This window comes from Homo sapiens, chromosome 20 (genome assembly GCF_000001405.40).
Source record: "Homo sapiens chromosome 20, GRCh38.p14 Primary Assembly".
In the NCBI taxonomy this organism is placed as follows: Eukaryota; Metazoa; Chordata; class Mammalia; order Primates; family Hominidae; genus Homo; species Homo sapiens.
In genome coordinates, this window is record NC_000020.11 from 37,675,952 (window position 1) to 37,960,081 (window position 284,130).

A 284,130-nucleotide genomic window follows, 5' to 3' on the forward strand; every position below is an offset into this window, starting at 1 on the left:
TTTTCCATTTGCAAAGTTGGGTAGTTGCTTGAATTATTTCTAAAGTATAAACTAGAAAGTCCAGAGATCTTAGCAATTCATTCATTTAACAGTCACAGAAACTGCATAGAATTCCTTTCTTCTCACCACCACCTTCTCTGCGGGGGAAACTCCTCTCCTACTCTCAAAACCCAGTTCAAATATCCTGTTCCTGGGCTTCTCTCTGCAATCAGTCAGCCATCCTCCCTGCAGAGAGTCTTGGCCTATATTGAGGACACAGCCCCTATCCATTGTGATAGGTGATTGTCTCTGGGTGGGGGAAATTGGTCCTGTGTCTCCCTTCCAGAAAATCTTTTCATTTCTCAGAACTCCTCAGTATAAATGTGGGTAACGCAGAAATGCAGGAAATAGAGATTTGTGAGCAGAAGAGAAGGGGAAGGGAAGTAGCATTTATTGAGTATCTGCAATGCACCTGTCAGGTGCTTCACGTGTGTATTATTTCATTGGAAGCTCTTACGTACTTTAATACAGTCCCTCCCACCATAACTACTGCTCCTTATCCCATTCCTACACACACACTGCTCTTTCCATCTGTGACACCTGTGCTCCTGCCATTTCTTCTGCCCAGGAAACCTCGCCTCCTAAGTCCTCCTGGATTCTTCCTGTGTGCTCTTGACTCCACGCCTGGGACCTGGCAGCCTGGGGGTTTGTCCGCCCTGTTTAGACGAAAATGGTCATTGCATCCAGGCCACATAGTTAGGGTCAGAGTTCAGGGAGACAGAAGCTCAAATGAAGAGGCTGCCTGGCCCTTTCTAGCCTGAAAACACTGAGATCCTTTAAACAAGAGACTCCCTCGATCCAAGACTCTAGAGTTGTTCGCAGTTTTGTGTTCATGGCTGGTCCTGGAATGCTGATTCTCACTTCCAAGATTCTAGAACTCTGAGATTCTACAAACAGTGGAGAGAGCCTCTGCTTCAGGACTTGAGCTGTCTCTGCTGCCTCTCCAGGGGCCACCTGGCCTCAGGACCCCAGGCAAGCACCGTGGGTTGGGAACCAACCTGGTGGAAAACTAAAATCAGCCCATCTTCAGGTCTACCGCGGCGGATGAAGCCTCACGCAGAACAGATACAGTTGCTTGGCAAGCAGGGGGCTGCAGGTGTGTGGAGGTGGAGAGGATGCCCCCTGAGAGACCTTCCTCTCCCCTCTGAGACTGGAGCTGCTGTGCCAGCCTGCAGGCCCTTTTCATGACAACAGTTGCTTAGCGCCTGCCAGTCCTCACACCAACTTCCCTCACCTGCCCCTCTTTCCTTTTTTCCTTTCCTCACTCAAGGAGCCAATTTTCACTCAGTAAACTTTCACCACTTCATCCTGCATGCCAAGTGCTGGGTTAAGCATTTGGCATCTATCACAGATTGGGCTCTCATAAGCCAAGATTGCGCCACTGCACTCCAGCCTGGGCGACAGAGTGAGACCCTGTGAGAGAGAGAGAGAGAGAGAGAGAGAGAGAGAGAGAGAGAGAGAATGGTCAGAGTCCTAATCCCAGGTACTTGTGAATGTGATCTTATTTGGAAATGGGGTCTTTAATGATGTGATTAAGTCGAGAATCTCAAGTTGAAATCATCCTGGATTTAGGATGAGCTCGCAATCCAATGACGGGTGTTCTTATCAGAGAAAGGAGAGAGAGTTGAGACACAGACACAGAGAAAGGCCATGTGAATATAGGGAGCAGAGGCTGAGACAGGAGAGATGTATCTGCAAGCCAGGGAACACCTAGGCTTGCCCACAGCCGCTGGAAGCTGGGAAAGAGGCATGAAACTGATTCTCCCTCAGGGCCTCCAGAAAACCAACCCTGCTGATCTCTTGATTTTAGACTTCTGGCCTGTAGAACTGTGAGAGAATACACGACTGTTGTCTTAGGCCCCCAAGTTTGTGGTAATTTGTGACTGCAGCCCTGGGAAACAAGTCCAGAGGCTTAGTGTATGCTGTTCCATTGCCTGGAACATGATGCTCTTCTCTTTCCCAAACAGTTTCTCAACTTTGCCCTTTGGTGCTTGTAAGTGGACATATCTGCAGAGAAGAAAGGAGACATTTTCAAAGAATTGCTCTTACTGCCTCCTCCTTGTCCTGTGGCTCTCAGCTCAAATGGCACCTCCTCCAAGAAGCCTTCCCTGATTTTCTACCCTTCTCTGTGCTCCCAGTTTCCTGGACTGCCCGTGCCACAGACGTGCTGGCACTGTCTGTTGACATGGCTTGCTCTCTACTTCCCCACTGGACTGGGCACTCTGCAAGGGCAAAGACTGTGTTTGGCCCCTCTTTGTGGCTGCAGCTGTGCCTTGCACAGGTTCAGGCACAGTACGGGTGTTCACTAATGTTTGCTGAATGAATCAATGAACAAATATTCCCTTCCAGTTCTGCTCCACCTCTGGACTCCTGCCCCACAGGGGAGAAACCCTTTTTGAAAGCACCTGTGACATAGTTCAAGATCACCAATGTCGGGCGAGGGTAGGACATGCACCCTGGAGTCCAGCCATACCTCAGCACAGCCCTCCTGCCCACATCGCCAAGGCCCTGTCAGAGGCATGACAAACAGCTTGGCTGATGGCTTATAATGTCAAAGATGATGGAAACAGGGAGGCGACGGCTGAAAGAATGGGTTGGGGACGCTTGTCATAACTTTATTTGTGGGAGGTGAGTTTCTGTCGGCTGGGTGATGGATGGTGGCAGGGCAGGCACAATACAGACCCTGCCACTGCCTCTCTCCCCTGTCTCTAAGCCAAATGACTTTGGGGATGAAAAATGACTTTCTTGGGAGAACCCGGGGGAGGGGAACTTCATTCAGGGTGAGGGGGCTGTCTGGTCAGCACCTTGGAGTGACTTTTGCTTTTTTTTTTTTTTTTTTTGCTGAGAGTTGACTTTTTTCTGGGACAGTCTGATCATTTCTTTCCTTCCTTCTTGCTTCCCTCTCTCCCTTGACAATAATCACAGACACACTGTCTACCTTGATTCTCCAAACTGCCCTAAAAAGAACATACATTTTTACAGAGGAGGAAACCGAAGCTTGAAGAGGAGAAATGACATATCCAAGTGCCCCATGAAGTAAGTGAAAGACCTGGGAGTTGAACCTGGGTCCAGTTGCTCTAAAGCCTGACCTCTCTCCACAATCAAGTGATAAAAAGGCCACAGGGCTGGGCATGGTGGCTCACGCCTGCAATCTGAGCACTTTGGGAGGCCAAGGCGGGCAGATCACCTGAGGTCAGAAGTTCGAGACCAGCCTGGCCAACATGGTGAAACCCCATCTCTACTAAAAATACAAAATTAGCCGGGCATGGTGGTGCACACCTGTAATCCTAGCTACTCGGGAGGCTGAGACAGGAGAATCACTTGAACCCGGGAGGCGGAGGTTGCAGTGAGCCGAGATCACACCATTGCACTCCAGCCTGGGCAAAAAGAGCGAAACTCTATCTCAAAAAAAAAAAAAAAAAAAAAAAAAAAAAAAAAAAAAAAAAAGAAAAGCCACAGAAGTAGCAGCATGTGCCATGTTCCCTGGAAGCACAGTGAAGACAGCAATTAATCCGACAGGAGGAAGTCAGGGAAGGCTGCCTGTCAGAGGTGACATTTCAGTTGGTCCTGAAAGGGGGAGTAAAATGTTAAATGATAGAAAAATAAGGCAACAATTTAGGAAGAGAGGGTTTTGGGAGTGAGAAGAGAAATAGAGAGGATTTGCATACATTTTTGTTTGCTTACCCAAAACCAGACACTGTCCCCTTTCTCCTTTCTATTTTTTTTTTCCTGTGTGTGACAGTGTGACAGTTTTGCTCTTGTCACCCACGCTGGAGTGCAATGGTGCAATCTCAGCTCACTGCAACCTCTGCCTCCTAGGCTCAAGTAATTCTCCTGCCTCAGCCTCCCAAGTAGCCGGGATTACAGGCGCCTGCCACCATACCTGGCTAATCTTTGCATTTTTAGTAGAGATGGGGTTTCACCATGTGGCCAGGCTGGTCTGGAACTCTTGTCCTCAGGCGATCTGCCCTCCTCAGCCTCTCAGAATGCTGGGATTACAGGCATGAGCCACTGCACTTGGCCTCTCCTTTCTAATAGAGCCACCATTTTGGGGGAGGTGGTAATCTATCCTTCTACAAAGAGCCATGGGCTTTACCAAGCCATTCATGAGGTTCTAATTCCCTTGTGAGTGGCTGGTTTGGAAACAGGAATGAGAACAATTCTGCTGAATGAAATAAGAGGAATGTTTGCTCAGGGGCTTCTGGAAAAGACTTTTTGTTTGTTTGTTTTCTTTTTTTTTAAACAGGATCTCACTCTGTCACCCAGTGCTGCAGAGGCACAATCACTGTTCACTGCAGCCTCAACTCCCGGATGCAGGTGATGCTCCCCCCTCAGCCTCCTGAGTAGCTGGGACTAAAGGTGTGCACCTCCACACCCAGCAAATTTATTGTATTTTTTTTTGTGGGGGGTGGGGTTTGTCATATTGCCCAGGCTGGTCTCAAAATCCTAGTCTGAAGCAATCTGCCTACCTCAGCCTCCCGAAGTGCTGGGATTACAGGCATGAGCAATTGTGCCCAGCTTTTTTGGTTTGTTTTCTGAAAGAGAAAGCCCCTCCTCTTTTGCAGGACATGGTCACATGCATGCACGATGCCTGGAAGTGTGGCAGCCGTCTTGTGACTACATGATGGAACTAATACATGGGTGATGACTCAGTGGGAAGATAGGAAGGACATCATTAAACCTCTGAATGAATGACTGCTACAGCCACCATACCACAGAACTTAATCTTTGAGTTGATACATTTTTCTCACTGTTAACCAGCTGGATTGGTGGTTTCATTTTTGCAGCCTAAAGTATTCTGGCTGATAGAAGAAATAAAGAGGGTGTCAAGCCTCCTAAAGGCCCCCACCTCTTAATACCATCACACTGGGGATAAGGTTTCAACATATGAATTTCAGGGGACACAAACATTTGGACCACAGCGGAGGGCATGTGTATCGGTCACATTGCCTTGGTCCGAAATCTGACTACACCTGGCTGTGTGACCCAGACAAGTTACTTAACTCCTCTGAGCCTTGGCTCCATCATCTGTAAAATGGAAATAGAGAGGATGTTAGGATTAAATAAGTGCTGAGAGTAGCACTAGCATGTGGAACAACCACAAAAAATTGAGATTTGAGGCCAGGCGTGGTGGCTCACACCTGTAATCCCAGCACTTTGGGAGGCCAAGGCAAGTGGATCACAAGTTCAGGAGTTCAAGGCCAGCATGGCCAAGATGGTGAAACCCCACCTCTACTATAAATACAAAAAATTAGGCGGGTATGGTGGCAGGCACCTGTAATCCCAGCTACTTGGGAGGCTGAGGCAGATAATTGCTTGAACCTGGGAGGCAGAGTTTGCAGTGAGCTGAGATCAGGCCACTGCACTCCAGCCTGGGTGACAGAGTGAGACTCCATCTCAAAAAAATAAAATAATAAAATAATTAATTAATTAATTAATTAAGATTCGAGTGTCTAAGGAGTTAGTCAAGGTCACAGAGTCAACCAGTGTGGTGGAAGCAGGCTGCATCTCAGGCCTGAGCTCAGAGCTGTGTGTGTAACCGTTGCATCCTCCTGCCTCTGGAAGGCAGATTCACGGAGCCAGCACCAAGGCCAGGGCCCAGAGCTCAGGGTTGGATTTCTGGTTGCTGAATTCATGCTGTACTCCCTGGCATTGGCTCAGCCAACTGTGGCTAAGAGTTGACTTTGCTTCCCTGCTCTGTGTACCTGTCTTCCACCCCCTCTCCTGAACAGTATTTCCCTGGGGCTCCCATTACCAATTTGCAGAGCAAAGGCATGCACAGGCAGTTCAGGGGTGGCGCAAGCTCAGCGACTCTGGTATTGTTTTTAATTCAATATTTTGTCCCTGTGCGCCAGCCTCCTTTATTGGATGAGAACACTGTTATTGGATCCTGCCCTGCAGGAGAAAATGCAGGCTTCCCCAGATGATGGCAGCTACGTTGTTCTAGAGTCTGATGAGTCAAGGCAGGGCGAGAAGACAGAAGAGAGTTCCAGAAAATCTGGTGGTTACAAGCTGTTCTGTGACACGCACAAAAAAATTAACATATGTATTATTGACCCTTCTTCTTCCCCTCTCTTCTAGGGAGGACAAAAGCCCAGGAGGCAGCTGTCGCATCATCCTCTTCCTTTCCCTGCACATCCGCTACATCCCTTGGTCCTACTGATTTCACCTGCCGTTTCCTCTATGTCCAACGTTACTCAGTCCAAGTCCCCAAGCATTTCCTGCCTCGACAGTTATTCTACCCCATCCTCCCCTGCTGCTCTCAAACTCCTCCTTCTTTTTTTTTTTTGAGACAGACTCTTGATGCCCAGGCTGGAGTGCAATGGCGTGATCTCAGCTCACTGCAACCTCCGCCTCCCAGGTTCAAGTGGTTCTCTTGCCTCAGCCTCCCAAGTAGCTGGGATTACAGCGTGCGCCACCACACCCAGCTAATTTTTGTATATTTAGTAGAGATAAAGGGTTTCACCATATTGGCCAGGCTGGTCTTCAACTCTTGACCTCAGGTGATGTGCCCGCCTTGGCCTCCCAAAGTGCTGGGATTACAGGCTTGAGCCACTGCGCCAGCAAACTCATTCTTCTTCTTACAGACTCTCTTATTTGAGTTCACCTAAAAGCCTGAGATAAGGAATTGGATGTACAGAATTTATTTGCATGGCCATCCCAGGAAACACTTGGAAGTAGGGGAGTGGGAAAGGAAGACAGGGAGGGGTAGGCAGCCAGGAAAAGGGTTATCGAGCAGGTTACACTGTGGATAACGGGGGCTTGATTCCACCAGACCTCTGGGAGCCCATGAATAACACCTCGGAGTTCTCCTGCCTGCGGAGTTGGGGAGCAGGGTATTTATCTACTAGGTCCTATGGGGGCAGGGGTGTTCATTCTCAGGCACCTCTGACCTGCTTCACAGGCGGGAAGAGTGTGCTCCAGAGTTGTTAAAGAAAGTCTTTAGGTAAAGAGACACAGTGGGCTGGGCACAGTGGCTCACGCCTGTAATCCCAACACTTTGGGAGGCCAAAGCAGGTGGATCACCTGAGGTCAGGAGTTCAAGACCAGCCTGACCAACATGGTGAAACCCCGTCTCTATTAAAAATACAAAAATCAGCTGGGAGTGGTGGTGGGTGCCTGTAATCCCAGCTCCTTGGGAGGCTAAGGCAGGAGAATCACCTGAACCAGGGAGGCAGAGGTTGCAGTGAGCCGAGATTGCGCCACTACACTCCAGCCTGGGTGACAGAGTAAGACTCTGTCTTAAAATAAAAAAAAAAAAAAAAAAAAAAAAAAAAGACGCAGTGCTGGCAATTGGAAGTCTGCCCAGTGCACACTTAATTGTGAGGGTCGGGGGTGTGGGCGACGAGGCGCTGGCAGCATCTCTTCTATTAGACACAGTCTTTGACTTAAAGCCCGCTGATGGCTTCCCTCTGCTCTTTGGAGTAAAGACTCAAGTTATTTGGGTGTTTGTTTTGTTTTGTTTTAGAGGAAGTTTCGCTCTTTCACCCAGGCTGGAGTGCAGTGGTGTGATCTTGGCTCACTGCAACTTCTGCCTCCCAGGTTCAAGCAATTCTCTCACCTCAGCGTCCTGAGTACAGGCGCATGCCACCACGCCCGGCTAATTTTTGTATGTTTAGTAGAGATGGGGTTTCGCCATGTTGGCCAGGCTGGTCTCGAACTCCTGACCTCAGGTGTTCCACCCGTCTCGGCCTCCCAAAGTGCTGGGATTACAAGCTTGAGCCACCGTGCCCAGCCTTTTTTTCTTTTTTGATATAGTGTCTCACTCTGTCATCCAGACTGGAGTGCAGTGGCTCAATGTCAGCTCGCTGCAACCTCTGCCTCCCGGGTTCAAGCGATTCTCCTGCCTCAGCCTCCTGAGTAGCTGGGACTATAGGCACCCGCCACCACACCCAGCTAATTTTTGTATTTTTAGTAGAGATGGGGTTTCACCATGTTGGCCAGGCTGGTCTTGAACTCCTGGCCTCAGGTGATCCACTGCCTCGGCCTCCCAGGTGCTTACAGGTGTGAGGCACTGAGCCTGACCAGCTTTTCTTTTTCTTATATATTGTTTTCATTTATGCCACCTTTTTGTGCTTTATGTATCTTTGTCAGCAATCTTAAATTCTTTCTGGAATAATGTGGTGGTATAAATAAAAACATACAACATAAATATAAATAAATATAAAATGTAACAAGCTCTATAAAAACCTGTTCCTAAAATATCAACAGTGCTTGTTTTTTTGCAGAAAGAAATAAGATGATTAGAGATGTGTTGGGGGGAAATGTGCATCCTGTGGGGGCTGATGTGTGTGATTTTACGAAACCCAAAGTGTAAGCATTACAGATCACTTTAAGAAATACCATGGAGATAAAAAAATTATTTTTTTCCTACTTCATTATTTATTTATTTATTTATCTTGAGGCAGGGTCTCACACCCATCAGTCAGGCTGGAGTGTAGTGGTGCGATCGCGGCTCACTGCAGCCTCAACTTCCTGGGCTCAGGTGATCCTCCCACCTTAGCCTCCCCAGTAGCTGGGACTACTGGTGCGTGCCATGATGCCTGGTTAATTTTTTCCATTTTTAGTAGAGACGGGGTTTTGCCATGTTGCCCAGCCTGGTGTGGAACTGCTGGGCTCAAGCAATCCACCCGCCTCGGCCTCCCAAAGTATTGGGATTACAGGCGTAAACTACCACATCTGGCCAAAAATTATTTTCATTATTTACTCTTTTATAGGTATAGATTTAATGTATTTCTTTTATTATTTATTTCTCTAATACTTGTTCATGGTAGAAATTGAGGAAATACAAATAAGCAAAAAGGAACAAAATAAAAGCCATCTATATTTCACTAGTCAGAGATCATCACCACTAACTTCTTTAGGTGAAATTTGGATAGGGGGTAAAATTTTTGTATTTTTTTGTAGAGACGGGGTTTTGCCATATTGCCCAGGATGGTAGCGATCCTCCTGCCTCAGCCTCCAAAAATGCTGGGATTACAGGCATGAGCCTTCACACCCGGCCTTTTGATTTTCTTTACTCAAGATTTGGAGAGGGGTTCCCAGCAGGGCTTGGAGCAGGGCTTGGGGTCTGATGGATTAATGCTCCCCCACTAGGTAATGGGGGATGATGAAGAAGAGGAAGAGAAGGAAAAGGAGTACAGGAGGAAGAAGAGGAGGAGGAGGAAGGGAAGGAAGAGGGAGAAGGTAATGATGGGAACAGAAAGAATCTTTGAGGCTTGTGTGTGTGCCTTTGAGGCATATGAGGGTAAATTGGGAATTGAGAGGACCAGACAGTATCTGCTGCCTGGTCTGATTCAGGGATGAAATCTAACAGTCCTAGGGTGAAATGTTGTGGACAGAAGAGGTGAGAAACAGGATAGAAGCAGAACTGCCTTGGTGCCCAGACAACTGTAACTCAGCACTGAGGATGGCTGCCTGTACCCCATGTTTCTACAGGGCACAGTATGACTCTGCTGCTAGGGGCACCCAAGCAGAAGGCCATGCCCCTTCAGGGTCCTGCAGCTACTGAAGTGCCTGGGAGCAGTGCCCTAGGTAAGGCAGCAGTGGCAAGGGTGAGGCTCCCCTTTCAAGTGACATGGGGGCTGCAGATGCCAACGCAGCGCCTGAGCAGAGGGCCCTGGAGAGGAGTATACATAAGACAGGAGTATACATGAGCTTAAGCACATGCAGAAAGAACACGGTTGTTCATGACAGCTGGGCTGAGATTATTTTACTGGTGCATGTGGAAGCTCTTGGGTCAGAGAAAGTTAATGAACATCAAGGTAGCATCATGTAAGTGCTCAGAATGTCAGGCTTGGAAAAATTTAGATCTTTTAAATATATACATAGGCATTTAATTAATTACTTTAGAGACAAGGTCTCACTCTGTTGCCCAGGCTGGAGTGCAGTGGCACTGCTAGCTGTAACCTTGACTTTCAGGCTCAAGCCATCCTCCTACCTCAGCCTCCCGAGTAGCTGGGACTACATGTGTGCACCACCACACCTGGCTAATTTTTTTCTAAACAAAAACTTGTGATTTCTATGTTTTCAATGTCAGGTTTATTTTTAATAAAATGAAAGAACAGGAAAAGATGCACAATTTTCTGAAACTTCTGAGGTTGAGGTAGATGGGTTTTTCTTAAGATGTGTCTTTCATAACACTAGTTCCACAGGATGCTAACAGGTGTTAGATGAAAAATGGCTTCTGTTATCAAATGGACTTGGAAAACATTGGGTGAAACAGTTAAACAGTTTTCTTCCTACAAGACTGCACAGAGCTTCTCATATATTCATGTGCATAATGAGTCTCCATGAGAAGATGTGAGTTTAACAGCTGCCCCTCTTCCCAATCTGAGGCGCAGGAACATTCTTTGCTTTCATTGTTGCTGGTGTTAATTTCACTGATAGCTGCTGGGAATGATTCAGGGCATCTAATTGGTGTTTATCAATTGCTCTGTTTATCAATAGGTCACAGCGGCTACCAAGACAGAAATGTCACTTTTTGGTACCTAACCTGCTTGGACTTTGTATATCTCTTCCTGCACAATGAATTGCCTAAAAACATAGGAGGTTAAAAACAACAAAAAGCATTTATTATCTCACCGTTTCTGTGGATTAGGGATTTAGGGACGGCTTAGATGGGTGATTCTGGTTTCGTATGTCTCATGAGGTTGCAGTCACCTGAAGGCTTGACTGGAGTTGAAGCCTCCACTTCCAGGATGGTCCCAGTGAATCTCACCTCCTGGTATTCATGCCCTGTGTGGTTCCCTCCCATAATGAACAGGCCTGAGTTCATTGAGTGTAATGAACACTCCATAGGATATCATAGAAATGATGGACTGTGAATTCTGAGGCTAGATCACAAAAGACACTGACTTCTGTCCTGTTCTCTCTTGGATCACCTGCTCTGGAGGAAGTCAGCCACCACATGAGAACACTCAGCCAGCCTGGTAAGGAGACCTATGCATCAAGGAATTGAGGTCTCCAGCCAACAACCAGTACAACTTACTTGCCATGTGAATGAGCCATCCTGGAAGTGAATGACATCGTGACTACAACTTTATGAGAGACCCTAAGCCAGAACTATCCTGCTAAGCTGCTTCTAAATTCCTGATTCACCAAAATTTTGTAACATAATACATGTTCTTAGTTATTTTAAGCCACTAAATTTTGGGATAACTTGTTACACAGCAATAGATAACTAATACACATACTTAGTGCCAAGGCTGTGTAATAAACAGCCGATTCAGCTCACTAGCTAAGGAATCTGCTTACTTCCCAAGCCAAAAGTGGTCTTGACCAATGTCCTTTGACTGACCCCAAATGGTAATAGCACAAATAGTTCTCCCTATCCTTTCATACTAAAGCATCTCTGAAAGGTCTGACTCATGAGGGTCATTGGTATGGGGCATTGATGACTGGCACTTCTCAGAATTAGGGTTTATGAAATTTGTTTGATTCTTATGAGTCATTGTGAGTCTGGTTTCATGGTTTTTCCAGCTCAACATCTTTTTTTTAAATTTCTTTTTCAAAATTGGCTTTCTCGGGGTTGACAGCCTAACATTTTTTTTTTTTTTTTTTGAGATAGGGTCTCCATCGCCCAGGCTGTAGTGCAGTGGTACAATCACAGCTCACTGCAGCCTCCACCTCTCCTACTCAGCCTCTCAAGTAGCTGAGACTACAGGTAGGCACCACCACGTCTGGCTAATTTTGGTATTTTTTGTAGAGATGGGGTTTTGTCATGCTTCCCAGGCTGCTCTACAGCTCAACATTCTTGGCCATGGAATACTTTCTTTGTGCAATGGACATAGTTGGTCCTTACCAGCATTCCTTTTCCCTTCTTTCTAAGAGAGAGCCCCAGGAAAAGATGATCTCTCTTATTCTTCTTGCTGTTGTTGTTCTTGGAATTGCTGCTGCCATCCTATTTCCAGAAGAATAGTAAAATGAGCTCCAATGTATCTGTCACCCACCTTCAGCAATTACAACTCACCAATAATTCTTTCATCTATACTTCCACTCAAATCCATACCTCTCCCACCTCTGACAGTTTTGAAACAAATTCTAGTCATCACATTATTTCATACATAAATTTTAGTATGTATCTTAAAAAGATGAGGACTCTTAACACAATCACAATTCCTTTATCATACCTCAGACTCTTTTTCCCTCCCACACCAAATAATTCCTTTTCGTTGCATATCCATGACTATCGAGTTTTTACTTGGCTCACAGTCTGTCTAGGAACATAAATTCTCCTTGTGTCTAATTGAGACCTGTGCCTGCTGGGAGAGATAATTACTCGTTAGCAGTCAATAATCTCCTGTGCCTGGATCATAAGTGTCAGTACTATTTGAAAGGTTAACTGAGCCCAAATCCCTACTGTGAAACACGTAGTCAGACAGACTTGGTTTGGAGTCTTGCCAGTTACTAACTATGACTGTGGGCAAGGAGCTAAACTCCAGATCTCAGTTTTCACAATTATTTAAAAATATGACAGTACAGGGGACCCATGGACCTGGATGTTGGGAATAAGAAGCAGAGGGAACAGACTCTTCCTGAGCCCCAGAAATTGCATTCTGCTCCCCAGAAAACAGGTTCCCCTTTCCATTGCCCACTCTGTAACTCTTCCCCACCCATTCAGGTACTGATTGGAAGAGTCAGGATTTCTTCAGCAGTCTCGTATGTTTCAAATCAACCCAAGATTGTAGGGTAGGAGCTCAATATTGATGATAAATATATTTTATAAGTGTGTTTTTGAGAATATTTTCTTAAAGGCTCTTCCAATAAATAATTTACTGGGCAATGAAAAATGGAGAAGGTGACTCTGATTACACTTTGGAGCATCTAAAGTGTGAAGTTTAAGGAACCTAGGCAGCCCATGGCTATTTAAAAGCTTTCTGGAAGGGGTAATTCTTCCACATTTTTTTTAAAGGTTACAGCCCAGCAGTTGGTCTCTTGAATGGTGCTCTTCTCCTAACTCCCTCCTGGATGCCACTCTGAAATCATTATCGTCACAATTTCATTCTGCTTGGTGCATAGCACATAGCTCTTCTGAGCATTCCTTTTTTTGTCTTTAAAATTGAAATAGTCACATTGTTAGGATTTTGGGTGAGAAGTAAAAAAAAAATTTTTTTCTGAGACAGGATCTTGCTCTGTTGCCCAGGCTGGAGTGCAGTGGTGTGATCTTGGCTTACTGCAGCCCCAACATCATTGGCTCAAGTGATCCTCCCACCTCAGCCTCCTGAGTAGCTGGGATTCCAGGCACATGCCACCATACCCAGCTAATATTTTTATTTTTATTTTGTAGAGGCAGGGTCTTACTTTGTTTCTCAGGCTGGTTTCAAACTCCTGGCCTCAAGGGATCCTCCTGTCTTGGTCTCCCACAGTGCTGGGATTATATAGGTAGGAGGCATCACACCTGGCCTTTGGGTGAGAATTTGAAGGTATTTGAGATTGTTATGACCAGGAATTAATGAATCAATCAATCAGTAGATTAGTTGGTTCATTTATTAAATCAACAACTATTTAGTGAGTAACAATTAAGTGCCAGGTACTGTGTTAGGTTCTGAGTTTACTGTGGTAAATGATACAGCAATCTTTGCTCTTCTGGAGCTTAGAATCTGGAAGGGAAAGCAGTCCACAAATGGGTAAAAAGCAAACAAATATAAAAACAAAAACAATAAGTGTTCTGAAGATAATAATGGTCAGGAATGCTGATAGAGAATCTTGAAGGGGAGGAACTGTCTTAAATCTTGTGGTCAGGAAAGATTCCTCTGATGTGTGCAATTAAGCTGAGACCTGAAGGGTGAGCGCCCCAAGTCTCATTCCTGGGGGTTCCCAAAGAATTATTAATGGACCCTCTCATCAAGATAAAATGAAAATATCTTAATCTGGCATTCAAGTTTCTCCAAGATTAGGGTTGCCAGATAAAATAAATAATGCCCATTTAATTCTGAATTTCAGACAGAAAACATTTTTAGTATGTTATTAAATATTGCATGAGACAAATTTATAAAAAATTCATTATTTGTCTGAAATTCAGATTTAACTGGGTGTCCTGTATTTTTATTTGCTAAATCTGTTAACCCTCTTCGTGATCTTCTCCAGCCAGCCTCTCCACCTTTTCTTCCACACATTTGAAGCTCTGTCCACAAGGAAGGGTCCAATTGCCTTGTCTTTGCTCATGCTGTTCCCTCTGCCTGGGTCACCATTCTCCCACTGTATCTTCTTGGTAAACTCTTCTTTCCCTTTAAACCCCTGTCCAGATGTTACGTTCTCAGGGAAACCTCTAGCAGAGCACATTAGCCCCAGTTCAGGGTGCTCACCAAACCTGGTTCTTATAGGATTTTGCCTTATAATTCTGTGTTTTAGAACTGGTCTCTACAAAAACAGACAAGACTGATTGCCTAAAAAGGAAAGGTTATAAGGAATTCTCTCATTCTTCCTGCCCTCTCCCTTGCCCCTATCCCACTCAACTCCTTTTTCTTTCTTTTTTTTTTTTTTTTTTTTGAGAGACAAGGTCTTGCTCTGTCACCCAGGATGCAGTGGCACAATCCTGGCTCACTGCAACCTCTGCCTCCTGGGCTCAAGTGATTCTCCAGCCTCAGCCTCCTGAGTAGCCGAGACTACAGGCACGTGCCACCACATCTGGCTAAATTTTTTTTCTATTTTTTTGTAGAGACAGGGTCTCACTATGTTGCCCAGGCTGGTCTCGAACTCCTGGGCTCAAGGGATCCGCCTTGGTCTCCCAAAGCTCTGGGATTACAGACATGAGCCACCGTGCCCAGCTGCCAACTCCTTACAATATTAATATAAGACACACAGCACTTTTCTGTGCCAGGCACTGTGCCAAGTGCTTTGCATACAGCATTTCATGTAAACCCTCCATAACCTTATGAGGTAGATTTGGTTGAATCTCCACTTTGCAGGTGAGAAAATCAGGCATGTAGAGGTGAAGTTCATTGCCACTGTTTCCACATCTGTAAAATAAGACTCATATCAACATTTTCTCCATGAGGTTTTCACCCAAACTAGAATGTAGGTTTCCAGAAGGCAGGAGCTTTGTTTTATAAACTTCCATATCCTCAGAGCCCAGAATTGTGCCTAGCATTGAGTAGGCTCTCAGTAAATACTTGTTGAATGAATGAATGAATGAATGAGTCATGTTACAGATAAGGAAAGTGTAATTTAGGGACAGAGAAAGTAACTTACCCAAGGACCCATGGCTAGATATGGTGGAACTTCCACTAGAACCAGAATCAGGGTGTGTTGGGTAGATGTTTAACAACTGGCTCGGCTGGGTGCAGTGGCTCATGCCTGTAATCCCAGCACTTTGTGAGGCCAAGGCGGGGGGATTGCTTGAGCTCATGAGTTTGAGACCAGCCTGGGCAGCATGGTGAAACTCTATTTCTACAACAACAGCAACAACAACAACAACAACAAAATAAGCCAGGCATGGTGGCGCACGCCTGTAGTCCTAGCTATTTGGGAGGCTGAGGTGGGCTTCAGCCCGGGAGGGGGAGGTTGCAGTGAGCTGAGATCCCGCCACTGCACTCCAGCCTGGGTGATAGAGCCCGAGCTTGTCTCAAAAGCAAACAAAGAAACAAAAAAACCCTACAAGTAGCTCTCTGGAAAAACAACAACATTAACAACCCTGATTTGTAGCATTTGCTGATTTACATTGTACAAATACTCCTAGCATGGCTGATTTCAAGCTATCAACCTGGTGTCAATCAGCTTGCAAGTTTCCTACAAATTTAACCATGGGCTTTTGTAGACCTGTCTGTGCAAGCTGGCATCAACATACCATGAACTAGAACACAGGGGTCTGGGTCCAAAGGGTACACCCTCACCATTACTCTCTCCTGTCTTCCCAAACAAGGCACAGTCTATATTCTATTTTTTTTTTTTTTTTTTGAGACGTAGTCTTGCTCTGTCGCCAGGCTGGAGTGCAGTGGTGCCATCTTGGCTCACTACAATCTCCACCTCCCTGGTTCAAGCGATTCCCCTGCCTCAGCCTCCCAAGTAGCTGGGACTACAGGCACGTGCCACCACACCTGGCTAATTTTTTGTATTTTAGTAGAGATGGGTTTTCACCATGTGGGCCAGGAAGATCTCAATCTCCTGACCTCGTGATCTGCCCTCCTCGGCCTCCCAAAGTGCTGGGATTACAGGCGTGAGCTACCACACCCGGCCGGGCACAGTCCATATTCTTATATAAGTAGGAGGGGGAAAGACACCCAAATAGACTGAATTCAATGCAGATTGCATAGGTGATCCTTTAAAAACATAAGCCCAGTCACAAAACTACCTTGCTTAAAACTTTCCTTATGCCGTTAGCATAAAATCCAATCTCTCTCTCTTTTTTTTTTTTTTTTTTTTGAGACAGAGTCTTGCTCTGTCACCCAGGCTGGAGTGCAGTGGTGGAATCTCAGCTCACTACAGCCTCTGCCTCCTGGGTTCAAGCGATTCTCCTGCTTCAGCCTCCCAAGTAGAGGCATGTGCCACCATGCCCAGCTAATTTTTGTAATTTTTAGTAGAGACGAGGTTTCACCATGGTGGTCAGGCTGGTCTCAAACTCCTGACTTCAAGTGATCTGCCCGCCTTGGCCTCCTAAAGTGCTGAGCTTACAGGCGTGAGCCACCACGCCCGGCCACGCCTAGCCAAAATCTAATCTCTTTACCATGGCACACAAGGCCCATTATGAAACCTCTCCCTCTACCAGGCACTGTACTAGGCTTGGGGGATACAGTGGTGAACATGACACACACATGTCCTGCTTGCATAGAGCTTGCAATCCAGTAAATGAGGCTGTCAAGAAACAAATAGTCAACCATTAAGCACAAAATTACAGAATGAGATATATACGTAGTGGAGCAGGTACTTGGAAAAAGAATAATGAGGAGAGAGGTTGATTACCTGGACCAGGGTGAGTTGAAGAAGCCCTTGTAAGAAAGTGACATTTGAGACCCGAAAGATGAGAGAATTGGATGAGGTATGGTGCTGATGGCCAGGCAGAAGGGGAGAGGATTTGTCATTCTGAGGAATAAGAATAATTTCTGTATAATTGGAGCCAGTGCAGATGGGATGGGGACCAAAATTATAAATATGAAGGGCATATAAATATAATATAATACATAAATATAATTATAAATATAAAGGACAGGGGCTTATGGAAGGAGGTTTAATTTCCTTTGAAGATGGAGCCTTAAGTCCCAGGTGCATTCTGATCTTGTTTAAGATCAGATGCACTCTGAATGATTCTCTTCCAATTATGGGCAACTTTCTCCTCCAGAAACCTTTTTATATCACCTGGGTAGCAAGGGGATCATCTAGTGACCGTTAGACTTCGCATAGATGAGCAGACACAAGCCTAGAGAGGGACATGTGATCACCAATAGTTTCTCAGCCAGTAATAGTTGTACAGCCTTGGAACAAGTCACTTTTTGAGCCAGCACTATCTGATAGAAATTAATGGGAACCACAAATGAGAGCCACATGTGTAATTTAAAACTTTCTACTAACCACATTTAAGAAGTAAAGAGAAACAGGTAAAATTCATTTTATAATATATGAATTTGACCCAGTATATCCAAAATATCATTTCAACCTGTAATCAATGTAAGTCTTAGAAATCTGGTGTGTATTTTATTTACACTTATGGCACATCTCACTTCGGAGTAGCCATATCTCAAGCGCTCGGTAGCCATATGTGGCTAGTGAGTAAAGTATTGGATGGTGCAGTTGGGAGCGTCAGTTTCCTTTTCTGTGAAATGAGGATAAATCACTGGAAGCTCGTGAGAGCGCACACGAAACACCCGGCACTCCGCCCTGGACACTAGGGACGCGCAATCAAGTTTGGTTTCTTCTGGTCCCTGCTCTCCCCTCCCGCCCCTCCTCTAAGTCTCCGCCCCCTTTCCCCGCCCCCTCAGGCTCCAGGCGGAAGCAACCCTGTTCCAAATGCAGCGCGCTTTACGGCGGCGCGTCCTTTTACCGCGGTGTGGCCGGCTCGCTTGTCGCTCGCACTTTTGCCCTATTGGCTCTGCGGCTCCGCTCGCCGCACTTTACGGCAGTGTGGCTGGAGCCGCGGCTGACGGGCCCGCGGTCTGGGCGTGAGTGCAGGGAAGTGGAGTATTTGCTGGGCCGGGTACCATGGACGTGGGCGAACTTCTGAGCTACCAGGTATGAGGGGCAGGGAGGGCCGAGCGACCGCGTTCTCACCTGGGCAGGGGTCGCAGGAGCCAGAGCCCTTTCATCTCACCTCCTCTCGCCTCACTCCCGGGCCCTCTAACTTCTCATGCCACCCGGGGTCTCAGCCCCTCGTTTTACTTTGCTCTCCGAAGCCCTCCTGGGCCCTTTCGATTCATCCCTTCTCAAGACCTGAGCCCTTCACCTCCTCTTCCTCACCCTGGGGCCTGGTTCCCTGAAACTCCTCTGAAACCCCAGACTATCCTTTTTTTCACAACCATGTCCTCTCAGCTCTCATGTCCCCCCAGTCATTGAGGTGATGGTGGTGGCGGCGGTGGGAGTGCACTGGTCTCACTTGGATTTGATCTCCAGCTTCTCCACTGACTGGCTATGTGGCTTTTGGACAAGTCATTCCCCCCCTCTTTGAACCAAGTTTTTGTATCTATATAGTGGAGACACTAATAACTGCCTTAGTAGGGTTGTTTGAGGACTGTACCAACTGATATGTATGAAAGCTGGTTTTAAAGTGTGGAAAGCTGTGCTTGTGTTTACTGCGATTTGCAGGAGATGTTGGGAATTCTAGCATGGAATGAGTTTCTAGGAATCTTGCTCAGGGTCCCCCTTGCCTAGGAAACTTGTGGGGAAACTGTATGGGACCTAGAGAGCAGAAAGGGCTTGTCCAAAGTCACTCAGAAACAAGGAGCTGGAATTTGAGCTCAGGCGTACTGACTTCCACCCCAAAGTTTTTCCCCCACTTTGATTCCATAGGAGGGTCATTGCGAGGAGCAGTAGAGCTGCACTGCCGAATGTCGTAGCCACTAGCCACATAGGCTGTTGATTGCTTGAAATGTGACTAGTCTGAATTGAGAAATACTGTAAGTATAAAGACACATTTGGGTTGGAGACTAGTATGGAAAAAGTGAAATTTTTATATTGATTACATGATCGTACTGATTATATCAATTACATTGGTTATTGGTCATATTGATTAAATGATCATATTTTGGATAATGGGTGAAATAAAATATACTTAATTAATTTTTAAAATTTTATTTTATTGTTATTTAGAGACAGGATCTTGCTCTGTCGCCCATGCTGGAGTGCAGTGGCACAATCATTGCTCACAGTAGCCTTAAACTCCTAGGTCTAAGGTATCCTCCCAAGTAGCTAGGACTGCAGGCAGGCATCACTATGCTTGGCTGATTTTTAAATTTTTTGTAGAGACAGGGTCTTGCTATGTTGCCCAAGATGGTCTCAAACTCCTAGCCTCAAGCAGTCTTCCCACTTGGCCTCCCAAAGTGCTGGGATTACAGGTATGAGCCACCACACACCACACTCAGCCAATAAAATATGTTTAAAACCAATTTTAACTGCCCCTCTTGACATTTTAATGTGTTTACTAGAAAATTTAAAACAACATATATAGTTCAGCTTATATTTTTGTTAGACAGCCCTGCAGTCAAGAATAGGTGATTAAGAGCCATGAGTCTGGACCCCTAGGTTGCTGGCAGTCTCTGTTTTGCTACTAACTGGCTGCTGTAACCTTGAACAAAATACTTAATTTCTCTCTGCCTTGGTTTCTTCATCTGTAAATGGGGGACAGTGACGGTAGCTGCCTCACAGGGCTGTTGTGAAGCTGTTGAGAAATGGAAAGTCCTTAGACAATGCTTGCCAAAGAGTAAACATTCAGTAAATATTAGCAGTTATTTTCATACCACTCCCTCAGCCAAAGTACAAGAAATTGACCCTGGACGCTTAAGACATCATGGGAAAGAACAGTTCAGCAATGGGGAGCTATATAGCCAAGAGATTTTTCTTTTAAAGACAGTTTAATTGATAGTGAAAGATGAAGGGAAATAGGCAAGTTATTAAATCAGTGATTGTATGCCGGCTTGGAATTTCTAGAATGGCTAGCCCATTAAAGCTAGAAGAGTTTCATTCATTTGCTCAACAAATATATATTGAACACCTACTGTGTGCAAGGCAGTCTATCCACTGGGTATACAACACTGAATAAAAGACAAGATTCTTGCTTTTGTGGAGCATCTGGTGGGAAGTTACAAGATAATAAGTAAACAATGCATTCAGTTTGTGGTAAGTGCTGGGAAGGGAATATAGCAGAGTATGCTATAAAATTGCACTGCTTTGTATAGTAGCCACTAGGCACATGTGATTATTGAATACTTAAAATGTGACTAGTTTCGAATTTAGATCTGCTACATGTGCAAAATACACACTGGATTTCAAAGATTTAGTATGAAAATAATGTACAATATCTTTTTTTTTTTTTTTTTTTTTTTTTGAGATGGAGTTTCACTCTTGTTGCCCAGGCTGGAGTGCAATGGTGAGATCTCAGCTGACTGCAACCTCTGCCTCTTGGGTTCAAGCGATTCTCCTGCCTCAGCCTCCTGAGTAGCTGGGATTACGGGCATGCGCCACCACGCCTGGCTAATTTTTGTATTTTTAGTAGAGATGGGGTTTCTCCATGTTGGTCAGGCTGGTCTTGACTCCCAACCTCAGGTGATCTGCCAGCCTTGGCCTCCCAAAGTGCTGTGATTACAGGCGTGAGCCACTGCCCCTGGCCACGTGAAAATAATGTACAGTACCTTAACTTTTATGCTGATTACATGTTGAATAAATGATAACACTTACGATATATTGGATTAAAGAAAATATATTATTAAAATTAATGTTGCTTTTTAAAAAACTTTTAAAATGTGGCTACTAGAAAATGTAAAGTGGGCCGGGTGTGGTAGCTCATGCCTGTAATCCCAGCACTTTGGAAGGCTGAGGCGGGTGGGTCACCTGAGGTTGGGAGTTTGAGACCAGCCTGACCAACATGAAGAAACCATGTCTCTACTAAAAATATAAAAAATTAGCCGGGCGTGGTGGTGCATGCCTGTAATCCCAGCTACTTGGGAGGCTGAGGCAGGAGAATTGCTTGAACCTGGGAGGTAGAGGTTGCAGTGAGCTGAGATCATCCCATTGCACTCCAGCCTGGGCAACAAGAGCGAAACTCTCTCTCAAAGAAAAAAAAAAAGAAAGAAAATGTAAAGTTAGGTGTTTTGTTTGTGGCTTTTGTTGTATTTTTATTGGACAACACTCCTGTCGAAAATAACCCCTGGGAGTTGGGGACAGGACCTTTTACTTTATGTAATGTGGTCGAGGAAGGACACAGAGGAATGGGCATTAAAGGACTGAAGGTTGAGAGGGACCCAGTCATGTGAAGGGAGCAGAATGATGGAGGCAGCAAGAACAGCAAGTATGGACATAGGCTATTGGTAGAAGCTGGTGCAGCCTCATAGGGGACCAGAAAGAGGATCTATGTAGCTGAAACGGGAAGTGAGCAGGGGAATGGTAAGTGACAAAGCTGAAGATGTAGGCATGTGACAAGACTATGTAGGCCTTCCTTGTGGGCCACGATAAAGACCTTGACTTTGAGAGATACGGTAGATACCTTCATTCAACCCACTTGTTCATGGATGAAAGTGAACCTTAGTCTGATAAAGGGACTCACCTGAGGTTGTGGGCCAAGATGGTGGCCAGAGTTGAAACTAGAATCCTGGTCTCCTTATTATTATTTTTTAATGTTTACACATCTTACCACATTTAATCTTAATGGCAGTACTTAATATGTTAATATAGGAACCTTCATTTTAAAGATGAGGGAATAGGTATAGAGAATAAAAAACGTGTCCAGATTCACACAAGTGAAATGTACCTCAAGGATTCCAATCTAGGTAGCTTTGCTTCGTGATCATAAACATTTGTTTATTGTGTTATTCCAAAAGTATTTCATTTTGTCAATCTGACCCCTTTCCCCCTCACCAAGAGCAAATATGCCTAGCGCCTACAGGTAGATTGGGGTTGCCACAGGCTAATTTTCCTGAACTGCAAAATATTACTTGCCTTCCTTATCCTGGATCTTGGCCTTTACATTTTCTATTGTATCTGAGGGTTCAATCTAAGAGTTTTAAAATGCAAATATGTTGGTTGCACAATAAGGAACTACAATACTAGAACTCATTTAATTCAGGTTGACAACACTGAACTGAACCAGTAACAGGGCTGAAACCTCCTAAGTCTGCTACTGGAGAGCACTTTGATCTCGCCAGCCTAGGGCGGGCATGCTCATGTCCAGCTGGCCAGCCAGGAGCATCTCCTTCCCCATCGCAGGTTCCCCACTTTGGTTAATTGGCCGGCTAGAACCATTCGAGAGGTGAGAGGCCCACCCGTTAGGCACCAAAAACCAGCTCTAGGCCTTTGCTCAGCGAAATATCCTCAATTCAAGGCTAAGTTTCAGAACCCAAATTCAGAATCATGGTCTAAGGCTTGGAAAGCAGCACCAGTCCCAAAATCCACCTCAGGACCTTATTCAGGCCCTGGCTTCCTTACACCACCTGGCCCTTATCTCAGAATCCTGGTCTCCTTATTTCCAACTCTGTACATTCCCCATGTGTTCTGTTCATTCAGTTTTCTTTTTGTAAGATCCATGTCCACTCTTCCTGTTCCTAAAAGATGGTAAAGGCTGGAATGTAGTTCATAATCAGTTGCACCCATCCTCTTGCAGAAAGTCATGAGTTTATGGATGCAAAAGTTCTTTGAGGCCAAGCGTGGTTGTTCACCCCTGTAATCCCAGCACTTTGGGAGGCCAAGGCAGGCGGATCTCTTGAGTCCAGGAGTTCCAGACCAGCCTGGGCAACATGGTGAAAACCTGTCTCTACAAAAAGTTTAAAAATCAGCTGGGCATGGTGGTGTGTGTCTGTGGTCCCAGCTACTTAGGAGGCTGAGGAGGGAGGATTACTTGAGCCTGGGAAGCAGAAGTTACACTGAGCCAAGATCATGCCACTGTGCTCTAGCCTGGGTGACAGAGCAAGACCCTGTCTCAAAAACAAAAAACAAACAAACAAAAAAACTCCTTGAAAACAGTAACATTTTATAGACATGAAAGATGCTTTACTAACCAGCATGATCTATCTAAATCCTCATAACAACCCTATGAGGAAGGTACTGTTGTTAATCCCTGTTGTACAGATAAGGAAACTGAGGTACAGAAAAGAGCACCTACCTTAAGGCATCTAGCTAGGTAGAGGCAAGTCCAGGGTACCCGGGTAGTCTTACTTCATAGTTGGAGCTCCTAACCACTGTGCCATACTGCCTGCCTGCTATATGCCAGATGCAGAACCAAAGTGTTTTCAGACAAGTTATCACATTTAATTCTCAACATGCCTTCTGAGGTTGGCAGCATGCCTGTATTATAGGAAAGGAAACTCAACCTAGGGAGGTCAAGCTGCCTGCCGAAAGCCAGACAACCAGTAAGGAGCAGGGCCAGAACTGAAACCAGCTGAACACTCAGAGGTAGTTTTCCATTTTGTTTTCAGATTTGAAAACTTTTTAAAGTTGAAGTATAGTCCACATGTTGAATAATACATACATCTTATGAGCCTTTGGTTATAGTTATCATTTACAAAGTAGACTCAGTACGACCACTGAAGTTTGCTTCTCAGGGACATAAGGGAACAAAATTGTCTGATTTGAACATCCCCATCCCTAGAGTTTGATTCAGTCTCCTGTGGGACTTTAGATTCTGCATTTCTAACCAGATCCCAGGTGATGCTGATGCTGTACTTTGTGATCCCCTGGTCTAAAATGATCTCCCTTCCTTGAAAAATTTTCCCCAGCTGAGACATTCTCTTCCTCTCTTGTGGGCATTGGTTTGCAGATTTTTGAGCTTAAGTTGTACTTTTTCCCTGCCATTCAAGATATTGAGAGCAAATCACTTAATCTTCCTGGGCCTCAGTTTCCTCATATGCCTAATGAGGGGATTAAGTACGCGACTCTCTCTGAGGCCCCTTCTAGCTTTAAAATTCTGTGGTACTAATTATTTAGACCGGGGCTCCAGAGATTTCAAGGGATAAAAACGCTTCATGTGGTAGACTGAGTGGGGCTGAGAATCTGGGAGATTTGGGTTTTAATCCCACTTTTATCATTACTTATCTGGGTGACTCAGGACAAGTCACTTTCCCTTTCTATACATCATTTTTTTTCAATCGCTTGTAAAATGAGGAGACTGAGCGATATGACTTCTGGTTCTTTTCATTTCCAAAATTCAGAGACTAAGATGGATGCCGTTTCTAAAATTCAGAGACTAAGCCAGGAAAAATATCATGCAGTGTCAAGAAATGTTTATTAAAAGTATTTAACATTTTTTGGGTGCTTACTACATTTCATTTTTGGGGCGACTTGGTGGGAAGATTCCAATTTTCTGCTGAGATTGGTTCTTCTACAAGTAATAGAGATAGGCACTAAGCGCCTCAGTATATGCCGTATATCCTTGACATATGTTAACTATTCATTTGAGAAGACAGGAGAATTACAATATGGGCAGGAGGTGGTGGAAAAAGTCTTCAAGAGGGAACCAGTTATGTTCCCAATATGGAAATGTACTTTTTTGATGCCTTCAGGCTTAGACATCTCATCAAGAAGTGTGCCCAGCAGTGCCTTGGCTGAGAAGTTTCTGCTGGCATAGGCGCATATATGAACTCCAGGGCACTCTCATTAAATCTGATTCCACAGATGTCTGGAAAAAGTTCTTACCTCTGAAGTTTTCCAATAAAGAATTCACATTTAGTATGGCTTGTGACATGAGATGTATTCTTTTTGAGGCAAATTTGAGGCTAAGGGACCCTTGGTTTTGGTGATATTGCAGACACCCACTCCTCTTGTCCTCTATCAGTAATATCTTAGCATATCTCTTGGATTGCAGGAGCTTACAGAAATATCTAAACTTGCTCCTTTCCCCCTCCTAGTTTTTTCTTTTGAAATAAAATTTTAAATGATAATAAAGTGATAGAAATAGTATTAAAGAAAATGCTTGAGAAGAGGAAAACTATTATCCTAATTCAATCAATATTTTTCTGTTCCCACAGTCCTTACGTATTTTGTGAGGCTAGAACCATTGCATATATACTACTTTATGTTCTATGTTTTTAATTTAACATTGCCAGGAATATTTTCTGTGTTTCTACATCTCCTTCATGTTATTTTTAATATTTGCATACTTTTTGCTTGAGTGATAGACCATTTTCCCTAAATTGTTCTTCTACAATTGGATGTTTAGGTGGTTTTCCGGTTTTTGTTCTTGGAGATAACATTGTAGTGAAGTGCTTTGTTCATGTAGCATTTTTTTCCTTCCCATCTGTCATTAGTATTTACCATGTGCCATCTCCTGTGCCAAGTATTGCATGCACTAAAATTATTATGACATGGACCATGGACATTAAAGAAGAATTCATAATGTAAGGAGCAAGACAGACATTTAGAAAACTAACTCTATGAATAAAAGTATTATGGGAGCACAATGGAAGGAACGGTTGGATATGGAAAGGGGATATATCGATGGGGATGGATTTGGTTTGGTCATTGAAGAAAAGGGAGATGACACTGGAATCCTAGCCTTGATGAATGGGTAGGGATTCTGTGGGTGGTAAAGGACACTGGGGACAGTGATTCTTGACTGGCATTATTAAGAGCAAAAGCAGGGTAGTGAAATGTTCAAAGCATAGGGTAAATGCAGCAATGGGTAAAAAGCAGGGAGTGGTCGGAGACGATGGGGGTCATCTCAGCTGCAGATGTGTGGCGTAATACATCGTACGCTCATCTCAGCTGCAGATGTGTGGCGTAATACATCGTACGCTCATCTCAGCTGCAGATGTGTGGCGTAATACATCGTACGCTCATCTCAGCTGCAGATGTGTGGCGTAATACATTGTACGCTCATCTCAGCTGCAGATGTGTGGCGTAATACATCGTACGCACGTGGAATGAATCATTGGTTGTTTTACAGTGCTAACAGTATACTGTTTGTGTGTGTTCCAATTTTATTACAACCTTTTTTTAAAAAATAGAATCAGGGCCTCCCTGTGTTGTCCAGGCTGGTCTTGAACTCTTGGACTTGAGCTATCCTCCTGCCTCAGTCTCCTAAAGTGCTGGGATTACAAGCGTGAGCCACTGTGGCTGGCCCCAGTTTTATTACAATCTTGATAGTACTAGTTCATAATTTATTTTTTCCACTAATCTACTAGGTATATTAAATACTAGTTCAAGGTTGCTTTATTAAGCATTATTTTCTTCTTGTGTGAGTTTATCATTTGTATTATTATGTGCCTCATAAGGTAGTCATTGTAATTTCGTAATTGAGTTTTTCTGTTATATGGGTTTTTTGGTTGTTGTTGTTGTGTGTATAAGAAACATTACTGAAAATCTGAAAACTGGTGCTCAGATACATCCTTCATTCTGTGAAGGCCTCATCCCAGTAGCCCTAAGAATATGATTCTAATCATGAAGTCATTTTATATAGGCTCTTTTTGCATGTCAGTTTAGTACATTTTGAAGTTACTTTTTGTTGGAAGTGTGACTCTAACAGATAAGGAGGACCAGAACAGATACAGAGCTATTCTCATTGATAACATTTCAGACTGTTTTTCTCTTTCATCTCATGAGTGATTTTTTTCCTTAAGTTCACTTCCTCCCTCTGCGTTCTTCTCATCATCTCTTTCTTCTGGCCCATTCTTCTCACACTTACAAAACACATTCTATTTATATGCCTCCTTACACACACTTTTTACTAAACTGTAGACTTAGAGGCAAGGACCAGCACCTAGCAGAGCATCTCAACTGTAGTTAATGTCTAATACATGGTTGTTTAATGATTGAATGAACTGGGACATGCCTTTGTATATGCCCTGGTTGTTTCCCCTTCTGGAAAGCTCTTGTTCTACTATCTTGTTAGCTTGTTGGCCTACATCTCTGTGCTTTCATGTCAGACTTCAAGAAAATTGGGTTCACAACTGATACTTCAGTTGCTTAATCATTTTCCTCTTCTTTATTATCATATCTTGCCACTCTTGCTACAAAACCTATATTCTTTGCTTTTTAACTTTTTATTTTGAATTTTAAACTTAGAAAAAATTATAAAAATAGTAGAGTTTCCGTATATTCCTCATCCAGCTTCCCCTAAAGCTAACATCTCATATAACCATTATGTAAAGATCAAAACTAGGGAATTAACATTCGTGTAATACTAGTAACTAAACTGCACACTTAATTCACATGCCATCAGAGATGTCTGGTCATTTTTCTGTTCCAGGTTTCTATCCAGGATCCCACATAATGTTTGTCATATTTCCTTAGTCTTCCGTTATCTTTCATGTTGAAGAGTACTGGTCAGCTATTTTGTAGAATGTCCAAAACCTACATTCTTGAACTTGTCAGTGCTGTCTTTTGCCAAAGATTTTCTTGGGCCTCATTATTCTGGAATCTTCACTAGAATTTGACTCTGTAACTCTCTTCTTCATCATTTTAGAAGAACTCATTCATTCTTTTCCTTTCAGCATCTTTTTGCAGACAGCTCTTAGTTCACCGTCCCTGATTAATGTTTCGTGTGTGTACTGAACATTCTGGCCAGATGTTCAGATATCACATAATTCTCTGCTTCCTCCCCTGCCTATCCCCATGGCCAGCTTTGCATTTCAGTCAGGGGTGTTGATGTTCAGCAGACTTGAAAGGAGCCTTGGAACTATTTCTCAAAGATGAAACGGCTCAAAGATGAAAGACAAGGTTCTTTACTTTTTTTTTTTTTTTTGAGACAGAGTTTTGCTCTTGTTGCCCAGTGCAATGGCATGATCTCGGCTCACTGCAACCTCTGCCTCCTGGGTTCAAGCGACTCTCCTGCCTCAGCCTCCTGAGTCGCCGGGATTACAGGCATGTGCCACCACGCCTGGCTAATTTTGTATTTTTAGTAGAAACGGGGTTTCTCCGTGTTGGTCAGGTTGGTCTCGAACTCCTGACCTCAGGTGATCCACCTGTCTCGACCTCCCAAAGTGCTGGGATTACAGGCATGAGCCACCGTGCCCGGCCATGGTTCTTTTCTTCATGGTTGGTACAGGCTCATGAGCACAGAGCCTGCCTCTCTCTCAGAGTAAAGAAGGTGTTAGGATATGAAAATGATTAACTCACAGTTTTTGCTCTCCTGGAGCTTGCAGTCTAATGGGGTATACCCCAGATTTGAAATCCAAGTATAGAGTGTCAGTGCTGTCAGGGCTGTTATGGTGCCATGAACAAGATGTGGTGGCACAAAGACACAAGCAGCTCTACTGCTGGGAAGTTGGAAAAGGCTTTATGGAGGGAGCGCTGCACCTTCAGGAGTCTTCTCTCCATCCCTTCCTTTCTGTTCCAACCGCCACCACCTTAGTTTAGACTCTTAAAACTTTGTTGACAGGGTGTAGTGCTTCACACCTGTAATCCCAGCACTTTGGGAGGCTGAGGTGGGAGGATCTCTTGAGCTCAGGAGTTTGAGACCAGCCTGGGCAACACAGTGAGACATCGTCTCAAAAAAAAAAAAATTTGCTGGGTTTGGAGGTGCGCGCTTATAATCCCAGCTACTGGGGATGCTGAAGTGGGAGGATTGCTTGAGACCAGGAGATTGATGTTGCAATGAGCGGTGATCACACCACTGCACTCCAGCCTGGATGACAGAGCTAGATCCTGTCTCAAAAAAAAAAAAGGGAAGACTGTCAAATAAGTAGCCTCCTGGGTGGTCTTACTTTTATCATTGTGGATCTCATATTGGCATGGTGAGATCCAACAGAGGCCAACAGAGAACACTGTTCTTCAGTCATAGACTTCAGTCCTACCTAGTTCAGCTTCCTTGGAGACAGGTCTTCTTACTAAGTTGCCTTGCTAATTTTGAAGGTGAATTTGGTGAAGACAGCCATGTCTTTCTGCAGTCTCTCAGTAGTTGTCATTGTTTAAATTGAGGGATTGAATTTATAAGGTTTAACCAATTAGAGAAGTTTTCGTATATAAAAATGACTTCATTGGAGAATGTGGATGGTTCACAATAGCTTGTCAGCACTGTGGGAGAAAATACTTCAAAGCCTGTTAGGCATCCCTTAATGTTTAGCTTAGTGCATGAACATGAACTCTGGGTCAGATGGCCTGCATTGGAATCTCAGCTCTGCTACTTGCTAGCTATGTGACCTTGGGTCCATTAATTAACCTCTTTAAGCCTCAGGTCTTCATCTTTAAAATAGAGATTGTATAATAGTGTCTATCTCTGCCCAACCATCTTTAAAAAAATTTCTGCTTTACCATCTTTCTTAAAAATAAAGGATTAAATGAGACAATTTGGATATTGCTAAGTAGTACAGTGCCTGACACATAGTGAGTGCCCAGTAAGTGTTACCCATTAATTTTCGTTATTTATCTCATTACTAACAACACGCATGCTACAGCAACATGGCAAAAAAAAATTTTTTTTTAATTCTACAAAATTGCCTCAGTATTCCCAAGGTCATTGGTCCCTTGGAGATTAAGGTTCAGAATCCTGTATAAAGAAATGAGAACAGTTTGTTACCCACACATGCTACAGTATAGAAATGTTCACAGTAGGTTAAAATACAACTTTATTATATCAAGAATTATGTCATCACCATAGTAATTATTTTCCCGTGGTCTCTTTAATATTACTAAGATATCTCAGTTTTCCTATTTTCTAGCGCCAAGAATCTCGTTTACAAATTACTCCTTCCTTTGTCTTTTTTTCCCCTTAGTGTCCCTAAAGGAAGTGGTTGGGTTTGGTCTGAGTCTTGTGTAGCTGTAGAGAAATTGGAATCAGGAGAAGATGTAGTAGGAATTCTGATACTGCTTTTACCTTCTCCAAGGTCAGCCATTTACCTCTTTAGTATTTCAGCTGAATATTGGCATCCCTTGGAGATATTAAGGGTTTGGTTCCAAACCACTCCAGTAAAGCAAGTCATACAAATCTTTTGGTTTCCCAGTGCATATTAAAGTTCTGTTTATACTATACTGCAGCCTAATAAGTGTGCAATAGTATTGTATCTGAACAATGCACATACTTTAATTAAAAATGCTTTGTTGTTAAAAGCTGCTAACCATCATCTGAGCCTTCAGCAAGTTATCTTTTTGCTGGTGGATGGAGGGTCTTGCCTCCTTTTGCTGGCTGCTGACTGATTAGGGTGGTGTTTGCTGAAGGTTGGGGTGGCTGTGGCAATTTCTTAAGACAACGATGAAGTCTGCTCCATCTGTTGGCTCTTCCTTTCATGAAAGATTTCTCTGTAGCAAGCTGTGCTGTTTCATAGCGTTTTACCCACAGTAGAACTTTTTTCAGAATTAGAGTCAGTTCTCTTAAACTGTGCTGCCAATTTATCATCTAAGTTCATGTAATATTCTAAATCCTTTGTTGTCATTTCAACAATGTCCACAGCATCTTCACTAGGAGTAGAGTTTATCTCTAGAAGCCACTTTCTTTGCTTATCCTTAGGAAACATTCCATTCAAGTCTGATCATGAGATTGCAGCAATTCAGTCACATCTTCAGGCTCTGCTTCGAATTCTAGTTATCTTACTGTTTCCACCACATCTGCAGTTAGTTCTTCCACTGAAATCTTGAACCCCTCAAAGACATCCACGAGGATTGGAATCAACTTCTTCTAAACTCCTGTTAATGTTAATATATTGTCCTCCTCCCATGAATTATGAATGTTCTTGATGGCATCTAGAATGATAAATCTTTTCCAGAAAGTTTTCAATTTATTTTGCCCAGATCCATCAGAAGAATCACTATCCATGGCAGCTATAGACTTATGAATGCATTTCTTAAATATTAAAGAATAATACTTGAAAGTTGAAATTACTCTTTGATCCATGGGCTGCAGAATGGATGCTGTGTGTGCAGGCATATAATTAACATTCATCTCCTTGTACATCTCCATCAGACCTCTTGGGTGACCAGATGCATTGGCAATGAACAGTAATATTTTGGAAGAAATTTTTTTTTTTCTGAGCAGTAGGTCTTAACAGTGGGCTTAAAATATTCAGTAAACAATGCTGTAAACAGATATGCTGTCATCCAGGCTTTGTTATTCCATTTCTAGAACACAGGCAGGGTAGATTTAGCATAATTCCCAAGGGCCCTAGGATTTCAAAATGCTAAATGAGCATTGGCTTCAATTTAAAAGTCATTAGTCCCTAAGAAGAGCATCAGCCTGTCCTTTGAAGCTTTGAGGCCAGGCATTGACTTCTCTCTAGCTGTGAAAATCCTAGATGGCCTCTTCTTCCAACAGAAGGCTGTTTTGTCAACATTGAAAATCTGTTGTTTAGTGTAGCCACCTTCATCAATGATCTTAGCTAATTCTTCTGACTAACTTGCTGCAGCTTCTACATCAGCACTTCTGGGTTCACCTTGCGCTTTCATGTTATGGAAGTGGCTTCTTTCCTTAAGCCTTATGAATAAGCCTCTGCTAGCTTCAAACTTTGTGTGCAGCTTCCTCACCTCTCTTAGCCTTCATAGAACTGAAGAGAGTTAGGGCCTTGCTCTGGATTAGGCTTGGCTCAAGAGAATGTTGTGACTGGTTTGATCTTCTGTCCAGAGCACTAAGACTTTCTCCATATAAGCAGTAAGGCTCTTTAGCTCTTTTACTATTCATATGTTTACTGGAGTAGCACTTTTAATATCCTTCAAGAGCTTTTCCTGTGCATTCACGCTTTTCTGTCTGGTATAACAGGCCTCGCTTTCGGCCCATTGCCGCTTTCAACATCCTTTCCTCACTAAAGCTTAATCATGTATAGCTTTTGATTTAAAGTGAGAGATGTGAGACTCTTTCTTTCACTTGAACACTTAGGGCCATTGTAGGGTTATTAATTACTTAATTGCAGTATTGTTGTGTCTCAGAGAATAGGGAGACCTGAGGAGAGAGAGAGAGAGAGAGAAAGAGGAAAGGCTGGTTGAGGCACTCAGAACACACACATTTATTCATTAAGTTCGCTGTCTCACGTGGGCGTGTTTGTAGTGCCTGAAAACAAAGTAGTAATATTAAAGATCACTCATCACGGATTACCATAGCAGATATGATAATAATGAAAAAGTTTGAAACATTGCAGTAATTGTCAAAATGTGACACAGACATGAAGTGAACACATGATTTTGGAAAAATGGCAGCGATAGACTTTCTTTTTTTTTTTTTTGGAGGTAGAGTCTGGCTCTATTGCCCAGGCTGGAGTACAGCAGCAGGATCATGGTTCCCTGCAGCCTTGACCTCATGGGCTCGAGCAATCCCAGATTAGCTGGGACTACAGGTGTGTGCCACCATGCCCAGCTAATTTTTGTATTTTTTGTAGAGATGGGGTTTTGGCATGTTGCCCAGTCTGGTCTGAAACTCTTGGGCTCAAGTGATCTGCCCACCTCAGCCTCCCAAAGTGTTGGGATTACAGGTGTGAGCCACCGCGCCCAGCTGATAGACTTTCTTGATGCGGGGTTTCTATAAATCTTCAATTTGTAAAAAGCACAGTATCTGCAAAGGGGGAAAAAAATGAGGTATGCTTGTAGTTCAGAACTAGTTTCTTTTCCATAGAATTCCAGCAGTGACTGATCTGAAAATGTTTTAGCCTAAACTTTAGAATTCCAGCTCCATTGTGGGTTGGTAAATGGAAATTAGCTTTTCTTCATCCTGGAGTTCAGTGAAGGATCTAGTGAGACTACTGCAGTGCCTTTCTATCTTTTAACTCACTTTGGATTATCAGCTGCTTGTAAGCAGATTATGTGCACTGGCTCTTTGTACTTCCTTTCAACAGCTACCCAGCAATATCTAGAGTCACTGAACTAAGAAGGAGTTGAAACTGGCCAGGCGCGGTGGCTCACACCTGTAATCCCAGCACTTTGGGACGCCGAGGTGGGCGAATTATGAGGTCAAGAGATCGAGACCATCCTGGCCAACATGGTGAAACCCTGTCTCTACTGAAAATACAAAAATTAGTTGGGCATGGTAGCATGCACCTGTAGTGCCAGCTACTCAGGAGGCTGAGACAGGAGAATTGCTTGAACCTGGGAGGTGGAGGGTGCAGTGAGCCGAGATCGCGCCACTGCACTCCAGCCTGGCAACAGAGCAAGACTCCGTCCAAAAAAACAAACAAAAAAAAAGAGGGAGTTGAAACCAAGCAGAGTATCATGATGCTTCTCTCTGAATATATCTGACTTTATTCCAAAAGCAGGCATGATTGATTCTTGAACAGTTTTGCTGGCATTATTTTTAGTGCAGATTCTAGCTTCATGTTTGGCATTATTCATGTGCTCATTCTGTTAATACATAAAATTGAGGGTTGATGACATTTCTTTATTTGAATCCCCTATTTCCAGTTAAGAGCATCTCAGTTTAAATTTTCTTTTGGGATCCTTGATAGAGTTAAACATTAGCAGCACACCAGTCCTCTGCTGGTATATAATGTTGGAATGCGATTTTCTTTGCAGCTTTGTATAAAAAGAAACAAATTGTAGCTACAGTTTGTCATGTTATCTTTTAGCAGACGCTCTCAACATCAATGCTTCCATAATAGGATTAATGATGGGGGAAACTTTTGAGCATCTCAAGCTTGCATAGTTATTCACAGAGAAGCTGAAACACGTAATGGGGGCTCTGGCCAGGAGTACCTCTATTGGGCAAGGGAAGGTAGAGATGCCGAAGGACTAACAGAATAGTGAAACTCGGCAATAAAGGAGGACACGAAAAAGACATTGCGATTGATTGAGGGTTGTAGCTGAAAGAAACCCATAATGAGATTCCTTTTTTAAAAAAGGTGGCACAGATTGTATTGAATTGTACTAACTTCTTGTTTCTCTGGTGTCTTTGGAAAATGTGATGCCCTTCAGAAACAGACTTTCCAGGTAACTGAAGCTTTTAAGTGGCAAGACGATCTATTCCAGCTTCTTCTTTGTACACATGGGTAAACCAGAGAGCCCAGAGAGGGAAATAACTTTAGCACCCCAACAACTTGGTGACAAAATCGGGGTCAGGCAGTGCTGTGTCCTTGATTATGCGTCCTCTTTTCCATGTGCAAAACATGTATTTTTCATCATTTTGTATGGAGAGCTTTCTAAAACATGAACATTCTTGCCTTTCTCAGTAGGACACACTGTGATCTCAGGAGCATCATTATGAATACATGTTAGTTGTGCCTGAATTCTCTCATGACCTTTTGAAATCTGGAAAGCTTTTACTTCTGCACTGTGGAATAGTAGGGATTTTGAGTTCTTGTGCCTACTTTGTGTAGTTTACATTCTTTTCCTTGGTGTCAGCTGTCACTCCTTAGTGTTATTGTTTGTTTGATATGATATCTAACCTCTAAGGCCTTTTTTGCCCATTCTTTTAATGGTGTTTTGAAAAGTTGAGGTTGTTGGAAGAATGAAGCATTCGTATTCTTGGTCATTTTTGGATGAACTGCAAAACTTTTTAGAGCTCTGTTGCTAGATTCCGAAGTCTGTGAGATACTAGAAATCATTTTAGCCTGAGTAGTCTATATTTTCCATGTTGCTTTTCCTCTAGCATCTCTTTGCCCCCCCCACTGCCATCCTGGGAACTAGAGAACATCTGAGCAATTACTGTTGTCCACTAATCATGAGTCTTTCAAGTGAAACTACCACTCACAAATAGGGGCTTAACCTGGCCTTCTGTGGGGTGCTCCTTTCTTTCATGATGCTTATCTTTCTGGAAGGTAGCCATTTACCTGTCTGATTGCCTTAACCCTGTATCTTTTAGTCAGCCTTATATCCATATACACACACCCACAGGCCCGTGAAATCTAATTATATCGATCACCTGAGACCCTGTATGTTTGTTCTTCACCAGTTTATGCCTCTGCTCACTTCTTGTCTTGTGCCTGACTCTTGGCTCTCTGTCATACCCTACCTCTGCTTTCGTCTCCTCTCCAACACACACACCAGTTTCTTTAGGCTTGATATGTACATGTGCTCTGTGGCTCCCAACCCAGAGTCTATTATTAAGGGCTCTGCATGGTTGGGATGGGAGCTGCCATATACAGTGTGCCTCATATGGTGTGCCCTACCCTAGCTGGACCTTTAAGACCCAACCTTTGGCCCTAGCCCATTATCTGGCCCATCTGATCCTCCTGTGAAAGGACAGTTTGAGCAAAACCTTGCTTGAGAAGCTTACAGACTTTCCAGTTCTGCAACTCTGACAGTCTGTGAGTTCTCGTCTTATCTCCTTTTGCCATAGTTTCCTAGTCATTCACCAGGGGTTGGTAAGGAAATAGGATGTTGTTTACCATTGTTTCTAGGGCATTGTAACATATGCTGCTAGTCAGGCTGTGAGACAATCCAGATTTTGGGGCGGTTAGCAAATTTCATTTGGATTAGTGCTCCATATTGAACCTGTCATTCTTTAATCATTCCATACATATTTATTAAATGCCTACTAAATGTAAGGTATTACACTAGACGTTGGGAATAAAGTGCTAAACAGGATAGTTGTAGTCCCTGTCTTTATGGAACTTACATCCAGGGAGGCAAGACAGACAATGAATAACAATACCTAAACAAGCAAACACATACTAGATAAATAAAAACAAGATAATTTCAAATAGGAATATGAAGGAAAAAAATAGGCTGATGTAATATAGTGTTGGGGGAGCAGTGGCTGTTTATTTTGGAAGGTTCTAGAAGGCCTCTTTGAGAGGTGACATTTGAGCTGTGAACTAAATGATGAGAAAGATCCAGACATATGAAGAGCTGTGGGACTGGCAGTAAAGATCAAGGGAAAAGCCAAAACAAAAACTCTGAGGTGGGAACAGACTTGTCATGTATGGCCAGAGCTTGGTGAGTGAAGAGGGGACAGTTGATAAGGACAGAGGGGTCAGCTTCGGGGAGGAGGGAGAATCCTAACATTTTTTAACTTTATTCCTAGCACCATGGGAAGCCATTAGGGGTTTTAAGCTGTCGAGTGACACAATTTGGTTTACGTTTTAAAAGATGGCTTCATCTACAGAGTGGAGAATTGTAGAGGAGCATTCTGGCCAGCTTAGCTGTGGGAGGGTGTGGAATTCACCTTTGTGCTGCAGAGGGCCTCAGCTGAAGCCATGCTGTCCCTGGGATAATTGCTTTCCCGCCTAGGTTGTTTTCACAATCTCCACTTCTAAACATTTAATCTGTGTTCTGGCTTAATCAAGAAGCAGCGCTCTCCTTGTGCCAGGCTTGGCTCAGAAAATGTGGGCATCGTGCCTTTTGTTGAGCGCCCTGGCCTGGAGAGAATGAAGAAAGCATCCCCTCATGGCCTGAGGACAATGCAGCTGACCCTCAGCACCTGGTAACTTGTAGGAAGCTTTAGAATCTATAAACTTGATGTGCTTCTGCAAAACAGTTGCAGATGGTCTGAAGTGATGATTAAATATCACTGCCACTTTGCCCAGATCTGCTATGGCCATTCTCTCCATGTCTGGTTTTACATTACAGTGGGTAATTAAGGGGGCACAACCATTTCTAGTTACTTCCAGGCCATCTTTTTCAATTGGCTTATGGGGAAATTACAGTTGCTGTCAGTTGTGTAAGTGACTGCATTGAGCAGCGATTGTGAATGGCTACTTTTTGTGTTCAAAATAATACTAATACAAAACACCCAAACTTAAAAAGAACTGTTCCTAATGAAAGGGAATAATTGCCTGCCTCTGCTGTCTCTGCTGGATCTCCACTGGGAGTTCTGCCATCAGACTTGTCAGAGTTGGTTGGCAGGGACTTTTTCTCCTGAGTTAGCACATAGAGATATGAACGGGCAGAGATAACACAAATTAGCAAAGATACAAGCATATCTGCAGAGGAACAGATTTCCTTCCGACCAGAAGTGCCGTTGGTGGGCACCACCCTAATTTTCAGTGCATCTCTTAGTGCTGATGACAGGACTTTTCAGCAAATTTTTTAAAAAATGGCTTAAGCACCACCGGACCTGGGCAGTTTTTATAAGATTTTAGAGTTTCAAAGGGCTGCTAAGCTTGCCAATGTAAAGTCACTGAATATTGTCTCCCTGGCTGCTCACTGGGGATCCTTACACCTCACTCAGCATGATGAACTTGGAGACAGAAATTCGTAAGCTTCAGCCCCATTTTTTTTGACTGAAGATTTCTTTTTCCATTCCCACAAAACTTGCAAGGACACAGAAGGCTCAGTGGGGGAAAAAGATGGCATGTGCCTCTGGCTGACATGACTTGTGCCAGTGGTTGCGTGGGGATTCCATAATGAAGACTGCAAATCACTTCCCATCCTCTTGGAGCCTGTCCCATAATTAGAAGATTAAACATTTTGTTTAAATTGGTAATTTTTTCCCCCTCCCCTCTCTGAGTGCTTAAAACCACCATTAGAGCAGAATGGAGACTGGTTAACTGATTCTGGGCTCCATGTTCTAGTTGTGATTGTCAGCAGGCGGTTGAGGAAGTCTTATTTTAATTAAAAAAGCAATTTTTAGCTATGCTTCACCTTGTGTGAGGCAGAGGCACCTCTGACCGTGTGAACTTTCTGATTGCTGAATGTACTGAGCATAGCTTTTCTCAGGGGCATGACACCAAGCCTAGGCAGATAATATCATGGGGTGGGTGTGCAGCTGGCCTTGAGGTATTGCCTCTGCACTAATGGCAGATTTGCTCTTCATTTGACAGATTGACTTTGTGTTTATGGGCAGGGTGTCACAGGGATGGCGTGTTCCTGAATTTAAGTGAATGCAAAGCAGCTCATAGAGGAGCATGGAAATTTTCCTACTTTTAATGAAATAAAAGAATATACGTTTTCTCCTTCCCATGAAACCAAGCCAAAAGAACAAAACAAAGGGCTGAGGACTACTCGGTATCAAAGCCCACTGAGAGCCAGGCTTTGTGCTGTTCGACTTATGTGTGTTATCCCATCTCATCCTAAAGGCAACCCTGGGAAGTCAATATTCTTAGTTCCATTTTGCAGATGAGGAAAGGAAGCTCACAGAGGTTTGGTAACTTGCCCAAAGATACCCAGTAAGTAGATGGTGGAATCTTCTTCCTAGAAGAGGGCTCCAATGGATGAAGTACTCTAAAAAAAAAACAAGAAGGAAGACCTTCGAGAATAAACTGCCGCAGAATCCTGCCATTCCTCTACCTTGTACTTTCCTCCAAGTCTACTCTGCCTGCCACTCTCTATTGGAATTTCTTGATTACATACTTTTCTTATTGGACTGTGAGTTGCTCAAGGACAGTGACCAGATCAGCGCCTGCCATTGAGTAAATGCTCAATAAATATCTCTTGACTAAAGAAAGGAAAGGATGAGGGTGAATGAATGAAGCAGTGAATCAATGATTAGGTGATTGAATTTGAGTCTTCTCTAGGTATCTTTTTATATTGAGGCTTAGCACCTCCCCAGTTGCCTTTTTTCTTGCCTTTTCCTTGATGGGAACAGATTAAGGTGTTTTTGTGAATGATAGTAGCCCTAGTCATAGATAACTTGGAGTTGAGTGAATCTTGCTTTAAGTAATAGTAGATGATCTTCATAAAAGCCTGATTCTATTATTTTGTAATCTGACAGTTGACTGGCATTTCTTTTAAAGGCTATTGCTGTCTCTGACTCTAAAGCAGGAGATTGATTGATTCATTTATTTGCCAAAGATTTGTTGCAAGTCTACTGTGGGCCATGATTGCTGTTTTCTCTTTACCCAGCCTTATAGGCAAAAAATAAGAGGTTGTACAGAACAACCAAATTAGGTTTTATTTTGTGTTGGTTGGATCTGGCCTATCCATTTCCATTTGATATTTTTCTTTCTTTCTTTAAACATTTATTGAGTGCTTTTTTTGGGTTAGGTGCTTCCACAACACTGCTACCCCACATCAGTAGGATGGCTTTTTCCAAGGGTGAAACTAAGGCTGAAATGGTGGTTATTTGTCCAGGGTCACACACTAGTGACAACAAACCCAGAGATTTTGACTACCAAAGTCCATACTCTTTTCACCGCACCTCACCCCCCCGTTCACGTGACTAGTTTAGCATCAATTTCTTATGTGTTTTATGTTTCTTACAGACCTAGGACAAACATGGGTTTCTAAAACAGAAAGTACTAGAGCCGCTAACAGTTCACTTGAGTTAAAGGAACCTCAGGAAACAGATCTGTAGTAATCACAGAAACCAGTTATAGCAAGATGATTTCTCAATCTCATGGTGGTAGTATGATGTCATAGAAAGAGCCTTAGGCATAGACTGACGGGCAGCGTTTGAGTCCCATCTCCACTATTTTCTAGCTCTTTGGTCTTTGGCAGTTCACTAAGCAAGCCACCACACTTTGGCTTCCTTACTTGTAGAAATGAAGAATGGTATCACCTACCTAGAAGAGTTGTGTGAAGGTTAAAAAGATAATGAAAATGTTAAGTTCCTGGTACAGAGTAGGCACATAGTTAATGGTAACTGTTGAATAGTTTGGATAATCGTTTGGTGAGGAAGCTGTAGGAGGAATTCTTTATGGTTTCTGTAAACCCCACAATGCTGTGACCTCGGTGCCTCCTAAGAAGTTATTTGTGAGATTTATATCTGACTTTGCCTTTTGAGGCCCATTCTGGCTCACTTATGCAGCTTTATTTAAAAGAAGTGGCCGAATTCCCTTGTGTACAGGGTTTTTCAGGCCGTGCATCTTTGTGTTTTTTTGGTATGTTTACTGGAATTCTCAGATTTCTAAGTAATTTCAGTCTGCGACAAGTGAGTAGAATTGATGTCAGGCTGCTTTAACACAGGTGTTATAAACAAGATTAAGAGGTTGTTGAAAAGATATCAGTGGAGCTCTGAGGCTAGCTCTCTGAAGTCATTGTAAATTGACAGCTAATGGGTAGTTTGCCTTGATGGCTCTCTTTGAGTTGGTTGTAACTGACTGGAGATTCACCCACAGAGGAAACTTGCTTATGAAAATTCACTTTACATTCCTTTATCAGAAAGTAAAGCTATAGTAATATGTAGTATTGTCTGTGCACTGTTTTTGGGTATTTTTTTTTTAAAGGCAACCAGTTCTTAAGTATTTTTGATACCCTAAGCCTGCCAAGCTTCAAAAAAAACTTTAAATAGGGGAAGATGGGTCAAAATAATTATTTTATTCTACTGTTTATGTATAAGACACTTATTTTTCTTATTTGTATTACCTTTGGTAGAGCTTCTTCCTGCCCAGCAAGGTATGCATTTTGCCTATTTGGTCTACTAAATGTGCTTGCTAGGAAATTGAGTATCTTAAAATGTTCTTGACGTGAGCAAGTATTAATTAAAAATCACTTTGAAATCAACTTTATAGGTTCCTTGAGAGAATGTTGTGATGGTGTGGATAGAGCTTGCAGGGAGAATTTGTAGGTGGCCAAGACGCATTTGCCCAGGCTGCCAGAGGATTTCTTTTGATCATCCACATGGCCAGGAGGTCAGAGTTCTCTGTTTTTTTTCCAGGTGGGGAAGTATTTCTGACACTGAATTGTCTTATCTAAGAATAACTCATTCACCATCCTTGTCTTTATTGGAAATGGAGGTATTTTGCTAGCTTTAGTGGTTTGTAAAGCTTCCAGAAATATTTTACTATTTCCTTTGAGTTGAGGAAATAAAGTGCATCTTACACAAAAGCAGACATGAAACCATATCTTTTCATTGTCTTTGATGGACCCATCAACAGGCATGTTTTGAGGCCATAACACCAGACACTTCATTCAAGCTGAGAGGGATAGGTAAATCAGCAGTCAAGTGCTGGAAAGTATGTTATATAATCTTGCTACATTTTCAGACTCTAAAGTATTGCCCATAATGTTGAAAAATATTCTTCTTTAACAAGATACTCAAGGGAAAGTTCCACGTGCATTCTATCTTCCTTGAAATAAATGTGGCAGCTATTGAATAACAGACTTATATGGATACATTTTAAGCTTTTGAAGAAACAATGGCAATGTCTAAGGTCCTAAGCCTTCTGAGACCAAAATCATATAAGAAGTCTTAAGGAATGAATGAGCAGGTGTTTGTAAGTGAATAAAATGGTTAGTTTCTCACACATGATCCGGTTCTCACTCATTCAGTCCTGGATCATTCATTCCCCCCTTCCCATTTTTCCAAAACATCTTTTCTCTTTTTTTCCTGTCTCTATTCCTGGTAGTATACACTCTTTTCCCCCAGCCACTCCTATTGGAAAAGGGAATGCAGTTTTACGTTTTTAGTCTTGGCAGTGACCTGAGAGATAACTTGTAGAAAAAATAATTAAATATTTCTTTGCCCACTTTGGTCTTAATAAAATCATGCATTGCTAGAGGCAGTATTCCACTGGCTGGAGACTTCTCTGTTAACAGGTATGTCTTGTAACGTGCAGAACCATTGTGTGAGTTCGCTGGTTGCAGAATGCATACTCCACTCTCCTCTCTTAGAAACTTATAAAGTATCAGCATTTGTGTCATCCTAAATAGCAAAGTAAATTTATTGTATCTGAGCCTTGGTTTAAACCTATAAATAATTTTAAATAGCTTTCCCATATTAATTTGTTATTTAAAGGTTCAGAGTGGACTGGTGTCAATGGCAGGTGACCCAGTGCTCAGTGTGGGTTTCTCCAAGTGATATGAGGCAGGAATTTCTTTTTTCTTTTCTTTTTTTTTTTATTGATCATTCTTGGGTGTTTCTCGCAGAGGGGGATTTGGCAGGGTCATAGGACAATAGTGGAGGGAAGGTCAGCAGATAAACAAGTGGACAAAGGTCTCTGGTTTTCCTAGGCAGAGGACCCTGCGGCCTTCCGTAGTGTTTGTGTCCCTGGGTACTTGAGATTAGGGAGTGGTGATGACTCTTAAGGAGCATGCTGCCTTCAAGCATCTGTTTAACAAAGCACATCTTGCACCGCCCTTAATCCATTTAACCCTGGGTGGACACAGCACATGTTTCAGGGAGCACAGGGTTGGGGGTAAGGTCACAGATCAACAGGATCCCAAGGCAGAAGAATTTTTCTTAGTACAGAACAAAATGAAAAGTCTCCCATGTCTACTTCTTTCTACACAGACACAGCAACCATCCGATTTCTCAATCTTTTCCCCACCTTTCCCCCCTTTCTATTCCACAAAACCGCCATTGTCATCATGGCCCGCTCTCAATGAGCTGTTGGGTACACCTCCCAGATGGGGTGGTGGCTGGGCAGAGGGGCTCCTGACTTCCCAGTAGGGGCGGCCGGGCAGAGGCGCCCCTCACCTCCGGGACGGGGCGGCTGGCCGGGCGGGGGGCTGACCCCCCCACCTCCCTCCCGGACGGGGTGGCTGGCCGGGCGGGGGGCTGACCCCCCCACCTCCCTCCCGGACGGGGCGGCTGGCCGGGCAGGGGGGCTCCTCACTTCCCAGTAGGGGCGGCCGGGCAGAGGCACCCCTCACCTCCGGGACGGGGCGGCTGGCCGGGCGGGGGGCTGACCCCCCCACCTCCCTCCCGGACGGGGTGGCTGGCCGGGCGGGGGGCTGACCCCCCCACCTCCCTCCCAGACGGGGCGGCTGGCCGGGCAGAGGGGCTCCTCACTTCCCAGTAGGGGCGGCCGGGCAGAGGCGCCCCTCACCTCCCCGACAGGGCGGATGGCCGGGCGGGGGGCTGACCCCCCCCACCTCCCTCCCGGACGGGGCGGCTGGCCAGGCGGGGGGCTGACCACCCCACCTCATGAGGGAGGAATTTCTTACTGAAATCTCCATTTAGACAGATGACACTAGACTCTTCTGGATAGCAAAATTGCAGATAGGCAAGGAACAACTGCAGAAGGAACTCACCTGACTAAAAGCATGGGCAGAAAAGCAGCACAGGGATTTTAGTGTTGGCTGAAAGATGATGGCAGCAGGGAGAGCTGATGCAAAGTATGCCTTGAAGATGATAATTTCTGAGGTCTTGACTGAGGAAAGGAGTCTTGAGGTTGTGTAATACTGCTTCTACTAAGATGAGAGTTAGATTCCAGGCCCAGTTCTATGGCTTCGGGCTCAAGTATTGTCACTAATTTGAGTCTCAGTTTACTCATCTGTAAATTACAGGGTTAGACTAGTATTCTTTGTCTGAATCTGAGTTTTACTATACTTAGCCTCTGAATATCCTTGATGCCACCATTGGAAAATTTACCAGATTATATATAGATATGGCCCAGTGTGGTATAAAGTAAGTAGACAGGTAGATTCAGAAGAGATGAATTCTGCTTGGAGAATTTACCCTAATGGCCCAAGGAACTTGGATGAATTCTGCTTGGCTGCAGTCACCCTAATGGCCCAAGGAACTTGGAGAATTTGCATACATTTGCTAATAGTAAATTATGATTCCTGGTGATTTCATTGGTTTAACTTGTCCTCTTCCCTTGAATTATGCCACCTTCCTTGATCTCCAGTCTGATACAGATGCCCCATCCATGGTCCCTTTGTTCTCTATGCCCACTCAGCCACAGCGCTAACCGGAAGGCTCAATAATCCTCCATTGACTTGTCAGTGTTGTGGTTCTCACAAGATTGAAAGTGCCTTGAAGGAAAGAACATGCCTTTTTTGTTTCTTTGTTTCTTAAACCTTGTACTCTTGGCATGGAGCTAGGTAGCTGCTTAGTAAGGGTGCCCTGTAAAGCTCAATGAGGACAGTTCCTTTCTCATCTCCCCTTCATGTTCACAAGGGCCCATATACGTGACACTCATTGGCTATCAAGTGGGATTTATCTTACTTTTTAAATGTAATAACCTTAGAAAAATGTTAGAAGATATTTTATTTTATTTGAAATGAGATATAATCTGTAGGCAGAAAGATTTTGTTTTGTTTTCATCCTGCATTTGTTCATGGCTGACATTTATACAACTTGTTTTTCTTTTTTTATTTTTCTTTTCTTTTCTTTTTTTTTTTTTGAGACAGGGTCTTGCTCTGTTGCCCAGGCTGGAGTGCAGTGATGTGATCTCGGCTCACTGCTGCCTTGATCTCCTGGGCTCTAGCAGTCCTCCCATCTCAGCCTTCTGAGTAGCTGGGACTACAGGCATGTGCGTGTATCACTGCGCCTGGCTAATTTTTTTAAAATTTATTTATTTATTTATTTTTGAGACAGAGTCTTGCTCTGTTGCCCAGGCTGGAGTGCAGTGGCGCAATCTCGGCTCACTACAAGCTCCATCTCCCAGGTTCACGCCATTCTTCTGCCTCAGCCTCCCTAGTAGCTGGGACCACAGGCGCCTGCCACCATGCCCGGCTAATTTTTTTGTATTTTTAGTAGAGAGGGGGTTTCACCATGTTAGCCAGGATAGTCTCGATCTCCTGACCTCGTGATCCGCCCATCTCACCCTCCCAAAGTGCTGGGATTACAGGCGTGAGCCACTGTGCGTGGCCTGAATTTATTTTTTGTAGACACAGGGTCTCACCGTTTCCCAGGCTGGTCTTGAACTCCTAGGCTATTGCAATCCTCTTGCTTTGGCCTCCCAGATTGCTAAGATTACTGGTGTGAGCCACATTGCATGGCCTATACAACTTAAAAACCTTTTCGACAGGATGAATTAAATAAATTATTTTTTAAACTAAAAAAAAGGTGGTGGTAAATTATTGTTTTGAAAAACAGAAAAATAGTTTTCATTTAAGCTGGATTAAGGCCCAGACATTGACTACGAGAATCTTAGAGGTCTAAATAGTCCAGCCAGGAGGGTCTGTTGACAGCAGCATGACATATAATTTGGACTCTGTTGGGACACTTTCAGTGAATGTGTCTTTTTCTTTTTCACTTTAGTGAGTATATATATGCTAATATATATAGAGCCAAAAATCTGTCTTTCATTGATTTAAGTGCCAGCTATGAACAAGGCACTCTTAGGTGCTGAGATATTTGTTAGAAGCAAGGGTCAAATCCTAGGATCCCTACTCTTGAAGACCTAGCTCATGATTTAGTAGAGGAAATAGAGACTTATTCACACATACATTGTGTGCTGGGAGAGATCTGATACAGTGCCGAGGAAGCTCACAAGTTTTACTGGAGTATGTGGAGGACTCTCAAGGGAGGTGACATTTGAGTGGGGGCTTAAGACTGAGTAGCACTTCTCTAGCTGCAGTGAAGGGGGATGGAAGGTGATCTGCCATTTTTTGTAGCACTGTTTGCACGTACTCTATTCTAAGGCATCCGTTAATAACTGATGGTGATTCACTCCTGGGTCCCTGCCTGAATCTTCTTGGATTCCATTATTGATTTTTCCTATAGCAAGGCTTCCAGACCCTCTGCTATCCCGCTCATATATTCCCCTGTTGGTAGTGTCTCTTTTAATGCACAGTAGCTAACTCACGACTGTGGAGCTAGGGTGAATTGGGTTTTATACTTCTAAAAAGTGCACCCTTAATATGCATTAGCTTTAAAAATAATTAAAGCTGGTTATCCTGTTGACTCATTGAATAACTCTGTGAGAGATCTTGTTGACTTTAAGGTACCCTGTGAGTGTTATAAACCCTTAATCAACAGTAACAATATCAAAGCAGCACAACCAGTTGGGCATGACTTGGTCTGCCTGATCCCTGCTAGCTTCTGGTGGTACCCCCCTACCTTTTTTCTCTTCAGTGTGTGCATAATCACACCATTTTGCCAAATTTACTTCAGATCTTACTTTAAGAAATAAAACATTGTAAATACAGATAAAGTCTCCTTTGCACTCTTCCCTAATCTCATTTCATCACATACTCCTCTCTAATCCAGTTTCTCTCTTAACCTCCTTTAGAAGCAATCAGTATCCTGAATTTGGTGATTATTATTCTCATGTACTTTTTTCTTACTGTTACTATTTATGCATGCATCCATGGATCATTTAACTTTGTTTCTTATTGTCCAGTGATCATTCTTTAAATAACTACTTGTGTATATGTGTGAGCATTTCTCTAGTGTCTATGTCCCTAGGAGTAGAACTACTGGGATAGTCGTAGAATATATGCATCAGTGGTATCAGGCCTCACCAGTTTGCTCTGTATTCATTTATTCTCCTCTGTCAGCAAGTATCAACAGTTCTTGTTTCCCCATATCCTCACCAACACTTGGTATTACCAGATTTTTTATTTTTTCATTTTTGTCAATCCAATGATAACTAATGGTTTTTATGTACATTTCCCTGATTTCTAATGAGGTTGGGCTACTTTTTATATGCTTATGGGCTACTCATTATTTTTTCTTCTACAATCATCTTATGTTCTTTGTCAAAAGCTGGCTTTAAGTTATTTAAAGTCTGGTCAGGCATGGTTGTTCATGCCTGTAATCCCAGCACTTTTGGAGGCCAAGGCAGGCGGATCATTTGAGGTCAGGAGTTTGAGACCAGCCTGGCCAACATGGCAAAACCCCATCTCTACTGAAAATACAAAAATTAGCCAGGTGTGGTAGTGCACGCCTGTAGTCCCAGCCACTTGGGAGGCTGAGGCAGGGGAATTGCTTGAACCTGGGAGGTGGAGGTTTCAGTGAGCCAAGATCACACCACTGCACTCCATCCAGGAAGACAGAGTGAGGCTCCGTCTAAAATAAATAAATAAATAAATAAATAAATAAATAAATAAATAAATAAATAAAGTCTGTTGTATATACAGGGCTTTGCAGTTTGCAGTCATTAAGAGAAATTGAATTCCGTGCTTTCTTTTCAAAGTCCTGTATTTTTATCTCATTTTAATCTTCCTATCCCTTAGCTTACTAAAGTAAAGTTAGTCCTGTGAGATAGCGAAGCAAGGGCTGAGCATTTTTTTAATAAATGCAGCATTGATAAGTCTAATGACTTATGCAAGGTCATGTGGCTCTTAAGTGATTTACCACTAGAACCCAGATTTTTCTGATTTTTGGTTTGCTGCTGTTTGCATTGTACCACCTTAACTTCTTTTAGATCAGTGCTGTTTTGTTGTTAAATTGATGTCTAATTGTCCCTCCAGCACCTAATAGAGTGATGTTCAGGTTCTTTTAGCTCAGTAAATACTTCCTTAATGAATGAATGGATGCGGATGGTTCTGGTGTAGCTGACAAAACAGATTCATAAGTGTGCTAAATTGGAGATAGTTTGCCTTCCAGTGACTTTACAAGTAATCTGCCTATGTTAGTTTTGATAAAGAAACCGAATCAACATTCAGCTTTCTGATGTAGCTGTAGAATCAATCAGAGCAGATGTCAAAGTAAACCATGGACATTAAAGTATAGTTTGTACTTCTAAAAAAGAAATCTATACACCCTTTGGTGGTGAGATGAATATATATTCAGGCTTTAACAAGGAATAATAATTTTTTGGTAGGAAAAATGGATTAAGTCTTTATGACTAGTGATTTAAATCGTACATCACATCCATCTTAGCTGTCAGCCAATCAGATTACAGATCATAAGTGAGACTGTTTGTAATTTTGATTTTTGATACATTGATATTTTCCCCTTCATTGTGAACATTGATAAAGACCATATTCTCCAGTAATTACTGTGGTCTTGTTGCCTGTAATTTGTTTTTAATTGGGAATAAATGGTGCTTCTCTTTTACATTTTGCAAAGACTCTGCTTTGGGATTTTGAGGAGCGCTTGATATCTTTTTTTTCCTCCAGAAAAAAAGGTAGTAGGTTGACATAATTAATTGATCTTTTTTTGAAGCCAGTCTTGCAAATTTGCAGAGGTGTAATATGTATTTATATTTGAATATCTGGCATTTTCACTCAGACATTTCCTAAAAATATGATGATGATAACACCTTTCATTGGTATAGCAATTTATAGTTTACCTAGGGCACCTTTGTAAGGTGTATTGTTTAATCATCACAACAACCCTTTGAGGTGGGTGGAATTTTCTGTCTCTGATTACTTTGATCTCTAATTATGAACTTTGGCTGATGATAGTTGCAGCATTAGAGTGTGAGCTGTTTCATTTGTGGTGCCTTAAGCAAATTTGCAAGGGAGCCCTGATGTTAACTTTGGCAGGTTTCATGCCTGCAAATATTGATTGAGCCAGAAGTCCTAGTTGTAAAATGTCACCAGTGAATGTGCAGCCAGTAAAGTCAAGGGAAAACTCATTACTGCAACTCATCTGTAACTTCTGGGTCAGGCCACTCACTACCATCTGGTAAAAATGAATGTTGAAAACTCCCTTTTATTCTGACAAAAGGTAATAAGAAGAGGTTAACAGCAGATGATTTCTGAGCATTTCAATTTGGTTAGACCAATGCATCCACAAGCGGGTTTGCGACGTTCCACATGTCTAATTATTCCAAGAGGTATTAGAATGCTTTAAAATTATGAAATTCCAAAATAATGGTAGGAAGGAATGTAATTATGTGTATACCCCCCTCTTCTCCTCTGTTGCCCCCTGTCTGACCTTCTTATTGAAAGTGTTTATTCTCGAAAAGGCATTGGGAAGGAAGAAATAAGAAGGATTGCTGTCTTGAAAAATGTAATTTTTTTTTTAAATGTGAGCGAGACTAGAAATGTTTTACATTTCCTTAAGGGGGGAAGTATTAGAAGTATTAGGAACCATGGAAGGAGAGTGTAAGTGGAAAGGTTTCTCCTCAATTGAATGAGCTTCCTAACTGAGTGATTCAAAGGTGGAGGGGGCACAGTTTAGGGAGGAGGTGAGTGTCTGGTCACTGGAGGTGTTAGGAAAGCCCTGGCATATGCCTGGGGAGAGATATGTTAAAAAGGATTCAAACTTAAGATAGATGACTGGGTGAGATCAAGGATGCCTGATGCCTGAACTGTCTCTAGAGCCTCAGAATTATTGCAAGAAGTTGTGGATCCAGATGTACACAAGCATTTTCCGAGAAATGAGTACATAATCTCTGTCTCCCCTCTCTTTATTTGTCAATGTGGACATTAAAACACAAATTCAATGAAAAGTATTACCAAATAATAGATAGTAATTTATTTGTTTGTTGTCATTGTGTCTTAATCATTGGGTACCAAAAAATGGAAGTCCGAGGGCGGGTGGTCCTGTCAATCTTTTTTTTTTTTTTTTTTTTTGAGACAGGGTCTCTCTGTGTCACCCAGACTGGAATACAGTGGCATGACCTTGGCTTACTGCAGCCTCCTGGGCTCAAGTGATCCTCTCACCTCAGCCTCCTGAGTAGTTGGGACTACAGGTGCGTGCCATTATGCTCGGCTAATTTTTTAAATTTTTTATAGAGACAGGTCCTCACTATGTTGCTCAGGCTGGTCTCGAACTCCTGGGCTCAAGTGAGCCTCCTGCCTCTGCCTCCCAAATTGTTGAGATTACAGGCGTGTGCCACTGCACCCGGTTGGTCTTGTCAAATATTTTGACATTAAAAAGGGACCCACATTTAAAAACCTAACTATTAATGGTCAGAGTTCTTTCCAACCTTGAGCCTCTTTGATTTTTTTTTTTTGAGGCGGAGTTTCACTCTTGTTTTCCCAGGCAGGAGTGCAATGGCGCAATCTCAGCTCACGGCAACCTCTGCCTCCCCAGTTCTAGCAACTCTCCTGCCTCAGGCTCCCCAGTAGCTGGGATTACAGGCACCCACCACCACACCTGGCTAATTTTTTATTTTTACTAGAGATGGGGTTTCATCGGGTTAGTCAAGATGGTCTCGAACTCCTAAACTCAGGTGATCTGCCTGCCTGCCTTGCCTCCCAAAGTGCTGGCATTACAGGCATGAGCCACTGCGCCCAGCCGCCTCTTTGATTTCTTAATCAAGTATGTCAGGAGAAATAGGGAGCTCAGTGTGTTGTTTTCTATGGGCCAAACTGCTCTGTACTTTAGGAACACAAGCCTTTAGGCTGGGCGCAGTGGCTCATGCCTGTAATTTCAGCACTTTGGGAGACCGAGGCAGGCTGATCATTTGAGGTCAGATGTTCGAGACCAGCCTTGTCAACATGGTGTAACCCCATCCCTACCAGAAATAAAAAAATGAGCTGGGTGTGCTGGCACGTGCCTGTAGTCCCAGCTACTTAGGAGGTTGAGACAGGAGAATCGCTTGAACCCTGGAGGAGGAGATTGCAGTGAGCCGAGATCGCACCACTGCATTCCAGCCTGGGTGACAGAGTGAGGCTCCGTCTCAAAAAAAGAAAAGAAAAGAAACATAGGCCTTTATGTACATGCATACATATATGCATAAATGTCTGTGTGAAAGAGGTTATTGTTCCCAGCTTATAGACTGAGAAAACTGAAGCGTAGAGGGAGTAACTTACTTTCCAGGACTGCTGAGTAGAGGTGCTAGGATTTGAATTTAGGAAAAATTGACTTCAAAACTCATTCTCCATACAGGATATCACCATTGCAAACAGGTTAGGAATCATTAACTCTAGCAATAATGAATTGAAAGCCTTTTCCTGTTGATGGTCGTTTCTAGTTATAGCCTGTCTAAAATAGCCACTAGTCTGTGTTCTTATATTTTAATAGTAGCTTTGTTTACTTATTTACTAGTGACTTCTTCAGGGTCCTCTTATTTTCTTTCCAGCCAGTTTTAAGTTAACATGGAGAAAAAGGAAAAGCACTATATTGGGATTTAGAAGCCTTGTGGTCTTGCTCACCATAGGCAAGTTGCTTAAACTCACTGGCCTCAGATTTCCCTATTCTATTAATATAAAGAGAGAGAGAGACTAGATTATCTCTTTCTCCTAGCTCAAATTACTAAGTCTTTCCTGTTGTTTGATATCTAGGAAACAGTACTTCATGCCCCATTTGGAAGATCATTTTCTGAAGTTAGCCAAGCTCCTAAGTTCTAGATGAAGAATTCTTGGTTTATTACAATGTTTAGAAGGTTTCCTTTGACTTTTTCCATTTTCTCATTAGAATTGGACATCTTTTTTCATAAAAGTACCTTTTACGAATTATCCCCTTTCTTAGCCAGGGAACTTGGAATGTTGAGCTATATTTAGACACACACACATGCACACATTTACACTTTTATATTCTGATACAAATGCGCTCTTCACATTAATACTTGCATTATGTGTTTTCATAATTTATCATAATGATACCATTATTGCTCATTATAGAAGTTCTCTTTTTTCCCCACTGCCCCCAAGCCTAATTGAGGTCGAGATAGCCCATAAATGTGATAATATAGATTGCGTGCTCAGAGGAAATGGGGTTGCTTTCATAGTGGAGTTTTAATTTAGGATTCGTTCTGGTGATGTAGCCTCTTCCTATGGTACATTACTTTGAGCTCAATATAACTGCATGTTCCCACAGCCCCTCATTATAGCTACAGCTTCTCACTGCTTTTTAATTAAAAAAAAAGAGGGAAAAATGAAACCCAAAGCTTAGGTTGGATATTGTCTGGGTACGCAGGGAGTATCCTAGGCAGATTGCTTATTTAATTTTTTTAACTCCTTCAAAGCTTTCATGAAGATGTCTTGATTTCTGTTTTCAGGGGCATGGATGGAGACACGCACACACACAGGCAATAGGCCTCAAGATTATTGGCGAGTAAAGGCATCTATCTATTATCGTGAAGCCTACTCTGAGCTTTGAGTGAGTGGGAATCCTTTATCCTAGAAAGGCTACCAGCTGTGTGGTTGGATGGTGGGAAATGCTTAGCTTTTATACCACTCACCACCTATTGGGAGTAAGGCAGGGAATTGTAGAAGATTGTAAAAACCCTTAAAGGCTGATGTTCAGAAGTTAAGAGTTAATCATTTTTTCTCTAGTCCTGTGGGCAGCAGAGGCAGAGAAATGACTTTATTAAGAACAGTTGCTTTTGTCATTCCTTCATCTTGAGGGATTCCAAATACCTTTCGGATACCAAAACAAATTAATCTCCAAAGGTGACTGGTAAGAATGGCTTAAGCCTCTGGGGATTGGTTGTGTAAGACACAGGGAGAGCTCAGCCTGAGCTGTTGACCTCTGTGACAGGCTGTGAGTGTTACATTCTTTTTGTGGATCAAGAGCCCTTTGGCTTCCCTTTGGTGAAATCAGTTTGACAGCTCTGAGCTTCTTCCCTGCTTACAATTCTTGTTTTGTTTTGTATAAGCAGTCACTCTCTCAGTGGTGACTATTGGGTAAATATAAATTAGGAAGTTTATTTCTTGGTCAGGGTGTTGAGTTAGCTTCATAATTTTTAGTGTGACTCTTTCACGAACAGACAGGACTTCAACTTTTTGCGTCCATATTTCACTCAATGTTGCTGGAAAGGCAAATCCATTTTAGCTTGTATCAGGGAGCTGGAACCCTTCAGATGGAAATCCCCTAGGCCTGTGCTGTTCAGTACTATAGCCACTGGCCTCATATGGCTGTTGAGCACATGAAATTGGGCCAGTCTGTATTGAGAAACACCATAAGTGTAAAATACATACCAGATTCCAAGGACCTAGTGTGAAAAAAAGAATGTAAAATAACAAATGAATAATTTTTTAATATAGATTACATGTTGAAATGATACTATTTTGGGTATGTTAGATTAAATAAACATATTATTACCTGTTTCTTTTTAAATGTGGCTACTAAAAAATTTAAATTACATCTGTGGCCTGTACTATATTTCAATTGAACACTGTTCTAGATTGTTAAGCTCTGATAACAAGGCAGTGTTTGTCTTGTTCACACTTATGTGCCCAGTACTCATCACAGTACCTCATATGGTTGGCACTTTGTTGAAGAAATGAATCCCAACTCTTATTATTCAGAGTGGTCAAATCTCAGGAATGATTCAAAACTTCCCTATTTGCAGTGTTAGTGTTTGAAAAAGAGATGTTTGAGGGTTAAGAAGAGAAATGAAGAGAAGTTCTTACGATTTTTGCCTTTAGAAGAGAATGTGGAAATAAAACATATCAGGGCTTTTGCATGGCTTACTCTCTGTTGGAGAGGGAGGTGGGAGCTGCTGTGTTGCTGAAGGAGCTGTAGCAGAGCATTGTAATGGGTTCGGCTCTGCCATAGAGTCATCATGAGGAGCTAAAGATAAAGCTGAATACTGTGTGTGAGGGAGGAGGTTGGAGAAACAGTTGGTGAACTTAAAGGTAACCCTCTTAGGGATGGTATACTTACACTATTGATAAAAGTTAACAGAGTTATTCTTGTCTCAATCCACACTGGCCCTATTTATCCCTGTGTCCCTATTTATACACGACCCTGTTGGAAGCCTGGGACTGGCAGCTGATTACTTGAAGACCCTTCAAACCTTATAACTCTTTAGTAAGTTATTTGTTGAATTAATGATTTAAAAAGTATTGTTTTAACTTAACCAGGGTCTTATATGACATATTTATAGGTGGATGTTTTTGCCTGAAATTTCCTCAGATGCCCTGTCTCAGTTAGGGTCCTGGAATCTTGGTAGATTAGCAGTTTTCCAGAGATCAGATTCAACTTTGAGAAGGGACCAGGTTGTCTTTGCATGAGTTTATTAAAAGATCTTAGGTATCCTGTCTCCCTGTTTATGAAATAGAGCTGTTGACTACTTCTCATTGCCAGAGATGTGGTGAAGATTGAAGTTCTGCAGAAGGAAAGTGCTATTTTAATGGGAATTTAATAAATGAAACTCCTCCCCTGACTTCTGAAATGTTTGTTTTAAAGAAGAGGATTGGAAGATGTGTTCAAAAGAGACATAGCTAGTGTTTTTTTTTTTCTATTTTGCATTTCTTAACTGTGGCAATATTTAGCTTTCTCCTTTTAATTGTGGCCCACTGCCTTTTCTTTCTCCCCTCGGAGATAAACAATCTAGAAATCTCCTTTCCGTGGAGAACTATGGAGCTCATGCCTTAACTTGGCTGCTGCAGCAGGCTCACGCTAATCAGAATCGCAGCAGGGCTTATTTTATGAGCTTGAAAGAATTAGTGTTCCCAGAGGGCTGAAGTTCCTTACCTGCTGAGGAGCTACAGATTTCCAGTTGGAAGCCTGCCCTCCTTTAGGATGAATCTACCTTCCCTTCCTCTTCTTACATGAAAACCACCACCTCCTTTTTTATTGTAGCCTGTCTGTGGTTACTGGCATGTTGCTTTCCTTTTTATTTTTCTTTTTTAGGGTAGAGCAGTAATGATGATAGTACATTTTTGTAATTTTTGTCCTTATGGAAAATAAAGTGTGTTCATACGAAATTATCATCTAGCTCAGGGAGACTAGGAAGAGAGTGAAAAATAGCAGGTGGTACCCTACAAACTAAATTGTCGAGTGTGAGTTTTCTAAACAATGTCATATGCTCAGACTTACTAAAGCACCTGGTATGTGGAGCAAGCAGGAAACATGAATAAAGAGGGGAATGACTTTCTACCACTGGCAGAGTACTGTTCAATACAAGTCAAAAGGGGAGATGTGTAACATGTATAATAGAAAATTTTCTCTTATTACCAAACAACTTAGCAGGCTGGCAGTGAAAGTGGCATTTTCTTTTGTTTGGTAGTAACATACCACATTGCACCAAGCATATCGCTGGTGGGTGTGATTACTATATCAGATAAAGAAATCTCATTGAAGAATCTAACACAAATGTTTTGTTGGAGAAGACAGAATCATGTGGATTACCTCACAGTGATGATTTTATGTATTTGTTTAGTACCATTATGGTTTAGAGTTCTTTCACTTGAAGTTCACAGAGAAAAGAATTATAATGTCCATTTACAGATGAGGAAACTAAGGTTTAGAGAGGTAGGTGATGGGCCCAAAGTTGAACCAGGAGTAAGTTGAGCTGAATGGAGACACTGGGCTGTTTGGTGTCTGGGCAGTGCTGTGTCTCTTCAGCTCTGAAGCCCCTTTCACTACTGCTCTGTTTTATTCTAATTTAATGGAAAACAACAGTAAGACCTTCTTCATGGATTGCATTGTAAAAGGCAAAATGAGCTGGCTGCAGTGGCACACACCTGTAGTCTCAGCTATTCAGAGGGCTGAGGCAGGAGGATTGCTGGAGCCCAGAAGTTCAGGTCCAGCCTAGGCAACATAGTGAAACCTCATCTCTAAAAAGTAAACAACAACAAAAGGCAACATGAGGTCCTAACAGAGTATGGTAGAAAGGTCCTTGGACTAGGAGTCTGGAAGTGCCAGTTCTATTTTCAGTGGTGCACGAGTGGTTTTGTGATCTTATGTAATACTTGGCTTCTGGGCCTTTATTATTATTATTATATTTGATTTAAAAAACTTTTATTTTTAATTAGCAAATAATTGTATATATTTATAGGGTACAAGGTGATATTTTGATATATGTTTACAGTCTGGAATGATTACATCAGGCTAATTAACAAATCTATCACCTTTAATACTTTTTCTGTAGTGAAAATATTTAAAATCGTTTTATCAATTTTTAAATGTACAGTTCATTATTATTTATTATATTCAGCATTCAGTGCAATAGATCACTAAAGCTTATCTTCCTGTTTAACTGAAACTTTTTTTTTTTTTTGAGACGGAGTTTCACTCTTGTTGCCCAGGCTGGAGTGCAATGGCACGATCTCGGCTCACCGCAACCTCTGCCTCCCGGGTTCAAGCGATTCTCCTGCCTCAGCCTCCCAAGTAGCTGGGATTACAGGCATGCACCACCACGCCTGGCTAATTTTGTATTTTTAGCAGAGATGGGGTTTCTCCATGTTGATCAGGCTGGTCTTGAACTCCTGACCTCAGGTGATCTGCCCGCCTCAGCCTCCCAAAGTGCTGGGATTACAGGTGTGAGCCACCGCACCCGGCCTTACTGAAACTTATACTCTTTAGTCAACATTTCCCTCCGTCTCCCTTCCTCCCCAGCCTCTGGTGACGATCATTCTACTCTCTACTTCTATGAGTTCAGCTTTTTTAGATTCCACATACAAGTGAGATTACGAGGTATTTGTCTTTCTGTGCCTGGCTTATTTCACTTTGCTTAATGTCTTCCAGGTTTATCCAGGTTGTCTCAAATGACAGAATTTCCCCACTTTTTAGGGCTGAGTAGAATTCTATTGTGTATGTATACATTTTTTTTATCCATTCATCTAGTGACGGACACATAGGTTGCTTCCATATCTTAGCTATTGTGAATAATGCTACAATGAACAGGGCAGATATCTTCTCAGCATACTGAATTCAATTCTGTTGGTTACATACCCAAAAGTGGGATTGCTGGATCATATGATAATTCTATTTTTAATTTTTTGAGGAACCTCCATCTGTTTTCCATCATGGCTGTATTAATTTGTGTTTCCATCAACAGTGCACAGGGTTCTCTTTTCTCTACACCCTCAACAACACTTTATCTTCTGTCTTTTTCATGATAGCCATTCTGATAGGTGTGACATGATAACTCATTGTGATTTTTCTTTGCATTTCCCTGATGATTAGTGATGGTAAGCATTTTTTTCATATATCTTCTGGCCATTTGTACATCTTCTTTTGAGAAGTGTCTATTTAGGTCCTTTGCCCAGGCTCTGGGCCTTACTCAACTCTTCTGTAAAATAGAATTGGGAGTACAGTAGACATTCAGAAGTTACATATGTAATATTTTATGTTTGTACTATTTGTGAGTAACTGTAAAAAAGGCTTTGTAATCTTACGTAGATGTGAATTAAAACCAGGTGCTAAGACGCTGGCATTGGGAGTTATATCTTGACTAGTATGTGAGCCTAACCCAGTGTCCCCATCTTAAGATAGCTTTGTTGCTATTTCCGTATACATAGGAACTTTTGTGAAATGGCAAAACTGCGTATAAAAAAATTCCCACTGACTTTCATGGTATATTTATAGAATCATTAAGGATCTGAAAAATGACCACATAGAGCTTTACCCCATGTGGTGGGAGAAGTTGTATGCTGGATGCTTTTGAGTCAGAGAATTCTTGAAAGCTTTTAGGATATTTGCTGTCTATGCCTTGCAAAGTCTTTTTTTGTATTTTTTGTAGAGTCAGGGTTTTACCATGTTGCCTCAGGCTGGTCTCAAACTCCTGGGCTCAAGAGATCTGCCTGCCTTGGCCTCCCAAAGTGCTGGGATTATAGGCATGAGCCACCACGCCTGGCTTCTATGTTGTATCCAGCTCTAAAATCTTATGTTTCTTTTCTCTCAGCCCAATAGGGGCACAAAACGTCCCCGGGATGATGAAGAGGAGGAGCAGAAGATGCGTCGGAAACAAACTGGTACTCGAGAACGCGGCCGCTATCGGGAAGAAGAAATGACTGTGGTGGAGGAAGCGGATGATGACAAAAAAAGGCTGCTGCAGATTATTGACAGAGATGGGGAAGAGGAAGAGGAAGAGGTAACGTGGCAGCGCTGGGTGGGAGCTGAGATGGCTGGCCCTGTAAAACGTAATTTTGGGCCAAATACTAAGCTTGTCTGAGCTTCCCATCTTCATCTGTAAAATGGGGTTAAGAATTCATATTTCATCGCGTTAATGTGAAGGTTAAGTGGGCTAGTGCAGTTGGGAAAGCATCTTATGAGATGTAAAGAATGTGACAGAGTTTTAAAATTGTTCCATATTATGTACTGTAGGGGAGGGTCAGGGCAGGCTTCCTGGATCTTACTGAGGACACATAGAAGGCACTTGCATTATTATCTTTGAAAGAGGGGTCAAATTTCACCAAGTGGAAGGAAGGGCTTTTTGGGCAGAGAAAATGGTATTAGCAAAGCAACAAAAGTGGAGAAGTTTAATGGGTTCCACAGTATTAGGTATTTAGGTGTGACTGCAAAAGTACAGCTTAGGGAAGGAGATTCCTCGGGCCTTTCCCTTTGCTGTTCCTCAAGATGCGTTGGGGCCTTTCCACTCATTCCTGCCTCTGGACCTTTGGACTTCTGTGTCCTCTGTTGGAATGCTCGTCTCCCTTAATGCTTTGTATGACTGGTTTCTTCACATTCAGGTCTCAGTTCAGATGTTTCCTCCTCCAAGAAGTCTTTCCTATGTAGCCCTGCAAGCCATTCTCTCATTTCCTCATTACTGTATTTTGTATATTGTCTGCATAGCACGTATCATGATTTGAAATTCTAGTTGTTTATTTTGCTCATTGCTGTCCTCCTCTCAGCCTCCCATGAAAACAGAGACTGGCTCTGTTCTGTTCACAGCTCTATCTTTGGCACCCAGAGCAATACCTAGCTCTTGGTAGGCCCTTAATAAATATTTATTGAATGAATAAATGAATGAAGCTGGGAAGAGTAGAGGTAAAATATCAGTGATTAAAAACAAAATGACCTTACCTCTGTGTCTTTTTAAATCTTTAAGTGTTAACTTGTGTGTTATTTCACTCTGGCATTTTGTTCAATATGAATTATGGAAATAAGAGTCTTAAGAGCCAGCTGTTTTTTGGTTCTCTCAAAGACACGATGCTAAGTTTGGATTACAAAATGAGGTTGGCTGTGAATCTGAGAAGAAGAAAAAATGGATTCATATTCCAAAAAGGTCTTTACTGTGTTGTGACAATAGCTCTGTCTTTATTAGGATTTGTACTAGTGCTAATTTGGGGGTCTCCCGCTAAAAGATGATGGCACTTTAGAAATACGTGGTGGGAGACAGTCCTGAATTTTTTAATTTCCTCTCTGAGGGCAGCAGCCTTGCCAGGGCTTAGACAAACAGTGTGTGTAGCACATCCTCCCTCCCTTCCCTCCTCACCAGCTTCTGCTCAATCTGTTAGCCCTGCAGCAGCAGTTAATTGGCAGGTATAATTCCCATGTAGGGCAAGGCTGGTACTGGAGGATTAGGATAGTAGCTGTCATGGGTAAGTGGTTTCTAGCCTGGGAGACAGAAATGTAATGTGGGACCAACCCGTCTGTTAAGGGACAGGGAAAAAGAGATCGCTTTGTAAAAATGACACATGGAAGGCTACAAGTCCAGGAGTTATTTTCTCACTGCCACTGAAGTCCCATTTGATGAAAAACAAGTGATGTTTGCCCCTGTAAAGTCACGTGAACTTGTAAAATATTATTGTCCTTTTTGTGCTACATCATCAGCATTCATCTTTCTGAAATCTCCCTCTGGTTTCTGACGTTGAGCTATTGGAGATACTGCTGTGGCTGATGACTAAGACTGATAATTCAGTTTTCCCCCAGTGTTGGAGAGAAATTAAAGGAGGGAAGGCCAAACCCCGGAGAGGCTAGGACTTCGGAAATCCCATGAGAGCTGTGTTAACACTAATGTGGTTTTTCTCCAGAGTGGGGCAAGATGTTAGCTAAGAAAAGAAAAAGTAGCAGATATTGAGCTTACTTGAAAGTGATTTAACCCTTTCCTAGAAATGTTTTGATTATTTTAGTTAAATTCTAGTGGTATGTTGGGTACATTGTGCCTGTTGCTGATAATAACCATAACAGCTTGCATTCATGTAGTTTACAAAGTAGTTTTATGTACATCCTTTCTTTAGGTCATCTCTATGACCTTGAGAGATAACAGGTAACAATTTCATTCATCCCCTTCCTTCCCCTCCCCTCCCCTCCTCCCTTCCTCCATTCCTCAGATCTTCACTGAGTACCTGCTGTGTGCCAGACACTGGAGAGTCTACTTATGCCAGAGAACAAGTAGACATGGGCTAGCAATGGGAGTCTTTGCACTGGTTTGGGGTTGGAGAGATTATCTGGGCAGATCCTGCCAGATCCTTACGTAGATCATGTGAGGGATTTGGGATTTTATTCTAAGTGTGTAGTGGATGAGTTCAGGAAAGACTTAGGAGATAGAATTAGCTGGACTTGATGAAGCTTTGAGAAATATATTCAGCAAAGTAACATTGTCCCATGGCTAGTAAGTAGTGAAGCTAGGCTCTGAGTCTTGACTGAGCCAGGACTCTGACTTGTTTTTACTGTGTCAGGGAACCTGTCTTTAAGCTGTAGACCCTGGGGAGGAGGTAGGGGTTCAATAGAGAACCTTGGGATCTAGGAGTCATTGGTATAATCTAATAAATGTGTCATGCTGAAAATGAATTTATGGGTAGCTCCCACTTAAAACCCCATATGTGGAAATAGAAATTTAATAATAGAATAATAGCTAACATTTTTGAGTACTTATAAAATTATGGGATGATTCAGTGCTTTCCAAAAGGATCTATTTCAGGTTCTCTTAATAGCAGTTTCTTTATTGCTTTTAGGTGTGAGTTATGGTCAATGACTACAAAGCTGTGAAGCTTTGAGTTGGGATAGTATGAAGAGAAGCAGGGTGCATTGCAGCACATTAATTTAAACTGGAAGGAAACTGAAGATAAAACGTGTGAAATTTCAGTGTAGATTTTTTGGAGAAAAAATGATTTAGTTTTCAAATATTCATTTTATTTGCTTTCATAGGTATTATTCCAATGTATGAAGCCAGAAAATTCTGTACAGTCTACTAGCTTTTTTTTGCATTCTCTAGGCAAGGTTACTAAATTCTTGATGCTACTTCAGGGTTCAAAGTACCTGTCTGAATTCCTTCTCAGCATCTAGTAAGTACCAGGCAAAGTAATATATAAGAAATGCTAAGCAGTGACTATAGCTAATTAACAACCGTTCTTAGTTTACGCACTGTGGAAAAACAGGCAGTAGGTTGGATTTGGCTCATGGGCTGCAGTTTGCCAACTTCTGCTGTAGGAAAAGATTAAGGGTCACTGTCACTGACTCAGAGTTTGACCTTAAACAATTCTTTTAAACCTGTCAGTCTTATCTTACATGTATAGCAAAGGATGACAAGGTAAATGTATAATAATATTATCTAATATTGTTGCTTACTCTCTGCCATACAGTGTGCTCAAGAAATATTTGTTGAATGAGTGAGTCTTTAACAACTTTTCTTTTTTTTTTGAGACAGAGTCTCCCTCTCTCACCCAGGCCGGAGTGCAGCGGCACAGTCTCGGCTCACTGCAACCTCTGCTTCCCAGGTTCAAGTGATTCTCATGCCTCAACCTCCCGAGTAGCTGGGACTACAGGCATGTGCCTGTATTTTTAGTAGAGATGGGGTTTTGCCATGTTGGCCAGGCTGGTCTTGAACTCCTGACCTCAAGTGATCTGCCCACCTTGGACTCCTGAAGTGCTGAAGTGCCCAGTCTTTAACACCTCAAACCGAATTTTCTGTGTTACAGATAGTGGGCATTGTGTGAGACACCCAATGTGATATACCCGAAAAGAAGCATGTGATTACAGGCCCTTACTCCTCATTGTAATTAGAGAGATAAAGTGTGTACTGTGGCCGGGCACAGTGGCTCACACCTGTAATCCCAGCACTTTGGGAGGCCAAGGTGGGCAGATCACGAGGTCAGGAGATCGAGACCATCCTGGCTAACACGAAGAAACCCTGTCTCTACTAAAAATACAAAAAAATTAGCCGGGCATGGGGGCATGTGCCTGTAGTCCCAGCTACTCGGTAAGCTGAGGCAGGAGAATCGCTTGAACCTGAGAGGCAGAGATTGCAGTGAGCTGAGATCATACCACTGTACTCCAGCCTGGGCGACAGAGCAAGACTCCATCTCAAAAAACAAAACAAAACAAAAAAAGTGTACTGTACATTGAACCCAGAAAGGTCAATGGCAGAGTGAGGTGGGGTATAAGAGCCACAGGAAAGTAGTGACAATGAATGTGAAACCCCTGTGGACTGAAGTTTTTGCATTTGTCTCTTTGTACCAGGAGGAGCCATTGGATGAAAGCTCAGTGAAGAAAATGATCCTCACATTTGAAAAGAGATCATATAAAAACCAAGAATTGCGGATTAAGTTTCCAGACAATCCAGAGAAGTAAGGTTCTGTTCCACTGATACCATGTCTCCTCTGTGGCGTTTCGTTGGCTAATTTTGTTTTGATTTTGGTTTGTTTTGGCTTTTGTGATTTGGGCCAGGAATCCCAGGATGACCCCCATGTTTGGGAATTCACTAGAAGGACTCCCAGGACTCAAAGTCAGTGATACTCAGGGCTGTGGTTTATTACACAGGGCACACAACAGGATCAGCAAGAGAAAAAGACACATCAGGTGGCATCTGGAGAAATTCAGATACAGGCTTCCTATGTTTTCTCCTTCCCAGTGGGTGGGATTATACAAACATGCTTCTTTCTTCAGCAATGAAATGCATCAACATGTGTGCAGTGATGCTGTCCAGGGAAGCCCATTTCAGACTCTGAGTTCAGGGTTTTTATGGAGGACTGGTCATGTAGGCATTCTCTGCCTGTAATAACAATAACAACCAAAATTGTAGGCTCCTGGAAGGAAAGCAGCTGTTCAGTGCCCCGGGCTGACAAAGCAGCAACCTTATCACTTAGGGAACATTTCAAAAGCCAAATTCCTGGCTGCCAGCCTAGGGCCAGCCTTGTAAGCTAGCCCTTTTCAAGATCAGCCCCGCAGTTAACATATTAACTCTCCTGCATTATTCTTTTCAGTGCCCAAAGAAGACTGATCGTGCCTGCCGTTAGTGATAGCTTTACTGTGGAGATCATTTCAGAGGCTCTGAAGTTAGACAGATATTGGTGTGATACACACATCCCTTTGAATAAGTTACTTCCCCTTTCTTAGCCTTGGGTGTCTCATCTGTATAAGGAAATAATGCCTTCCTCACAGGGTTGTATGAAGATTAAAGGAGAATAATGTAAGTGTTTAGCTTAGTACCTGGCACATAGTAGGTGCCCATGAGATGATAGTTAACGTGAGTTTTACTACACTGGCACCTTGGTGCACTATGAAGTGCTATGTGAGGAATCTGGCATCTTTCAGTCAGTCTTGAATCCTAACCAAGGGGACTTTCACATTTATACGATTTTAATGTTCTAAACCTCTCTTTCTTTCCCTATCTTTGTCCCTCCCAGGACATACAATTTTAATGAATCTTAATATGCCCAAGGCCCCCAGGCAATTAACAATTGAGTAGTACAGGCTTTGCACTCAAGTTTTTAGGTTACTAGGGAGACTGACTATAAAGGCAAGGTAGAAGGAAACAGACACTTTAAAAGAGATATAATAGGAGAAGAAACAGTAAATACCAAGTTGGGGGCTATTGAGGGTGTCACAGAAAAGATAGTAGTTGAGCTGGGCCTTGAAGATTCATTTTTATTAGGCGGAAAAGAACACAGGAAGGCATGCCAGGCAATATGAGGAGCATGAACAAAGGCACAGAGGTGTCAGCGGGCACAGAGTCTTCATGGCAACCTAGAGAGGCCAGCGTGGTCAACTATGTTGTCCCTGTGCTGTGGATGAGAAGGCAGAGTGGGGAGAATGTGGTTACTGGGCCTAGGGCCACAGCCCTCTTTGATAGTAGGAGTAGCTATTAATAGATCAGGGCCCAGCTTATCCAGCATTAGAGTCCTATCAGGTTTTGTACTGATCTCCACCATACAGGAGCACTGTGTGTGTGTGTGTGTGTGTGTGTGTGTGTGTGTGTGTAATTACACAAGTAATGCATGAATAGATTGTCATTCTGAAAATACCAGTGGTACATGAGTAGAGTGAAAAATGAAAGTTTTCCTTCACTACTCTGATCCCTTTCCATTCCTCTGCCTAGAGGAACCTTGTGAACAGTTAATTATGCAAATGTATTTGTTTCTACTTAAATCATACTGTGCATATTCTGCACCTTGATTTTTTGGGTCATCTAACAGATCTGTCCAGGTGGTACATGCATATCTACCTTGTGTTTTTTTAATTGGTGCATAGTATTTCATGGTTTGGAAATACCATGACTTATTTAATTATTTTCTATTAATGGACATTTGATTATTTTAAAATCGGCTTTTATGAAAAATGCTATAGTGAACCTACTTGTACATGTGTCTTTGTGTGCATATATTTCCATAGGATAGATACCTAAATTTTGAATTCCCAGATTGAAGGGTATGTACATTTTAATGATAGCTACTGCCAATTTTCTCACTGTATTTTTAAATTCTCCCCCCAGCAGCAGCATCTCTTTTCTTGTGTTCTTGCCCACAATGCATGTGATCAGTCTTTAACATCTTTGCCATTTGTTTTGTTGTTATTTCTGTACTCAGTGGTTCCTGCATTAGACTCTGTTCCTTTTAGGAGATGGACGGTGTCTTGTTTGTCTCTAGTGCCTACCACAGTACTTGCCTTGCTGTAGGTGTTCAGTAAACATGAGAGAGCTCATGTAGTCCCTGTCGTCTTTATTACATCCCCATTGCTTGAACCTAAGGATACATTATGAGGAAGCTATGCTGCGGGTAATGATACTGGAAATTTAAGAAATTCAGTTTACTTCTTTGAACACCAGTATTTCCTTCGCCCGCTTGGTAGATACACGTCTCTCAATTTGGAGCAGAGTTTCTGCAGGTTATGTTCACCATCTACATCTTAGGTACCTTAGTGTTACAGTTCATTAACTGGGTTTAAGACAATGTGATTTTATTTAAAAAAATCGGTAGTGTTTTCCATTCAGACAAAATGTATATACTATTTTAGTTTTAAAATCTGAGCATATGAAAATTGAAATTGTGCATAAAGAACTTTTTTTTTTCATGTCGAAAAGCAGTTAGGAAACTACATTGTGTTTTAACCTTGAGTTCTTGAATTCTCACTGGTGCAGTGTCTTTCGTAATTCTCTAGATCAGCGAGGTGAAATTAAGATGAAAATTGCTAGAGTGTATTCGGATGAAACTTTCCGGTTGAGATCAGAAACATTCAAATTTATTTTCCCATATATCCAATTGTCATTTTGATCGCATACCCAAAAATGCCTCTCTTCATTTGACTGCATTTGAGATTCAGTTGACAGTTCTCCTTATGCACCCTCCAATTTGCACTGCCTGATCTTTCTCCTAAACACCACATTGACTAGAGTGTGCTGTTTCCCTAGAAAGTCCTTTAATAGTTCTTCTCTTCATTTTTGCAGGGACAGAATTACTTAGTTTACTGATTTTCAACCTTTTTGGTCTCAGGATCTCCTTGTACTCTTAAATTATTGAATATCCCAAAGTGCTTAGAAAATTCTGGCAAATACAAGAATAGACAAGCACACATTTCATTAGCCATCAGGGCAGTGATGTCATCATGTCATGGAGCCCTTCAGAAAACTCCATTGTACACTCCTGAAAGAATGAGAGTGAAAAAGGCAAATGGTGTCTTAGATTTATTATAAAATAGTTTTGATCTTATAATTCCCTGAAAGGATCTCCAGCCACCCCGCTACCCCATCCTGGGGTCCTAGGACTACACTTTGAGAACTGCTGATTTACTTGGATGGAGGGAGCATCATGTTCCCCCAGCAGTGATTGCATTTAGGACTTACCAATTTCTGTGGCTTTCCCAGTGTTTTTGAACTTTGCTGGTCATTTGCTGATATTCACCCTTGTGGTTGAAGGAGAATATCCTGCTGGTCTGAAGCAAATGCACATGGGCAGCCTAGGAAAATATTCTCTGTCATATTAGATGGAATCGATGACCCCATCTCAGCCTGGGTTACTGTTTTAATATGTTGCTCTATTGCTTTCCCGTCACCTCTAACTTTATCCTTTCCCCCAGCTGTGAGTCATCTATTGCTGAAGGTATGCCTAATTCCTAAAGACAGTTCTCTGCAAATAGTAGTGTGTGCTTTAAATGAGTAGGCTCATGAGTAGGCTGTGCTTGGTCAGGCAAAACAGAAGACGACTGTTATAACAAACTTGAGGGTACATAGATTCATTGAGTACTTGTATGTGCCAGCTATTATTAGGCACTGTATATATATTATCTCTTTTAATCCTCACTATAGGAAGATAAGGAAATCAGGGTCTAGCAATAAGTTAGTTAATATTCTGTGTCTTCCTTGATCAGGTTGGGACACCACGCTCTGTGTTCCAGTGACACTTCTCTTGGTAGTACCAGGCATGCTTATAATTAATGGTTTGTAATAGATTATTTATATTTAATGGAGGCCAGAAACTGGGATTATTTTATCTGTTATATCCTCAGTGCCTAACACAGTGACTGGCACCTAGTATGTGCCTAGTAAATATTTGTCAATTCACTGTTCATGGCCACACCTCTAGTAAATAGCATGGCTGGGAGTATGACCCAGGTCAGTCTCATTCCCAAGTCCAGCATTTCTCACGGTATCTTGTTACTCACATAACACTGGACCCAGTATATTTTTGTAATATTTCCCTGCTTGCAGTTTTATTCTCTGCTTGTTTGTTTTATTTTGATAATTTTCTGACTTCCTAAACTTAAAAGCACTGGGTTAAGACCATATTTGGAAGAAGAATTTCAAAGTTGGAAGGAACTGAGAAGCACAGTCTATTCTACCATCTAACTCTTGGTATTTTTTTTTTTAATGTCATCCTTTATTAACTATCCCAGTGAGAAGGATCTAACTTTCCAAAGAAAGCTATTCCATCATTTGGCAGCTTTGACTCTTAAAATTTCAACTCAGAATGAGAAAGCATTTCAACAAATTCTTATATGAGATGTATCTAGACTCCTTAGAATCTTGGTTGTTTCCCTGAATTGGTTTCCACATCCCTCCTAAAAGATGGTTCCTTGAACAGATGTCACAAAGTTTTAGGGTCATTGAATCAGCATAACTCTGTATTGTCCTCTTTTAAGTACCCTAAAACCACCGTAGCACTTGTGGCAGCTGTTTTCATCTGTGCCCCCATTTACAGGCATCTCCCAAGTTTCTGTGTTGGACCAAGGCCTGCGTCAGGTGCTGGATGTCCAGAGATGAATAAGAAATTGTCTCTGGCAGAACTGGCTCATGTTCTGATTTGTATTACAGTTATGGTTCAATAAAGCCATCAAGTTCAGAAAGAAACACATGTGCCCTTATGAAACTGTATCTCTCCCAGCCTTTACATTTGTACTTGACTTTTTGGTTCATTGCAGTTTTCTGTGTGGATCCCAGGTATTTTTCCTTTGGTTAGATTTGGCACATCATTATTGCCTGTCAGGAACTTTTGAATTGATTCTGTCAGCTGCTGTGCTTACTGTCTCTTTAAGCTTTGTGTCATATAACATTTTTTCATTTTGCCCTTTATCTATCTTTGCTCATGTTATTGATTAAAAAAAAATAATAAAATACTTGATCTAAACAGGCCTAAGGACAGACCCCTCCAGGTGACTAACAATCGTTCAATTACTTTATTTATTTATTTTTTGAGACAGAGTCTCACTGCATTGCCGAGGCTGGAGTGCAGTGGCACGATCTTAGCTCACTGCAACCTCCACCTCCCAGGTTCAAGCAATTCTCCTGCCTCAGCTTCTCGAGTAGCTGGGATTACAAGTGTGCGCCACCACACCTAGTTAATTTTTGTGTTTTTAGTAGAGACGGGGTTTCACTCTGTTGGCCAGGCAGGTCTCAAACTCCCGACCTCAAGTGACCCGCCCACCTTGGCCTCCCAAAGTGCTGGGATTACAGGCATGAGCCACCACGTTCGCTGTCGATCACCCAAATCACCAGATCTTATACTGCACTCAGCACAATTTTTTTTTTTTTTTTTACTGTTTAGTGCCCAGTCTCCCTTGCCAGTTCTTCCAAGTGAACTGGAAAAACCTTTTGTCAGGTTGTTCTCCAGAAATCTTGTATACACTCACTCACATAAGGCAAATAAGCCTTAGAGGTTTGTTGAGGCCTTTGGGTTCAAGGATTATGTAGATCTCCTGGCCCATGGAATATTTGAATCCTTCTGCACCAGCCTTACTGAGTCATGATTCTGATTTAGCTTCCACACTTCAAGTGATCTAAAAAAATAATCTATTTGCAAGCAGAGAAGGAAGCCTTTTAAAAAAAAGGTATTGGGGGAAAATCTTGCTAAAATAGTTATGAAATTTACTTGGAATAATAAGTGAGAACAGGCAAGGAAACACTGAAAAATAAAAACAACAAGGGAGTTGTTTGCAGTAACACACATAAAACATACTATAAAGCTATAACAATGTGGAAGTGTGGTCCTGACTCAGGAATTTACAGACGAATCAATGAAATGGAGTGAAAAACCCAGAAACAGAATAAAGTACACATTAAAATTTAGTGTATGATAGATGACATTTCTTTAAATCTCTGGGGAAAGATAGATTATAGTATTGGAGCACTTGGCCAAACATTTGCAGAAAATAAAGTTAGATTTGTGCCCTATATCAATACATTAAAATAAATTTCAGATAGATTAAATATTTAAATATATAAACATAAAAATACATCATAAAATATATCTTCTTTTAGCACAGAAAATATCTTGCTCAGGATACATGTAAAATAGAGTTCATAAAGGCAAAGATTTTGCTACTTGAACTTTTTAAAACCTTTATGTCAAAAGGAAAAAAAAACCTTTATGTCAAAAAGCACAATGTACAAATTAAAGGGCAAACACTTTTCTCTGATTATTTTTTTTGCAGTGTAGGATAGAGATTAATTTCCTTAATATACGGTGTTTATAAATCTATAAACAAAGTGAGCATCCTAATAAGAATGGGCAAAGAAGAAATACAAACAGTAAACATTAGAAGAATGTTAACCATCTTACTATCAGAAATGCAAAATACAAAATGAGTTGTCTTTTCTATCTCAAATTGGAGGAGATACTGTTTGTGAAGAGGGTAAGGGGAAATAGGCACTTCATGCACTATTGGTACTTTTCTGGCAAAATATATCAAAATCTATTTAAGTCATGTGTACTCTTTGACTTGTCCCTTTCCTTCCTGGGAATTTATCCTAACACAGTAATTAGGAATGCATACATCTTAGTGTCATTTGTTAAAGGGAAAAGAAATGGAAATTATCTGAATGCCTGACAAAGGGGGATTGGTTAATTAAATCACAGTACGTCTACTCAAGGGAATATTGTGTGGCCATTAATCTATGACTTAGAACAGGGATTGTAGATAAGCTTAATCGGCCACACCCAGCCTGTGATTGATTCATAGTCTCTTCTTGGAACACTGTGTTGAGAAGGATTCTGAGGCCAGCCATCTTGGCTCAGCAGGGAAGAGTGCTGTGGTGAGTGAGGGATTTTGCCATGGAGAAGGAGAAGGACCCATAGCAGTTTGTCAGGTATTGGCTTCTCCTATTGTAGTAGAATAATGATAAGGGGAATTATTTAGCCTATATTAACAACAACAGCAAAATGAATATAGAACTATATACTATATAGGCTTACTTTTTGGGGGGAAAGTCTGTGAGTTGAGAAGAATGACTTAAACATACAGGCAAACATACATGGTATTGAAGCGGTTGGTCAAACATTCACAGAAAATAAAGTTAGATCTTTGCCTTATATCATACACTGAAACAGAATTTAAGAGTCTGTGAGTTGAGAAAAAGGCTTAAACATAAAGAGTATTATCAATGGTTATTTTTGGTTAGTAGGCTTATGGATAATTTGTTTACATTTTTGAGGGCTTGCTTTTCTTTCTCCGGTTTTCTACAAAAAGTATACTGTAATTGGGAAAAAATATATAAGCATATACTTAAAAATATTAATGGAGAAAAACAGTAATAGAAATTGTCTAAAATATGGGCATGTTTTAAAGAATTCTAAGTCTCTAGATTTTGTTGCTTACCGACTCCAGATTTTTGGAGAAGCTGTATCTACCCAGCCCCACAGCATCTGGAAGTTGATGAGTCCTGTGTGACTTCAAGAGTCCCTGCTTGTGTTCCTTTTCTTTGTGCCCTCAATTTAATTCAGTAGGCATCTGTGGATATAAGAGACAAAGATACATTTCCTGTCTTTAAGAAGTTTACTTTCTAGAAGAGAAGACAGACATATTACAGTAATAGTAGCAGCAATAGTAATGAGAACAAATACTTACATAGTGCTTTTTATATGGTAGACATTGTTCTCAGTGCTTTATATGTCCTTACTCATTTACTCTTTACAGTGGCCCTGTGAGACAGATAACCTTATTGTCCCTATTTACAGAAGAAACTGAGGCATAGAGAGGCTAAGTAGGTGGCTAAGCCAGGTTCAAACCCAGGTAGTCTGACTCCAGAGTCAGTTTAACCACTGCTTCCTCTCAGTCACTCTCAGTCAGGTATTGTTCAGTTGCCTTACACCAGATTAGCTCATTTCCATCTCAGAACAAACCTTCCTGTCTTGTTCATCCAAGGCTTAATCGGCATTTCTTGTATGTCAAACACCGGGGGAGGGCATGCAGCGTGAATGCAAAGTAGTTCTGTTCTTAGTGCCTGGGCATAGGTTTGTTGAAAGGTTCAGGTATAGAAATGTGAGTAAAGTATCATGCTGTGTAAAGTTGGTGGTGATTGTAGGATGCCAGAGACTAGGTCTGCTTTTCTTTGGTATCTGCCTCTGAATCAGCTCCAAAGAGGAGGAAGAGGGAGGGCATTTTTGGATACAGAAAATCTTATCTTCTTTGGTAAGGGGAATAACTGGCCCTTGATCTGAAGTGGGAAGTAAGAGAAACCCTTTTTGGATGGGTAGTAGGATAACTATGTTCAGGGCAACAGAGTGAATTGCCACACCAAGGGGTAATGGTGGCTAATCTATAGGACTGGTGGAAAGATCGTTTAGTGCTACAAAATGCTTCGGGAGCCTCTGAAAGGCAGCTTGTGACTGCAAGAGTAAGGGAACCCTGTAATGAGATCTGAATCCAAGATTGATTTTTGTAATGAGGAAATCGATTTCCCAAGGAAATTGTGTGACAGTATGATGTTTGGATGAGTGTACTTCTTGGTTGGTCTGTTGTAGACACTTTGACAGATTGCCTTGTTGTCTAGATTGTTGCTGTTTGCTCCTCATTGCTGATAGTGCCCCTTTCCTTCTAATGATGTCTTGTTTTCCCTCCTAGGTTCATGGAATCCGAGCTGGACCTAAATGACATCATTCAGGAGATGCACGTGGTGGCCACCATGCCAGACCTGTACCACCTTCTGGTGGAGCTGAATGCTGTACAGTCGCTTCTCGGCTTGCTCGGACACGATAATACAGATATCCTTTCAGATCTGACCTCAGTAGGAGAGCTGACATGGTGGGGAAGTGCTGTTACTCTTTCTCCTGTCTCTCTTTGTAGATGTGTGCTATAAAATCTGATGTTCTGTTTCCATTCTAATTATCTTCTGTCTTGAAACACACAATGCTTTTTACTCATTTGAAAACCTGGTTTTTCTCTATTAACAAATCTTGCAAATCTTGGGCAATCCTTAAAATTGTCCTATTTGCTCTTATTAGTACTAGAATTCATCGTGATATATCTGTTCATACATTAACAGCTTTACTTTTCAGGATCTGGATTGGAAGGCCCCTTATGGGGGCAAAGCCAGACAGATTTGAATGTGTAAATCTAGGCATCTTTCTGCTGACTGATGGTCCAGTGGAGTTGAGACTAGAGATAGTGAACCATGGTAAAAAGCACATTTGGATGTCCAGGAGGACAGGGAAGCTGTTCTGTTTTGTTCATTCCTAGTTCCTAAAAACAAGGCTGAGTGTGGTGGCTTGTGCCTGTAATCCCAAGACTTTGGGAGGCCAAGGTGGTTGGATTACTTAAGGTCAGCAGTTTGAGACCACCCTGGCCAACATAGCGAAACCCTATCTCTAAAAATATAAAAATTAACTGGACGTGGTGGTGCACGCCTGTAGTTCCAGCTACTCGGGAGGCTGAGGCAGGAAAAGCTCTTGAACCTGGGAGGCAGAGGTTGCAGTGAGCCGAGATCATGCCACTGTATGCTACTCTGGGCAACAGAGTGAGTGGGACTCCATCTCAAAAAAAAAAAAAAAAAAAAAAAAAAGACTGAGTACACAGTAAATAGCATTTAATATTTGTTGAGTGCATGTTGGACCTAAACAGACAATCTAGGTTTGACTCTCAACCGCATTTTTGTGTGAAAGACGGTGCCCTTCCACAACTTGTATTCTTTTTTGCACAGATAGAGTTAATAACTTTTGTCTTTCAGTGTTATTTTTATTTTTATTTGTTTTTAGAGACAGGGTCTTGCTTTGTCACCCTGACTGAAGTGCAGTGGCATAATCATAGCTCACTACAGCCTCAAACTCCTAGGCCTAAGTGATCCTACTCCTTAGCCTCCTGAGGAGGGACTACAGGTGCATACCACCATGCCTAGCTAATTTTTTTTTTATTTAATTTTTTGGAGATGGATCTTGCAATGTTGCCCAGGCTGGACTCAATCTCCTGGCCTCAAGTGATTTTGCCTCAGCCTCTGGAGTAGCTTTCCATGTTACTGAGAGGATCAAAGGAGTGTATAAGTGCTGAGCACAGTTCTTGATACATAGTAGGTACTTGGTAAATGTTACTTGTCACTGAATCTGATTCGTGACTTCCAAAACCATTTTATACTTTATCTTGGCTATCAGGTGTGCAGTAGCTTTATTGCAAAGGCTTTTGATGTGCCTGTGGACAGGGTTATGTTCATTAAACCAAATTCTCTTCTAGTAGTTGTTCTGTTTGAATCCAGATTTCCAAAGGTAAGAGACAAATGTAGTTAGTCTGCTTGAGTGATATTCACAGGGAATCTGCTGTTGCTTCATGTTATTTTCATCTTTCTGGTAATCTCTCTCCTGAGAGCGTGTCTGACTAAGTTCTTGCCTGGCTGATAATTCTCATAGAAATAAATCAGTGAGTAATTTTAATGCAGGCTTCTTGAAGGGCAGTCTTAAGACATTTCTGATGCTTCATGTAATGTTAGATAGCATCAAGAATTGATCTGTTAGCTCCCAGATTTATGACTTTGTTCACCAGGGTTTGCTGTGGGGTTCTGGGTTGTATAAGAACCCTAGTTAGCTTGCTGCTGAGTGAGCTCAGTGTATGGTCTCATGAAATTCATTCAGTAGAGCTGCTGTGAGTGCTCATGATGTACCAGGCACTGTGCTAGGCCCTTAGGAACCATAAGCTGTGCTGGTTGCTCAAGCAGCATCAGTCAGTAAGTATATATTGGGTATTGTCTTGGTCTATTTGGGCTGCTATAACAAAATACCGTAAACTGGGTGGCTTATAAACAACAAAAATTTATTTCTCACAGTTCTGGAGACTGGGAAGTTCAAGACCAAGGCACCAGCAGTTTTGGTGTCTGGTGAGGGTCTGCTTCCAGGTTTGTAGATAGCTGTTTTCTCACTGCGTCCTCACATGGTGGAAGGAGTGAGGGAGCTCGCTGTGTCTCTTTTTAGGACACTAATCCCAAGGGCCCCACCTCCAAGTACCATCACATTGGGGATAGGCTTCAACATATGAATCTGTGGGGGGATATAAACATTCCATCTTTGGCAGGTAACTGCCATATGCCTAGCTCTATTCTGGGCACTAATGGTGTTCACAGACTCAGTGACTACGAGTTCTGGTTGTTACTTCACATTTCAGTTCACCTACAGAAGGGTAGATTTCAGAATCTGATCAGACCTTAGAGAGGACTTAGCTCAGTACCTTGTTTGTTTCTACTTAGTGACAAGTGTGAAGTCCAGATGTTGGACAGCTAACTTGAAGTTAAGACAGGCACTCCAGGTCTGTGATTTTCAGTCCGGTGTTCCTCCAGTGCACCTCAGGTCTTCCTGTGGGATTTACGACATTGCTGACAGAGTCGCATGGTCACCTGTTACCCTGTATATTATTAGTACAGAAATGACTTATTTTCTTTCTGGAAACACCACTCTCATTCTTTTTTCTATTCCTGCTAACTCAAAATAATAGTAGCTGCTTTTGGAAGATACTGACATTTTGCTGATTCACCAGCCTGGCTCCTGCCGGGGAGAAGACTGACACAAAAAACGCTGCTCGACATCGGCATATTTGGGAAAGGCAAGGGCACAGATGTTCCAAGTTGTTAAGTTCTGGTCTTTAAAAAGGGAAAAAACACATCCCCCTATAATAACTTTGACAGATTGCCATTTCCCTCCTGTTTTCTGAGAGCTAAACTGTTTTTTTTTTCCTCTTGTATGCCAACCTGCACCCAACTGCCCTAATGATATTTTTTAAAATCTGATGTTTAATTATGTCTTACATCAAATTTAAAGTGCATTTGAAATTTTTTAAATTACCTTAATTTTAATTAGAGGCAGCAAATAGGGGTAAATGTCATCCTCCTCAAAGTACGATTTTTCTTGAAAGTGATTTCAGGAAAGGGCAGGTCCTCTTGACTTGCATCTACCATATCCTCTGTTGGTCGTAATGTTGCTCTCCCTGCAACATTGCACTCTGCTGCTTGTCTTATCTGTGATCTATAATAGAAATTTTTCTTCAGGAAACGGTTGTTAACAATTTACTGTTGTACAGCTGTAACTGCCCAAAACACCTTAGCATGAATAAACAATTTCATGGCAGTCATGACTTAAATTTTTAATCTTTTTTAACTCTTCATTTATCAACCAAGACCATATATGGCTGGTTATGTTCCCAGCAAGCACAGGTCATCTTTGCTTCATCCTCCTCTGTGAAAACATAAACTGTAGGGATTTTAATTCAATCAGAGCCTGGTTTGTTGTAACCTTAAGAGGCAGAGGATGTGAGAAAACAGCTTGTGCCTCATCCTTTCAACCGTGAGAAGCAGCTTCAGAGTTTATTCTGGCGCTCTGCATCACTGCTGCTGGTGAGGGCTTGTCAGCGCTTCTGTGCCTCATCTGCCCCCTTGAGAGGCTGGAGCCCAGCTATCGGTTGGCTGCAGAATGGATTCTGATCTGTGAAGAGCATATCTTGGGGGTGGGGAGCACACACCTCACATGGTTTTGGAGGGTTACTCTAAATGCAGTCGGAGGCAGCAGAAGGTGGAATCCAGCAGCTGCTGCCTTTTCAAAATAATGCTTTTTAAACACTTTTTCCTTTAAAGTAATTCATTAAACGTGTTTAGAGCTCCTTTCTTGTGAACCTTTTAGAGTGTTTCTATGGAAAAATAAAACCAAAGGTACATTTAAAGATATTTTCTTAAGGTATTGCTAAAAAATCCATTTTTGTGGACTGCTTTAAGCCAGATTTACTCAGTTGGCCCAAAGGAACAAGGAGGAATAAAAGGGAAAAAAACAAACCACAACAACGATCACATGGCACCAAATTGATAAATATTCTGTTTTTGTATGTCTTTTGCCATGTTCTTAATTTGAGTGGTCAGTTGAGTCCCTTCTAAAGTTTTTTTGGTAGATCACTGTTATTTACTGGGTTCTTCCTTTGTATGCTAAGTGTGTTGGATGCTAATAAAAAATAATAACTCCAGTTTAAAGCAAAAACTCTCAAATTACCACCCTCCCCCACCATGGTGTGTGTGGAAAGTGCCTTGGGAACAGTATGCTCAGGAAACACCACTGATTGGAGCCCTGAGAAGGTGTGGGTCATCTCTGGCTTGGGGGTGTGGGGAGTGGAGATGGGTAAGCTTTTGACAGACATGGAGATTAGCATGCATTTCAGGTTTATTTTTGTAGTCTCTCCCTTTGCAGTGGAAATTGCCATTCCTCCTACTCCGGATGGAAGCTGATGTGGTCTTGCTGGCTGCCCATGTAGTCACTACAAATTTATCAAGGTATCGGGTCCATGGCTTAATTAAAAAAAAAAATCATGACTACTGCTTCCCAGCTAAATGCCTTTATTCTTTAATAATAATAATAATAATAATCCAGTAATCTAAACCCAATTTATTCAAAGTCAGCTTTCTCTCCACCCCTTTGTGAGACAGAAAAATGAGGTCTCATTGTGATGTTAACTTAAGGCACCAGTACATTGGGTTGCATGCTAATATTTAAGCAGGGAAAAATTTTTAAGTGGCAGAGTAGATCATTGTGCTGATGGGGCAGCTCTTTTTGGTGTGGAATAATTTAGGGAGTGGTCATTAACACTGTTCTTTTCCAAATGACTGTTTAGTTTTCTTCTGATTCTAGAAAACCAGGAGAACTTACAGAGTTGTCAAGTGAGTTTTGTGAAGAATTACTGTGGGAATTCGGAAAATACGGAGGAGACAGGTTTTTTAGACCAACAGGGATCAACTGAACTTGAGTAGTCTGGGTCTGAGAATACTAAAGTGGAACAAACTGACTGAGACTTACCGTGTTATCCCAGAAGGTGCGTACAGTAGTCAAGGGTGCCTTGTGTTACAGACCCAGTGCTAATGAGCAAGAATAGGGCTGGGAAGGATTTGAGCCCCCTAAGGGGCTTTCTTCTAATTGGACTGGGAGGGAGTTGGTATTTGCTCCATTGCTGTCCCGTAAGCACTGTCTAACAAGACTTACATATTTTGAGCTGTTATTTTGCTAGGAGCTATATTTGTCTTGATATTTCCAGAATTAAAATTACATTTAGAAGAATTTACTTCTTTTTCTCATCTGTCATCTGACTTCCTTGATATGTATTGATAAGCCACTTATTTTTTGGAACCAATTAAATGTGCTCTGAAGATAAACATCTTAGGTTAAAAGTGCCAAAATGGCAATGTAGAAGAAGGATCTTTTAATGTAACTTGAAACAAACAGACAAACACACAAAACCTGGTACCACATTAATGTAACTTTTGGTCTTGTTTATGGGTTTTAGGTAAAATCTATGTCCCTGGAAGATTAGGGTGGTTGTAGCCTGCCTTGGACATTTCCCCTGTGGCATGTTACTCCCCACTGGCATTTAAGAAGGACTTAATAAATGTTGAATGAGTACATTTTCTCCTTCATATTAGTTTGATCTAGGATGGGGATAAGAGTCCAGGTTCATTCTAGGTGGCTTTGTGCCAGCTGCTTTAAAAGGAGAAAAAGACCATTTTGTCTGTTTTGAAATTCATCTGCATTAATTGAGCTATATCTAATTACTGTCCTAGTCTAGAAATTAAAGAAAAGATATTTTTTAACTCACATTTATTGCATTAATCAGTTATATTCTCTGAATCTATACTGGTTTATTTGTCTTAAGAAAGCCTTTTTGAAATGACTTTTAAAAAGCCATCTGCTTAATACATCTTATTTCTCTTTTTTTTTTTTAATAACTTTGTTCCTTGTGGAGTCATCTCATTGGAGATTAATGAGATTAATGCTTAATTTCTGTACCAAGACTCTAAGTGGGATATGGCTCCAAAACAAATATCCACAGCCAAAAAATAGAAGTAAACACCACTCTTTTTTTCCAAGAGCCATTGTGTTATGGACCATTTCGTGCCCAGCTGGTCTTTTCTGGTTTACCTATTATTACACTAACTTATTGCCCCAGTAGTGGACAGGTACAGAGGGAGTGCGTGGGTGGCCTTTCTACTCGACATGACAAAATAGGCTATCAAAAACTGTGTTTTAGTAATTCGCAGGGAGACAGGCTCTCTCTTTTCCTATTATACTTGGACAGAAGAGCCTTTTACCTTGTGAAATGAAATTGTAACTACAGAGGAAAAACCTATCACCCATGCCCAGAGTCTGCTTGTGAAGAAATGCTGGAGGGATAGCCAACCATGCTGAATTTTCTCATCAAGATTGAGAGTTTGTCTGTCTTTAGTTTTGATTCTCATTCCTCTTTCTGGTCTTCAAATGACCTCTGTCTCCTGGGTCATATTGTATTACTCAGGAGTTGATGATGACAATTACAGACTTATTACTGCCTTGCTGAAATGCTATTTTGTGAAAGTTGGGAATTTATATAAAATCAGTTAGTGGTAGGATTGATGAGATGTTTACCAGGCCTGGTAGGTAGCTGATTTCTTGTTTGACTTCTCAACTGAGGCAGGAAAGTAGGCAAGGAGATACCACTGAAATATGATAAGAAACAAGTTTTCCTGGAAAAGCCATTTATGCTCTTCTATAAAATCACTTTTGTCTAAAATGTTTCTTATTTTTTAAGTTTCTAGGTTTCATGTGACACATTTGTGAACATGGTATAAGACTAATCAAAGAAAAATGTGATATCTGGCCCACAAGACCTTAGAGGCTGAAAAAGGACTTGATCAATCTGAATCTCTGTGGCATAGCTGAAATATGAAATTAGGTCTTCCAACCCATTGTGACCCGGAAAGGGGGGACCATGCTCTTGTTAGCTTAAACTTCAGATTTTAGAGGCTTTTGGAAAAATGAAGGCAATAGTGAGCGCTTTGGGCATTCTGTGGGAAGACAATCTGTATTATAGTGCTTTCATAGTTCTTGAGTATTTTAACTTCCTTGGCCTTTGACATACCTGATCTCATTTATTCCTTATAGCTACTCAGTGGAAGAGGCTGGGCAGAGACTATTACCCTAGTTTTACAGATGAGGAAATTAAGCTGTAGGGAAATAAAGGAGCTTGCACAAGATTACATGGCTGGTGATAATTTTGGGACCATTCAGGTCACTAAAGATGTGAGGCAAAGATGAATATGACACGACCCCAGTTTTACAGATGAGGAAATTAAGCTGTAAGGAAATAAAGGGGCTTGCACAAGATTACATGGCTGGTGATAATTTTGGGACCATGTGAGGCAAAGATGAATATGACATGACCCTTGTCCTCAAGCTTGCATTGACTCTTCATCTGTTGGTCTTTCAGATATACTCCACTTGTCTTTTTGAGGCTACTGTTTAATAATCATCACATACTAGTTAATAAGTTTATTAACTAGAATTTAATCATGCATGGTGTTATTCAAGAGATGTAATGATAACACTACTTATTGCATTATTGCATGCTGATTTAGATCCTTGTTCTATAGACATCTTATTTATGTATTTATTTATTTGCTTTTTTTTTTTTTTTTTTTTGAGAGACTGGGTCTCACTATGTTGCCCAGGCTGGTTTCAAACTCCTGGACTCAGGCAATCCTCCTGCCTTGGCCTCCCAAAGTGCTGGGATTATAGGTGTAAGCCACCGTGCCCAGCCCAGTTGTCCTGTAGACATCTGACTCCACAGTGGGTGGATGGGTGGATGGATGGATTTAGGTGAATGTTGCTATGCATATTAAATAAGCATTTGAATGGATTATGAACTTTTCAAGAGAATAAATATGGGAGTTTCTTGGAAGAGTGGGGAGGTGTTAACATTTTATTCTTTTCCTTGAGTCTTTTACTAATTTATGGTGGAATTAAATGATAGTTCTTTTCTCTGTGGTTACAACAGGGTCAATAGCTAGAATTAACCTGAATGTAGCCGTGTTTAAACTGAGTGTATATCCCCTTATGCATTAATATGAAGTATAGTTGGCAATAGCATTGTTATTGAAATCAGATGGACCTAACATTCTCCCTTACTATTGCAGTGACCTTTAGATAACTTTTTTTTTTTTTTGAGACAGGGTCTCGCTTTATCACCCAGGCTGGAGTGCAGTGGCACAATCTCAGCTCATTGCAGCCTCCAACTCCTGGGTTCAAACAATTCTCCTGCCTCAGCCTCCTGAGTAGCTGGGATTACAGGCATGTGCCACCACACCTGTCTGATTTTTGTATTTTTAGTAGAGACAGGTTTCACCATATTGGCCAGGCTGGTCTTGAACTCCTGACCTCAAGTAATCCGCCCACCTCGGCCTCCCAAAGTGCTAGAATTATAGGCATGAGCCACCACAGGCCAGAGATCTTAACCACTACTAGCTTTACCTTTCTTATCTGTTAAATAGTGCTTACACCGAATCTTATAATGCTGCTGAAAGAATTCCAGTAGCATAGCACCAGACATGATGCTGTGACTTTTAAAAATGGCGGCTATTATTATGACAACTTTTAATTTTAGAGAGGGAGAACTACTAATTCCTGCTAGTCAAGGGTAGCTCTAGGGTTTCTAGGGGTTAGTTTGCTAACCTGGTTATTTTTGCTGTTTTTTATTATAATTGATTCAAATAATTTGTGTGTTTCGGTTTACTCTGTATCAGGCATATATGTTGACTCTGTCAACAGCTTTCTGATTATTTTTTAGATGAAGATGCTAAGCATGAAGGACTTTTGTCCAAAGACCTTTAAGCTCTTTACTCATATTAAGTTTTGGGTAAATATCACCTTTAAGAGTGAAGGAGTAAGACACAGAAAGCATAGTTAATTATTCGTGATGGTCAGCTGGTCAGTTAGAGATGAGTAAAGCAAACCTTCAAGTAATTTTTCTTTCAGCAAAAGACCTGCATGTAATACCCAGAACATCAGTCATCAGCTAGCAAGTCCTGTCATTCTTGTTCTTATATTCTGCATCTTTTATTTTTTCTTTTAAGTGAAACTGCCCTGATTCTGACCTTTGTTGAATCTTCTGGATTCTGTTGTATGTAGTAGCTTTGGAATAGGTCTTTCTCCTTCAGGCCTGGCTCCCACAACTACCCACACATGCTGTCCACATGGTGGCTCCTGTGTGCCACCCCCGTCCCTCATGCTCACCGTGCTTTAGTGCGTCCTGCACACAGCTTTTAGCTTATTCTTTCCAAATACTATTTTCTTCAGCTAGTTACAATTTTCTCTCCCTTTTCCACTTCCTTCCCCTCTCCTCCAATCCTTTCTTCTCTTCAAATGCCTTTGTACATTCCAGTCTCTCTGCTTTTATTCCTTTGGTTTTGCTTTCTAGTCTCCCTGTCCTCATATTTTTAGTTGCCTGTTTTCTGAGCAGTCTTCTTCTAGCAAGTCATAACTAATTCCCCAGCTCCATCTGATTGCTCCTTTTCAGGACGCCTGCAGTTCATATTGTCTGTGTGTATTCTTCATTTGTTACATGTTGGTTATGTCCTGTGGTGTATGGTTTTTAAAATTGTTTTAGATTATCTATCTTTCTCATTTTACAGATGAGGAAACTGAGGCCCAGAATGAAGAATGGATTGGCCTTTATCATGTTCAGTACTTTAGTCATCATGGGCATTCAATAAATGCAGTTTGCTGGAGCAAGGTGTCTGTTTCTCTCTCTCTCTCTCTCTCTCCCCCGTTGTGTGTGTGTGCACCCGTGTGTGTATGTGTGTGTGTGTGTCTGTGTGTGTGTGTGAGAGAGAGAGAGAGGGAGTTTTAAGGTGAGGGAAAGGAAACTTATAAGTTTAGTTCTGCCACCCAGTTTCCAAATATAACTCTTTCTCTCCTTCATGTTTTCTTTTCTTTATACTTCCCTTTCTTTTCTTTTCTCTCTCTCTCCCTTTCTTTTTTTTTTTTTTTTTTCTTTGAGACAGGGTCTCACTCTGTTTCCCAGGCTGGAGTGCAGTGACACGATCATAGCTCACTGCAGCCTCGATCTCCTGAACTCAAGCAAGCCTCCCACCTTAGCCTCCCAAGTTTCTGGGACTACAGGCATGTGCCACCATGCCTGGCTGATTTTTTTTTTTTCTAAATGTTTAGTAGAGTCAAGGTCTCACTATGTTGCCCAGGCTGGTTTCAAACTCCTGAGCTCAAGCAGTCCTCCTGCCTTGGCCTTCCAAAGTGCTGGGTGTTATTACAGGCATGAGCCACTGTGCCTGGCCCTGTACTTCCCTTTCCTTTTCCTATTTTTGCACAATTTTAAATTCTGTATTCTTCCTTTTATATTCACAGCAGTGTGACATTTGAAGGGACAGAGGTTGGTGGGGACTAGCCCAATTCCATATAAATTTTTCCCTTTGTTTTCAACCAATTATATCATGTCCTGATCTCTGAAGACTCCTTGGTGAACATCAGCCACCTCTTCTCAGAAATTATTACTGCCTTCAAAGGTGAACTGTACAAGGTAGTTAAGATTATACTGAGTTTCAAGAATTTAAATTATGAGATGAGGTTGAGGGTGTTGGCCTATTTCTCACTGGAAGTGACTTCCCAGGCGATCTATTTAAAATTTTGAAATCTGTGAAAATTCAGTGAACCTGTGGACTAAGCAGCCAGGAAGGCAGCATAAGGCAAGAGACTGAGTGAGTCAGTTAACATTTAATGAACACCTGCTGTGGGTAGAACCTTGTTGAAGAGATGTTAATAAAACTGGAGTCTATTAAAGGTAGATGGTGATAAAGCAATTGATGAGGAAACGGAAGGGAATCAAGGATTAAGAAAAATACTGGTACCGTTTCAGTATGTGTGTTATACCCTTAACATTTTTCACATGTGTCCATAGCTGTGGTCGATTTGCTTCAGGAATTAACAGATATAGACACCCTCCATGAGAGTGAAGAGGGAGCAGAAGTGCTCATCGATGCTCTGGTAAGTTGCACATCCTCTGGGGTTTTGCAGGTTTGTATAAGTTGTTGGCATTGCCACCACCATCGTCTCGGAGAGTGGCCACCAGGTGGAACTCCACGGCAAGGCTGGAGTGTGGTGAGGCTGGAGTGAATAAGGAGAGTAAAAAAGTAGAGATGTGGCTGGGGCAGTGCTTTATGCTTTGGGACTGTGTCAGGTAGAGGCCTCGCCCTTATTAAGTCTCTGCTGTGGGCAGGGCCATTTCTCATTCTTCTCACCACATCCTCTCACATGGGCATTATTGCTATTATTTCCATTTACAGCCATGAAGCTGTGACTTAGGCCAAACAAATGGCCCATGGTCACACAGCCAGGATTTGAACCTGTGGTCTCCTAGACTCTATGTTTTCTGCCCCTTTCTTCCCTCCTCTCTTTTGTTGCTACTGACCTTTTTACAAAGAGCTTTCACAAATGTTTTTCTCATCTGGACTTTCTAATCCCAAGTGCCAGTGAGAACAGGTATTATTATTATTACTTATTTTACAGATAGGTCATCAGAGAGGAATTGGAGAATGTCGAAAATAAGAACAAACTTTATAGCTCATTGAGGCCAGAATGGCATTCCCTGCCTGTAGACGACAAGGCAGTTGATTTCTGCCATCTTTTGAGGAGCCTAGGCAAGGCCTCAGAATGTTCCTTAGCTATTGATCCACACAGCAGCTAACCCAGAGGAGTTGGTCTGTGAGGCGCAGCTGTGACCAGGTGCCAGCTAGGCAAACTGCCTTACATGTGAGGAAACCCAGCTGCAGAAGTGAAGCCTCCCGCTGGGTCGCTCAGCCCGTCCTGTGACAGCTGATAAAAGAGACTGCATGTTCTGATCCCCAACACAATTCTGTTTCCACTGCCCCAGATTCCCCAGTTCACTGGTGATCAGAAAGGGCCACAAAGCTGCAAAGGCACCCCAGCTGGCCAGCGGCAGAAGTGCATCTAGTCCAGCCCCTACCCTGATACCACCTGTGGAGCTCTGTCCACCTGCAGAGCTGTATCCCTCCTCAAGGCTCTGTGGATTGTTCTTCTTCTGTTGTTTCTCTTGTCTTTTCTCTCTGGTAAGAATGTTAGTATTGGTTTTGACTCAGTTAGCAGTTGATCAAAGATTACTCCAGCCACTAGTATTAGAAGCACCTGGGCTGCTTGTTTGGCTACTTTCTAGTCCTACCCAAGACCCACTGAATCAGAATGGCTGGGCCTGGGGTCCCAGATGATCCCGAAACCCCACTGCTACACTGCCCACCCCCTCCTCACCCTTTCTCATAATGTTCTCGACACTAGAAATTTCCCATGTGCCGTGCTTGCTGTTGGCATTTGGTGTGAATGAAGGGGTTGTGAACCCACTGGTTATGAAGAACTGGCTCTTACAGAGAGTGAGGCTAGTGTCCAGCAGGGCCATTTATGACCGAATATAATGAAAATTTCTATGGCCATTTTTCTTTCAGGCTCCTTTAGAGAGCAAACTGCTACTTTTGTAGAATTCAGGGCATTTATTTTTCGTTTGAACCACTGTGCAGAAAGAAGAGGATGATGTTGGGATGTCGTTTTGTTTTGAGGGGCGTCTGAGGAAAGACTGTGGCACTTGCTCCTACTCTGTGTCCCTGCAGTGTCGTTTGTGCAGTCTTACCTTCCAGAGGTTAATTACATGGCCCTGAATGAGCCTTCCTGCTTGGTCCCTGGGCTGATTTTAATTACCATCCTTTGCCTGTCTGAATAGGGAAGACGAGAGAGGAACAGCTAGCCTGGCTGTTGCATGTAAAACATACCCAGAAACAGCAATTCACTCAAAAGCCCCCTTTGTTTTTTCTGTGTTGTCAAGCCCACTGACAAAAGCTGCATCTTGGCAGATTTTATTGTTTGTTTGGAAAGAAACAGTTCACCCTCAGTCTGGGGAGCCACTAGGTAACTGCTATACAGGATGTTCTGTTTGTTTAGTTTAGTTTTTATTTTTATTATTATTATATTAGTTTAAGATTTTGACTCTTACAGGTTTATCCTGGTGGGGCTGGTAGGAATCACAAGCATTGAACATTCCTGGACTCCAGTAGATTATTTGCTTGTCTGCAACCAGTCGGAAGTCATCAGTAAATATCAGAGAACAGAACCAGCGGTGGTCTTCCATTTACTTTTTTTACTCTTGGCTGCATTCAGGAAGAAATTTGATAAGTACTCTCATATTACAAGGGTTGAGTTGTCTTTGTAGTTTTAATTTGAGGCCAATATCTGAGGCCTAGAATTGCACGAGCAGAGGCTAGAGGGCATGTGGCAGAATTTATTGTGGTGTGCAGTTTGCAGTTATTGCTTTGGTCTTTTTCCCAGTTGGAAGTCCTAAGCAATAGGATGGCACATTTGTGGGGAAAGAACACTGTCCTGGCATTCTCAGGGATCTTCGGGGTTTTAAAATTTGGTTCATATCCACTGCTGTTACTTACGCAAAAGGCAAATATTTGTGCTTTGTAACAAGTTGATCTGGTAGCCTGGAAAATGGACTCTTTTCTGAAGAGTGGTAAGCGAGAGGGTATATTGCTTTGATGGCAATTCTCTGGCTTACCTCTCCAAAGATGACTTTGGACTTCTTGAGAATGATGATTAAATTACAGTCATTTTTCTACTTGCCAGTCCCCAAACTTGCCATGTGCTAGGTAGTCCCATGCCTTCGCTCATGCTTTGCCTTCCACTTGCCTAGCCTTGCTTCTCTGGGGCTACCTGGAATACTACCTCTCATCCCTTTATCTCTTCCCTTTTGAGTTTTTTCCAGACTCATCACCTCAGCAGGATGTGTTGTTCTAGCACTTTGTACATTCTGGCACTTGTCACATTGGATTATAGATGTCTGTTTATAAGTTTGTCCTTCCTGAGGTGTGATCCCCGTCAGGGGAGTGGTCAGAGCAGTGACTTTGTCATTTACCAATTCTGTGTCCTTGGGAAAGTTACTAACCTCTCCATACTGTTTCTTTCTCTGTAAAATGGAGATAACAGTAGTGCCTATCATACAGTACCAAAGTGATGAACAAGTGAGATATTTAATAAGTCTTTAGAACAGTCTGGCACAGAGTAAACACCTGATAAATGTTGGCCATTATCATTATAAAGGTACTATGCCTGGCAGATATTAAGCATTTAGCAAATGTCAGGTTAAAATTGTATGTATCATCTACCACACAGTGAGATGTCTGTGAATATTGAGTTCACAAACATTTTTTTCAGTTTAAAAAATATTTCAAAAACATTTTGAACAAACACTCAATAAAACCACATTTGGATGGGGTGGGCCTAAATAAGAAATGAGAGGATAGAGCTTTAGTTTAAAAAAAAAAAAAAAGGAAGAAGTAAGTAATGATAATACAAGGCAGAACATTGAAAACAGCTATGAGAGGGGCAGTGTTCTGTGGACATGAAGAGAGAGTGCTCGCTTCTGATGGAATAATCAGGAAGGGCTGCAGAGATGCAGGCATCGGTGATGGCCTCTGAAAGGGGGCTTTAATATGAGAGCATATGGAGGTGTCCCAGCCAACAGAGATGGAAGTGTGGCTGGGTGGTGTAGCTGGCCAGTGTCTAGGAGCCAGCATTTGCTTTATAGAAACGCTTTATAGAGTTCCACAAAAAGTGGCTTTGATGTGGACTGCCAGGGGACTACCCTCCATACTCATTCCTGCACTAAATTAACTCTACTGAAATGTTAAACTTTGAAGCCCTATCTTGGTTTGCCTTGGACTTGGTTGGCAATGGATTTGTGCTGCCCAGGTGAGGCTGAGGTTGGCCAGGTTTATGTTGCTGTAAGGGTACTTACTATGAAAATTCCTGGATTCTATTCCTTCCCATTTCCATTCATGTTCTCACCTTCATCTGTATTTGTTCCAAAGCAAAATTCATTTGTTCATTTGTTCACTAAATGTTTATTGAATGCTTGATGTGTTCCTGATTGTAGGAACCAGCTATATAGCTGTGAGCAAGCCTGACAAAGCCTCTGCTTTTGTGGAGCTCACAAGGTATGAGTGTAGGGAGAGACAGTAGATACATAAACAAGAAAACTATCAGAGAGTGGTTCTCTGTTTAAGAGAATTAAAATAGAGTGATGTGATGTAGAGTAGCTGGGAAGTCAGGTTGGATTAAATAGTCAGGCAAGGCCTGAGTTCTGGAAGAAACCAGCCATTCAAAATGATCAAGAGCAGGATGGGAAAAGGGCAGAAGACCTAAGGCAAGACTGAGGTTGACATATTCAAGGAACAGAGAAGGGGCCAGTCTTGTTAATGTGCAGCTGGGGCGAGGGGAGAAAGCAGAGTCAGGGCCAGACCACGCTGGGCTCTGTGGGCCTTGGTGAAGAGGTTGGGTGGCATTGCCAGGGTGAAGGGAAGTAATTAGAAGATATAAGCAGGGGAGTGGTGTCATAGCCTGACAGCATTTTAAACAGAGCATCTAGCTGCTGTGTGGATAATGGACTGGAGGGGCAAGAATGGAAGCTAAAAGGTTACAGCTAGGATACAACAGGCCTGAGTTTTGCATTATGACCATGTTACCATATTATTCTCAAAACTTGTTTGATCAAGATTCAGTGGGTGTGGGGTTTTATTGTTATTACTGTGTTTTAAATATGAAATTCCTGAAACTCCTAGTAGGCAGAAAAATCCCAATCTCATTCTTGAGAAAGCTTATTGGCAGATCGTACCAGATAGAAAAAGAAGCCTCCTTCAAACCCTCTCATCTGTCTCTTTTTTATTTCCTCCTCTTCTCTTATATCCATCCTCTTTGGTCAAGTGGAAGATGATGTGTGATCATGCCCTTGAACTTTAACTCCCGGAATATTGTTTGGGATGCCTGCTAACAATCAGAAATAACAAATGACTTAGCAGAAAACATCACACCCCAGACAGTCCTGATTTCCAAGGCAAGGGTTGCCCTGGCTGATGCTTTAATCCCTAAGCAGGATTTGTTTTTAGTTTCAGACTTTGTCACAGGTCCAGAAAATTGAAGGTAGACCCAAGGGGTTAGAGGGAATAGAATAGAATGCTAATATGTACTTTTACTGAGCGATATCCAGAGCTATGCATAATATAAATATTTTTTGAAGGGTTTTCTGAGCTAAATGTATTTTGACTGCTTTTGGCCTTCCTGCAATCAGATAAAATTGCATTTAACCCAACTAAACATAAAGTTTCACAGTTTGCAAGCTTAAAAAGGCTGCCTGTTAGAAGTTGGATTTCCGTAGCAAGAAGAAAGATTTTCCTCCAGCCAGAGGCCCATTATCCATAACCATTCAGCTCTAGGACTTAAATGCATTGCTCACTGACAGTGTCCCCACTAGCTTCTAGGCAGCAGAGATGGGAAACATAACTAAGAATCAAAGAAAGGAGGGAAAATAATGCAGGTAAAGCGGCAATAAGCAATTGAAATTGGTGTAGCAGTTTGCAGAACTGGCAAGCAGTGTGATACCCAGTGGAGTGGCGGTGTCTGCTGCTTTAGGATTCAGGGAGATTATAAGTCAATCAGGGTGATTTAGGGAAAAACATACTGTGACATGGTTCATATTTTCCCCCCAGATGTTTTTCTGTTTTCTCTCACGTACTCAAAATGTCCAGTTAATTAAGGAAAACACTGTAGTGGATTTCTTTAGTGAAGCTTTTGCTGGCTGTGAGATTTGAGAGCAAGATTGTGTAGCTCTTGGCACAAGATGGGAAAACAGCACTTTCCTGTATTTACAGGCTCCCAAATCTGGCATCAGTGTTTCTTCAAATAGCATCCCCTCCTTTTTCCTCATACCAGGGCATAAAGGAGAGCCTAGAAAAATCTAATTCATTTGTGATTCAGGTATCACAAATTAGTCAATAATTTCACCTTTCCCTTGTCCGTGTATTTCCCTTAAGCCTCACCCAGACAGAGTAAAGAGTCCATGTTTCAAGATCTATGCCACCTACCATTGCCTGCCTCCTCAAGCTTGGTTTGAATTGTGTCTATAGAATACCTTACACGCAAGGACTCTGGAAGTATTGGTTGGATGAGATCGTTTCCTTCTTTTTTCTCCCTCCATTCTCTCCCGTCATTGAATTAATGGGGGATTATGGGAAAAAGTAGAGTTGGAGTTGGGCACTTCTGCCACCAGCTTTGTGACTTCAGTCAGGCTAATTAACCTCTCAGAGCCTTTACTTTCTCACCTGTGAAAGATGTGAGAATTACATGAGGATAAATGGAGCAATTACAGTGCACAAACTATGTGTTCCATCAATTTATTTAAATCTAGCAAGATTTACTGAGTATCTGCCGTATATGGCATTGTAGTAGACTTGGGGTATACAAAGATGAATGAAGCAAGGTGCCTGCCTTTCAGGAACTTGGCTTTTTCTTAGCCAGTGGAAGAGAGGAACTGTGAATAATCAGGCATCAACAGGGTAAAGGGCTAGATTCAAACCTTCTGCTTGATTCTTTGAGGAGCTGCCATGAACTAGACCTAGGGTAAGGCCTGTTACATATTTTCATTTACTCTTTAGCACTTATCCCCATTTCATAAGTGAGGAAACCGAAACACTGAGAGGGAGGATAACGCAAATATGCAGCAGACCGTGTCTTCAGATGTGGCTTTACTTATTGGCTGTGCTTAAGAATCCATTACCAGATGGATCATCCCTTCCTGATGATAGAAAACTAGATGTTTCCTTAGTTATCTTCCTTGGTGTGCCTCAGGGCTACCTAAGGGCAGTCTCCTTAGAACACAGATTGTGCACAGGAGGTAGCATGAAGTAGTAAAAGCATTATTTCACCTAAGGAGAAGGAAGCCTGGGTTTTGCCTTTGCCTCCACTGCTCCATAGCTGTGTAGTCTTGGCTGAGTCACTAATGTCTTGAACATCAGCTGTATGATGTGGCTACTGAAAGTTTCCTATCTGTTTCAACATGTGTGACTCCATTAAGAGAAATACAGTAGCTTTCTGTGCATTCAATGTCATACAAATAGAAGACATTTTATTGTGTTGATTATTCCTTTTAAGAGGGAACTATAAATTCTTCATAAGTAGTAGTTTCATAAAAGCTTAGCAAGGAAACAGGAATGTTTTGAGGTCAACATAGAATGTGGCTGGTGCACATTCTAGTGAAACATCTTTTGGTGCATTGGCCTAAAGACGTGTTTTGGCTTGAATGAACCGTTGACCTGACTTAAGATGGCATTCTCGTAAGGTAGTACCACAGAGAAGGAGAACGAGCACAGGGCTTGGTTTCAGATGGTCTGTGTTCAAGTGCTAACACTGTCACTCACCAACCTTTTAACCTTGAATTTTACTTTGTCTGCTTGAGCTCCAGTTGACTCATCTGAAGTTAGAGATAATGATGCCTGCCTTTTACTTACCTCAGGGTCACTTTAAGACTTAAAAGAGATAATGGGATGGGAGAGCACCTTGTAAACCATAGATTGCTGCTTATTTACTTACTTTGTTCATTCAAATAGTGGAGAAGTAAGTATGGGAACGGGAACATTTTGGGGACCATTTTATGACATCCCTCTCTCCTTTTGCTTCGCTATTCTTGCAGGTGGATGGGCAGGTGGTAGCACTGCTGGTACAGAATCTGGAGCGCCTGGATGAGTCTGTGAAAGAGGAGGCAGATGGCGTCCACAACACTCTGGGTGAGAGGAAGGGTGCTTGCCATTGCCTGAGTTGCTTTGTGTTTGTTTTGGGACTCTGTGCTCATTTCCCTTCCTTCTTCATAATAGAGTCAATAGCAGGCTGTTTTCCTTCCTTCTGCTCCCAAACTGCCTTCTCAGAAATGAAGACCTTTGTGTAAATTTCATATAACTTCAGCTTTGGTTTGGCTTGTAGGTAATGAAAGCAGAAATCCACTAAGTAGGTAACCTTCCTAAACAAAAAACCAGTGGCTCTGGTTAGCGGGCCTTCGCCTCCAAAAGTTAGGATGAAACCTATGCTGGTTAATTTTGTTTCCTTTGGAATGTGTATATTTAAACATTTTAAATCCTTTTAAGTCGTTTTTTCTTATCACTTTTCTTTCATGGAACTGCAAACTTTTGGACCATTCTGTACCTTTGTAGGACATTTTATTTGAAAAAGAGTTTTTCTCTCTCTTCTTAGGTGTAGACTACCACGTAAACTGTGATTTGAAATATTGCTACTACTTGGCTGTCCCTACATCAGATTTTCATTTAAGTGGATTCCTCTGTAGTATTTCTCCTCTTCCTTCTCCTCCTTGAATCTCCCCAGTCTTTCCTTTTGTAAAGTTGTTGAACCGATATCCTATTTAAAATTGTGTTTTGGGGGTAGCTCTCTTTATTACTGGTCACTGTCTTATAAAACCAGAGATGACATATCTGTAAACAGAGCTTGAGAAATGAACAAGGCCCAGTGGAAGCAGAAAATTTGATGAGATTAGATTTTTTTTTTTTAGCTTCTTTGTGTACCACAGATTTCTATTGTAGTTCTGGACTCTGTTCCCTGAGGATTATCATAAAGAAGGGGAAACATGGGCACCTGGGGGGAAGAGGAGGAACACAACACTCTGTAATTTGGGTTGGCTGTAGTCTAGAGCCAGAATTTGGCATTGCCATTTGTTAGCAGAGTGCTGGATTTTGCGGTATCAAAAGTCTGTTAACTGACTGCTAACTGTCTGTTAATAAAAAGTACCAGCCTGCCAGTCTACAGAGATCTATTTGCAGCTCGGTCAGCTACTAACAGCTCAGGAGAGTCTTCCCTCTCTCTCACTTATTGAGTGCCTGATGTTTGTCAGGCACTGTGCTAGGTACTAGGGTAGATTATGGTGAAGTAGGCATGGTTCTGCTCCTGACAGGGCAGACAGATAGGTGAGTCTTGAAAAGAAAGGAAAGACAATGCTGGGTGACAGACGGTATCGTAGGAGTCAGTGAAAAGCACTGTGGGAATGAAGAGGAAGAGCCTCCAAATTGCTGGATAGGAGCAGCTAGCTCCTGTGCATGACTGTGGCTGAATATGAAGACAGGTGCATTTTGACAGGTGGAGGAGTGGGAGAAGGGCCTTCATGAGGGGAGTATCATTTGCAAAGTCATGAATGGGGCTGGGATTTGAGGAAAGACTAGAAATGGCCTGTGACAGTCAGAGGTGGGAGATGGAACTGGAGGAATAAGTTTGTCCAGATAATGGAAGACCTTGTAAACCATGGCAGGAAGCTTGGATTTTGTTCGAGTGAACAATAGGAAGCCATCTAAAATATAAGCAGAAGAATAGGATAAAGTCATGGAAGATTAAAACGAATGAGTTGATTTTTGTAGGAAATGGCAGAAAGTAATTCAGGGTGTCGTAGTGCTCTTCATCTCTCAGGGTTTCCTTGCTCCTCTGCTCCCACAGCTTCGTGCTTCCCCTGCCTGGTCATCCTTTAACTTGCCACTGGGGAGGCTGATGTGGGCAAAGGAGTGAGAAAGAAGACAGGAGGTGTGGTGATTTCTTCAGCCCTTTCTCCTTCAAAATTCACACCCAATGTGTTCTGGGTATTGTGTTTAGGGAACACAGAAGTGTATCTGTTTCATGCTAGTAACATATTCCAGGATACGGATTGGAAGGGGGGCTGAAAGAAATGAAACCATTTGATATTAAGGACTCTAGGTGATTAAAAAAAAAGAGATCTCCTTTTTCGTATCATAGTCATGCAATAACTTTTTTTTCCTCCTAATTTTTAATTTTTCTATTAAGCAACACTTTGGCTGTTGTAGGAGATAGCAGGACCAATTATATTTGCTTCCTAGTACCTGGGAGTTACCTCTGCCAGCATGGCCTTTCCCCTCTGTGCATGTTATTTTGTTCAATTAAAAAGACCATGCTTGCCTGCTTTGCAATATTCTTGCTTCCACCTGATGCAGGGAAATAGAACTGCAAATGGATGAATCAGGAAAGGAAGCGACTCTTGAGTTCACCAGACCCTGAGTTTTCCCTAAGGCTTTTGCCTAGCTCCCAATCTCTTTGGTTATGGGTTTCTGGGACTCATTAGGGACTGGGTGGGACTTCTTAGGTAGATACCCACCCTTTTGTGTGTTCCGCTCTAGTGTTGTTCCCTATTAGCATGGAAAATCTATCACTTAGCTCTTTTGTGAGTTCCATCATTTTCAGTTATGAGTTTTACCTGTAGCATAACTGGAAGAAGAAAACCACAGCAACTCCCTGGTTAATCTGAAAATGACAACCCAGCATCTGGCTGGGAGTAATGCAGGGAAGTGGGGAGAGGAATAACATGCCTGTCATGGGAAGCAAGCTTGTTGCAGATGGAAACAAAGTTGTCCTCCCAAATGACTGGTGTCTGTCTCCCTTCAGCTATTGTGGAAAACATGGCTGAGTTCCGGCCTGAGATGTGTACAGAGGGTGCCCAGCAGGGTCTTCTACAGTGGCTGTTGAAGAGGCTGAAGGTGAGTTTGGCTGTGGGGAACTGCAGCTCACACCTGTCTTTGCTCTGGGCTTGATTGATGCTGGGTTATTGGCATAGACTGTTATGCTGGGCCATATGATCTAGTTTGGGAAGCTTCTGGTACCTCTTGCTTCTTTCTTCTCCGTTTTTGTTCGTTTTAAAACAAGAGGCTTTAAAAATAGTCTTTAGTACCTCTGAAAATACAAACGTTATAAATACAAATTCATGTGATACAAAAGGTATAAAACTGAAAAGATCCCCTCTGCTGATCCCTTGTAGTTCCACTTCTCAGAGGCAGTCACTGTTAACAATATTATATCCATTCTCTCAGAAATTTTCTGTGTATATGAGAGAGTGTGTGTTTCACAAACAGAATTATGTAATATTTTCTTATGCAAGTTGATTTTCTCACTGAACTAATTATTGCCTAGTTAGTATTCCACTATGCTGATGTACCAAAATTAATCTCATCATTCCCACTGGTAAGTTTGTAGTGTTATAAACAGTGCGGCTGTGAATACAGTAGTCCCCTCTTATCTGTGGTTTTGCTTTCTGCGTTTTAGTTACTCACAGTTAACCATGGTCTGAAAACAGGTAAATATAGTACTAAAAGGTATTTTGAGAGAGAGACCACATTCACAAAACTTTTCTTACAGTATGTTGTTATAATAGTTCTATTTTATTATTGTTGTTAATTTCTTACTGTGCCTAATTTAGAAACTTTTTTTTGTTTTTTTGTTTTTTCTTTTGAAACTGAGTCTCACTCACTCTGTTGCCCAGGATGGAGTACAGTGGCATGATCTTGGCTCACTGCAACCTCTGCCTCCCGGGTTAAGGTGATTCTCCTGCCTCAGCTTCCCGAGTAGCTGGGATTACAGGTGTGCGCCACCACGCCTGGCTAATTTTTGTATTTTTAGTAGAGACGGGGTTTCACCATGTTGGCCAGGCTAGTCTCGAACTCCTGATCTCAAGTGATCCACCCGCCTTGGTCTCCCAGAGTGCTGGGATTACAGGCGTGAAACACCGTGCCTGGCCTATAAATTAAACTTTATTATAGGTACATATATAGGAAAAAAACATAGTAAATACAGAATTTATCTGTAGTTTCAGGCATCCACTGGGGGCCTTGGATCCTATCCCCCACAGATAAGGGAGGGACTGCTGTATACAGACTTTTTAAAATATACATTTGTCTCAGTTTATCTGTACGATAAATTCATAGAAGTAGAATTGATAGGCCAAAGGCTATGCACCTTAACATTTTTTGTAGTATTGCAAAATTATTCCCACTGATTTATCATATCCCACTGATAAATCAGCTGCCCCACTGATTTAGAGTTATCTGTTTCCCTCTGCTTCTAGTTAATCTGATAGTGAAAACTGGTATTATTTTAATTTGTAATTTTAACATCAAGTGAAGTGTGTTGGCTTCTTGTTGATTAGCCATTTGTATTCATGTCTTTTAGCTTCATATTTATATTCTTTGTCCATATTTCTATTGAATTGTTCATTCTCTTAGCATAGTCCTTGTGATTGTCTTTTTAACAGTTAGTATTGTCTAATAGAGTAAATGAGAAAAAGAAGAGGCAAGAGCTCCTCTCAGAACAGTTTGGACCAAAGGTGTGATGGGAGGCAGTTTGGAACTGCTTATATGCTATTGAAATGGCCCTCAGGCAGGCAAGGATCCTAACTTTTTGTGAGAAGGAGGCACTTGTTTGTAACTAAAGTAATGCTCTAAGTAATGGCCTTGCTCTGCTTCAGAATGTCACAAGCATCCAGAAAGTCTGGGGTGTATCAGGTCAGATTTGTCCTCCACTGTCTTGGCAGGGCTAAAGGAGAAGGTTCTGCCTAAGATATCATATGCTGCATGGTTTTCTCCGTTTCTGACACTCTAGTCTTCTCCAATCCTACTTATTCAGCCGTTTGTTCCCATTAAATCTGTAACCTTGATTTACATAACATATTGGCCCAAGGATGCTCAGCTAGCCCAGCTGCTACCATCAGTATGAGCACATTTGCCTAGCAGAGGTCAGTAAACTCTAACTCCCTCCAAACCCCATCCCTCTTGCCTTTCAGTCTTGCATCCAGCAAGTAGTTAATTCAGGCATTGTCATTTGCAACTTCCTTTTGACCTCCTCTCTTGAGTCTAAATATCCTTTGGTTTTAGAACTAGACTTGTTTCTCATTTAATTTCCTTTACATCTCTCTAAACTCCGTTTCTTCTTTCCTCAGTATTCAACACATTTTTTATTCTCCAAAGCCTTGAGACATTTTGGGAACAACCAGTGGAGGAGAGGAAAGTAGAGCACCGAGTTTTAAGGGGATGGCGTAGATGTCAGGGACCTGAGTTGTTGGGGGAGTAGCCACACGTTAGGGACGCAACCTTGAAATACACAAAATAATTCAATAGTTTTTTTGTCTCTGTTATGTCGGGACAGATTTTTCCAAGTTACTTGAGACTTAATACTGATTCAGGGATCTTCATTAAACTAGAATGTCTTCTGCCAGAGTCTTTTTTTTTTTTTAATTGGTAACATAGGAAGGGAAATTGACTTTTGAGTGTTTGGCTTGGATGCCGTTACCCTTATGATCATAATGAAGGGGCCCATTTGATAGTTTAGCAAGCTATTGACTCTTGCCACATAGGCACTGCATTGATGTAATCCTCGGGGCACAAATAGCCATGTTGCTGTCTCTGAAACAGTTTTCAGGCTTTTAGGGATATTTAAACATCAAAATGCTATTTGGGTTTTTTACTGGTAAGCAAGTGCTTTTAGAAGAAAACTGTGCTGCCCAGGCTTAATTAATTCTTTCATTAATTAGTTAATGAAATAAAGTCCTGCTTAAGGGTGAGGCCAGCAAGAGGGCATGTCCTTCGCAGCAATGCCTTGCTCTTATTTCTCATAATCTGGGGAATGTTATAATCTTCATTCTCTTCAACATCGTGGTGACTCTTAGTGAGTACTGGACCCAGATCCTGACTTTCCCTTATTAGCTGTGTAATTGTGGGTAACGGCCTCTTAACTTTTCTGGCCTGTTTTCTCCTTTGAAAAATGGGGATCATACTCCCTGCCCTTCCAATCTCACAGGGTTATTGCGAAATCAAATATGATAATGCTTTTAAATTGTAAAGAGGTTATAGCAGTGGGTTTCAGCTGGGGGTTTGTATTAAGATCACCAATGGAACTGAACAAATACAGATTCCCACACTGTACCCTAGACCTACCGTCTCAGTCTCTGTCTTTGGTATATTTTAGAAAGGTTTCAAACACATGTGATTCTAATGTACAACTCTCACTAAGATCCACTTGTCTCAGGAAATGTGGACCTTCTTGTTAACCATTTTACTCTGGAGACTAATTTAAAACTCCATTTTCACTATGCTATTACCCATTCAGAAACTTACCTGGAGTGATGCTGTGCCTTCTACATCAGATCCCACCTTCTCTGCCTCTTACCCAGGCCCAGTTTGACCTTTTCATTTTCCAGTTTTGAAACATTGGCCTTTGTTACCTTTTAGATACCTTTTTTTTTTTTTAAACCTATCTCCTGCTCTGCAAAGGTCAAAATTATCTTGACCTCTGTGTCTGGCTTTGTTCATACTCCCAACTCTACCAGGAATGACTGGCTCCTCTCTTCCATTCGTATTTCTAAATTTTACACACCCTTCGTGAAACAGCTTAAATCCCTAATCTTCTGTGTAGCCTCTATCACTTTTAGAACTGAAAGGAAATCTGTAAGTTCTGTTGTAGATAAAAAATTTAAAATTGAGACCTATCGATATTAAGTGCCTTGCCCAAACCCCTGTAGCTAGTTAGAGATAGAGCTAGGATTAAGACCCAAGCCTCCAGAATTTTCTTCATGCCCCCTTTCCATAGTACTTTGCCCCCAGCCTATACTGCCCACTTTCTTTTATAAAAAATCAACACCTTCATCTTTTTCCAATGGGTTCTCTTGCAAGAGTTGGCCTATCTGGGTTCTAGCATCTACCCGTAACTGTGTGATGCTCGCCCTCATGGAGCATCTTCTCTCCATCTGTAAAGTGGAGATGACTCCATCACCTGGCCAACTTGAATATTCTTATGTGTGCTGATTTTCTTTCTCCAAATATCTCTAAATTTTATAATTACAAGGACCATGTCTCTGTCATATCTGTACCTCCTCCCAGCTGTTCTCAAACTGTGGTTCCCAGCCAGGAGCATCAGCATCACCTAGTGCCTTGTTAGGCAAATTCTTGGGTCCACCCAGACCCACTGAGTCTGCAAAGTTGGAGTGGAGCCTGGTAGTCTGTGTTTGTTGCTGTTGTTGTTGTTTTTGTTGTTTTTGAGACGGAGTCTCACTCTGTCACCCAGGCTGGAGTGCAGTGGCGATCTTGGCTCACTGCAAGCTCCGTCTCCTGGGTTCACGCCATTCTCCTGCCTCAACCTCCTGAGTAGCTAGGACTACAGGCGCCCGCCACCACATCCGGCTAATTTTTTGTATTTTTAGTAGAGATGGGGTTTCACCGTATTAGCCAGGATGGTATCGATCTCCTGACCTTGTGATCCGCCCGCCTTGGCCTCCCAAAGTGCTGGGATTACAGGTGTAAGCCACTGCGCCCGGCCCAGTCTGAGTTTTAATAAGCCCTCAAGATGATTCTGATGTAAGCTGAAGTCTGAGAACCAAGGTTCTAGAGTAATTATGTCTAGATTGCTTGATAAAACCTTACGATTTGACTGATCATCTCATATTTATTCAGTAATCCTTGAGTGATTCTTAAGTGAGTGGCACACTGGTGACAGCATTCTAGTGTTGGATTTCTCCTTTTTGTACTGGTAGCCTAGCAGTATATAGAGATATTCATGGATCTCTTCATCCAACAAATCAACCCCCACTAATTTATTCTTATGAGGATAAAAACCACTGCAGATGATTGCATTAAATGGATTAACAGGTAAGTAGATAACAGTAGTGTGAGAGATGCTGCATCACAATTAATGTTTTTAATGGGGAATACAAGCTTATTAAGATATTACGTACTATTGAAAATAACAGCAAAACCAAGTATAAGATTCCCTCTTGTTACCCAGTTAAATCAATGCTTCAGAAACAGTTGCAGCGTTCAGTTAAGTTATATTACATGTACAACTGGTTGATGCTAAAGTTCTTAGCCTCTATGACCAGAGGTTGGGATTTTGTAGGGCACAATCTGCTTTGACAATTGTACAGAGCTGTAGATATGTCTGAACCTGCCCCATGTGTTCCAGGTAGCAGAGGTGAGCTACAGATATAACCTGCAGCTTCTGGCTGTGAGTGGTAGCATAATTGTTTTGTACTTTCCAGAAAAGCAGCAGCTCCCAAAAAGGTGAAGTGTAATTTTATTCAAGGCTAGTACATGCTGAGTACAAACCTATGCATGACTCTATAATTACTCTGACAGCTGAAAGATTTAAGAGAGCCAGGCTCCTGGATAGAAGAGAGCCCTACAAGTTCCAAGTCCCGCTGATTAACTTTGCAAAATCCAAGAGACTATACCTGCTAAGTAAAATCTCCTTTCTCCTGATTTTGAATAAATGTCTTTGAAATTTGGCAGTTTGGTATTGTGCAATCTCTGGCTGGGATTTAAACAGAAATAAAATATGCTTTGTAAGTGTTGTCTTTGGCTAGACATGAAAGATTACTTTCCTTTCTTCCCACCTGGCCTAATTTCTTCTATTTCTTTTCTACCAGATTAAAACATTTGGTTGTCATCATCATCATCATCACCACTAAGTTTTCATCATCTGATATGAGTTTCATGTATTGACTGCTCACTACATGCTAAAGTGTTTTTCTAGAACCTTCTTCTTTCTTTCCTGTCTTTTTCTTCTTTTTCTTTCTTTCTCTCTTTTTTTTTTTTTTTTTTTTTTTGAGGCAGGGTCTCATGCTGTTGGCCAGGCCAGAGTGTTGGTGCCATCACTACTCACTGCAGCCTTAACCTCCCAGGCTCAAGTGATTTTCCAACCTCAGCCTCCCAAGTAGCTGGGACTTCAGGTGCACACCACCACACCCAGCTAATGTTTGTAGTTTTTTGTAGAGATGAGGTCTCACTATGTTGCCCAGGCTGGTCTTGAACTCCTGGGGTCAAGTGATCCTCCCGCCTCAGCTTCCCAAAGTGCTGGGAGTACAGGTGTGAGCCACTGCGCCTGGCCACATACATTATTTCTAATCCTCACAAACAGCCCTGCCAAGAGGGTGCAGCTATCCCCAATTTACAGATAAAGAAATCCCAGAGAGAGAGGAAATGGTGTTGCCCAAACCACATGGGAACCACGTGAGAGAGCCTGTGAGCATTGGGCCTTGGCATCTTTGAAGCCACCTCCTCTTGCCAAGCTGCTTCTCAGCTGGCACTGCTTTTAGGTTCTGAAGCATTGCAGAGCTCAGCGTTGGGGAGTTATCGGGCCTCATCATTTTGGTTTCCTGATTAGATTCTTCCTTCATGCCAATTTCTCAGTCAGAACTTATATTTTAATTTAAAAATGATGAAGTTATCAGTCTGGTTTTTAAAAACTTACTTTGGTTAAATTGGAAACTCTTAGTAGTGTCTTACAGCAAAAGGTGGAGATTTCCTGTGGAACCAAGAATTCTCAGTAGCAAGAAACTCAGCTGGTCGGTGCCTGTTATGTATACACCAGTTCCCTTAGTACAGCCACTTCATGAGGAAGATATTAATTTGGCCAGTCTCATAGCTGGTAACTGTTAGAGCTCAGATTCTAATGCAGATATTTCTGGTTATGGTTGTCAGAAAAACTTGTGGTACCTACTGTGTGTTAGGTACTTTCATATTATGTTTTTAAATTCTCATAGTAACTCTCCAAATAAGTGGGATTTTTTTTCTATTTCTTTTTTCTTTTTTTCATGTCAGTGCCCTTAATCAAAAAAGTGCTATTTTTTATTTTCATTTTACAGATGAGGAAACTGAGACTGAGAATGTTTCTTGGGTCATAGATTCCCATTGTCAGCTTACAGCATTCTTAGTGTCTCAGTAATTCTGTTTTTACAGCACCGCTATGCCAAAAAGTACCTAATAGTCTCATTTATTAAGTAGTTATGTCCAAACCATTTAATATATATTTATGTCCTTACAATTTATTAGCCATTTGAGAAGATAATACACACAAATTGAAAGAAAAAATATTTTTATTTCATTCTTAAATATCATAGTTACTTCCTAATGGTATGTGTGCCTTTTGGTACTGCTCAAATCCTTAAACCTTAGGATCAGATTGAACGCTACGACCATCATTCTGATTTCACATCGATTTTCACAGTTATTTTTGTCAGAGCAGCTATCCAAACGCAGCTCCACAAAGATATGATGTCACCAGAAGAAATGTAACTTGAGCTCCTGGTTAATGCAGTGTTCAACAGATGTCACATTTCACTGTGTTCTCCTTGAAAATTTAACATATCCTGTGGTGAATTAAATATGACACCCCAGTTGCCACAGCGCAAAGTTGGAGAACTGCAGATTTGAGTCAACCTTAGGTGTGTCTAATGCCAGATCTGTGTTTTATTTTCCTTTTTTAAAATTTGATATTTCTACAAAATTAATTTTAATTCAGTGTAAGGTTTTTAAATGCCACAACAGTGGACAGAGTTCAGATCTAAGTTACCCCTGTTTGTTCTCTTGCTTAATTCTGTGTCTTCCCTATAGCAGGTGCCTAATAAGTATTTATTGAAAGGAAGAAAAACTCCCCCCAACTTGAAAACAGGAGCTTACAAAATTGAATAAAGGACAAGAGGCATTAGATCCACAGAAAGGCCATGGCTCTAGTGACCTACTGTCTTTTGGCTTCTTTCAGTTAAGTGTCTTGTTTTAAACAAGAACCATGGCCCTTGCAATGCTAATGTATAAGTTGGTGTGGCTTAAATCTTTTAAAATATAATAGCAGTACTTGGAACTTACATAATTTGAGTGGGAAATTTTATTCGCAAATCCTTGATTTTGATAGAGATGCTTACTCCTTGGCTTTTCACCTTCATGTTTTGATTTTCGTTAATATGAAACCATTTTTCTTAAAGTGAAACATACCACAGGTTGCATTTAAGCCCTGACTATTATGCTGAATTTCTTGAAACAAGGCTTCAAGCTCGCCCAGGGAGCATACCTTACATTTAGCACATGTAAGACCTTGCATTTATAGATCTTTTAACCTAAGATGGTCATACTTGGTTGACCTCCTGAAACCCTGTAGGCTGCACTTAGCTTGATGAGGAAGACGTGCACAGAAAACTGAAATGATACTGAATATTGCTTGATTAGGTACAACTCTTCCTCTTTAAGTATAAAACCAATATCTAAACAGATCTGTGAATGGCGGTAAGGTGACGGAAGTGTTAGTTCCAAGATAAACACTTCCCTTGTCTTTTCCAAGTACAGAAATTCTTTGTCATTTCAAAAACACAGATAGGTAGCAAAGGTTGCTGCTGATTAATAATCATTGTTTACATGCCTGCATTTTAAGGATCATGGGCACCATAAATAAAAACACACCACTGAGACTCGCTCCTCTCTATGCACCTTTATCCAGGGGGCAGTGATAATGGTGAGATATTTAAGTCTCACTACCGAAGCAACACTGAGGACAGCCATGAAAGATAGTCTGTGCAGTAGATGTGTCCCCTCTGAAACTCCCAAATAGCAGAGCATGCAGCGGGGAAAGAATTGTGGGTAGTAATTTGGGTGTTAAAATATTAACACATTTTTGCATATTTAATGTGGTTTCTGTTTTAAGTAGTAGGCAGATTATGGCATGCAAGCAGATAAGTTTATGATTTCAAATTAAATTTTAAGCATTAAAAAAATCCAGAAGGAACTACTTTGTGATAAATACATTCAGTTAATCAAGAATTGCTTTCTTCTCTGCTCATATATTAACTAATTTATAGCCTAATTTCATGATTGTAACTTGTGAATTAAGCTTCATGGTGAGTTTTAATCTTAAAAGTTCAAAACTCTCATTCATCTAGTTCACATTTGGGTACTATGGGCTAGACATATATAATCTCTGGACTCAAAATGGGAAATCTTGGAAGTCTTCACCGAGGAGGTAACCTTAATACCTGGGCATTAAGAGTGTGAGAGCCATTGTTTCAATCTGTCACTTTACTTGGTTCTGGTCTCTTGAGAGCAGAGGCAGACGTTTTTACCCTTAACTGCCTTTTCCTTTTCTAACTTCTGCTTCTCTCTAACTCAGATCATAGTACTCGTGAAAAATTTGTCCTGGGGAAGGAAGCAAGACCCCTTAACATTTTTCTCATTTCTCCTATTTCCCCATAGGCAAAGATGCCTTTTGATGCCAACAAACTGTATTGCAGTGAAGTGCTGGCCATATTGCTCCAGGACAATGATGGTGAGGCGCCCTCTCAGTATTGATATTCTGTTAGGATAGGAGCCAGGCTTGTTTCAGATCATGACAGCAAGCTCTCTTGCCTTTGGCATCCCCTTGCTCTCCCTCTCACTCCCTGTGCTGCTTTTGTACTCTGTCAAGCTGTATTGATTTTGTTTGCTGATGTATCAGTGTTAGACGGCTGTAAAATCTGACAGTTAGGTTCATTTTTTTTCTTCCTCTATTTTTTTCCCCTTTAGAAAACAGGGAATTGCTTGGGGAGCTGGATGGAATCGATGTGCTTCTTCAGCAGTTATCCGTGAGTAATTCTTATGCTTCCTGTCTGCTGTAAGATACATGGTCTGCTTTGAATGGGAGGTGGAGCTGGAAACTGTGGGAAGGAATAAGCCATGTGCTGCAAGCCATATGGAGCATGTTGGCAGGTTTGAGGGTTATACGGAGGGACATGGTTTGCCTCCTTTTCTTAGTCATTTGCTCTTTATGACCAGACATCACTGTGTATCAGTTCTGAACTTTCTTCATCTTCTGATATGATATTGTCAACTCAAAAAAGATGTGCCTCATGCTTAAGTGTGTATGTTCTGGGCCAAGCATACCAAATTATTTTCATTTGACCCACTGCCAAGATTATTCACCAACCTTCCTTTCAATCTGCTGTGAAAATGGAGTATGTTCATTTAGGATCTGAATAAGCTCAAGGAGTACAAGTTCCACTGCAGTGGGGTGGGGGTCAAGGGGAGGATAGGGGAGGATGTGGTGCTGAAGGCTGGAGTGAGAACTTGGAAACTGCCATTTTCTCACTGTAAGAAATGTAAATCCAGTTGAAATGTTATTCTGCTGGCATTCTGAAAATACTGTTAAGATTTCCTCTTACAAGTTTTAGCTGTGTTATTCTAAAAACAGGACTGAAAATAGATCATTTGGATAAAATCTTAAGAGTGTTGGGAGAGTCTGAGATGTCAGTTTGCATACAGCTTCCATCTTGGTGCCAGCAGCCTGAGTGTCTTGGCCTCCACCCCAAAAATAGAGCTTTGAAATGTGAATCTGTTTCCAGTTCTGGGAAGGTGCTTAGTCCTTTTCCTGTGAGATTATTGATCTTCTTGTAGTAGACTGTATGGGTATGCATATACAGTTTAAAGGCTTCTCTTAACATGCCTTACATCTCTGGCAAAAAGAAAACTAATGCTGTAAGCCCTTCCCATGAATTAAAGCCCCAGCTCCCCTGTGAGGGAATTCAGTAGCCTTGGTTGTCAGGAAATGCTTCCTTATATTGAGCCACGATTCAGCCCTCTGGATTGTGGTTGCTTTTAGAAGGGAAAGAAATGAGATATGGTTGGGTTGGGCAAGTGGAGGGCTTTGAGGGGAGTTGGCAAAGTTGTTTCTCATCCTGGATAATGATTTCAGGGGTGTTCACTTCATTTAGTTTTATATGTCCTTTATGGAGTTTTTCTGTATCTGTGTTATATTTCACGATAAAAAGATTTTGTTTTTTATTGGGTTTTGGTTTTTAAAAAAATCTGCTTGCCTGGAACTGTCAATTACTGATGGACCCAGTGGTCAGTAGAGTGTTTTGGCTTTTTTTTTTGCATGTATTTAATATATGTGAATCATTTAGTTTCTCTAAAATGGAAACTGATGAGAATTTTGTTTGGTGAGCTTCTGTTTCCTCAGTCGTAGAGTTATGACCCACAGGTTTTAGGAATTGTTGGATGGAGGCTCATGAAAAGACATTCTCTTATAGCTCTGTGCTTTGTGCTGTTTTTGCTTGACAGGTGTTTAAAAGACACAATCCCAGCACGGCTGAGGAGCAGGAGATGATGGAGAATCTGTTTGATTCCCTCTGCTCCTGTCTAATGCTTAGTTCCAATCGTGAGCGCTTCCTGAAGGGCGAGGGTCTTCAGCTGATGAATCTCATGCTCAGGTATGTTTCGAATGCCCTAGTTCTCCCACCTTTTTTGCCTGACTTTTCACTGTTAGCCTGAATTCAAGAGCATGTAGCTATGATCATTTATTCTGTTGGGTTTCCTAGACTTTACCCTGAAGAGTAAAGTCTTCAGGCATGGGGGGATGTGTTTGTATAGGTATGTGGTCTTTCCTAAAGTTAGAGTAGATGAATAAAAAGTATATTGTGTTCTGTTTGTGCCCTACTGTGGTGGTTGCTAATACGTCCACTCCATTGAAGGACATTGGTGTTTTTCCTCTCCTTCCCATAGTGTGTTAGTTTTGGGGAAATCTAGCCATTACTTCTAAACTTGGACTAATTTTCTGTATATATCACATAGACCTATCTATGCCATATGTTTGTATTTTTATTGAAAGCAGCGTATCATTCATATTTTTCACTCCTCATTCAGTAATGAGTTGTACATGTGCTGTATGCCTAGCTTAGGAAATATGAAAACGTGCAAGACAGTTCTAGAAACTTTTATTTATAGTACTTTCCTTGTGTGTCTTATTATTTATACGCTAATTCCTGAAAGTGGATCTTATATTAGTTTCACAGTTATTTTATAGAATCCTAAAGTTAGAAGCAAAAAGGGGAGAGGAAGCTTATGTTGATAACTCTTGAGACCCTGTCTAGGAAGGGGAGTAGAGAAGTGTGTGGGGGAAGGCTGAGGGGATAACCAGACTGTGGTATAGGGTCAAGGGACTTAAAAAAAAAAATCGAGCATGTTTATGTGGTTGGAAGATTCTAGTCATTATGAATTGTGCCCTACAGAGGAGCAAGTTGAGATTTAAAAAAAAAAAAAACAAGAAAAAAAGAAATGGAGCCAGAGTCTGCTGTCTTAAAACTTCAAGTATACTGAAAGTTCTGTTGAACTAAGATATTTCTTTGGAAAGGTTTTTCATAAATGTGATATATATTTGTTAAATAGAATTTAGAATACTAACATATAAAACTGCTATTAAAACATTGACAAGGTACTATGTTAAGTACTGGGCATACACAGAAATACCTAAGACAGAATTTCTGTCTCCACAAAGTTAGGAAAACAGTTCTGTGAGCTAAACACAGCCTGTCTTTGGGTGTATATTTTCTTCTAGTCTTTTTTTCTATAATTTTTAACAACTTTTTAAGCCTGCCACACATAGGATTTTCTGTATTGCTACATTTCAGACATAAGATGCTGTTTCCCATGCTGTGAATAATCTTCATGAGAGTTTTCAGTAACTGCATCATGGCCTCTAAGGGACTGTAGCTTACTTAGTATTCTTCTGTTGTTGGCATTGAGGATATTTCCAATGTTTTGCCGTTATAACAAATTCTACAGTGACCATTTTTGTGTTTAAAATGATGTTAGGATTATCCAGGTACAGTAAGTCCTCACTTAACATCATCAGTAACATTCTTGGAAACCATAACTTTAAGCGAAATGATGTATAATGAAACCAGTTTTTCTGATCATTGTTATAACGGTGTTATTTGAGGATCTGACCTCCTATATCCCGTTTTACTTAAAGTTGCCATTTCCAAGTCTATCTATGATGTTAAGTGATGACTTACTGTGTATATTTCTAAAATATATTATCTTTAAAAGGCTTCTGGGGGGCTGGAGGCACAGTAGACCTCTTCATTTGTCCAGTGTGTACCAGACCTTGCATTGACCAAAAGTCTTCCTTTGAGGAATTGCTTTTAAAAACAATTTTTAAAAAAATGCAGAGAGGAGCATGAGAAATTACTCAGAGGCCTTTTGTGTTTAGCTGATTTTTGCTAGCTTTACTCTCTTGAGTCTTTTGTTTATCTCCCTTACCCTTCTAATTGCTTGTCCTTTTGTTGAAATGACCCACCTTCTCTCAAGTAAATAGCATAAATAGAAGATACATTTGGCTTCTTGGATCTTCTAACCTTAACACAATGTTCTGAAGGGACTTTTCCTTAAGCTTCTTAAAGGTCTGAATTGCCAGTGTCTTTGGTTGGTTGAGTGCAAATATGAAGTGATATATTTCTGCAGCATATGGCTAGGTATTGCATAGCAGAGGGGAGCTGAATAAATAACCAGAAATATGGATTATTCAAACAGGAATGCTGAGATTCAGGGAGGCTAATTAAAGGAGAGCTCCAAAAAACTTAGAAACTGTACCTCTCTAGATCTCCTAACTTCATTTTTGAATGCTGAAGTTGCTGTTACATTCATTCTTTGGCATTAATTAGCTATATTAGCAGATTCAGCATTTCCTTTTTTCTCATTCCCATACTCTTTGTTCTGTGTTATTTTTCTTCAGACTCCCAAATGGAAAGTTTAATTGGGATGGAATTTTTTTTCCATACTATAGTCACCCTTTCTGATCTTCTAGTAAGAGCTGCCAGGTGGCTCTTTGTCTAGAGAGAGCCTATTCAAGACTATGAAGCTGTAACACTAGAAGTTCAGGAAAGTTTCTGTGGTTCCATTGCCCCTAAATATAGATCTTTACTTTGACTCAGTCATTCATCAGACAGTTGTGAAATGCCCACATGGAGAGGTGGCAGTATGGAGCAGGGTGGAAGAATGGGCCTGGGACTTGTAAGTGTGGGTTTGGAACATGCTCTTTTACTTACTAGCTCTGGATATTTGGTGAGTTACTTTAACCTTTGTGACCTTCTCACCCTCAGTTTTTCATCTGAAAACCGGCACTAATAATACCAAATTTACAGGTATTTTGGCAGAATTAAACTATATAAAGTATCTAGGAGAATTCTACAGTTGCAAAACACTGCTAAGGTACTATGTTAACTTTCTACGTTAAGTGCTAGGTTTATACAGAGATGAACAAAACAGGGTTCCTGCCTCCAAGAAGCTCAAAGGCTAGTGAGGGATGCACACATTAAATAACTATAATATAATTTAATATGATGACGCTTCAGGAGAACAGTTACTTTTGCATGTATATATACTCAGTGAATTTTTTTCCTTTCTGATTATTGATGAAGAAAGATCACAAACAAGATACTCATTGATACATACTCCCTCCTTCCCACACATATGTGCACACACACACAAGCATATATTCACTACCAATTTAATATTTTTGTCTACTTTATTGAGGCATAATTTTTATACAGTAAAATGTACGCATTTTAAGTGTACAGTTTTGACAGATGTTTCCACCACCACAGTGAAGATGTAGAACAGCACTATCCAGTCGAAATGTAATGTGAGATAGGTAATTTTACATTTTGTAGTAGCTACCACATTTAAAGGGTTAAAAGAAACAAAAATAATTTTAATAATGTATTTTATTTAACATAGTAAGTCAAAAATTATTTCAACATGTAATCAATATGACAAAATTATTAGTAAGCCATTTCACATTCATTTTTTGAGACTAAGTTTTCAAAATCCAGTGAACATTTTACATTTACATCCCAATTCAGATGCTAAATTTTCATCAGAATGCTTGATTTGTATTTAGATTTCATAAAATTTAGAGTTGAAAACATAGATTCTCATACTTAAGTTTGTCCAAAGATACTTAAATGTTTTCCAATAAGTCCAGTATCAATTTTTAAATTTTAAACTTAAATTTATTTAAATTATATTTAAAATTTAGTTTCTCAGTTACAATAGCCACATTTCAGATGCTCAGTAGCTACACAGTGTCTACCATATAGGATGATGTATATACAGATTCTTTTTATCACTCCCAAAGGTTCCCTTGCATGCCGCCAGGCCTGGCTAATTTTTTAAAAATATTTTTGGCAGAGACAGGATTTCACCATGTTGCCCAGGCTGATCTTGAACTCCTGAGCTCAAGCTATCCACCTTTCTTGGCCTCCCAAAGTGCTGGAATTACATGTGTGAGCCATTGCACCTGGCCAAATGCCTCCTTTTTCATTTCCGGTTTTTATTTATTTGATCCTCTCTCTTTTTTTCTTAATCTGGCTAAAGGTTTATTGATTTTGTTTATCTTTTGAAACCTAACTTTTAATTTTGTTGATCTTTTTTATCTTTTTTTGTTTGTTTCATTTATTTCTGCTCTGATCTTTATTATTTCTCTTCGTCTACTAATTATGGGTTTGGTTGGCTCTTACTTTTCTAATTCTTTAAGATGTATTGTTAGGTTGTGTATTTGAAGTTTTTCTACTTTTTTGTTGTAGGTGCTTATTGCTATGAACTTTCCTCTTAATACTGCTTTTGTTGTATCCCATAAATTTTGGTATGTTGTGTTTCCATTTTCATTTGCTTCAGACTGTTTTAATTTCTTTCTTAATTTCTTCATTGGCCCACTGGTTATTCAAGAGCATATTGTTTAATTTCTGTTTGAATAGTTTCTGGAATTCCTCTTGTTATTGATTTCTAGTTTTTTTCCATTGTGATCAGAGAAGATACTTGACAGAATTTCAGTTTTCTTGTATTTTTAAAGAATTGTTTTGTGGCCTAACACATGAACTATTCTTGAGAATGACCCATGTGCTAAGGAGAAGAATGTGTATTCTGCAGCTTTTGGATGATATGGTTTGTCACTATCTATTAAGTCCATTTAGTCTATACTGCAGATGAAGTTTGATGTTTGTTGATTTTCTGTCTGGATGTTTGATCCAGTGCTGAAAGTGGGGTGTTGAAGTCTCCAGCTTTTATTGGGATCTGTCTCTCCCTTTAGCTCTAATAATATTTGCTTTATCTATCTGGGTGCTCCAGTGTTGGGTGCATATATATTTATAATTGTTATATTCTTTTGCTGAATGGGTCCCTTTACCGTTATGTAATGACCTTCTTTGTCTCTTGGTCTAATTTTTGTCTTGCTATCTATTTTGTCTGATTTAAGTCCAGTTCCTCTTGCTCTCTTTTGGTTTTCATTTGCATAGAATATCTTTTTCCATCCTTTTATTTTCAGCCTATATGTGTCTTCATAGGTGAAGTGTGTTTCTTGTAGGCAATGGATTGTTGAGTCCCATTTTTTTAATCCATTCAGCCACTCTATATCTTGTGACTGGAGAGTTTCGTCCATTTATATTCCATATTATTATTGATAAGTAAGGACTTAATCCTGCCATTTTGTTATTTGTTTTCTGGTTGTTTTGTGGTGTTTCCTTCTCTTTGTGAAGGTGATTTTCTCATATGGTATGTTTTAGTTTCTTGCATTTTATTGTTTGTGTATCTGTTGCATGTCTCTTGACATTACCATGAGGCTTGCAAATACTATTTAATAACCCATTATTTTAAACTGATGACAGGCTTAACACTGATTGCAGAAACAAACTGACAAGCAAAGAGAAAACTAATAAAAACTCTACACTTTAACTTCACCCTTCCACTTTTTAACTTTTTGTTGTTTCTGTTTATATCTTATTATACGGTCTATGTCTTGAAAAGTTGTTGTAATTATTTTAATAGGTTCATCTTTTAGTCTTTCTGCTCAAGGTATGTGTAGTTTATACGCCACAATTACAGTGTTATAATATTCTGTGTTTTTCTGTGTACTTATGGTTACCAGTGGGTTTTGTACCTTCAGGTGATTTCTTATTGCTCATTGGCATCCTTTTCTTTCAGATTGAAGAACTACCTTTAGCATTTCTTGTAGGATGGGTCTGGTGTTGATGAAATCCCTCAGCTTTTGTTTGTCTGGGAAAGTCTTTATTTCTCCCTCATGTTTGGAGGATATTTTCACTAGATATACTATTCTAGGGTAAAATATAGTTCCTTCAGCACTTTAAATATGTCATGCCACTCTTCCCCTTTAAATATGTCATGCCACTCTTCCCTGGCCTGTAAGGTTTCCACTGAGAAGTCTGCTGCCAGACATATTGGAACTCCATTGTATATATTATTTCTTTTCTCTTGCTGCTTTTAGGATCCTTTGTTTATCCTTGACATTTGGGAGTTTGGTTATTAAATGCCTTGAGGTAGTCTTCTTTGGGTTAAATCTGCTTGATGGGGTTTTGTAACCTTTTGTTCTTGCATATTGATATCTTTCTCTAAGTTTGGGAAGTTCTCTCTGATTATCCCTTGGAAAAGACTTTCTACCCCAATATCTCTATCTCCTCTTTAAGGCCAGTAACTATTTGATTTGCCCTTTTGAGGCTATTGTCTAGATCTTGTAGGTGTGCTTCGTTCTTTCTTATTCTTTTTTTCTTTTGTCTTTGACTGTATTTTCAAATAGCCTGTCTTCAAGCTTACTAATTCTTTCTTCTCCTTTATCAGTTCTGCTGTTAAGAGACTCTGATGCATTCTTCAGTATGTTGCATTTTTCTGCTTGATTCATTTTAACTATTTCAATATCCGTAAAATGTAATAGGATTTTGCGTTCCTTCTGTGTTATCTCAAATTTCATAAAGCTTCCTCAAAACGCTATTTTGAATTTTTTATCTGAAAGCTCACATATCTCTGTCTTGCTGGCATTGTCACTGGTCTCTTACTTAGTTCATTTGTTGAGGTCATGTTTTCTTGGACGGTCTTGATGCTTATGGATCTTTGTCGGTGTCTGGGCATTGAAGAGTTAGGTATTTATTGTAGTCTTTGCAGTCTGGGCTTGTTTGTATTCATCCTTCTTGGGAAGGCTTTCCAGGTATTTAGAGAGTCTTGGGTGTTGTGATTTAAGTCTTTGGTCACAGCAGCTGTGTCTGCATTAGGGGGCATCCCAAGCTCAGTAACACTCTGGCTCTTGTAGACTTGTAGAGGTACCACCTTGGTGGTGTTGGGTAAAATCGAAGAGAATTCCCTGGATTACTAGGCAGAAACTCTTGTTCTCTTCCCTGACTTTTCCCCAAACACGTGGAGTCTCTCTCTCTCTCTGTGCTGAGCTGCCTGGTGCTGGGGGAGGGGTGAGACAAGCAAGCACCACTGTGGCCACCACTGGGACTGTGCTGGGTCATTCCTGAAGCCAGCACAGCACTTGGTTTCACCCAAGGCTCACATTGACCACTGCCTGGCTGCTGCCTGTGTTCATTCATGGCCCAAAGGCTCTACAGTCAACAGGTGGCAAGTCCAGCCAGGCTTGTGTCCTTCCCTTCAGGACAGCAAGTTCCCCCCAGCCCCAGGCAGCTCTACAGATGCCATCTGAGAGCCAGAGCCTGGACTTGGGAACCTTAGAAATCTACCTGATGCTTTACTCTATTGCGACTGAGCTGGCACCAATTGGATTTGTTTTTTTTGGAGGGCATCTTTTTTTAGAGAACCAACTCTTGGTTTTGATATAAATATGCATATGTATGTGTGTACATATATATATATATGCATATATGTGTGATATAAATATGCATATGTGTATTTGTATATATATGGTCTACAATGCTTGTAGCATTTTGTATATTTGTATACCTTTCCCCCGCCTTTAATTCTTTTTTTCTACTTTTTTGTTTATTCTGTTGCCCTTTTTCCAAGTTTGTGAGTTAAACGCTTAATGCTTTAAAAAATAATTCTCTTATTTAAAAATAAAAACATTTCAGGTTAAAAAATCTCCTTTTAATATTGCTTAGTTTTATTCTCTATTCCCAAGTGATTAAGTCTTATTTTCCTATTACATTAACAGAAAATAGAGGCTATAAAATACATTTCTGAATTTGAGATTTTGTTTGTGGCCTTATACTTGGGTAGTTTTTATAAATATTCCGTGAACATTTGAATAGAATTTGTGTTTCTAGGGTATAAAGTACTATAATTATAACATAAATCAACTTTGTAAACATATTCCGTTCTTTTCTGTCCTTTTTATCCCCTAATTTGTTTAGTCTCTAACTATGGTTGTGGATTTTTTTTTTTCTGTTTCTTCTGATCCTTCCTATATCCTTAGCATTTTTTTTTTTTTTAAGAGACAGGATTCCACTATGTTGCCCAGGCTGAAGTGCAGTGGCTGTTCACAGGAGGCAATCACAGTGCACTGCAGCGTTGAAGTCTTGGGATATGATGATCCTTCCAAGTAGCTGAGATTATAGGCACCTGCTACCACACACCTTTACTTTTTATGTCATTTTGTGTTACGTGTAACTCTTGTTAAAGACACATAACTGTGTGTTTTTTTTTTTTTTTTTTTGAGACGGAGTCTCGCTCTGTCGCCCAGGCTGGAGTGCAGTGGCGGGATCTCGGCTCACTGCAAGCTCCGCCTCCCGGGTTCACGCCATTCTCCTGCCTCAGCCTCCCAAGTAGCTGGGACTACAGGCGCCCGCCACTACGCCCGGCTAATTTTTTGTATTTTTAGTAGAGACGGGGTTTCACCGTTTTAGCCGGGATGGTCTCGATCTCCTGACCTCGTGATCCGCACGCCTTGGCCTCCCAAAGTGCTGGGATTACAGGCGTGAGCCACCGCGCCCGGCCCATAACTGTGTTTTTTAATCCAGCGTGAAAGTTTGTCTTTCAGTAGATGAATTTAACTATTTGATTTTATAGTAATTACGTTTAGCCCTTTTCCTGTTTGTTTTATGGTTTCCTTGGTTGTTTTATTGTTTTGTCTTATCTTTTTTTCACTTCCATTATTTTCCTTCTTCTTTGGAGATTTGGAAAATACTATTCTTTCTATTAGTGATTACCTTTAGTTTTTTAGAAATGTGGCTTTATTTCTTTGTCTATGAACGTTTGAAATTGTTTCTAGTCCCCTCAAGATCTGGCCTCTGCCTCATCCTCCTACTGCCATCTCTTTCATTCTTTCCTTTCTGCACATTTACATTCCACTCTCTAAACCAAACTATTTTAGATCCCTTGACACATTTTGTTATTATTATTATTTTGATGACTCACTTTTGATGTTTAGGCTTAAACTTCTCTAAGCAGCCATTTTCTTCCATGTCTCTTCCCCCACGTCTGTCCTCACATCCCCACCCCTAAGTTTTGAAGGTTGGGTGCTAGCATCCTTTGCTGCCTCTGTCAGAGCACTTTCTGCACCATGCATGGTAAGTTGTACGGCTGTGTCTTCAATTGTACTGTAATACTTTTCAGAGTAGAGACAGAGTCTTCTTCCTCTGTATCTCCAGTATCTAGCAAAAGATACACCTTTGGTTTTCTGTGTTTGGTTTCTTAATTTTCTAAATTAATGAGAAACATTTTGCTGTTTAGGATCATTGGCCCACGGAATTTTTGGCAAACCGTGTTCATAGACCCAAAGGAAGAGGAGTTAAAAAGCCTGTTGCCGAGAACTCAGTCTCTTGCCTGAACATATTTAGTTCTGTTTTCCCTGTCAAATTTTTCAGTGCATGGAAAGCACAAAACGGGGCCATAGTGTGTTGTAATCCTGATCTTGAGGCTCAGGGGAGGCTAGGAGTCCACTCGAGTCCTGGGCTCCTGCCCTGTTTGGCCTGTGCCCATGCTGGGCTTCAGAACAGAAGCTGCATAAGCTCCCCAAATGAGCTTATTCTCCTTTGCCTTTCAACTCTCTTCTTCCGTTATCCTCCCAGGTATTTAGGATTATATTAGGTTTTCAGTTCTTATCACCTTTCTTCTCAAGGTTCTAAGAAGTCCTTCATGCAGATTTGTAGTCTCTGAGCTTTCATTTCCAGGAGCTGTTTGTGAAGCACTATTACCTACTCGCCCTTACCTCACAGCCCTCTCTCCTCTAGTTTTCCCTGTCACACAGGTGACTTTTCTCCATTCCTGTGTTCAAACTGTCTGGATTTCACAGTGCTTGACAGAATCAATAAGAAGAAAAGCTTTCTTGTTTTTCTCTCTTTGCCAAAGGACAGATGAAGACATCTTGGAAAAGAAGAAAAGATTGTTGAGGTGATGTTTAAAAGTGGAACTCGTGCTGTGAAGAAAGCAGCGGGTAGCCATCCTAGAGTACAGGAACCAAAAAAAAAGAAAAGGAATTTCTCATTTGCTCACATTAGTGTCTTGATAAATGAAAAGAAAAGATGAGGTAAGGGTGGAAGACGCAGAACCTCTCAAGCAGTGGACAACTGTGTACTGAAAGGCGGAGAGGACCAGAGTCTCTGATGTAGAAGGAAATGCTCCTTTGTGCATCGGGCAGCTCAGCCTGCTTCTTTCAGTTGGATAGTCAACAGTTAGGTTACAGTAAGGATGTTTGGATGGTCTTTGGTGAGCAGCAGAAGAATTAACATATGAACATGAATGAAGTGGTAGTTTTGTAGTCTGTGATGTTTGAGAGTAAAATAAAATTCAGAAAAGTCACAATTTATTGTGCTGTTTAACAAAGTGATCAGATTCAGAGGTTCCAATCCACAAAAATAAGACAAAATTATACTTACCTGGGGTGGCCATTTTAGAATTAGTCAGGAAATGAGGATGGAACTGTAACAGTGCCCTCATTGTCCCTGGAGGGAGACTGGTTTGCCACTTCCGTTTCTTTGTTACAGATACCTCTCTTTGGTAAGATGGTTGCTACAAATAGAAGATTCCAATATATCAGGTTTAATTATAGCCTGCACTCTAAATCATTTGCTTCTTGCCACCACAAAGCACTTTTTAACAGTATGTCCTTGTATCAGAATACTTCAATGTTCTGTAAGGAGCAACAGAGCCAGTGGGAGACAAAAGAATTATATTGTCAGTTTCCTTGAAAATGTTGACATGAAGCTTATTACTTCTGCTGTAAAACCCTGTTCCAGTTAGAAAGAGAAGAGACCACTGTGATCCCAGGGGATGTGTACAAATGCAGCTTTGGGTTATGTAGCATAAATACAGTGAACCCATCTTGGTTATTAACTGTAAAGGCAAAAAGAGAAATAGGAGGATACACAGCCACATCTGTTCCAGGAACCACCAGTTTTTGTTGTTGTTGTTGTTCTAAGGTTTTCAATAAGATTTTCCTTACCCTAAAGAAAAATGTCTCTGATAAAGAAAACAAATAAAATGGCAATGGTATAATATGTGCAGAGTAAGTTTTCGCAGGCCCAATTCTGGACTGTGAGCTTGTGGCAAAGCATATAGATAGGCCAGCCTGGGGAACTTTGGATTTTTATTCCCTTGTTCTTTTCCTTACTCTACTTTGCTTTTGTTCCTAATGAACATCGGAAGGTCCAAACAATATGGCATTTTATTCTTGTCATCCTTTACATTTTTTAAGAACTAGAGTCTTTTCTTCTAACCTCCAGTCTCCCAGGATTCAAGTGCAAAAGCAAAATTATAATGGAAATCTTTTAGAAGTCAGCTGTGCTTCTTGATGGGGCCGTATACAGGTTGTGTTCCAAGCTGCACATGCAGATCTTGCTTGTTTGTCTAACAAGGAGCATTCTCTTTCCTCTTCAAGTTTAATATTACCATTCTCCCTTAGATGGATAGTGGTAGTTTGCACCTGTTCTCTAGGAACCAGAAAAATACTCCAAAACACAAAGTAATCCTTCCAACAGTCCTCCAGGCTGGCGTTACCTTTTAATAAATGGGAAAGTGCTGTGGCAAAGAAGGTAGATAAACTGAATCAAGATTACCGGGCAGGAAGTGGTGTAAGGCCTGTCTGAGCCCTGCCATCAGACCTCATAGCTATTCATCATTCCAGTGTAGTTTAAATCGCACATATTTAAAGTATACAATTTGGCGAATTTTGCAATATGTATAGACCCATCATACCCCCACTGCAAGCATGACAGTGAACATATTTGTCACACCCAAATGTTTCTTTGTGCCCCTTTGTAATTCTCTCCCCCTACCTCAGTGTCTTCAGGCAACCATTGATTTGCCTTCTGTCCATTATGTATTAGTTTGCATTTTCTAGAATTTTATGTAAATGGAGTCATACAGTGTGTTCCTTTTTTTGGTCTGACCTATTTCACTCACTGTAATTATTTTGAGATTCGTCCATGTTGTGTATCAATAATTAGTTCCTTTTTCACTGCTGAGTAGCACTCCATTATATGGATATATTGCAGTTTGTTTATTCACTTGTTGAAGGATATTTGGGTTTTCAGTTTTTTGCTCTTATGAATAATTCTGCAGTGAGCTTTCATGTGCAAATCTTTGGGCAGACATTGTAAATTGCTCTTAGGTAAATACTTAGTTAAATTGCTGGGTCATATGTTAGGTATACAGTTAACTTTTTAAGGCACTGCCATACTGTTTACAAAATGGTTATAGCATTTTAAAATTCCACAGCAGTGTGTGAGAGTTCCAGTTGCTGCACATGGAGCAGTATAGTCAGTCTTTTTTGTCTTAGCCATAGTTTTAATTTGCTTTTCCCTCATGACTAATGATGTCAGGTGTCCTTCATGTCCAAATTTGCCATCCATATATCTTTTTTGGTGATATCTCTTCAAATCTTTTGTCCATTTTGGGGGTAAGGGGTTATTTGTCTTATTGAATTTTAATAGTTCTTTATATATTATATGGTTTATATCAGAGGTTACCCCCTCAGCCCCAGAATGCACAGCAGAAGGTGAGCGGCAGGTGAGTGAGCATTACTGCCTGAGCTCTGCCTCCTATAAGGTCAGCAGTGGCATTAGATTCTCATAGGAGTGCAGATCCCATTGTGAACTGCGCGTGCGAGCGATCTAAGTTGTGCACCCCTTATGAGAATCTAATGCCTTATGATCTGAGATGGAACAGTTTCATCCTGAAATCATCCCCTGCCCCGTGGAAAAACTATCTTCCACTAAACTGGTCCCTGGTGCCAAAACGGTTGGGGAACACTGATTTATATCATGTAAGACCTACACATCTTACAGATATTTTCTCCCAGTTCATGTCTTGCTTTTCATAACACTCTTTTGAAAATTTTTCAGTTTTGATGGAGTATAATTTTTTATTTGTTCCAGTAGTCTTTTTCTGTTGGTGTCATTGAAGATATTTATTCATTTTGTCTGTTGTCAAACTTACTGGCAAAAAGATGTTCATAAATATTCTCTTATTATCCTTTTAAAATCAGTAGAATCTGTATTTGATGTGCTCTTATTTTTGATGTTAGTAATCTGTGCCTATTTTTCTCTGATCAGTGTGGCTAGAGGCTTATCAGTTTTATTGATCTCAAAATATCAGTTTTTGTTTTCATTGTTTTTCTGTTTCCGATTTCAGTGATTTCTGCTCTGGTCAGTATTTTTTTTCCCTCTCTTTCTCTCTGTGTGTTTGTGCGTGTATTTGTGTGTGTGTGTTTGAGATCAGTTCTCGCTACATTGCCCAGGCTGACCTCTAACTCCCGGACTCAAAAGATCCTCCTGCCTCAGCCTCCTAAGTAGCTGGGACTGTAGGAATGCACCATGATGCTGGGCTTTTAATCTTCATTATTTATTTTCTTTACATTACTCAGTGTTTAATTTGCTATTCTTTTTCCTACAAACTGCTCCAAAATCTGAAACTTTTTGAACATCAACATGATCTTCAAAGGAAATGCTCGTTGGAGCATTTTGAATTTTAGATTTTCTGATTAGGGATGCTCAACCAGTATAATGCAAATATTGCAAAACTGGAAAAAAAATCAAAATTTGGAACACTACTTGTTCCAAGCATTTCGAAGGGATACTCAAAGGATACCCCTAAGGGATACCCCTAAGGGATACTCAACCTGTAGGTGTTTACTGCTATAAATTTCCCTCTAATTGCTACTTTAGCTGTGTCATATAGATTTTGATATGCTGTATTTTTATCTTTATTCAATTCAAAATATTAATTTCTTTTCTGATTCATCTTTGACCAATGAGTTATTTAGAAGTATGTTGTTTAGTTTCCAAGTATTTGGGAATTTTCTGAGTATCTTTCTGTTACTGATTTCTACTTTCATACCATTCATTGTGGTCAGAGAACATACTTTGATTTCAGCCTTTCAAAATTTATTAAGACTTGTTTTTGGCCCAGAATACATTCTTATGTTGCTAAATATTGTATACTTGAATATGTATTTGCTGTTGTTGGGTGGAATGCTTTATAAATGTCAAATAGGTTAAGTTGCTGATCATGTTGTTCAAATCGTCTATATTTGTACAGATTTCCTGTCTTATTCTATCGATTATTGAGAGAAGAATATTGAAACCTCTGACTGTAATTCGGGATATGTCTATTTTTCCTTTCAGTTCTATCAGCTTTTGCTTCATATATTTTGAGTTCTTTTAGCTGCTTAAACTTATAGAATTATATGTTCTTTTGTTTAATCGACCCTTTTATTATTATGAAAATAACTTTCTTTATCCCTGGTAATGTTCTTTGATCTGAAATCTACTTTGTTTTATATTAATATAGCCACTACAACTTTCTCTTAATTAGTGCTAACGCATGGTATCTTTTACCTTCTGTTATGAACTAAACTGTGACCCTCTCCCCACCAAAATTCATTTGTTGAATTTGGAGATAGGGCCTTTAAGAAGGTAATTAAGGTTAAATGAGGCCGTAAGAGTGGGACCCTAATCCAAAAAGAGGCACCAGAAGTGCATGCACACACCTGTGGGGTAAAACCTTATAGGAGTGAACTTCTATTTCTCTCTCCAGGTTTTTATGCTTCTATTGTCATACATTTTTATTTCAAAATGTTATTAGCCCTGTTATACATTGTTGTTTTTGTTTAAGTGGTCAAGTGGTCAGTTATCTTTTTTTTCTTTTTCTTTGAGACAGAGTCTCACTCTGTTGCCCAGGCTGGAGTGCAGTGGCGTGATCTCAGCGCACTGCAACCTCTGCCTTCAGGGTTCAAGCAATTCTCCTGCCTCAGCCTCCCGAGTAGCTGGGACTACAGGCATGTGCCACCACGCCCAGCTAATTTTTGTATTTTTAGTAGAGACGGGGTTTCACCATGTTGGCCAGGCTGGTCTTGAACTCCTGACCTTGTGATCCACCTGCCTTGGCCTCCCAAACTGCTGGGATTATAGGCATGAGCCACCGCACCCGGCCAAGTGGTCAGTTATCTTTTTAAAAGAGATTTTTGAAAATAAAGAGAAAAAGTCTTTTATATTCACCCACTTATTTGCCATTTTCCTTGCTCTTCATTCCTTTGTGTAGATCCAGATTTCCATCCGGGGTCAGTTTCCTTCTGCCTAAATGACTTCCTTTAACATCTCTGGTAATGCTGGTCTACTGGTGATGACTTCTGTGAGCTGTATATGACTAAAAAAATATTTGCCTTCATCTTTTTCTTTTCTTTTCTTTTGAGACACAGTCTTGCTCTGTCACCCAGGCTGGAGTGCAGTGGCACAATCTCAGCTCACTGCAACCTCCACCTCCTGGGTTCAAGCGATTCCTGGGCCTCAGCCTCCTGAGTAGCTGGGATTACAGGCATGCACCACCACCCCTGGCTATTTGTTTTTGCTTTTTGTTTGTGTTTTTTTGAGATAGTCTCGCTCTGTCACTCAAGCTGGAGTGCAGTGGTGCGATCTTGGCTCACTACAACCTCTTCCTCCCAGGTTCAAGCGATTCTTCTACCTCAACTTCTTGAGTAGCTGGGATTACAGGTACCCACCACGACACCTGGCTAATTTTTTTTTTTTTTCTACTTTAAGTAGAGACGGGGTCTCACCATGTTGGCCAGGGCGGTCTTGAACTCCTGGCCTCAAGTGATCTTCCTGCCTCAGTCTCCCAAAGTGCTGGGATTACAGGCGTGAGCCACCGTGCCTGACTGCCTTCATCTTTGAAATATATTTTCACCAGGTATAGCTTTCTAAGTTGATAGGGTTTTTCTGGGAGTTTTTTTGTTTTTTTCCTTTCGGTACTCTTAGTTGCTCCACTGGCATCTGGCTTTCTTGGTTTTTGATGAGAAGTCTCCCATCATTCATATATGTGTTACTCTATTTGTAATTTGTCCCTTTTTTCTGGCTGTCTTTAGGATATTCTCTTTTTCATTGGTTTTGAGTTTATGTAGTTTTTTTCACGTCTCTGGTGTTTGAGGTTCGTTGAGCTACTTGGGTCTCTGGGTTTATAGTTTTCATCACAGGTGGAAATTTTTCAGTTATAATTTTTTTTTTTTTTTTTGAGACAAGGTCCCTCTCTGTTGCCCAGGCTGGCATGCAGTGATGCAGTCTCAGCTCACTGAAGCCTCTGCCTCCTCCTCTACCTCTTGGGTGCAAATGATCCTCCCACCTCAGCCTTCCAAGTAGCTGGGACTACACAGGCATGCACCACTGTGCCCAGCTAATTTAAAAAAAATATTTTTAGTAGAAATACAGTTTTGCCATGTTGCCCAGTTGGACAGTTATAGTTTTCAAACATTTTTCCTGCCCCCATCCACCTTTAAGGGAGTATAATGGTATGTATATGATATAATTATAAATTGTGTATTATAAAATATGATTCCATGTATATTAGGCTATTTGAAATTTTCCAACCACAGTTCACTGATGATGTGTTCATTTTTTCCTGTATTCTTTTTCCTTTGTGTTTTATTTTGGACAGTTTCTGTCATTATGTCCTCAAGCTCAGTCTTTCGTTTCTTCTGCAGTGTTAATCTCATCTACTGTATTTTTCCTCTGTAGCTGCTCAGTTTGGTCTTTTCTTCTATGTTTTTAGTTAACATGCTGATGCTTTTCTCGACTTTCTTCATTTTACGTATCAATTGTAGTTATAATTATGCTTTTACTGTCTTTGTCTTCTAATTCTGTCACCTGTGTTATTTTTACTGATGATTTTTTTTCTCCTCTCTGTGGGTCACATGTTCCTTCTTTGAATCCCTAGTAATTTTTTATGGAAATTCAAATATTGTGAATTTTACCTTGTTAGATGTTGAATTTTTTTTTTTTTTTTTGGAAGGGTATTTCTGTAAATGTTCTGGAGCTTTGTTCTAAGATACAAAGTTACTTGGAAATAGTTTGGTCCTTTTGAGACTTACTTTTAAGCTCTGTTAGGCAGGACCAGATTAGTCTATGGCTAATAATGCCTCGCTACTGAAGCACTACTCATCTTACTACTCCGCCAGGTGCACTGTGAATTAATAAGACTTTTCTACTGTAACTGGTGGGAATACAAACTATTCCTGGCCCTCCGTGAGCTCTGGGATTGTCTTTTCTTACTTCTCTTAGGCAGCTTCTCTCTGCAGTAGTGATTAGTTTCCTCACATGCTTGCGCTTGTCAGTTCTGGAGACTGGAAGGGGCCCTCTGCAGATCTCCGTGCAGCTCTCTGCTGTGAACTCTAGCTGCATTGCTCTGCCGGACTCCTAGCTCTGTCTCCTCCCTTCTCTGAGGCCTGGAAACTTTCCAGGCAGTCAGTTGGGCTCATTGCATGTGTTACCCTCCTGATGTCAAGTGTCTAAAAACCATTGTTTTGTTCATCTTTTTTTTTTTTTTTTTAACTTTCAGGGTTAGGGAGGGTGTAAATCCAGTCCTTGTTACCCCATTTTGGCCCAGAGTGGAAGTCCAGCAGTATATGACACTTTTTAAGCTACATTTTCTTATTCTTTATTCCTGGTGGGTAGTAATGCAATTAACTTGTATATTGATCTTATATTTAGCAACTTTGCTCTATCACATATCAGGCCTCAGTCATAACATGGTTATTTGTTGGAATAAGAAGCCCAAAATTTCAAGGACTTTCAATGACAGGTGTTTATTTTTCACTCATGGTTCATTCATCACTGGCCGTCAGAAGCTCAGCTCTACACCTTCTTTATTTCAGGACTCAGGCTGAAGGAGCAGTGCTTCATGGTACATGCCTGTCTCATGGTAGAGGGAAGAGACCGCATAATGCAATAAATCTTAAAACTTCTCCTCTGAAGTGCACATGTTACTTACATTCACGGTTTATTGGCTGTGCACAGTCACATGGCCAAGTGTGAAGTCTGTGGCGGGCGGTGGGGGTGATATGGGTAGTGATGTGTTGGAGCCGGCTCATGTAGGTTCATGAGAGCTGATGGTGCACATCTCTTCCTATCACTGCATTTAGTGATACCATATTAGTAACTTGAAATTGCCTGTGGTCGTATTTATTATTTATTTATTTTTTGTTTCTGTTTTTCTTTTTCCACCCACCCCACCCTCTGGCTGTGGTCCTATTGATCTTACTGTCTAATTCATAGAAATCCTGAATCCTGTAAAGTGATCTTGTATTTCAGACTCTAATGTAAGTGAACTTCATCATGCACGTTGTAAAGCAAAGAAAATATGATCTCATGTGGCATTATCTGTATTTCTTGCCACGATTAGTTTATGGTTCACAGAATATTTTAAAGAACACCTTGTTGCTTTTTTTTTTTTTTTTTTAATCAGTCTCCCTTGTCCAGGAAAGGAGAGGGTTTTACCTCTTTCATTTGTCCTTCAAATAAGTTTCCTTCAAGGTCCTAGTCTTCTGTTCTGAATACTTTCTGTACCCTCCCAGGGTAATCTTACTCACACCATGGATTAATTACTGCACATAGATTTGATGACTCTTTCAAAATTTTCCCTATTGGTGACTTCATTATTGGGCTTCAGACATAAAAGTTCAAGCTGGACATCACGCCGTGTTCCACAGGCATCTCAGGTTCAATCAGAACTCAACCCTTCGCACCCCCGCCTTTCTTACCAGTCTTTCTGCCTCTGATATTGTTTCTCTCTTCCTTCTGCTCCCCCATCCCTGTTACTGTCCAACACACTGTGGCAAGCATAATCTTTCTTATACACAAAAGTCAGCCTGTCTTCTGTTTTGCTGCTGCCCCTCTTCTTACTCTTTATATTCTAGCAGTACCATGCTCCACTTCCCTAAATGTCCCATGCTTAACGCCTGTCTTTGCATGTGCTCTTGTTTCCTTCTGCATGAAATACCCTCTCCCTCTTTGCGTATCCAAGAAAAACATCCCCTGCAGCTTGGTTCAGGCATCATCTCCTTTTTAAGTCCTCCCTGACTCAGACATGGTCAGCCCTCCTTCCTGCGTTCACTCTGCTTTGTATATACCTCCACCGTAGGACTTAGCTTTTCTCAGTCTGCCCATTCTCTGCATGTCTGTCTCCCCTGTGGACCAGACTCCTTGGAAGCAATGAGCTGTGCCTTGTCTCTGCATCCTGGACTTAATATCTGGCACCTGCTAGGTACCTCATAAATATTTGATGAGGGAACAAATGAACAAAGAAAATCATACTCAGAATCTGTGTTTATAGCAAAAGTGTTTTTGCATAATAAAGAAGAATAAGCTAATTAAAACTACAACAGAAAACGTTTTCTCCCACATCAGAAGGCTCACTGTTAGCAGAATAGGGAGCAGTGGATGACTCTCCACCATTTCCCACAACCCCCCAGTTTTATAGAGGCTAGCATTCACATTGGTTCTGGCGTGATCGACAGCCTGATGAACCCAGACAAGACTAAGATAAACTACTTGTCCTCCAGTAGAATAAATATTTCAAATAAAGTCAACCCAAGAAAGGCAGGCCAAACAGCTATTGATTTCTAAAAGCCTGAACTCAAGCCCAGTGAATATTCCAAAGTTCACCTCCATGCTGCTTGCCTAAGTGGTGATCAATATGCAATTACTGCCCCCTCTAAACATGTCTTACACTGCCTACCTCAAGAAGGATTTTACTTTTAAAATCTTTTGTTTGTTGAATTTGCTTAGGCAGGAAAAAAAAAGAGAGGCTTGGCTACACCAGAGTCTTTTGAATTGTATTTCAAACAGTTCTGTGTTATTTGTGAAATGGTTTGAGCGTATGCTGAATGGTAACTGAAGGTGCCCTATTTTATGACCGCCATTCATTTCAAGAGGCCTTTTCCTGAGTGACTAAACAATACAGATATTATATCTCAATGTCCTAAATTTTGCTCACATGGTTATCTGTCCTAGTCATGACTTTTATAAATTCAAGCTTGTAAGATGCTGAAGTCCAGCTGCAGTGAAAACAAGTCTCTGTTAGAATTTTCATCTTAATACAAAAAATCCCTTCGTACTGAATTTGGAGCCTTGTTTACCTGGCTCCTCATATTTAAGATTTCATGCTTCTCTCAAATAGGCCTTTTTCATACCATTGCTGTAGTCAGAACCTTTGGTCATTTCTCATTTTTGTTGTTGCCAGAGTCTCCTAACTGTCCTCCCTTACCCCCAAGCGGTGTCATTCCCGTCCCTTCTTCACATTGCTGCCAGATTAAGCCTTCTAAAATGTATCTGTCCAGGGCCCTCCCTTGTTTGAAATTCTCATGCCTTCTCGACATCTACAGGATGGAGCCTGGGTTCCCTGACAGCACGTGTGGAGCCTGTCATGACCGTGTTCCTCGCCGCCTCTCCTCAGTCATCTTCCACCACTGGCCATTCGGAACTACCTCTAGTTCCCTGGCTGGCACGCTCCTACAGGCTGCACACACCTTTGCACATGCTGTACAGCCACCACTCCCAACAGTGTCCTTGCTCTTCGTTCTCTGCCTGGCAAATACTCATTCCTTAGACTCGGTGCAGAAGTCACCTGCCATTTGACACCTTCACTGACTTCTCCCAAGGCAAATTATCTCCTCTTCTCATCATCTTGGACTTAATTTCCATTGCTTCAGACTTTTGAAAGCATTTTTATTTACCTCTTCTTACATTGCTTAAAGACAAGGACCTTATAACTCCTAGCAGCTAGCATAATGTCTGCTGCATAAAGACATATGCTCAATAGTATATGCCTTTTTTTCTTTGAAACTCAGTAGTTGGATTGATGGGCATTTGTGAATCTTTGTATTGTTTGATTGATCCACAAGGGAAATAAAGATAGGAATAGGTTAGCATGAAGTAGGATGGCCAACGCTCTCTCTTTGCCCAGGATTGAGAAGTCTGGGATGTGTTACTTTCAGTGGAACAGTCCTAAGTAAACCAGGATGGCCTGTAGCTCCAAGGGGCACTATCAGCAAGCTTTGTACCTACTCACCTTTCCTCCACTATTGGGACCCAGTCCTGGCTGGCTAGTCTGACCCAGGATAGCACTCTTTGTGACCAGTAGCACTTTAATAGTGCAGGGTTTTAATAGTGTTGTGTCTGCAAAAGACTGTCCAAAGGGGATATTATTTCTGATTCCTTTTCTTTGGCTTTCACATGAGAAATTGGATGAAAGGCTCTGGGTTGTTACCCTGTTTTTGATGAATACTGCCTTCTCTTGCAAGACCAGTCACCTCTCTCCAGCTGTTTATTTCTCCCTTGTTTATCTTTGGTCTCCACATCACCATTAGCTTTTCTTAAAAGTAGTAGTTTAAATCTTGACCCGGCTTCCCTCTCTTGGGGTTCCTCCTCCAGGCTTTACTAAGGCGTAACCTACACTCACCCTTCTTACTTTCTCACCTCCTTTTACTTTTCACTCCACTTCTGCCCTACCACTGCTCTCTGGAAGGTTGCTAGTGGCTTCCTGATGGTGAAATCTGGTGGCCGTTTATTTTGCTTTTTTGACAGACTGGAATCTCTTCAGAAACTGTCTCCTTCCTCTAACTAAAGTATTCCCTGCTTGTGTGCCCACTGTACTTATTATTTTGTTACCTAGTTTTTTGTTCATTTATTTTAAATATTTACATGTATATTATTCTTTCCCCACACTCTCCCAAATACATGTAATTTGTCTCTCTCACTTTAATGTAACACATGGCAATCTCAGAACCAACATGTTGAATTGCATCCACTTTACTCCTGGAATCACTTCTTCACTTGGATGCCTTGTGGCCTTTGATACAGCCCATGTTTCCCTCCCTGATCGAAGCTAGGAACACTCTGCTCCTTGGCGTACCTCAAACACACCAGTCGCCTGTCTACAGTTCATTTCTATTTCAGGACCTCTGTGCTTGCTGTTCCTCCTGTCTTGAATGTTGTTTTGCCCCTAAAATTTACATGACTGATTCATCTTATCACTCAGTTCTCAACACAATGTTACTCCTTAGGAGGCTTTCCTTAATAACTGAATCTAAGAGATCCACGCCAGTCATTCCTTCACATGTCCTCGTTTTACTTCCTTGACACTAACCATTATCAGGTATCTCAATTTCTCTTTGTCTCCTGCCTTGAGAATGTAAATTGCTTGAGAACTGGGACGCAATCTTTCCCAATCATGTGAGAGTTATCCAGTAAATATTTGTAGATTGAATAATACATGGGGAAAATTATATGCTGATTTATACTTTTCTCTGATCCTTTCATATTACTTTGGTCTCCCCAGATTTAGCTTTTTTTTTTGGAAGCAGAACCCATTTCTTACTGTTTTCTCTTGTGTCTACCACAGTGCTAAGTAGTTGCCCAGTAAATATTGCATATTGGTTTGGTTGGTTTATTTACCAGCTGTAGCAAGATAGGAAATGACTGACTTGCTTCTCTCTACTTCAGAGTATTTAAAAGAATAATTTAAGATTGTAGAAAAATTATGCTCCCTAGGGAAGTATCTGCAAGAATAGCAGCCAGTGGCACTATTATTCTATGACCTTTTGCTTCAAGAGGGAAAAACACCTTTATTTTTTTTCTTGAAAATAGTTTATGTTTTTTAATTCTATGTTCATTATGGAAAAATGAGAAACTGAGATATAGAAAAAGGAAAAATAAGATGCAGAAAAAGCATCTGACACAGCCCAACATTCTTTCATACCAATAGTTCAACTAGGAATAGAAGAGAACTTCTTCAACCATTGATAAAGAGCTTCTACAAAAAACCCATAACTAATGTCATACTTCATGGTGAAAGAGTGGATGTTTCCCCCCTAAGACAAGGACTAGGATTTTCACTCTCATCACTGCTATTGGGCATTGTCCTAGAGGTTCTAGCCAGGGCGATTAGGCAATAAAATGAAATAAGAAGCATCTATATTAGAAAGGAAGAAGTAAAACTATCTGTTTGCAGATAACATAGTTTATATAGAAAATCCTAAGGAATCTACTAAAAGATTATTAGAACTAGCAAACGAGTTTAGCAAGGTTGCAGGAAATAAAACCAATTGTATTTCTATACGCTTGGAGTGAGCAATCCAAAAATGAAACTAAGGAAACAATGTTGATAGCAGCATTATTCATAATAGCCAAAGGGTGGAAACAAACCAAATGTCCTTCAACTGATAAATGGACCAATTGTGGCATGTGTTATTCAGCAATAAAAAGGAATGAAGTACTGATATGTGCTACAACATGGATGAACCTTGAAAACATTGCCAAGTGAAAGAAGCCAGTCATAAGAGAACACATAATATATGGTATCTACTTACATGAAATGTCTAGAATAGGCAAATCTATAAGAAAGAACATAGATCAGTGGTTGCTTAGGGCCAGGATGGGATGAAGAGGGTAGGGGGTGTTAAGAGTATGTAGTTTCTTCTCAGGGCAATGAAAATGTTTTATAATTGACTGTGGTGGTAGCTGACATATCTGTGAATATTCTAAAACCCATTGAGTTGTACATTTTAACTGGTAGAAATTGTATAGTATGCGAATTGTCTCAATAAAGCTGTTAAAAAGAAAGAAAAATGAATAATGAAATGTCTATAATCTCAACACCCCGAAATAATCTCTTATAATTTTAGTCTCTTTCTTTCCAGTCACTTTTAATGTACATTTTTCATGTGTAATTGTGGTAATGCTTCATAAAGAATTTTGAGTATTGCCTTTTGTGTTTATCATTCTGACTGTAAGAATTTGTCCACCCTATTGTAGACGTCTTCTCCTAATTGTTAACAAGTATGTAATATTTCCATTTAGATGTATAATGTGTACGGCAGCAAATACCCTTTTTTTTTTTTAAGCTCTATAATTTCCCCATGAAATACCTTATCTGAAACCTCTTTTGTTCACAGGGAAAAGAAGATCTCCCGGAGCAGTGCCCTGAAAGTGCTGGACCATGCCATGATTGGCCCCGAAGGCACAGACAACTGCCATAAGTTTGTTGACATTCTTGGCTTACGAACCATCTTTCCCCTCTTTATGAAATCTCCCAGGAAGATCAAGAAAGTGGGAACCACTGAGAAGGAACATGAAGGTAGGGTTCACTGGAGGAGTCAGCCTAATTTAGGTGCATTAGGAGAAATAGGGAAATGTGAACTACTTTGAAAAATTCTGACGTGTTTGGGGGATAGAGGGGAAGAGTGCTACCTTTTTCTTACTATTTTCTTATTTTTCATGAATGAAAAAGAGACCCCAGGTCACTGATAGCCTTTGTTGCACCAGTTCTCTGCTTGTTTGAATCCTGGTCATTCCATTTCCTTCTGGACTGTTAATAAGTCTGTGTGTGAGGGTTTTGTTTTCTTCACTATAATTTGTAGCGAGGTGTCTCTCTGATGGAAGACCCTTTTGAAAAGAGTAATGAGGTGGCAACACATGTCACCTCCAGAGTGGTGCTTTCATGTATTTCTGTACTAAAGTATGATTCAGCCAACATCAGGAATTGCCGAAATAAACTATTTATAGCCCAGATTCCCCTTTTATGTTTCTCCTCCCTGATGGTGCACGCTCCCAGCAAAATGCTGCCATGAATTGTGACGCTGTAACCAGAGTAGTTACTGCTAGGCCAGTCTCTTCCTGCTGTTGTCTAGTGGCCTGCTGCAGCCCTCTCCCCAGTAAATAGCCACAGTGCAATCTGGAAGGCCAGGGATTTATGAGCATTGACAGTTCTGCTGGAGGCTGGCAGACACTTGCACCAGGGAATTTACATGGTTGGATGGTTATTTTAAAGTGTGGGGAGCGGGTGGAGAGGAGTGGGGAGGTAGTGTGTTGAGAGAGGAGCAGAAGCTGAGCTGACTGGCTCATTTGGCTGTTTTCTCAGAAGCAATGTTCGTCCCATGGTTTAGGAGGCTTTTTTTTTTGTCAGTGCTTGGTGGAATTGGCATGGGTATCTGCAGGATCTTTTGCATTCCTCATCCTCATAGACGAAAGTTTGAGAACTCCCGCCTCTCTCTTTTCCAGTTGACTTGGCTTAGTCTCTCCCAACTTGGAGTGGCTAAAGGGAAGGTGGTGTGACCTACCTTCAGTGGTTATCTTCAGTGATATCTTCTCTATCAAATCAACTCTCCAGAGACAACAGGAAATCTGGCTGGAGCAAAAGAGGAACTGGCCTTGCAAATACTGTGGCCTAGAGACCTGAGAACAAGTAGAGACTTCAGTTTAACTCATTTTGACCAAACACTAGCTATAAATATGTTAACCCCGTGCTAGATTTTCCCCACTGAAAATTCAGCAAAATGAGTCCCTGGGAGAGGGAATGGAGGGGGTCCTGGAGGTCTAGGAGATAAACTTTTCAGACAGTCAACATTTAGTGAAAGCCTGCCACTTTCCTGGCCCGGCTGCACTATTCGCTATCATATTTAAAACTCACAACCTATGAAGTATTGGTGGCATCCTTATTTTTTTTTTTAGAGGAGATGAACTGGGAAGGCAGCCGAGCTGTGGGTTCTACAGCTAACTAGGTGTGCGACTTTGGAACCTTGGCTTAACTTCCCTTCACTGCATTTTCCTTTCTGGTCTGTAAGATGAGGGAAGTGGACTAGTGAACTAGAAGCTCTGATAGCCACACCTTCAGATTCTCAGGAACAAGCCCTGGTTGTCAGGGTTGCCTGTGAGCCAGGAAGCTCCTCAGGGTGGATGCTGTGGCTGACCTGCTGGGTTCCACTGAGAGACCTGAGGCTGCATCTTGAGTGTGCTGGAACAGAGTGTGAAGGAAAACAGCCCTTAGCAGGCTCCTGCTCTGCGGTCATGGCACTGAGAAGAGGAGGAAGTGACAGATTCAGTGAGCAGCTGCTTTTCTTCTGAAAAATGTGCCCGGTGGCGTGCTGGTAACAGTCCATTTGCTTTAGAGTAACCGCATTAGGCATGTGATAACATTATGTTAGTGAGGGCAATGGCTTGGTAAGACGTCTCCTAGAAGGCATGTTCAGGCTGTAATGGCTGGGGAGGATGAGCTCTGCATCCTGAGCGGACCAGTACCCAGAGAGCAGAAGTGAACTCCAAGGAGAAAGCACAGCCCTCCACTCCTGCCACCCCTGCCAGCTGCTGCCACTCCTACAAACCGGCCTTCGGCCATGAATGGCAGAGTGAGAATGGAGGCAGAGCAGAGCAGTGCGCACTGTGCAGGGTTTCTTTGTCCTGTCCTCTGGGTAAGACTGTGCTCTTTGTTGGCCTCCGAGTGCCAGCCCTTCTCACGTAAGTGGGCCAGATTTGTGTGCTAAGCTAGAGCACAGTGGCCTCAGACCATCAGGAATACTGGTGGGCATGCCCAGCTCATTCCTGCCCCCGGGCTTCCAGCATGCTCTTCCCTCCATGTGCAGTGATTTTTCTCCACCCTGTCTGCCTGGCTATCTTTTAGTTGTCCTTAGTCCTTAGTTTTGTTTTTTGTTTTTTTTTTTCCTTTTTTTTTTTTTTCCCTGGCCTGTTGCCCAGGCTAGAGTGCAGTGATGCGATCTCGGCTCACTGCAGCCTCTGCCTCCCAGGTTCAACCGATTCTCCTGCCTCAGCCTCATGAGTAGCTGGGACTACAGGCGCCCACCACCACACCCAGCTACTTTTTGTATTTTTAGTAGAGATGGGGTTTCACCATGTTGGCCAGGCTGGTCTCGAACTCCTGACCTCAAGTGATCCGCCCACCTTGGCCTCCCAAAATGCTGAGATTATAGACAGGAACCACTGTGTCCGGCCTGGTCCTTAGTTTTGATGTCTCTTTCTCAGGGAAGCATGTCATGAACCCGTAGACTAGGATAGAATCTTCTGTTCAGTGGACTCTTGGTCTCAGGACTCTGCCTTCATAGCCCTTGAAATTATGGAACCAATGGCCTTGTCCCCTCTAGATCCCATTGCCTGGTCCCGTGGTGCTTGGCATGTGATAGATGCACAGTAAATGTTTCTTGACTGTGTGAATGAACAACCATTTCCCTGAAAGGCTCATTGAGGACAAACATGGGTTTGGGGCTTTCCTCAGAAACCTACAAGGTTGAAGTCAATACAGTTGATTTCAGTTCAGATTGATGGTTGTCAGTCAGTCATACACCTAGAGTGAAGGGTCTTTCATCCAGCTTGTTTGGATGCTAAAATGAGTGGGTTGCTAGCCCTAAGTTTTAACTCTGTCACATTGGCTTGGAGATTATGGCAGAACCCCCACTTTAGAGCCACACCCTTAAGAGCTTTGCTGTACACTGACCTTCCCTATAGGCAAGGCCACCCTGTGACAAGCACCTAGGGGTAGCCCAGCTCCTAGGTGGAACACTGAGGCCTGGGAATCAGCTCGCCAGTCCAGAAGCTCTAGAGAGCTACCCCACACTCTTCCCTTTCTTTCTTGTGAAGCTTCAGCGCTTGTCACTGTTGTCCACAAGAGCACCAGGATGGCTAACTAGTAGAAAGGAGAGGTTTGTTGATGATACAAGTTTGTAAACTAGAAAGAGACAGTCTGTGGCGTGTACTAAAGGTGATCTGTCTTCAAAAAACGAAAGGGCAGGTTGGGTTTTAGGCCTCACAAGGTCTGTATTAGACAAAAGAGTCATACACATTCAGCAGGTTTTGGGGGAAAGCTACACATATTTATGAGGGGAGTCAAGTGCATGCGCAATGGGTAAACATATGTAACACATTCCATGTTCACTCTGGGGCAGGGTTTTAGCATTAAAATGAGGTAGGATTTGGCTCTTTATATCAAAAGGTGAACTGTAAGACACAAAGTTTGTGTATAGTCTCTCTGAGCTTGTTGAAACTGTCTGGAAGTCTGCAGTTGCTTATCAGAAAATAATGTTTGCAAGGCCAATCATCTGTCCAATCAGAGTTAGGAGGGGTCTGATAATTTGCCTGATATTGTTAGGGAGTTTCACAAGAGTGTGTTTTTTTCTTGTAGCCATGGGAATTCAGGGAGTTGCTATGCCAGCTGAGCCCTGAACCCTCCACCTGTAGGTGACATTTATTTCCTTAACCTTAGGGTCCATCTTATTTGATAAAGGGGCATCTATTTTGGTCCCTCAGATGATATCACACATCCTGGTTTGCCTCTTTAAGTCCATCCTGGTCCCGTCATAGCCCCTGTCACCTCTTAGGGCCTTCCCCTGACTCCCAAAGTCGCAGTGCAGCCTGAGGTGGTACAGATGGATCTGCTGCTTATCAGTTGTGCCATTTTGGGCAAGTTCCTAAGCTCCCTGGGCCGCACTTGTCCTATCTGTAAAATAATGAGGCTAGAATCTACCATGAAGGGTGTTTGCAAGAGTCAGATGAGATGACATGTAGATGCTTAGCATAGACCCCAGAATAAAGCAGGCACCATAAGAGACCTTAAACTGTCTCCACCTCTGCCCACCCTGGCTTTAGTCACACATACCCATGGGGATGGCCAGGCAGAGAAAATGCCCACACCTCTACTGTGGGAGGGCCAGGAGAGGGTAGGTTGGTTTTACTGGCCTGTGGTCTAATTGCTCCATGATAACTGTGGGCAAATGGGCAAATCCATTCTTGATGGGAATGTCAGGAGTCAAGCTATGCTAAGTAGTGAGTGACATAAAAACAGCTGTGTTCCCAAGTCAACAGAAGGGCTTGAGAGATGGGAGTTTCTAGATTAAGGTGACTCTAAAGAGGGGAGTAAAAGCAAAACTGCCCTTACAACCTAGAATGCTGGTAATTTAGTTCCTCTTTTGTGACTTGGGGTGGGGAAGGAAAAGAATTATTATAATTGAAATCCATTTAGGTTTGCATAATAAAACCTTCAGAAATAGATCAGGGGAGGCACTAAGCTTGTGGGATGGGTTGGAAAGAAATGATTTGCCCTTGGGTGCACTAGCATGATTGGCTGCCTCCTTGGTTTTAAAAGAATAGCACAGTATATATTGTCTCCTTGGTATTAACTGCTTCAGAATAGGAGGGAAGAAGAAAAGAGGTGGGATCCAGAAATGGCATCCGACCTTTACTTCTTGTCTCTTTTAAAAATTCTCATTAATATAGGTCCAGTTTTCCTCGTATTGCTTCATTAGGTATGTGAGTTATTGAGTTTGTAGCAGTTCTAGTTAATTGCGCTGTTTTAACACAGTTCCCCTGGAGGCTGTTAAGAGCTTTAAGAGGGTGAGCCACCGAGCAGCATGTAGGTGTGTGGTGTGCACACTAGGTATATACACGCATTTTTACCTTTTCAGCAGTGACAGCAGTTGGTAATAGGTCAGTGCTTTAAAGAATACTTTTCTGTCATCAGCAAAGAATTGTAAGTGATTCCAGTGGACTCCACATATCAGGAAGCATACGGCTGCCTTGTGTATCTTCCTAACAGTGAGGAAATCGGGTCAGAGCTCCCACGCCGCCTCCTAGGATTAGAAGAAGGAAATGGCAGAACCTTTCCTGCAGTCAGAAAAGAAGGGAGCTTAGCCAACACAGACAAAAAGAAACATTTTTAAAAGTCTTCGTGCTGGGCTGTAATGACATGGCATTGTTTGAGGCCAGCTTTTACTGGGGCTCCTGCTATGTTCAAAATATAACAAAGACCTAGTATGTGACAGATCCAGTGGAGACAAGGAACAGAATACAATGCTTGTCCTGGGGGAGACTGCTCTTCCTAGTATTCCATCTCCAGATACTTTTCCTCTGCCTGGCCCTCAGGCATTCGTTTTTGAATAGATTGGCAGTGTCTTCCCCTAGTTCCCCTTTTTTCCTTCCATGCATTCTCCTTGGGTGATCTCATCTACTCCTGCAGCTTTAACCTTCATCTATCTGTGGTTGACTCCCAGATCTTCAGTCTAGTTCTCACTCCCTACCTCTGGTTGACACAGCTAATAATCAGCAGACAGCACCAGATATTCAAACTCAGCTTGTTCAAAACCATATCCATTCCTTCACTGCTGTCATCTTTTCTGCTTGGTAAATGGCACCAGCCTCCTCCCCACCACCCACTGTGGAAATCAACATGCCATGCTTAACTCTAATATTCCCCACGTGTAATTGATCATCAGCCCTATGAATTCACCTTAGAAAATCTCTTGAACCAGTCCTTTTCATTGCCACTGTCTCTGCCCTCATCATCTCTCCTGAACTTCACTGCAACCTTAATAAGTCTCTGCTTTAGTCTCCCAATTCTCATGTCCTCTCAAAGTTACCACCAAGGTAGGAGAGACTCCCAGCCCTCAGCAAATTTACAGTTTGAAGAAGTAGGAAAATAGACATGGGGGAAAAAGCAATTTTATAGATATTTACCACAAAACTATATTACAATTACAAAGACATACTAGACAAGAATATTTCATTGTTAAAGGGAACACAAGAACAGAAATGCTTACAGAGGAAGACACTTCTGGTGGGAGGGAGATTATGGTACAGACTGAAACAAAAGGCATTAGAATTTCAGCCAATATGTTCATTTGTTACTCCCTATATTCAGCATCTGTAGGAGAGTCTTTACACATCCAATCATGTTTGAGCCTTACAACAGCCCCTCAAGCTTGGTGTTATTTCTCATTCTGAAGATGGGGTCATTGTGAGGCTCATTGAAATCATGGCTTTAGGTCATACAGTGGGTAATTGGCTAAACTGAGAGTCAGACCCTTCCTCAGCTCCTGATCACACGTGTCACACTCATTTCACAAAGTCATTGCCATTGTTATTTGTTGTCCTGGGTCCAGACTAGCCTGCTCTTCTCTGAATTGCTGATAGTCAAGAGTTCTTGATCAGAAGACCTTGGTGCTTTGACAGGTCATCATAGTGGTAGGGACTCTTACCATTTCAAATTATAGAAGTTATTAGGGACAGATGGCAAAACAACTTGATGAAATTGTTGTTTGGCATTTGTACTGCCTATCATAGTGCTTGGTGCATGGTAGGTGCTCAGTAAATATTGAGTGAATGAATAAATGAATTTATTTAACATCTTTATATCATGTACTGGCTATAATCAACATGAGACACATGCTGGTCATTAAGAGCATTATGAAAGAGTGTTGTTAATGAGTTAACCAATTTATGGTTGTACCATAAGGCTGCTCAGCATCTGTCCTGTAGTAGTTTTCAATACATGGTTTTTTTTTTATCTTTAAGATCAAAATTAATACTTACCTTCTTGGGTAAGAATTAATTGAAGTAACTCATGCAAATCTAACACAGTGTCGGGGGTATCTTAGTCCATTTTGTGTTGCTATAACAGAATACCTGAGACTACATAATGTATAAAGAAAAGTAGTTCATTTGGCTCACAATTCTGGAGGCTGAGAAGTCCAAGATCAGGCAGCCCATCTGGTGAGGGACTCATGCTGTGTCAACTCACGGTGGAAGGCAAAAAGGGAAGAGATCGTGTGCAGAGAGAAAACACAAGAGACAGCCTTGCTTTATAACAACCTTCTCGCAGTAACTAATCTAGTCCAGCAAGAGCAAGACTTGCTTCATTCCCACCAGACTACATTAATCCCTTTGTGAGGGTGGATCTCGCATAGCCCAGGTGCCTTGTAAAGGTCTCACCACCTCTCAACACCATAACATTGTCAGTTAAATTTCAACATGAGTTTTGGTGGGGATAAACCACATCTAGACCATAATAGGTGGGTTGATAAATGTTGGTTTAGATCATTTTAATACTGACTCCAGACTTCACACTATAATAAATGTTCATTAGTGGTTGAAGAAGCCCAGAGAAAGGAGTATCCTTAGGGATTCTGGGAAGGCTTAAGAGATGAGATAACATTTGAGTACTCTTCGAAGGATACATAGTATTTAATTATTATGCCAGTGAAGGAAATGGCAGAGGGGACAGTGGGCACTAGGCATGTATAGCTAGTTATTGTGATATGGATGATGAAGAACATGAGTTTTGGATTAAGACAGGACTTAGGTTGGTCTCCTGGTTCTGTCATTTACCAGCTTTGTGACTTTGGAAAAGTTGCTTAGCCTTTTTGAGCCTGTAATTTCTTCTGTTGTAAAATTGAGATACTCTTAGAATCTATCTCATAAGGGTAACAAGTGAAGATTAAATGAAATAATACAGAAATCAAGTGCTTAGCACAGACCCTGTTTCATTAGTATTAGTGGCTGGAATGAGGATGAGTTTCCAGTTTGTATTCCTCCTCCTTCTATGTTGGTAATTTTAGAGGTACTTGCCAGAAGAACTTCTTTTCCTTCCTGAATCTACCAGTCCTAGAGGCGGGCTGTAAATATGCCAGTTCTATGTGGAATACAAGATAAAAACCTTCCCCGAGAGGATATACCAAGGAACCTCAGGTCCCTATTTCTCCTCTGTCTAAGCTATAAACAGAGGATTCAGAGGCTGTTGCCACCACCCCTGTGCCCATATTTGTATTCTCCAAGCTTGACAATCACAGAGTTGGTTATAGTGGTCAGAACAATAAGCCAGTAAAGAGTGAACAGTATTTAAGAATGGCATTAAGCCATGTACTAGCAGCAGTTTATGTTAAATAAGGATGAAAATGTCTTGCTGTTGTTTTTTGTTGCTATTTGAAAATCTTATAATTGAATAGTTTCTGGATCAATTCCTTTTCTTTCCCTCCAGCTGCTTGTCTCATTCCTGACCTCGGATGACAAAATGTAGGGATGCTGAAATAAACAATGTGCTTGGATATGGGGTTCCTTTCATCAGGCTTGAGGGGATGATTTTGAGTGGTGCACATCTGGTTTGTTAACTGGTTCAAGTCATATTAAGGATTTACCCAGCTCCCAAGTAGATCACAGCATAGCTGTTTGCCATTGAAGAAGACAGTGAGACAGGATGAATTTGCCATTCTGGAAGCAACTGTTCTCTTTCGAGGGAGTGGGGAAAACTGATGAATGGTCACCTCACATTTATCGGGCATCTGTCTACTAAGCCTCAGGGCTTTACAGGTGCACATAAAGTACCTTTATGAATTAGGCATTTCTGTCGTCTTTTCACAGGTGAGTTTCAGAGAGTTTGTCAGTTACCAAAATACCGTTTAGCACATTAGTGACAAAGCAAAATTTGAGCCTAAGTCTACTTCTAAAGCTTCTTCCAACACCAGGGTGGCTCCAGTGGTCTTCTGGTTGGTAATCCAGAGGCAGCACAGAGTCATAGAAGGCAGATTGCTTTTGTAGGCAGATAGGCCTGATTTCAAACCCAGCAGTATCTGCAAGCTAGCTAGTGGCCTTGGGCAAGTTATTTCTTCTCTCTGGACCTTGAATTCCTCCTCAGTCAAATAAGCCTGATAAAACCTTTCTTAGAATGTTTTGTGACAAATAATGATCATGAGTGTCTGACGTAGTCTCTAGCAGGTAGCATTCAATATGGTAATATAGTTATTGCACATTTGCCTTCTTTCAAAAAAGAATGGGTCCCTACCTCTTCCAGTTTTCATGTTTACATATAGGATATAAACCTCTTGCCTTTTGTGGTTGTGAAGCCCAGCTGTGACCCAGGACTTTATATGTGGATAGGCTGGGTCATAACAGGAGCTTCCTGGGAAATGGGACAGCCACTGTTTTTCATGATGGCATATTACCCTGGACCCTCAGTTACGATCCTGGTTATACTAGCACTTTTCAAATTCATTACGTCTTCAAATAGGTACCAGACTCTTCTGTTTCAGTTTGAAGCTCCCATTCTAGACTGCCCTTGCAGAGGGTCTATTTCTATGGGTAGATGTCCCAAAGGTAGGTCAGTGAGGCTTCATTCATTCTTATATTAAACAAACCACCAGTCCCTGCTTTGTGTCAGGCTTGGTGCTGTAGCTGGAAGCTGAACAGGTTCACACAGCCCAGCCAGGGAGACATAGAAACCTGCATTTCTATTATGAGGTAAAAATGTAAGGTGAATGAACTGACAGCTCAGCTAGGGAGACAGACACAGAAACCTGCATTTATGTTACAAGGTAAAGATGTAGAAGGAAGTATGAGGCGCTGTGGGAGCACAGGAGGGGCTCCCTGTCCAACCTGGGTAGTGAGAGAACTGGTGATTAGAAACAGCCCCCCCCAGGAATGTGGCCCCCAAGCCAAACCTTTGGTAAAAGTTAGCCAGGTAAAGGAAAGTCAATGGAAAAAGCAGCATGTATTAAAAAAAAAAAGTTGGGAGGGACAAACTGCAGTGAGCCTTAAACCTAGCTGACCATCAGAATCATCTGGAATCTCATTGAAAATGTTGGGGACGTGTTCTCAGAGTTTCTGATTCCAGCAGTCTGCATAAAGTCAATGGATCTGTATTTTTACCAAGTTCCACAGGAGTGTCCTCTGAGACCAGTCTGGTACCAGTCCTTGCTGAGGAGAGTATGGAGATTAGATAGTTAAGCAGAAGCCAGACCTGGAAGGACCTGTAGAGCTGTTGCAAGGATTGACTTAGTTAATCTCTGGACAGTGTTGAGGACGGTACTGGTGCCCTGGTACCTAGTAAGTATTCATTAGGTGTTAGTAGCCATTGCTGTTAGGCTAGTTGTTTTAACTATGCTCTGCTGCCAGAGGACTCTTCCAAAGTTTTACAGGTCATAGGTATAGTACTAATTTCAGTTATTTTGATAGTTTCCGCTAATTAGCCCAAATTCAGTTTTGATATTGAGGGCTTGGTTGGGGAGGATGAAGGAGAAACACTTATCACTCCTGTTTTTCTTTTGTGTTTTTCATTTTGCCAGGTAGAAACTTGGCTCTTTAGGGGCAGCATTACCAGAATTCTTATTTTAGAAATAGAATTTTCCATTGATGCTCTGTTATTGTGTCAGTAGGACTCTGTTAGTTTTCATTTATAATCTTGATTAAGTTGTATAGAAATAGTTTAGGGTGTAGTATATCTCTTTTATAGATAAAACAAATGCCAGCAATGTAGAAACAAAAGTAGAGAAATAGCCAGACTCCTTTAGTTATTTCTCCAGCATTTGTAGGTGGTGCCAAAATGGGGAAATAACTTAGGAACTAGGCAATAATTAACTGTGGGATCTGGTTTATTAAAATTGAACACTTAATCTTTACTGAGATATGCTTCCTAATGTTGCCATTTGGGGGCCTTTTTTGTTCTTTGTCCGCTAATAGGCTTTTAAATATATTAGCTCATTTCACCTAATCCTCACAATAACCCTGTGAGCTGTGTATTATTACCCATAGTTTATAGATGAGAACACTGAGGCCCAGATAACTTGTCATTTTCTGAAGGTCACACAGCTAGTACCTGGCCTTCCTAGGAACTGAACCTAGGATTTTCCTGCAGCTTCCAAAAACTGAATCACAAGCAGTGCACTTCTGCTTTTGGTTTGTTTTGGTTTTTTTAGATCATAAATTAAGGTTGCTAACCTGTAGTGGGACTAATTTAAACTGTTTGGTGTCTTTTCTCTTCAGTCCCTTAAGGTGTCAGTAGTCCTGGCCCCAGTACTGCATAAATAACTTTCATCTCTCAATCCCAAACATTTCTCCCTGGCTCACTTTGTGTGCCTCTTGTTGGCCTTCAGACCTATCTATCTACCCACTGTATCCACTCTTCTCATGGTTTTCCATACCTGATGCCCAGCACTGCTCAACCTTCAGTTTCTATTCCTAACCATTCCCTACATGGTTACCTTGCAAAGTTACGTGCCTTTAGGTAAACACTTCCCTTAGCATTCTGGCCTTTCTCTCTGTTGTCCCCCTCTTGAGAATGAGACATAAATATGTAGTTTCTACCTTGACTGATCAATATCAGCTAAACAGCTTTGACAAAATACATGTCCCTCCTCCAGCAATTCTGAGGACTGGGGCTCCAAGCATCTATATTTTTAAAAAGCTCCAGATCCTTCTATAAAAAGACAATAATGAAAGAAAAAAAACGGAGTAGGGGCTCTGGATTCTGTTGCCCAGCTAGTGTTGAGAGCTACTGGCCAGAATTCTCACAGTACAAGCCTTGGTAAGCAGCCCTTTTACTTTCTCTCTGTGCCACTAGAAGATTTTTGAATGGTGGGTCTTTGGGGGAAGACTTGTTCAACACAGCTTTATTGCTTTATCTGAGTATGAATAAAATAAACTCATGCAGAAAATTTTTAAATTGTGAAAAAAGATGAAAGGAAAGTAAAAATCACCCCCAATCCTACTAGCCAGAGTTAATTACTGAAAACATCATGGACACCATCCATTCAAACACTATGTTAGGGACTCTGTGAGTGTGTGTGTGTGTGTGTGTGTGTGTGTGTAATTTTGTATAAAGGGAATCATGATGGATATACTGTTTTTACTCACTGCATCTTGGGCATTTTTTAGCAAGGGTGGGCATTTTAATACAGTTAGGAGCTAGACTATATTTTTAGAAGGCAGGGTAAATTTCAGGTGAAATGATTAGGATGTGGAGGTAATAGCAGTTTGGAGAGGTGAGCTGGGCTTAGATGGTGACATTGGCTCCTCCTTTTTTTTTTTTTTTTTCTGAGATGGAGTTGCACAGTTGTTGCCCAGGCTGGAGTACGATGGCGCCATCTCAGCTCACTGCAACCTCCGCCTCCTGGGTTCAAGCGATTCTCCTGCCTCAGCCTCCCAAGTAGCTGGGATTACAGGCATGCGCCACCATGCCCTGCTAATTTTTGTATTTTTGGTAGAGACGGGGTTTCACCATGTTGGTCAGGCTGCTCTCGAACTCCTGACTTCAGGTGATCTGCCCCCCTCGGCCTCCCAAAGTGCTGGGATTACAGGCATGAGCCACCATGCCTGGCCCACATTGGCTCTTCTAAGTGTTGTGAATGTGTTGGGACTTCAGGGTAGTAAGACAGTGAGTTGTAGACTGAAGACTAATGCATCTAGGTTCATTTGGGTTATAGCATAAGAAGGGGAAGTGAAGATGCCTTTCAAATGGTATTTTTTTAAAATGTGTGAATACTTGAATGTGTTAGACATGTTGGCATCTAACAGAAGATATAATGTGAAAGGGAGTAAACTGAAAATAAACTTGTATACATTTCACTGCTCATAAAGAATACAATTACGTGTGTGAGGTGTTTGTTAGTGTCTACCTTCCTGGACTCTTGTAATATTGGATGTGATTTTTATACGCAGCAGCCTGCAGGTTGCTGGGGAAATGCTCTGTGTATTTAATCATCTTGCAGTCTTACTTGTTTGTTTTTTTTATGGTAAGAAAATGTTGTTGGCTTGCTTTTGTAGCCAGATTGATTTTGCTTGTGGGTGTCCAGATGCTGATGAGCTGTAATTAGCATAAGAAGGAGGTTGAAAAGATGTTGAACATTGTTTCCAGGTAGCCAAACAAAGGATCCCCAAACAGAAATTATTCTCAAGTATCAGGTTCAAGAGAAGCAGCCCTTTTCTCTTTTAGGAGCAGTCTATTAAAGGATGTGTGTGTTAGGCTGGGTAGGTCACCACTACGGATGGGGCTGTAGAAACTTGCTGGGAGCTGGTCCTGGGGGTGATTTTCTGACGCTGAACATCTCCCTTTGTGAGAGTAGTAAATTTAAATCACTTGGGTAGTCTAGTAGAAAGTAGCCCTGGGCTGGGTTCAGAAGACTTGGGTTTGTGTTTCTGCCATAATTGTTGTGCTTAGGTTCTGTGACTTGAGTGTCGTTTGTTCTCTGAACCTCAGTTTCCTCACCTTTAAAATGGAGACAATGTTTCACAGCATGTGAGAACTGGATAAGATAATATACGAGAAAGTGATTTATATACTATAAAATTATGCACATATATGACATGGTAGTGTTGTGGTGTGTATTACATTCATTGTTTTTCCCGTCTCTTCTACATTTCTTATACTTTTTCTAAGTAACACTTTCCTTCCTTGTCCCTGGCTCCAAAGCAGAAAGAAAAGTATGGTAATTTGGTCCCTGTTTGCTGCAGGGTTATCATAAAATACATTAAGCATGTCATTTTGATAATCACAAAAAAAAAAAAGCCTACAACTTTCTTAAATGTATTGATTACTAATAAATCATGTCTATGTTAAGTATGCCTGCTGGCTCACAAACTTCTGGAATAACAATGTTTGCTAGCCTAGTTAACTGGGTGATTTTCCTGATGATGTGTCATCTGGTCTGAGGCTACTGTAGATATTGATGATGGCGATAGTGTGATAGTGTCTCACATTACTGAGTATTTGCTGTGTTCCAGGGTATACATGATGTCATTATCCCTAACATCAACTCCATGTGGGTTATCGTTAGCCTGCTTTATTACTGAGAGAACAGCCCCAAATAAGTTAAGTACTTTTTCAAATTGTGCAGACAGTTTTATGTCTGCTAGGGCCCCCCAAAGCCTGTATTCTTGATCCCGGACTTCAGTCTCTTAAGGAGACGTCGGAGAACTAAGAAGTTACATGAATTTTAATCACCAAGGCAACAATCCAGTACCTTTAGCTGTTTTAGAAATAAACTAGAAAGATTTTTAATTCTGACATGCCAAAGCAGGAAACCTCTATGACCAGGATTTTTTGTATTTGGTAATGTGGGATGTGAACTTTTTAAAATAACTTTATTCTTCAATTTTGAAATAATGAACCATGCTATAATAAAGTTTTTAAAATATATTTCATACAAAGTTAGATGTGTTTTTCTAAGCTACAAGCTTGGCATGAGTTTCAGTAGCAGGGTGGTGGGAAATACACAGCCTTTTAGAAAATGCAGACTTGAGTTCAAATCCCAGCTCACACCAGCTGTATAACTTTTGGCATGTTAATTACCTTCACTGATCCCAGATTCCTCATCTATAACAGTGCTTCTTAACGTTTATATCACAGACGAATCACCTGGAGATCTTGTTAAAATGCAGATTGTGCTTCAGTAGGTCTGGGGTGAGGCCTAACATTGTGTATTTCTAACCAGCCCCCAGGTAACGCTGAGGCTGCTGCTTCTCTGACCACACTTTAAGTAGCAAGAATCTATAAAATGGGATATTGATATCTGCCTCACAAGTTTATTGTGGCATGTAGTAGATGCTTAACAAATGTAAGTCCTCTTCCCTTCTCACATACCTGGGAGTCTCTTGGGGATGGCCTTTATTTAAGAAGTGGGTCTGGAAATATCTATTCCTAGCATGTCTTATCTCTGTCAAAAGTCCCAGATGACAGAAAGCATTTGGAAAGTAATGAGCTCAGGATTAAGCTTTAAGATGAAAGAAGCCCACATCTGATTCAGAGGCTCATCTTAAGGAGTTAGCCCAGAACTGGAGTCATTTAGGAAGTCTCTGTGCAAACCTTTGTAAGGTGGCTCAAAGGAAACCTCAACTGACTTCTTCCATGAGTTCATCATTCTTCAGTTCTTCAGACAATACCTGTTGAACACTTAATGATTCCAGGCAAGGTTTAGATCCTGGGAGACAGTGACCCACCTCAGACCCACCCTAGAGGCACTTACCTTTCTGTGGGGAGACAGCATGCAAATAATGATTTATGAAGTTGTCATTGGAAGCACTGAAGGAGGAAATAGACTTCCAGTCAACTTTGGGAGATCCTCCAGTCTCCCTGAGATTAGAAAGATTGAAAGTAGGTAGAAATTTCCCAAGTGGACAAGAAACAGAAGAGCTTTTAGGCCAGGGAATAGCGTATACAAAGGCACAGAGAATGTGTTGGGACTCTGGGAAAGGCAAGTATTCCAGCCTTGTGGTCTTGGGGTTTGACCTAAAAGCTCAGTGAGCCAGACTACTGTCTTTGTCAAGACTTAATAGATGTAAACAGGCAGGCAGAGGACCTGGACCAGGACAGCCTTCTCCTAAATGGGTTGGATCATAATCCCGAAAGATACAGTCCCAAATGCCATAATCCTGAATGTTGAAATCCTTGAACTCTAAAATCCTCAAAATCAGAATCACAGGAATCAGAATAACTTCAAAAAGAGCAGCACCAGAGAAAATGAATGTGAATATATTCTCCAAGGAGAGCTATGTCCCAAAAGAAAAAAGTAGCAATTTATTGTGACACAAGACTTGAAAATATAGTTAATGATTGTGAAAGTCGACCACCTCTTATGGACTAGCTTTGTGTAACTGCCCATAATCTGTCTCTGTAATATACTTTTCATATGTCAAGTTTTCTTTCTGTTGTTCTTTTCCTTTTTTAGGCTCCCCTCACCACTATTTTAAATTGTTAGCATTATTTCTTACAATTCACTTTGCTGTATATTTCATCTTTGCGTCATTTCCAATACTGCAGGTATAAATTGTGTAGGGGCTTTTAGAGATTTCTACTTCATTTTATGCATTTTTTGCAATTTGACTTGACAAAAGTGCATTGTCAAATCGCCTTTGTGTATAAGCATTGTGTGTGTATGTAAAAATGTTGAAACTTCCCCCGTAAATGAAGAGATGTCTTTTTGTGTATCTGCATTTGTTCAATGTAAAATTTCTCAAGATCTAGGCTCTTTGGGTGACTGCATATGTACAGTGGTGACCCATCATTATTTTTGATTGATCTTATCAAGACTTAGGTTATTCATCACAATATTTCAGATGACTGAAATTATAAAGTTGGGTGCACACCATCACCAACCCTAGTGATATTCACCTGTACATTTTCCTTTTTACTTACCTGCCTCATTATGAATAGGGTTTGTCTGCTCATAACTGTCATACCTGTACCACTGTCATTGGTATACCTGAGTGTTTATGCTTGCAAAAATACATATGTAATTATTGCCTATTTTATTGTGGAAAGTGGTCTATGAAGTATTCTGTCATGTTTTTATATGTTTCTCAAATAAACCCCTTTTTAAAATGTAAGTAAGTATCTTTTAAGAATTTTTTAAAGTATTTTTTCCAGAATTACATTTTTGGGATTTTAACATTCAGAATTATGATTGGCTTCCCTCCTACACCAGCCTGAGCAGACACTTCTAGCCACAGTGTCATAGCTTTTGTATAAGCCTAAAATCTTCAGAAATGGAGAGTCAAGAAGGAGCCATAGCCCACATATTATTGTCTTCCTTGAGTGTCATCTTTAAAATCTACTAAATTCATTTTATCTTTTAATATCTTTTTTTTTTTTTTTTTTTTGAGACACAGTTTCGCTCTGTCGCCCAGGCTGGAGTGCACTGGCATGATCTCGGCTCACTGCAACCTCCGCATCCCGGGTTCAAGCGATTCTCCTGCTTCAGCTTCCTGAGTAGCTGGGACTATAAGCACGCACCATCACAGCCAGTTAATTTTTTTTTATTTTTAGTAGAGTCAGGGTTTCAGCATATTGGCCAGGCTGGTCTTGAACTCTTGACCTCAGGTGATTCACCCGTCTCGGCCTCCCAAAGTGCTGGGATTACAGGCATGAGCCACCGCACCCTGCCCTTTTAAGATCTTTTGTAGATTCTTCTGTGTTGATACTGGTTTCGGTCTCCTTAAGGCAAATATTTCCTTCTGTCTGCTTTGGAGTTCATTTAATGACATCAGTTAGAAATAACATAATAACATAAGTAAGGTACATAAGTACCTCTTGAATTTAATCTCCTTGCAATTCATACCATCTCCAGTAGGAACTCTGCTCCCCTTAGTTCCTCTCTCAGATAACGACAACCTTCTTCTCCTTACTATTGGAATTCTTGCCACTCTACAGTCTATCCTATGCTCCTTCCAGTGTTCCAGAAGACACAGATTGATATGGTTTGGCTCCGTGTCTCAACCCAAATCTCATCTTAAATTGTAATTCTCACATATCCAGAAAGGGACTTGGTGGAAGGTGATTGGATCTTGGGGCCAGTTTCCCCCAATCTCTTCTCGTGATAATGAGGGAGTTCCCACGAAATCCAATGGTTTAAAAGTGGCGGCTTCCCCCACGCGCTCTCTCTGTCTCTCCTGCCACCTTGTGAAGAAGGTGCTTGCTTCCCCTTCACCTCCTGCCATGATTGTAAGTTTCCTGAGGCCTCCCCAGCCAGGCAGAACTGTCCATCAGTTAAACCTCCTTTCTTTGTAAATTGCCCAGTCTCAGGTAGTATCTTTATAGTAGCGTGAATGTGAACTAATACACAAATGAACTGCCTCTGGTGGCTGTAAAGTATGAATAAGATCACGTGATTTTGCTGCATAATCCTTTCAGGTCTTCTTAATACAGATCTAGGGTAAAATCTAGACTTTTGCATGACAGAAGACCTGCCCCTTTGGCCTTCTCTTGCCGGTACCACCTTGCTCATCCCCTGCCCTGTTTCCACCTAGCCTAAACTAGGGAAGCCCCTCCTGGTGTTACTCTTTTCTCTCCTCCACATCTTGACATTGGATGCATCCCCTGACTGAGATGCTCTTTTACCCACATCTCTGTAAGACTGATTACTTACTCTTAGAAATCTCCCTCATCCTACTTCCTCCTTGAAGCCTCTCCTGATTTTCCATTTCTGTTCTGAGACTGCTTCCTTTCTTATGCTCCCGACAGCATCCGTTTTGTACAGTGGTGGTTGGCTTGCTTGTTTCCACTCAGCTGTGAGCTCCGCTAGGCAAGAACTATGCCTTACGCGTGGGGGTGGATAGGAATCCCTTTTGTCCTTTATATCCCTTTAAACAGACTTAATCAAAAGGAAAAAATAAATCTTTTTATTAGGGAAAATTTCAGAAATATACAAAGGTGGAGAAAATTATATATTGAATCCTTATGTACCCATCACTCAGCTTCAGTGAATAACGTTTTGCCAGTCTTGTTTGTTCCCCTCCTCTCTTTTTTTCTTGTAATATTTTAAGGCAACCTTAGACATCATGTAATTTTACCTCATGTGGAATTTTTAATTTATAAAATCAATGACTGATATGAGCAAGAGCCTTGGATTTAGGCATTTTCCTAGCTGGAATATGTATGTTAGCAATAGAATCTATTGATAGTTCAGCTGTATACTGTTAGATGCCAGAAGTAACTTAGATCAGATTTTCTCACCCTTGGCACTATTGACACTTAGAACCAGATAATTTTTTGTTGTGGAGGGCTCCCCTTCATATTGTAGAGTGTTCAGCAGCATCCTTGGCCTCTTGCCACAGCTGGATGCCAGTAGCAACCCCCAGTCAGTCATCACAAACACACACATAAAAATTGCAGAATATCTCAAACAGTGGAATCCTCCCACCCCTCCCCCTGCACAACCCCCAACTGAGAACCACTGTCATAGAGAAAGGGAAGAATTTTATAGCTGTTGAGATCTTCCAGATCTCAGGACTGTTCAATAGACAGTTGGGGAAACTAAGTCCCAGAAAGGAAGTGTGCCTTTCTGATTATTACTGTGCTTATTAGTATCATGCTAGAGAATAAATCTGTATTTTCTGCTTCCTGTGCCAGCGTGTGTCTAACTCTACCACACGTAGTTTCTAGAGGCTACCAGGGTGATGTCAGAGGCTGCCTAGGAGCAGGAAGAATTCCTGTGGCCGTGGTGTGGGTGTCTTCCCTGAACAGAGAAGATGACATGGCCAGGCTGAGGGGAGTTATGGAATACTGCTGCCAGCAAGGACACACTGCTGCTGATTTGCAGCCATGCCCAGCATCTGCCTTGGCTGCCCGTCATTCCCTTTTACCAAATATTTATGATGAAGCGGGCTGGAGAGCTCTTTCCTTGGGAATGCATCTTGGATTCCATAGTGGCAGACAAGTAGAATTTGTTTCACAGAAATAACTTTGAAGTTAGTTTTTGCCAGAAACCATCTGTTTTATATAAAGCAAAGGGACATTGGAGTTTCAGTTTATAGCTTTGTTCAAAATGGACTCTCTGCTTATTTCTCACAACTCATTCTGCTAAGCAGCGCCCTGGAAAGTTGGGTGCTAGTAAATTTAGTTTACCACTAGGAAGGCAGATTTAGGATGGTAGGGAGAAAGCTGGCTCATGAAGTGAGATCAAAGACTCTCTGGCTCTCAGTAGCTCTGAAAACTTGGGTAAGGCTCATAACCTCTCTGGGCCTTATTTTTTCACATCTGTACAATGGGGAGAATAATTCACTCCAGGGGTGGTCATGAATATTAAGTGAGAAAGAGTATATGAAGCACCCAGCATGTGAATCCAGCACACAGTGCTAATAAATGGTTTTTCGCTCCTCAGAAAGACCTGTCTGGAAAGGCACGCAGATTTTGCAGGCCCTTAGTTCTTTATTTGTACAATTCTAAAATGGTTGCACTGGGTGTATAGAAAGATTAACTTTGGAGAAAATGACGATGGCAACAAAGTACTTAATATATTTGCCAATATATATTGTTGATTGTACCCGGTTAATAAAACAGCATGGACTCATTCTTCACAAATGCCATATGTTCTTTAGGATTAACTGGGTTATTTTATCTCCTCTCTGTGATGAGTCTGATCCCTGTTAGAATGTGGTCCTGAAGCATTTTCACTACAGAGATGACTGCCTGTTTTTCCAGTAGTCTCTGAGCATGAAAGATTATAGGATGGTTTCATTTGTTAGTCTGAGACTAGAAAAGAAAGAGCTATGTCAGTGCAGCGCTGAAATTCCTCCTGTCCTCTAACTGCCGCCTGACTGGCTGAAGGAAGAAGGGTCAAGAAATCAGATTTCAAGAAAGTGAACATAAGGCCGCCTTGGGTCTGCAGCAAGTTTTTCTGGTTTCTGTGGAAATCAGCTGAAGCCCTGGAGCCTGGAGGGAGTGTGAGTGTGTGTGGAGCTCAACAGTTGGTGAGGCTGCAGTAGCTTCAAGGAGGACTTTGCTGCTTAATGTGGGAAGAATAGGAGGAGGAGGGAGCGGCTGTTTGAAGAGCAGAAAGGCAGGACTGTCGAGTAAGATGAAAGCAGTGAAGAGGTAGGTTTAGATCATTGCTGGAAGGCCCTGGAAACAGGCCCCCTCCCCCACCAACTGAATTTCTGTCTAAAGCAGGCATCCAGGGAGGATTTTCAGAGGAGTGTGAACACCTTCTTTGCATTGGGACTGTGGTGTTCGGCTCTCCTGCACCAGGGTAGGTTGATGCTTGGACAGTGGGGAAATGGAAGAACAAAGACATTGCTGATGAGGGAGAATGTAGGGAAATTCCCAGCTGAGCCTTCGTGCTCAGCCTTGGGTGTGTGGCTCCAGGCCCTTGCATGCTATCCAGGGCTAGTGAGAAGACAGTGAGCAAACCACTGAAAAGGACTCCTTACAAAAGACCAAAGTCTCATTTTAGGATCTAAAGATTTTTTTATGTGTTTAGTTGGGTGGGGGTAGGGAGAGGAGTGGTAACTATATAATATACTTTTCAAATCCTGAAAGAGCTTCCAGGGCACAAAGTCAGTTTAAATTACTTTAGATGAGCTATTGCTAAAAGTGATGCGCTGCAGGAAACCAAAGGGAACCAGCTGCGCTGACGTATAGCTATCTTCATTAGAGGACTCGGGCTGAAGCTCAGAAGCCAGCCTCATAGCACTTCTTCAGCATACTGCCATTACAAGGATGTGAGTTAATAAGAAAAAACTGTGTCGCTGCTTCCAGCAAGGTTCTTCGGAGTCCATGTGTAATAATGGGAAAGTGTTCTGAGGAGACCCTTGACAGTGAGGCGAAAAGAAGGGAATGCACCTTTTCACCAATGCTTGCATTTGGCACTAGGACCTTCCTCACTGGATTGTGTGGCTGCTTCCAAAAATGAGTGTGATCGTGCACTCAGCTTTGCTTGGGGTAAACGCCTGAATTCTCAGGACTCTCAGGCTCTCTTTTGGCCCTACTTAGGACTTCCTAGAAAAGAACCTACTGGATTAGTGTATCAGGAATTGCAATTGATTGTTAGTAACAGAGACTAGAAATAACAATGATTTAAACAAAATAGATCACATAAAGGTTTATTTCTCTCTCAGGTAAAAACAAGTCCAGAGGTCAGCAGGACTGGAATGGCAGCTTCGTGGTGTCATTGGGAGCCCAGGTTCCTTCTGTCATTCTATTCTGCCATTTTTATCACAGGGCCAGGGATGTTTGTTTGCTTTTTAATGTGCCCCAAGCACCTATAAAAGTGCCTGGCTTCTATTTTCAAGATTGCCTCATGGTCCCAGATGGCTACTAGAGCTCCAGTTATTACGTCTATATTCCAAACAGCAGGAAAGCAAAATGGGGAGAAGGAAGGGCAGAAGGACACGTGTCCCCTCCGGGAAGTCCCAAATACCAGTTCAACCCGAATCTCTGACCTGACATTAATCACATGATCATACCTAACTATAAGGGAGGTTGTTGTGTATGTGCTTTTTAAGCTGGTCACAGTATCCCTCCAAATAAAATGGGTTCTATGACTAAGAAATAAGAGAATGGACTGGGCGTGGTGGCTCATGCCTATAATCCCAGCACTTTTAGAGACCAAGGCGGGCAGATCACCTGAGGTCGGGAGTTTGAGACCAGCCTGGTCAACATGGTGAAACCCCATCCCTACTAAAAATACAAAAATTAGTCGGGCATGGTGGCAGGCACCTGTAATCCCAGCTACTAGGGAGGCTGAGACAGGATAATCGCTTGAACCTGGGAGGTGGAAGTTGTAGTGAGCTGAGATTGCATCGCTGTACTCCAGCCTGGGCGGCAGAATGAGACTCCGTCTCAAAAAATAAAAATAAGAAATAAAATAAAAAGAGAAACTGAGGCCGGGCGTGACGGCTCACGCCTGTAATCCCAGCACTTTGGGAGACCGAGGTAGGTGAATCACTTGAAGTCAGGAGTTCAAGACAAGCCTGCCCAACGTGGTGAAACCCCATCCCTACTAAAAATACAAAAATTAGCTGGGCGTGGTGGTGGGCGCCTGTAATCTCAGTTGCTCGGGAGGCTGAGGCAGGAGAATTGCTTGAACCCAAGAAGTGGAGATTGCAGGGAGCCGAGATCGTGCCATTGCACTCCAGTCTGGGCAACAAGAGCAAAACCCCATCTCAAAAAAAAAAGTAGTAAGAGAATGGATATTAGGCAACTGGCAGTCTCAGCCAGTCTGATTGCTGCCCCTTGGTGTATAGAGCATCCCTCTTGGGCAGAGTTTAGCCAGGCCTTCTCTGAGTTCCTCAAGTCGCTGGTGCCCAGCTCATACTTCATGGTGCTCCCCAGAATTAGCATTTTTCCTCAGTCCACACTGCTGCCATTGTAGCGATGGGGTTGGTTTCACTGACAAAGCCTGTTGTAGGAGCCATAGAAAATGAGATAGGAAACTACAGGCTGGAGTCTCCTTTTCCACAGGAGGCGGCGGTGTACACACATCGCAAGCACTGAAGGCTTCGTGGACCTCTCCTTCAACCCATCTGAGATATGGGCCTTCCCTAATATACAAACACTTGACCTAGGAAACTTCATGCCTTCTGCCCAAGCTCTGAAAGGTGATGTCAGATGCCACATCATTCCGGTCTGTTCCCTCTGCATTCATAGAGAGAAGTAATGTAGCACAGAAAAGCATTTCCTAAGCATACATACTCACTTCTTGCTGCAAGGCACATTTTCCCACAGATACAGTGCTGTAAATTAGTTAAGGTAACACTTAAACACTTTTAAAATCCATAATGCGCTGGAATATTCTGAAAGAAGAGAATGGAATACCATGGGAACAGTGAAAACAAGTGAGTTAACCAAAGGCAACAGCTATCATGTTGCTTTGCACCCAGTAGGTGCTTAGACAATGCTTGTGGAGCCTCATCACAACTGAAAGATGAGACTACTGAGTTAATTTTGGCAATATTTCACATTAAATGGGTTTCAGTGGACCTATTTCAATGGAAAAGGCATTCAAAATTTCAAACAACAGACATAAAAACTGCTTTCTGGAAAAATAGCCTTTGGGTATCTCATCATTCATATTCCAAGTGCACACTTTTTCTTGCCTCCTTCTCAACATTTTCTTAAGATAATTTTCAAACATACAGAAAAGTTGGATGAGCTGTATGGCAAATACTCATGTACCTGCCACCCAGATTCTACAATTAACATTTTTCTGTATTTCCCTCACCACATGTTTATCCATGTCTGTGTCAGTCATCCATCCATGTTATTTTTGATGCAGAAAGTAAGTTGCAGACAGCATTACATTTCATCCTTAGACACTTTAGCATGAATATAAATTAACTGAGTGTCGTATGTATAATACGTATTTTTAAATAAAAGTAAAATGCATGGCTCTTGAGTGCACCATTTGAGTGATGATAAATACAAACCATGTTAAGATACAGAACGTTCCCACCACCCCAGAGCATTCTCTCATGCCCCTTCCTGGGCAGATCCCTCCCTGTGCCTCACAGAGGTAACCACTATTCTGAGTTTTTACCATAGATTAGGTTAACCTCATGTAGAACCTCCTATCAATGGACTCATTCAGTGTATATTCTTTTTGGGTTAGGCTTTCACTCAGCATACTGTTTTTGAGATTCACCATAGGTTGTTACATCCATTGGTAATTTGTTCCTTTTTACTGCTGGGTAGTATTCCAGTGTGTGGATTTATTTTTCCATTCTTCCTATTGACAGGCCATTATGAACAGGGCTGCTATAAACATTTTTTGTACAAGTTTTATTGTGGTAATATGTTTTCATGATCTCTTGGGTAAATATCTAGGAATGGAATTGCCAGGTCATTGGGTAGCTATTCACATCTCTTTTGATAACTAAGATCTTATAATTGAACTGAGAGAGGACCTTATAAATCATCCAGGCCACCTAATTTTATAGACAAAGATGTTGAGACCCAGAGAATAGGTGGAAAAGAGAACTGTTCAAAGTTACAGAGAAGATTTTTCTCAAAGTATGGACTAGAAACCCTTGTCTCCTAACTCTAGCGTTCTCTACAGCAGACTTCCCTTTTTCCCCTGAGAAAGAAGGAAATCAGGATTCTTTCCAGAAGATCATTAACTCTTTCTGTTGTTGCTTGGGGAGAATTAACTGTTAGATATACCCGGGTGCAGGAGATTGTGCTTGATGCCTGTGCTTCTGTAGTATCTGGATCTGAGCCTGCTTCTCCTCCAGTGTACATCCCTGCAGCTGTTCCAGGATGGTCTTTGTGGAACGTAGACCTGGTCATGCAGCTTATCTCCATCAACCATCATGCAGGGCCTGTGGGAGAAAGTCCAGACTCTGTAGTTGAGTGTGCAGGCCTCTTGCTTCTCTTGCCTCACCTTCCACCTTATTGCCCATCCCCTGCAGCCCACCCCATGCCATGTTCCTTCATATCTCTGGGCCTCTAAATCTCTTGTGTTTGGTCTGGAATGCGTTTCCCCCTTTGTTGCCCTGATAAATTCCATACTGTTTCTTCATGATTTGGTTCATCCAGACCCTCTCAGGGAGTCAGTTACACCTTTTTATACATACGTACCTCTTCAAGCTAACTTACCACGGTGGTTTGTTATGATATCACATTCAGCATTCGTTGAACTCAGCACAGGACTAGACACTGAAGGTACAGATACGACTGAGACGCGGGCCTGGCCTTTGAGTTTACCATCTATTGAGATTCCTGTAACAGGATAGTTTCAGTACAACACAGTAAGCTCTCACATGTGTTGCAGAGAACGAGAGCTCATCTCCGCACATCCTTACAAGCATTAGGTGTTTGAAAGCTTCACCACATGAAACTATCTCATGACTTTACTTGCATTACTAGTGAGGTTGAATGCTTTTTTTTTTAAAAATATGCCTATTGGGTATATTTTAACTCTTGAGGAAAACAATCAAGTTGTATTATGGTGGAACTAACTAGGTCACCTCCTAGCTGTGAGACCCTGGAAGGCAAATTTCTTTTGCCAACTGAGTCTCTAGTTCCTTGTCTGTAAAATGGGGAGACTAATAAAATGTGTTTCATAGGATTGTTGTGAGAATTAAATGAGATAACATGTGTAAAGCACACACAGGCACATAGTAGGTTTGCAATCGATGTGGCCTCTTGGAGTTCCTGGCCCCTAGCCCAGTGCCTGCCACCTATGCACTATTCAGTGTTTGTGAAGAATAGGGATGTATGTACCCCGTGTATGTGTAAAAGGGGCTATATATAGATGCTCACACAGATCCATCTGTCTTGAGAAGGGTATCAATATTCAGCCGGAGTGGCTGAGCACACATGCGTGACTCTTCTTGGGTTGCCACATCCCCTGCTAGGCAGATGTCCATTATAATGAAATGTAAGAAGGGAAAAAAATAATAATAAAGGCAGAGGAGTGTAATGTTATGGCTTGATTTGACAGGGCCTCCTGCTACTTCAGCTGCCAGTGCCAGACATGGAACAGATTAATCTGTATTCCAACACACCACTGCTGAAGTCAAGATCGATCTAGTTAGGGTATTTTAAACATCCTGTTTGCATCTAGAGTCTTATCAGAAACCAGGACGTCTGTCCATCTGGGGGGCAGGGGGCAGGTGGGTGGCAAGGTTCAGCAATAAAAGAGACCACAGGCTGTAATTTTGGAAGTGAGAGAAGAACACTGCTGTTTGATTTCCTTAAAACAAAAGAGCTAATGGCCTTAGATGTTCTGTGGAAACAAAGGCAGCTCTGTAGCATGGCCTTGAATTTTAAAGTGGCCCTGCAAGATCTTGCCAAGATATGGGCCTGATGGTTGGAGTGCAGGGACCATCTCCATCCTAAGAATAGAACTCTGGCTGACCCATGTGTGTCTTTCTTAACCATTTGAGCTGTGGAAGGCAGGTGCAGGTTCTGAAGCCGAGTGGGCAGAGCGACCAACCAGGCTGGGCCAGTAGGTAAATGCCAGGCCATTGGGATGATGGTGAGGGTCTGCTTTTCATAGTCCAACGTTCATATTTATCTCTGATCTGCACCCCATCTTTCCAACCTCATTACTTTTCATCCTTCCTTCCCTCCTGCGACATTGATCTCTTTCCAGTTCTTTGTCCGTATCCTGTGCTTTCTAATTTAATTCTTTACTTCATGTTGGTCTGTCCGCTTGGCATATTCTTGCTGTCATTCCCCCCTCTTCCCTGTACCTGTCCTTCAAGTCTTAACTCTGATGCTACCTTTCCTACCATTCTTAGCTCCTCTGGCTGGGAGAGCATTTTCTCCATCATTAGTTTCTGCCCCTGTCCCATTTGCTGTCATTTTCTATAATGTAATTTTATGTATTTATTTAGGAGACAGGGTCTTGCCCTGTCACCCAGGCTGGAGTGCAGTAGTGCGATCATGGCTCATTGCAGCCTTGACCTCCTGGGCTCACATGATCCTCCCACTTTAGCCCCCCAAGTAGTTGGGATCACAGGAGCGTACCACCATGCCCAGCTAATTTTGGTATTTTTAGTAGGAGACAGAGTTTCACTGTGTTGCCTAGGCTGGTCTCAAACTCCTAGGCTCAAGCAATCTAACCAGCCTTGACCTCCCAAAGTGCTGGGATTACAAGCGTGAGCCAACTGTAATTTTTTTTTTAAATTTTAACAGCTTTATTGAGACTGACATGTGAAAAATTTGTATATTTAAGGTATACCACTTTTTGTTTTGATATATGAATGGTATATATTATAAAACGATGACCACAATCAAGCAAATTAACATATCCATCATCTCACATAGCATTTTCTGTCATGAATCTTAACACATTGTAGGATTCTTATACCTATTTTGTCAGTAAATGAACGAGTCCTGTGCCAAAGATTCCTAAAAGCCTCCTCCTGTGACCCAGCTCCGCTTGCTAGGGCCTCCTTTTCCTTTCTGGTGAACGGAGCCTTCCCCTGCCCTGCCATTTTAAAACTTCAACAGAGGTTCCAGCAGGACCCCTCTAGAATCTGGAGGCACCTCTCTTGGTACAGAAGGTTGAGAAAGTCAAATTTAGGGATTGTTACTGTGCACCTTGTCACTTTTTTCCTTCTATTCTCCCACTTCCACCTTGGGAGACTTGTTAATATACATAGGACTCATGCTCCTCAACGTACCATGGGGTTATGTCCCAAAAAACCCATCATGAGTTGAAAATATGGTAAGTCAGAAATGCATTTAACATACCTAACCTACCAAACATCATAGCTCAGCCTCACCTACCTTAAACATGCACAGAACCCTTACATTAGCCTACAGCTGGGCAAAATCATTTAACACAAAACCTATTTTATTTTTTTAAAAAAGTGTTGACTGTATCACATAATATATTGAATATTGTACTGAAAGTGAAAGAATGGTTGCATGGGTACTTGATGTACGGTTTCTACTGAGTGCATATTGCATTTGCACCATCGTAAAGACAAAAAATAAGTCAAGCCATCATAAATCAGGAACCATCTGTATTCCATTTATCCCTGACTCCAAGAATGTGGCCCAGTTCTAGGCTTCAAAAACTAAGTGTGCCCATAGAACCCCAAATTCTGGTTTCTGTCCACCAACTTTACCACTGAAAACATGAAGCTGCTAGCGCATAGCCATTCACCTGCCAGTGTAATACATCCAGCCCTGCATCTCTCCCAGAGTCTTGGAGGAAAATGTTTTTCTTCTGTCTCAGTTCTGACCTCTTAACTTCCAGTGTGTAGCCACTCCTACTCAGGCCCTCCTCTTTCCTACCCCAGCTGAATTAGGGGTCCTTCACATATGCGCTGAGTATTTTCCATGCATGCCAGTTAATTGTGTACTCTATTGTAATTGTTTATTTCTTTTTTCTTTTTCTTTTCTTTTTTTTTTTTTTTTGAGATAGAGTCCTGCTCTGACACCCAGACTGGAGTGCAGTGGTGCGATCTCGGCTCACTGTAAGCTCCACCTCCTGGGTTCACGCCATTCTCCTGCCTCAGCCTCCTGAATAGCTGGGACTACAGGTGCCCGCCACCACGCCCAGCTAATTTTTTGTATTTTTTAGTAGTGACGGGGTTTTACCATGTTAGCCCGGGTGGTCTCGATCTCCTAACCTTGTGATCTGCCCGCCTCGGCCTCCCAAAGTGCTGGGATTACAGTCATGAATGACCGCACCCAGCTGTAGTTGTTTATTTCTTAGCGTTAATCATAAAATGATGAGCTTCTCTAGAGTGGGCTAGCTTTCATCACTGTCGTCTTAGTACTTGCTACATTGCCTGGCACATAGTTGGTACTCAGAATTTTGAGAAAAGGGAGGGCTGGTGACGTACCACTTCATGCCCTATAATTATCATAAGATTATGAAACTCTAGAAGGAGAAGCTAATCTTCATTTCTTTACAGATCACACATTGTATTTTCAGTTCTTGCAGGAAGACCAAAAGGCAAATGATTATCATGGCCAAGTACATTTCTTTTTATTAAAAGGTAGGACCATCTCTACTTAGATGTGCTGTGTCCTTCAACTTACTAGTAAATAGTCACTACCCACCTTAGCACTGTCTGCAGGTCTCCCAGAATCTTGTATTATTTGGCTTTATAGCCAGCGACACACAAGCACTTTATTTTAATTTATTGTGGGATTAGAGAGTCTGAGCGAAGTTGGCCTTGCTCCATTTTAGGGTTAGAACAAATCTTGAGTTAGAGAAAATAGCCCTACCAGCTGAGAGAGCCAAGCAATCTAGGTTTCTGTTTTTCTCAGCAGGAGCCAGTCAGGATGACCAGGGCTGACTGAAACATGTTCAGTGGCAGACATGTGATCAGGTTGCAGTATGGAAGGAGTTACCTGGTGATCTAGGACAGGTGCGTAGGTGAGCGAATCCCTTGTGATTCTCTTTTTCAGTACAACAGATCTCAAACTGCTGTCTGTTGAGTGCCTACTATACACATACCTCATTTGAAAGAATGGGTTTAATAGATGGGAGGGACAGCCCCAGCTTACAAATAAGAAGACTGAGGCTCAGAGGCTAAGCTCCATGCTTGTGGCTTAACCAGCTAGTGAGTGCCAGAGACAAGATTTGAATCCATGTCCCTGTGATCCTAAATCCCCACATAAGGTTAATTAATTCACTTGTTGGCATGTCTGGAGCAGATCCCAGGAGTTAGTGTTCTCCATGTACCTGTGTGTCTTTTTCAGCAATGGAACCATAATAGGCCTACTCATAAGCAGGCCCATCTATGGATAAATAGCTCTCCTCATAGAGAATGGGTAATGTTAACCAAACACCTGCTGGAATGTGGACCATACTTTTTTTTTTTTTTTGAGAGTAGGGATGAGAAATGCCAGTCCATCCCATTCTTCACAAAAATGGTGCACACTATAAATGGCTGGTTGGAGTGACTGCCACAGTCTGTGCTGTTCTGGAAAGACCTCTGATTTGGGTGTACTAGATCAAGCGTTCTTAACTAAAGAGCCATCACTAAGAGATGTGAATGCTCTGAAACTCCATGGAAAATGTTACATTTGTGTATGTGTTTCGGGAGGGTAGCATGCCTCCGTGTGTATCAGTCTCAAATGTCTGTCATGATTTGGAGGGAAAAGCAGATTTAGATTCCAGTGGCCCACAAAGGTACTTTGGACCTGAGGCAAATCACATTCCTTCTCAGGGCTATTGTTTCCATACTCAGAACCCCAGAATCAGATCAGAGATTTCTAGCCCTCCTTCCAGCTCTGAAAATTATAAAACTCGAACTGCCCCCTGGAAAATCAAACTTTTAGCCCTCTCACATAGAAACAGGCATCTAACCCTTTGCTAATCATCCTTGAGAAGCCCTGAAGAGAGCTGAGCTGGGGGAAGGGTGGGCCAGAGCCTCCCTCCAGGCGGTTTCAGTAGTTAGTGTCTGTCTGAGGCAGCTAGTTGTCTGACTGTTGAGCAGGGAGCCCAGCAGGCAGGGACTCTCACTGGCACAATTTCAATCCTGGCTCTGTAACGCTCCACCTAGATGCCAGGCTACCTACCTCTCTGCCTAGTGATTTGAAAATGTAGATTTGCCTGGCCTTCCCCTTGGTGGAGCCTTGTTGCTTCTGTGTGTGTGTGTGCGTGTGTACATGCATGTGTGTTTTCTGCACTTCCTGGGCCCTCCCTTAGAGGCTGTTCTCTGCAGTGGGAACTACCACATCCACCCCATCTGCATTGACAGCTCCATAACCATCCTTCACCTCCATTTTATCCTGTCGAAATGACGGAGCAGCTGAGCAGTGTTGGCCAGCAGATAAACCTGTTATCTTGCCTGCTCCCTGTGCCAGCAGCTCTCCCCGTCTCCTTGGTGCATGAAAAATTGACACCACCTTGGGCTGAAATCTGTTCTTAGGGAAGCTACATTTATTAGTAGCTAATGAAACTCGGTGTGTGTATATATGTGTAAATTTGGGATGGCTGAAGTGTTTCCCTATCTGGCCGGCACCAGTAGCCTATGGCGTGCCTCAGCATCCAGATAGAGAGGTAGAAGGGCATAGGCATCAATTGGCAACCTATCCTTCACTTAAAATCCCAAATAGGTAAATATCATTTATTCTTAGTATACCATTGCAGTTGATCATGGTATACCTTGCTCCAGACTGTGGTGAGCCGTGGAAATGCATGCCAGTGTCATGTGCTGCCAAAGAAGATGGTTATTCTATTTATTACATTTTTCTCTTTGAAAATTACAGCTTCTGATACCCTCTCTGTGCCACCAGCACCCAGCCCTCCCTCCCCCATCTTGTTGAGGTATATAAAGAACATTCTCTTGCAACTCTTTCTCATCCATCTTAATCAGCAAGATTAAAAGGGAAAATTATTGAGAAGTTCTGGTTCAGTATTTTTGTGGAACTGCCTGAAACTCAAAGTCTCTTCTTTATTTAGACTGTGGTGGAAATTGCTTCCGCAAAGACTAATTCTGTAAAATAGAGAAAGAGGGTTGTTATTCATGTCTTACTCCATATGGCCTTTTACTTCATTTTACTCTTGTTAAAACTGTTAATTTTTTAATCCACATTTACATAGTGTCTGTCTTTTGGGCACAGTGAGCCCAAATATGAGGCGTATTTTCAGGCTTTGCATGGTCTCATTTACCTTCCTTCTTTAATAGCATTGATGATTGCCTTTTATATGTGGGAAGCATAACATGGTAGGAAAAGCTTACAGTTTGGAATCAGGCGACTTAGATTCAGATCTAAGATCCAGCCACCTACTCAAGCACATGACCTTAAGTCCGTTAATCTCACCGAGCCATGGGTTCCACATTTATAAAATGGAGATGTGGATAGTACCTTTTCCACAGCTTAGTTTTGAGGATTCAGTGAAAAAATTGTGTACAGACTCAAGCCTACTGGCATAGATAAACAGTAACAATGATGACAGTTATTATTATACCCTACTTACGTTCAAATAGGAATTAGAAGGAGCTTTCACCAAAACAATATGGTGGCACTAAATCTTAGCTTTGAATAAGAATTTGTCAAAACACAAATGTTAAATTAGGGAACCTATTTGCAACATATTTGGAAAAGGGTAATATGCTTAATTTATAAAGAGTTCATAGAAGTCAAAATTGAGCAAAGGATAAGGGCAGGCAGTTCAAGAAAAAGCAGTACAAGTGGCCAGTAAACATAGTGTGATGGTTAATTTTATGTTAAGTTGACTGGGCTGTGGGATACCCAAATCGTTGGCAAAACATTATTCCTTTGGGCTTGGGTTGGTACTACTCCATTGGCTTTCCTGGGCCTTCAACCTGCAGATAACAGATCACGGGCCTTCTCAGTCTCCATAATTGCACAAGCCCATCCCTCATAATAAATCTTTTCCTGTACATTTTTATATTTCCTATTCTGTTTCTCTGGAGAACCCTAATACACATAGGAAAAGATGTTTAACCTCATTCGTAACAAGAACAAAAACATGCTAATCAAAAGAAGATCTCATTTTTCACCTACTGGGCTGTCACAATTACTAAGTTGGATAATATGCAATCTGAGTGAGGATATGAGAAGACAGATGCTCATATATATACTAATAGTGGGTATGTCATTAGTACAGCCATTTTGGAAGACAGTTTGTCAGTGTCTTTCAACATTTCATGTGTAAATTTCTTTTGATGCTTTAATTCCACTACTAGGAATATGTTTTAAGAATATTTGTGCAAAAGTAAGTCAAAATATGTGGGCTTGTATACTCATTGCAGCATTGCTTCTAATAGCAAGAATAAAATAACGCAAAACTGGAAACTACCTAAAATACCCATGAATGGGGCGCTAGTTAAAATTGTGATAAATAAGCTCAGTGGAATTCTAGATAGCCATTTTTAAAAAATGAAGTGTGGGTGCCGATATGGAAATATATATTAGGGAATATTTAGATATATGAAATGCAAAATTTTCCCCCTGAAAATGTACACAAGGTACCTTGTAGTTTTTCTTGGGAGAGAAGAATGGGTTCGTGGAAGGAATATGGGAAAAGAAATATATTAGTATAGATGCTCAATAAATATCAAGTACACGTTGTACCTTTTCATGTAGTTTGATTTTTACCTCATACATCCATTGCTTTTATTTTAAACTCCATTGGTAGGGGGTGAAGGGAATCAGTAACAACAAAACAGTAAAAGAAATTGCTTTCTGTGGTTGTGTGTAAATTCATCTTTGAGCTTCCTAATAGCCCAGGCAAAGAAGGAACATTGATAAGGAAATACAAAAAATTTATCAGGAAAGAGAAACATTTTCTTGATCTTGATCTCTGAAAGGACTGTGGCTGCTGAGGAGATTGGTGTAAACTCAGATCCAATGCTGTCTCTCCCCAGCTTAAAATTCACTGGTAGGCCCTTGCCCCTGTTCTCCATGGTCAGCCTTTGCCCACCTCACTGGCCTCCCCTCTCCCACATGGACATGGCAGTCCATTCATACTGACTTTTGCATATATTGTTCCTTCTGCCTGGAATGTTCTCTCCTTTTCTCTGCCTTGTTGTTGGCTATGGCTCTTCTTTGTTTTTTAAGATTTTCAGTTGTTGGTTATGTCCAGTAGGAACCCTTGGAAGTCAGTTGTCCCTCCTCTATGTTGCCCACGTCCTGTTTGCCTCCCTCAGTAATGGAACTTGTTACACAGTGCTATAATTGTTTTGTTTTCTTCACTAAATGAGGAGCTTCTTCAGGTTAGGGAGGGTGTGTTGTTTGTTTATGGCCCTGAACACTCAGCACTTGCTAGGCACAGAGGTAAACTGGTCAGTGGATGAGGGAGTAATCTGAAGTTTGAGTTCTGCCTCTTCCACCAATTAGCTCTGTGGACAAGTCACTTCTCTCTGGCCTCGGTTTTTCCATCATACAATGAGAAATTTGGCTCAAATAATCGATGAGAACTTTGGCTCTGATTTTTTTTTTCTTCCTCTGTGGTTGTCAGATTGTCATATATATAATACCAGGATGTTGTCACCAGCTGTCATACTAAGTAATTCCAAAGTTTTAGAACTGATCTTGTTAGAATTCACTGCATTTATTATGGCCTGTCCCATATCTGTTCACCAGCTGAAGAGATCACAGCTACTTCCAACTTGGTTGGCACAAGGTTACAGAGTTGATTCTGTCCCTCATTCTTTCTGCCCCTAACCTTTTCTCGTTGGCATACACAAAGGTCAGAGCACTTTCCCTGAAGTGCATCTTCACAGACGTTCCTTTCTTATCCTACTTTCTCACCCCGAGCTGAGCTCTGTTAGCTCGCCATCCTTACCCTGGGTTCATGGGGTTTTTTGTCTTCCTGTGAAGGCAGGGCCCGTTCTCTCCACTACTTTCTACCCTCATCCCACCCCAGTGAGTGACTACGGCAGACGGAGGTTACACCACCTCAATCCCAGCTTTACATAAAAGTTGAAAGGAAGATACTGGGGGAGCCTGGGGTCTTGAGAAGGTATATAGTACCTCTGTCCACAGCATATTTTAAGAAAAATGTTATATTTTCAATACCTAAAAAAATGGATTCTACCAATTAGAAATATGTTATTGAAATTGATGGCGCCCTCAGAAAAAGCTGTTTACCTGCTCCCACGTACAAAAACTCTTTAAGAACCATCTTGTAACTGAACAATTTGAAAGCATATTAGCAATGCAAAGGTAGTATTGCTCTGAATTTGGGCTAGGCATTATATATAAAAGTGCAAAAGTATTTGAAGGCATTTGAAACATATCCAGAATTCAAAAGTGGCCTGTTTGCCCCCATGCCCACCTCCACCACTGAAAACTTTTATATCGATAGCCTGCTTTCTTCCCATTCATTCAGCAAGTATTCCCAAAACACCTACCATGTGCCAGACATTGTTTTAGAACCGGGGATATGGCAATGAACAGAGCAGACTTAAAATATCTGCCTTCAGGGAATTTGTATTCTAATTGAAGGGAGATGGTGAACAAAACAAATAAACAAAATACAGTATTTTGGAAGGTAACACATGACGAAGAGAAAAATAAAGCAGATAAGACTTGAGAATAGCCATGTGAGGCATTGCATTTTTCAATAGGGTGGTCAAAGGAAAGCCTCGCTGAGAGGATGACAGTGGAGTAAAACCAGATTTAAAGAGTAAGTCATGCAGATAATCTGCCGCGGAACATTTCAGGCGGAGGAAACAGCAAGTGCAGAAGCCCCGAGGCAGGAACAGCCTGACGTTAGAAGCAGCATTTAGTCTGAGTTGGGGAGTCACTGGAGTGTTTTAAACAGACCTGACGTTAGGTGTTAACCTAAGGAATCATGCTGGCTGCTCTATGGAGATTAGGCCAAAGGGGACAAGGGTGGAAGGAGAGGGACTTACTAGTAGGCTATTGACTATTCCAAGCAAGAAATGGTGGTGATGTGAATGAGGGTAATGTAGTAGCAGTGGTGGTAGTAGTCAGAAGAGGTGGGATACTGGATATGATTTGAAGGTAAAGCTGATGAGGTTTCTCGTGGGATGTGAGAAAGAAGAGAATCAAAGGCATTTTCACTGGTTTTGGCTGGAGAAACTGGAGATTCTGGTTGCCATTAGTTAGATGGAAACAACTATGGGAAACAGGTTTAGGGAGGAAGATCAGGAGCTTGTGTTTGGACGTTAAGTTTAAAAGAACCAGCCAGGCACAGTGGCTCACACCTGTAATCCCAGCACTTTGGAAGGCCAAGGCAGGTGGATTGCTTGAGGCCAGGAGTTCAACACCAACCTGGGTAACATGGCTAAACCCCATCTCTGCAGAAAATACAAAATTAGCCAGACATGGTGTTGTGCACCTGTAATCCCAGCTACTCAGGAGGCTGAGGCAGAAGGATTGATTGAGCCTTAGAGGTTGAGGCTGCAGTGAGCCCTGATCGTGCCGCTGCACTCCAGCCTGGGTGACAGAATCTGTCTCAAAATAAAAATTAAGGAAAAAAAGTTGATAGGATGTTAGGCAGCCAAGTGGAGAGGGCAGGTAGACAGCTGAATATATGAGTCAGCATTCAGAGGACAGGACTGACCTATAGGTTCAAATTTGTGAGTTGTCAGCATGTAATGGTTTTCAAAGCCATAGGACAAGATGCGATTACCAGGGAAGTGAATATATATAGAAAATAGAAATCTAAGGACTGAATAACTCCAACATTAAGAAATTAGGGAAACGAGGGGATGGGGAATGCTTATTAAGTGAAGAAAAACACACTGGCACAAAATTATATCCGTGCTATAATCAGAGAAGTAAGAATGCTTCCTTGTGGCCTCAGTAGTCAGATGACATTCTTGGGAATCCAAGGTAACTGGCATAGGAAGATGCTCATCAGTTTTCAAATAAACTGTTTGTTGTTCACACTGTGAGCATTTTATTTCAAAATAAACTTTGTTCTGCCATTTCTCCACGAGTAGACTTTTGTCACCTGCTTTTCAAGGTCATTATTCTTGATTTTTTGAAAGTTCTTTTTAAAGAAAAGAATCTCTTTCACCTGAAGCCTATAATATACCCTTGAATTACCCTCTTCTTCCAAGAGTAGAAGAATAGTATTTCATAATAGAAGCCGCTGGGTTGTTGAACTCAGAAAGCCCTGTTAACTGTTTTGAAGTGCTTACAGTACAGCCACCTTTAAACTTGAAGCGGGGATGTTAGCTGCACCAGAATGTAAGTGATAGCACTGGGTCCCTATCATATTTCATATTTAATTCCAGGCTGTTTACTTGGGAAAGTTATAAGGTAATTTGAGAATTCGATACAGCATGTCTTATCTCCATTATTTGTTCATGCCATGGCTGGTGTTCATATTCTATTCACAGGTTATTTCTGTAAAGGTGGGATTAGTTTGAGATTCTGTTGTGGACAATAAAAATCAATTAATTCCAGACAGAAAAGGAATTCTAACTTAGTTTTGATTCACTTACTCAAGTTGTCCTTGAGGATCTCATCTCTTTTGAATATGTTTTTTGTGCAATGTGAAGATTGGTTCGGTTTTTTAGTGACACAATTTAGGTTCTTGTCTTATTAATCAATAGCAGCAGTCAGAAAGGCCTACTTATTCTGCCCTCAATAGAACCAGACGAGGCTTGAAGAGAGGTAATAATTACTGCTCTGATCTCAGCATGTTCTCTTTTCTCTTTCCCAACCCAGAGCATGTCTGTTCGATCCTGGCTTCCCTCCTGCGGAACCTGAGAGGGCAGCAGCGGACCCGGCTTCTGAATAAATTCACTGAAAATGACAGTGAGAAGGTGGGTGACTGTTGGACTGTAAAGCTGGGACCGGGACTGATAGAAAGGCTCTTTACCTGATGTGATCTGAGGGATACTGGGTTGAGTGGTCCTACCCTAAAATTCTCTTTTCTGGCACCTGGGCCCTGTTGCTTTGCGTGTCAAAGGCTCTTCTGGTTATTCTGCTTTTCATCTCCAAATGCATTCTCCTGGGAGTAGTAACACCTGAGGATGATACCACTAGTACTTGAGGGGATTTTTAGACCCAAAGAGCGTGGATTAGACTAGGATTTTTGTTGAGGGCTGCTGCACAGCATAGCAAAGTGATTAAGAGCATTGGCTTTGGATACAGACTTGAGATTTGAACCTGTTTTCGCTGCTTTTGAGATGTGTGCCACTCTGAACCTCAGTTTCACCAGCTTCAACATGGGGACATCAATACTCATCTTGAAGGGTCAGTGGGAGGTGAATTAGATAAGGTCTTACTAAGGTGGTGGTAATAAAATGAAGATAATGATAAGGAAATGGTAGAGCCTGCCCTAAATGGGCTATGGAAGCTGGGAACTCAATTACATGAAATTAGATGGATTGGGCTATGGAAGCTGGGAACCCAATTACATGAGATTAGATGGATCGGGCTATGGAAGCTGGGAACACAGTTACATGAGATTAGATGGATCGGGCTATGGAAGCTGGGAACACAATTACATGAGATTAGATGGTTCGGGCTATGGAAGCTGGGAACACAATTACATGACATTAGATGGATTGGGCTATGGAAGCTGGGAACACAGTGACATGAGATTAGATGGATATTTTATATCTTTAGTATGCCAGACGATAGGATTTTTAACAGTAATAAGAGCTACCATTTATTGAGTGACTACTATGGATTGGATAATAGAGAAGATGACTTTCATCGTTGCATATATTGTTACAACACTGTGGTTTATTTATCCTTGTATAGTTATTATTTGCATTGACAGGCAAAGCAGTTGAAGCTTAGAGACATTATGTAACTTACCCAAGAAAGGTTTAAGACTGTCTCTTTGAGCTATCTCTGACCATTTTTTCTACCCTCACCAGGAGTATAGCATGATGAAGAGGTCATCAGGTTAGGACACGGAGATCTTAGTAGTCACGTCACCCTAGTGACATCAGTTAACATCTGTGCTTCGGTTTCCTCATCTTTGAAATGGGGTTTGCTACCTGTCTTCCCTGCACACCTTGTCAGGTTTTTTTTAAGGTTTAAGGAAATAATGGTCATGAAAATACTTTATAAGCTGCAACATTAAGGTCTTAGGGTCATCAGTGTTGGCTAAAGAAGGTTTGACCACAGTCTTCTCAGACTGTCTGATGGCATGTTGCAGGAACATCACCTATTAAGCAATCAGTATCAGCACCTGGGTAAATGAATGCCAGAGTTGCCAAGGGCTGTGGTGGTGCCAACCTGATAAAAAGATAAGTCAGGAGTCTGGGCTGGCTTCACAGTGTTTCTTCAGTCATTTTGGAGTCTTGGGGAAAAAACAAAACTTTTTCAAATCCACTGAGTGTTCCTCAAGCCATGTTTGAAGCATGACTTTGCTCAACTTAAAACTGATTTTTAAGTTATTGCCAAGCAAAAGTCAGGGCCTTTTTTAAAGTTGCTGAAGGAGGTTTTCTTGCTCTCTCTTCTGACTCAAAAGCAACTAAAAAGATTTTACTCAGGCATTTTTAAAAAAAGATCAGCTCTGGGGCAGAATCTGAACATGAAAGGTTTCAGTTTGAAAAAAGAAATTTCTGTAAAGTTCTAAGTGAATATCAAGTGTGTAACTTCAAGCTCCTTCTCTTGGCAAGAAGGGACTTGAATTTTTATCTATTTATTTGTTTTTAACAACGTGCATTCCTGGGAGTTCTAGAAGGGCTGAGAATGCATAGCCTCCTTTCGGGAATGGGCCTGGTTCAAACTGCATTCATCCTAAGTGTTTGCTTTGTTCTGCCCCAGCCCTTTGATCCATTCCTGATGTGTCCCTAAGCAAAGCTTCTCTCATCCGCTGTAAGGAGTGCCAGAGCGGGTCTCCCTTTGTAAGGGAGCGACAGTGAGATGAATAGGAGTGCCACTGTTCTCTTGCTGTGCGTTGTCTTTCCTTCTCACTCAAGCCTGTGAAATCTCTCTTTCAGGTTGACAGACTAATGGAGTTGCATTTTAAATATCTGGGTGCAATGCAGGTGGCGGACAAGAAGATTGAAGGGGAAAAACACGTATGTATCCCTGCCTCACTTTTGCCAGCTATTGACTTGCCCTCCGTTTGGGTCCCTTGTGTTCCTCCCATCACCCCACAGGATAGGTAAGGGCAGCAGTGCCATCTAACATGTTATAGAAGTAGAGCAGATGATGGTCTGCCAAGTGGTTACGACTGCTCTTCTGACACGAATGACACCCTTTCAGGAAGAAGTATGTGTAGCGTCCATCCAGGTCTGACCTGGGAGTCTGGGTGGACAGCACAGGCACCCTTGACAAGAGCTTCTCTTCGAAAATCTGGCCAAAGTACAAGGCTGTGACCTGGTACCATGTTGGCAGAGCATGTCTTAGTACTCACACTTGCTGGCTTCTGAAATCCTGAAGGAGGCATGCTGAGGAAGGGTGATCACAGCGTAGAGGAGCTGGAAGGAAACTGAATGGTCCTGGAATCCAGTTACCCCATTTACAGATGGAAAACTGGAGACCTAGAGAACGGAAGCTCAGATGCATTGCAGCCAAGCCAAACCGCAGGTTCTGAAGGGCTGACCCTTGTTTTCTCATGTTGATTGTTGCTAAGAGAAGTGACACCTGCTGGATGTTTTTTCTGGAGGGGCTGTGCTTACTATGGTGTTATCCCACCCTCTGTGTTTTTCACCTCCTTCCGTTTTGTTCTCCACCATCTCTGGCCACTGTAGCTTTCCATCTGTATTCCTTAATCAGGGTAAGTTTTCCTATCACTGTTTAATGTCCAATTTGTATTCGCTCCCCTACAAGACACTTCTCAAGTCTTCAGTCACATTATAAAATGACGCCTGGCTTACTTTTTTCCAAGTCTACAGGAGACCTCATTTTCCTTGTGATCTTGTTTTGCTGCATCACTCCATCCTTTTCAGTCTTTTCTTAAAGATACACTTGAGGCTTTTGAACTTCACTGGTGGAAGGACTGATTTTAGTATAGCCCTCCCCACCTTCCCGTGTTGGGATCATCCAGCTAAGGCTACCGTGTTGCACTGGGAATTACACCAGCATTTTCCCTCGGGGCATGCCTCAGGCCAGAGTGAGAGACTAGGGCTGTGGGGATGTGGGGAGACAGTGACCTTGTTATCTGTCCTGTTTCTCTTTGCCACTTCTTATCCACCTCTTCCCTTTCATAAAATGTGGCAAGATTACCTTTTCTACTAGACTGCTGCACCTCTATCTAGAAGACCAGTCAGTCACTGACCAACCTATCACTGCGCTTTTAATTCATTCCATCGTCCAAAAATGTCAGAGTTACCAAAGGTTGTTTAACTTAACCTGAGGGAATGAGGGAAAACATGAAGCTTGAGGGGTTGGATCACCTTGGCTAGTATCATTCATGAACACCAGCAGATAGGTAGCTGTGCTTTTCATTCTTGTGATTTCCCTATGATCCCTAAACTGAGTAAGTCCTCAGAAGTTTGCGGATTGATTGAATTGATTAACTGGGGCTTTCTTCTTTTATACAGTGATACTACTGCAAGATAAAAGGCAGAGACTCTAAATTCTGAGGCTGCACTTTAGATATTAGCATGTTCCACCACAATTCTTTCATTCCAATTCACCCCAACCCCTTTGTTCTTTAATTAAACTTTCCGTTTCCATCTTTTCTACCCTATACAGTAACTTGGACGTGAAGGACACTCAGTGGTTGTTAAATTGTGGGAATAATGTACTCCTTCTCTTTATCTGAATGATAATTAGAAACAACTTGAAATTCCCTGGACTTTTGTAAGGAAAAAGCCATGAGACAGTTAGAACTCCAGCCCTGACAGAATCCCCGATGTTATCTGCTAGGGAGGTTTTGAGGGGTGGCAAAGAGAAGACCTGGGAGTCAGGGGACCTAGGATTTAAGAGCAAGCACCACCTTTAAATCACTGCTTGTCACTATGCCTCATGTAGCCTCAGTTTCTGGCCTATAAAGTGATACTAGCCAAGGTGATCCAACCCCTCAAGCTTCATGTTTTCCCTCATTCCCTCAGGTTAAGTTAAACAACGTTTGGTAACTCTGCCATTTTTGGACAATGGAATGAATTAAAAGCGCAGTGATAGGTTGGTCAGTGACTGACTGGTCTTCTAGATAGAGGTGCAACGGTCTAGTAGAAAAGGTAATCTTGCCACTTCTAGCTCTGAGATTTTGGATAATCGAGGTGACCTTCCTAAGCTTTGTTTTCTCATCTGTAAAATTAGAATAAAAACACCTCCCTTTTGGGCCAGACACAATGGCTCACACCTGAACTTTGGGAGGCCAGACATCCCTACCTTTTTAGGGTAGGCCAAAAATTTTGGGAGGCCAAGGCGGGCAGATCACTTGAGGTCAGAAATTTGAGACCAGCCTGGCCGACAAAGCAAAACCCCCATTTCTACTAAAAATACAAAAATTAGCTGGGCATGATGGCGCACGCGTGTAATCCCAGTTACTCGGGAGGCTGAGGCACGAGAGTCACTTGAGCCTGAGAGGTAAGGGTTGCAACAAGCCGAGATTGTGCCACTGCACTCCAGCCTGGGTGACAGAGCGAGACCCTGTCTCAAAAAATAAAAACAAAACACCTCGCGTTAAAGGTTATTATGAAGACTAAGCATAAAGTATAGAAAGTACTTTGCTCAGTAAGTAGAAGCTCCCGCCGCTGCTGCTGCTAGAATTTCCTAGCTTCCTTTGGAATTCTTGTGTAATTTTTTAGTAAGCCTTTTAGTAAGCCTTTTTAGTAAGCAGTCCTTTTCCTGAGAGCGTCCTCCTTGCCAGAAGGAGTCGCCTAGCAGAAGAGAGGGTTGGCACCATCAGATGCTTTATTTGAGGTGCAGCTTAGACTTTTTTTGAGGGAGACCTAGTAAGTGGCTGGGTGTCAGGGAGCAGTTTGCACATAGCTGTTAGGAAACTTGGCCTGCTTCCCAAAAGATTATCTATTATCAGCATTGAAGAGGGTGTGAAATTGATTAGCACTGACGGAGAGTAATCGCTGCAGCCACTCTCCCAGCATTCACAGAGCTGCTGTGTGCCACGGGCACCAAGGCCGTGCTGTTCCCTGACAAACATCTGTCTCCTTGATGCCAAGGCCGTTTTGCTGGGCACTGGCAAACATTCCAAGGCCATTAGTGCTCAGCAGCCTCAGTGTTACGCAGAGAGCCAGGGCAGGTAGGGGTGAGGGATGCGTTTGTGAGCAGTGTTTGCTGCTAGCACTCAGGCGCCATCCTAGCAGATGAAGCCGCCTCACAGGTGTAAAGTGACTTAGAACAATACGACCTCCTTTTCACCTCTGCCTCATGCCGTCTTCTCTCTGAGGTTGCAGACAGTTTGTCTCCTTGCCCCCATTAAATTTGAATGTCCTACACCAATTGGGAGCTTAGCAAATATTTGTCGACTTGAATTGAATGCTTATTTTTCAGGCATTTTGAAGACTTTGACTATCAGATCAGTAGTGAATAATCTCTCACATACCTCACCAAGTCTGCAACCAAAAAACCTAAGATAACAGGCTCAAGTATTGGTATTTTTATTGTCTCAGCCATCACCTTCCCTGTGAACTTCAGACTTCTCTGGGCACAGTGCACGTGCCCATGGTTTGCAGTTGCCCAGGTCACTGGAGAGAATCTAGTCATTTGGCAAATGTTGATGAGGTGCCCGCTCTGGGAATGTGCAAGGCCAGGCACCAGCTGGGGGTGAGAAGCAAAAGTGCCAAGAAAAGAATGGGCCTAGGGGTGGTGCCGCAGACAAGGGCTGGAGGATCCGGGGAGTGGGGAGAGGTCATCTAAGGCTAGAGTCACCCTAAACTCTAGGGGGGCTAGTTTTGTGGCTGAGCATTCGTGCTGAACCTAAAAAGGTAGGGATATCTAGGGCATTTCCAGCCTGGAGTGAAACAGCAAAGGAGCAGCAGTGGGAAGCCAAGTGAAGGGGGAGAGAAGAGGGTACCTTCCACGAGTGGAGGGTGTGAGAGGAAGAGCGTGGGCTTTATAGCCAGGCTTTATCCTGGTTCTCCGACTGTGGGCAAACAGTTGAACTGCCCTATCCTTATTTTCTTTCTGGATGGTGTTTGTTTTGTGTTTAAGGTGTATGTCCCAGTTTGTGTACTTTGAGAAGTTATGTATGTAGGGATATGGTGTCGGTGAATGTATTATGCATGAAAGCTGCTTGCACAGGGCCTGGCACACAGAAGGTGGTCAGAGAAGCTTTAGCTTTCTTTTCTCTACAAGGACTGTTTGTGTCCCCCTGCCCCGCCCCCGCACATGTGTACATACCCACTGTCCTGATTCCCTGCTGCTGCAAGGTTTTGCATGACTTGACTCTTCCCTGCTTCTCCAACCTCTTCTCCTGCCACTAGGCCCCTCCTGCCACACAGCCTTTGTTTCCTTCTTTACATTTGCCACTCCCTTCTGCCCTGAGCCTCCTCTCTGCTATCAGGTCTCAGTAAAATGTCGCCTCCTCAGAGAGGCTTTCAGTGATTACCATTTGTAAGAGAGCCCTATCTCCCTAGCTGCTTCAGAACCTGTAATTATTTCATTTATTTGTTTACTCTCTGTCTCTGGGACTGTAATCTCTCTTGTTCATCGTTTTCTCAGGACAGCGTGCCTCACATTCAGTAAATGAAAGACCACTGCTCATTAGGTGAAATTAATATCTGTCTGTGAGTATTAAGGAAGATACGGCGAGTCACCCTGCGCTTTCCACATTATTCCTTAACACTAATTTTTAACCCTGATTTTTGTTTTCTCTGTGATTAGACCTGCCACCAAAAATATTTAAGTACAGTTCTGTGGATTCTGTGGCATAACTATAGCAATATTTCATAAGGAAAAATACTACTTCGAAGAATCAACAGGACTGATAGATAATTCTATACACATTCAGTTCAAATCACGTATTACAATAATCTGTAACTAGCAAAGAGTTCCATGTCTTGGGCAGTGGCCTTCTGCTTTTATGTTGTATTCAAAGTCTGTGAGATTCCAGGGCCATAATGTCTCTGGACATACCCTAGGGGTTTCTGGTGAGCAAGATTTGACCTGAACTTTTCAAGGGCATGTAATTCTTGAGACCCATCTAGTGAGCAGCAGTTCTTGTGATCTGTAAATATCCAGGGTTCTTGTCTCAGCAGATTTCACCTGACTCTCCGAACGACTTGAAGCCCAGAAAATACTAAGATGCCTGTTGTTGGGAAGGCATCCTGACTTCTTGTTGATTCTTTCCCGTTTCCATTGGCTAAGTGTATAGAGCATGCCTGGCTTTTGACTGTCAGAAAGAAGACATGATTATATAGGTACTAGCAGGAATTTTTCTAAAAGAGGGAGGAGAGCCTTGGAGAGAGGTTTTCTCTTTTTTAGTTCCTGGGAAAATTATACTCAGCAGGTTTGTTCAATAAAGTGTTCTTACCACATAGTTTGCACCGTAATGACTTACAAATTGCATGCTAATTTTGTCACAGTTAAATCATTCCAGGCTTTACCTGAAAAGAAAAAGATGGACTCCTTGTAATGAAACAGTATCCACAGGACTTGATGTCTTAAACAGATTTTGTCCTTTGCATTCGAAGCTCATTTAAAGATTTATATGGAAGGGGGTGAAGTGCAGGAGTGAATGTGGGGGGTACGTGCACCTAAAACACTGGGTGAGATGGTAGACAGTGAAACTGTGCGGCTGCCATCGATTCTTCTGCTAACTTGCTGGAAGATTCTGGGGCAAGCTTTGAAAAAGAATCCTGCTGAGAGTTCCTCCCAGCTCCCTTCCCACTGCCAGCTTTTTTTTTTTTTTTTTTTTTGAGACAGGATCTCATTCTGTCACCCAGGCTAGAGTGCAGTGGCATGGCGTGATCACAGCTCACTGCAGCCTCAAACTCCTGGGCTCAAGTAATCCTCCTGCCCCAGCCTCCCGAGTAGCTGAGACCTCAGGTGTGTGCCACCACGCCCAGCTAATGTTTGCATTTTTTTGTAGAGACGAGGTCTTGCTATGTTGCCCAGGGTGTTCTCAAACTCCTGTGCTCAAGCAAACCTCATGCCTCAGCCTCCCAAAGTGCTGGAGTTACAGACCTGAGCCACTGCGCCTAGCCTAGGCTCTTCTTTAAACCTGTGGTTCCCAAACTTTCTCAGTCCATAGATTTGCCAAAACACAGCTTACAGCCAGTAAAACTTGTGACAGGGGGCCTGGGGGCAGAGGACGTCGTGCTTTTACCTCTCTAATACCCAATTTCAACCATTTGCTCATTCACCCTCTACTGCCTCCCTGCCTGCCCCCTTGCCAATCACAATCATCCTTTTTACTCTTGGAAGAGAAGTCAGAGGACCTGAATTCTGGTCCCACACCTCTGCCACTTACCTTGCAGTATGACCTTGGGCACTGTTTTGCCTTCCTGATCCTCTCTGTCCTCATTCAGTGGTGCTAATAGGCTCTCCCCCTACCAAGCTCATAGGCTGGTTGCAAGATCTGATGAGATTGGGGCTAAGTGCCAGGGCCTCCCAAATCTCTGCAGACTCACGTAGCCAGCTGCCACCCGGACATCACCCATAGGCTCTTCTGACTTAGCGAGTCCAAAACCAGGCTTGCGGCCCTAGCCCTGTATAATCTCTTCCCCTACTGCCCATATTAGGGCAGTTTACCAGTTTGACTAGATCAAAAATAGGCATCATCTGTTTACTCCTCTCCCTCCACCTCCCACATCTCATAATCTGGTCCGCTTTACCTCTCATATCTCTGCAGCCTATCCACTTTTCTCTCTCTTTACTACCAACACTTACATTCAGGCTACCATCATTTGTTTTCTTCCATTAGTGCAGCACCCGCCTAACTAACTAGTCTGCCTATCTGTAGGTTTGGGCCCTCCAGTTCATTTTCTACACAGCAACCAGAGATTTTTCTAAAATGTAAATTCATGTATGCACTTCTCCACCCAAACACAGTAAACAGTGGCCTTGCATCGCCCTCGGGATGCAGTCTAACCTCCTGCGCCGGCCTCATGGTGCCTCGCCCAGTTTGGCCCCTGCTGGCTGCTCTAGATACATCCCTCACCCTCGTGATGTACAAAAGCCATTCTGTACCACTCACGCTTCCTGACCTTGTGCTTTCTCAAACCTTCTAGACATTGGCCCATTGCTCCGAACTCTGCCCAGAATACCTCTCTGTGCCATCTTTTCCACATCCCTTTCATGAAGCTGGCTAATGTATTACTCTGTATCCTTCAGAATTTTGGCAAACAAATTAGTCAATAAACATGTATTGAGTGTCTGTCATATACTAAGCATTCTGCTTAGCGTTTCCCTGACAGTTTCTGCAGAAAATCTTCCCTGAGACCACCTGGAGCCCCTCCTGTGTGCCCCAAGTGCACCCTTGCACTGCAGCCTCAGGCTGAAGATCAGGGATGCTGGAGCCAGACTGTGTAGACATAAATCCTGGCTCTGACTCCTACCAGCTGGGTGATTACAATCAAGTTACTTAAACTCTCTGCTTCAGTTTCTTCATCAGTGAAAGGATGAGAATAACAGTACCTATCATGTAGGATTGTGGGGCGGATTAAGTAAATGCAGTATATGTAAATCACTTGGAATATTTCCTGGCACAGGGAAGTATGCCCTAAGTGGTAGCTATTATTACAAGTATTTTGGGCCTGCATGCTTATCTGTCTCTCCCTCTAAACTAACTCTCAGTCTTCACAAATAGGGACTAATCTTACTTACTTTCTCCTTTTCTCCAGTAGGGTTGTCGTTTTCAGCCTTGTATTATTGCATCGCTATCACAGAAGTACTGATTCTCTCAAGACCAGAGTATAAGTTGTCAAAATTCAAGTGAGCAGTCTGTTTTTTTTTTAGCGGGGGATGTAAATTTAGAAATTGACTGAATTTAAGTAAATTTAGAATTTGCATCACACTTGTGATGGCAGCATCATGGTAATATGGAAGGAACATAAGTATGGCGTCATGCAAGCCCAAGGTTAAATCCCAGCTCTGCCACACGTGATCTTTGTTCCCTTGGGAAATGCCTTGCCCTGTGTGTGTGTGTCCATTTTCATGATAGCTTTATTGTAGGGTCATTCTGAAGATTAATGAGATTGTTTGTAAAAGCCTGCAACATGCGTATGTGCTGAGACAGAACTAACATGTAGGCAGTCACTTGTTTGTGGGCAAAGCTGTGGCCTGAGAGCCTTGGATTCTTACCAAAACTGCCATCAGTTTCTTCAGCCTCAGTTTCCCCAGCTAAAAGACTTGCAGTTTCTAGGATTCTTCTCTAATAGTCTGCCCTATTTTAGAAGCTTTTGGAGGAAGATTTGTTTTGCTGGTGTTGATGCTTCTCCCATCTCTAGTTACTTCCCTCTCCCGTGGTTCAAGTTTCTCCCCTTGCTTTGGAAGAAAGAAACTAGCATTTTCCAAATGGTGAGGCAATTCCCACCCATGACTGGAGACCCGAGTGGAGGCTTCAGGTTTCGGCTCTGAGTCATGTCCCGTGTTATTAAGGCAAGAGAGGTTCATGTTGGCTTCATAGCAGCCTCTTTTATGACTGTCTCCTTTTATCAGCAAGGGGCAGCTCACTGCCTGTCAGGGGCAGATTAGAAATGACATCCGCATGCTTATTTGGAGGGCTTGCGACTTGACTGCTGAAAGAGATGGAGGCATGTGCAAAGATGGTGATTTAGTAGTGCTCCCAAGGACAGATTAACATTTAAAATGAGTAAGTGGCTGGAAGAGGGGGAAACACACACACACAACCCTGCGGAAATGGCACCTTGGCGCTACACATACCACCTCCTTGTGTGTCTTTGGAGATGAAGCTGTTTATTTTAGCAGCCCCTAAACAGGCTTATGCTGCTGCGAATTGCAGTCTGTTCTACCGAATGCACCATTCGCTGAATTACCATCTAAGTTTTTATTCTAGCCCTCTCTTATGGAATGAACAAAACAAAACCTACCAGAGTATCTCTCTCTTTTTTTTTTTTCTTAGCTGTCTCAGATTGCATGTGGAATTTGCTGATGTAGCTATAGATTTTTGTTTCCCTTTTAAAAGTTTCTTGAATTTATAGGGAAACTATAGGCCAAGAAGCTAGGTGACCTTACATTTTAATGCTACTGGTTTGCGTTAGTCTCCAGATATGGCATAAAGAAAAATATCCCATCTATTTGTTTATATGCTAATACTATGAAAAGTCCATAAAACATAGACTTTTTCCTTTTTTGAACTATGAAAGTGAACACAGCCTTGGAAACAAATTTGCATGGGTTTCTGTCCTGTTTCTGTTCTGTTTCCTGTTCCCCGTGAGCTTTTTGGCCTTAGGAGAGATTCATCTCTTTAAGCCTCAGTTTCCCATTTGAAAAGTAGAAATAGTAATAGTTTTTACCTCTTGGAGTTCTTGCGAGGAAAAATGAGAAATCCGTGAAAGTGCTTAGCACGGTGACTGGCGCTTAGTAAGGACTCGAGAAATTTCACTATTGTTAGGATTCGGTTTTTGCTGTCATCTCTTGCCAGTGTGAAAGAACTAATAGAGAAGGCCTGGGACTATGGAATCACATTCCACTCAAGTCTCCAACTGAAACCCAATGGTAGTCATTTGGTATCTGTCTCAATTTTTCCATCTGTGAAATCTGAAAATGGTATTTGTTGTACATACCCAACACAGGGCATGTACAGCAGGTAAGATTAATGCAGGTGCCCTGCTTTGCACAGTAAAAAATGCTGCATGAATGCTGAGTTGTCATTGCTTCACAAAGAAGGCAGTCACCTTCAGGCTCTTCAAAGGTGAGAGTTGAGTGAATTGATTTGTGGAAGACTCCCTTTAAATCTTAACTCTCCTGTCTTGTTCAGATACAGTCCAACGTACATATAGATTTTCACTCTGAAGTTTTGTAAAGTGAGAAATATTTACGACACTTAAGGAAGTTACTGGATTCTTGGAACGTCCCTTAAATCTCTGTTCATCATATTCCCATTTGAAGCGTACGTGATTTGCATGCCCCTGTTGTCTTAAAATGGCCTAATGTCACAGCAGATCCAGGGGTTGTGTCTTTGTCACAGGGAAGATGAATTTATTGATGAAAGGATGAGCTAATCATCAGTGTTGGCCATCATGTCCTGTTGCGGTGGTGAAGTGTGTCTCCAGCTTGAGGCATTTCTCATAGTGGCTCCTCTCTCTGGGAACGCCATCAGCCAACATCCTGAATCCATCCACATACCCATACGCAGGTAGAAATCCGTTACAGCTGGCTAGACATGCCACAGATTATCAAAGCCAAAAGGACCTTCAAGAGCACCGGATCAGGGAAACAGGGGTGAGGCACACTGCCACCCTCCCCTCCTGCAGTCAGGGTGGGCATTGCTAGTGATTTCAGGGCTGTTTCCCACTGAGCTTCGCCTCGGCTTCACGACGGTTTTTTGTATCATACTCTGTACTCACTGCAGTGGGTTGAGTTGGCACTTGGGATGAACCCTGTTTGCCTTCCCTGATCTCGTGCAGGCTTCCTGTTTCCAAGCGAAGAAGCTGAGGCCAAGAAAAGTTAAATGACTCACCTAAGGACACTAGTAAATTAGTGTTTGAGCTGGGATCTGATCCCATCTTCTTAGTACTCTGTTCCACCTTGGCAGAGGAACTTATTTGTAGAATGTATATATCATAGTTTAGAGGAGTTCCAGTATCTAATTTGAATGCTTCCTGCACTCACACAAGGTCTCTTGAGGGGCAAAGGAGGCAAGGGGAAGCTGGGTGCCTTCTTTAGAATGGGATATTTGTAACCTGTTAGTTCAGTCCCCATGTGCTAAGGAGGTTGGGCTGCAGGTATGATCTCCACACGGGCCAGCTAACTTCCCTCTGTTCTTTGTCTAGCCATTTTTAAAACATGTCTCATTGGTCAGTGGGGCATAATTCAGTTTTTCCCTACCACTAGAGAAACAAGTCCACTTATATATCTTTAGTGCATAATGGTCAGAGTATTATAGATCAGACTCCTTCACTTCCTCCAGGACCTTTGATGAGGGAAGATATAAGGCAGGGAGAAGCTTGTGATGATAATTTTTTTCTAGAACTTTTACATTGCTTCTCCAGAGACTGAATCCTAGCCATCCGATCATGAGTGGAGTTGACAACAGCCATTTTGGAGTTTCAGGCACCCTTCGAAGTTCTTTCAGATGGCCAGCTCTACCTCATCACACACAGATAGCCAAGGAATCATCTCGAGTCCTTATCTCAAGATCACCTTTCTATGTGGCATCTTGGGGACCCATAAAAGGAGTCAGAAGTGTATTAATCCATTTAGAAGTTGACACTGTCTGTATGGAGTAAGATGGGCAGAGAATAAAGGTGATGCCGTCTTCTTTTTAAAACAGACCAAAACTTGAGAAGATAGAGGACTGCCCACACTTTCTCACTTTCTTGTTTTCCATAATCATTCTGCTTATTTTATTTCCTTTTAAACACTGAGTACACATTTATATTTGGCTTCCCTGAATCCATTCAGCAGTAAATATTCCATGCCACAGAGTTGTAACAGGCTAGATAAGGTGCTATTCTGACAACAGTCAACTTCACTGCATGCTGGTTTCTATGGCACTTCTAAAACTGTCAGGGCAGAAACTTCATCTTCAGAAGCCAATCTCTGTTTCATCTCTGTGCATGTTCAATGCAGCAATGATGATGCCTTTCTTGGAGATGAGCTATAGTCGTATCTCAGATCTACATTTGAAAATTTCACTTTCAAATCATGTGGCCATATGGCTAAAAGTAGAATGTCGCATTGAACATTGTCAGAGTCTTGAAGTTCTGAGGAAAGAGAAGAAAGTGGAGTTTGGCATTGCTCTCTTGAGTTTGTCCTTTCTAAATGACAATATAGAGAAACTAGAAGGTGCAGTGTGTACCTGCCTGGTTAAAAGAAGATCAGATGATGGAGAAAAGTATGAAAATGGAAAAAATCACCAGGGGTACTTCTGACCTAATTAGAGAAACTTAATTTTGCTAAGCTCCATTCTTGAGCCTCCCTATCACTCTAATATTTAATGTCTTCCTTTGTTCTCCAGACAGCTCCGAAATCTATACCCACACAAACATGGTAGCATGAAAAGAGCATGGACTAGGGTTTGAGTCCCAGTTCTGCCACCCACTAGCCTTGAGGAGCTTGTTCTGCCTGAGCCAGCTTCCTCATCTAAAATGGGGGTAAGAATCCCTGCCTCTCAATATTATTATTATTATTATTATTATTATTATTATTATTATTATTATTATTATTATTTGAGACGGAGTTTTGCTCTGTGCCCCAGGCTGAGTGCAGTGGCGTGATCTTGGCTCCCTGCAACTTCTGCCTCCAAGGTTCAAGTGATTCTCCTGCCTCAGCCTCCCAAGTACCTGGGGTTACAGGTGTGCACCACCACTCCTGGTTAATTTTTGAATTTTTAGTAGAAACAGGGTTTCGCCATGATGGCCAGGCTGCTGTCAAACTCCTGGCCTCAAGTGATTCGCCCACCTCAGCCTCCCAAAGTGCTAGGATTACACGTGTGAGCCACAGCGCCTGGCCCCGCTTCTCAATATTTCTGAGAAGTAAAGGAGTTAATATACAGAAGGCCCTTGGCACTATCCTGACACATAGTAAGTCCCCAGTAACACTAGCTGCTCCTCTCTGGTAGGTGGGTAATGATAGCAGTAGTTATTATCCAGACTGCCTCACGCAATGCCTAGTATGTAGTAATCAATCAAAAATAATATGATCTACCGAAAGCTGTGATCTAATAAGCCAAAAAAAAAAAAAAAAAGCCTCCCCTTACCCCTTTCTAATGTTTCCATTAGTGATACTGATGTCTCACTGTTGTTCTCTCTGAGTTGACTTTTCTGTGCCTTTGTGCATGCTCTTATCTCCTCTGCTTGGAATGTCCTTTTCAGCCTGTCAAACTCCTTCAAAATCCAGCTCAGATGTTACATTTTCTTTAAGCACTCCTGACCCCACCCCCCAAATAGACTTAGTCCAGCCTTCTTCTGGGTTCCCACAGCACTCAGTACAGTTTGAAAGGTCCTTTATAATAGTCATTATTACATTTTTCAAAAATAATTTCATATTCATTAACCTCATTAGATTATAAGCACCTCAATTATGTAGACTGTTTTATCACTGCTGTCCCAGCACAGCACCTGGCACAGTTAGCTGTTCAAGACATCTCTGTTGAGTGGGTAAATGAATGAGTTCCACTCCAGGTTCCTGTGTTTGTGACCTCCAGGGGCCTCTTCTCTTCCCTTCCCCTTCTCACGTAGGCTGATGCCCTGGTCTTCCAGCTATGCACTCTACCTGCCTCTCGATGCTCTAAGCCGATGTGTCCATCATTTGGCTGTTTGCATATTCTGATTCATGACATTTTCCTGCACAGTGCTGGCTGACACTCTGTAGCCCATCATATCTGACTTCTCTGGCCAGCCTGTATGCCTACCATCAGCTCGCCCTCCAAGGCACAGTCCTTCCCCGTTTCCTGATGTTTTCACTTCTGCCCCAGCCATGCAAATCTCAGCACACACAGCTCATTAAATAGCTTTGAACCTCTCCCTTCTTTTTTTTTCAATACTGTTTGGCAAATGCTTTCCAAGAGCCTACTAAGGGCTGGGCACAGCGCCTCATGCCTGTAATCCCAGCACTTTGGGAGGCCGAGGCAGTTAGATCACCTGAGGTCAGAGGTTGGAGACCAGCCTGGCCAACATGGTGAAACCACATCTCTACTAAAAATACAAAAATTAGCTGGGTGTGGTGGCAGGCACCTGTAATCTCAGCTACTTGGGAGGCTGAGGCAGGAGAGTCGCTTGAACCCGGCACTCCAGCCTGGGTGACAAGAGCAAAACTCCTTCTCAAAAAAAAAAAAAAGAGCCTACTAAGCAAAAAAATGCTGCACAAGGTGCTTCCTAGGGTACAAAGATGAGCACAGTACAGCTCTTCCTTTCAAGGAACGCACACAAGGAAGAGGCACAGATCTGAATGGCTAGTTCAAGGCAGGCCGTGGGAGGTACCACAACAGAGGTACAAATCCAGGGTGTAGGGGGTTGAAGGACTGAAAAATCATATCTGCTCGGGGTTCTCAGGGAACATTTTGTGAGGCACATCACGTTGTAGACTTTCAATATATGATGATAGAGACTGAGGAGTGGGCGGTACCAACATGAGCAAGGCGAGGAGACCAGGAAGGGAACACAGGCCTGTCTGGGCTGGGCTGGGGTGAGGGGGAGTGAGCAGAGAGTATGGCCAACACAAGTCGTTTCTTGTAGGGCCCTCACACAACGCGAAGACCATACCTCTAAGGTGCTCCATTCTGCTGTCTCTGCCCATCACTCGCCCTGAAACCTTACCCAAAAGTCACTTCTTCCAGGACGCCCTTACATTTCACCCAACCCCAATCAGCACCTATCACTTACAATTTTTTTAACATGTGGGCACACTATACTTACTTTCTGGCCATTTCCTAGAAGTTTGTGACTTCCACCGACCTCTTCAGTGGTTAAAACCAGGGCTTCCCTTACCTCCATTTTCCTTATTTTTCTGCCCTAATTCAGTGCTTAGGGTAGTGTTCTTGCCATTAGGCACTTAGTAGGGCCAGAGTTCTCAACACTGTACCAAGTTACTCATTTCCATATCAAAGATGAATCAGACACGATTCCTATCCCTGGGGAATCCGTTTTCTAGCAACTGGTAATTATGAGCAACTTAACCTCTGTGTGCTTTGGTTTGTAATTCATACAGTGGGATGAATAATCTCTTCTCTGCCCTTTTAAAATTTCGTAGTAACTGCTGAACACTTCAGAGTTCTCGAGCAGGAAGTCATGATTATGAGCAAATGAGAAACTAAAGAGAACGTTCTATTTTTAAACTCGTTGGACATGAGTCCAGTGCTCCATGACTACCTCGTGAACATTAATGCTATTACCAGATTACCAATGAATTTGCTACTAAATGAAGCTAGGAATTAGTGTTAGTGATTTGCCAGGCAGTGCAGGGCCTAGCAGTCTGCAGGCCAAAGAGGGTTCAGGTTTTGTCAGGGGCGCATGCTGCATTTCACACATCCAACACCCCCCAGGCCAAAGCTCTGATAAGTCACAGGAGTCTCCTTTGTAACCCTAGACCTCTCAGACTTGCTGTCCTCATATCCAGTCCTCCCAAGTAGATTCACTCATTTCCACATCAAAGATAGAGGCCTCATAGGAGCCGAGATGAAAAGTAGCCTTGTGTTGCTACAGGCTGGCCCCCTGGGCAAATAAAGAAGTGCATTATCTGTGTCTAAATAGTCTCTGAAGGATTCTCGGTGGAGATTGATGACCATAGTGGTGAGTTCTTTGAATGTGGAAGAGTGGAAAGCAGGATCTCAAGGGCTTCCCATCAGTGACAGGAGCCCAAGTTGTCAGAAGGAACGGTGGCCATAAAGCTACCAACAGAATTATGAAATGGATTGTTGCCATCAGAAGCATGTATTGAGCACGTGCCTTCTTAGGCCCATGGGCTAGTCACGCAGAACAAGTCCCCACACCGAGTTCTCACTCCTGAGAGCTCATAGCCCAAACCAGATGTCTGACTGGATGCAATCGTTCACACCTGTAATCCCATCACTTTGGGAGGCCAAGGCGGGAGGATCACTTGAACCTAGGAGCTCAAAGAACAGCCGAGGCAACATAGTGAGACCCTGTCTCTACACACACAAAAAAGTTTTAATTAGCTGAGTGTGGTGGCATGCACCTGTAGTCCTAGCTATTTGAGAGGCTAAGGTGGGAGGATCACTGGAGCCCAGAAAGTCGAGACTGCAATGAGCTGTCATTATGCCACTGCACTCCAGACTGGATGACAGTAAGACCCTGTCTCAAACAAACAAAACAAAAAAACAGAGATGTCTTTTTTCCTCTCATTGTCTCATTGGCTGCATAGATGTGTACTGAGCTAGGGCCCTACCTTCACAGAGCTCACAGTCCACTCTCATGAAATAAAGGCTGCAGACAGAGATAGCTGGTGGGGACTGAAGTCAGTATGAAGATGATGGGGAGGAGAGGAGGTCATGTTGCAGAGTGGTTTGTCAAGGTGCTCTCAGCAATTTTAGAAAGGAGCAGTTGTTAGCCTTAAAATCAGGAAAGCCTTTGTTATGGACATAGCTGAAAAATGATGTGAACTTGAACCATACCCCGGAATCCCAAGGGGGGAAGGCAGTAGGGCCCTGAGCTGTCTTGGCAGAAGTGTTCACAGTGCCCAGGATGAGGGGCGAGAGGATTGGGGTTGGGGGATGGTAAAGATGTTAAAAATTGATTGCACAACTCAACATATAAAAGCTGTTAGATTGTACACTTTCAGTGGATGAATTGTATAGTATGTGAATTATATCTCAGTAAAGCTGGGTTTTTTGTTTTTGTTTTTGTTTTTTTAAAGGAATCTACTAGGGAGGACTGGATATGAGGACAGCAAGTCTGAGAGGTCTAGGGTTACAAAGGAGACTCCTGTGACTTAATTAGGGCTTTGGCCTGGGGAGTGTTGGACGTGTGAAATGCAGCATGCCCTCTGACAAAACACCTAAGCCAGAGGGCATATGTACGCAAGTTGGGTGCCTGTGCCATTGGTTTCAGAGTTGTGGAGAAAGGGGACCTTTCTCCCCTGTGTTTAACCTGATTTGGAAGGCAGATTTAAGTATACAGATGCTCCTCAGCTTACGATAACATTGCATCCTGATAAACCCACCATAAATTGAAAATATCATGAGTTGAAAATGCGTGGCTGCCAGGCGTGGTGTCTCACACCTGTAATCCTAGCACTTTGGGAGGCCAAGGTCAGGAGTTCAAGACCAGCCTGGCCAACATGGAGAACTCTTGTCTCTACTAAAAATACAAAAATTAGCTGGGCGTGGTGGCACGTGCCTGTAATCCCAGCTACTCAGGAGGCTGAGGCAGGAGAATCGCATGAACCAGGGAGGCGGAGGTTGCAGTGTGCCGAGATCGCGCCTTTGCACTCCAGCCTGGGGGACAAGAGCAAAACTCCATCTCAAAAAAAAAAAAAAAGAAAAGAAAATGCTTGACTGACTGGGACCTGAGGCTCGTTGCCACTACCAGCCTTGCAGGAGAAGTACAGTTTCTACTGCATGCCTGTCACTCTTACCTCATCATAAAGTCGATCCATGGTAGGTCAGGGGCCAACTGTATCTTACAGAGAGATTATTTATGGAGGCCCAAACCAAAGAGTGAAAAATGAGTGGAAGCAGATAAATAGCTTGGATTTGTGTCCCGTCAGCTTGTTTTTTTTTTTTTTAGCTTTTTTTATATGTGGATGAGATCATATTGGCCCTGATTCGTCAGATAGGAAAAAATAGGCTTTAAGCTTGCCTCCTGGGGCCTCTATAGTCCATTAAGAATGAAGAACATGAAAGATACTTTAAAGGGAGATGTAGACAAATCAAAAAGATGAGGTGATTTTCTTTTGCTGTTGTTATAGTTGCTATTGTTGTGTGTATTATGGCCAGACTAGGAGTCCATTCTTTCCTCCCATTCACTGTCCAGCTTTTATTCCTAAACGTTCATTTGTTTCTAGGACATGGTCCGGCGAGGAGAGATCATCGACAATGACACCGAGGAGGAGTTCTACCTCCGGCGCCTGGATGCGGGGCTCTTTGTTCTCCAGCACATCTGCTACATCATGGCCGAGATCTGCAATGCCAATGTCCCCCAGGTAGGAGGGTCTTCCCCTGGATGGGCTTATCCATCCCTGCCTCCTTCCTCGCCAGCTGCTTAGGTGGACTCTCACTCAGGGAAAGAAGGGGGTCACGCTCTCCTTGAATTCCTTTACTCTACATCAGCCTTTTGTTTCAGGGATGGGGTGAAGTATATCATTTCAAGGTGATACATTCTGGTGTGTCAGGACAAATGGTTGTCTTTCTTTCTCTACCCATTTTTTCCCTTATTAGATTCGCCAGAGGGTTCACCAGATCCTAAACATGCGAGGAAGCTCCATCAAAATTGTCAGGCATATCATCAAGGGTGAGTTGGATGCTACTCATGTCTGGGGCTCCAGAGGATTAGATGATGCTTACTTTCTGAGCCTCTGTCAGTATCCCTGGTATTTGATGTGGAGCGTTTTCTGCACTGAAAGCTTAAGTTGTTGTCCATTTCACTGTGTGTCCAGGTCGTCTTTGTCAGAATACGGAAGACTAGCCTTGTTGTTCTCTGCCTCTTACCCTCCAGTTCCAGAACTTACACCCATAAACAAGAGGCACAAAGGCTTGAAACAGTTGTTAAAATTTTTTAAAAAAGCAAAACAAAAAATTCAATTCCAAACTACACATAGTGGAAGGAAATTGCTTTCTTAGGGAAAAAAAGCAAGGAAATGACAAGAAATACAAACGTCCTTTCTTATCCACAGTTTTGCTTTCAGTTACACACAGTCAACTGTCCAGAAATAGATAAGTACAGTACAATAAGATATTTTGAGAGAGGCCACATTCATATAACTTTTTTATAGTATATTGTTATAATTGTTCTGTTTTATTTAGTTATTGTTGTTAATCTCTTACTGTGCCTAATTTATAAATTAACCTTTATCATAGTTGTGTAGTTATCATAGGTGTGTATCTATAGGGAAAAACATAGTGTACATAGGTTTCAGTACTGTGTGCAGTTTCAGGCATCCATCGGGGGTCTTGGAACATCCGTCGGGATGCAGGGGACTACTGTAACTGGAATTCTGTAGTGAATTGAAGCAATGTGGAGTGGTGGAGAGTATGCCTGCCTTCTGGGCCTAGCTCTGCCTCCTCTAGCTGCTAGCCTGTCACAGCTAGGAGAAATTTTGCAAAGGTTACAGGAGGTACTACAGCATCCAGTCTGTACCTGGCACACAGCGGGTGCTCAGTCAGTGTGGGTTTCCCTCCTCCTCACCCACCCCATGGAGTTCCCCAAATGCTGCTGGATCTTTGACTGGACCTGACTCAGCTGGAGAGGCCTCCAGTCGGTGAGCAAGCCCCCAGTTACAAGGCGGGGCCCCTGTTCTGAGCTCTGAATGCAGCCCCACCGTCAGCCACCTAGGCACTAACTGGAGAGCGCTGGCTGGTACGTGTGGCAGTGGAGGCCCATGTGGGAATTTCCAGTACTGACGATGCCGGAGTTCAGGGAGTGTCCAGATGGACTGGGTAACTCTAGACAAATCAGTGTTCACCTCGGGCCCTCATTCTGCCCATTTCTAAGATGAAGGACTAGGCTAGATTTACTCAGAGAGCTTACCTTTCAGTTGCTTTTAGCTCCCATTCCAGGTGGCGGATGAAATGTGAGGATAAACATAGTCTACACAGTGAAGTGAAGCACGGTTAAGAGCGTGGGCTCTAGGGTCAGAGGCTTGTGGATCCAAATCTTGGCTCTGTTGTTTACTCTGTTACCTCAAGCAAGATACCAGTTGCTCTGTGACCTCCTAGAAAGGGCAAGGGGATTGAATGAGGTGACACAAGTTAACAGTGAACGTTAGTGTGAGTGTTACAAAATACCAGGAAGATCATTGTCATTATTATTTTAAGTGAGGCATGGCCAAAATCCTGTGGGAAGCCTTGTGAGAGAGGTGGCATTGAGCTGGTCTGAGAGGCTAGGACAGAGACAGTCCAGAAAGAAACAGCAGTGTGAGTGAAGGCATAGGGGCTGGAAATCTCGTGTCTGCTCAGCCCTCCCCATCAGGGAATGGTAAATCCATTGCACCCATTTTGTAGATGGAGAGTATGAGGCATTGGAATCTGTTGTTTTCTCCTCAGAGAAAAAGAGAGTAAAGGGGTCTGATGGACACAGCCCCACTCATGCCTTCCGGGGTGACACCCTGGGGGCTTCTTCTCATTCTCAGTGTCAGATTCGCGTGAATTACTGCTCAGAGCCTCATTTTGCCTCCTCCCTAAGGTGTAGCTGTGGTGATTTGCAACTCCAGCCTTTAAATGGCATTTACTTCTAATGCCCACATGTTCAATTAGAACTTCTTATTACCCTCAGCTCTACTATCTTGCATTGAGCCTTCTCCCTGCACCTCCATCCTTGTAATCAAAACAGTGATCTTCCAAGAAAGGAAAAGTATTTTTAATGGGTGCTGACATGTAGTAGTAGTAGTTGGATGTTTTTCTTTCTCAAACCCTGCCACACACACCCTAAGTGATTCACAATTTTCCATTGTTGTGAGCCCTAGCCTCTGTCTCCCTCGGATCCTGGTTTATTTCCCTAGTGCCTTTTAAGGTGCTGACCCCATACTGGATACTGAGTGGATGATTGTTGAGTGAGTGCCTGGGCAAGCGAGCAGGTGAGCGAACCAGTGAAGGGTCTGCACAGACGCCATCTTCATTCCCACCCCTCTGTTTTTCTCCCCCACTGCTTTCTGCCCACCCTCACCTCCCCCACCTCCATGCAGACCCTCGCAGCCATCCTTCCAGGCCTGGGCTCAGCCCTTCATTTCTCTCCCCATCACCCTTCATAGCCAGCTCCTTAGTCCATCCCACCTCTTCTGTCTCCGAACTCAACCTTGAATCCATCCACTTCTCTGCATCCATTATTCCCATGATAGCACCCTTTTTCTTTCCATCCGAGCCCTTATCACAACCTATGATTGTTTTTATTTATGTGTTTGTTTACTCCTTTTGTCTGTCTCATACATTAGAATATAAGCTCCATGACGGACATTGTCTGCCTTGTTCACTGTGTCTCCTCAGCACCCAGAGCAATGCCAAGCAAATAATGGGAACCAGTAACAATTTCAGACATTGTGGAATGAAACCCTACCCTTGTATGAATTTAACGTAGCAAACATTGACTGTGACTCTCCTCGGGACTAGCTGGGCACAGTGCTAAGTGCTGTGCTATGGAGGTGTCACACGGCAGCTGCCCTCATGGAGTTTACAGCCTTCCAGGGACATAGAGTATAAATGATTGACCATAATCCAAGCCCAGTGAAATGCACGCTCCAGGAACTACTCAGCTGGCCCTGCTCAGTGCCAGGCTCTGTGTCCAGTCCTAGAGATACTAAAGGAATAAGCGAGATCCCTATCCTTGAGGCGTTCACAGTCTAGGGGGAGAGGCTCAAAACTAATTAGAACGTGCTAAGCACCCGTCAAGTTGTGAACAGTGTGCTGAGGGAGGGAGTGGCACGGAGGCAGTTATGTAAGCAGGGAGGGAGCCACTTCTCCTCCTCAGGACTAGGACTGGTACCCAAACCAGGCAGAGGGAGCAGAGGCCTGGAGGAGGACAGGGCAGGATGCAGTGGCCTTGGGGAGGACTATAGCCCCTTCAAGGGAGGCCAAGAAGAGGTGCAGGAGGCTGTAGTGTTGGGTGGGGTGTGGCTGGGCAGGGCTCCTGAGTTCTCCTAGGTGCACAGTGAGTTTGGGGTACAAGGGGTGACTGCATCCCTTGATTGGCCAGCAGACAGCGGACATTCTCATTAGTCCCTGGGGAATCGTTTGGGAAATTTGAGGTCATCAGTGTGGAGGTGATATTTAGAGCCTGGGAATTAAACGCCATTGCTCAGGTTGAAGAGGCCCCAAACATCACGCTGGCAATTAAAAGAGTTCTCTCTAGATGGAAGGTTGTCATAAAGAGTTCTCAGCCCTCCCGCTGGTGTGCCCCTGTCCTGCCTCACCCACGGCAGGGGAAGCCAGTCTGCAGCAGGGTGTGGAGCCTGTGCAGTGTGGCCTGCCTCTGGGAGCACCCCCTGAACAGGGTGCTGCAAGGACCCTGAGGAGCCCTCACTTGGGTGGAGAGGGTGGTGCTGAGGTTGACAAGGTTGAGACTCCCATGGAGGTGGAAGGGGTGGGAGGCTGGGCTCTTCTGGGACCCCCGTCCAAAAGCCCATCTGGTTCTCCTTTTCATACCACGCCCCCCCCACCCCACCCTTCCTTCAATCAAAAGCCCAAGAAAACAAAGCCTCATAAAGAAAACCAGCTCATCAGTCTGTCCTCTTTGATTTTAATTTTGTTTTTCAGTTTGGGTTGCTTCCTTTTTTTCTTTAACATACTAATTAGATGCAAGCTTTTTTCTTTGATTTTATGGCCTACATATTTCCTAAGTTTTGCTGGCAGGATGACAGCTGATGTATCCCTTGAGGTCTCAGGAAAACGCTGATGAGGCAAGCCCAGCGGGGGACTTTTCCCGTTATTTTTCAGCCCCCACTCTCACAATTTTCTCCCTCCTCTATTGGGGGTGCCAAGAGCGCAGGGAATAATTGATGGCTCATTACAGCCCCTGTCTCTGCACACTGCTTACTCAGTGCTCCCGACGTCCAGCCTTCCCCAGAACCAGCAGCAGCTCTGGCCTGAGGACTGTGGGCCCTCCTAGGGAACCGTGGTCTGAGGACTGAGACGGCCACAAAGAGAAGGGCAGATGGAGCCATGTGCTCCATGAGAACAGCAGCAGACTTACTGCCATTTATTTCTGTGGTGCTCGGCACCCTGACTGGCAGAGAGGAGGAGTCAGTTACTGCTGACTGGGGTGCGTGCTGAGGTGGTGCTGTAGGCTTCTTCTATTCCAGAAATCCAGGACCATGGTAGGTAGAGTAGTCACTTACCGAGCTCCTACCTCCTCTGGGTCAGGCCTTTGGGGTACAGTGTCATTACCTCTGGTCCTCACAACAGGCCTAGAAAGTGGGGTAACAAGGAAACTGAGACTCACTGAGCTTAGTGGGGGTACCTGGGTCTCTGGTGATGTAAACTGGATCCAGACTCAGAAGGAGCTATGCACAGCGGTAAGGAATGTGCCAACTGCTGATTGGCCCATATGCTCCTATGGGCTTTTAGGAGAGAAGAAAAATGCAGGGCACTCACCTTTAGAGAGCACCAATTTGACATCACAGGGTGCTAGGCAGGCTTCTAAGATAAGTGAGACACTCAGGAGACCCTGTCCCCAACAGGCATACGTCCCTCACAAGTGAGGTGACTGACCATAGCGCAAAGCAGAATGGAGCCAGTGCTGGGATGCAGAGGTACAAGGGGAATGAAGACGGCACAGTTAACTCACAGTTAATCCGGCTGGACATGAAAAGGAGCCCAAAGATCCAGGGAAGCTGTACGGAAGGCATGGCTTCTTTTTTATTTTTTATTATTGTAGTAATAATTTATCGTTTTGACTATTACTACCATCACTACCATCTATCCACAGGCCTTTTTTTCATCTTGCAAAACTGGAATTGCCCGTTCCTCCCTCCCCCCAGCCCCTGGCAGCCACTATTCTGCATTCTGTCTCTGTGGCTGCCTGCATGGGAAGGGTTTCCGCAGGCAGCTACGCATGGGCATTGTTGAGCAGTCATCACCTTGGCTGTGGCGTAGGAGCTGTGACCCGAGAATGCTTCGAAATACAAATATTTGTGCCAAGGGTTGCAGTGGAAGCCACTGGCCAGTCTTATCGATGTTTTAGTCTCCTGGTGAAAGTTGTTGGAGGACCACACAGATGCCCAGGAGCAGCCATGGCTACTGCACAGTGGCTGGTTTGCAGAGAAAATCTTAGAGGATTACTGACTCAAAACTCTCTCACTGCTGGGCGAAAAGAATGAGCCAGAAACTTAAATGCTTTTAGAATTTGGCCCATGGCCCTTTGATTTGCGAGTATTCTTTATGGTTTAAAATCTCCTCCTAGTAGCTCATAAACATGTATTTCCATATTGATTTGGGGCTCTTGGTAACCCAATTTGTGTGATTTTAAAGCTGCAGAGGCTGATAGGATTTATCTTTGGATGACATGTTGGCATGTGCGTGGCTTGCGCCTGGTCATGGATACGGTGTCCCACAGGGTATTTGGAGGCAGGAAAGGATCATGGAGAGAGGCCTGTATGTTAGCCCTGTAGCCAGCGGCCTTGACAAGGCTCAGAGGCATCTTAAGGACACCTCAAGAGCTTTTCAGCAAAGATGTCACATTTGCCTTAGGATTGCTGCCCCCGGGCCTCACACCCAGTTCACCCAAGAGGGCTCTCGGGAAGCGCTGCCCGGGGTAGTGTGGTGGTGGTATGCAGGGGTCGGGGGGAACCACTCTTGGAGAACCAACTGTGCTAAGACCATGGAGCCTGCAGTGAGTTGCCCAGGTTCACAAGCAAGCTCTGTCGCTTTCTAGTGTCTGACCTCAGGCAGCTCTTCCCCTCTCCAAGCCATAGCTCCTGCATCTGTAAGATGGGGAGAACCTGTCTCAGAAGGCTGCTGTGAGAATGAGGTGAAGTGCTGTATGTACAGTGCTCGCATGGTGGCTGGCACCTAGAAGAAAGTGCCTGTTACATGTTAGCTGTCTTTATTGTTATAATTAGTGTCCAAGCTCACCCAGGAACAGAGATGCTCAGACCAACATAAATTCTGGATCTCCATGTAACTCTGGGCAAGTTAGTAGGTAACATATTTAAGTCTTGGTTTCCTCCTCTGTAAAAAACACAAAGAAAAAAACACCTAAAATAAATATTGCCTCTCTCAGGAAGCCTCCAAAGTTAAAATGCAGTTGGGTGCCTGGGACCAAGTTACATACTCAGTAAATGGAAGTTCCTTCCTTCCTTGACCTAATCCTTTCGCCTGGAGTTAGCAGCAGCTTGGACTGAGATGCCACCAGGAAAAGCAGGGACCAGCACACAGGCTCGACTTCCCCGGGGCCTTGTGGGGGTGGGTGGTTGTCAGTGGGTGCTTTTCCAACTGTGTAAAACATCCATGGGACTCTGAGAACATGACCATTGGCATTGTAAGCAAGAGCAAGGGTCTTTCTCTGTAAGTGGGTTTCATTTGAATGGCATCCCTGATGAAATGAGAACCTACTGCCTAGCAAAATATTCTACTTCTGGAGAAGCGCAACTTTCAACCTTCCAAGTTCATTGTTGTTGTCAAGGAATCTCTGTTAGACCTGAAGGATTTTCCTTTCTCAGTTTCTATTTTGTGGTTATATGTACATCTTCAAGGGTTTTCAATGTGAAAATATTGGGCATTCCTCCTCTCTCCTCCCTCTTCCTCCTGCATTTTTAAAAAGGTGAACATGTAAGGCTTAAGGTTCATGGATCTGAACCAGGCTTGTGAATACTCATCCAGGTCTCCGCCCTGGAAGACGACTTTTCCCCATCCACCAGCCCCAGTGCCCCCTCCCTCTCCCTCTCAACATAAACAGAACAGCTTGTATTCCATGTCTGAATAGTAAACCTGCTGTCTAAAGTTTGCTTTAATATTTATGCGTTCAGCACTGCTGCCTGTTTCTGAGTTCCATCAAAGCCTTTATTATAAGAGCATTTGAAAATGTGGGGGAAGTAGAGAAAGGAGTTGACGTGTATGCCGTCTTTCTCACTCTCCACTGACTTAGCCTCTTCCCTCTCTCCCCTCATCCTTTTCTCCCTCTCCCCTCATCCTGCAGTCTCTTTTCCTCTTACATACACATGCACACACGCACACACGCACACACACATGCAGCAGAGAGAACTCTTTCCCAAGACCTCTGGGAGGACTCTGTTCAATATTTAAACTGCTGCAGCAGCTGTAATAACCAGAGGTAGCTGGCACCACCAAGATTTGCTCTAAATAGGACTCTGCCATAGAAACAAAGAATGAGCAAGGGCAAAGGGTGAGGTTGAGGTGCCTGAGGGTGCAGCTTCCCCGGGCAGTGGATGAGCACTAGGCCAGTGGATGAGTACTAGGCCGGGTCGTCGGACCTGGTTCTGGGCCTGGCTCCGTGGCCGGCTCACTGTGGGACCCTGGCCATCCACGTGCCCCCTCAGGGCTGCAATAAATTTCTGAGAACCCTTCCAACTCTGATATTTGGTAACTTGGCATAAGAGAGGGTGACCCCAGCCAGTCCACCCACATCTGTCCTGGCCACCGAGGCCACTGTACCATAAGACATTCCTGTTTTGGAATGCTCACAGAGCAGAGTTTTTTTTCCCAAAGACTAGGGGCCAGGCAGGGTAGCCTGTTGCTTAGGTAACAGGATGCTGCTGTGAGGACCGGCCCCCTCCCAGTGGTTTTTTAGGGGCCTTTTTTTTTTTTACTATCCACACATTTCAAGGTTTGAATTCCGGCTCCTCTACATCCTAGACTTGGGCGGGTTGCTTCAGTTCTCTGATAGCCTCTGTTTCCCCCTGGGTAAGTAGGGATGGTGTTCTTTACCTTGTGAGATTGATGCAAAGGTTACATGTGAGACAACCTAGAAAATGCAGGCACATAGCAGTGCACAGCACATGTTAGTTCCACTCCGCTCTGTATGGGACAGGCCCTCTTCCAGGGGACACTAAGCCATTCACTGCCTGTGGGCCAGTCGGATATCCCCTTTCCAGAGAATGGGTGATGTGACTGTTTGCTTCTTAGCACAGTTGGAGTGACACAGGAGACTTGCGCATAGGATGGGTGCTCTGTGTACCGTCGGCATATGTAAGCGAGGCCTCGGCACAGGTGATTCGGCAAAGGGATTGATGCAGGTGTGGGTTCCCTCTGCTTCGTACATCCCTAGAAAGAACTCAGGGAAGCCGGCTTTACTGTTGGAAAATCACTGCCCCACAGCATCGGACTGTTTCTCCACTTCCCTCTCTCCTGGGTCTGAGAAGACATTAGGAGAGCAAAGTGTTAGCTCAATCCATTAAGACTCCTGCTTCCAGACCATGCCTCCGGGGATATTAGATGCCATAATGGTCATTTCTCTCTCTCCTGGGGCAGCAACTATATCATTCACATGTGAGTAAGAGATACCACTTACACACAGCCCCAGAGCCTTCTGCCAAAGCTCAGTTCCTGTCTCCATCACCCTGGCCCTCTCTCTAAGGGGCCTTAATAGGAGGCATCACAACCACTTGCTGTTGGAGGTGATGGATGGGCCTAACAGAAGAGGATTTCTGGGGGTAGACACACAGCTGGCACATGCCTGAATCCCACATCCCATTTTCTGGCACACGACCAAAGTAATAAAGAGGAACGGGGCAAAATAAAGAGGTAGCAGGAGCAAAATTACTTCCCCAGCATTGGCAGGGGTGGGGCTGACAGGGGAGGGGTGAGAGGTCACATGCTTTGTCTCCCCAGTCTTTGTCTGGTTTGGATCAGCAGGTGTTTTATTATGCAAAAGCCTCTTACTAGAGAGTTCTCTCCATTTTCTTTCTCAAGCCAGGCCCCAGTAAGGGACCAGGGGGCAGAAGTGCAGGCAGCCATCCTAGTCACCCACTGCAGGAGATCCTTCAGCACGACACTCTGCTGGGGGGCCCTCGGCCAGGCTTAGCTGGGAGGAAGGCGAAAGCCCCTGCCTTCATGCAGCTCTCTGTCTAGGGAGAGAGGGGCTGGGTGGAGGATGGTCTAGCAGTCAGGCCCACATGTGCTGGAGGCAGTGGCCTGGGGCCGGGTGTGGGAGTGAGAGGTGACCAGGCAGGCTTTCACAGAGAAGACATCTCAGGAGGGGACCCGGAGGAGGTGTGGGACTTCCCCAGTGCCATTACTGGCCTGAGCAAAGGAGGCTGAGGGAGGGAACTAATGTTCCCTGGACGTTTGTTATTTGAACATTTTCAGAGGGGACCACCCAAGGGCACAGTTGTGAGTCAGAGCTAGGATTTGATTGCCTTTTCCTCTCTGGCTGTGGGCAGGGGACAGTCAGAGGGCAGTGAAGGGTTGGACCACCCCATCCTCCCCCTTCCCCTCCCACCAGATCCCCTACACTTGCTCTAGGAGCCACCGCAGGAAGTCCAGAGTCACCAAATCATCCCTCGCCATCTCCTAAAAAAAAAAAAAAACAGGGTGACCATGTTATTTTGGGGGACGAGGACACTAAAAAAAAAGAAATGGCGTCTTAAGGATCACTGTGCTGGGACAACAGGGGAGACAAGAACACAAGCCTGCCCACCATGACACTCTCTGATGGCATCCTCTGCTGATCTGTTGCCAGAACTGTGCCCAGAGCCTCACCCTCCTCAGGAATATTTCCTTTCTCTTCCTGGTCTCACTGAAACCTGGTGCTCCTACACCCCTCCTGCCACTGGAGACATAGGAGGGGTCTTCCATGCTCCAGTACTTCTAGACTATTCTCTCTCCCTCCCTTCCCCGAATACACCCAGCTGTCGAAGTTTGTGTCGGGGGACTGCACCCCCCGACAGCCCCTCCCTGTTGTTGGCACCAGCACCTGTGCCCCCAGTCCTTGCGGGGATTCTGGGCTCACTGTCAGCCTCCCCAATGCTCTTGTCATATTTCTTGGTGATTGCAACATCCATATCTCTTTCTCACACCCCATTTCCGGTCTATCTGTAAATCCTATTGGAGCCACCCTCAGAAAACATCAAGAAGCTGAAGACGTCGCCTCACCTCCACCGCTACCTGCCCAATCCAGGCCACTGTCACGTCGCATCTCCTTTCCCTGCCTTTGCTTCCCCCATGGTGTCCCCCACACAGCATTGAGAGGGATCTGGCAAAAGTCAAATCACGTCATTCCTTTCTGCTCAGGACCCACCGCACAGAAAGGCCACAGCCCTTACCGTGGTGCACAGACCCACACCATCTGGGTATGGCCCCTCCCGTGGCTCCAGGCTGTGGCCACGCTGACCTCTTCGCTGACCCTCAGATAAACCAAAGAAGTGCCTCCCCTTAGATCCTCTGCCCTGGCTGCCCTGCCACTCGCTCCTAGACCTTTCCACACTCATCTCCTTCTGATCTTTAAGCAGATACTCCCTGCTGACAGCCACCTGTGTATTTTGTTCACTTTTTGGTTTGTGACCCTCACTAGAAAGTAGGCTCCACACAAGCAGAAATTTGCATCTGTTTCTATCACTGCTTTATTCCCATTCCCAAAAAAAGGTTCTCAAACTGGAGCATACATCAGCATCACCTGGAGACTCAATAAATCCCAGATCACTGGGCCCCACCCGTTTCCTGTTAAGTGGGTCTAGGGTGGTCCCAAGAATTTGTGTTTCTAGTAAGTTTCCATGCAGTGCTGCTGCTGCTGCTGCTGCTCGGGTCCACACTCAGAACCACTCACCCAGAGCAGTGCCTGCCCAGCTGGTGTCTGTCTTAGTCTGTTCGTGCTGCTGTAACAAAATCCCTGAGACTGGGTAATTTATGAAGAACAGAAATGTACTTCCTCACAATTCTGGAGGCGGGGGGTCCAAGAGCACTGCCCCAACCTTTGGTGTCTGCTGAGGGCCGTCCTATTGCATCCTCACATTGCAGAAGGGGGAAGGGCAAAGGGTCTTGAGAGTTCCCTGCAGTCCTTTTGCAAGGGTCTAATCCCCCTAGATTAGACCTAATCTAGACCTAATCTAATCTTATAATTAGATGGTAAGAACCTAATCACCCCATAAAGGCCTTCGATGCGTTGAGGATGAGGTTTCAGCATGAGTTTTGGAGGGGACACAAACATTCAGACCTTAGTAGCATCCACGCCATGTGTGTTGAGTGAATAAATACATGAGGGCGGAAGTGAAGGGTGTGGCTAGGAGGGGAATCCAAGCATGGAAAGGTAAGTTGGGACCTTTCCACTGAGGCCTCAAAGGCAAGACCCCAAGGAATTTGGCTACAGTGGGGGCATTAGGGCGACTTGCACCTCTGTGGGAGCTGGGGTTCTGGGAAAGGTATGAAGCGACGCAGCCACGGTGGATGCCATGCCTGGGATCCACTCCTGACTCTATCTTTGTCCCCCTAGAGTATGCAGAGAACATCGGGGACGGCCGGAGCCCGGAGTTCCGGGAGAACGAGCAAAAGCGCATCCTGGGCTTGCTGGAGAACTTCTAGAGGCACCTTGGCCCTGCGCATCATGGACTCTCTCAGCTTCCCTCCCAGGATCAGTTTCTACACAACTCTGTGTGGCTTTTGGACAAATTAAAGCTAGTTTTGGTATCCCCGGGCCAGTTTTCTTTGTAGTTAAGCTTCGCCTGCTGACCCTCCCTGCCCCCTCCCCACAGCAGCTACTTCAGGACTCCCCCAGGGAAGGCACATGGGCAGCCTCACTCCGCCTGCAAGAAAGCTGAGGCTCAGAGGGTGTAGCAGTGACAACTTCGCCACTGTGGCTACGCAGGTGGTGCTGCTGTGAGGCTGGACTGGGGACCCGCCTAGAGTCTAGATGTGGGACCCAAGGCCCTGGCCTCATGCTCCAGTTCCCTGGGGAGGCCAGCCACACAGCACAGCCCTCAGAGCATGCAGAGCCCTGCCGCGTGTCAGACCACTCGGGTGGGGGCTGCATGGAGAATTACCAGATCCCAACGTGGGCCCCACCGCAAAAATAGCATCCAATCTCTCAGTGAGGCCCTGGCATTTGGGCTGTTTAAAGCTCCCAGTGGTTCCGTGCATCAGGGTGAGAGCCACTGCTTTAGAGTGGACAGGTTTGGGTCCATCTCCCCACTGCATCATTACCAGCTGTACATTTTGTTTTGGTTTGGGTTTTGTTTTTTTTTTTTGAGACGGAGTCTCCCTCTGTCGCCCAGGCTGGAGTGCAGTGGCGCAATCTCGACTCACTGCAAGCTCCATGTCCTAGGTTCACGCCATTCTTCCGCCTCAGCCTCCCGAGTAGCTAGGACTACAGGCGCCCGCCACCATGCCCGGCTAATTTTTTTGTATTTTTAGTAGAGACGAGATTTCACCGTGTTAGCCAGGATGGTCTCGATCTCCTGACCTCATGATCCACCTGCCTCGGCCTCCCAAAGTACTGGGATTACAGGCGTGGGCCACTGCACCTGGCCGGTTTTGTTTTGTTTTTCTTTTTAAGACACAGGGTCTTACTTTGTGGCCCAGGCTGGAGTGCAGTGGTGCAACCACAGCTCACCGCAGCCTTGACTTCCTGGGCTCAGGCGATCCTCCCACCTCAGCCTCCTGGGTAGCTGAGAGGGAGGTGCCACCACATCTGGCTGATTTAGCTGTACATTTGGATAAGTGACTTTCACCTTTCTGAATCTCACTTCTTAAACTGCACAGTGGGGCCAATAATACCCATTTGCTGCTGAGGATGGCATGCTCAGCAAGCCTGCAGCGCAGTGATGAAGGCACAGTCGTGGCTTGGTAGCTGCTGCTTCCTTTGGTTCTTCCCACACACATTTGTGACTTCAGAATTGTGATTTCAGGCCAGATGTGATGGCTCTCGCCTGTAATCCCAGCACTTTGGGAGGCCAAGGCGGGGAGGATCTTTGAGCTCAGGAGTTCGAGACCAGCCTGGGCAACATGGTGAAACCCCATCTCTACAAAAAATAGAAAAATTAGCCAGGCATGGTGGCACATACCTATGATCTCGTCTACATGGGAGGCTGAGGTAGGAGGATTGCTTGAGCCCAGGAGGTCAAGGCTGCAGTGAGCTATGATCATTCCTCTGTACTACAGCCTGGGCAACAGAGCAAGACCCTGTCTCAAAAAATAAAAAAGAACTGTGATTCTACTCATTCGACATAGGTGATGAGAAGGTTGGTTTCCCCCTCAGAAGTCAGCAGTGCTTTAGCATGTTTTTAATCAATCCTCAAAGAACAGAGTCCCCATGAGTGAGGAGGCAGAAGAGTGGCCAGATGAAGAAAGCAGCATTTCATTCCAATGCATTGTGCAGCCCAGGGTCACAGACAGGCTGCTGGGGATGCTACACGCCTCGCACTGTGTCCCTGCCCCTCTTGCTGCTCCCTAGACCCTGAGGGACAGGGCCCCAAGCGGCCACTGCCATCAGGCCAGAGTTGACATGCTGGGTGAAACCTGTTTGCCATCCCAGGAAGCCACCGAGAGGTCCCTGAAGAAGATGGCACCTGCTCTGTGTCCAGCCTTGGGCTGGTGACGGAACAGAGAGTAAGGCAGGCCCTGCCTGCTGGTGCTCACTTGCAGCCTGGCGGGAGAACAATGCATAACTGTAAGCGTCCCCACAGAGAGGGGCAGGAGAGCGCGACAGGGCCTGTCACAGGATCAGATGGCGGTGCCGTCACTTTGGGTCTAATTCTTCCTTGACTTTTCTGTAACTGTAGTAGCTGGCACATATCGAATGCCCAGTGGCATTGTTATCCCCGATTTATGCAAGCTGAGGCTGAGGGCTCAGAGAGGGTAAGTAGCTGCACAAGGCCCTGTGGCCAACAAGCATCAGAACGCACATTCTAGCCAGGCCTGTCCGACGGCGCAGTTCACACCCTCTCCCGCTGAGCTCCTCTACCTGGAAGGGTCACACCGTACCGGCTGACGCCGTGCTCCGATCCTTTCATCTGTTGTGTGGTTTAATGAATTCACAAAAAATAGAGCATGTCCAGGTGTAACTTAGAGAAGCAGACTTCTAGAGCTAAGATCGGTACTTTAGACATCATCAGTCCTTCACCTTGATTTTCTTTTTCAATTTTAATTTTAACCAGGTAATGCTTGCAAACGGTATAGGAGTTCAAAATTTAACAAAAAGCGAGGCAGTGAAGAGTCCACCCACTCCTCTCCCATCGCCTAGGACTTCCTGCCCCTGGAGGCAGCTGCTGCCATCTGATTCTCCTCCAGAGTTCTGTCCAGCATTTTGCCAGCCGTGTTTGGAAGCCCAGGCTACCCACCAGCTCCCAGAGGCCAGCATAGGAAGGAAAGGCCGGGGCGGCTCAGGCACTCCATGGTTGCCGCACCTTGCCCTGCTTCGCATGTGGCAGCCTCCTGAATTCTGTCCCTTTGCTAAAAGCAAGTTGGAACTCTTCTCTTGACAACTGAGGAAGCGGTCCCCTTTTCCATTAGTTTTGTGTGCGGAGGGTTAGGGGCAATGTGAGGTGTAGTCCCTTCGGGTGCAGCAGGGGAGTACGGTTCCAGGGCCCGAGGGACCAAGGAGACAGCGTAAGGAGAAAGCAGCCACCACCACTCCCTGATTTCAACGACCCAAGGCCCCGCAAAGCTTTTCAGGGCGAGGTAGAGCTCCTCATTGCTCACCCTGGGCTCTTGGGGCGTGGTCCCAGCTTTCAGGCAGCTCGCTGTCTGCCTAAAAAACCCTCTGACTCACAAAGCAGCATCTCTCCTCTGGGGGAGCTTCTTGGGCTTCCAGGAAAGGCTGCCCTTGGCCTGTGGCTCCGAACCTGACTTCTTTGCCCACTGAAAGGGCTCAGTCTAAATTTGCCCCTTCAAACAAAGCTTCTTCATGTTCATCCTCATGTCCATAGCTGAGTGGGACCAGACCATAGCATCCAGAGAGGCAGTATTCCTTTTCCAACCCAAACATGGCAATCGGATTGCCTTTTAGCAATATTCGCCAGGGTTTCTTCACAGGGGAAATAGGATTCCACCCTCATTTTCCATGGCGGCTTGCTGCTCCGTTTGTGGTGGTCGCACGCCTGGAATCAGCAGCAGCAAGATGGGCCGTCTCTAATTCACAGAGATTTGCATGCAGGCTGCGTGCCTTCCTTATCTAGGGAGACGCATTGTCAGGGCCGCTGGAAGGCATCCTTCAGTCACCCCCACGGTAGCACCAGTGCACAGGTGGCATCTTCTGCCATTACTGAGGGCGTCAATTTAGTGTCAACAGGGAGACGAGACTCGCTTTCCTAAAGGCAAGGCTTCTTGATTAGATTTCCTTACCCAACAGTAGAGGTAAAAGCAGACCCACATTTTTCAATCTGTCTTGCTCTTTGGCACACATGGAAAGTGGCTGGTAGCACAGCGGTGGGCCTTCGTTATCTGTGCTGGGGAAAATGGCAGGCGTTTCTCAGTCACCTTCTTGGTTAGGTAACACGTGCCCTTGGTGTAAACCTCAGAGGGTGCGTAAGGGCACACAGTGCACGCATCTCCCTGCCAGGTGTGTCTCCTGGCCGCCCAGCACCCCTCCTCAGAAGCCACCACGGCTCATGAGCGGAAGTACCCTTTCCCTTTCAGAGAGACTCCTATGTGTTTTCAAGTGAATAAAAATATTTTTAACACAAATGGTGGCATCGTGTCCTGTCGTGCACCTTGCTTCTCATTCCCCGTCACCACACACAGCTGCCCCCACTCCTTTAATAGGCTCACTGCATCGCAGAGCTGTACCATGATGTTGTTAATTGTGTTAATGGACATTCAGACTGTTTCCGATCTTTGGCTATTACGATGCTGCAGTGATCATCCTTGTGTAGGGCGTCATTTCACACACGTGTGAGTTTAAACTCCCAAGGAGCATTGCCAAGTCAAAGACAGTGTGCCTTTTTCATTGTGATATATATTGCCACACTGCCCTTCTTTTGTCAACTGCGTGCACGAGTGTCCTCTGCCCACACGCACCCTCACCAGCGCGCTGTTAGCTCAGTGCTTCGCCTCGGTGGGTGAACAGTGTGGCCTGCTTGTTGCTTTAATCTGCATTTCTCCTATAAGTGAGGTCATTTAGTGCGCTAGAATCGAATTATGCGTGCATCATATTAGCTAATATTCATTGAGCTCTTGACTCATTGAGCTAAGTACTTTCTTCAGATTAGCTCGTTTAACCCTCGTTCCTGAAGTGTAGGTACTTCCTTTTGTTGTTGTTGCCCAGGCTGGTCCCAAACTCCTGGGCTCAAGGAGTCCTCCTGCCTCAGCCTCCTAAGGTGCTGGGATTGCAGGCGTGAGCACCCAGCCTGACGTGTAGGTACTTGCCTCATCAAGTCCATTTCACAGATGAGGACACCAGACTGAGGGGGTCAGTGGTTTAGAGTGACAGCTGGGAATGGAACCCAAGCAGACCCCTGCTCCTAATCTCAGGGCCACCCTGTTTTCCAGCTGGTTGCTAGAGAGGGCCTGGTGAGGCTGGAGAAGGTGGCGCAGAATACACTGGGAGCAGAAGCCCCAGCAAGGCAGCCCTTCCCCCAACCCCATGACTGAAGCCCGTGCGGCTCTGCAGAGGCCCAGCGCCCTTCAGCCTGTCCCTGCCACATCTCGGTGCCTGGCTGTCATCCTCACCTGCATGGAGGCCCCAGCCCAGGTTTCCTGGCTAGGGATGGGCAGTCACACGGATGTGGCCCTGGCTGCTCTCCCATGGGAAAGGGAGGAAATCTGAGAAACATCTGGAAGCCGGGGCTTTCCATCTGCAGCAGTGAGGAGAGCCACTGTTTGGCACTGCTGCAGTGAGGATTGTTGCCTGTCCCCCCACCCCATCCACCCACCCCTGCCTGCACACAGAGCCCAGGTTCCTTCTCGTCCAGATCATCCCACCAGTCTGCTCTCCTCACCCCATGTTGTGCCTCCTTCCATACACCTCCCAGGAAGCACTTGCTGAGCATCTACTGTGTGCCAGGCCCAGGCTGGGTGCTGAGGGGTACACCGAAGTTTGAGATGCGGTTTGAGCTCTCAGCGTAGTCACACAGGGCATCACTGTAGAGTGACAGGGGGCTTCATAGAGGTGAGCAAAGGCTGTAGGACAGAGGAGGGCCCCATGCCTGGGGGACCACGTACCCTGTGTCTTGAGCAACTTTCACCAGAGTCTTAATGATGGCCGTGAGCCTCGAAAGCTAGAGGTGGAAAGTCTTTTGAGGCAGAGGGAACTGCCCAGGCAGAGGGCTAGGGCACAATAAGACACAGGGCTCTGGGGACTTTGGGGCTTTCAGCTGCCTCATTGGAGGCCCCAACTACCTTGACGTTGGCACGGCATGGGGGTTCAATGAGCTCCCGGCCATGGCAGAAGCTGACAGGCTCTGGGGTTGTGCTGGTCCAGAGTCACAGAGCTTGTTCCCGGACAAGTCCTGTGTCTACTTCCCCTAGGCTCTTTCAGTCCCTGAATGAGGGGGAAGCAGATTCCACTGCAGGGTGACAAGCAGGGCCATCCGGGCAGCACCGAGGAGCCGTAGGAAGTCCACAGCCCCTGGGGAGCAGCTGGGGAAAAGCCACCAGGGGACTGACTGACAGAGGCCAGGGCTAGAGAAAAGGCTGGAAAAGGCTCCAATCTGCCTGCAGCTCCTGGAGCCTGCTTGAGCCAGCCCCATCCAGGAAACCCCCAGGAGTGCAGGGGTGGGCACCTGCCCTCAGCCCAGCTGCTGTGAGCCACGAGCATGACCCTCACACTCAGTCTCAGTTCTTCTTCACTCAATGACAGCGAGTGTCCAGCCTGGGGAGTCCCACGTAGACCAGTACCTGTGGCTGGGTCACGGTACCCAGCCGATCCTCCACCACTCATGGCTCCATCAGTTACTAAACACCCCTCATAAGCCACATAGGGGAACAAAACAGACGTTGTCCCTGGCCTCCGGGAGCGTGCATCCTCAAGCGACAGACCAAAAGACAAACATGCAAACAGTTACATCAAGTGACAACTGAGTGTTATGAAGGAGCAACCAAGGTGCAGCGGGATGCAACAAGGAACGGGGGACCTCAGGCTGAGTGGCCTGGAAAGCCCTCTTTGATGAGGGCCTTAGAGCTTGAGCTAATCTCCGAATGACGTCAAGGAGTCAGGCAGCCAAAGAGCCGGGGAATGAGGGGGCCTATGCAGAGGCACAAGTGCAAAGGTCCTGAGCTGAGGCAGAGCATCGTCCTCTAGAAAAGAGTCCAAAGAGGCCACTGTGGCTGGACCCAAGAGTGAGGCAGAGGACGGATCTTACAGGGCCTTGAGGGCTTCAGGGGAGTTTTGAGCCTGGAAGGGACATGATTTGATTTTGGAAAGATGCCTGTGGCTGCTCTATAGAGGACACTGTGGAGACCAGCGTGGAAGCAGAGATCCAAGAAGTGTCTGGTGCACGCTGGACCAGGAGGAGACAGACACTGGTTCTTCAGACCAGGAATGGGCATGGGTTGGAGATAGGGGATTTGGGATGTATTGAGGCAGAGCCAACCAGTCACTGCAGAGAGGGGCCCCTGGCTGGCCCTGGGAGCCTTCCCCCAGCACAGAGGGCTGGGAGCAACTTCACTGGCCCCGCAGGAGTGGGGTGGAGCCAGCAGAGAGAGCTGCTCAGTATATAAATATCTTTAATGAATAAATAGAAGTGCTTTTAGGGCTGGCGGAGTCGTATCATTTCCACCTGCCGTAAAATTTCATTAGAAGCAGGCGCTGCAGGGGAGAGGAATGGCTGCAATAAATCTGCCCGCCCACCCTCAGCCCTGCCTCCACTCTGAGTCGGCTCAGCCCCACTCGCTGGAGAGTCCAGACCCAGACCCTTCTCCCCAGGCCTTCCTGGGGCCCAGGAGAGCCTGGGCCTTCCCTGCCCCACTCCCACATTGAACAGGCAAGAGGCGGCAGAGAGCTGTGGCTTGTCACTGAAAACCAGGGGCCTCACTCCCCTCAGCTGGGAAATGGGCATGACAGTTTCTGCCCCCACCTAATGCAGATGAGTTTCAGGGGAAGCAGTGTTCAACACAGGGATTCCTGGAACAGCAGAGCTGGGGCAAAGCATACCTTGCAGGTATCCAGTTTTACAAATGAGCAGAGGCCCCAAGAGAGTAGATGACTGTCCTCGGCCAGGCACAGTGGCTCACGCCTGTAATCCCAACACTTTGGGAGACAGGTGGATCGCCTGAGGTCAGGAGTTCAAGACCAGCCTAGCCAACATAGCGAAACGCCATCTCTACTAAAAATACAAAAATTAGCCGGGCATGGTGGCATATGCCTGTAATTCCAGTTACTCGGGACGCTGAGGCAGGAGAATCACTTGAACCCAGGAGGCAGAGGTTGCAGTGAGCTGAGATTGCACAATTGCACTCCAGCCTGGGTGATAGACTGAGACTCTGTCTCAAAAAAAAAAAAAAAAAAAAAAAGAGTAGGTGACTGTCCTAAGGTCACACAGGGTCTGCAGGTCTGGCACTCAGAAACTACCAAAGTGACAGCTCCAGTCTTTAGCATTAATCAAATGCTTGGCTCTATACTAAGCATTTGGCATGCACCATCTCACTGAGTCTTATTACTAGCCCATTTTGCAGATAAGAACACTGAGGCTCAGAGAGAACTAGGACCCACACCTTCCCATCAGTTAGTGACAGACACAGATGAGTATTCAGGTCTCTGCCCTGCCACAGAAGCCTTTTTCTGTTTTTTTCAAGTATGGCGGGGCTGGGATTATGTTTTCCTGGACATACAAATTGTCAAAGTGAGAGTCTTTGGAAGGACTTGGGGTAGAAAGTTCACTGAGTGCTGGCCAGGCGTAGTGGCTCAAACCTGTAATCCTAGCACTTTGGGAGGCTGAGGCAGGTGGATAACTTCAGGTCAGAAGTCCAAAACCAACCTGGCCAACATGGTGAAACCCTGTCGCTACTAAAAATACAAAATTAGCTGGGCGTGGTGGTGGGCGCCTGTAATCCCAGCTACTCGGGAGGCTGAGGCAGGAGAATCCCTTGAACCTGGGAGACGGAGGTTGCAGTAAGCCGAGATCGCGCCATTGCAGTCCAGCCTAGACCCCATCTCAAAAAAAAAAAAAAAAAAGCTGACCAAGTGCCTACTGTGTGCCAGGTAGTCTCTGAACCGAATGAAGGATGCTGTCCCTAGCACTTCATTGCATCCCTGTAGCTTCTTCCAAGGTAGCCATGCTCACTTCCATCTTACGGATAAGAAAAGGAAGCGCAGAGAAATCAAGGGATTTGCCCAAGGTCGCACAGCTTTGCCTCTGACCTTGGCCATGGCTGTCAGCACTCAGAAGAATTGGAGACCCATAGACCCCTCCCTCGGCCCCATGGCTACCTCCCCCAGCCCATGAGTGTGAGGCCAGGAACACTGGCCAAATGGACAGGCCCAGCTGGCAACATGCCAGGGCCCATGGTTATCACTTAAGCTCATTAAGCAGCCGTGACAGGACGTGGCCTGGGCCAGCTGTCTTTCCTCCCCACCCCACTCCAGCCCTCCTGGGAATAGGACCTGATGACAGGCACTGGCTTTCAGCAGCTGCAAGCAGAAGTCTCTCTGTCATGGGGGAAGATCCAAAGATACACGGACCGAACTTCCCCAGGCTGGCCTCTGGGCCCCACCTGCTGCCTGACCTCCTCCGGGCTGGGCACGTGGACCCGTGTGGTGAGTGAGCACAGGACGTGGACGCTGGAGCCAGGCTGCCTGGGCTCAAATCCCAGCCCTGCTGCTCCCCAGCTGTGTGAGTTGCTTCACTCCCTGAGCCTCAGTCTCCTCATCTGTGATATGGGGGGACCCCTCGCTTTGGAGACCTGCCACAAGCTGATGCACGCAAAGAGCTTGATCAACTATAAAGTGCTGATCCAGGCTCATGTCGTCATTACTGATATTCCTGAAATACCGTAAGATGAGACTAGACTGTTCCCCACTGGACTACAACGTGATTCGTCATTACTTATACCAGAACAACTGAACAAACCTGTAAAACATCAATCATCAGCAACCACCCAAGGCAAAGTCCCTTAGGAGCAAAGAGTGAGCAGTATGCCTATATACACAACAAGTGCTCTTTAAACCAAAGTGCTGTGGGCCTGAGCCGCTAGTGGATTCCAGCCACGGCTTCCAGCCCCCATGGATGCTCCCTCATCTGTCGGCTCACAAGGCCACCCACCTCCGTTTCTACTCCCCGGCCCCGCTACTTCCCATTTCTCCTTGGCCAATTCTGTTCCTTGCTCAGGACTAGCTCTGGGCTGGATGCAGCCCTCTCTGGGAAACAGGAGCACAAGTCCTGCCCTGGCGAGGGAGACAGATGCAGACACAACCCGCCATCAGCCAGGTCATGATGAGTACAGGCCCTGCTGCCTGAGGACGGGGCTGGTTTTCATCCGTTTCTGCACTTGGTGCCCAGCACAGGGCATGCCACCCTGGAGGTGTGCCTCCAACACGCCTGCAGCAGGTCGCTTCTGAGCACTTAGCATGTGAGCCGGCCCTGGGCAGGGCTATGGGGATTTCACAGCAAACGAGGCAGAACGCTCCCAGCCCTGCTGCCTTTGAGGAGCAGGAGACCCAGAGTAAACAGGCAGGCAGACACACAGCCAGGCAGCTTGAAAATAACAGAGTGACTGGAAGGGAGGGTGGCCACTCGGGCTGGACAGTCAGGGAAGGTCCTCGAAGGAGACGATGTCAGATTGAGAGTGGACTGACGCACGCACCAGCCGCCGGGGGAAGCTGGGAATAATATTCTAGGCAGAGGAAATAGTGAGGCAAAGCCTCGAGTGTGCCTCACATATTCCAGGAGCAGCCAGATGGGTGTGTGAGTGAGGGGAAGACGAGGGGGCTCAAAGCAGAGGTGGGATCCTTGAGACAGCTCAGTCACCTCACCTGGCCAGAGATGAAGGCCACTCCTGAATTCATTCACCCACCTCTCCCATCAGCCTTTCGTCTAGCCATTCATCCATCCAGCATGTACTGGTCCCCTCTCGGGGCAGCTCCTCCCTGGTTTGGAGGATTTGAGAGTGACTGAACTGACCCCTGCTCTCTGGAGCAGCTCATGGTCTCATGGGAGAGACCTTCATGCTAAGAGACGATCCCAACCCAGTGACGAGCACACGCAACCGGGGACACAGAGTCAGGAGGGAGGAAGAGCGGGAGGTGAGAGGACGGAGGGGTCAGCGCAGCCCGGCTCCACCTCGGGACAGTGGGTCTGCAATGTCATCCTCCCAGACAAAGGACAGTACATTATTAGTGTTATTAATTATCATTAATCTATTTAAATGGTAATTACAATTAAGAACACAGTGACAAAAATGGCACCTTGGATTTAAATGCCTCTTCTCTGGCACCGGAGTGAGTGATTTTTTCCTGAGCTCAGCCCCACACCCTGTCACAGCACAGCACATTTAGCAGGTGCTCGGCCAACCTTTAAGTTCAAATTCACAGCTCAGGCATCACAAGGCCCAACTCCCCTGTCTTACAGATGGGCAAACTGAGGCCCCAGAAGGGGAAGGGACAGGAACCAGGTCACCCGCAAGTCTATGGTGAAGGTGGAGTGAAGCCAAGAAACCCGATTCCCAAATGCCTCCCAACTCACTCCATCTCTAGCTGCCTTTATTTTTTTCCAGGAAAAAACAGCTGTCAGAGGCAGCCACCCTGTTACCGATTAAACAAGGCAAATTCTATCGGAACAGAATCGGAGGCACTCCGGACACCTAATTACACAGTCTGGAAGAGAAACACAGGCAGGGAAATAGAAATATGAACAAACAGCACCGCCAGACAACGGGGCGCCCTCCCCACCACCAGAGCTGCCACCCCTCCCCCTCAAGCCTCTGCGACAAGATGTGTCTCCCAGTCCTCAAATAAGATCCCCGCTCCCCAGGTGGAGGCTCACACACAGACCTCCCCTCTTCCCCACAGCACTGATCCAGGGCTCCCAGAGATGAATGGGGAGGCGTGGAAGTCATTTCAGGTGTCATTTCAGGTTGACAGCCAGGGCAGCCCAGCTGGGGCCCAGCGAGATTGGGCAGAGCTGGGCTTGAGCCCACACCTGCTGACCCTGGAGACGGGGCTCTGCCTGGGGTGCCTCCTGTGGGTGCTGCCTCTCTTCTGGCCAGCACACCTGGAGGTCTGTCCCCAGGAGGGTTAGTCCCATCCAGTAGCATCACGGGCAGGAAGCTGGACTTGGCTGTCCCTGCCTGCTGCGAGATTCTGCTATTGTATCTCAGGAGGATGCAAGCAGGTGAGGGCAGAGGCCCTGTCTGATTCCATTTCCGTGTTCCCCACATTGGCCGGCACCAGGGCAGACAGGAAGGAATGTGCCAGTAATGACGCTGGGCTCTAGGGAGACAGAAATGAGCAAAACAGACAAAGATCTCTGCTTTCAAAGAACTCATGAAGAGGAGATGGACACTAAACAACCTAACCAACCAACCAAAGGGAGGGAATCCAATGATACGATTTCTGATAGGAATAAATGGTGGGGTCAGACGCGGTGCTTCATGTCTGTAATCCCAGCACTGGGAAGCCAGGGCGGGCAGATAGCTTGAGCCCAGGAGTTCAAGACCAGCATGGGCAACAAAGTGAGACCTCATCTCTACAAAAATTTAAAAATCAGCCAGGCATGGTGGTGCATGCCTGTGGTCCCAGCTACTCAGGAGGCTGAGGCAGGAGGATTGCTTGAGCCAAGGAGTTCGAGGCTGTAGTGAGCCATGATGGCACCACTGTACTCCAGCCTGGGCAAGAGAGTAAGACCCTGTCTCTTACAAAAAATAATAAATAAATAAATGATAGGAGGCCAGGCGTGGCGATTCACGCCTGTAATCCCAGCACTTTGGGAGGCCGAGGTGGATCACCTGAGGTCGGGAGTTCGAGACCAGCCTAGCCAACATAGTGAAACCCCATCTCTACTAAAAATACAAACTTAGCCGGGCATGGTGGCGTGTGCCTGTAATCCCAGCTACTCAGGAGTCTGAGGCAGGAGAATTGCTTGAACCCAGGAGGTGGAGGTTGCAGTAAGCTGAGATCACGCCATTGCACTCTAGCCTGGGCAAAAAGGAGCAAAACTCTGCCTTAAAAATAAATAAATAAATAAATAAATAAATAAAATGATAGGAAGCAAATGCACAAGCTAATGAGATCGAGCAAATTGGAGTGTGGGTGTAGGAAGGTCTGTGCAAGGCCAGATGGTCCTGGAAGACCTCTCTGAGGAGGCGAGGTGTGAGCTGAGACCTGAACGGTGAGTGGGAACAGCTGTGGGAGGAGCTGGAGGAATGTTCCAGAAACAGGGAAGAGTGTGTGCAAACCAAATAAGCCAGTGGACGGATGTATCAGCCAGCGAGTAGATAGATGGAAATGCGGGCAGAAGGGGTCTCCTTCAAAGACAGGCCAGGGCCACAGCCAAGTCGGCAGGTCTTGCCCCCCTCTGCCGGGGTCCTTCACCTTGATGGGCCACAGGCCCCTCTGAGGGTCCCCAGCGTTGGGGGTGTCCTCCCTCCAGTCCCTCCACGAGTGACCTCCTCCGAGGTGCCCATTCCCTCCTCCTGGTGTTATTAGTGCACCATGAATAATCTTTATCCTCCTTCCTCCATGCTTTTTCCCTTCTTACCACCTCCTGACTCCCTGCTCACAGGCCGAGGCCTGAGAAAAAAGTCCATGGGCTTTCTGAGCCCGGGTTCCCTCTCTCTGAATGGAGAACGTGCCCGCCACGCCTGCTAGGTTCTGCCTCTTCTGGGCCGTGGGCTCTGACTCCAGCCTTCCTGTGTGTGACCTGCAACAAGTGGTCACTCTCCCTGAGCCTCTGTTTGTTTTTGTTTTTGTTTTTTTGAGATGGAGTCTCACTCTGTCACCCAGTCTGGAATGCAATGGTGTGATCTCAGCTCACTGCAACCTCTGCCTTCTGGGTTCAAGCAATTCAACTGCCTCTCAGCCTCCCAAGTAGCTGGGATTACAGGCACGCACCACCACACCCGGCTAATTTTTTATTTTTAGTAGAGACGGGCTTTCACCATGCTGGCCAGGCTGGTCTCAAACTCCTGACCTCAGGTGATCTGCCCACCCCGGCCTCCCAAAGTGCTGGGATTACAGGCATGAGCCACCCGGCTTGGCCCTGAGCCTCTGTTTCTGCACCTGAGAGGAAGAGAGCAACTACGCCCCCCACCCCATGCTGCTTCCCAGGCATTGGCTCACAATTCTCACAACTCCCTGCCGATGGGGGCATTACCTGGACCACCCTTCACAGATGCGGAGACCAGGCCTAGGAGGGACACTGTGGCTTGACCAAGGTCACATGTCCAGCAAGCGGTGCAGTGGGATTAAAAACAACTCAGGCTTTCGCTGGGTTAGACACTAGGGCTATTTCAACAAGAGTTTCCCAATTCTGGTCCCTGTCTTCTGGTTATGTAAGAGCATGTCTTTGTTGTAGAAAATACACAGTAAAATATTCAGGGATGAGAATGTATCACGAACTGTACCTGCAACTTTTCTATAGGTTTGAGATTCATTGGAAATTAAAAAAAATTAAAACATCCAAAATATAAAAGTAAACAAGGACCAGCGCTCCGTCCATGCCGGGTCAGTGCCCAGGCCAGGCACGGAGCTGGCCGGGCTGCCGATGGACACACGTTTTGTATTCACTGGCTCCTGAGGGGCGGGTGATGTGATTTTACTCCTCACTTTGCCAACGAGGAAACAAAAGCTTAGAGTCGTTCAGCCATTTTCCGAGTCCACACAGCCAGCGAGAGACAGGATGCGTGTTCCTGAGGAGCTTTCCCTAGAGAGGTGGGAGGGTCAGGAGAGAAAAAAACACGAAACGAGCTGCGGAGGGCTGGGGCCGGCGACTTGGCGCTTCGGGGCTGGGCAGGGGAGGCCTCTGGGCTGGGAGGCGGGATGGAGATGCTGGCTGCCAGGCTGCCACGGGCCAGGGCACTGAGCCACGTGAACCCTCTCCCCTGCCCTGCAGTGCCCTCAGCCCTCACTGGGAAGGGAGGGGAGCAGAGCCCCGTGGCTCCCACCCCGGTCAAGGGCTGATTGATCCTCCATGGTCCCCGGAGCTGGTCCCCTCGTCCGTACCTTGGGCTGCTGCGTGTTTTCTTGTCTCTGATTGTAAACAGATTTGACTAAAGAGGTAAATTAGAAGTTAATTAGAGAGAACATGATTGATGAGGCAGTTTGCCGTGATTGGGAGGCGTGGAAAGGATGGGGCTCCCCCCGGGTGGAGGCGAGGGATGAGGAAGAGAGGGGGTAGAATTCATAGGCCTGTGGATCTGCAGGGGTGCCCAGCACCTTAAGGGGCCAACTCAAGGCTGCCCTTTCTTCTGGACTCCATGGTCAAGGCCAGGCCCCCAGGTACGAAGCCCCAAGTGGGGCACTCATGAAACCCCATAATTAGCGACCAGGCCCCTGCTAGACTCTGGGGACAAAGCATCAACCTGTCCCTGATATGGCCAGAATGTTCATCTTAGAGCTGCAGGCTGGGCCGGGGAAGGCGCTGGTGCTTATTAAACATTGATGCTGCTCCAGGCCCCGTGCATGTTCCCAAAACCCTGCAAGGCTGATGCTGTATCACCATTTTTCAGATTAGGTAATCAAGATTCAGAAAGCTGAACCAGCTTACCAAGGTCACACAGCTAACAGGAACAGAGAGACTGACCTCTAGAGCAGAGCCTCTGCCTTTCTGAGTTCCAGGCTGTGTGCCAGGTCACGTGGTCCAACCTCAGGAGCCCTCTCAACAGCACCCCTGCTTACATACCTCCAGCAGTGGTGAGCTCACTTCTGCCCAAAGAGGCAGGATAGCTCATTATGGGAGCTTTGTCCTTGTGTGGACCTGGTCTAACTCCCTCCAGAGCCACCTCCAGGGCCCCTGCTTTGCCACTCCCCTACCTCCCTCACATGTCAGAACACAGACCTCCAGGGTGAGGAGGAGCCTCAGAGGTCATCCTACCCAACTCTCTCATTCTCCTGGGGAAACTGAGGCTGAGAGGGATACAAAACACCAGAGGGACACAGCGTGCTGGTGTCACTAATGGGTGGGCCTTCCCTGTGTCTGGAGTGCAGGCATCAGCCTCACTGTGCATCACTTCTCTCCCAGGCTGAAGTTGCTGCTCTCCATTCACTCATCCATTGCTTCCCTCCATTCATTCTGCAAGATTTACTGAGACCCGACTGTGCACTAGGGCTGGAGAGGACAGAAAGAGAAAAGCAGAAGGACCCCTTGCAGTGCTCACAGCTCAGTCAGGGGCGGGCAGGCACGATGGCCAGGCCTGCCAAGAAGGAGGCCAAGGGGAAGGAGGCCAAGGGTTAAGAGACCTGTGAGAGGGAGAGACAGCCCCTCCAGGAAGCAGCACTGAAGCCAACTCTGGAGGAGATGCGAGGGTGTTCTTAGCAGAGGGAACTGTGGTGGGAGGGAGGATGGAACATTCTAGAACTGCCAGAAGACCAAGTAGCTGGAAGAGAGCGTGAGGGGGAGCTGGTGGGAGGTGAGGTCACAGGAGGAAGCCCAGATCGTCATGGAAGAAGTTGTTTGGATTTTATTCTACGCCATGGGAGAGAGTCATTGAGAATTTGCAGCAAGGGAGGGTGGTCGGTTTTGCATCTGTGGAAGAAGACCCTCTGGCTTTGGGAGCAGAACAGACCACGGGGTGTGGGTTCCCATGCAGAGGGCAGGCAGGAGGTTCCTGCGGTTGCTGAGAGACACGGGGCTGCGCCCCAAGAAGTGCACAGATGAGAAAGAAGTTCCGGGTTCAATGGGCAGGGCTTGGAGGGATTAGATCTGGGGATGTGGGTGGGTGATGGATGGGGGTGCCCCTCGTGAGATGGGAAAGGTCAGGAATTTGGTTGGGGGCATGTCAGGAGAGGATGTGCGATAGACAGGGTGGTGCATTGGTCAGGGCTAAGAGTGGGACATAGCCTTGTGCTTCACTGTGGCCCCAGCTGCTGATGCGCTCACCCAGGTGAACGTGCCTGGTCTGCGGGCCCCTCCCAGCCTGGTGCCACCTTCCCAGGTCAGTGCAGCAGTGTCCCTCTTAAATGGGGAGACAGAAGACAGTGGAGCAGAAGAGACAGCTCCCCTGTTCCAGGCTGTGCGCTCCTGTCAGCACCACCAGGGTCCACATGTCCTGGCCAGGGGCCTTGTCCCTACTGTCAGTGGAGCTGGAGTCCTCCCGAGGGCCCGAGGCCCAGCATCTTGACTTCCCTCACTCCTCAGACGCCTCCATCCCTGAGCTGGAGTCCAGCAGGAGAACATCCACCGAATCAGGCCCGTGGCACAGGAAGCCGGGTTCTGATCAGGCCTGGCTGGTAGTGGTCACTGCTCCCGTTTACTGAGCCGGGTGCTATATGTAGTAAGTGATGATGTTTAACTTGTCCAACAACCCTCTGCAATAAGCACTGTTATTATTCCCATTTTACAGATGAAGCAATAGAGGCTCAGAGAAGGAAGAGGCCCAAGGTCACACAGGCTGGACGAGGCAGTCGGCACTCAAACCTGCTTACACTAGGGGGGTACTCCAGCTGCCTCTTGACGACCGAATAGGCCTTTCCAGCCTCACTGGGGTGGGGGTGAGGGGTGGGAGAGAGCCCCTGTTCAGGGGCCAGTGGGGCCTTACACATCCCATCCAGTGGAGGGGGACAGGAGCGCAGAACAAAGGAATGGTGACCTCAGGAACTGCCCGGCTGGCTCCTGCTCTGGAAACACCAGGGACCAGGGAAGCACAGGTTTGGTGACTGAATAGTGGACGCAGGACATGCTGAGGCCAGGGCCGAGCTGGGGCTCAGAGGATGCACACTGGACCTTTGGCCAGAGGTGGCCTCCTTGGGACACAGGCCTTCCAGCCTCTTCCCCTGGCCAGTGCTGGACTTCTAGTTTCTTTGGCTGCTAGTGGCACAGGATGGAGGACTGATGGAATGGAGTGGAGCTCCAGGATCCAGGCCTGTCTCTGCCTAAATTAGGAGACATGTGACCTCAGAAATCCCTGCCTTTCCCTGGGCCTTAGTTACCCCTCCTATACAATGAGGTGGCGCATCAAGATGATGCCCAGATTCCTCACAGCTATAGATTATCCGAGACAGAGAGGACAAACAAGTCAATAGCGAACCTTTATTGAGCCTCTACTCTGTGCCAGGTGCTGAATGCATGCTTCTCAAGTGTATCTCGTTTAATTTTTATGAAGCTGGCCAGGCACTGTGGCTCATGCCTGTAATCCCAACACTTTGGGAGGCCAAGGCAAGTGGATCACTTGAGGCCAGCAGTTCAAGACCAGCCTGGCCAACATGGTGAAACCCCGTCTCTACTATACAAAAATTAGCTGGGTGTGGTGGTGCGTGCCTATAATCCCAGCTACTCAGGAGGCCGAGGCAGGAGAATCACTTGAACCTGGCGGAAGCAGAGGTTGCAGTGAGCCAAGATCACACCACTGCGCCCCAGCCTGGGCAACAGAGCAAGACTCTGTTTAAAAAAAAGAAAGAAAAAAAAGAATAATTTTCATGAAGTAGTCAAATAAGGATCATAATCTTCACTTTAGAGGTGAGGAAACTGAGGCTTAGAAAGGATGAGTCACTTAGAAAGGATTCTCAGGATCACGCAGCTGGGATGCAGTGAGGCTGGACTCATGCCCATCTCTCCCTGGCTTCAGATGAGGCCATCCACAGCTCACTGCACACGTGTGTGACGGTGTGTATGCCCGGGTCAGAGCTGCACCCTGCAAGGTGTGTGAGAAGTGGGGTTTGAGGGGAAAGGGTGCACCAGAGCATGGGAGGAACAGCGCAGTGAATGTGGGTGGAAGGAAGCGAGACTAAGCAAACATGCAACTCTGGCCAAGTTTCTTTATCACCTCCAGTCTCAGTTTGCCCATCAGTAAAATGGGGATAGTCACAGCCCCCACTTCAGGCAGTTTAAATGAGAGGAGAGAAAGTCATGGGCACAGTGCCCGTTTGCCAAATGGTGAGAAGATTCTATCTCATCTGCTCTTTGCAACAGCCCTGGGGTTGGGGAAGGGGAGATGCACATCTCTCAGATGGGGAAACTGAGGCTTAGAGAGAAGTGAGCTGCACAAGGCCACATGGGGTTGGGATTTGAACCCAGTGGGGAGCTGTCACCACTACCCCACACTAGCAAAGAGCAGATATCAGATTATCAATATCGGATGGATGGATGGATGGATGGATGAGTGGATGGCCAGAAAAATGAAAATGTGCACACAGTCCCGGGAAATCTCTTCCTGCCAAAGCTGCCCTGGGGCCCTCTACCTGGTTTCTCATGGAGGGAGGGCAGGGCGGGTGGGAGGCCTGCAGCTCCAGGCGCCTGGGCCTGTTGCCACCTGCTCACCCACTTCTGCTCCTGGACGGCTGTTGTACCCTGGGCGGGTGAAGAGGCTGGGAAAGCCCCTGATGCTGCGCTGCTTTCGGGATCACAGCTGGAGATGTTCCCAGATTAGAGGGGAATTTATCCCCTCCGTGAGCTGCTGTGGCGTGATTTACAGGCCTTGGCGAGTTCCGTGAAAGACCGGAGCAGGTTCCAGCCATTTAAATATAATTACCTGGTGCCTCCATCCAGATTCTGCCAGTAGATCATGAATACAGGGGGCCCGGGATGCCCACTGAAGCCTCAGAAGACAGCTCGGCCCCCACCCAGGCCCAGCAATCTGGGGTCAAGTGGGTCAAGCCTGTCCGAACCCCCACCCTTGCCTGAACTTTCACCATTAGAATGTCATTCCTTTGGTTTAATGCCCCAGCCCTGGGTTTAAAGAGCCTTTGCTTCAGTGGGGAGAACATTAGCCTGGGTCTCTGAAGACCCCTGTTAGAACCCTGGGCACTTTGGTCAAGTCACTACCCCTCTTCTCCTTCTTGCACCTTAGAGCACTGAGCTGGAAATGCTCCCCAGTGATGAGGAAGCTGTGCCCTCCCATTCTAGAGATGGAGAAGCAGCCGCATGGAGAGGATGCCGCCAGAGGTGACCTGGAACTCAGAGGAAGCAGAGACTGGCTAGGGCTCAGTGTGCCTGATTCCCAGCCCACATGATGGAGGAAACTGAATCCCAGCATCAGAAGTTGGTCAAGCCGGGCGTGGTGGCTCACACCTGTTATCTCAGCACTTTGGGAGGCTGAGGTGGGAGAATAGCTCAGGCCCAGGAGGTCGAGGCTGCAGTGAGTTATGATCATGCCACTGCACTCCAGCCTGGGTGAGACAGGGTGAGACCCTGTCTCAAAACAACAACAACAACAACAAACAAAAACAAAAACAAAAAGACGTAGCCAGCCTGACCCTTTCCCCTCCACTCAGCTGAGATCTTGGCCCTAAACAATGCCCTTGGAGCCGAAGGGGCCTCCTTGTGGTTAAAAACTCCAGCTCTGTAGACTGGAGGCTGGGGCCACCTCTGCACCTCTGAGTCTTGGGTTCCTCATGTATAAAGGGTGGTGTTAGCAGTGCACACTCACAGGGTCACTCTAAAGCTTCAAGGAGAAACATGAGCAAGAGCCCAGCTCAGGGACCAGCCTGCGGCCAATGCAGGAAGTGTGGTTTATGATTTGGAATCAGGAAGATCCAAACTGGGTCCCGGATCTGCCACTTGCCGGCTGTCAGACCTTGGGCACCTCTCTGGGCCTCAGTCTCCTCACCTGTAAAATGGAGATTCAAATCCCTACCTGTCAGTGCTGTGAGCATTGAATTATAAAACAGGTTATGCACTTGGCACGTGGCCTGATACATTCTGGGCCTTCAGCAAATGATGGCTGCAGCTCGTGGCAATGAGGAAGTAATAACCCCTGCCAGGATGTGGAGTGTCCGGCTTCACCCGGCCAACCATAGCTGAAGGCCTACTACGTACTGGGCTCTGCCGTGGCAAAGTGACGAGCAAAATCCACTCAGTCTCTCCTCATAAGCCTCTCAGTCCTGTGGAGGAGACCAGCACAAACACGTTTCAGAAATCACATTTGTGTATTCATTCAATAATTATTTCTGGAGCTCCCACTTGGCGCCAGGACCTCTGCTAGGAAACAAGGAGCCACAGCCCTGTTGTCATGGAGTTTACATGTAGTGAGGACACGGCCAAGAAATAGACATGTAATGTGGCAGAGAAGGGTAAGTGTTGAGGAAAATATAGAAGGGTTAGGGGCTTCAGAGGGATGAGGGCTGCATTTTAGATGAGATGGTCCTGGAGCGTTTGCGAGGCAAGGAGGCAGACAGGTGGCAGATACAGGCCCAGGTCACAGTCACGGCGAGTCTTGTGAGGTGTGGTGAGCACCCTGGTCTTGGCCTGAGTGAGGAGACCAGCTTTGCAAAGGGAGGCGCCAGGGTGGGAGCCTGCCATCTGCCTCGGGACCCCTGCAGCCCAGCTCCAGCATGCAGCATGGTGGGCACTCCAGAACACTTGGAAGGAGAGAAGAAAAGAAAATCTAGAAAGGCACTCTCTGGTGGGGGAGGGGCCTGGGGATGCCCAGGGCACAGACAAGTAACATGGAGGCCTGGTCCCTGTTCTCTGGCCCCAGAGGGTCCACGTCCACCAAGGTCCGACATATGGATGTCCCAGGGAGGAAGGCAATTTCAGCCAAATGATGATAATGAAGGTGTGTGTGGTAAGGAACGCAGACATGGCAGAGGACAGAGCATTTCCCATCGCCGTCGCCTCTAATCCAAGCACCTCATGAAATTGGCTCTTCTATCCCCCATTTTACAAAAGAGGAAATCGAGATTGAGCCAACTTAAGAGATTTGCCCAAAGCCACCGGGTACGTAAACGGCAGAGCTAGGTCTCAAGCCCAGGCCCGGGGCTGCCTTTCTAAGGGACAGTGCGCTTCAGACTTGGAAGGAGATGCCTCTGGAGGTATGGGGCTCCCTCTGATTGGAGAGGTCCTGGAAGAAGTTAGCCCCACCCTGCAGGGTGCAGCTGGCCAAAGGAGGAGCCACATGCAACCTTGAGGATACAGCAGAGAATGAGAGTGTTGTTTTTGCCCTTATAGAGCTTATGGACTGGTAGGGGAGATAAACACTAAACAGCTAGGTGCACAACTACTTATTTGATTAAAATTGTGGTCAGGTGCAGTGGTGCACGTTTGTAATCCCAACACTTTGGGATGCCGAGGTGGGAGGATTGCTTGAGGCTAGGAGTTTAAGACCAGCCTGGGCAACATAGCAAGACTCCATCTCTACAAAAAATAAAATTAGCTGAACATGGTGGTGTGCACCAGTGGTCCTAGGAAGCAGAGGTGGGAGGATCGTTTGAACCTAGGAGTTCAAGGTTACAGGGAGCTATGATTGAGCCACTGCACTCCAAGGCAGCAGAGAGGCAGAGCGAGATCTGGGTGGCAGAGCCAGATCCTTTTTTTTCTTTTCTTTTTTTCTTTTCTCCTTCCTTCCTTCCTTCCTTCCCTCCTTCCTTCCTTCCTTCCTTCCCTCCTTCCTTCCCTCCTTCCTTCCTTCCCTCCTTCCTTCCTTCCTTCCTTCCTTCCTTCCTTCCTTCCTTCCCTCCTTCCTTCTTTCCTCTCTGTTTCTTTCTTTCTCTTTCTTTCTTCTTCCTTTCTTTCTCTTCCTTTCTTTCCTTTTCTTTTCTCTCTCTCTTTCTTTCTTTCTCTCTCTCTCTTTCTTTCTTTCCTTTCTTTCTTTCACAGAGTCTTTTTGTCCCTCAGGCTGGAGTGCAGTGCAGCAGCTCAATTTCAGCTCACTGCAACCTCTTCCTTCCAGGCTCAAGTCATCCTCCCACCTCCGCCTCCCAAGTAGCTGGGAATACAGGCACGTGCCACCACGCTTGGCTAATTTTTATATTTTTTTTGTAAAATCTAGGTCTCACTATATTGTACAGGTGGGTCTCAAACTCCTGGGCTAAAGCGATCCTCCTGTCTCGGGCTCCCAAAGTGCTGGGATTACAGGCGTGAGCCACTGTGCCTGGCAAGACCCCATCACTTCAAAAAAAAAAGTGACCAGGATGATGGCTGTTACTGCTGCTGCTTCCACCACCCTGGCACTGGGGCCCTGCTTCCTCTCTGAAGCTGGAGAAGGCTGGGCAGCCCTCAGAGGCTCCCTCTGCTCTGCAGCAGGAAATCTCAGGAAGACGCTGTCACCCAAGGGGAAAGCAAGGAGGATTAACCCCTGAGGCTGCAGGCATCCTTGAACAAGCCCAGCTTTACCAGCCACCTGGGCAGGTCCTCCCCAAGCCTGAGGCCCTGTCTTCTGCCTGCCTCCACCTGAGGGCTCTGATGGCAGAGGCTGGGGGCAGTGGACCTTGGTCCCAGCCACTGTGTGACTTCAGCCCAGCCACTTCATCTCTCTGAATCTTCGTGGTTTCAGCTGTAAGATGGAATGAACAGTCCCATCCTTGTCACGAGGATTTGGTGAGATAAATCCTGGTGTCTGGCACACAGGAAGCGCTCAACAGATGCTCATCCCCTTCTCCTGTGTGGGGTCCATGGAGATACTAGGCCCAGGCCTCCCTTAGAGGCATCTAGCTCTGTGCTGTCCGCTATGGTAGTCATGAGCCACACGGACCATTGAGCACTGAAAATGTGGCTGTCCAAAATTGAGATGTGCTTTAAGTATAAAATGCACACACCAGATTCTGGTGGCTTGGTATGGAAAAAGGAACGTAAAATATCTCAGTAATAATGCTTTATATTGATTATGTGTTGAAATGATAATATTTTTGATATATTGGGTGACATAAAACAGATTATGAAAGTTAATTTCACCTGATTGCTTTTACTTTTTTAAAATGTGGCTACTAGAAAATTTAAAATTACACAGGTGGCTCGCATTTTACTTCTGTTGGACAGCATCGGCCTAGCTAATTACTCACAACCATGGAATATTTAGACTGGCATTAACCACGCCATTAAAGTCAGTTCAGGATTTTAAAAACACTCCTACAAGCAGGGCCTTGTAATTGGCAGAGACCCTGCTGTCCCGCGGTGTTTAATAAGCACTTGGTTTGCAGGGTGAAGGGCCCTAGGAACCCCTCCCTGATGCAATTAATTGCCTTTGATGGGGATTGTCATTAGGCTTCTTGCTGGGACAACACAGATACGAGCCACATGTACTTACTGGCCTTGGTAGAGTGCAATTTGTGGGTTTAGGTTCAAATCTGAGGGCCAAAGCCTGGAGGGATACTATGGGCTGAATGTGTCCCCCAGATTCATATGTGGAAGCCCTAACTCCCAATGTGGCTGTACGGTATTTGGGGTAAGGAAGTAAATAAGGTTAAATGAAGTAGGAAGGGTGGAGCTCTGATCTGATAGGATTAGTGTCCTTATAAAAGAGACAATAGATATTAGGCTGGGCACAGTGGCTCAAGCCTGTAATCTCAGCACTTTGGGAGGCCAAGGCAGGCAGATCATTTGAGGTCAGGAGTTCAAGACCAGCCTGGCCAACATGGTGAAACCCCGTCTCTACTAAAAATACAAAAATTAGCTGAGTGTGGTGGCAGGTGCCTGTAATCCCAGCTACACAGGAGGCTGAGGCAGGAGAATCGCCTGAACCTGAGAGGCAGAGGTTGCAGTGAGCTGAGATCACACTACTGCACTCCAGCCTTGTCTGAATAGAGTGAGACTCTGTCTCAAAATACATAAATAAATAATAAATAAATAAATAATGAGAAGAGACACCAGAGAACTCCCTTTCTCCCTTCCTCTTCCCTCTCCCACCCTCTTCCTCTGCACATACAAAGAAGAGGTCTTGTGAGCACACAGCCAGACAGCAGTCACCCCCAAGCCAGGAGAAGAGGCCTCAGAGTGAAACCTATCTTGCTGGCACCTTCATTTTGGACTTTCCAGCCTCCAGAACAGTGAGAAATAGATTTCTGCTAATTTCTGCTTAACCAGTCTGCAGTGTTTTGTTACAGCAGCCTGAGCAGACTAGGACAAAAGGTTCTTTGGGCCTCGGAGAAGTTCCCTCTTTGGGAAGCCACAGAGCTGGATGTTTTTTGAGGAGCTGCTTGGCTGCACAGGTGATGATGGATCCTGTCTGACCTCCTCAGGCAAGTGGCATGTGGAAGAAGGACCCCGGCCTAGAGTCAGGAGACCTGGGTCTTTGGCCTCGTTCTGCCATTCCCTCACTGTGAGATCCTAGGCTTCTCTCCATGTCTTTCTAGACCTCAGTTCCTCTGTCTGCACAAAAGGGACATGAGGATTGATCTTTGATGGCCTTCTCCGTTAAAAATTAGAGATGCTGGCTGGGCATGGTGGTTCTCGTCTGTAATTCCATTCGCCACAGTGGGAGGATCGCTTGAGGCCAGGAGTTGAAGACCAGCCTGGGCAATATGGTTAGACTCCTATCTCTACAAAATATTTTTAAAATTATCTGGGTGTGGTGGTGCATGCCTGTAGTCCCAGCTACTCGGGGGCTGAGGCGGGAGAATTGCTTGAGCCCAGGAGTTTGAGGCTGTAGTGAACTGTGATAGTGCCTGCCACTTTACTCCAGCCCGGGCAGTAGAGTGAGACCCTGTCTTAAATAAATAAATTAAAAAGATGCTTTAAATTTAAGTTTTAGGTTTTAGATTATGTCTTCACTCTGTGTGGTCCACTTAGACCGGAATCCAGAAGAAAAATGTCAGGGACACTCCCTAGGACTTCTGGCAAAGGCAGGAGCCAGAATGAATGAATTTCCTGTGCCCAGGCCCCCCTGCTGTCCCTGGCTCCTAGCCCTTGGCCCAAGCATGGCTCTCAGCCTAGACAAGGCCTTCCTAGGAGGCCTAGGAGCCCTGCGGGAGGCAGAGTGCAGATAAAGGCTCGGAGTCCGTCCATGTGGAAAACCTGGGTCTGCGGCGATCGTGAACCACATGGGCAGAGGGGCCAGACCTGGGGTTCCTATGATGGGAACATGATGTGACTGTGGAGGCCAGTCAAGGCTCCTGCCAGCGGTGAGTGGAACAGATAAAGAAATCAGTCATCAGAGGAGAGAAGTACCCCAGACCGGAGTGGGAGGTCACATATCGGCTCCCTGTGCTGCCCTCCAGAGGGGAACTGGGGCAGAGGGGCCTCCTCATTCCACGAGGCTGGCTGGGCTCAATTCAAGGAACCCTTGTCCTCCCACCTCTGTTGGAATCCTCACTGCAGCCCACTGGATCCCTGCACGAGACACACCTGGGGTGCTTAGTGAGCAGGCAGATTCCCAGATACCCACCCCGAAAAGCCAGTCTGAAAGAGAACACCCAGGGGTGGGGCCTGGCCACAGCCAGCCTCTCCAGAGAGTCTCAAGTCCAGTAATATCTAATAACTCTGTGTTTAGGCCAATGGTGTTCAATCCTAGCTGTGGACTGTGATCACCTGGGGAATTTTTTTTAAACCCTGATACCCAGATCTCACCTAAGACCAATTATGTCAGAATCTCTGGGGTGTGCCCTGGGCACCCATATATTCTTAAAGCTCCCCAGTCGTCCCAGTGTGGGTCCAAGGACTGCCCCAGCTCCAGATCAATTCTAAGAGCCTCAAGATGAACATCTGGGGAAAAGGAGAAGTCATGAGTCTCAGATAAGAGAAATAACTTGCCCAAGGTCACACAAGGTGGTGATGGCAAAGCCCGTCCTGAAACCCAGGCCTCTTTCCTGACCGTGGGCCAATTTCTTCCTGATGCTGCATCTCTTTTTAAAAACCAGAGCCCAGGCAGGCAATGCCCACAGTATTTCACTTTAATAATATTGGAAACCGGTACAGTCAGGGCCACCACAGTGGTGGGGCGGGAGCCTCGATGGCGATTAGGGGAGCTGTAAGTCTTTCGCTTTATCCAAATCTTGGGCAGTAATTTAGAAAATTTAATTAAAGGGGGAGAAATGGGGACACCTCGCGCTCCCTGCCTCCTGTTATAATGAGTGAAATACACCAGGCTGTAAAAGGAAATGCTGTCTGAGACGCAGCTCCGATGTTTTATTGCCAAGTTTTATTCACTGATGTAAACGTAATCGCTGGAAACCGGAGCTCTTATTAACACACATATTTTCACACATCCGGGGCCCCTCCTGCTCCCCCCTCTCCCTCTGGGCTTGTTCACCCACCTCCTAGGGTCAGCCCTGCTGCTTTCTGGGCATGTCTATGCCAAGCCTGGAGTTCCGCACCGGTTTCATACCCTCCCATGGCAGATAAGACTTTAATAGAATTCCATTGCTCCTCAGAGCTCAGTAATGCATTCTGGAAATTAGGCGGCTACATACTAAAGCCATTGTTCCCCCTTATAAATGGGCTCTCTCAAAGCCAGTGACCATGGGGGCTCTGATAAGCTCTCATGAAGCCTCACTCCACATGTTATTGGTGTGCTAAAAGGTGCAACTCCAGGCTTACATTGCTCATTGTTAGGGGCTGATACATTTAAGTAGTTTCTCCATGAATCAGGCAGCCTAGGTATTTCCCCCACTCTTGGCATTGATAGATGAGCAAAAGGAAGCCATTTAGATGGTGCTATATAGGGCTCCAGCCCACGTGGTGAATGATTTCCAATGCCTGGTTTAATTTATTTTTAAATGAAATTTGTTATTGATTCTGGATTAAAAGGACAAATCTTACAGCTGTTACCACTGACAGAGCCACAGTGCTCAAGTGACACCTCTCAAGGAGGGGAGGGAGGGTGGCCTGTCTGAGTCAAGGGGAGGGTATGGAGACTCTCCAGGGAGCTTGGCTCAGCAGTAAGGGGCAGTGCAAGATCCCATGCTTAGAGGGAAGTTTAAAAATATCATCTTTCCCAATTGAAATACTTGACGTGATGCTCACCTCTGAGCCTCATTTATATAATGGAAATAGCAGTGATATTTGCCTCATGGCATCCACACGACCACTAGAGGCATGTTAGTTGCCTCCAGGGATGGGAGGCTTTCCATCTCCTGCAGCATTCCCAGAATGAAATGAGTGACAGGCGTCACCCACTCTAGTGAATTCCTAGAGACTGTTTCCTGGGCTAGTCTTTGCTTACCTTCTGCCTCCACTAGGCTCTCGGCTTCCACGGTGCCCAGAGATTACACTTGCATTGGGAAGCAGACAAGAGGCACAATTACACAGGGGAGGAGGATGGGCTGGGATGTGTCCGTTCACATTCAGCCTCTGCCCTACCTCACTGTGCAACTTTGTGCAGGTTACATCATCTTTCTGAGCTTTGTTTCTCCATCTGTAAAAGAAGGAAGGGTATAATAGCAGCCTCAGGGGTTGTTGTATGAATTATAGGAGATCATGGGTGTGAATGTGATTTGTAAACTGTAAAGTGTAGTTTAGGTGCTGCAGGAAATACAAGTGGGACAGTACAGTATAGTGGGAGGTCTCTGAGTTGGGAGACAAAGGACCTGGATCCAGTTCTGTCATGAGTGGCTGTGTGGCTCTGAGAAAGTGAATTACTTTCTCTGGGTCTTAGTTTCTTAAGGTGCCAAGAGGGTAGGTTGGAATCAAACATATGAAATGTTTGATTGGCTCTGGAATCAAACACATCATGGCCTTGCTATGTCGCTTTAGGCAAAATACCTAACCTTTCTGAACCTATGTCCTCATCTGTAGATATCAAGAACACTAGTCAACATGTATCATGTATTTGCCATGTGCCTGGCATTGTTCTAAGTGCTTTCCATGTAACAACTCATTTAATCCCCACCACCCTGCTGTGAAGGAGGTATTATTACCCTTGTTTTACAGACGAGAAAATTGAGGCACAGGGAGGCTAAGCAACTTGTCTAAGTTTACACAGCTACCAAATGGCAGGATTCAAAACAGAGAATATGGCTCTAGAGCCCACACTTCTAACCACACCATCCTACCCTACCTGGCCTGGTGGTTCTGAGGATTAAGGGGAATAATGAAAGTTCTTAGGGCCATGCTGGGCATACAGTGATGAGCCAACAGAGGCTTGGGGACTGGGAGAAGGCAGCAGGCATTTCTTCCCATGGGGACTCAGGCTGGACCTCGCCCAACTGGGGACTCAGCTAGACAGAGGGGAAGGCATACAAGCACAGGGGAAGCACTGGGAAGGTTGAAGATGTAATGAGGCCAAGGCATGCCCAAGAGAGCACAGGATATGTGCAGGAGGTGAGTCTGGGACCCTGAATGCAAACTAGAGAAGTCAGGATTTCTCACATAAACAGGCCATCAGAGGGTTTTTTTAGCAGAACCATTATATCATGAGCATTTTCTTCTTTTTTCCTTTTTTTTTTGAGATGAAGTCTCACTCTGTCACCCAGGCTGGAGTACAATGGTGTGATCTTGGCTCACTGAAAACTCCGCCTCCCAGGTTCAAGCGATTCTCCTGCCTCAGCCTCCTGAGTAGCTGGGATTACAGGTGCCCACCACCACTCCTGGCTAATTTTTGTATTTTTAGTAGAGATGGGATTTCACCATGTTGGTCAGGCTGGTCTCGAACTCCTGACCTCGTGATATGCCCACCTCGGCCTCTCAAAGTGCTGGCATTACAGGCGTGAGCCACCACACCTGGCCGATCACGAGCATTTTCAAAGGCATACAATCCCTGGATGTCTGTCCTTGAAGGAACCTTGACCTTGTTCCAGGCTTCAAAGAGAAAAGATTTCTGAAGGTCAGCCGGTGGGCTAGGGGCACAGCAGCAATGTGCTGCCATCCCGCCAGACCCCCTTCCTCTGCAGGCCTGAGCAATCTCTTGTTTACTCCTCTTTAATCTCCTCTCCCTCCCTGTCCCCTTGCCTGTGTCTGCTCCCTCCAATCTGTGGTTTAAGAGGAGAAAGCCCGGGTTTGAGTCCCAGTTCTGTCACCACAGTCTCCTGGTGAGGCCTCAGGCTGGGGTTGAAGGAGTCCTGGGTTTTAGTCTGGCTAACATGGTGGCTGCTATGTGATCTGGAGGATTCTCAGTTTCCATATCTTTATGATGGAAGCAGTAGTTCATTTCGCTGGGAGCGGGGTTCAGGGTAGTTAATGAATGAGAAAACACGTGCATAGAGTCCAAGACGCCTGGCCAGCCCAGGATAACCTAAACACCACCTCTGTGTGGGAAGAAAGTGAGAAGTGAGAGAATCAGGCAAACACGGCCCCTTCCTCCAAGGCATGTGGTCCAGAAGGTTCGGGGGGTGGGGGAAGCGGTCGACGCTTGGGACCTGTCCTCGGTACTGAAGGGAGCGCGGGGGCTGTGGACGGTGCTAGAACACAGTGCTTGTAAGTGCGGGACATCGTGGAGGAGGTGTCCTTAGTTTGGAAGGAGCTGGATTGTTGCTGGCTACCACGGGCCCCATCCGGTGTGCTACCCCCCCCCCATAATACTGGAAGGGGGGCGCTAAGACAGAGGGAAGACGGCGAGGGGCTATGTTCCTTGGTCTCTAACCTTGTTCTCAAACTTGGGCGCTGTACACACGGCTGGACGCGGGATCCACCTGTGTTCTGGAGTGGGGAGTGGGCTGTCGGAGGGGTTGACCCTGTTCGACGGGGACGGGGAAGAAAGTCTGAGGGTCTGTCCACGGTGTGAACCCTAGCATCAAAGGGCCAGTTGAGACGCTGTCCACGGTGCCCAAAGGATGGGCCCGGGTGGGGCGGGGGGCGGGGGGCGGGGGGGGGGCTGGCGCTGTCCTCCTCCGTGGTGCTGAAACCGGGAGGACCAGGCTGTGTGAGCAGGGAGGCCTGGGGAAGGGCAAGGGATGAGAGCAGGAGGGACCCCGCCCAGGAGTCAGGGGCCTCGCCCGACTCGCCGTGGGACCTCAGAGAAGCTAATTACCTGATTTCAGGCGCTTCCTTATCTTTTAAATGGGACCACAGTTCCGCCCTCCTGTCTGTCCCATCAGCCCCAGTAACACGGCTTGGGAAGGAACTGGAGGACTTTGTTGGATTCTTGCTCTTGGGAATGGGAATGGTGCCCTATCCCCCTCCCCTGCCACACTCACACACACATACACCCACGCATACGCGCGCGCACACGCACACGCACACACACACTCATGCACACACACACCATCAAGGCTCATTGGTCTAGGGAAGGAGCCTACAGTCCAGAAGGGGGCGATCCCATCCACCACATAAGGTCCAGTATCTTCAAGAGCCAGGAGCCGCAACAACTAACTGGCCTGTCTCTCTCCCATTACAAAGACTCGAAAACTGAGTCCCAGAAAGGGGAACACCGACAATAATAACTACTGAGCTCCTACCACGTAGGCAGCATTATGCTAAGCGCTTTGCATGCACGATTTCGCAAATCCTCACCAGGACCCCCGCAGACAGCTATTACCCCTATTTCTCAGATGAAGACTTCGAGGTTCAGAGAGGGGTAGACACCCGGACGCGATCACACAGCGAGCCGAGGTCGGCGGCAGAGCTATCACCAGGTCCCCTGGGTCTCAGCCCAGGCTCCCACCCTACCTCGCCCTCACCCCCAGCCCCACTGGCCCCTGACCCCGGCCCCGCCCTGCCGGTAAAGTTAGGAGCCTCTGAGTGCGCTGGCCTGGCGGCGGGTGCCCTGGCTTTTCTCCCTCTCCCCGCTGGACGGCATTTCTGTGGCTGAAGCCCGTTGGGTCGTGCTTTGCGGGAACCGCGTCCCTGGGGTGGCTCTCTCCGCCCCATCCCGGCCCCGCCTCCGCACTCGGGCGGGGGAAAGTTGCGGGTACCGCTTTAAAAATCCCAGCCTGGGCAAAACTTTGATGATAAATCAAGCGGCAGATCCCTCCGCCGCCTGCTCCGAGCGGGAGGAGGGAGGGGAGGAGGGAGGGGAGGAGGGAGGCGGGAGGAGGGAGGAGGGTGCGGCGGCGGCGCGGCGTGGCCTTCCGCGGAAGGGAAGAGTCCCGCAGTCGGAGGCGGCCGGCTGGGCGTGCGCTCGCTCCCCGAAGCCGGGGCTGGGCCGGAGCCGGGCGAGGGCTGGGAGCTGGGCCGGGTCCGGGGACAGCGGGCGAGGGGCAGCTGCCGGAGCCGGGCAGCCAGGCCGCTCAGGGCAGGGGACAGCTGGCGCCGGTTCTGCGGTCTCCGGGGCCCAGATGTGAGGCGGCGGCGCCCCCGGCCCGAGAGCGCACGATGGGGGCCCCGCTCGCCGTAGCGCTGGGCGCCCTCCACTACCTGGCACTTTTCCTGCAACTCGGCGGCGCCACGCGGCCCGCCGGCCACGCGCCCTGGGACAACCACGTCTCCGGCCACGGTGAGTTCGGTCGCCGCCCCCGCGGACTTCCCCACCAAACCCCAACCCGGGCCGCGCCACTCCAACTTGGCCGCCCCGGGGCTCGAACCGGCGCCAGTCGTGGCGGGCATCCCGGGGCGCCCCCTGCCGGCGCGGTGGACCCGCCCTGGCACCCTGGCCCTGCAGAGAAGGGGGCACCCGGGGCGCACCCCCGAACCTCCTCCCCACACACTCGCGCGGATACGCACACCTGCATGGCCACACCGATATGCACAGCCGCGGACACACTCAGAGCCACAGTCGCTGCTTTCTCACACTCACAACTCCTACCCTGCACATCTCCACACACCTCAGGTCCCCCTCCTCACTGCAAGCCTTTACACTTATGCCCACTACACACGCACATCAGGCACTGCGCCGGTGGGCTCACTCTGCCAGCTGGCGCACACGCTTCGCCACAACTCTTGCCTGCCCACCTGCAGACACACTGGTGCGCGCGCGCGCACACACACACAGGCACACACATACACACACATGAACACAATTTGCTCACCCACTCCTCTCTGCCCATCTGCCTTTACTCTTCTGGGTTTAACCGCACAGAGGCCCTTGTCCTCTTCCTCTCCACACCCAGCCCTATACCACTGGAAAGGTCCTTGGGGGCAGAAGACCTTGTTTCTTGAGAACTGGTCGCCTGGGGCTGCAGCCTCCCAGTTGGGCGGGTGGCACCTGGTGGAAGCCCCTCAGAGCCACCGGAGTAGTTGGGGTTGCTGCTTGCAGCCAGAGGCATGGGAGTGGGAGTGGAAGTGGAATGCCGGGTGCTTTTGTCTGCCTCTGGGGATGGGCAGGAAGCCGTGCCATCCTTCCATAGGGTACCCCCATCCTCATCCTCGGCCCTAGAGGACTGAAATGTGGGAAATCTCAACTCCAGCCGCTGTGGAAGCCGGGGAGCAGACAAGCATTCCCAGCACTGGCTGGCTGAGTGTCAGAAGCTCCTGCTAGCCCCGAAGGAGCCCAAGTTGGCAGCAGAGTTGGACTGTATGAGCCCGGCAGCTGTGGGGGCTCCCCCTGACCCCTGTGAGCCTGGCTCTGGGATGGAGGCTCGAGCATAGATGAAACCAAAGGAGACCTTTCTTCCATGCAGCCCTTCACTAGACAGGCTGACAGCCTTGTTGGGGAGGCTGCAGCCCCAGTGCTGGGCACTGTGGGCCCAGGGCTGTGGGGAGGTTTGCACAAAGGCCAGATAATTGGATGATTTATTCTGATGGGAGTGAGTGGGGGTAAGGCAGGGTAGATAATCAGGGAAGGTTTTGCTGGGGTATGACACATGAGTGGGATTGCTCCAGTGGAGAGGGGGGCTTCGAAGCCATCCTCAGGGTCTCTGCTTTTTGGGAACCATGACTCCCCGCCCCCTTCTGCCTCACCATGTTTGGTAGTAACTGCTGTGTGCATCATTTACATACCCTTCATGCCCCTCACCTCATTTCTACCGACCTGGCTAGAGCGGTGGTAAATAAGGAAAGGGTTCTTTTGATCCTCAACTTACAGATAGGGAAACCAAGGCTCAGAGAGGTGAAGGAAGTTGCCCAAGGTCACACAGTAAGAGAGTGACTGAGCCAGGACAGGCCCCAGGGTCTGTCAGGCAAAGACAGCGCTTTTTTCCAGGACATTCATCTCCCTGTCAGATTCCCTCCCATTCTAGGGAAACTGGGAATTCCTCCCTCTCCACCCCTCCTCTCCTCGCTCCGCTCAGTCCCTTGGCACAGTTGGAACTTACACTAGGAGGGGTTTCCATGGAGGGCCTTCCCTGAGTTTGCAGTCCCGAGGGGTATGAGGAATGGGACTCTGAGGCTTATGGTCGTTCTGTCCCTAGAGCACCAGACCCCAGGGACTTGGGTGCCAGTCTGTTATTCCCAAGGCCCCAAGGTGGCTCCCCCCCATAGAAAAGCAGGGTCTGTCTGCCCTTTGTGTGACAGTCTCTACCTGTCCCCTGGTGCCAGGTAAGCTGAGGGGGCACAGCTCTGCCCAACCAGCTGTAATCTCCCCTCTGCACCCTGGAAGGTCAAGCTAAGGCCCAGGACAGGGGCTAGATGAGAAGGAGGCACCCCTAGTTGCTGGGGAACCTGGCTTCTCTCCTGAAACCCCCGTGTGGCTCTGGGCAAGTGAGCCACCCCTCTGGGTCTCCCTGTGTCCCTAAAGAAACAAAGAAGCCAGGCTGCTCTGCAGGGGCCAGGCTGCCTTCCCCCGACATTGCCAGGTTCAAAGTCACCAAGTAGTGACTGCCGAGGAGCCCCCACAGCTGCCCCTCTGCCGTGCCAAGCACCCGCCACCACAGGAAGGGTTTGGAGCCACTCACTTAATCACAAAAAGAAACTGTTATTAATGATAGTGAGACGCGGCGAATAAGTGGGTCATGTCTAATAAGCTATTTGTGTTCAGGAGGAGAATACCAATTTGATAAAAGCTGTGTGTGCTGAAAAAGCTCAGAAATTGCTGTTTAGCAGATTGGGGCCTGATCATTTCATTATTCCTGGGCTCCGTGTGTCCTCAGCTGATTCAGGAAATGTGGCCCAGTCGGGAAGGTGTCTCTGTGTCTGGGGGTGGGGGGTGGGGGCTGGAAGCAGGGGCTCCTGGGGAGGGGCACATTGACCCCAAGTGCTTGGTGGCTGCTCACCCCTCCAACTCCATCTGAGCCCAGCCCGGCCGCCGGGCTCCTGCCTTCCACCTGCCTGCCCTGGAGCTTGTCACAGGGAAAGCCTGCGGTCAGATGGGTCAGAAAGGACATCTGTTTTGCTTCCCATCTCCCTCCCACCTCCACTCAAGGTACTTGGAAGAGGGCTTTTTCGAGGTGTGAGGAATGAATGGGGAGCATGTATCTCAAGGAGGCATCAGGCACTGGGAGGTGGGGTGGTGATGGTCCGTGTCTGCACCTAGTAGGTGCTCAATAAACAGGAGTGATTTTGATTTTTTCTTATCAGAAAATGTTAACTCATTGCCCATGGGCACAGCAGGGATGGGAGGAAAAGGTGCAAGCATTGATGAAATGCCTACTGTGTGCCCCGTGCTGCCAAGCCCTTGCCAGTGTTAACTCACTCAGGCTGACCATTCATGCAAGGTTGGTGTTGGAGATAGGAGGAAACTGAGGCTCAGAGAGGGCCAGTGACTTACCCAAGGGTGCTGAGTCTGTACAGAGAGCTGGAAAGCTGTGTTTAAGATGAAGATGCATCTGGCAGCTCTGGGACTGCCTCCTCCAGAACAGCCTTGAGGCAGGCTTGGCCATGGCGTCTTCCTTCTTGTAGCCGTAACCCAAGCTTTCTCCCTTCTAGCTCCTCAGGGAACCAGTAAAGCAGTGGGTTCCACCAAGAGGAACCAGCCACTCAGAAAGGTGGCAAGATCTTGCTGAGGATACCTGTAGGTTAGAAACAGGCAGCTGGACTGGACCCCAGGATCTTTCCAGATCTTGTCCAGGGGAGGGATCCAGAGGGCAGGGTCTTTGTGAAGATCTCTGTAGACCCCTACAGCTTGCAGAGGACCCCTACAGCTTGCAAGAAGCCTCACATGGCAGAGTCCCCCAGGGAATTTTTTACAATGCAGATCCCCCAAACCCGCTGCCAGAATGGTTATTTGATGGGACCCTGGAATGTACATTTTATTATTATTTTTTAATTTCTCTTGAGACAAGATCTTGCTCTATTGACCAGGCTCGAGTGCAGTGGCACAATCTCAGCTTACTGCAACCTCTGCCTCCTGGGTTCAAATGATCCTTTTACCTCAGCCTCCGAGTAGCTGGGAGTGACAGGCATGTGCTACCACCCTCAGCTAATTTTTAAATTTTTTGTAGAGATGAGAGCTCATTATATTGCCTAGGCTGGTCTTGAACTCCTGGGCTCAAGCCATCCTCCCTCCTCGGCCTTCCAAAGTGCTGGGATTACAGGCATGAGCCACCGCATCTAGTGGAATCTGCATTTTAATAAGTTCCCCAGAGGATTCTCATGCAGCCTGGGATTTGGAAGCCACTGCCTAAGTATTTACCCATACCTGGTGGGAGATGTAGGGACAGGAAATGTCTGACGCTATGGACTGGCTTGGTTTGGTTTCACAGGGGAGGGAGAGGTCCAGACAGGGGCAGGTGGATGGTCCCTGAGAGGAGCTCCAAGAAGCCTCACACTGCAGCAGACAACTCCCCTCCCACCCCCACCCTGCCACACACACACACCCCTACACACACACACACCCACACCCACCCCTAGGCCAGCACCTTCAATTATTCATATACCCCAGTGCAGACAAAGATCCTGGCTTGGCCGGGGGCTTTGTCCATTGAGTGATTCACTGTCCTGAGATTCTCTCTGTTGCCAGGAGGGACCAGCAGGGTGCTGGGGGAGGGAGGGGGCACCGGGCCATTTGGCAAGCAGCCTGTGCACTGAAAAATGACTCTGGCTTCCTCGCATTCCTTACTGAACTGTTGGTATCTCACCATCAATAAGCTGGCTAGTTTGGTGGCTGGAAGATGAAGAAAATTGAGTCCTGTCTTCCAAAGGTTATGATGTTAAAAATGTGTTCGTCTTTGTCTCGGGCGTTGGTGATTATTCTATCAATTACGCCTGTAAACACTCTGCCTTGGGCTGAGGGTTTCCCGGCCTCCTGTGGGGAATTGGCCCTCACAAGCGGTTTTCCCCAAGTCCTTCACACCAATTGGTTTTGACACCTTGCCCATCAGCAGCTCCTGCAGCCTTTTCCCCAAACAAGAGAAGCCGCAGGCGGCCAGCAGGACGCAGGGAATTTGGCTCCTTGCCATGGTGACAGCAAGGATGGTGGGCAAAGTCGCCTGCGGCAAACAAGTGGGCAGGGTGAGGGGAGTCGGGTAAGTGACCCCTTCTGATCCACCGGCTGTGGGGGCAGGAGATGGAGCTTTTGGAATGAATCATGGAGGCCCCTTGGGACCATCGTCCCAAGCCTCTCTCTTACAGATGAGAAGACAGAGACCCAGGGGCAAGGGAGAATTTGCCCAGAATTGCCCTGGAGGGTACTTCTTGGCTTTTGGGATTACCTCATCCAACTCTGTACAAATGGAGAGATTGGCTGGGCACGGCGGCTCATGCCTGTAATCCCAGCACTTTGGGAGGCTGAGGTGGGTGGATGACTTGAGCCCAGGAGTTTGAGACCAGCCTGGACAACACAGTGAGAACTCATCTCTACAAAAAAATAGCCAGGCATGGGTACGCACCTGTAGTCCCAGCTACTCAGTAGGCTGAGGCGGGAGGATCACGTGAGCCCAGGAGATGGAGGTTGCAGTGAGCTGAGATCGTGCCACTGCACTCCAGCCTGGTTGACAAAGTGAGACCCTGTCTCAAAAGTAAATAAATAGATAAAAATAAAAAGAGGAGAGATAAACATATGGAAGCAAGTGTGTGTTGAGTGCCATGCCAGGGCCTTGAATGGTATCATCTCATTCAATTCTAACGAGAACTCCAAGAGGAAAGACTGTTTCGGGCCCACTGTTTAGATGAAGAAAATGAGACTCGGGGAGGTTAAGTGGCTTACCCAAGGTCACACACCTACCAAGTGTCAGAGGCTGGACTTGAACTGAAGAATCTGGCTTCAGGGCTGGGAGTCCAAGGAAAGAGGAGGAAGAGGCCCACGTCACACAGAGGGGAAGAGCAGGGCTGGGACTTGAGGCTTGGCTCTGGGGTGGAAGGAGTGCAATGGCCTCCGCATTCCACACCCAGGAGGGCGAGCAGCAGTGGGAACAGAATGCTATCCCAGCGACCCTCCAACTTCCCTCGATTTTCGAAAGCATGGGGAGAGTGTGTAGTGTGAACAGCGGCACAGGTGCCCACGTGAGAGTGTTTGGCCATCACCTTGGACTTTGGGGACCAAACCAGCTGCTGATGGTGTTGTGGGAAGACTCTCTCAGTCCTGAAAGGAGTTTGGGGCCCGCTGGGCACACTGGGGTCAGATTCCCTTGTGTCCTGGGACCCAGGACAATGCCCGGCCCAGGGAGGTGGCAGGGAATGAATGAATGGATGACGAGGAGGACGAAGCAGGGGATGAGGTCTGAATTCTTAAAGCTTTGCTCATTCCAAGTCAATATATTTTTAAACATTCAAATGATTTTAATTTCTTAAGGAATCTATGTTTATAGGGGGAAAAAATCACAAAATTGGAGCCCCCTCCTTATCCCTGCTGAGCAGAGCAAGGACATCCTGGAGTGGGCAAGGCTGATGGCACCTTGCAGTGGGTGGGCCCAGGCTCTGGCCTTGGGGTGCATATGTGATGCTGCAGCCATGAGGATGGGGGAGTCCAAGGGTCGCGCCCTTCTCCCCTGACCCTGATGAGGCACTTGCATCAGAAAAAGCAGCAGTGGTCCAGCTGGGGAAGAAATCTGCTCCTCTCCTAGCTGCTGGTCCTGGGGTCCAGAGCCCACCCAGCTGGCTCCCCCTGGTTCCCACTGCTCCAGAGAAGTGAGGTGGCAGTGGGGAGGCAGAGAGGGGCTGCTGCTCCTCCAGGTTCCCTTCTCACAGCCAGGCCTCCCTTCCCTTCCTTGAAGCCATCAGGGCGTCCCTGGGACTCAGCTCCACTTCACCCCCAGTTTCAACCCTCTTCAAAACCCCCCAGGGCCCGCAACAAGATTGGGTCCTACCGGAGAGATGATTTTAGGCAGAACCTAGAGAAACCTCTTACATTTTAATAGTTAAGCATTTATTTTAATGTGTACTGAAAAAATATAACTAGCACATCAAAACTGTGATTTCACACATATGATTGCTTAGGATGAGACTAATGGGGGTATTAAAAAATGGTGGGTTAGTTTATAGAAAAACATTAAGGACATAATAGCGCAGGCGGTGCGTGGGCATGTCCGTGGGGATCCACAGTGTGGACATGACTTGGAGACCCGGGGGCATCCAACAGGCTGCCCTGTCACACTGCATGCTCCATACTCTTCATACTGGGAGCTACTGGCCTAATGAGGCTGCTGCCATGTTTGGGAAGCTTGGTCATTCATTCATTCTTTTATTCATTCAACAAATATCAATTGGGCACCTGTCATGTGCCAGGCTCTTTTAGCCACTGGGAACTTATCAGTGAAGAAGACAGCTAAGGTTCTTGCTCTCTTAGAGTTCTCAGTCTAGTAGGGGAGACAGAAAACTGAACCCATAAAGAATATGTAAGTATAGAGCTGGGTGCGGTGGCTCACACCTGTAATCCCAATGACTCAGGAGGCTGGGGCTGGAGGGTCACTGGAACCCAGGAGATTGAGACCAGCCTGGACAACATAGTGGACCCTGTCTCTCAAACAAAAAAAATACAGAATTACCCAGGTGTAGTGGCTCATGCCTGTGGTCCCAGCTACTTGGGAGGCTGGGGTGGGAAGATCACTTGAGCCCAAGAGTTCAAGGCTGCAGTGAGCTGTGATTGCACCACTGCACTCCAGCCTGGGTGACAGAGTGAGACCCTGTCTCTTAAAAAAAAAAAAAAGAAAAAGAAGAAGAAGAAGAAGAATATATACGTATTGTGATAAGATTTAAGAAGCTGGGGCCGGGCGCAGTGGCTCACACCTGTAATCCCAGCACTTTGGGAGGCCGAGGCGGGTGGATCACAAGGTCAGGAGTTCAAGACCACCCTGGCCAAGATGGTGAAACACCATCTCTACTAAAAATACAAAAATTAGCCGGGCATGGTGGCGGGCACCTGTAATCCCAGCTACTCGGGAGGCTGAGGCAGAGAATTGCTTGAATCCAGGAGGCGGAGATAGCAGTGAGCCTAGTGAGACTCCATCTCAAAAAAAAAAAAAAAAAAAAAAAAGCTGGGATGATATTAAACACAGAAACACAGAGAAGGACACTCACCTGTGGGGCAGGGAGGGTACCCAGTAGTGAGCTCCCTGTCACAGGAGGTGTGCAAGCTGAGCCCTACCCGTTATTAGCTGGGGATATTAGTGAGGAGATTTCTGCCTTATTTCCCAAAGGAGCAAAGACTGTTGAAGTAGGCAGAGCAGCCAGAACACAGCGGGCGGCTAATAAAGATCCGTCACACGGCAATTTAGTGTGTGCTGGCACAAGGGCCCAGGTGGGTGGAGCCCCCAACGCCGAGGATGCCCTGGCCCTACCCAGGGGTCATGGCAGGGATGGGGCCTTCTCTGTCCCCTGTGTTGAGGCGTGGGGGACAGTGGCTCCTCGGTGACTTCACTTCAGCTCTTAAAGTGCCAGGATGGGGAGAGGGGCTGGGGTAATGCTGTTTTTTGTCTACTATACTCCCCTCTCCCCCACCCTGTGCCTGCCTTGCTGGGTGACTTGGCATGTCCCTGCCCCTCTCTGGGCCTCAGTTTCCCCACTGAACAATGGTGAGTTTGCTTGAGCTCCAAGCCTGTAGAATTCTTCCATCTGTATACTTAGAAACCACATCTTTTGTCCTGCAGCCAGCATGTATGTGCGTGTATGTGTGTGTGTGTGTGCATGTGTGTATGTGTGCGGGTGAGGATGGAGCTGGTGGGAGTGGTAGGATTCCATCAGCACCTTAACTCTCAGTGGCCTGCAGGCATCTGCGGACCAAACAGCAGCCAGCGTTCATCAAGAACTCTGTGTTTTCATCACTTCCCCTGCCTCCTCCCATTTACTCCCCACCATGCTAGGAGGCGGGCCCTCCCATTTTACAGAGGAGGACACTAAGGGGCGTGGTGCGACTTGCCTGAGGACACACAGATGCTGAACAGCAAAGCCGGGCTTGAGCCCAGCTTGTGGGACGACAGAGCCAGAGTTCGTAGCCTGCGCATCTGTCTGCTCCTGGCTGCCAAGCTGTGTGTGTGGGCAGGTGCTTTGTTCTGGAGCAGCGCTCCTGGCTTGGTCAGATTCTCACAGGGGTCAGTGATGCCAAAATGCTGAGAATGCCCTGTTCTGGCTACAAGCACATGGCTCCAAAAGTCTAGGCTCTGCGTCTGGGTCCAGCACTGTTAGTGGGAAGCAGTGGGGCTCTGGGGGCATGTGTGAGACCCTGTGTGTTCCTGCCTGGGGGTTCTGGTGGATGGAGCGGTGTTTCTGTCTGACTGTGTGGGTGCGGGCTGTGTCTGGGGGGTGACTGTGTGTGGTTGAAGGGGCAGTGCAGGCTGAGAGGGAGCCTGGGGGCAGGTCAGGGCTGGGCTGGTGCCCTCTGCCCTGTGCCTGTTTGCCTCAATACCAGCCTTCCCTGCCACCTGCACACTGGTGCCCTTGGAGGTGAGGCTATGGGAGCATCTGGAAGGTTAGAGCAGGAGTCAGAGCCGGGAGAGGGGGCCTTTCTCCAGCAAGCTACCAGCGAGCAGGGCAGCAGTGCCCACCCGTACCTGGGAAGTGCCCTCCACCGGCCCCTTACTCTCTGGATCTCTCTCTCTCCCTGCCCTACTGCTCTCTGGGTCTCTCTCTTTCTCTCTCCCCCTCTCTCTCTGGGTCTCTCTGATCTTTATCTCTTTTCCTCTCTATCTCTGTCTTTCGATCTCTTTCCTCTTTCTTTGCTCCTTTGTGTCTGTTGGATCCATCTTCCCCTCTCTTCTCACCGCCCCCACCCATTCCTTCCTTTCTCTCGGGTATGCACACAGCTCTCTTCGATGACATCTCAGGATTACACATACATATATTCCGTATATCATGGTGACACCCACACAGAGCAGGCACTCAGTAAATGTCAGGTGAATGAATGAGTGAGTGACCAAATGGCAAAGCTGGAGGGGACACTGACGCTTGTCTACACTGGTGGTTACTAATTTTTTTGGAAGTCACACTCCTCTTAAGAAGCTTATGGAAACTATGGATTGTTTCCTCAAAAAAATGCCACAGAGTTTTGCCCACAAGCTTCAAAGGGTTTTTTGAGGCCCCCAAAGCCTGTCTCTGGCCCCAGGCAGAAGTAGCCTTTGTTTCACGGGTGAGGAAACTGAGGCCCAGAGAGCAGTCAGGGCTGGCCTTGGGACATGGGACAAGTCTGTGGCAGGGACAGGCTTGGATCCTGGAGTCCTTTCTCTCTCCCTGCAGCCCTCTCATGCGAGCTGGGTGGGAACGAACTTCATTCACTTTTCCTAAGTCCTTGGTAAGCATACTCAGAGAGCTGGGGTCAGGAAGAGATAATGGGGGACTCTTCAGGATCCCAGGGAACAGTGCATAGGCAGGTGGGCCAAGAGAGGGAGGTCTCTAGAGGGAGCTCACTGTGTCCTAGAGCAGTCAGGGGAGACTTCCTGGGGGAGGCAGGTTCCTTCTGGGCCTGTATCCAGGGACTGCTGGGGCTGAGAGGGGACTCCAGAGGCCAGAGTGGAGCTGCGCCTGGCTGCCTGGGTCTGGCAGAGGCCTCGTGGAGAACCATGTGCATGTATTTAGAAAAGCAGGCTGCAGCTGGAACCTCCAAGAATCGGCTCTGGAGTTTGGTCTTACCCCTGGAGAAGGGGGCAGCCCTGGAAGCCTTCTGAGTGGGGAGGGCGCACGGCCAGGTTGGCGTCGGAGTGGGTTGGCCGTGGTGAGTGGAGATGGGGAGCTGAAGCAGGACTTGGGGCTGGATGCGGGCGTGCACGGACAGGAGAGGCTGCTCCCGGGAAGGCGCTGAGTTTGGTGTGAGCCTTGCTGAGTTTGTGGTTCATGGGATGCTGGGGCTGGCCGGTATCCAGGGAGGGTGGGAACGTGGGATCAGAAAAAGAGGGAATTGTGTGTGTGTGTGCGCGCACGAATGTGTGTGTGCGTGTGTGTATGTGTGTGGTGTGTGTGCATATGTGTGTATGTGTGGTGTGTGCATGTATGTGTGTGTATATTGTGTGGTGTGCATGTATATGTCTATGTGTGTGTATATCTGTGTATGTGTGGTGTCTGTGTGTATATGTGTGGGTGTGTGGGTGTGTGCATCTGTGTGTATGTGTGTGGGGTATGGGTGTATGTGTGCATGTGTGTGGGGTGTTTATATATGTGTGTGGGTGTATGTGTGGGTGTGTGTATGTATGTGTGGGTATGTCTGTATATGTGTGTATTGTGTGTATGTGTATGTGTGTGTGTATTGTGTGTATGTGTGTATTTTGTGTGTGTGTATTGTGTGTATGCGTGTGTGTTGTGTGTGTGTGTACACTGGCCTCCTTTCTAGTCCTTGCACACACCAAGTTCCTTCCAGACCTTTTCTCTCCCTGGCTGTTCCCTCTGCCCCTCGTGCTCTCTTCCCGTCTCCCGGCTCCTGGCTCCCCTGTGCTCCACGGACCCCTTAGAGAAGCCAGAAGCACATGACCTGTCAGAGCCGCATCGCACGGCCCGCAGCAGGCATCGGGCTCCCATTCAACACGCCCACCTTGCAGAGGGGAAAACTGAGGCTTAGAGAGGCGTGGTGAGCTGGGGCCCCACACCTAGTTCAAAGCAAGGGTGCAGAGCCCAACCCTATGTTCCCCCAGCCCGGCATTTTAAGGGTGTCTCTTGGGATGGGGGTGGGGTCTTGACTGACCCCTCCTTCCTCAGAGCCCCCAGGCTGGGGCCCGAGGTGGGGAAGGCGGAGAGCTGACGGCGGGGTGTCTGTTTTGCTTTGTGAGGTTTTAAAAAAATCATTTCCGGCGTTGAAGGCGGCGGCAATTAGGGCCTGCTCGCTGGGGAGCTGTTTGCCGCCTGTCGTCGGTCCGGGAAAGGGTCCCTAATGGAGGCCCGGCGGCCAGAGCGCAGGATAGTGGAAATAGTGCTCAAAACAAAGCTTCACTAATGGTCTCCCGGCAGGCAGCGGAGGAGAGGGAGGGGCGGTCGGACAGCGGCTGAGGGCCCCTGGGACAGGGCCCAGATCCACCAGCTCCTCTCTCCATGGCCCTCAGACACCCTCCAGCTAGTGCGGGAAGCCCCGGGCCCCACCCGCGCTGCTGCCTTCTTGCTCTGTGCTCTTGGCCTGTGAAATTCCCTCCCAGGCTCTGGGAACACTAAGCGCCAAGGTCCTGGGGTGGGGCCCAACCCCTTCAGCCATGAATTCTCTGGTTCTAGAATAGCCCTAGGGTTTAATAAGTCCAAGGGGCCCGGAGCCTTGAAGAAGGAGGAGCTTCTTCAAGTAGAGCCAGGCTACGTGAGGAGGTGACAGGAGAGCAGCCTGATCCTGTCCGGGAGCCCACTGTGTGCCTGCGTGATGTCACTGCAGCACCGCTCACAGCACCCATTTTACAGATGAGGAAACCGGGCTAGAAGCTCAGAGATTCACCTACCTTGAGGAGGTGCAGTTGGGTTGAAATCCAGGTCAGCCTGACTCCGGAGCCCACATATTTACTGTTGCTTCCTTGAATTTCGCAGACACGATTGGGCAGGGGTGGCAGGGGCTGGGGCTGGGGCATGTACTAGGTCCTGGGTGGGGGGTCAGGTTTGACCGAGGCCAGGTTCTGGTCAGGGTGGGGCCACCACCACCCTACCCACTGGGCACCCTCAGAGCCTCTGTTCTGGAACATCCCAAGTGCCTGCCTCCATCTGTCCCTGTCCGTTGGTCTCTGCCTCCCCTTTTGCCCCGTCCTTCATGTCCCTGGCCCTCCTGCCTCCACCCTCAGCGCCCCTTACAGCCCTCACTGTTCTTTCTCCTCAGTGGCTCTGAGGCTGCTCCTTTCTGGCGTGCTGGAGCAAATCCATCCCTGTGATTGATGCAGCCTCCTTTGCTTCCCCCACTTCTTCCCTCTTAGCCCCTCCCGGCAGCAGAGGATGGCTATGCGCCTCGGCTTTGGGATCTGACACTAAGGCTCAAATCCTGCCCCGCTCCAGCCTCTCTGAGCCTCGTTATGCATCCGTGCAATGGGCTCACCCCACTAGCTTTGCAGGATGTACTGGGGAGAATGAAAATAAATGGTATCGGTAGAGACGTCGGGACGCCTGTGTGCCTGCTCCCGGCTCCTGGCTCCCTGCCCCCGCCCCTGCCCTATCTCTGGCTCCCTGAACACTCCCGCGCTTGCCTCCCTCCCTCCCACCTGCTCTCACTCCTTGTGGCCCAGACATGTGGGAAGAGGAGGCGGGAATTCCACTGGGGAAACCTGCTCAACTCCCACAATCCTGCAAGTGCCAGAATATTTTAGTTCTCCTTAAATCTCCCTAGATTTGTAATTCTACTGCTGTCTACCTCAATATGTGCTGGTGGCCTTGGGAGGCGCCCTGCTTCCAGCTTGCCGGCTCCAGCACTTCCTGCTCAGCTATGTCGGGGTGTCTGGCAGGGAACCTGGGCAAGTCCCCACCCACTCCGTGCCTCAGTTTCCCCATCTGTAAGAAGAGGACAATGATAGTGGCCACTTCCCAGGTTGTTTTGGGGATTAGGTAGGATATTTTATTGTATTAAAGAAACACCTCTATGAAAAGTAATGAATTACTGATGTGTGCGACAATGGTAGATGAACCTCAAAAACTCTATGCTAGATGAAGGAAGCCAGTCACAAAAGACCACATATTATATGATGCAGATGATATGAAATATCCGGAGTAGGCAAATGTGAGAATGCAGATTTGAGGTTGCCAGGGGTTAGGGGAGAGTGGGGAGTGAGGAGTTTCCTTCTGGGGGGAAGACAGCATGTTGGGACTAGTTGCATCACATTGTGAATGCACTAGATGCGACTCAATTGTCCACTTTAAAGTGGTTAATTTTGGCCAGGTGCGGTGGCTCACACCTGTAATCCCAGCACTTCTGGAGGCCAAGACGGGCGGATCACGAGGTCAGGAGTTCAAGACCAGCCTGGCTAATGTAGTGAAAGCTTGTCTCTAGTAAAAATACAAAAAAATTAGTCAGGCGTGGTGGAGGCCGCCTGTAATCCCAGCTTCTTGGGAGGCTGAGGCAAGGAGAATTGCTTGAACCTGGGAGGCGGAGGTTGCAGTGAGCAAAGATCATGCCACTGCACTCCAACCTGGGCGACGGTGTGAGACTCTGTCTCAAAAAAGAAAGAAAAAAAGAAAAAAAAAATGTTAGCTATTTAAATTTTTACTAGGCAGGGCGGCCCCTCCTCCATCGGCCAGAGACAGGCAAGGACCCACCTGGGTGAATGTGCTTGTGTCTAAGGCTCAGCAAGGAGTGGGTTCCACCAGGGAACAGCGGTTGTTGTGGACCTTCTGGGTGCTACACACTGAAACAGGCTCTTCACTTGCATTTGCCCATTTAATCCTCAAAATAAGCCTGTAATCAATGACACAGTGGGAAACCAGAGCTCAGAGTAGTGAAGCAGCTTGCACAATGCCACCCAGCACGCCAGGGAGAGCTGTGGCTTGCATCCTCACCGTAAATCCTGGGCTCCCCCTCGCCCTAGTGCCCGACCGTCCCCCTGGCCCCTTCCCCTGTTAGCCACCACACCAGCACTTCCTGTGGGTAGAGCACAGTCTGAGCTCTGCGGAGCCTGGGGTTGCGGAGAAGGAGGCTTTGGACTGGATGGGACAAGAGGCCGTTGATGGCGTGCGGCCCACGCAGGAGAGTAAACAGCTCTCACCAGGGGCAACATTTCTTTGATGTCTCCTATTTCATTCAAAATTTATGACTTCTATATTCTATCCCATAATATATTCATGTTTGTTTTAATACAAAAATAACGTTCTTGTCCCATGTTTCTGGAGTGAAGTCAATGCCTCAGGAAGTTGCTTTCCTGGTTTGAGCAGCACAGACCATAAAGGGGTCATCCATTCATTTCTTTGTTCATTCATTCTCCAAGTATGCAATTCAGGTATTTTCATTCCTTAAGTGGGTGTTAGTTCTCACTACGGGCAAGGATGCTGTCCCAAGAGCCACACTGGAAGAATCGGCAAGATTGGGATAGGGAAGTGGCAGGGAAGCTTTCCAGGTATGTGGCCCAGCAGGAGCAAGGCTTGGAGGTGGGAACTAGTGATGGGTTGTGAGATTGGGCCATGGCCATCGGAAGCCAGGGCTGGTGCTGGGTGCCCGCTGGTGTCCACACTTGAGCAGGACCTGCGTCCCAAGCCCCTTGTGATTAAGAAGAAAGTCTCTGCTGGTGCTTCTCTGACTTTAACACCTAACCTTCGCCAGTCTCCCTTGTTAATGAGAAAAAAACGGAGATTGAGGCTCATAGCCTTCAGCAGGCAAGCTTCTTTGGCTAGAATTTACGAATGCTGTTTGGTTTTCATAGCGTTTATTTTTACAGTTACCCTCTATTTATGGCAAGTGATGCTGATTTTTCATTTATGGCGGTAATAAAAGTCTTCTTTTAACCTGAATTTATTTAAGTAAAAGGGGAAAGATGCTTTGAAAATAAATATTAAGTAAATAATGGTGCATGTGGTACAGGGACCCTGTGGAAATGGTGATGGCAGCTAAAAGGCTGGGCTTGGGAGACCCCTCTCTGGTATGCCCTTTTCTGTTCTGAGTCCCCTCTGACTGTGCAAACCTCAGTCAGCCTTCAGGTCCAAGCAAGTCCCCTTCTCCTGGTAACCTCCCCTGACTCTCCAGGCAGACACGAGCCTATCTTTCTCCTAGGATCTTCTAGAACCTGCACCTCCTTCCATAGCTCCAACATGCAGTTTGCCCTGCATAACCCTGGGCAGCACTATGATTCATGGCCATATGAACAGTGCACATTCTGAACAACTGTACATGGCAGTCCAGGTTCAATCCCAGCCATTGTTCCTATAGCAGTCTCTGGCATGTGTGTCTCTCCTGGGGACTGCAGGCTCCCTGAGGGCAGGGGCCTGATCTGTGGCATCCTGGGAAGCCTGGCACGGGGCCTGGCTTAGGGTAGGGGGTCCATCAGAGCTGATCTCTTCCATTCCTTTTGAGGGAGGACTTAAGCTCCTACTGCACGCTGAGGCAGACACCTCCCACCAAGGCATGCTGCAGTTCCCTAAGCTTTCTTACAAAATGCCTTCTTCTTGGCTTCTTAGGAAGAAAGCCCATCTGCGTTTGTTTGCCTGTCCCAAGGTGAAGCAACCTTCATGAACTCACACCTCCATTCCTCCTGCCGCAGGCACCTGTCAGGGGCCAAGGGCTACCCAGAAAGAAACAAAGAGAACCCTCGGGTGCCTCCCTGGGGAGGAGAGGGCCCTGGACACAGCCAGGCTTCTCTGTTTCTGGAGGGCTTTTCCATCCTGATTATCTGGGTTTTCTTCTTATGGGGATTTTATGTCTCCTGATTTTAGAAGCCAGCTGAGATTTACAGGCGGTTGGGCTGGGACCTCATTAAATCCTCCCTCTCCAGCCCTTTCCCCGGGAGAGCTCTTACTCTGCTTCCCAGCTGGGAGGCAAGGTGGCCACAGGCCTTCCTGAACCTGGAGCACACACACCCTTGTGGCCTTGCCACCCAGCTGAGCTGGGCATAGAGCAGGCTTCCTGGAAATGGCCCCAGAGAATCACACTTTTTCTAGCTGAAAAGGATGGGGCTTAGATAAGATTTAGGCTTCAGTGGGGGAAATTTTGCAGCCAGCTTGAAGTCAGGCTGAACTCTAACTTGTCCCTTGATGCTGTGTGATCTCAGGCACCGACTCTCCCTCTCTGAGCCTTGGCACTTCCTCTGTGAAATGGGGCTGATAATAGTACCATCTCATCAAGTCTGAGAGGATGAAAGGGGTCCTGTGTACAGTGTCTGGCATAGAGGAGGGGCTTCCTTCCTTCAACCCCGGGGCAGGAGACTGGCTCCAATGGCCCCCAGGTTCTCTGAGCTTTGGTTTTCTCACGCTGCTGGAAAAGGGCCAGGTATGGAAGTGGGCAGTGGCTGCAGAGGCTGTCGATGCCCCCTTACTCTGTCTTCATCACTGCAACAACGGAGCCAGCAGAAACAGGGAAGTGTTTGAATTCTAGAGTCCCAAGGTCTGGGTTTGAATCCCAGCTCCTGCTCCTGACTTGCAGTGTGACCTTGTGACACATGTCCCTGAGCCTCAGTTTCCCTGCCTGGAATAAAGGGACAATGATCCCTGCCCAGCAGGATCACTGTGAGCATCATATGGGATCAGGCACATCACCTTCCTGTTGCATCGTGGGCTCCAATCAGAAAGATGATGCCACGGGGCTGCTGGGCTGGCCCGTAGCCAACAAGGGTTGGGGAGCTACTGGCGAAGCAGCCACCCACTCCTGGCACTGTCAGCCTTTATTTATTGCCCTGTTTCATTCTTGGTTGCGTTTCACAAGATGACTTTATGGGCCATCTCAGGGGGAGCCTCCAGCCTGCCTGTCAGTCTGGCTGGGTGGCCCCTCAGCTGGGCCAGGTGGGCCAGGCTGGCCTTGGGCAGCCAGTGGCCACAAGGGCCAGGAGGAGAGGGACAGTGGGGAGGAGGCCGGCCTGCCAAGCCTCACTTAGGACCTCCCTGCTTATGCATGTCCATAGTGTCCACATGTCTGTCCCTATCCCTGCTCCTGTGGGCACAGTCCCCCCAGGAAACTCCAATCTGGCACATAGTAGGCATCCAATAAATGTTGAGTGAATGAATGAACTGGATGAATGAATGAATGATTTCTATGCCTATTGGTTTTTTCCTTAGAACTTCAATCCTCTGGGCTTTTGTCTGACCTTCCTTTCTCCCTTGATTGATTGATTGATTGATTGATTCATTCATTCATTCATTCACTCATGTGTTTAGTACATGCCTAGCCACCTCCTGTGTGCCTGATCTGGGCTGGGCAATGCAGGGTCCCTGACCTGGGAGAGTTCCCAGCTTGCAGGAGACCCAGACACCTGTCATATAACATCTGTCATATAACACACTCCAGATGTCATATAACACACTCAGCATCTGTCATGTAACACACTCCAGGGCAGGGAGAGGCAGCCTCGGAGACCTCTGGGGGCACCAAGCAGGGCTTCCACCCTAGCCTGAGGAGGGAGAGTACCTTTAGGCAGAGGACTACCTGTGAGTCAGGATTCCAGGGACAGTGTGCAGGCTGTGTCCTTAGGGGGACACATGTAAGTGGCCAGGAGGGGCTGCAGTTGGGGTCTGGGCAGAACCAGAGCCTGCAGACTTTGGATGCCGAGCCTGGGAGCCTGATTTTGACCCTGAGGGCTGGTAGTTTCCCAATGAGGCCCAAGTACGGGAGCTTCCTGAAGGCCCCAGGCAGCCCGGAGTAGGGAAAATGGGATCCTTCCCCTGCCTGCCACCAGAGCTGCTAGAGCAGAGTGTTCCCTGAGCATCTACTATGTGCATGGTGTTGCTCTAGCTGCCGGGACATGGCAGTGAACAGACTAGAATCTCCTGCCTTTAACTAGAATCTCCATCTTCAATTCTAGTTGGAGTACAGATGATACACAGAAATAAAATGAGCAAACATGTAATAGGGGAGTGATGAGTGGTAAGGAGAAATATGAGGTAGAGAAAAGGGAACTGAGAGAGGGTGGGGGAGAAGGGAGGGCCTCACTGAGGAGGTGACATTGGAGCCGAGGTTTGAAGGAGTTGAAGATGCGGGGAGGGATATTCTGGGAACAAGTTCAGGGGATTTTTGTTTTCTTTCTCTCTTTCTTTCTTTCTTTTCCTTTTTTTTTTTTTTTTTTTTTTGAGATGGAGTCTTGCTCTGTCACCCAGGCTGGAGTGCAGTGGCGTGATCATAGCCCACTGCAGCCTTGAACTCCTGGGCCCCAGCGATCTTCCCACTCTAGGAGATTTTTATTGTAAATCCACTGCTGCAGTGAGCCCAGGGAAGCCAGTAGAGGCTTTAATAAAATTCTGGTAAAATATACATAACAGAAAGTTTCCCATTTTCCCCATTTGTAAGTATATGGTTCAGCCGCATCAAGAACATTCAGGCTGCTGTGCAGCCATCACCACCATCCAGTCCAGAAATTGTTCATCATCTGAAACAGAAACTGTGCCTGTTCAATAGCAACTCCCTTCCCCTGCCCCCAGCCCCTGGCAACCCCCATTCTGCTTTCTGTCTCTGTGAGTTTGAATCACACCATATTTGTCTTTCTGTGACTGGCCTGTTTCATTCAGCATAATGTCCTCAAGGTTCATCTATTTGCGGCGTGTGTCAGAATTTCCCTCCTTTTTAAGGCTGAATACTACTCCATTGCACAGATGGACTAGATTTTGTTACTCCATTCATCACTGGAGGTTTCTGAGTAGGGAGCATCACAGTGTGATCTAGTGAGAGGTGGGGCCGGGCTGAGGGGTGACCAAGGGTTCAGTGGGGCCACGTTGGTTCTCACTGTGCCTCCCTCTAGCCTCAGCTCTGCCTTGGTTTTCCTGAATAGAGCTGCCCCTGCCACCAGTCCCCAAGGGGAGTCCTGCTTTCACTCTGATGGGTATGCTGAGGACCAATCTCTGCAGGCATCCTGGAGGAGGCAGCCTCCCACCAGAGATTTGAAGGTTGGAAGGGCAGGGAGGGCTGTGCAGAGGGAGACAGGAGATTCAGGGCTGGACCAGGGGGTCTGGGATGGGGAATCTGGGCTCAGAGATGGAGGGAGCTGGGGGCTGCCTGTGCTGGATGAGCCCCTGTGGCTTGCCTGAGTCCCACTGGCTCCCAGGAGCCATGGGAGCACCAGAGGAAATGAGCACAGAGAAGAGCTAGAGGACCGGTGGGTGAGGGGCTGCAGGGCCCACGCGTGAGTAAAATACAGATGCGCCCAATGCATAATCTGATGAGGCGACAAGGAAGCAACTTTAGCCATCTTTCTGGAGATGATAGGGTGTTTGAGCTAGGAGGTGAGAGAAAGGAGTGCTGTTTATTGAGCACCTACTATGTGCCGTGAGGCGTGAGGCACATGTTGTCTTGTGTCATCCTCTCATCAGCCCTCTCATTCTCCCCTTTTTCCAGATAAAGGAACCGAGGCTCTGAGAAGCAAAGTGGTTTGCCCAGGTCACACAGCTAGGGAGTAGGGGAAATAGAGTTTGAACCCAGGCCTGAAGGCAAAACTCTAAGAGGTTCATGCTGAACCAGGGTCTGGGAGGTTAGGGAGGTCAGGTCCCTGGTCTCAAACGGCAGGCCAGGTCCTCCAGGTCATCTCCTGCCTTTCCCAGAAGCCAAACCCAGTGGCTCCGGCCAGAGCCACAGAGCCATTTCCTGCAGCTGATGCACCGATAATCAGGCCTGGGGTTAATTAATACATCGCACCCCCAATTAAAAGCAGAAAGAAAGAAGATGTTGCATTCAATCAAGTCCCATTCTCCTTCTCCTGCAGAATCCTAATTTGTGGACACCAGTTTTAATTGTCTTCCCAGCGAGCCCAGCCCAGCTCAGGCCCTGAGGCTGGAGAAGACAATTGCATCCTTCTCAAAAATCTGTAACTATACCAGCCTCCCTGGGGACTGGCTGCAAGGAGTTACCTGAGCAGGGAGGGGGGCTCAGGGGCCGGGTAAGTCAAAGAGGAGAGATGGATTCTATGTCCCAGACTCAGCAGTGATGCTCACATGGGGATTAGGGTCTGGGTAGCTGGAGGGAAAGAGTATGGGTAGGGGGCCGGGTTACAGGCTTCCACTTAGAGCCCTCTAGAACTGGGTTCAGTTTCACCATTTACTCAGTCTGTGGCCTTGGGCAAGTCACTGACCCTCTCTGAGCTTCAGCCTCCCTATCTGAAAAGGGGGATAATAATGATCACACCCACTCCATAGCATCATGGTGGGAACACGAGAAAATGTATGTAAAGAGCTTGCACCTGGGTGTGGTGGCTCACGCCTGTAATCCCAGTGCTTTGGGAGGCTGAGGCAGAAGGATTGCTTGAGCCCAGGAGTTTGAAACAAGCCTGGGCAAGATAGCGAGACCCTGTCTCTACAAAAATTTTAAAAATTAGCTTGTTGTAGTGGCATGCACCTGTACTCCCAGCTACTTGGGAGGCAGAAGCAGGAGGATCACTTGAGCCCAGGAGTCCATGGCTGCGATGAGCTATGTTCAGCTCACTGCCATGTTCGTGCCACTGCACTCCAGCCTGGATGACAGAGTGAGACCCTGTCTCAAAAAATAAATAAACATGGCCAGGCGCGATGGCTCATGCCTGAAATCCCAGCACTTTGGGAGGCCGAGGTGGGCGGATCACCTGAGGTCAGGAGTTTGAGACCAGCCTGGCCAACATGGTGAAACTCCATCTCTACTAAAAATACAATAATTAGCTGGGCGTGGTGACGTGTGCCTGTAATCCCAAGCTACTCGAGAGGCTGAGGCAGGAGAATCGCTTGAACCTGGGAAGCAGAGGTTGCAGTGAGCCGAGATGGCACCACTGCACTCCAGCCTGGGTAACAAGAGTGAGACTCTGTCTCAAAAAAAAAAAAAAAACAAAACAAAATAATAAATAAATAAACAAAACAAAGAGCTAGGCACGGTGCCTGGCACAAAACAAATAGTCTTTATTTCTTAGAGATTATCAGTACATCATCATAATCAGCAGCAGCAGCAGCAGCATCAAAATACACATCAATCTGTGTATTTTCCAGTTTCTGGTGCTGGTGCAGTATCCTCACTCAGAGTTAGGAGAGGGAGGAAGACCCTGTTGCTGATTGAGCTGCCTGCTTTCAGTGGGGGTGAGAGGAACTGAGCTCCCCATCTCTGGAGGTGTGCAAGTGGGATGCGGAAGTGTGGAGCCTAGCAGCTGAATTTTACCTGATAACTCAGACCAAATCCTGGTAGGGGCTGGCAGACCCGTGGATCTTGGTCACAACTGCCAGTCAGACCAATGTTTAAAATCCATCTCTGTGTGAATCTTGGGCAAGTCATTTTACTTTCCGAGCCTCAATTTCCTCATCTGTCAAGTGGGAGTGGGTGAGAGTGTTAGAGACAATGTCTGCATGGTGTTGGGCACACAATAGATGCTCAGGAAAGGAAATGGATTTTTTTTTTAAACGAAGCTTTCTTTCCTGCCTCCCTACCTTTGCTCACAGGGTTCCTGCTTCCTGACATTTTCAGGCCTGCCTCTGCTTGTCAATATCCACCCATCCTTCAAGGCCCCTCCTCTCCCATGTGGAAGTGACCCTTTCCCTTCCCAATGCCCAAGGCTCTGCCCTTAGGACATCTATCACTTTCTCCTTCTGATGATCTGAGCTGGTGGGGCTCTCAGGACCATCAGGACTAACCCGAACTGTACAGAGGAGCAGAGGCTCAGAGAGGGGAGAGAGTCTCTGGAAGTCACACAGCAAGTCTGTCGGCAGAAACAGGCTCCGTCCTCCATCCTTGGCTCCCAGTCCAATGCTCCCGGCACTTACCTACGTCCACAGCGGGCTTCTCCCTCCGGGGCAGCTTGGGGTGGAGGTCGGGACAGGCCTTGGTGCTGCTGACTGTGAACAGGGAGGCCCAGATTTGTCGTCAGATGCCCAGAGCCTTGAGTTTCCCACTTGTCCTGTGGACACACTGCCTCCTTCACTACCGAGGTCAGAGTCAAAAGGTCCCTGAGGGTGCCTCCCCTAACCCACCGCCCGTAGGCAGCTCCTGGCCAGCTCTGGGGATCAGAGAAGCCCTGGGACCACAGCCCCTCTATGGAGTGGGAGAGCTGGTGGCCACACCCACAGCTAACTCGCTTGGCTCCCATGAGGCCTTGAACCTGCTTCTCTCCCTGTCCTCCTACCTGAAGCCCCTCCCTGCTCCCGGCTCTACTACCTAGCCTACTGGGGCTAAGGCGAGGGCAACACCTCCTCCAGGAAGCCTTTCCCGATTGCCTCCAGCTGGGTGAAATGCCTCTGCTGTGCCTGCCCAGGCCTTTGCACTCAGAATGAAACAGACTCCCTACCCTGCCCCACAGGACTCTGCAAGGTTGGCCATTTGAGATTGAGCCCTTTTTTTGTTTGTTTTTTGAGATGGAGTTTCGCTCTTGTTGCCCAGGCTGGAGTGCAGTGGCGCAATCTCAGCTCACTGCAACCTCCGCCTCCCAGATTCAAGCAATTCTCCTGCCTCAGCCTAACAAGTAGCTGAGATTACAGGTACCTGCCACCACACCTGGCTAATTTTTGTATTTTTGGTAGAGACGAGGTTTCACCATGTTGGTCAGGCTGGTCTTGAACTCCTGACCTCAAGTGATCCTCCTGCCTCTGCCTCCCAAAGTGCTGGGATTGCAGACATCTGTCACTGTGCCCTGCCGCGGGACTGAGCCTTTTTAAGAAATATTTAGGGCCAGGCGCGGTGGCTCACACCTGTAATCCCAGCACTGTAATCCCAGCTACTTGGGAGGCTGAGGCTTGAACCCGGGAGGCAGAGGTTGCAGTGAGCCGAGATCATGCCAGCACTCTAGCCTGGCGAAAGAGCAAGACTCCATCTAAAAAAAGAAAGAAAAAAGAGAAATATTTAGGTTGGCGCAAAAGTAATTGCGGTTTTGACCATTACTTTTCATGGCAAACCTGCAATTACTTTTGCACTAACCTATAGCTCTACCAGCACAAGGCATTTGGACACTCTGGGAAGAGCATGGACTTGGGCGTCACAGAGGGCTGGTTTCAAATCCAGACTCTACTATGTGGCCGTGGAAGGGTTACTCCCTGGCACTGGGCCTTGGCTGCCTGGTCTGAGCCATGCGGACATGTGATGGGGGGACCTGAAGCTGGCAGAGCTCACTCACCACCTGCTAAGATGTCAAACACATGTGGCCACTGAGCCCTGGGAATGGCAGGACTGAAAGGTGCCATGAACATGTAAAATGCACTCCAGTTTTCCATGACTTAACACAAAAAAGAGTGGAACATGTCTCATTAGTAATTTCTTTTTTCCAAGACGGAGTCTTGCTGTTGCCCAGGCTGGAGTGCAGTGACACAATCTCGGCTCACTGCGCCTCCTCCTCCCGGGTTCAAGTGGCTCTCCTGCCTTAGCCTCCCAAGTAGCTGGGACTACAGGCACATGCCACCACACCCAGCTAATTTTTGTATTTTTAGTAGAGATGAGGTTTTGCCATGTTGGCCAGGCTGGTCTTGAACTCCTGACCTTAGGTGATCTGCCTGCCTCGGTCCCCCAAAATGCTGGGATTACAGGCATGAGCCACCGTGCCCGGCCTCATTAATAATTTTCATTACATGTTCAAATAATTTTTTGATATCTTGGCTTAAATAAAATACATTATTAAAATTAATTAATTTCACGTGTTTTTTTTTACTTTCCTTTCATGTGGCTCCCAGGAGATGGAATATTCCATGCGCGCCTTGCAGTGTGGCTTGCATTCTGTTTCTGTTGGACAGCGAGGCCCTAGATGGCCACTTCTGGTGTCCCGGTGGAGAAGTGGCCGTGTGGCGGGGTCCTCCCCTGTGCTCCTGCCCACCCCAGGCTGCCATGCCATGCCAGGGCCCAGAAGGTGTCTGGGGATAAGAGGGTCTCTCCTGGCTGAACCCGGGCTGCTGAGTTACCCTATACTAGCCCCTGCCCTCTCTGAGCCTTGCCTTCTGCATGAGTAGGAAGAGCTGGTGGGCCAGAGTCAGGGTTTTCTGTCGGTTGGCAGGGGCGGGGGGGCCGTGGGCAGGAGGAGACTGAGTGGGGATGAATTGGAGGCCTGGCCCTTTCCGAGGAGACCCCAGCGGAGCCTCCACCCAAGGGCGGCCCTCTCTGTTCTCCTCCCACTCATGAGACGCACACACATTGTCTCCCGTGCCCCCGCCCACCACACATGGTTCCCACCTCACCCGTGTCTGGGAGAAGGAGGCATGCAGTGGCTGAGTCACACTGGCTGGGTCCGAGGGCTGGCTTCAGCCTTTCTTGCTCTGTGTTCTGCATTGAGCAAGTTCCCTGATAGTTCTGCAGCCATTTCCCCACTGGAAGAGGGGAAGTGGAGGCACTCTCTGATTTCCGTGGCTCAGGCAATGGCACCTGGAGAGGCCACAGCCGTGTCCCTCCACTGTCTTTTGACCAGCCAGGGTCACACTGGTGGTCATACCAGATCCAACCAGGGTCCTCACCCCTCTCCTCATGTTTGCAAATGCCCCTGGTGCCCTGGTGCCCTGCTGCTGGGCAGGAGGGATGTGAATCAAGGCAGAATCCGCCATCCTGGGGGAGGGACAAGCAACCCACTAGAATCACCTCTTCGGCTCTTCCCGTGCAGGCTCCTCACTATCTCCTTGTGTTCCGCTCAAGGTGGCAAGTGGGTGTCAGGGAAGACTCCAAGGGCGAGACCTGCCCAGGACTCTCAGGCAGGGTCCCCCTAGCTCTGGACCCTGCTCCACCACTGCCCAGCCAAGGTGTTTATTCATCATTCAAAAAGCACTTATTGGCTGGGCGTGGTGGCTTATACCTTACCTGTAATCTCAGCACTTTGGGAGGCCAAGGCGGGGAGATTGCTTAAGCCCAGGAGTTCAAGTCCAGCCTGGGCAAAAAGCAAGACCGTGTCTCTACAAAAAATTTGAAAAACTAGTTGGGCATGGTGGCTCGTGCCTGTAGTTCCAGCTACTCGGGGGGCTGAGGTGAGAGGATTGCTTGTGCCCCGGAGGTCAAGGCTGCCGCAAGCCTTGAATGCACCACTGCACTCCAGCCTAGACAACAGAGCGAGACCCTGTCTCAAAAATAAAATGTATTTATTGAGCACCTGCTATGTGCCAGGTACTGCTGCAGGAGCTGGGAGGGAAGGCTGACAATAAACATACATAAAATAGGCATATTAGCTGTGCTGTCCAATACAATAGCCATTACCTGCAAGTGGCTATTAACATTTATGTTTACATGAATTAAAATTAAATAAAATTTAAAATTCAGGTCCTCAGTCACATTTCAAGTGCTCAGCAGACACAGGTGACTGCTAGCTACTGTACTAGCTCAGTTACAGGACACCCTCCTCATGGCAGAAAGTCCTGTTGGCCAGTGCTGATGATGGCGTTGGAGGGAAGGGTGGTTTGAAGTGCCGGGTTTAAATGAGGTGGTCAGGGCAGGCCTCCCTAAGGAAGCGGACTTTGAGCAGGGTCCTGTGGCAGGAGAGGGAGGGAGCCATGTGAGGGAAGGCAGTTCCAGGGGAGTCTGAGGAAAGGGTGTTCCAGGCAGAGGAATCAGCAGGTGCAAAGGTCTTGAGGTGGAATCTCAACTGGGATGCCTGGGGAAGGAGCTGAAAGGAGGCCACTGTGGCAGGAGTAGGAGCAGGGAGTCAGGCAGAGGCCAACACTGGAGGGAATGGCCTCCCATGGAAGGCCCTGTCAGCCATCTGGAGTGCAGTGGTGCGTTCAAGGCTTGCTGCAGCCTTGACCTCCTGGGCACGAGCAATCCTTTTAGCTGGGCATGGTGGCTCATACCTATAATCCCAGCACTTTGGGAAGCAGAGGCAGTGAGGACTGTGGCTGTTACTGTGGGTAGGAGAACGCCCTGGGAGAGTGGTGAGTAGAGCAGGGACAGGGATGATTTATGTTTTGTCAAGGTACGTCTGGCTGCTGTGTGAAAATAGCTTGTTGGGGAGGAAGAGTGGAAGCGGGAGGCCAGTGAGGGTTCCCCACTGTTGCAGGTGAGAGAGGATGGCAGCTTGGCCCCAGGAAGGCAGTGGAGGTGGGGAGAAGGGGCCAGATTCTGGAGGTGTCGGGAGGCAGGACCCACAGGGTTCCTTGAAGACTGAATGTGGGAAGGGAGAGTGGAGGGAGGGAGCCCAGGGTGACTAGTTTCTGGGTTGATCCCCTGGAAGGAGGGGGTGGCCCTCACGGTGATGTGGGGGAGGGATCTTCCTTCCAGGTGCCTGCATTGCCTCTTACTTAGTGGGGATAAGAAGGGTCACAGCTTTGAAGTGGGCTATGTGTGATGGCGCCCCACACCATCCCTCGCAAATGTTCAGGAACTCAGACATTTATTCCTATTAACTAACCAGGCCTTGTTTACAGAACAGCGGCTGGGACTTCCAAGCCTCAGCAAGCGGGGAGCCTCCATGAGCTGCTTTCTAAACCCTTGACCTTGAGGATTAGGGACATCTCAAACTTGCTCTCAGCCCAGAAACCCACTGTTCAAGTAGGGCTGCACATGGAAACCCCATGAGCAGAGGAGAAACGGCAGAAGTTTCCAGATGGAGTCGTTTGTCAATTCGCATCACCTTCGGTATCCTGGGGACAGGGGGATGAGAGAGGTGGCCCCAGAGCAGGGGCCTGAATCTAGGATTTCACCTCCTAGCCCAGGACTCCCTCTTCCTCCTTCCCTAAGCTGAGCTGGGGTGGTGAGGACTCCCGGGGCTGGGAATCTGCCCCTCTGGGCCAGGGGACCCTGTTAGGTTGCAGCAGCCAGGAGGGACAGGGTGGGGGCCAGGGGATTGACAGCCACAATGTTCCTGGGTGACCTGCACGTTGCCAGGCGTCTTTCCAGGGCGATAATCTCTCCTGAGAAGAGGAAAGAATTCTAATTACATCTCAGGACAATATTTGTTTGGGGAGACGGGAGACAGAACATATGGTGGGGAGGGGCGCTGGGCCACATGAAGTGGGGATGTTTTCTCATTTACCTGGTGGGATGGAGGATGACGGATGGGGCAGGGCTCCTGCTGGGCCAGGGGAACCGTATGCCCTGGGCTGTGGTGGAGAGCTGGGCTCTGCATGGGGCAGGAGGCAGGAGTGGCTCCCACCTCACCCTGGGTGCCCTGAGATGGTGGAGAATTCCGTACCCATTCCATCCGCCGAGCAGCTGCTCTGCGCCCGCAACTGCCAGCGGCAGGAGCTCTGTGTCCCTGTCCTCCTGGAGCTGCCGCAGGCAACAGGGCAGGGCAGGAGGTGGGGGACCTTCTCGGGATCCTCAAGGAGGACCTTTCGGGGGGTGACATTTGAGCTGATCTTTGCCAGATCTGAAGGAGCCAGCCGGGCAAAGAGGGGTGGAGGGAAGGGCATTCCAGAAGGAGAACAGCCAGAGCAAGAGTGAGGCCAGAAAGGGAGGCGTGTCCACAGGACAGGGAGGAAGCCAGGGGAATGGGTGCTGATCCCCATACCTGGGGTCCCAGGGGAGGGTTCTAAGCAGGGGAGAGGCCACATCTGATTTGGTTTTGCAAAGATGGCGCTGGCCGCTGTACATGGATGCTGGAGTAACTCAGGAGGGGAACTGAGCTGGGTTACTGGAAGAACCTGGAAGAGCTGATGGAAGCGGCAGCTCCTCCCTGGCCTTCTTGCTGTCCACATCCAGCCCAGGCCTTCTCTGATCCCTGGCATGTTCTCCCACAGCGCCCGGCTGCTGGTGTGGCTCCAGGGCCGACACCTACTCCCTCATCGCCATCTCATGTTGGCTGCTGCACACACCCTTGGCCTGCCTTGCTGAGCTTCTTGGGTGCCCAGCTGAAGCCAGACCACTCCCACCAGCGGGCTTGCAGGTCACCCCACCCCCTCCACCCATCCCCCGCCGTGCAGGGCCAGCTGTTCCTACGTTCTCCACCTCCTTCACCCACTAGCCCCGTGGTTTCCTGAGCCCCGCCATTCTTCCCCCTGTTTCTTGCACAGCCCTGTTCACAGAGACACCCCATGACATGACAGCACGGACGGGCGAGGACGTGGAGATGGCCTGCTCCTTCCGCGGCAGCGGCTCCCCCTCCTACTCGCTGGAGATCCAGTGGTGGTATGTACGGAGCCACCGGGACTGGACCGACAAGCAGGCGTGGGCCTCGAACCAGGTAATGCCCCTGGGGAGATGCCCAAGCTGGGCTGGGGAAGTCCTGGTCCCTGGGGTAGGGGTATTTCTCTGCCCCTCTTCTCCTCTGAGGGATATGGGCTCCAACGCTGTTCTCCACACCACACAGCTGTCTCCCTCCCTTCTTCCTCCTGGGGTGGGGGTTTTAGGTGATCATGGAGGCTTATTTGGGGGAACGGGCAGGAGGCAGAGCTAGGCTGAGCACGTGAAATGGCCACAGCAAGGAGGGCCTTCCAGGGCACAGAGGGCCTCCCTTCGGGGTACAGGTGAGGAAACTGAGGCCAGAGGGACAAGCTGGCTTCAGGTTATGGAGCAAGGTGGGTCTTGTGACTCACTTCCCACCACTTCTCCGGGCCACACGGGCAGCCTTTTTATAAAGAGCTCTGCAAATGCTGAGTTCACTCACAGGCACACACGCATACGTGCACCAGGCTCCCAGCACACCCTTGGCTGCACATGTGCTCACCCCTCTACACGTGCATGCTCGTATGTACACACCTGTAGAGCAGATGCTGTGGGGGCTCTGCCCCATGCCTGGTGTGCAGCGTGCTCTGGGACCAGCCAACTGCCAGCTCCTCTGGCTCTGCTTGAGGGTTTTCTCTGGACACAAGAGCCTGCTGGCCATCAAGGCAAGCAGGAGGAGCAGGGGACTCAATAGGCAGGAGCAGCCCCCACCAATGACCCGCAAAGTTGGAGGATGAATGCCTCAGCTCCCTCGCCCTTAGCTGGGACAACCGAAGCATATTCTTCACTGTTTCACCAAGTGCCCAGTGGGACGAAGCTCCAATTGCCTACTGTGGTAACTAACCAACAACATACCCCCCATTATTAACTTTCTTCCCTTTTTCGTTTCACTCACCTTCTCCCCTACTTGTGTTTCCTGGGATCACCTCCCAAATAAACTACTTGACCTTTGTCTCAAGGTCAGCTCTTGGAGGAACTCCATCTGAATCATTTGCATCCTTACACATATGTATACACTAATGAACACGCAAACATAGAGATCTGCCCACCCATTCGTATATGAACACATATATCTGCACACATTCACAAACACGCATTGGCACACTCATACACTCCCCATGTTCATGAAAGAGTGTCTCACATGTGCCCAAGGGCATATCAAACTTTGTCTTGCTCCTGGGGGTGTCAGCTCCCTGACACTTCCAGCCCTGCCACATGCAGGCTTAGAGGACTTCAGTGGCCAGAGAAAGCCCTTAGGCAAATCGTTGCAGGTATCTGCGGTTGGAAGCTTCCAGGGTCAGTTTGCAAAGGTGGGGAATGTGGGCAGGGTTCCCACAGCGTCTGCACAGACGTTCACATGGGTGACACACCTGAAGGTACAAACACACTCTCAGAGTGACTCAAGGGTACAAACATGCTCCTAGCAACATACCAAGCCAATGCTTAGATTTCTGCCTGTTCACACTCCCTCCAATATATACCAAAGCACCCTTGTGTATCTAAATGCACAAATGTGGTCAGTTTTCTACATACCTCCATTATCTTCTTTTGCTCTGACCTCACCTCCTCCCCTGAGTGGATACAGAAAGGGACCCCAACTCCAGACTCCATGGCCCCCGAGCCTCATCTGCTGTCGTGAGAATCTTAGCGGTTGTCCGTATCCCTATAATGTGTCTCCCCACACTGCCACCCCACCCCCACCCTGTGCTAACACCTTGTCTCTGCTCTCTCCGCCCCTCCCCGATCCCAACAGCTAAAAGCATCTCAGCAGGAAGACGCAGGGAAGGAGGCAACCAAAATAAGTGTGAGTTTTGATAATGACTTCTCGAAAGGGCTCTAATGGAGGGCACAGCTGTGACTTAAAAAAAAATTGGGGTCCAGTTCAGCAGGGAGCTTGGGCAAGAAGATGGAAGAGAAGAAAAAGAGAAGGGAAAAAAATGGCCTTGCTCTGTTTTTTAAAAGCCGGAGATTTTTCAAGTTCATTCAATGATGGGCACAAAAAATGACAGGGGAGAGAAGATGCATTTTCTCCTGTCAGGGCCAAGGCTGTGTGCATCCTGGTGCCTTCGTGCTTGTCTCAGCAGCATTTTTTATTTGGGGAACCAATGAGGTCTGATGAGCCTGAGCCAGCTTTTTTTGGCCTATCATGACTGACTGAGTGTTACGCCATCTCAGGGTCACTTGGTGATCTGGCCCCGGGGACGGGGTGGGGGCACCCTAGCCAAAGGATTTCAGGACTGGCCAGGCCTTCTTATTTATTGACTCATTTGTCAATAGCCACACTCTGTAAGAAGGGCCAAGCATTCACCCATTTTGCAGGTGGGGCAGCTGAGGCTCAGGAGGTCAGGGACTTGCCAGAGGTCACGCCAAGGGTGACTGGTGTTGCTGAGCTACCTGGCTTCAGGGCTGAAGCTCTTTGTCACCAGGCTGTGCTGCAGGCCAGTGCAGCTGGGGCCCAGGGGAGTTCAGGGAGTGACGGCTTTTGTGAAGGAGGGGGCACCCAAAGCCAGTCCTGGGAGAGGCAGACAGGAGACAGGAGGTGAACTGGGGAGAGAACATGGAGTGGAGGGGACCTGCCCAGGGACACATGTGGCCATGCAACGAGGCAAGGTTTGTGCATGGGGCGTGAGGTCAGCTTGGCAGGGGCGTGAGGCAAGCCTGGCAGGAGGCTAGACATCTACCAGCAACACACTCAGAAAAGGCAGGTGCCCGTGGGGGTATGAATGTGCGTGTGTGCGTGCATGCTTGTGTGTTTGTGTGTCCTCGCATGCGCATGGCGGGGAAACCTTTCTAAATTCACCCTTTTTTGCTTGATTCTTCCACAACTTTTCAAGGACTTGTAGGGGAGCTCAGGACCCCAAGGCCAATTTGACAGGGATGAGCAGAGGAGCTGCACCCCCAAACCGAGGTCACCATGTGGAGAATGGGCACAGGGAGTCATTGGGGTGCCATGTCGGGCATCAGAGGTGGCATCATGGAGGCAGAGAGGCCAGGGAGGAGGCTTCTGCAGCCCCTTCAGGCGGGAGGGGGTGGGCAAGAGAGCAAGGATCTTCAAAGCATCATTTGTGCTGTCTGGCCCAGGGCACAGTTGGGGTCTGAAAATTCAAGCCATTTTTATCCAGCTCAGGGTGGCTGTGGGTCCACCCCCGACCCTCTGCCAAGGGCGCATCCATATCGAACACCCCGTTTCTGGCCCAAATACCCATCCGTTAAGCCCAGGCAGGTAGATCTGTGTGCATATTAATACCCCGTTCATCACAACCCTTTCTCCTATAATTTTGCCTGGGGTTTAAGGAGCGGCTCTGGCAAAGGAGAGAATAATCTAATTGATTTAGAGGATTAGAATTCCAGGCTGCTGGGTCCCACATGAGGGAAATGCGACAATGCTAATTAGTTAAATAAAATAAATGTGCTCAGCATGAATGTGCAATTACCCCCAGCCCCCCACCCCCAGCCCCTGCAATTCCTGCAGCAGCTGGGGCTCCGAGGGTCTGGTTAGGAAATGCACAGACAGGCATGGGCCAAGCTCCTCGTGCAGACAGCGCCACAAGAAAAACCATTCCTAATACACAGGTACTCCCTGGATTCCTGCAGTCTGAGGAGGTGGCCCAAACTTTTCTCCATGGCCTTCAGAACTCTGCACAATTGCTCTGCCCACCCTCCAGCCTCACCTCTTGCCTGACCTCACCCCCCTTCCCCTCCCGACCCTGGCAGCCTTTCCACCTTCCCATTCCTTCCCACCTCCAGGCCTTTGCACAGGCTGGTCCGCCTGCCTGCAAAGCTGTTCCTCTCTCTCTTCCCACGGAGCTCAGCTTGGGGAAGCGTCCCTTGAACTTGTGACCCAGCTGGCGCCCCTCCCATTTCCCTGCTGGCTGTATTTCTGGTTGTCGTTATCCGCTTGTGTGAGTTTTTGCTTCATGACTGTCTCCCCTAGAGATGAGGGGTGCTGGGACTGAGCCTGCCTGACTCACTGTTGCATTTCCAGAGTCTAGCACAGAGCCTGGCATGGTGTAGTAGGTACCCAATAAATATTTGTTGAATAATTATCACACACACAGACATACGCCCAGGCCAATGTGTGTGTGAACCCATACACAGATTTTTTTTTTTTTTTTTGAGATGGAGTTTCACTGTTGTCACCCAGGCTGGAGTGCAGTGGCGAGATCTTGGCTCATTGCAACCTCCGCCTCCTGAGTTCGAGAAATTCTCCTGCTTCAGCTTCCCCAGTAGCTGGGAATATAGGAACAGGCCACCATACCTAGCTAATTTTTTTTTTTTTTTTGTATTTTTAGTAGAGACAGGGTTTCACCATGTTGACCAGGCTGGTCTCGAACTACTGACCTCAGGTGATCCTCCTGCCTCAGCATCCCAAAGTGTTGGGATTACAGGCATGAGGCACCGCGCCTGGTTGGTGTGGATCCCATGTCTGTTCACATATGCGTACCGGTGACATGACGTGAACGAGTGAAAGAGCTCCTGCGGGGGCCCGGGAAACCCAGACCCTGTGTCTACAGGGAACAGCTGAGCCAGGCAGGGACCTAGGCCCCATATTCCCATGACTTCTAAAAATCCCGATTTTAGTGGAATGTCTCCTGAGTCTTAACTGTTGGGACCTAATTAGATCTTTTGAAAAACACTGTCTAAGCCAAATAGTGCAGTCTACAGGCTGGTGGAATCCCAGAATCTCATAGGGAGATCATTTACGTCAGAGGACAGGCATATGTGATCAAATAATAATGGTCCAAGGTTGAGGGTAAGAAAGTGCTGTCAGCTTCCAGGGGCTTGGTGCGGGGAGGGCTTCGTGAACCTGCCTGGGTGGCCATGTTAGCCTTGTGAAGATTCAGACTCTAAGAGTCGGCTGTGCTGACTGCCAGGCGGGGACCGTGAGGACACAGTGGGGCCAGCATTTAGTGTCCCAGGAGCTGAGTCCTGGTTCCAGCTCTGCCACCTCCTCGACTCTCCCTTTTCCTCAGTTAGCTGTTGTTGAAGGCATATATGAAAACGCTTTGGAAACTGTAAAGTGCCATGGATTAGGCTATGTGAGTGACAGTGGTTCCTAGGGTGGAAACTTGTTAACGTGAATTTGTGACTCGTAAAACTCCTATTCCTAGCAAGCGAGCAGGATGTGGGCAAGGGAATAAAAAAAAAAAATCAGATGCTGGGCGCAGTGCACACCTGTAATCCCAGCGCTTTGGGAAGCCAAGGTGGGCGGATCATCCGAGGTCAGGAGTTCGTGACAAGCCTGGCCAACACAGTGACACCCCGTCTCTACTAAAAATACAAAAATTAGCCAGGTGTGGTGGTGCACGCCTGCAGTCCCAGATACTTGGGAGGCTGAGATGGGAAAATCGCTTGAACCCAGGAGGCAGAGGCTGCAGTGAGCCGAGATCGCACCACTGCTCTCATAAGGAGATCATTTACGTGGGAGGACAGGCATCTGTAATAAAATAATAATGATAATAATAATATAGCAGCTAACATTTATTGAGTGCTTACCATATGTTAGGAGCCATGACGAGCACTTTATATGAATTATCTCGTTTAACTTGGGCCCAGGGAAGGACCCTGGCCTAAAAATATCTCCCTTGGTAGCTTGCATCTGCTAAGGATTCCACCATTAGGTGGAATCATTTCCATGGCTCAGGCAAACATTTCTGCTTATTGGCCATTTTCAAGTTCTGGAAGTTTTTCTTTCGATCTAACTAAAGTCATTTGTGCTAAAATTGAGGTTAATTTTCCCCTTAACCAGTTTTGCAAACCAAGATAGTCCACAACTTCCTAATTTTAAGACAAGGTGAAATTCTCCACAAATACCCTCCTTCCTGGGGGACTTCATCACTGTAAATCGCTCGTGGTTGGAAGCTGAGTTAAACCAAGATGACTCTGGAAAGACCATGGTCTCACACATACACACTCCTGCCCTCTGGGTGCTCTCAGTCCACTGTGAGAGACGGGTGTTAATCCAATAATCATGCATGATAAAAAATACAATTACAACTGTGACCAAAATGAGGAGAGCTGCCATAATGGGGTATCTGATCTAGCCTGGGGGGCCAGGAGGGCTTCCTGGAGGAGGTGCTATTTGAAGTGAGCACTGAGGTGTGGAGGATTTGACAAAGGGTGGGGAACTTGGCTGGGTGTGTGCACTGGAGGAATTGCTAGTGGCCGATGAGGCTGAGGGGCAGGCCGGGATGAGACCTCAAAGGGCCTTGTCAGCCACCGTGGGGACCATCAAAGAGTTTAAGTTAGGGACATTTTGAAAAAATTGGTCTGGCTGTTGTGGAAGAAGAGGCTGGAAGGTTGTGTAGATCTGGGAGGAGGCTGGGGTGATGGCCTGGGTGGGAGAAGCCCTGGACCTTGCTTTTGCCAGTGCTGAGGGATGTGGATTCTGGAGAGAAGGGGAAGGGGTCCAGTGGTGTTTAGAGGAGGTCAGTGGGTTCAGGGGTGGAGTGTGCAGAGTGCAGAAAGAAAACAGAAATGGTGATTGCAGAGTTTGGCTACAGCAGTAAGGCCTTCTGGGGCCCAGGTCTGGGGAGAACCTGAGTTGGGTTCTGAACATGCTGAGGGGCCAGCGAAGTGCTGGGTGGAGCTGATAGAGGCTGATTGCAGGGCCCAGCCTGGGGCAGGAGGCATCTGACCCCTATTCCTCACCCCAGCACCTTCCCTGGGGCCTCCACCTCTGCCAGGAGGCCACGTGAAGGCAAGGGTTGGCATCACGAGTACAAATCCATTCTTCTGGCGTGGCTGGAAGACGATCCCAGCCTGCCCAATGTGAGCTGGCCTCGGAGTATCCCTGCAGTGCCCGGAAAAGCCTGAGCTGTGGGGCAAGCAGGGAGGAGGCTGAACTTGGCCCTGGCCAGGGTTCGGCCTTGTCTCTTTCAGCGTAACTAGGTGCTTAATTGCACTGCTAAGGCCTGTCGATGCCTGTGCGGAGGTGATTATGATTTACAGCTGGGTCGCCATGCGGGGGTCCCTTTCTTCGTGGGCTCTCCAGTCGCCCTGGAGGGCTGGGCTGAAGGGCTTTCTGCATAATGTGTGGTGGATGAAATCCAACGGGCTGCTCCTGGAGTGGGATATTGGGCCCCCTCCCGTGGGAGAGGCCTCTGATGAGGTTTGGGGCTGGGTTTTCCCAAGACATGGAGGATTGGGGGCCTCGGAAAGACATGAGAAGACCGATCTGTAGTTTATTGTTCAGAAGGCTCCCAGAGGGGTGGGTAAGGTGTGGCCTCTGTCACCAGCTGGGTGACCTTGAGAAAATCGCTTCACCTCTCTGAGTCTCAGTTTCTTCACCTGCATCATAGGGTTATTGTGAGGTTTAAATAAGAGTGATGAAGCTTGGCTGGGCGCGGTGGCTCACGCTTAGAATCCCAGCACTTTGGGAGGCCGAGGCAGGAGGATTGCTTGAGCCCAGGAGTTCAAGACCAGCTTTGGCAACATAGTAAGACCCCATCTCCACAGAAAGATACAAAAATTGGCCAGGAGTGGTGGTGCGCACCTGTGGCCACAGCTACTCAGGAGGTCGGAGGGGGTGCTGAAGCGGGAGGATTGCTTGAGCCCAGGAGGCTGAGGCTGCAGTGAGCCATGATCACGCCAGGGCACTCCAGCCTAAGGTGACAGAACGAGACCCTGTCTCAAAAAAAAGAAAAAGAAAGAAAGAACGAAAGAAAGAAAGAAAGATTGATGAAACTTATCACATCATCTCACAGTGATCAGGCACTTCATAAACATTAGCCACTGGCACTACTGTTGCTGTTATTATTTTTATTAAAAATATCGTATTTGCCTTCTCCAGATTGTGCTTAGAGGCATGGACCACAGGGACTGGGAGGGAGTCGTGTCTGACATGTGTCCTTGCCCTTCATCCTGTTGGAAGTTCACTCGCTGAGTTGCTTGATTATGGGTTAGGGGTCTAGGTTCTCCGTTAGACTGTCAGCTCGTGCCAGCATTACCAGGATCTGGCTGGCCCATTGTGGTAGGCACTCGCTAAGTGCTTGTTGAATGAACGGACAAATTTAGCCCAAGAAAACCGAGGCCAGAGTGCTGGTGACTTGTCACGGTCAGCGCCTGGCCTCCCATCCCTCCCTGCGGTGCTCCCTGCCCTCCTCCTCTCTGAGAGAGGAAGAGCTCGTGTTCCTGAAGGCCACATCTGTCTCTTGGCAGAGGGGGTGACAGGGAGGAGGGAGCTGGCTGCCTGGGGAGCCGTCCAGGCCTTCGTGGCCCCATCTAGGGGATGGGAGTGGGTGGGCCGAGGGCTGGGCCTCGCTTGGTGCTCCCTCCCTAGGAGCGAGTGCTCCCAGCACTTTGGATTATTACTCCATTAGCGCCTTGTAGGGTTGACAAATGAAGGATAATTAATATCCGTGAGGGAAGCAGATGTTGAGGTAATTCGCTCCCGCTGCGCATTTGCAACAGCATCTCCTAACTCGCCAGAGAGAGCACACAGGACCACAGGGTGGAGGTGATGGAGTCAGAGGGACAGGGTGGGCTCCAGCAGGGCCTGGCACTAGGGAGGGGGCACCCCCACAGCCAGAGGGGCAGCTGGGAGGGTTTCCCACTGCTTGCCATGGGGAAGTCCTGCCTGGGTCCCACCTCCGTGCCTCTGCTGAAGGCTTTCCCTCCACGTAGGGGACGATGGGCAGCAGGGAAGGCTCAGCATGAGGGAGGAAGATCAGGCTCCCTGCTGCTGGACACTCTCTTCTTCCCTTCCCTGTGGCCCTGCCAGCACTGGTGGCCCTCGGTGAGCCTGTCACACCACTGGAAGGGTGAGAGCGCATGGAGCCTGTTCCCAGTTCCGCCACTCACTGACTCCATGCCTCTGGGCAAGTCACTTCTTTTGGAGCTTCAGTTTCACCATCTGCAAAGTGGATATCGTTATGTGTATTCACCCTGCTATAAAGAACTACCAGAGACTAGGTAATTCACAAAGAAAAGAGGTTAAATTGGCTCAACGTTCTGCATGGCTGGGGAGGCCTCAGAAAACTTAGAATTATGGTGTAAGGCTAAAGGGAAGCAAGGCATGTCTTACGTGTTGGCAGGAGAAGAGTGAACGAAGGGGAAACTGCTACTTTTAAACCATCACATCTTGTGAGAACTCACTCACTATCACGAGAACAGCATGGAGAAAACTGTCCCCATGATCCACTCACCTCCCACCAGGCCCCGCCCTCAACATGTGGGGATTACACTTTGAGATGAGATTTGGGTGGGGACACAGAGCCAAACCATATCATCATGCGCATGTGACTTACAATTAGAAAGCAAGACATCTGAGTATGACTTCAGTTGGAGAAAGAAGGTCATGGGGTGGGTCCCTGCATTCAACAAATGTTGATGATTATTTACGGAGTGCTGGGCTCTGTGATAACCACTCACATGGACAAAATAAATATTGTCCCTGCTCTCATGGAGGGTACGGTTTAGCCAGGGAGAGAACCCAAAATCAAGTCAACAGACAAATACACGGTTCAAAATGAGAAGACTGCTATGCAGGAAATAGGAGGGAGTGGGGACAGGGGGTCAATTTCTTGGAGGAGGTGACATTTAGGATGAATGGGAACCAGGCAGGTGAAGATGAACAGGGAACCCCACCCAGGCAGAGGGCCCAGCACGCGCAAAGGCCGTGAGGTCAGCAAGAGTTTCCCATTGGGGTGTTGACGAAAGAGCCCTCCCCAGGGCAGATTGGTAAGACGATTAGAAGTCACACGTGTGAGTGCCCAGCACAGGCTCAGAAACATCTGCAGGCTGCATGCAGAGGGCGCACTTTCTCATCCTGGCCCCCTCACTGCAGGGGTGACCAGCAGGGGCATCCCACCTGGAGCCAGAAGTTGGGCTTCCTTCTCTAGGAGCTGGGGCTTGGCAGGAACAGGCCAGCTCGTTGTCCCTCCAGAAGAGACAGACCAGTAGTCCACAGGTCTGAGGCCCACTCACCTGAGCCTACAAAGCTGTCTGGGAAGGGGGTCAGTGGCTGGCAGCTGAGAACTGATCTCCACTGTTCTGTCCAGGCAGGACAGGGGCTGCAGGAAGGTTTTTTTTTTTTTCTAAGAAGAAGGGGCCAGGAAAGGAAAGAAGCCCCCTCCCACCACCACCACCCCTCTCCATAGGCCCAACTCCTTTTTTTTTTTTTTTAATCTTTTATTTTGAGTTATAGTCTCAGGAAAAGTTTCAAAAATAGGTCATTAAGTCTCCTGTACCCATCAGCCAGCTTCCCCAGTGGTGTATCTTATGTAACTGTCCATCTGCTTTTTCTTTTTTAATTGAAAAAACACCCACAGCAACTTTATATTCAGGGCAGATTTATTCATAAGAGCTTTAATCTGGAAATCACATAAATGTCCATCGACGGTGATCACATAAACAAATCGTGCAGTATGCATGTGATGGAATACTATACAGCAATGAAAAAGAACAAATGGATGGCTGGGCATGGTGGCTTACACCTATAATCCTGGCACTTCGGGAGGCTGAGGTGGGTTGATCACTTGAGGCCAGGAGTTCGGGACCAGCCTGGCCAACATGGTGAAACCCCATTTCAACTAAAAATACAAAAATTAGCTGAGCATGGTGGCGGGTGCCTGTAATCCCAGCTACTGGGGAGGCTGAGGCATGAGAACTGCTTGAACCCAGGAGGTGGAGGTTGCAGTGAGCTAAGATCGTGCCACTGCACTCCAGCCTGGGTAACAGAGACTCTGTCTCAAACAAACAAACAAATAGATGCAGGCAGCAACATGGAGAAATCTCACCGATAACAGGTTGTGTCGAAAAAGCCAGGCACAGGAAAGAAGCCACCCATACAAGAGTTCCAAAACAGAAAAAAACGAATCTATGGTGATAGAAGTCAGTCAGAAAGCGGGGGACCCCAGAGGGGGAGTATTGCTCAGTGAAGGGTGTGCTCTAGGGGGTCACGAGTGTTCCATGCTTTGCTCTGGATGGTGGTTACACAGGTGTACACACAGGAAACATTTCCTCAGGCTGTGTGCACTTTACTCTACATAAGTAATACTCCCATTTTAAAATAGAAATGTAAAAACCCAACCAAATAAAACAAAAAGTCAAAGTACAAAGACGAATATAACAAACATCCTTGCTCCCCCCAAGTGGAGTGAATAGTTATTAGCATCCTGATATATTTGTCGTCAGCCTTTATATTGTTTTGTTTTGTTTTTTATTATGTTATTTTATTTTATTTATTTATTTTTTTGAGACGGAGTCTCGCGCTGTCGCCCAGGCTGGAGTGCAGTGGTGCGATCTCAGCTCACTGCAACCTCCGCCTCCTGGGTTGTTCAAGTGATTTTCGTGCCTCAGTCTCACGAGTAGCTGGGATTACCGGCATGCACCACCACACCCCCGGCTAGTTTTTGTATTTTTAGTAGAGATGGGGTTTCCCCATGTTGCCCAGGCAACATGCCCAGGTCTCAAACTCCTGACTTCAAGTGATCCGCCTCCCTCGGCCTCCCAAAGTGCTGGGATTCCAGGCATGAGCCACCGCACTTGGCCTGGTTTGGTTTTTAAAAGACCGGTCTCACTCTGTCACCTAGGCTGGAGTGCAGTGGTGCAATCACGGCTCACTGCAAGCCTCAAACTCCTGGGCTCAAACAGTCCTCGCACCTCAGTCTCCTGAGTAGCTGGGACTGCAGGCGCCTCTATTTTTTTTTTTTTTTTTTTTTAGGAAATGTAAACTTTCAGACTAAACGAAGACTTTGCTTTGTAGCCTACACCAGGTCCACTTCCTCCCCTGTGTTCTGCCCTAGGGTCTACCACTGCTGTGAGGAGGCCCCGTTGTTCCCTCCTGTCTATTTTAAACTTCCACACCCGGAAGACCCCAAAACCAGTATAGAGTAGGTGTCTGTGTTTGTTTACATAAATGGCATCCCCTGGGGGTGGGCAGCAGTGAGAGCTTTCCCTCTGCTGTTTGCCACTGAGCTCACGTGCCTAGTTCTAGCTCCGTCTTTCGGACCACTCTGCAGTGCTTCATGCAGGGAACCGGCCACTGCTTAGTTATGTGGTCTGTTGGTGGACATGGCAGTTGCTTTTACTTTTTTGCTATTTAACTCACTCTTGTGCAAACCTCGGTGGGCCCTTGTGGGAGTGTTTCTGGGGCTCCCGTCCTAGCATGCGATCTTGGGACCCCCCCCCCCGACTCTTCTTCTCCCCCACTGTCACTGGATGGACAGGTCACGGTCTCTCTGTCACCCCCAGGTGGTCAAGGTGGTGGGCAGCAACATCTCCCACAAGCTGCGCCTGTCCCGGGTGAAGCCCACGGACGAAGGCACCTACGAGTGCCGCGTCATCGACTTCAGCGACGGCAAGGCCCGGCACCACAAGGTCAAGGCCTACCTGCGGGTGCAGCCAGGGGAGAACTCCGTCCTGCATCTGCCCGAAGCCCCTCCCGCCGCGCCCGCCCCGCCGCCCCCCAAGCCAGGCAAGGAGCTGAGGAAGCGCTCGGTGGACCAGGAGGCCTGCAGCCTCTAGACTGATGCCCCTGCCCCCGCCCATCCGCCCCCACGCTGTACAGAGTGCATGAGGAGCCGCCGGACCACCGGGGACCGACTGCCTGCGTCCAGCCGCGCCCCATCCCCGAGGCCGCCTGTGGCCACCATGTCGGCCCTCTTTCCACCACCCCTTGCTCAGCATGTAAGCCCCACCCACCCCTGCCCTTTCAGACCCCTGCGGTGACCTGGCTCGGAGAAGGTGGCCCTGGGCACCAAGGGGCCAACCGCCCTGAACACTGGGGCAGGGACCATGCTGGGGCCCGGGGCCACCCCCTTCCTGTCACCAGCTTCTGTGGAGTCCAGTGTTTTGCTTTGCTTGCTTGTCCCCCATCCTGTCCTGAGCCGGGGCCCCCCAGCCTCGCCTCCCTCCTCCTACCATCCCTCACTTGGACCTGGGGGTGTGGACAGTGACCCCTCCCTGAATATGGACTTGAATCTTCTGAGCAGAACTAGGGCCTCTCCCCTGGTGAAGACCCAGGGAACCCAGGAGGGCCCTTCTGGGGCAGTGGCTCTGCAGGGTCACTCATGGAGGCCTAGGGGAACAGCGAGATGCCCCACCACCTCCTGGCGAGTCCTTCCTGTTCAGCTCCCTGTGCGACCCTCCAGGGATGCAGGGGATCCAGGATTCTCTGCCCTGTCACACGGCGAGTCAGAAGGGAGGGGCCTTTCCCTCGGACCCATGGCCCCAGGCAGAGTTTTGCACCAGCAGGACCCCTTTGAGGGCCTTCAAGGCTCTCCCAGGAGTCCCCCTCTGCCGGCCCCCCAATGCCCCAGCTCCCTCTTGGGTCCTGTGCCAAGTCCGCCCCAGGGCCTGGGGCTGTTGGGAGCCAAGGGCCCCCTGGTACTCAGTTCCCTCACGATTCCCGATCACGGGCACACCTGCCCCCTGGTTATTTGTAAATATTTCTATTGGACCCAATTCTCCTCGGAATTGGCTGGCACCTCTGGCTGCCGCAGCTCAGTGATGACGTGGGGGAGGTGGGAGAGGCCGAGGGCTTTGCCTAGGGGTGGGTTGCCCTGTATACATGATCCAGTCTGTGACTACCAGCCAACCTGAATAAAGCGGTTTTAAAAAAACCTCTGGGCAGTGTCTTTCTGGGGCATTTGTGCCTGGGGGGTGTGTGGGGTGGAGGCAGGAGAGCAGGTGGCTAGCTCACACCCACGCCTCACTCAGCATCTCTCTCCTGCTTTGCACCCCAAGCAGCGCCTGGCTTTGCAGTGCAGAGCACAGGACCGGTGGGGGCAGAGGGAGAGGGTGGGAGACAACCAGCTTTTGTTCAGCTCCAATCCTGTTACCAGGCACTCAAATTATTCTTTGCTTCTGAGATAATCACCTACAGAGAAGACTGCATAAAACATGTTTACACAGTTTTGTAAATAATGTAAAGCAAATACTTGTGTAGCCACTACCTACCAAACATAGCACCCCAAAAGAGAACCTCCCCAAGCCTGATGTGTCATTTCCATCTATCCCTTCTCCTCCCTCTTAGAGGCAGCCACTGTCCCCACAGTTAAGGTAATCTCATTCTTTTTTTTTTTTGTTTTTGAGACGGAGTTTCGCTCTGCAACCCAAGCTGGAGTGCAGTGGTGCAGTCTCGGTTCACTGCAACCTCCATCTCCTGGGTTCAAGTGATTCTCCTGCCTCAGCCTCCCGAGTAGCTGGAACTATAGGCATGTGCCACCACACCTGGCTAATTTTTTTGTATTTTTATTAGAGCCAGGGTTTCGCCACATTAGCCAGGATGGTCTCAATCTCCTGACGTCGTGATCTGCCCGCCTCAGCCTCCCAAAGTGCTGGGATTACAGGCGTGAGCCACTGTGCCCAGCAGTTTTTTTTGTTTTTTTGTTTTTTTGTATTTTTAGTAGAACTGGGGTTTCGCCATGTTGGTCAGGCTGGTCTCAAATTCCTGACCTCAAATGATTCACCTGCCTCAGCCTCCCAAAGTGCTGGGATTACAGGTGTGAGCCACTGTGCCCAGCTGATAATCCCATTCTTAATGTTCTTTTTGTAGTCTTACTACCTATGTGTATGTCCTTGTATTTATTTTTTATTTTAAGTTCCGGGGTGCATGTGCAGGATGTGCAGGTGTGTTATATAGGTGAATGTGTGCCATGGTGGCTTACTGCACCTATCAACCCATCACCTAGGTATTAAGCTTGGCATGCATGAGCTATTTTCCCACTGTTCTCCCCCTCCCCTGCCCTCCCCTGTGTATGTCATTTTAAACAATGTATGTGAGTTTCCTCCATTGTCTGACCTGCATATGCACAGAATCATACTGTATTTCTCATGTCTTATATTTGTGAGATTCATCTGTGTTGCTGCATGTGTCTGTAATTTGTTCACCTTTATTGCTGTATAATATTTCACTGTATGACTATCTCACCATCTATCAACTTACTTATCCATTGTATTGCTGACAAGAATTGGAGTGTGTTCCCGACTGGGTACTATGACTTACCAACAACACTGCTGTGAGCACACTGGTCAGGATCTCCTGGTGCACATGAGCCTGAGATTCTCCTAGTGGATTTATCAGGTCAGAGGCTTAGGCACTTTACTTTGGCATCTCATTTTCTCTTATGAAGTATCAACAACCCCTTATTCCAGTTGAGGAAACAGGCTCAGAGAGGTTAAGTAGCTTGCCCAAAGTCACAGAGTTGTTGAACTCAGACCTCCCTTAGCCGTAAAGTCTGTTTGTCTTGTTTCTGCCAGGTCTGGACCACCTCCCCGGTCCCTGCCATCCCATACTACACCCTGGGCTCTTGACTCCCTTTGGCTTATTCTAGCCGAGTGTCCCACCCACTATGGTCCTGCTGAGAATCTGCCTGAGGATGTGTCCACCTGGGGCTCTCAGGTCAAGCCCTCATAGCCAGAGTAGCCATCTGGTCCTTGCTCTGCAACATGCAGAAACCACAGGCACCCCTTGGAGATTGGGAACTGTTGAAATGATGATTGACCTTGGCCCTGGGCCCCGTGTCCCGGCCCTGTGCTGATCACCACAGTAGCCCTGAAGCAGGCCTTGCATCCTCTGTCTTCAGATGAGGACAATGAGGTTCAGAGAAGGGTGGGCTGGAGAATAGATGGATAGATAGATGATGGATGGATGAGGACATGAATAATAACCAGGCTATGAAGTAGTCAGGACTCTGCTCCTGCAGCAGAATCCAGGTATGCCAGGGATAGATGGTCTTATGACCTGTGGTCCTCTCAGGCCACTGGCTAGCCTGAACTCAATGAATATGGTCTCTTCCAGAAATCTCCACATACAAGGCTGGTTCTGGAAGGCCCAGGTCCCTCTAGGAGGGTGTGGGAGGATCTATGTCATGCTAGAGTGATAACAATACTCACCAGCCCTGAGCACCTCCTATGCACCAGGCACTAGTGAAGGGCTTTCCACAGGAAGTTCTGATATTCCACAGGGTCTCATCCAACCCTCCCAAGGGTCTTTGTCCCATCCCTGGCCATTTTACTCCCATAGAGGGGTCCCCCCAACCTCCTTAGAGGGATTTTTCTTGTTCCACTGGGAAGACAGACAAAAGAAGAAGAAGGTGCCTGGGTTAGAATCCTGCTTCTGCCCATCTTTGCCCCATGGCTGCAGGCAGGGCTCTTCACCTCTCTGAGCCTCAGTTCCCTGTTCTGTACCATGGGGATGCTCCTGGGGAAGTGCAAATCAAAACCACAATGTGTTACCACTTCACACACATGAGGACGGCTGGAATAAAAAAGACAAACACTAACAAGTACTGGCGAGGATGTGGAGACATTGGAACCCTCATGCACTGCTGGTGGGAATATAAAAGGATGTAGCTGCTTTGGAAAACAGTCTGGCGCTCCTCTCAAGGTTAATCATAGAGTTACCAAGTGACTGAGCAATTCCGCTCCTAGGTATCAGCCCAAGAGGACTGAAGACACGTGACCACATAAAAACCTGTGCCTGAATGTTTATAGCAGCATTATCCATAATAGCCAAGAAATGGAAACAACCCCCATGTCCATCAAATAATGGATGGCTAAATAAAATGTGGTATATCAGCCTGGGTGTAGTAGCTCACGCCTGTAATCCCAGCACTTTGGGAGGCCGAGGTGGGCGGATCACGAGGTCAGGAGATCAAGACTATCCTGGCCAACATGGTGAAACTCTGTTGCCACTAAAAATACAAAAATTAGCCAGATGTGGTGGTGCACACCTGTAACCCCAGCTACTCAGAAGGAGAAGAATTGCTGAGGCTGAGGCAGGAGAGGGAGGCTGAGGCAGGAGAATCGCTTAAACCAGGGAGTTGGAGGCTGCAGTGAGCCAAGATCACCCCACTGCACTCCAGCCTGGAGACAGAGTGAGACTCCGTCTCAAAAAAAAAAAAAAAAAAAAGTGGTATATCCAGACGATGGAATATTATCTGGCAATAAAAAGGAGTGACATTCTGACACTACATGCTACACTGTGGCTGAGCCTTGAAAACACGGTGCTAAGCGAAAGCAACCAGACACAAAAGGCCACATATTGTGTGATTCCATTTATATGAAATGCCCAGAATAGGCAAATCCACAGAGATGGAAATCACATTGGTAATTGCCTGGGACTAAGGGAGAGGAGAGTGGGAAGTGACTGCTAATGGGTGTGAGTTTCTTTTGGGGGTGATGGAAATGTTCTAAAATTGATTGTGGTGATGGTTGCACAACTGTGTGAATATAGAAAAAGCCATTGAACGCACACTCTAAGTGGGTGAACTGTGTGGGACGTGAATGATATCCAAATAAAGATTCTAAATGAAACAAGATGCTCCTGACCACAGTGCCCACATCGGACATGGGGAGACGCTTAGGGAATTCTGGCTTCTATTAACCTTGCCGTGATCTTTACGTGAAGCCAGAGCGAAGTCTGCCTGTCCTCAAGGCGCAGCTGGTGGGAGTGGAGATGGGAGCGGTAGAGAAACATGAGCTGGGGGAGGGAATTCCTTTTTTGTTTGGTTTTTGAGATGGAGTCTTGCTGAAACACCCAGGCTGGACTGGGATGGTGTGATCTTGGCTCACAGCAACCTCCACTTCCCGGGTTCAAGCGATTCTCCTGCCTCAGCCTCCTGAGTAGCTGGGATTACAGGCACAACTGGCTAATTTTTGTATTTTTAGTAGAGACAGGGTTTCACTCTATTGGCCAGGGTGGTCTCGAACTCCTGACCTCAAGTAATCCACCCACTTTGGCTTCCCAAGTGCTGGGATTACAGGTGTAAGCCACCGCACCCGGCTGGGGGAAGGAATTTCTTAAAGGGAGTCCCCAGGCCCTATTCAGAAGGCTCAGAAAAACCTCAGTGCACCTCCAGAGTAGCTGTGGGCCGCTTTCCCCTTTGTGCCCAGCATAAGAATAGCATGGGCCGGGGGGTGCTTGTTTTAAGTTCAGATGTCCAGACCCCATCTTGGCCTTCAGACTCCCACCTGCCAGCACCTATAGTTAACTAGTGGCCCTCAAGATGACAATACATCTTGGTGATGGTTCCACGTGGAATTTTTAATTGCTATAGAATATTCCATTTTATTAGGCTGTTCTTGCATTGCCATAAAGAAATACTCGAGACTGGATGATTTATAAAAAGAAAAGAGGTTTAACTGGCTCACAGTTTTGCAGGGCTTATAAGCATAGCACCAACATCATCTTGGTTTCTGGTGAGGGGCTCAGGAAGCTTCCAATCATGGCGGAAGGTGAAGCAGAAGCAGGCACGTCATGTGGCAACAGCAGGAGCAAGAGAGCGAGTGGGGAGGTGCCCACATTTTTAAACACCCAGATTTCACAGGAACTCACCCTTGCAAGGACAGCACCAAGCCATTCATAAGGGATGTGCCCCAATGACCCAAACACCTCCCACCTGGCCCCACCTCCCACACTGGGGATGATATTTCAACATGAGATTTGGAAGGGCCAAATGTCCAAACTAATATCACCCATTACATAGATGAATGATGATCCATTTAGCCAGTCCCCAAATAATGAACATTCAGCTTGTTTCCAATCTTGCCCTATTATAAACAATGTTGCAGTGAATTTCGTAGATGATAAATCTGTTCATACATATGCAAATATGTTTGTAGGATAAATATCTAGAAGTTACATTGCTGAGTCAAAGAGTCATGCATTTCATTTTTAACGTTTAAGTTTTTGAGGGGACAGGGTCTTGCTCCGTCACCCAGACTAGAGTGCAGTGGTGTAATCACAGCTCACTGCAACCTCAACCTCCTGAGCTCAAGCAGTCCTCCCACCTCAGCCTCCTGAGTAGCTGGGACCACAGGCATGTGTCACCATCCCCAGCTAATTTTTTGATTTTTTGTAGAGAAGGGGTCTTACTATGTTGCCCAGGCTGGTCTTTGGCAATTTGGCAATATCAACCAAGAGTAACTGGACAATATTACTCTTGTTATGAGAATAACTTGTTATGAGCTTGAACCACGGCACCCGGCCAACTTGTGCATTTTAAATCTTGGTCAATATTGCCAAATTACTCTCTACAGATGCAGGGCCAATTTATACTCCTACAAGATATATGTGAGAATGTGCACCTAATCCCTGACTCCCCCAGTCTCTTCAACCCCAGAATCAAACATGTTGGTGCAGCTCTCTGTTGGTTAAAATGGAATCTTTTTTTTTTTTTGAGACGGAGTTTCACTCTTGTTGTCCAGGCTGGAGTGCAGTGGCGTGATCTCAGCTCACCTCAACCTCCACCTCCCTGGTTCAAGCGATTCTCCTGCCTCAACCTCTCAAGTAGCTAGGACTACAGGCATGTGCCACCACGCCTGGCTAATTTTGTATTTTTAGTAGAAATGGGGTTTCTCCATGTTGGTCAGTCTGGTCTCGAACTCCCGACCTCAGGTGATCCGCCCACCTCCGCCTCCCAAAGTGCTGGGATTACAGGCGTGAGCCACTGCGCCAGGCCTAAAATGGAATCTTACAGTGGTTTCAATTTACATTTCTCCTGGGAGTGAGATTGGCCATCTTTTTGCTTGTTTAAGAACCAAACCACATGTGCTCCATTTTCTGTGAACTGACACCTCATAATCTTTTTACTGGCTTGTTGATTGCCATCTTATTGATTTGTAGGAGTTCCTACTGAGATGAATTGAAAACTTTTTTTTTTTTTTTGGTCTTTTGGCTTTGTTTACAGTGTCTTTTTGTATTTGTCAAGTAAATGTTTTTAATTGTTAAGTAGTTTGTACATATTAATCTTCCATTTTATCATTTCTGTGTTTCCTTTCATTTATATAAATGTAAATTTGATCCTTCAGGAATTGAAATTGTTTTAAGGTATGAGGGGGGACCCAATTTTATTGTTTTCTAGATTTTAAACTTTTTCTATCTCATCTTGGCATGATTTATTTTTTCCCCACTGATTTGAAATGCTACCATTATTATATTCCAAGCTCCCACATAAATGGACTACTTCTCAACTTTCTTTCCTACTCCTTTGATCTCATTCATAGGTCAGTACCACACTGTTTAAATTATTATAGTTTTATAACTTATTTTAATACATTTTAAGGCTGTTTTTGACTCCACTTTCTGTTTAATTTTTATTTCCACAACTTGCCTGGATTCATCTTTGCTTTTCCATGTGAACTAGAATAATCTTATCCACTTAAAAAATTGTCATTTCAGTTGGGATCATGTTAATTCATAAATTAACACAGGAAAAACTTATATATTTATGACAATGTCTTTTTTTTTTTTCTTTTGAGATGGAGTCTCACCCTGTCACTTAGGCTGAAGTGCAGTGGCGTGATCTTGGCTCACTGCAACTTCCACCTCCCAGATTCAAGCCATTTTCCTGCCTCAGCCGCCTGAGTAGCTGGGATTACAGGCACCTGCCACCACACCTGGCATTTCACCTGTTGGCCAGGTTGGTCTCAAACTGCTGAGCTCAAGTGATCTGCCTGCCTCAGCTTCCCAAAGTACTGGGATTATAAGTGTGAACCACCATGCCTGGCCTATAACAATGTCTTTCTATGTTGTCTCAACATTCTCCTCCTTGGTACTCCCTCTTATTTTAAGACTTCTTGGCTGGGCGCGGTGGCTCATGCCTGTAATTCCAGAACTTTGGGAGGCCAAGGCAGGTGGATCACCTGAGGTCAGGAGTTCAAGACCAGCCTGGCCAACATAGTGAAAACCAGTCTCTGTAAAAATACAAAAATTAGCCAGGCACGATGGCAGGTACCTGTAATCCCAGCTACTTGGGAGGCTGAGGTGAAAGAATCGCTTGAACCCGGGAGGCGGAGGTTGCAGTGAGCCGAGATCATGCCATTGCTTTCTGGGTGACAGAGCAAGACTCCCTCTCAAAAAAAAAAAAAACAAGACTTCATTTTTGTGCTTCTCCAAAGAGTATTTTAAAAATAAGATAAATTTTTGCATGACTAGAGGGCAGTAGATACGCATAGATATGTGATAGAGGTATGGATTGATAATAGACAGTATGTGTGGAATATAGAAAATGTTAATTTTAGAATCAAAATGGTGAGTATAAGAATGTTCTCTCTACCAAATTATTTCAACTTTTATGCATGTTTAAAATTTTTTATAAGATGATGCAGAGGAGAGAGCATTTAGAAGTTTTCTTCCTATCGCCCTTTGTGATGCGCCCCTTCATCAACTAAGACGCACCCAAAGGTTAAGGAAACAGTTACTTAGGGGTTGAGGGTTCAGGGGCTGGCTGGCCTGGCAAAATTTTAAATTCCTATGGCTAAACTGCCTAACTAACGGAGCTATCAGTTCTGATTTACAACCCAGACCACTGCAACTCTGACTGGACAGAGGATCTGCTTTACAATCATTCATTTTTTGTTTTTTGTTTTTTGTTTTTTGAGACAGGGTTTTGCTCTGTCACCCAGGCTGGAGTGCAGTGGCACAATCTCGGCTTACTGCAACTTCCACCTCCCAGGTTCAAGAGATTCTCCTGCCTCAGCCTCCCAAGTTAGCTGGGATTACAGGCCTGTGCCACCAAGCCTGGCTAATTTTTGTGATTTTCGTAGAGATGGGGTTTCGCCATGTTGGCCAGACTGGTCTCAAACTCCTGAGCTCAAGTGATCCGCCCGTCTTGGCCTCCCATAGTGCTGGGATTACAGGCGTAAGCCATAGCACCCAGCTTACAATCATTATCTTCTGATAAGCAACTGCAGACCTTAAGCCAGTTTCAGCAGTTTATAGAGGCTGCAGATACCATGTACCTGGTGGGGGAAGGAGGAATCAGGTGAAAAACCAGTACAAGCAATACAAATTCAATACAGTGGCTGGACACATAAGTTAAAATACAGAAACAGGCAGGGCGCGGTGGCTCACGCCTGTAATCCCAGCACTTTGGGAGGCCGAAGCGGGTGAATCACAAGGTCAGGAGATCGGGACCATCCTGGCCAACATGGTAAAACCACATCTCTACTAAAAATACAAAAATTAGCGGAGCATGGTGGCGGGCGCCTGTAGTCCCAGCTACTCGGGAGGCTGAGGCAGGAGAATTGCTTGAACCCGGGAGGCGGAGGTAGCAGTGAGCTGAGATCGCGCCGCTGCACTACGGCCTGGCGACAGAGAAAGATGCTATGTCAAAAAACAAACAAACAAACACAGAAACATACTGTCTTTGTGTCCTATACTTCATCTTTTGATAAACAGAGCCACATTCCACTTCCTTTTCATGCTAAAACCCACCCTAGCCGGGTGCGATGGCTCACACCTGTAATCCCAGCACTTTGAGAGGCTAAGGTGGTCAGATCACTTGAGATCAGGAGTTCAAGACCAGCCTGGCCAACATGGTGAAACCCTGTCCTACCAAAAATACAAAAATTAGCCAGCGTGGTGGCGGGCCCCTGAAATCCCAGCTACTCGGGAGGCTGAGGCAGGAGAATTGCCTGAACCTGGGAGGCGGAGGTTGCAGTGAGCACGCCACTACACTCCAGTCTGGGTGACAGAGCGAGACTCCATCTCAAACAAACAAACAACCCACCCTAAAGTGAACATGGGATGTATGTTATATGTATGCTTACCCATTATGCATGCACTCGGCTCCCCTCATAAATACGTACAGCTTTTCCCCTAAACCTGCTGAATATGTACAATACCAGCACTGTGAGTCGTAAAACCCAACCCGTACTTCTCCTCTTTGAAGAGAGGGCACCTTTGGCCTGTGCTAGAGACTTTCTCTTCCTGGTATGCAAACTGATATCACCAATAAAGCTTTCCTTCCTATTTAGCCATCCTGGTGGTCTTGTGGGTGACACCCTGCATATTTTTGTTGAATTAATTCCTAAATACTTTTTGTTGTTACTATTATAATTAACTGTTTTCTTCTATTATGTCTTCTAACTCAGCAGTCCCCAACCATTTTGGCACCAGTGACCGGTTTCTTGGAAAATAATTTTTCCGTGGACCGGGTGGTGGGGCACGGGGTGGGGTATGGTTTGGGGATAAAACTCTTCCAGCTCAGATCATCAGGCATTCAGTTCTCATAAGGAGCACGCAACCCAGATCTCTTACATGCGCAGTTCACAATAGGGTTCACGCTCCTATGAGACTCTAATGCCCCTGCTGATCTGACAGGAGGCGGAGCTCAGGCGATAATGCTCACTTGCCTGCTGCTCACCTCCTGCTATATGGCCCGGTTCCTAACAGGTCACAAACTGGTACCGGTCCGTGGTCTAACTAATTGTTCTTTGTATAACTGTGAAGGCTATTGGCTTCTGTATTTTAGCTTACGTATCGGCCACTTTATTGACTCAGTATTGCTTGCACTGGTTTTCACTTGATTCCTCCCTCCCCCACCAGGTACCTGATATCTGCAAGCAAGATGATCTCCCTCATTTCTTTCCAAATCTATATACTTTTTATTTCTTTCTTTGGACTAATTGAATTGGCCAGTATCTCCAAGACAATGTTAAATGATAGAACTGCTTTAGAACATCTTTGTCTTGCTTTTAACTTTAATGAGAATGCTTCTTTTGTTTGTAATGCTGACTTTGAATATACTTCTGGAGTCTCTTGTGAATGTTTTAGGAGACTCAAACCCGATTGATGAGGCACACAAACACTTCAGTATGAATGTTCATTTCAAGCTGGCACCATTTAAGCCAGGTTCTAGGACTATGTCTGTACTCCCCACCTCAACCCCACCCCACCACCACCTTCCAGACAAAAGGAAAACATTTTTGGAATGAAACTCAGTACTTTGCCTTAGTCACCTTCAGGTGTAGCCCTGGAAGCCAACAGGTATAACATTTAGAGCAGGGGCTTTGGGGTCTGATAGACATGGGTTCGAATCCCAGCTCTGCCACCTTTGAGGTATATGGCATTTGATCCACTTCCTCCCATTTGAACTTCGGTTTCCCTGGAGAATTTGAGGGGACACGGAGCTCAGCATCTAGCACAGTGAGGCTGCTCTCATTTACCAGCATGGGGAGTGGGACGAGCAGGGCCTGGGGGATCTGCATTAATGATAAGTTTCTTTTTTAAAATTAATTAATTTATTTATTTTGAGATGGAGTCCCACTCTTGTTGCCCAGGCTGGAGTGCAATGGTGCAATCTCAGCTCACTGCAACCTCTGCTTCCCGGTTTCAAGTGATTCTCCTGCCGCAGCCTCCCAAGTAGCTGGGATTATAGGTTCACAACACCACGCCTGGCTAATTATTGTATTTGTAGTAGAGAGGGGGTTTCACCATGTTGGCCAGGCTGGTCTCAAACTCCTGACCTCATGTGATCCTCCCGCCTCAGCCTCCCAAAGTGCTGGGATTACAGGCGTGAGCCACTGTGCCTGGCCATTAATGATAAGTTTCCTTCATGCTAAAGTTTGTGAGGTATTGGAAATCACTTGTGCATAACAAGTGACTGGAAAAGACAGACTCCACGCTGAGCACTGTGGTCATTTCTGAGAAGTGGGATAGAAGAAATACATACATCCTAGGAGGCTATTTGTAAAGGGCAAGGATTACATCTGTAACTTGAAACATCTATAAATATTTAAAGAGAACCAATCGGGAAACAAAAGTAAATAAAATGGGGGAAATGAAAGAATGCCAGGGTTGGCAGGAATCCTAGTATGTGCACCATCTGGTGTCTGAGTCCCTTTGACAATGTCTCTCCCTTCAGGGATGAGATGCATTTTCCTTCTGAAAACAGCCCTTGCTGACCCGACCTAGAGCAGACCCTGGAGCTATGTCCTACTTTGCCTCCAGCCTCTCCCACCCTCTCCCCAATCCTAATTCTTTTTTTTTCCTTCTCCTCCTCTCCTCCTCTCCTCCTCTTTTTTTTTTTTCTTCTTGATTTAGTCCCATTAGTTTAGGTTTTTTTCACTCTTTTCAGACCACTTGTCTCAGAAAAGACTTGCCTAGTCTCTCAGCGTGTGTATCTTGATTGGTCTAAGCCAGGGGCTCTTAACATGCAGTCCACAGACTACCTCAACCAAGGAGTCTGTGGATGGAATGCATAGGATTCACAAACTTGGATGGGGGAGAAGGAAAAGAAGCTACACCTTTATTTTCACTAACATTTAACTGAAATTTAGCATTTGCTTCTCTTATGAATGTAAGGAACAAATCATAGTTGCATTAGCAGTACTTGTGATTTTGTCACCAAAAGAAGTGAAATATTTTTTCATATCACAAAACATTTGTTGCAGGTATCTCACAGTATTGTTTACACTCATTGCTGCTTCAAAATTATAGTTATTAGATCAGCTGCTAGATTTTATTTAACATGCTAATAAAGAAGCATATTTGTTCCTGTAACATACTTTTAAAAATATATTTTGAAAACTGTATTCAATATAATTAGTTTTCTTTGCAATTCTATCATTTTGTTTATTTATTTTTCATTTTATTTTATGTAGTTAAAACAGTATTATGAGAAGGCATCCATCCATAGGCTTCACCAGACTGCCAACGGGTCCACTAAACAGAAGAGGTTGATAAGCCTTGGTCTAAGCCAATCCTACAATTTCATTTTTCTTGCTTTTTTCATCTTTCTTTCATTTTTCTAAGGACTGGCTTACAAGTGTTATATGACCTGAGGTGAAATTTGAGGGCACATGTGCTGGAAGGAAAAGGGAGTCCCTCTTGGAAAAGGTTTCTTGTGATCTGAGGGGACATCTGCTGAAGGGAAGGGGGAGTCCCTCGTGGAAAAAGTTTCTTAACTTTTAAAAGGAGACACAAGGAAGACATGCTTTCCTCCTCTGCTTCTTGGTGTCTGACCATGTTAGGCTGGGGGTTTCTTCCACTGATAGGCACCCATGAGGAGAGCTGCTGACCTACTGAAGACGGCAGAGATGATTGATGATAAAAGCCTGGGTCTTTGAGGACACAGTTGAGTTGGTGGCTTAGCCAGACACAGAACTACTCTACCTTTGGACTCCTGTTGTCAATGGATACATCTCTTACAATGAAGTACAGTTTGGGTCAGTTGTCTGTTACTTGCAGCCTAGAGCACCTTCTCTAATCCATCATGCTATTTTTGTTGCCCAGTGTTTTCCACTCTTGGTCCTATCTCTGGGTTGACAGAGAACAAAGCTGGCATCTTCTTTTATCTGATCCTTACTCAGATTGGTCAGATCTTTTTTGCTTGAGGTTGAACATCTTCAGGTCCTTCAACTAGACTCAAGAGGCATGGTTTTGAGACCTTTATCCATCCCTACTACGTGTGTCTATCCAGGTCAGTGGTTTTCAAACTTTAGCATGCATCAGAATCATGCTGTTTGTTAAAATTAGCTTGTTAAAATGCAAACTTCTGGGCCCCACTGCAGAGTTTCTGATTCAGTAGAACTGGAGTGGTGTCCAATAATTTGCATTTCTAACAAATTCCCATATAATGCTGATGCTGCTGGTGTTGGAGACAACAGTTTGAAAACCACTGGTCAGCCGGGTATGGTGGCTCACGCCTGTAATCCCAGCACTTTGGGAGGCCGAGGCAGGCGGATCACAAGGTCAGGAGATCAAGACCATCCTGGCTAACATGGTGAAACTCCGTCTCAACTAAAAAATACAAAAAATTAGCCGGGTGTCATGGCGGGTGCCTGTAGTCCCAGCTACTCAGGAGGCTGAGGCAGGAGAATGGTGTGAACCCGGGAGGCGGAGCTTGCAGTGAGCCGAGATCACGTCACTGCACTCCATCCTGGGCGACAGAGCGAGACTCTGTCTAAAAAAAAAAAAAAAGAAAGAAAGAAAACCACTGGTCTAGGTCCCTATGAAAACATAGTTCCTCAAGATAAAACCACTAATCAAGTTCAGCAGAGCAGAGCTATCACCTCCTTCAATACTGATAGCATGCTCCTATTATTGCAGGCCAAGTTATAAGCTACTTTCTTATGCTGCTGAAATCTATGCCAACCAAAACTCTGAAACCTGTTTCATACATGTGGCTTCTAAACCCTCTCTCTGTTCTTTAAATAGGGGACTATCACTTGTCAGTGCTTATGGTGTGCTAAGTGTTTTATGAGTTATATCATTTGATTCTCACAATAACCTTTGACACAGGCGATGATCCCTTTCTGGAGAGACTGGTAACTATAAAAATAAAGAAAAAAATCTTACCAAAGTCATCCAGCTGGTAAATATGTGACGGGAGCAGGATTTGAGTCTGGGTTATAGAACTCTACAATTGAGAACATTCCTCCTGCTTAACAGCATCTATTAATCAGCTGCCCTGCGGGGCTCAAGACAAATTTACCTAATTGTGCCTCATCCAGCTCCTTTCTCTTTCTTGTTCACAGGGTCATTGCTTGTGATTTTTGTCAAATGCCCCAGGTTTCTTGAGCCTCCATTATCTCCTTCATCTGCAAGTCATCCCTTTCACTGCCCCCACCCCTGCTCCCAAGCAGAAGGTGAGGCTTGCTGAGTTGCCTTTGGAGCCACATGAGTTTGGTTTCTGAAAGTGTTAACTGTGGGCACATTTTAATAAAGGCCATTTTCTAGGCTACATCTATATAAATGTTCCAATTTAATATGCAAATGTACCATAAGTGATTTAGCGTGTGCTGGGTCTTTATTGTTCTAGTTGCAGTTATGTTGATTTAGCCCATAGCTCTATGGTTAATAATTTAGTAAGCAACCTTATTTTTTAATCTCCCTTTGTCCTCATACCTCATCCTTTTCCACATTAAGGGACTTAGGCTTGCATTAAAATTCAGTTTAATGAACAATCAATCCTTGAATAAGTGGTAGCTACAAAAGAACTCCATCCAAATGCTAGGGAATCCTGTAAGTTTATGGTTTTTTACCTTCTTTGTGGAATTCTTGCTTTTATCATAAATATAATGACCCACTTTATCCCTCCTAGTGCTTTTTGCATTATGTTCTATTTTGCCTGACATTAATATTGTTAGTCTAGTCTTCTTTGGTTAGTATTTTCCTGGGATATCTTTTTCTGTCTATTTTCAGTATTTCTGTATGATCATCTTAAGTATATCTCTTACACACCACTTACAGCTGGATTTTGATTTTTAAAAATCTCATGGATAGTCTCTAAGAGGCAAGTTTAATCCATTTACATTTATCGTGATTACTGATTTGTTTGAACTAATTTTCTAACATCTTTCTGTGTGTGTATGTTTTCTATTACAGTGATATTTTGGGGGGTGGAGGGTGGAGGGCATATGTGGCTACTTTAATTTTTTTCTTCCTTCTTTACTTTTGATGGATAGAGCTCCTTATCACCCCATCCCTTTTCCTCCCTACTGATTTGAATGCTATATATCAGGGGTCTCCAACCCCTGGTACTGGTCCATGGCCTGTTAGGAAATGAGCCAGACAGCAGGAAGTGAGTGGCAGGCAAGGGAGCATCACTGCCTGAGCTCTGC

General features: G+C 45.4%; 2 protein-coding genes and 4 long non-coding RNA genes across 12 annotated transcripts, besides 19 other annotated features; 4 read left to right on the forward strand and 2 right to left on the reverse strand.

The window, feature by feature from the left end:
- The first annotated feature begins 958 nt into the window (after window positions 1–958).
- On the forward strand, window positions 959–7,283 carry LOC100287792 (uncharacterized). The gene is made up of 4 exons (NR_040021.1): window positions 959–1,135; window positions 2,007–2,667; window positions 2,965–3,075; window positions 6,121–7,283. It is a non-coding gene; the product is annotated as an uncharacterized LOC100287792 (long non-coding RNA).
- A 2,807-nt stretch (window positions 7,284–10,090) lies between these two features.
- On the reverse strand, window positions 10,091–15,325 carry LOC105372609 (uncharacterized). Of its 2 annotated transcripts, XR_936703.1 has the most exons (4): window positions 15,232–15,325; window positions 14,912–14,999; window positions 11,843–11,941; window positions 10,091–10,575 (listed from the first exon to the last, which is right to left on the reverse strand). It is a non-coding gene; the product is annotated as an uncharacterized LOC105372609 (long non-coding RNA). The 2 variants fall into 2 exon arrangements; XR_936704.1 differs by lacking the exons at window positions 14,912–14,999; window positions 15,232–15,325 and adding an exon at window positions 12,171–12,285.
- Window positions 15,326–18,078: 2,753 nt separating this feature from the next.
- On the forward strand, window positions 18,079–196,167 carry CTNNBL1 (catenin beta like 1). 4 transcript variants are annotated; one of them, XM_024451947.2, is made up of 17 exons: window positions 18,079–18,201; window positions 18,976–19,082; window positions 56,928–57,116; window positions 61,427–61,533; window positions 70,517–70,656; window positions 81,608–81,705; window positions 89,246–89,339; window positions 92,002–92,093; window positions 101,394–101,466; window positions 101,703–101,761; window positions 103,236–103,384; window positions 126,916–127,097; window positions 164,151–164,248; window positions 166,388–166,468; window positions 183,948–184,085; window positions 184,321–184,393; window positions 195,974–196,167. In XM_024451947.2, exons 3-17 carry the CDS (start codon window positions 56,979–56,981, stop codon window positions 196,060–196,062), a joined length of 1,611 nt encoding a protein of 536 aa, XP_024307715.1. In that variant the 5' UTR covers window positions 18,079–18,201; window positions 18,976–19,082; window positions 56,928–56,978; the 3' UTR covers window positions 196,063–196,167. The 4 variants fall into 4 exon arrangements, with proteins under 4 accessions (XP_024307715.1, NP_001268424.1, NP_110517.2 ...); NM_001281495.2 differs by lacking the exon at window positions 18,976–19,082 and adding an exon at window positions 51,351–51,451; NM_030877.5 differs by lacking the exon at window positions 18,976–19,082.
- Window positions 18,357–18,416: an enhancer, noted in NCBI's record as "active region_17850". NCBI's record gives its function as "activates an Ori minimal core promoter by ATAC-STARR-seq in GM12878 lymphoblastoid cells {active_cell/tissue: GM12878}" and the evidence as "EXISTENCE:reporter gene assay evidence [ECO:0000049][PMID:35858748]".
- Window positions 21,400–21,549: a silencer, noted in NCBI's record as "silent region_12893". NCBI's record gives its function as "represses an Ori minimal core promoter by ATAC-STARR-seq in GM12878 lymphoblastoid cells {active_cell/tissue: GM12878}" and the evidence as "EXISTENCE:reporter gene assay evidence [ECO:0000049][PMID:35858748]".
- On the forward strand, window positions 71,446–80,435 carry LOC124904895 (uncharacterized). Its single transcript, XR_007067575.1, has 2 exons — window positions 71,446–75,179; window positions 75,535–80,435. It is a non-coding gene; the product is annotated as an uncharacterized LOC124904895 (long non-coding RNA).
- Window positions 74,313–74,362: a silencer, noted in NCBI's record as "silent region_12894". NCBI's record gives its function as "represses an Ori minimal core promoter by ATAC-STARR-seq in GM12878 lymphoblastoid cells {active_cell/tissue: GM12878}" and the evidence as "EXISTENCE:reporter gene assay evidence [ECO:0000049][PMID:35858748]".
- Window positions 109,792–110,293: an enhancer, noted in NCBI's record as "H3K4me1 hESC enhancer chr20:36414145-36414646 (GRCh37/hg19 assembly coordinates)". NCBI's record gives its function as "activates a minimal SCP1, AML or CMV promoter by ChIP-STARR-seq in naive H9 embryonic stem cells {active_cell/tissue: H9 hESC(naive)}" and the evidence as "EXISTENCE:reporter gene assay evidence [ECO:0000049][PMID:30033119]".
- Window positions 110,294–110,793: an enhancer, noted in NCBI's record as "H3K4me1 hESC enhancer chr20:36414647-36415146 (GRCh37/hg19 assembly coordinates)". NCBI's record gives its function as "activates a minimal SCP1, AML or CMV promoter by ChIP-STARR-seq in naive H9 embryonic stem cells {active_cell/tissue: H9 hESC(naive)}" and the evidence as "EXISTENCE:reporter gene assay evidence [ECO:0000049][PMID:30033119]".
- Window positions 112,509–113,708: an enhancer, noted in NCBI's record as "MED14-independent group 3 enhancer chr20:36416862-36418061 (GRCh37/hg19 assembly coordinates)". NCBI's record gives its function as "activates an origin of replication core promoter dependent on BRD2, BRD4, P300/CBP and CDK7 cofactors, and independent of MED14, by STARR-seq in HCT116 cells {active_cell/tissue: HCT116}" and the evidence as "EXISTENCE:reporter gene assay evidence [ECO:0000049][PMID:35650434]".
- Window positions 177,894–178,013: an enhancer, noted in NCBI's record as "active region_17851". NCBI's record gives its function as "activates an Ori minimal core promoter by ATAC-STARR-seq in GM12878 lymphoblastoid cells {active_cell/tissue: GM12878}" and the evidence as "EXISTENCE:reporter gene assay evidence [ECO:0000049][PMID:35858748]".
- Window positions 200,549–201,049: an enhancer, noted in NCBI's record as "H3K4me1 hESC enhancer chr20:36504902-36505402 (GRCh37/hg19 assembly coordinates)". NCBI's record gives its function as "activates a minimal SCP1, AML or CMV promoter by ChIP-STARR-seq in primed H9 embryonic stem cells {active_cell/tissue: H9 hESC(primed)}" and the evidence as "EXISTENCE:reporter gene assay evidence [ECO:0000049][PMID:30033119]".
- Window positions 201,050–201,550: an enhancer, noted in NCBI's record as "H3K4me1 hESC enhancer chr20:36505403-36505903 (GRCh37/hg19 assembly coordinates)". NCBI's record gives its function as "activates a minimal SCP1, AML or CMV promoter by ChIP-STARR-seq in primed H9 embryonic stem cells {active_cell/tissue: H9 hESC(primed)}" and the evidence as "EXISTENCE:reporter gene assay evidence [ECO:0000049][PMID:30033119]".
- Window positions 221,408–221,457: a silencer, noted in NCBI's record as "silent region_12895". NCBI's record gives its function as "represses an Ori minimal core promoter by ATAC-STARR-seq in GM12878 lymphoblastoid cells {active_cell/tissue: GM12878}" and the evidence as "EXISTENCE:reporter gene assay evidence [ECO:0000049][PMID:35858748]".
- On the reverse strand, window positions 222,330–243,041 carry LOC124904896 (uncharacterized). Of its 2 annotated transcripts, XR_007067576.1 has the most exons (3): window positions 239,672–243,041; window positions 230,668–230,908; window positions 222,330–223,566 (listed from the first exon to the last, which is right to left on the reverse strand). It is a non-coding gene; the product is annotated as an uncharacterized LOC124904896 (long non-coding RNA). The 2 variants fall into 2 exon arrangements; XR_007067577.1 differs by lacking the exon at window positions 239,672–243,041 and having other exon boundaries at window positions 230,668–231,210.
- Window positions 226,476–227,439: an enhancer, noted in NCBI's record as "H3K4me1 hESC enhancer chr20:36530829-36531792 (GRCh37/hg19 assembly coordinates)". NCBI's record gives its function as "activates a minimal SCP1, AML or CMV promoter by ChIP-STARR-seq in naive H9 embryonic stem cells {active_cell/tissue: H9 hESC(naive)}" and the evidence as "EXISTENCE:reporter gene assay evidence [ECO:0000049][PMID:30033119]".
- VSTM2L (V-set and transmembrane domain containing 2 like) lies at window positions 227,176–269,399 on the forward strand. 2 transcript variants are annotated; one of them, NM_080607.3, is made up of 4 exons: window positions 227,176–227,520; window positions 255,684–255,853; window positions 257,588–257,638; window positions 268,030–269,399. In NM_080607.3, exons 1-4 carry the CDS (start codon window positions 227,400–227,402, stop codon window positions 268,300–268,302), a joined length of 615 nt encoding a protein of 204 aa, NP_542174.1. In that variant the 5' UTR covers window positions 227,176–227,399; the 3' UTR covers window positions 268,303–269,399. The 2 variants fall into 2 exon arrangements, with proteins under 2 accessions (NP_542174.1, XP_011526832.1); XM_011528530.2 differs by lacking the exon at window positions 257,588–257,638.
- Window positions 233,354–233,854: an enhancer, noted in NCBI's record as "H3K4me1 hESC enhancer chr20:36537707-36538207 (GRCh37/hg19 assembly coordinates)". NCBI's record gives its function as "activates a minimal SCP1, AML or CMV promoter by ChIP-STARR-seq in primed H9 embryonic stem cells {active_cell/tissue: H9 hESC(primed)}" and the evidence as "EXISTENCE:reporter gene assay evidence [ECO:0000049][PMID:30033119]".
- Window positions 238,262–239,109: an enhancer, noted in NCBI's record as "NANOG-H3K27ac-H3K4me1 hESC enhancer chr20:36542615-36543462 (GRCh37/hg19 assembly coordinates)". NCBI's record gives its function as "activates a minimal SCP1, AML or CMV promoter by ChIP-STARR-seq in naive H9 embryonic stem cells {active_cell/tissue: H9 hESC(naive)}" and the evidence as "EXISTENCE:reporter gene assay evidence [ECO:0000049][PMID:30033119]".
- Window positions 239,110–239,957: an enhancer, noted in NCBI's record as "NANOG-H3K27ac-H3K4me1 hESC enhancer chr20:36543463-36544310 (GRCh37/hg19 assembly coordinates)". NCBI's record gives its function as "activates a minimal SCP1, AML or CMV promoter by ChIP-STARR-seq in naive H9 embryonic stem cells {active_cell/tissue: H9 hESC(naive)}" and the evidence as "EXISTENCE:reporter gene assay evidence [ECO:0000049][PMID:30033119]".
- Window positions 241,276–241,777: an enhancer, noted in NCBI's record as "H3K4me1 hESC enhancer chr20:36545629-36546130 (GRCh37/hg19 assembly coordinates)". NCBI's record gives its function as "activates a minimal SCP1, AML or CMV promoter by ChIP-STARR-seq in naive H9 embryonic stem cells {active_cell/tissue: H9 hESC(naive)}" and the evidence as "EXISTENCE:reporter gene assay evidence [ECO:0000049][PMID:30033119]".
- Window positions 246,569–246,668: an enhancer, noted in NCBI's record as "active region_17852". NCBI's record gives its function as "activates an Ori minimal core promoter by ATAC-STARR-seq in GM12878 lymphoblastoid cells {active_cell/tissue: GM12878}" and the evidence as "EXISTENCE:reporter gene assay evidence [ECO:0000049][PMID:35858748]".
- Window positions 263,957–264,457: an enhancer, noted in NCBI's record as "H3K4me1 hESC enhancer chr20:36568310-36568810 (GRCh37/hg19 assembly coordinates)". NCBI's record gives its function as "activates a minimal SCP1, AML or CMV promoter by ChIP-STARR-seq in naive H9 embryonic stem cells {active_cell/tissue: H9 hESC(naive)}" and the evidence as "EXISTENCE:reporter gene assay evidence [ECO:0000049][PMID:30033119]".
- Window positions 264,458–264,958: an enhancer, noted in NCBI's record as "H3K4me1 hESC enhancer chr20:36568811-36569311 (GRCh37/hg19 assembly coordinates)". NCBI's record gives its function as "activates a minimal SCP1, AML or CMV promoter by ChIP-STARR-seq in naive H9 embryonic stem cells {active_cell/tissue: H9 hESC(naive)}" and the evidence as "EXISTENCE:reporter gene assay evidence [ECO:0000049][PMID:30033119]".
- Window positions 278,762–278,962: a silencer, noted in NCBI's record as "peak4207 fragment used in MPRA reporter construct". NCBI's record gives its function as "represses an SCP1 promoter by STARR-seq MPRAs in K562 erythroleukemia cells {active_cell/tissue: K562}" and the evidence as "EXISTENCE:reporter gene assay evidence [ECO:0000049][PMID:32103011]".

Bases quoted from the DNA above. Each gene is read 5' to 3' on its own strand.
- VSTM2L (NM_080607.3), top strand. From the start codon at position 227,400: ATGGGGGCCCCGCTCGCCGTAGCGCTGGGCGCCCTCCACTACCTGGCA. The intron at 227,521-255,683 runs GTGAGTTCGGTC...TTTCTTGCACAG, and splicing joins CAACCACGTCTCCGGCCACG to CCCTGTTCACAGAGACACCC. The intron at 255,854-257,587 runs GTAATGCCCCTG...CGATCCCAACAG, and splicing joins AGGCGTGGGCCTCGAACCAG to CTAAAAGCATCTCAGCAGGA.
- CTNNBL1 (NM_030877.5), top strand. From the start codon at position 18,172: ATGGACGTGGGCGAACTTCTGAGCTACCAG. The intron at 127,098-164,150 runs GTAGGGTTCACT...TTCCCAACCCAG, and splicing joins CACTGAGAAGGAACATGAAG to AGCATGTCTGTTCGATCCTG. The intron at 184,394-195,973 runs GTGAGTTGGATG...TTGTCCCCCTAG, and splicing joins TGTCAGGCATATCATCAAGG to AGTATGCAGAGAACATCGGG.